The 288,358-nt window shown below is 35.7% G+C and overlaps 6 protein-coding genes across 12 annotated transcripts in view; 5 read left to right on the forward strand and 1 right to left on the reverse strand.

Annotated features, from left to right (window-relative positions):
• The window catches only part of LOC136036312 (GTP-binding protein 4-like), a 55,553-nt gene extending 44,094 nt beyond the window's left edge, over positions 1-11,459 (reverse strand). Inside the window, exons 1-2 of the mRNA XM_065718463.1 lie at positions 11,309-11,459; positions 2,067-2,425 (exon numbers count right to left, since the gene is read on the reverse strand). Coding sequence (XP_065574535.1) covers positions 2,067-2,425; positions 11,309-11,356 — 407 coding nt within the window. The 5' untranslated portion in view covers positions 11,357-11,459. The remainder of the gene's footprint in view (positions 1-2,066; positions 2,426-11,308) is intronic.
• Positions 11,453-46,205, forward strand: LOC136036314 (haloacid dehalogenase-like hydrolase domain-containing protein 2). Its single transcript, XM_065718465.1, has 4 exons — positions 11,453-11,641; positions 34,136-34,435; positions 40,697-40,913; positions 45,984-46,205. The coding sequence occupies exons 1-4, from the start codon at positions 11,535-11,537 to the stop codon at positions 46,149-46,151; spliced, it is 792 nt and encodes a 263-aa protein (XP_065574537.1). The 5' UTR covers positions 11,453-11,534; the 3' UTR covers positions 46,152-46,205.
• Positions 46,206-56,845: 10,640 nt separating this feature from the next.
• LOC136036318 (aldehyde dehydrogenase family 16 member A1-like) lies at positions 56,846-86,510 on the forward strand. 2 transcript variants are annotated; one of them, XM_065718471.1, is made up of 3 exons: positions 56,846-56,933; positions 82,812-84,838; positions 85,655-86,510. In XM_065718471.1, the coding sequence occupies exons 2-3, from the start codon at positions 82,822-82,824 to the stop codon at positions 85,852-85,854; spliced, it is 2,217 nt and encodes a 738-aa protein (XP_065574543.1). In that variant the 5' UTR covers positions 56,846-56,933; positions 82,812-82,821; the 3' UTR covers positions 85,855-86,510. The 2 variants fall into 2 exon arrangements, with proteins under 2 accessions (XP_065574543.1, XP_065574544.1); XM_065718472.1 differs by lacking the exon at positions 56,846-56,933 and adding an exon at positions 81,203-81,329.
• Positions 86,511-99,622: 13,112 nt separating this feature from the next.
• Positions 99,623-126,835, forward strand: LOC136036319 (Golgi SNAP receptor complex member 2-like). Its single transcript, XM_065718474.1, has 5 exons — positions 99,623-99,743; positions 113,220-113,414; positions 117,747-117,878; positions 118,305-118,389; positions 126,588-126,835. The coding sequence occupies exons 1-5, from the start codon at positions 99,717-99,719 to the stop codon at positions 126,743-126,745; spliced, it is 597 nt and encodes a 198-aa protein (XP_065574546.1). The 5' UTR covers positions 99,623-99,716; the 3' UTR covers positions 126,746-126,835.
• A 5,677-nt stretch (positions 126,836-132,512) lies between these two features.
• LOC136036316 (uncharacterized) lies at positions 132,513-239,241 on the forward strand. 4 transcript variants are annotated; one of them, XM_065718467.1, is made up of 17 exons: positions 132,513-132,636; positions 144,084-144,222; positions 172,987-173,181; positions 188,861-189,169; positions 190,274-191,218; positions 205,913-206,343; positions 211,676-211,761; positions 214,915-215,045; positions 216,285-216,412; positions 217,754-218,006; positions 220,335-220,554; positions 225,249-225,374; positions 229,254-229,395; positions 232,880-233,083; positions 234,879-234,949; positions 237,055-237,172; positions 239,012-239,241. In XM_065718467.1, the coding sequence occupies exons 2-17, from the start codon at positions 144,165-144,167 to the stop codon at positions 239,057-239,059; spliced, it is 3,465 nt and encodes a 1,154-aa protein (XP_065574539.1). In that variant the 5' UTR covers positions 132,513-132,636; positions 144,084-144,164; the 3' UTR covers positions 239,060-239,241. The 4 variants fall into 4 exon arrangements, with proteins under 4 accessions (XP_065574539.1, XP_065574541.1, XP_065574540.1 ...); XM_065718469.1 differs by having other exon boundaries at positions 232,880-233,044; XM_065718468.1 differs by having other exon boundaries at positions 172,987-173,166.
• A 4,872-nt stretch (positions 239,242-244,113) lies between these two features.
• Positions 244,114-288,358, forward strand: part of LOC136036322 (microsomal triglyceride transfer protein large subunit-like) — a 50,975-nt gene continuing 6,730 nt past the window's right edge. Inside the window, exons 1-8 of one of the 3 annotated variants that reach the window (XM_065718477.1) lie at positions 244,114-244,197; positions 259,773-259,988; positions 269,774-269,875; positions 274,014-274,099; positions 277,182-277,532; positions 278,621-278,786; positions 281,659-281,807; positions 283,171-283,328. In XM_065718477.1, the coding sequence (XP_065574549.1) occupies positions 259,946-259,988; positions 269,774-269,875; positions 274,014-274,099; positions 277,182-277,532; positions 278,621-278,786; positions 281,659-281,807; positions 283,171-283,328 (1,055 nt within the window). In that variant the 5' untranslated portion in view covers positions 244,114-244,197; positions 259,773-259,945. Of the gene's footprint in view, positions 244,198-252,885; positions 253,090-259,772; positions 259,989-269,755; positions 269,876-274,013; positions 274,100-277,181; positions 277,533-278,620; positions 278,787-281,658; positions 281,808-283,170; positions 283,329-288,358 lie in introns of those variants that run through there. The other 2 variants (XM_065718475.1, XM_065718476.1) reach the window with 2 other exon arrangements.

Here is a 288,358-nt window from a genome sequence, read left to right on the forward strand (position 1 = left end):
CAATATCCACTCACTTCCAACATCATCAAGACTTAATCCTACTGGGATTTTCTGAGCAAGCACAACTATATCTGATAGAATTCTAGCTCTTTCCTTTTCCATGGGATCCAGGCACCTCAGCACTTCGAGAGATGCGAGTACTTCTTGATCCAGTGTTCGGCAGCTGCCTTGAAATGCCTTTGCGCCCTTAGATGGGACCCTTGTCTTTCTGCCATGGTGAATTTCTGAGCATCTAACGCAAGCTCAGCCTATTCACCTACAATAGTGTCCTGCCGAAAGTAAAACAGTTCAAAATAGGGATGAAACCTTTTAATTGACAGTGAACAGATATAAAATTATTTAGCTAAATATTTCGAACACATGCACACATGAAAATAAGAACAAATATAGGCCCCAGAAGCCATCCCCCTCCTCCAAAAGGTCAATGGCACAAAACCTCTCAAGAAGTGTTGAAACCAAGAGGTTCAGTTTGATATTTAAGTGGAAAGAGACAAAGCGTATTACGCTGTTTATCTAGCAAAGCAATGACATGAACTTCTAACCACTCATTGAGTGACAAAAAGAAAAAGAAAAAAAAGAACAGGACTAAACAGTGTCAACTAAAAATACACAAACAAAAAGGACTAGGAAGAAGGTCAGAATTTAAGACTATATCATGATCAGACCCAAACCAGGAGGTGGGGGTGGTTTGGGGTAAGAGCTAACCCTCTGTCACAGTACAGAAAATGACAAAACCCAAACTTCCTGGTTATTTTTGCAAGGAGAAAAAATCTTTGATTTACACACCTTCCCCTCCCATTACAAGCACCAAACCAAAATTCTGGTACAAAAGTAGTGATAATAATGACTGTAAAAAGATATAATAAGTGATTGTAAGCTTTATAGGCATATGTAAGATTTGACATATTTGGGTCTCAAAAAACCATTTTGACACAACCCCAAATTTTTTTTAGATTCCTGCTAAGATCTTTCTTGTAAGGTGACTAGCATATTCTTTTTATCTATTCTACAGTTTAACCCTATATTTATTGTATTCAGGTTTGGTGTAAGTACAATATAAAAAAAGCAACAAAGTAACCAAAAAAATAAAAAAATAAAACTAGATTAATGAAAAAGATACATCCCCTGGTAAAAAAAAGAATATCAAAAACGAAAAGCAACTTTTTATGTTTTGTAGTTATTCTTTTTTAGAGTTTTGGTTCCTATTGGGTCAAGTTACCTACAGTTCATTACTATAACTGTTGGATTAAACTTCAAACACAAATATCAGGTAGGAGAGTAAGAAATAAAGACTCTCAACTTGGAGTAAAAACATACTTAGCTTTTGAAAAATCAATTACATCATTTTCAAGAAAGAACAAGTGATAGTCGAATCTACGAGATGTTTAAGGGAGCAATATAACCACTCTTATTTGAGGCCTCACTTTAGGTTTGATTTATTCCTTTATAGTCAATATTTCTTGTTTTCAGTGTGATTGGATTATTTATTTAACTTCTTTTTGTTTTATGTTACATTCATTCATCCAGGGTAATTTTTCTTCATAGTAAGGTTGCCATATTATATGACATTATTTCTGCTCTTATTGGGTTTTAATACTGCTCTTTACTTTTCTCAAAAAATTAATAAATTAAAAAAAGGAAAAATAACTACATGACAATTAAATTCTTTTCTGAGCATCAGTCCTGAATTTGACCCAGCAGTTATAGATTTTCATGTATGTTCTTTTAGAATCCAAGTGACATCCTATGTTTGCCTTTGTATCCCTAACTAATAGAAGAAAAATATTTAAGATGCAAATATTTTCCCACAAGCTCCCCTTCCCCTCTAAGGGTGAATATTATGCGCAAGAAAACTAGATATAATTCAAATTACCCTGTGAAATACCCCTCCCCACTCAGACACAATACACATAGTTTTATATTGTTACTCTTCCTATCACAAATTTGAAGACTTTTTAAGAAACCAAGCTTTGCCAAAGAATATAATTTTAGTTTTACTTTGTCTAATAATGATATACTGGGTCAAATTTTCCATGAACATACTACCCCAAATTGAAGATACCCACCTTCCAAGTGCTGCTCTCTTCAATTGCTTACATCTATATAATGAATCTCCATACTTCATAAGCCTGGTGTAATCTTTAGCAACATTGTCAATAAGATGCATGGCAATATTTAACTGACCCAAAGCCAATTTATAATGATCTCTATCATACAGTACATTCATTAAATCAGCATAAAAAGGGTGAATATCTTCCAATTTTGGGAAATCTGTCAAAATCTGTGAAAGCTTGTCATGAAAATTTTGCTGTGTGAACTTGACTTTTCTCATGTAAAATTGTCTAATTCTACTGATTTTATAATGTCTGTGAACAACTGTAGGCGTCTTTCTATTTGTTTTGGAGAGCATAATATCCACAAACTCCTAAAAGAGAAAGCATGAATTAGTAAAATATTTAATTTCCAGAAATTATACTTTAAGCAATGTCAAAAAATTCAAATCCTGTCAGACCCTTAAAGTAAACAAATAATAAACTATTTGTTGCTTTTCTGGTAAGAGAAACAATAAAATTATTGTTTCATGCACAATATCAAAGCTAAACCGTATATGAGACACCTCCAGCTTCTAAATATTTAGATTCAAATTAAAACATGCCTTAAAAATCGCTTTTTAATGTGTACTGGAGATGATTGTTACTATTTTTCCCTTTGTAAAGGTTACTGCAAACACTGCCATTTTCTTATTTGCAAATAAAACATAGTACAAAAGGCCTACCTATACCTACAGCTAGCCTACACAATCTATCTCCAGTTCCATTGTGCAACAAAACACCAAGAGCTATGTCCTCATGGGATAAGCTGTTAGTAGTAGATCAACCACTATTCTAAACAATAGCATATTTTGTGATAATAATTCAAGATACAGAGTACCTGAGCCCCTTATTAAGTTTTTAAACATTTAGTAATATATCCATCTCATCTGAATCTTTCCTACCTAGTATGTCTCCATAATAATTGTGTTATGGACACAAAAACCAACAAAATTTAAAGTGTAAAGCCCAGCCTAACTTGAATCATACATAAACTACTGTGAATGAATGAACCAAATCTAAAAAACAGAAATTAAGATGAATAATTAAGTTAAACTAACAAGAGACAAAAATAAAACTTTGTAAATACACAGCAAGATTTTTCAGGCTATCCAAACATATTTTTTTTCTAAACTTTTGTTCCTGTCAGGTTGCTATTTTCTTGCTATACTTCTGCATTGATAGTGGTTCCTTGTTCCATGAAGTTTACCAAAAAAAAAACAAAAAAAAAAACATGGTGCCTATCCAAAACACCAATTCCATGATTTTGCACTGGGACAGTCTGCTTGGCCTTCACCTTTACATGCAAGTGTGTGTGTGTCTCCCATCTCTGTTGCTTTGATTTGGGGATGATACACAAGCCCATGTTGTGTCTCCAGTTACAATCTGACTCATAAAGCTGTCACCTTTTTTGAGCTGGCTCAAAAGAAACCCTAGAAATGACTGAAGAGACATGCACCTCATGTCATCTAGACAAACAGTCTACTAAACCTGTACTGAGGAAGTGCATTAACCAACTGAGATGAAGTTGCTAATGAACTAGAAAATGCAGCCCAAAACCATGACTCACAATGCACATATCAAAGTCTTTAAAAAAAACTACCAGAAGGAACTTGAGTGTCTCTGACACCATGAAAGATCAACAAGAGAATACCATAGCTGATGATGCCCAAAAAGTGGAGACATAGAAAATATATTTTAGCAAGCTTCTAAAACCCAATGTGATTGAATCTGTTGAGTTAAAAAACACACCACCATCAGTCTCAAGCTGATGATGCCCAAAAAGTGGAGACATAGAAAATATATTTTAGCAAGCTTCTAAAACCCAACGTGATTGTATCTGTTGAGTTAGAAAACACACCACCATCAGTCTCAAGCTGATGATGCCCAAAAAGTGGAGACATAGAAAATATATTTTAGCAAGCTTCTAAAACCCAACGTGATTGCATCTGTTGAGTTAGAAAACACACCACCATCAGTCTCGAAAGAGCTGTATGACATAAACATGTCTCTGCCAGACTGTGACAAAGTCATCAAAGCCATCTGAAAAAGACATGTCTCCTGGCAAGGGCAGCATTTCATGTGAGATTTCAAAAGCTTCCCCACTTGATTGCAAGCCCGATGACTACCACTATTCATTGAAACATGGAAAACAAACAGTTCACAAAAGATTGGAAAATCTAAGACATCCTTCCCAAAAAACTAAACACTTCCCAAAAATCTAAGTCATCCTTTACAAAAAGGCAATAATTCAGAGCATGCCAATTAGAGTCATATCTCTCATCAACATTACAGCCAAATCATTCACCATCATTCTACTACAGAGATTCCAAATAACAAGAGATAAGCAAACATGGAAAAGTCAGTCCAGGTTCCAATCTGGCTTAGGATGCTCAGATCAGATTTTTGGCTTCCATTTATAATGCAACAATACAAAAGGTACAACCTTCCACTCATCAGCATATTCATAGATTATGTTGCTGCTTTTAACTCAGTTGAATGGGAAACTTTGTGCAAGATTCTACTTGAAGATGGCATGTTGCAGGAATTTGTTGACATCCTGGAAGCTTATTACCAAGGATGTGCAAGTGCATCTAGAGTCAGAGTCTATGTTGAAGATTCTTCACTATTTGATGTAGAATGGGGTCAGCCCAGCAAATGATTGATAAAGTGGCATATTTTTCAGCCTACCTTGGCCTTCAGATAAACTCAAAGAAAACAAAATTCTTGACCTGAACATCACAGGAGATTATCAATTCACCCTTTATGGTATCCCACTTGAAAAAGTTCACAGCTTTGTTTATATGGGACCTGAGATGGATTGCTTTACCTTACCCATACTCCCCTATGATGAGTAAACACAAGCCTGCATTCTATATTCCCATTATATCTACAATAGCAAACAATAAACACTAAGACTTTATAATTTTGAACACTGATAAAGCAATGAAGAAAAGTGTATTCCTAATGTAAAGTATAATGGGAATGTATAAAATGGGCTATATATTAATCTATTTGGAAGGGGGTAATGTGGTTGAAGTGAAGCAATGAATGTACTCTGGGTGTTTCTTTACCAAAATTAATTCAATCAATGGTAACTCTCAAGGACTGGGGACAAATTGAAAGACTAAAAATTCCCAAAAACTAAATCAATAACAATCATAAATGCTTACTTATCCCATATCTCAATGGTCATTGCTTCAATTTACCACCATTTTTTCCCCTGATAAATAAATATACAACGTATTTTATATAATGCTATTCCCATTATCTTTTACAATAGCATTATGCTGTTACAACCATTGATACATTTTTTCCCATTATTTAGCTAAGTACAATATAAAGACACCCCTCAATCTATCTTTTTTGTCATTTCTAGATATACTAATTTGATCAATTTTAAAATACTTTTTAACCCTTAAAGTGACATCTTGTTACTCATTTTTTGCCAAAAGAAAATGGTTGCCAAAAACTCTGAAAACTACTTCCCTGTCACCAGGGAGTTTTGACAGAAGTTCTTTGCAAAGTTTGTTAGTACATCATTACTGCATTTGTATATACAGAATGGTTGAGCATCAGAAACAATTCACCAGCAAGGAATGTTAGAGCTCTAACTGATCTTAAAGTTGTCAACAAATTCACGACTTCCACAATGGAATGATGTAGTTGGTGAAAAAGTTGCACTTCTTTTGCTTTCTACAGAAACATTGATGCAGTTTGTAGGAGTTACCTATGTTCTTGTGTATTCACTTTGACCACAAATTGGCTTGATTGTTCAACATCTTGAATGCTAGGATGAGGTCTCCCCTTTTTCTATGATATTTATTAAAAAAAAAAACAAATAGAAAAAAAAACAGAGTAAGCCATAGGCCTGCCTTGTTACAAAATGAAAAAAAAGAAGAGGAAACAGGGATTAAACCCCTATATGTTAAGGCAGGGAGCAAGGATGCAGCTAAGTGGGGGAACTTCCCCCCTAAATTCCATGCCTTGGAATTATGGGAATCTTAAGTTTTCTTATGTATCCAGATCTTTTAGCACACTGGACAATTGTGTCAAAATATTATTCATATCCCCCTTCTAAGCTCATAACCCTAATTTCACCTAGCTTTTCTAGTTGTTGTTCGTAAGGGATGTGATGTTTGACAAAAGGAAGCTTGACTGCTCTGCACTGGACTTTCTCAAGTGACTCAAAGTCACCCTTGACGTGCGACTTTGCAATCAACCTACCAAACCAAAAATAAGGAGAAACAAAGGCTGTATAGAGCTTCTTGATGGTAAATGGTGCTAGATTAGACAGGGAGCATTGCTTGCCTTTGTATCTTACACCTGACAGTGAAATTTGAGCTTTTTGTCAATAATTACACCAAGATCACATTTTTCCCAGGAAATCTGAATTGGTTTATCAGCATCTCCAGAGTTAATCATATGTTAGCTGTAATAGGTGTTATTTTGACCCAAGATGCAGGATTTTCCATGTGTTCATGCTAAAGTCAAGTGTCCATGCAGTTGCTCACACACAGGGAAGTATGATAGACTATCAATTGCTTCTAGTGTAAACTCTATTTTTAGCCCTTAAAAGGGCTGTAAGAGATGACTTACTTTGCCACTAGAAATGGGTTGAGAATGCACCATTTGTCTTTAAACCAGTTAATTGAAAGTAATATATTCCTGTGTGTGAGTAGCATTATGACAGCAAATGCAGTGCTTCTACAAAAATAAACAGAAGAAGGTGTAGAAAACTTACACAAAATAGAATTTTTTTTAGTTTGGTCAGAAAGTGGTTTAAATTTGTTCCATTGTTTGCTAATTTAGTTGAAAGTTAATCATGCCTCTCCCTGTTGGTTGCACAATAGCTGTGTTTATTTTTTTTGTTTTGGTTTTACTTTGCACTTATAAGACATTCTTTGTTCTTAGTATGTCATTCTTTAGAACAACAAACAGAGCCTTGTACTCCATTTCCCTACTTTAGTTTTACATTTGAGCACCAGATTTTAAAATCAAAAACAATGCAAGAACACACTATATTTCATCTAAAAATGCTGGAAATTTGTTTTGTAGGTGTGTCAGAGTAGAAGCCAACCCCTGTCCCTCCATTGCCCAACCCTCCTCTCCAAAAAATATTTATAATATTTTATTCCAAAATCTCATAGAAAACAATATTTTATTCTGAAACATTCTATGCAGAATAGTTGTAGCTAACACATTTTGCCTGCAACCCTGCTCTACTTTAACCTCAACCCTCCTAATATGCACATCTATACCTGAAATTATATATTTCCCATTTTTCTGCCAATCTGTCTCTCTTGTTTCAGCCTATGCACCCAAAAATTTAATCAACTGTGACAAAACAAGAACTAAGAAATGGTGACAGGCAGCATAATGCATTTGAAATATATAATTTGGGCTATATATTTATACATTAGGGAGGTTGGGGTAAAGTATAGGAGAGCTGCATGATTTTCCCCCAGGTATGTAGGTCAAGTGGATGATCACTTGTACCTGATGCTGTCCCAACTGTTTTTTGCAGGATGGAAAAAGAAATCCAAAGAAAGTCTCTTTTGAAAAGAAAGAGCCCAAAAGTGAGATTAAATTTTTCAAAGCTTAGAGGTTTACCCCTTCTGTCTGTTTCAGGAAGACAGATGCATAATTGAAGGTTTGTTCATTTCTATCTTATTGAAGGTTTGTTCATCTCTATTTTAAGGGTGCCAAACACTTATATGTTTGTTTTCTACAACAGTGTTTCTTTATTTTTAAATTGATATACATTTTTTGTTAACAAATGACTCATTCATATCAGAGGTTCATTTACAAGTTGATGACCTAGTTTAGAGTCCCTAGTCTCAAAATTAAATTTGAATTTGTAGAAGATAGAAAGTATAGACCTCCTGTCTGCTTGAAGAAAATGTATGGACATAAGTAAGTTATATTGCACTAATACCTTAGGGCCATGGCAATACGAACAAAATTTTAATTACTTTACATTGAATGAACATAACAGAAACAAAGAAAAATAAATCATAAAATTCTTCTTCTATACTCCATTACAAACCAGAGCAATTGTCCTAGGTTTTTAAATCATGCAAAACATTCATCCCTCAATATATTCACCAGTCATCTCTCATCAAACCTAGATTTTTAATACATTTTATTACTCAACTTACTCAATTCTACACACACTTATTTCACATGACCCACACTCACACATGTACTTCAACAGATCAGACTAAGATAAGGACCAACTTACAATTAAAACTTACATTAAATGGGCTTAAAAGAAGGCTTCTGTGGCAAAGTTAATGTTTATCAATATTTTGTTTTGTCTTTGAACAGCCTAATGCTGGTAAAATAGGGATGTCTGAGACTAAGGAGCCAAGCCTATTAGGGTCAGGTCATTTGTTTACCTGCAAGTCCAAGCAAATTCAGTCCTGCATTTTGTATACAGGTCCAGTGGATATTACCCATCATGAGTCAACCCAAAAATATTGATCATCCTTTGGTTCTATGACCTTAGTTCTGCTCAAGGATGGATGATAGACTATCTATCAATAAGTGAAATAACATCATGTATGCAATCCTGAAGGGGCTGATGCCAGATTTGCCCCCTAATTAGCCTTGGCTTGATTTTAATTCAAGCTGGTATTAGAGTCTCTCATATATCATTTGTGACAGCAATATGCCCATGGTTGGTTTAGACTCTTTCTAAAATACTTTAAAACAACAAGGATTTTAAAAACAATTCTACTGAATCAACAAGAAGAATATTTACATAATTTTCTAAACTTAGAACTTTTTTACAACAAATTTTCAGCAAAGCAAATGCACAGCTTTAATGCTGTTCTACATCAGCTCTAAAAAATGCCATAGCAGTAAGTTTAAAACATAACTGTGAGGTAACTGATCTGCCATTGTCTGCTATAGCTTCTAGCTGAAGTTCCTTGTCAGTCACTTTTCTCCTCTAGCAACTATCATGTCTTGTAGCATTCAGACCTTTCCTTTCCATTTTTGTTGTGGTTGAAATTCTATCTGGCTGATTGAAATTTTATCTGGCTAAAGAAAGTTCTTACACACTGTTTTTTTAGTTAAATGATGTCTTTAGAACAGCAAAATAAAATGCAATGTAAGAATAAACCAGGGATATCTTGTTAGAACTAAGAGCAGTGGATGGTAAAAACAAATGTAGCTAATAATGTTACTTAAAGCAGGTGCAACTTTTTTAATGATGATGTCAGGCTTCATTACTGTTTCAGGCATGTTTTGATTTAGGCCTATTATTTTACATTAATCTATATATATAAAAATAAGTTGTCTGTGGATCTGTGGATCAGGTGACGTCATGTTTCTGTGTCGGCTGACGTCATGAAATTAGTTGTCATCATTTTTGTTATGATGATGCTTAGTATATTGTAAAACACATTAATTTGGTTAATAATATACCCTTTAAAACACCAAAATGAACATGCTGGAGTAGTCACTCGGTGAGAGAGGGTGTCAGAACGGAGAATGAAGGTCCCAGGTTCAAATCCTGGTTAGGCTAAAAAAGGTAAAAAACTAAAAACTAAAAAAAAACTGAAAAAACTAAAAAAAGGCAAAAACTACAAAAAAAAAAAAAACTAATAAAAAAATAAAACAGCCGAAAAACTAAAAAAACTAAAAAAAGGAAAAAACTTAAAAAACTAAAAACTAAAAAAAAACTAAAAAAAAAGGAAAAAACTGAAAAATAGAAGAGAAAAAGAAAACTAATAAAATTAAAAATAAACATAAAAAAAAATAAAAAAGATAAAAACTAAAAATAAAGTAAAAAGAAAAAACGAAAAAAAAATAAAAAAGCTAAAAAAAAAGGTAAAAACCAATAAAAAACTAAAAAGAAAAAAGGTGAAAAACTAAAAAAAAATTTTATCTAAAAAACTAAAAAAAACTAAAAAGGTAAAAACTAAAAGAACTAAAAAAGAAAAAAAAACTAAAAAAAGGAAAAAAACTGAAAAATAAAGGAGAAAAAGAAAACTAAAAAAATATAAATAAAAGTAAAAAAACTAAAAAGATAAAAACTTCAAAAAAAAACTAAAAAGAAAAAGAAAGAAACTAAAAAACCTAAAAAAAGGTCAAAACCAATAAAAAAAAACTAAAAGGAAAAAAAGGGAAAAAATTAAAAATTTATTTCATCATATACCAATTCAAAAACGAATGTATACTGGGATGACGACCGGGACACAGGGAATATAAATGACACAACTACAATGGGGACGCCGGGGGCACAGGGGGATATAAATGACGACCGGGACACGGGGACACAAGGAATATAAATGACGCCCAGGACGCTCAAAGAGAAATCACAGACTGGGACACCCGGACACAAATCACGACCGGGACACAGGGAATATAAATGAAGACTGGGACACAGGGACATAACTACAAAGGGGACGCCGGGGTGCACAGGGGGATATATAAATGACGATGGCGACTCAGGGAATGGTCGATTAGCAATCACCATCAACAAAGCTCAAGGGCAATCATTAGAATCATGAGGTATAGATCTGAATACGGATTGTTTTCCCATGGACCATTATATGTTGCATGTTCAAGAGACGGTAAACCTGACAATCTATTTATATGCACAGACAATGGGACAGCAAAGAATGTTGTATATTCGCAAGTTTTACGTAGTTAAAAACATATATATATATATATATATATATATATTTTACCCAGTTTTTATAAGCATAAATAAAATTAGGCATTAGGATAAGTAAAAAGAAGAAAATAAATTGTTACTTTAGGGGGTTTCCTTAAAGGTTCAAAAAGAATTTGCACAGGAAATAGTGTTAGGGTCTACTTTCAAAGATAGGTTAGGAAGCAGCCCTTTAACTGATGCTTTGTCAAAATAAACACCAGGGTGTATGTTTATCTATTTAGAAATAGAAGGGAGTCAATCAGTGAACTTCAAGGAATGATATAGCTTAGCCTAAGATGCCTAGGCTAAGTAGACATAGCCTAGGTAGGCTATCTAAAACAATTTTACAATAGTGCCAAGAATTTCCTTAAAAAAGTTCCTTGTCCTTAAGATTCATCCAATTAATTCACACCATGTCATTTAGTATTAAAATGTTACAGGCTGTAATGCTCTGGGGTAGCTTAGCTTATAAAGTGGTTGGAAAGAATTATCAACCTCGGCCCATGGATAAAACTATTTAATAAGCTAAAATACCAAAAGAATAACTAACCTTTGCGGTTGGTACAACCACAATTTTTTTGAAATTATATTGAGACATTTTGACTCTGACTCTTCAAGTCTAAACAGGTAGTCAAATTTTACAGAGCCTGGCTTTGCTGTTTGTTGCTGCTGTGATGCTGTAATTTAAAAAATGCTCGAATTAAAGAAGGGGCATAGACAAAAGCCGACAAATTCGCTCTTCGGGCAATATATTCATTTTTGTGCTTGATTTATGTATGATGTCGTGTAACTTAGATAATATTAAAGTTGTGCTTGTAGATTTGAGTGGTACTCTTCATATTGATAAAATAGCTGTTCCTGGCTCACAAGCAGCTTTGCAAAGGTGAATTTTTGTTTATTTTATTAGTATTTATTTTATGAAGAATAGATGGCAGCTGCATTTGATTGCTTTTTTATTGACATCAATTTTGAAAAACTTTTTCCACAAAACAAAACTCAAAACGAGCAGAAATTAACACAAGTAGTGCTGACAACCTAGATGCCTTCTCAAGACCAGAACATAATTTGTGCTTTAATGAAAACAAGGTGCATTTTAAATGTTTCCAATTTTTGCCTTTGATAAATAAAAAATTCATGAAACTGTAAGGAATAGATTCTCCACGTTTTTTTCAGTAAAGTGTAAATCATGTTCTCGTCTTGAGAAGGCATAGGATTTTCAGTCTTTGTCATGTTAATTTTTGCTCGTTTTGAGTTTGAATCGGCTATTTATTGTAATTTCCGTTCGTTTTGGTTTTCATTTATTTCATTGACTATTTTTGCTAATTTTTGGTTTAATGGAGCTCTTTAAATTTTTAAAAAAAATTTGTTCTGTGGAAAAGTTTTTAAAATTAATTGTTGTAAAATGTTCAGTGTGCTTTTGTTTGCGTTCACATAACCTCTTCCTTGAATGCCTGCTGTGTCTGCTTTCTTACTAATGTGCCCTAGCTCTTTTATTTGACTGTACGACGAGATCATTTAAATGTATCAAAGGAATAAGAGAGAGAGAACGATGTAATATCCATTTCTGATAAAGCCATGTTCACTTGAATTATTAAATGTAAGCGATATTAATCTGGCCCTTGGATCAAGAGGCATCATGTGCAGGGGAGGAGCGCAATATTTTTGGCGATTTGATAAAATCATGACACAAAGTATTGTGTTTTTACTGGATCAGTGTTTGAGTTCAATGAATGAAATCGAAAAAATTAGTACAATAATTAGCGGTATTACAGAAAATGAAAATATTGGAGGGACATTTACTGAAATTAATTTAGAAAAACTTTTTCCATAAAATAAATTTTTCGAGGAAAAGTAAAGAACTCCATTAAATCAAAAATGAACAAAAATAGAGTCAAATAATCTACCAAGCGTAAAACTACCACAAACCAGCATCAATAAATAAATGAAACCCAAAATGAACAGAAATTACAATAAATAGCCGAGTCAAACTCAAAACGAGCAAAAATTAACATGATTAGGGCTCACAACTCCTATGCCTTCTTAAGGCCTGGACATAATTTGCACTCCTGTGAAAAAATACAAATGAAAATGCATTGTCAGTTTAATATATGCTCATGTTTATTCTCTAAAATCTTAATTATTTTTGATTTGTTAAAGCTGTAAAAGTGAAGACATTTAAATTTTTTTCAATAAAGTGCAAATTACATTCTGGCCTTGAGATGGCATTGGGGTTGAGAGCCCGAATGATCTTTGTTTCTGCTCGTTTTGACTTTAACTTGGATATTTACTGTAATTTCTGCTGGTTTTGGGTTTCGTTTATTTATTGATACTGATTTCAAATAGTTTTACGCTTGGTAAATTATTTGTTTCTATTTTTGCTCATTTTGAAAAAACCTATTTTGTGGTAAAAGTTTTCTATTAATATATGTTCGTTTTATATTGACATAATCTTTTTTCATGGAAACAGAATTGAAAAGCTGATCGCCCTCCAACCACTTTTGACTCTTAAAAAGGGTACTAGAACTTTTAATTCCCAATCAAATTGGCTCCTTTTGAATATTAACGATATTACTAGTTATGATAGAGGAGTGGTGCCTATGATATTGTTTATTTGCCCTTTTAATACCGGCATGCATGTTGTTTATTGTTTAATTGATACTCCCCCTAAGCGTTCCTTAAAAGTTTAAACTTATTACCCTTAGTGTCATTAGTTACAGTAAATGTATAAGTAATATTAAAAGTATACACATAGTGTCTTCTGGCTAATTCACAATCCGCCACAACTTACCCTGAAAGGTCTAAATAATGCAAATATTGCCTTTTTTGTTAATTGATCATCTCCTTTATCATTTCCTGAAAGTACCGAATTAGTATACTCAGTCATTTCTGGATTATGCCCTTTTGACAACCCATATACTCATAACATGCTTCGATTTAGTTCAACTTGAAAGACTTTCCTTAATACCCTTCGTGTTTTGGGAAACTAGTAGTCAAATATGCATATCTTTTCTCATTTTCATATACCATATGTAAACAATGATCAAATTGCCTAACTTACAGCCTTTGTCCTGAGAACTTAGGGGGGGGGAGGGCATCCCCAAACACAAAATCATTGAACCTTTCAACAATGCTGAAAAAAAGATGTCTCAAAGCTTTGTTCGGAAGTTTGCTTTTGGGAAATGATGGGTGTGGAGTGGAGAGGCTGGTTTCTGTAAAACAAGCCTTCTCCTTTTTTTATGGAACCTTTTTATGGTTTTTATGGAAGGGACAACCATCCCTTCCATAAAAAACTTAAATGCCCGGGGCATAACTTACAACCTTGCCCCCAGGCTCCAGTGGTTTGTAACAACCCTAAAGCCTTGTTATGTGATATTTGGACTATTTTGAACAAAAAGGCTATCTCAAAATTTTCTTTGTCTGCATTTCGGGAAAAAATGACGTTGAGGGGCGGGGTAGCTGCCCTCTGATCACTTTGACTCTTAAATAGGGCACTAAAACTTCTGATTACTTTTCCAATGATACCCCTCTGAAGTATATACGACCACCCTTTCTACAAAAACCTAATATGCCCCCAGGGCATAATTTACGAACCTTGCCCTGAGGGCTGTAGGGTTGTTGTCATCCTCAAAGACATAATTCCTGGACCCTTCGACTAAGCTGAATAAAATTGCCATCTCGAAATTTTGATTCGAGGTATTGGGGAAATGAACGGCGTTGAGGGGGGGGGGCTGGTTGCTCTCAAATCACTTTTGGCTCTTAAAAAGGGCACTATAACTTCCAATTTCAAATCAAATGAGCCCTATCTGAAGTTCATACGACGACCAATTCCATAAAAACCTTATATGCCCGCAGGGCATAACTTACATCCCTTGCATTAGGGCTCTGGAGGGTTGTGTCAACCTTAGAGGCATTGTTATATGTTCTTTGGACTATTTTATTTTAAAATGAATATCTCACAATTTCAATAAGATGTATTTCATGGAAAGAGGGGCAGTTAAGGGGGCTAGTTGACCTCCATCACTTTCGACTCTTAAAAGGTAACTAGAACTTCCAATTTTCAAACAAATGAACCACCGCTAAAGTTTATACAAACGTCCCTTGCATAAAAAAATCTTTAATGCCCCTGGGACATAAATTACAACCCTTGCCCCCAGGCTCAGCTGGTTTTTAACAAACCCCAAAAGTCTTGTTATATGATCTTTGGACTATTTTGAATAAAATGGCTATCTCAAAATTTCTATTGTCTGCATTTCAGAAAACACGACGTGTGGGGGTGGTGGTAGTGGGGGGGGGGCGATACCCTCTGATCAATTTTACTCTTAAAAAGAGCACTAAAAGTTAGGATGACCTTTCCAATGAGACCCCTCCAAAGTATGACCACCCTTTCTATAAAAACCCTTATATGCCACCAGGGCATAATTTACCACCCTTGCACTGAGGGCTATGGGGTGGTTGTTATACTCAGAGACATAATCTCCAGACACTTCAACTACGCTGAACAAAATTACTCTCTAAAAGTTTTGATTGGATATCTTTGGAGAAATGGTGGGTATGGAGGGAAGGGGGGCTGGTTGCTCTCAAATCACTTTTGACTCTTAAAAAGGGCGCTATAGCTTCTAATTTCTAAGCAAAGGAGCCCTAGCTGAAGTTCATACGACCAGCTATTCCACAAAACCATATATGCTTCCAGGGCATAACTTACAATCCTTGCCCCAGGACTCTGGGGGTTGTGCCAACCCTAGAGGCATTATTATATGTTCTTTGGACTATTTTGAACAAAATGGCCATCTGACAATGTCAATCAGATGCGTTGGTGAAAACAAGGCTAGTCAAGGGGGAGGGGGCTAATTGCCCTCCATCCCTTTGGACGCTTTCAAAGGACCTAGAACCTCCAATTTTTAATTAAATGAGATTTTTATAAAGTTTATATAACCATCCCTTCCATAGAAACCTTATATATCCCCGGGGTGTAACTTAAAACCCTTGCCCCGAGGCTCTGGGGTTTGTTTTAATCCTAAAGGCCTTGTTATATGATCTTTGGACTATTTTGAATAAAATTGCCATCTGAAAATTTCGATAGGATGCATGTCAGGACAATACGACGTGTGTGTGTATGTGTTTAGGGGGGGGAGCTGACATCTGTTCACTACTACTCTTAAAAAGGGCACTAGAACTTCTTATTACCAATCGAATAAGCCCCCTCCGAAAGCTTATACGACCACCCTTTCTATAAAAACCTTATATGCTCCCAAAACATAATTTGCAACCCATGCCCTGAGAGTTGTGGGAGGGGGGGTTATCATCACCAAAGATATAATTTTCTGACCTTTCAACTACGCTGAACAAAATAGATATCTCAAAATTTTAACTGGGTGTGTTCGGGGAAATGATGGGCGGGGGTTGGTGGCCCTCCAGTCACTTTCGACTGTCAAAAAGGGCACTAGCTTCTTCAATTTTCAATCGAATTGGTCTTTTTCCAAGTTTTTACGACAAATCCTTCTATACGAGTGCCATGGTCTAGAACCATAATATATGTATATATATATATATATATATATATATATATATATATATATATATATATATATATATATATATATATATATATATATATATATATATATATCTTGCCAAAACCTGCCAAAATCTTTTTCTCAACCGGTATATGCAGGAAGTTAACAAATTCAAATCCCTAGATTAGTTAAAAACATGAATTTGATAAATAACATGGTAGGATTATTGAGAGTTGATGATAATACTGACAGAATATCAACAAAGATCTTGATAATATTCAGTAGCTGTGCCAGTTTAGCCAGCCCAAAACAACAGGTTATTCCTTGTAGACTTGAACCTGGGTGTAATTCTTGTTGGTAGCAACTGGCTGAGAAACATGCTAGTGTAACATCAAGGCAAGTGTTGATTTTTCATTTGTAGTGCGAAAGAGCAAATTAGCTAAGCAAAATGAAAATTTTGATTTTATGGTGCAATCGAAGTGGTGAGGAGTAATCTCAAAGGCGAAGGTGTATAGAACCGTATATATTACTATGCTTCATGTACAATGTCTCTTGTGTTTTCCAAACATACCCCTACCTGGAAAAAACCTCCCCTCGAAATAATTTTATTTTCAGGTGGTCCTCAGCTCTGTCTGGAACTGAAATAATACAATTTGACAACAACAATGTTAACTACAAACCATGACAATTCAACCAAATATTTCTAGAGGCAATTCCATGTTCTGAAGCCAAGTCATTGGAGGACAAGATATCAAGCATTGTCTTCAAAATCATAGTAGTAAATGATCTGAGTCATGCTGTCTACAACAGCTTTGCTTTGTTTTCTGGAGCCAAAATCATATATCTTGATCATAATCCTAGAAATCATACATTATTTTCGGCCCAAATCCAGTGAAAATTAACAAATAGCACTATTGGTTAAACTCATCATTTCTTTCTTTTTTCCAGAATGGAATGGTTTATTATTCAGTACCATTAAATTGTCAAAACTGTTCAACGCTGTCCAAAGTACCCTTACTAGGTGAATAATTAGCTGTGCTAATTTCCAGATTATAAGGCATTAAAAAGTGGATTTTCTGTCGATCATTAGTTGAACCAACGCAGTTGGTAAAAATATCAAGTTGAAGAAATCTGCTGTCCCGCCTCCAAACATTTTAGCTAGTACTGCCTTTTATACAGCTAAAAATTTGCAACATCCTTGATACTGGTGTATCCAGGGGGGCCGGGGGTATGGGGCCCCCAGGATTTTTCTGACCCCCTCTTTCCCTATTTTTTCTTTTTGAACAATTCTTAGAATAATTTTGTCAAGTAGGTCAATTATTGGCACCTTTGTCACATCCCCCCCCCCCAAGATTTTGCTCATTGGCATCCTTGTCACATTGGGCCCCCTAAAATTTTGCTCTAGATCCGCCCCTGATCATTGAGCCTAAAATTGTTATGGTTTCCTAGGCTTTATTTGCTCTCCAGTCAGATGAAAATGGTAATAGCCTGTAACATGATCACCATCATCAACAAGCTTTTTTTCTTTTCGTTCAGTAAATAATTTCTGAGACCACACTGGCTAAGCATGAAAAAAGAAAAAAGATAAAGAAGAGAAAACGAGGAATATAACAGCGAGTAAAAAAATAGAAGCAAACCATGCAAACATTTTGGTTCAGGCCTCCGCTTGATCATCTTCAGTGAAGAATAAAATAATAAAAAGTGCTGATAAGAGTCCACAGTAGAATACAAAAAGAAGCAAACACTAAGCTTAATAGAATACCCTTTCCAGTTAAAAATGAAAGGGTAACCTAATGATGAAAAAGAAATATTTGCATAGTTTTCTTCTATTTCTAACTGGTTGTTGTTATCAGAAACCACAAATCATTTATTTAAAGACAGCTTTCGTAGTCGTAAATAATAATCACAAACTAAATGTCGCTGTCATTTACGAACCTGGTCCTAAGTCATTTTGTTATAGGCACTGGTAAAAAACGGCACGAATCAATTGTTAAATCGATTAGCTCTGCAACACACTGGCACTAGTTTGTTTTTCTTTCTGGTATTAACTACTGAGTTGCCAATAGGGGTAGAAAATGTCGGTGCTTGGGGCTAGCAAGGGCAATTGCCCGAAACGCATTACCAACTGAAACATGCGATCTCTAAGACTAACAAGATAACGCTAACAAGACTAAAGACCATAAACGCTAACAAGACTAAATCAATGTCAAATGCGGTCATTCCTGACTTAGATGAGGGACTTTTGGTCAAAAATGAGGAAATTGAAGTAGTGAGAGAGTTCAAATATTTCGGCAGCCTTCTTACGCAAGATGCCAATCCTGAAAGAGAAATTTTGTGCCGAATAGCATTGGCTGGCTCTGCCTTCAATTGTCTCAGAAATGTTTGGAGAAATAGCAAATATTCCCAGAAGCTAAAACTCAGAATCTATAATAGCAATGTCCTCTCCTTCCTTACATATGGCTGTGAAACTTGGAGTATCACTGCACAACTAGGAAAACGACTACGGGCCTTCGATAATAACTGCCTAAGATCTATTTTGAATATACATTGGACTGAGAGAATAAGAAATGATGAGATTTATACCATGACAAATCATACCCCCATCCTTGATGCCATTAGAAAGCGACGATGGATGTATTGGGGGCACATGGTGCGAATGGGTGATGGAAGGTTACCTCATGACGTATGGTGTTGGATACCCCCTGGCCTCCGCAAGTCAGGGAGACCCAAAATGACCGTTGGCAGGATGCTAGAGAAGGAGGCGAAGCTGGCGAGGTCCTCGAAGGAGGAGTGTTGGTCGAGGGCTCAGGACAGGTCGTCGTGGCGAACCACTGTTGCTGCCTTATGCGCCCTCGGGCGTGGGAGGACCTAAGTCTAAGTAAGTAAGTAAGTCTAAAGACCAGACTTATAATCTAAAATTTTTTGTCCAAGGATGATTTTAACTGCTCTTCTTTGGACTCCTTCCACATCATCACTTAGATATTCAATATTATGAATCTGAGGCCCCCAAACGGAAAATACATATTCCAATATGGGGCGTATGTATGTTAAATATGTCGTTTTCAGCTGATTTACTGGGAAACCCAAGCGGTGCATTTGAATCAAAGAAAGTTATGGACAGTTGCTTTTCTTGGCTAGCCCTTGAACATGAGCACTAAATGGTCAATCGGCGCTGAAATTGACTCCCAGGACTGTAGCTGACGATACAAGCGGAGGCCAGGGAGTTCGGAAAACAAGATATCGTTTCAGTGGATTAAATTTTATGATTTTGGTTTTGCTTTCGTTGATTTGCGAACTATTTGTACTACATTCTTCTTTGAATTATGTTAAAGGATCAAGGCTGAATTGGGGCATAGCTTGAGTTATATCTACTGTGAACTTAAGAATCGCATGTAGATCGTCTACGTATTTAGATCGGTCATTCATTTTGTCCATAACATAAGACTCGAGTCATCATACGATCAGGATATAAAGCTTAACTAAATACACTTTATGATACACTATTTTAAACAACCATATTGATACAGTTCAAATGAAGCTGCGACTTGCGACATAAGTTCACGATAAATAAAGCACTCAGTGACTTATGGCTTGAGGAGCTCCACATGTAATCTTTTCTCAGTCAAAGTCGAGATCACGGGGAAAGAGGGCGTAAAATCTCTGGAATTGGGAACGTAGTAAACCAATAACAAGCAGTAAGAAATGTTTGCATACGCTCGTTCTTTTAAGATCCGTAGCAGCCACGAAGTGCTTATCAAATAAATGATTTCCTGTAATCAACTTGTAGCAAATCAACGAAAGCGTCTCCGGATTCGAGCCATTATAGGATCAGGTGATAAAGCCTAACTAAATACACTGTGGTGACACACCCTTTTAAACAACCATATTGGTACGGATCAAGTGAATATGTGACTTGCGACGTAAGTTCACGGTAAATAAAGGACTCGGTGACTTTGGCAAGGTTTGACCTGATTGAAATGGGTCTTAACTGATCACAGCTTTTGGGATGCTTCACCTTTGGAACGACAAGTACATAAGCTAATTTCCAAGGTTGGGGAACGACTGATCATCGAAGCATTGACTAATGACCGAAGTTAGAGGTTTTGCAAGAAATATAGCGTATTCTCGCAACGTTTTACTGGCAACTCGCCAGGATAGGAAGTACGGTTATCTCGCAGTTTCAGCATCTCTCTATAAACATTGTACTCAGAAACTCGTTTGATTTCATTGTGTTCGCAGTCTTCCATCAGAGTATTCAACTCAACTTCACTCAATGATGGATACGTGGTACAGATTTTGGTAAAGAAAAATTTAAATCTTGTCCTGATATCAAGGTCCTATCTGTTTTCAGCACCCATAACTCCCTACTAACAGATTTTCTGGTCATCTTTTTGACTGTCGAATGCCACTTACGCGAGTCACTATTAAGCAGGGGGGGGGAGAATTTTCTTAATAACATTCTTCTTTTTAGCATGTCTACTGACACTGAGTATGCGGTTCCGTAACTTTTTCGCAGCTGAAATACATCCTGAACTATGTAGTTGGCATTTAATTCGATCAATCACTTCAGGTCTTTCATGATCTACGGCTTGTCAGATTCAAAAACTGGCACTATTTTTAGTTGGGAAAAATTCATAGAACTTGTCGAGCAGCAGGAAGTTGAGTGTTTCAACCTTAAGGTTCAAGTCAGTGATTGAGCATATTTCTTCGAATGAGTAATTACCAATTCACTGACCAAAGGCACATATAGAGTCCCGGTTCAGTGGACGAATTTTCATTTGCTTCTTGTTAGTTTCGGCATGTTGTTCTTTGCTTGTAACGTGATCAAAAATGATCGGCGGTTTGCAATGGGCCCATTGAGAGGGGAGGACGGTAAGTTCACTGACATCGGTAAATATCAGGTCTAATGTACTACCAATTTGATGGGAGGGAATGTTCACTATTTGTACCAGATCAAGCGCTTTGGATAGCCACTGTTTGTTGGTCGGGTTGAAGTCGCCTCCAACAATATAGGCAGAAGCCGCATATACACGTCAAAACTTATCAAGGTAGAATTGCAAGTGAATAACAAGCTCCTTTCTGTTTTGTCACTTTCAAGATAATAGAAAGATGCCACTATCAGGCGTGAAAACCTTTTCGGCAGTTTGGAAGGCTTACGTTCAGCCTTGACTAATTCATGGCAAAAGTAACTGGGGGCAATTAGCAGTCTGGATGGGAGACCTTTACGAAAATAGAGTCCAAGACCACCGCCTCTGCGGCTTAGGTCTCTACAACGGTGGGTATTGAAAAAGAAAAAGTATAGCTTTTGATATATCCTGTATCGTTTGTGATATCCCAACATTCAGCCACGATTGCTATTGGGACACTAGATTCTGGTAAGAAGACTTCTAGTCCGTCCATCTTGTTAGTCAAGGAGTGGGTGCTGGTTATGAGAACAGAGGGAAGTTGCGATTTGGCAGACAGGAGTCCAGGACATAAATTAGGAGGAGTTTCGCTGGAATCTGCAGAAATAGCCATATCAGTATACCACGCCGTAAGAGTTGGTGGGATTTTATTGTGTCTGACAGTTTATTTTTACGAGCGAGTGTAGTCTAACTTTTTGTTTAGTCTTTAATCTGGTTGACAGATCTGAAACAAGCACTGGGATTCTTTTTGCCTCCGCGCTTGCCTCTGCGTGTGCGTCTGTAGGTGGTATCTGGGAACGTCACAGCATTGCCATCTGGTGGCCTTTTTAGGAGTCCAAATTGCCATAGAGCGATGAATGTAGATGGCATTACTACGTGTCAAAGTGAATAAAGTTACTAAATCGTCGATTTTTCGATTATGACTGGCATGAACACTGTACTAAACAAAGTCAAATGCGTCAAGTCTTTGATTACCTACGTTGCAAGGGCAAGAAACTAGGAACGCTTGCACTAGCACTAATGAGCATCGTTTTCTCTTCTTTACAATTTTTAAAACTGGCAAAGAACTAGACAGTGCTCAGGAAGAAATCAGAGAAATTTTTAGCTCTTTCTGGGTTAAAGCCTTATATGTAAAAGACAATGCACCTACAGATAAACCATTAATCGAAAAATGTTAGGGCAATATCCTCCTTTTCAGATTGAAGATTTATACTGTCCTAAATATGAACGCACAGTTCATCAACCAGAAAATGAATTTCGATATTTTGCACAATTGTGTCCAAAAAGATACCTTGTAGTAGTGTTGTAAAATTACCGTAAAATAAAAACTTGGTAAGCAAAATTGGTAAAATAAGGTAAAATAAGCTACTCCGTAGAAAATACAGGATAAAATTTGATGTTTTAGAGTTGCCCTATAGCGACAAGACCAGTTGAGCATTTCTTTTTAAGCATCACTAACAGCTTTTGTTGAAATTTTTTTTAATGATTCTGATTTTCCTGGGCTTAAAAAAGTTAATGCCACTTCATCTAGAGACTCATCAATTTAATTAATTGTATAGTTTATTCCTTTGGTAATTTTGTGCCTAGGGTAATACCTCAGCAGTTGGACAGTGTCTGATGTCGGATATCCATTTTGAATATATATATATATATATATATATATATATATATATATATATATATATATATATATATATATATATATATATATATATATATATATGTCAAAAAAAGAAAAAATCTAATTTACCACTATTTAAGAGTAAGATCATATTAGTCATTTTTTCTACATTTAAACCTAAGAAATGTTACCCTAACAGTGGTGTTTAATAACCACATTCAGCCCCATTTCTCAGATCATATATATGCTGTTTCTCATTTATTTATAAAAGTACCAAATACAAGTAAAACAAAAAGTTTGTAGCACTTTGATGACATTAATTAACCTAGCACTGGGTAACAATAGTGGAACATTGAGTCACTTTCACGGTCATTAAGCATTTTTTAAACAGGATTTGCTTGCAAACCTAGCTCCTTTGCTTCAGACCTAGATTCTGGTTCAGGTGACCGTGCCTGTTCTGAAGCCCCCCCCCCCAAAAAAAAAAATCTAAAGTCCGTGATACGGCTCTAAGGATTATGTATCAGTTTCTACTTCCGCCTTCCCATCGTCTCTACCTTAGGTAATGCAATACGACTGCCCTGACTTAAACAGGAGAGTAGAATTTCCAATTTCCCCTCTAATGATAGTCGAGAACTATGCAAGGCAGAAATTTTCCATAGGGAGGTGGAATATTCTTTGGGGGTAATTTGCAGGGGGCAAACACCGGCTCCCGGGGAAAAGACAGCATGAATACAAGGTTTCTCGGAGATGTGTAGTTTAAAATAAAAATGAGGATACTGAATCTGCTTTGGCCCTCCACATTATCGAAAATTCAGACCATATAGTTCTTTTGTTGAGAGTTTGAAGCAAATGGCAAATGGCCACATTCTTTTAGGAAAGATGTATTTGATAGATATTCATATAGACCCAATAACTTAAAATTAAAGGATATCCTCAGTTTAAAGTAAGATCATCTGACCACACTGTTAATGAGAATTTAATAATGAAAACAAGTTTTTTTTTTAAGTGAAAGTAAGGAGCGACATTAAAACTTAAAACGAACAGAACTTACTCCGTAAATGAAAGCGGCTTTTCCTCCTTAACGCTTCGCTATTTACGCTAAAGTTTTTTACTGTTTAAAAAGTAGAGTTGAGAGAAAGAGTCAAACTTTAGCGTAAGGAGCGAAGTGTTGAGGAGGAAAAGCCCCTTTCGTATAGGGAGTAATTTTGGTCCGCTTTAAATTTTAATGTCGCTCCTTACTTTCAGTTAAACAAAACTTGTTTTTTATTTAATTTCTGAACGTTTTCTAATTAATGCATGTTTTGATTTTGGCTCTCCGCACATGAATAATTAAAACAAAATTTACATATTAATTTATAGTTTGGCTAAATAGCTTTCTCGTAGTTTTTATCGGACGATTTTGAGGAAAAAAGGAGCGAGGGAGTAGGCCTAGTTACCCTCTAATTTTTTGGTTACTTAAAAAGGCAACTAGAACTTTGAATTTCTTACGAACGTTTTTATTAGTAAAAATATACGTAACTTGCGAATTAACTTACGGAACGAACTTCTATATTCGTATGTTTTTATTGCGTATATGAGGGGGTTTGCCCCCTCTTCAATACCTTGCTCTTTACACTAAAGCTTAAATTTTGTCCTAATTCCTTAAGAATGATCCCTGAATCACAAAGGCCGTAGAATAAATAGTTGAAATTAATAAAATTGCTTTAGCGTAAAGAGCGAGGTATTAGGAGAAGGTGAATCCCTCATATGCTTAATAATTTCTGTTCGTTTTAAGTTTTAATGCTGCTCCTTACTTTCAGTTGAAAAAGCTTTTTCATATTTATTTTTTCATTGTTTTTTAAAAAAAATGCTAAGAAATCCTGCGCACCCTTTATGGAAACTTTCTTCCCCCATGGAAGTTCATGGAAAGTTCCCCCGTATGACTGTGCTGAATAAAATGGCTCTCTCAGAATTTTTATCTGGTGACTGTGAGAAAAAAAGACCGTGGGAGGGGGCCTACGTGCCCTCCAATTTTTTGGTCACTTAAAAAGGGCACTAGAACTTTTAATTTCTGTTTGAATAAGCCCTCTGGAGATATCCTAGGACCACCGGGCCAATATGATCACCCCTGGGAAAAAAACACCAAAAAACCAACAAATAAACACGCATCCGTGATCTGTCTTGTGGCAGAAAATACAAAATTCCACTTTTTTGTAGATAGGAGCTTGAAATTTCTACCGTAGGGTTCTCTGATACGCTGAATCTGATGGTATGATGGTCTGACTTTTGTTAAGATTCTATGACTTTTAAGGGGTGTTCCCCCCTATTTTCTAAAATATGGCAAATTTTCTCAGGCTCGTAACTTTTGATGGGTAAGATTAAACTTGATGAAACTTATATATTTAAAATCAGCATTAAAATGCAATTCTTTTGTTGCAACTATTGGTATCAAAATTTTGTTTTTTATAGTTTCGGTTGCTATTGAGCCGGGTTACGCGTTACCACGTTACCACGAACTGTTTGGTTAGGTTACCAGACAAGCTAAGCCAATCACTAAGCAGATAATTCTTACCCAATATAATTGGTGAGTAGTCTTTCATTCATTCTGGCTTGATTTTTAAGTTTATTTAATTCAGTCTTTCTTCTGCTTAGTTAGAGCTAAGTCACAAGGTTAGTTTCCTTTTCTCTGAGAATTGAAGACGGCCAGTGGAAGTCCCTGACGAAGTATCTGCCTCTATCATCTTCGCTTCTTTTTTGTCCGCTGGCTGACTTTACCCTCATTTTCCTCGTGTTTGTCATAATTTTTTCTCTTATTTGTCTTATGTCAATCCTGCTTGTAGCCCTTTCTGTTTTTAACAGTTCACACAACTAATGTAATTTTATTTCAACTAATATTTCACCATTTTAAAATTATAATTACCTGTATTATAATACGCTTTATCGATCTGATAACAAGAGACCTAAATCCGACAGGCGGCCTTTTAAACCGGGGAACAGCTATACACAGAGCAAAATAATATTCGATCCTTTTTCTGCAAACCGCAAGCCTATTCGCGCTTTCGTACTCTGAAAATTGCAAGGCGTCGCAAAATGTGTCAGTCACATATGTAAAATACCGGTGAAATACTTAAATTACGTAAAGTAGGTAAAATAACATTTTTACAGGGCTCCAGGAAATTACGGTAAAATACGTAAACTACTACTACTACTACTAATAACTCACTGCAGCACCAAGCCGCCTGAGGCCAACACAGCTACGCACGCTCCTCCTCCAACCTAATCTATTTAAAGCCTCCCTCTTTACACCCTCCCAGGAAGTTCTCATTGCCTTTAAATATTTATTTATGACATCCTCCCAACCCAGACAAGGACAACCTGCTTTCCGTGTAGCCCCAGACGGTTGGCCAAAAAGGACAATCTTCGGTAATCTGTCATCCTTCATCCGTAGAACGTGGCCTAGCCATCTCCACCTTTCTTTCATTATAGCCCCAGAAAGCGGGATTGAACCACACTTTTCGTACAACCTACTGTTTGAAATACGGTCAGTCAGCCGGGTACCCAGAACAATCCGTAGGCAATTTCTCTGGAAAACATCTGGTAAATTTTCATCTGCTTTTCGAAGTGCCCATGCTTCAGAGCCATATTTGACCACTGTCATCACTGTAGCTTCCAATATTCTAATCTTGGTTTGTAGACTTATCTTTCTATTCTTCCAAACTTTTTTTAACTGTGAAAAAACACACTGAGCCTTGGCCATTCTACTTTTAACATCTTCACTGCTCCCACCATCTTTACTAATAATACTACCAAGGTAACTGAAGCTCCCAAACTGATCAATCTTTTCGTTACCTAATGTCGCCTGTTCATCTTCACTTATTCCTAGCCTTAGTGACTTAGTCTTCTTAACATTAATTTTCAAACCTATTTTAGCACCCTGAACTCGTAAAACCTCTAAAAATTCATTCATTTTGCTCACACTTTCATCTAATATGCTTAAATCATCAGCATAATCTAAGTCCAGGAGCGTTCTTCCTCCCCATTTGATTCCATGGTCTCCAATTGCCTTTCTTTTGCTCCTTAAGACGAAGTCCATCAAAATGATCCATATAAAAGGGGATAGAACACAATCCTGCTTAACTCCTGATTTAATACAAAACCAGTTGCTAACCTCATCTCCTACCTTAACCGCAGCAGTATCATACGTAAAATACCCAATTTTACCAGTTACAACACTGCCTAGTAGGGATAAACGTATTCGATACAGAAAAAAGCAACTAAACGAACAGCCGATTTCATGGAATCCTCGAAATCGGATGAGTAGAAATGAATTTTGACAATCCAGTTGACAATGAGTGAAGGTTAGTCCACCTCGTGAAACCCTCTCTTTAAGGGAGTAATTTGGCAGAAACTCAGGGGACTTGAGATCTTTCGATCCCAACAAAATAGTCCCTTTTCAAAAATAACATAATGCTCTTGAAAAGGATAACAAATAAGTGAATCTAAAGAGGACTGTAAGCCCGCAAAATTTCCCCTGAAATAGAGTGAGGGGAGGGGTCCTTGTAGGTGTGGAAAGCTTAGGGTTGTGAGTTCCAAAAATACCAATCTCTTATAAAATGTAAGCAAAATGGAGGTAAAATAAAGAGAGTCGAAGAGGATGGTGTCCCTCATCCCCTTAAAAAGTCTCCTAGAATAATGTGAGGGTAAGGGCTCCCGTAGATATGTAAAGCTCAAAGAAAGACAGGACTTTTTCTAATTTGACAAAATAATGTTTTTTTTTTATCAATATGGTGTTACATGAATGTATGAAAATGTATAAAACTAAGTTAATGAACAATAAAAATAAAAAAGACCACTTGGTCTAAATTTAAAAAACAAACTATTTGATGAAAATAGTGTTACAGGAATGTAAAAAAAAAGGAAAAATAAAGCTATTGAGCAATAAAAAGAAAAAGAACTTGCTCGAAATTAATCAAATGAAGATTTTTGATCTATTTGGTGCTACAGGAGTGTACGAAAATGTTAAAAACAGGAATAATTTGTGGTAAAAAAAAAAGTTAAAATGGGGGCGTACCAAGAAAGGTCAGTGCGCTTAAGATGAACCTCAGGAGAAGTGCCCCCGCAGGTCTTACAGAATAAAGTATAAGCATCTTGAAAAGGATATAAATAAGTGATATAAAGGTTTAAATAAAAAAATATATTCGGAAAAAAAATAAAAAAGGACTGAGTTTCCCAACCCAGCTGAAATAGAGTGTGGGGAGAAGGGTTCCCTTATGTGTGGAAAGCTCAGGGGTGTGAGTTCCAAAAATGCCATTCCATGGTGAAATAGAAGCAAAAAGAGACAGTTGAAGAGGATGGTTTCCCCCAACCAATAAAAAAAACATGAAATAGAATGAGGGGAAAGGCCTCCGTATGTTTTAGAAGCTCAAAGAAAGACAGGACCTGTTCGAAATTAATAAAATAGCCTTTTGATAAATATGCTGCTACAGGAGTGTGCGAAGATGTAAAAATAAAGTGAATGAGCAATAATAAGAAAACGAATTTGCTTGAAATTAATAAAATAAATTCTTTTGATCAATATAGTGTTAAAGGAGTGGGGGAAAATGTAAAAATAAGGTTAATCATCAATAAAAAGAAAAAGAATTTGCTCGAAATTGATGAAACAAAGCCTTTTGATCATTGTAGTGTTACAGGATGGGAGAAAATGTAAAAATAAAGTAAATGAGCAATAAAAAGACTTGCTCAAAATTAATGAAATAAAGTCTTTTAATCAATATGATGCAGTAAAAGTGTACAAAAATTTAAAACCAAAATTATTAAGGAGCTATAAAAAGAAAGACAGGACTTGTTCGAATTAATAAAATAAAGATTTTTATCAGTATGATGACACAGGAGTGTAAGAAAATATTAAACGCGAGGCTAATAAGCAGTAAAAAAAAAGTTGAATAGAAGGTGTGCTCCCAAAACCCAAAAAGGCCAGCACCCTTAGGATGGACATGAGGAGAAGGACCCCCGCAGGTCAAATAGAAAAAGTCTAAAAATATCAAAAAATTAAATATAAGCGCTATAAAGGTTGAAATGTAAAAGAATGTAAAGTCAACTGTGTCCCCCACTCCCACCAAAAGCCCCCTGAAATGCCGTGAGCTGTATTTAAATACAATAATTTCCCTATCTCCCAATACAATGTAGTCATATCTCCCTATGGTACAATGCAATGTTGTCGTATGCCCCCTATCCCTTGTCGTCGGAACTACTATGAGGATTCCTAGTATCTTCTCGCTGTTGATCATCACCATCCCACCATATTTACCATCAAGTCCTATTTCTATGTCCAAAATTTAGCCCTAAATTAACAATGGATCATTATAAGCTTTTCCGTAACATTTTAGGAATATATCGAGCAATGTGTTCATTTTACACTTTTTTTTCTTTTTTTTTTGTGTATATAGCTCCTTCGAACACCTGACTCTTTCCCTCCAAAACAAAATTAAAAGGGATACAAGCATTTATTTGAGAGAGTAACTACCCTACAGTGAAAGTTGAGTGTCATTATATAATAGATCTTAAATAGGTCAGTTAAAATGACCGATGTTACTGTGTAGCTACTACAGATGAATAGACTTTCGGGCGTTTGATTATTGATTCTAATTTCTGTTTGTTTTAGGTTTCGTCTATTCATCCATAGTAGCATCAGACATTTTTAAGTTTGTATGATTATTCATTTTAACTTCTGTACGTCTAGGTTTCAAGTATTCATTGATAGTAATTTCAGTAAATTTTATGTTTGAGTTATTATATATACATCTTTTTTGCTCATTTTAGGTATTTAACGTGGCTTTGGGTACATATTTTAATAATCTTTGACAAACTGTTTTTTTTTTGCAAAACCTTTTTTTTTCAAATTATTAATGAAACAAATCGAATAGCTCCTAACTGTCGCCTTTGTCAGATAAGATATTTAATTTTCAAAAAATGACTGTCACAAGCCCTGTAGGACCAAATTCGCATTTCGCAGTCATAAAACCATAAAAACAAAAACAAAAAATGTAAAATAGCACAACAACAAAAAAACTGGCTGAGCAATGTCAAAAATAACAAAATCAGAAAGGCAAAGCCAAATTCATCAGTAAAAAAAAATTAAGCGGCAAAATGTCAGAAAGTTAAAAAGGTAAAAACCAAAAGAAAACTAAAAAAAGTGAGATTAAATTAGTGTTGAAAAAGTTTAAAAGAGAACATATAAACAACGAGGAGGGAACGGAAGATTCAAAGGAACATAAAACTTGGGTATCACCAGTCCCAAAGAAAAAAACAGGAAAAAAGTAAAACTAACGGTTTATTTTATCAGTAATGAAGGGGACAGAAACAGTACGTGGCAGGCGGTGTCTAGATGGGGAGTGTCTTTTAGGGAAAATGTTTTTATTATTGCATCTTCTGCAAAAAGGAGGCACAACGTCCCTCTACTGTGCTCAAGATTTTCCAGCTTGGCCGTTTTAGAAGTAGCGAGTATGGTACCTTAGCTTCTTTAAAAATTATTCCTCAGGGTTCTTTTTTGAGAGGATTCAATTTTTCTGATTCATCACGGGAGAGGCAAGTATGGCAAACTTGACATGCATATTCAAGATGCGGGCGGACAAAGGAAATGTAGATCAGTAAACAATGGGATGGAGGGACGTTAAATTTATTGAAAAGGTTAAGGAGAGACATGGACGCATTAGCTTTATGAACAATATCCTAACGTTGATATCCAGCTTTGAATTCGAGGAAATTGTAACCCCAACAACTTAAAGGAAGACACAGAAATATCTGGGGGAACAGGGTTGAGTAAAAGGGGCGAGGTTTTAAGGAAGCATATTGGTAATATCATAGATTTAGAGGGGTTTACTCTCATGTCCAAGACCGCAGCGTCATCTGCAATATCATTGAGGATATATCATTTGTGCAGTCCCCGGGCTTTCTCATAGCATTAATTCATGAGTCCATGTCTATCATTTTCCAAATCATATCCAGTCAAAATTGTGAGACAGCCATTCTGACCAACATAGTCAAAAGGGCTAGTAATTATGTCTTTGTAGGTGAAAACCCCCTCAAGGCATTTATGGAAGTGGTTTTCGTTTCTTTTACGGAAGTGGTTCAACTTTGGAGGGGGCTTATTTTATTGGAAATCAGAAGTTCTAGTGTCCTTTTTAAGAGTCAAATATGATCGAAGGGCCACTAGCCCCCCTCCAACGTCCTCTTTACCCCAAATGCACCTGATCGAAATTGTGAGATAGCTATTTTGTTCAAAATGGTCCAAAGAGCATATAACAATGCCTCTGGGGTTGACAAAACTCCAGAGACCAGGGGCAGGGGTTGTAAGCTATGCCCCAGGGCATATAAGGTTTTTACGGAGTTTTTGTTCGTCCAAACTTCGGATGGGCTCATTTGATTGAAAATCGGAAGTTCTAGTGTCCTTTTTAAGAGTCAAAAGTGATGACACTATGACAACCCCTAGGTCCATTCTTTTCAAAAACGCATCGAATCAAAATTTAATGAGATCTATTTTGTTCAAAAATTATGTCCAGTAGTTATGTCTTTGGGTAGGTCATCCCCCCCTCCCACAACGCTTAGGGCAAGGGTTGTAAGATGGGCAATTCGTCCATTGTTAACATATAAATATATATTACTGAGAAGGGTGGGCATGTTTGAACGTTACTCTCCAAAAAGACAAAGAGCGTCTCCATGAGCCTTTCAAAGAATTTTGAGGGGAGTGTTGAATTAAATCAAAACAAGTTATGTGCATACGGGCTGTCAAAAGGGAGTAACTCAGGAATGACTGGGTATATTGATTTGAAACTTTCAGGAAATGATAAGGGAGATGATCAATTAACCAAAAAGGCAGTATATGCACCTGGTACTTCAACTACAATAATTACTACTGCTACCATTACTGCTTCTGCTGCTATTACCACTACTACTACTAAAACTACTACTTCTCTAGCGAGCATATATAGGGGATATTGAACATGTTTGGAACGCAACATGTTTGGAACGGCTTACCATATCATGATGATACTTCAGGGATATCTTGAGGGGAATATTCATTTGATCAAGAGGCAACATGTACCTACTACCAGTGCTTTTAACCCTGCTGCTACCACTGTTTCGGCTGCTGCTAATGCAGCACTATTACTGCTTTTGCTGCTCTTACTGCTACTATTACTATGATGCTAGTACTATAAATGCTATGGTAATGAATGTAAAAATTTGACAGAATATTGAGAAAGAATTTGAACTAAATTAAAATGCACTCAGATTGTCAAAAGGTCGTGTATTAAGTTGGAACTTTCAGAGAATGCTTAAAGGGGGAGATCAATTGACCAAAAGGTAGTATGTGCATGCAACTACTAACGCCACTACCACTGATACTTTTACTGCTACTACTGCTACTGCTGCTGAACTACTCCAACTACGACTTCAAATGTAACCTCTTGTAAGGCTAAGAGTATTGTCATGTTAATGCTCTTTATTTTGATTGGAAATCGGAAAATCTAGTTCTCTTTTTTTAGTCAAAATTAAAAAAGTGCTCGGAAATACTACAACAACTACTACTACTGATACTACTATCACTGCTGCTACTACAACTGCTGCCTTTTTAGCAAGTACTTTCGAAGGTGACGATATTGAAGTTAAAATTTGAGGAAATATTAAGGGAAAAGCTGGACTAAATATAAATACAAAATGTGCATATATATTATCTAAAGAACGTATCAGCTGTATCTTTGGAACGGCTTACCGTATCAAGCTGCAACTTCCAGGGCACCGTGAAAGGGATGTTCTACTGGCCAGAAGGTAGCATGTTTATACTGCTACGGCTATTAATACTGCGATTGCTACTGTTACTACTGTTACTGATACAACACAACTACTGCTACTACTGTTCTTACTACTACCACTGCTACCATGATGTTTGTGCCATTATTACCAAGTGTATGAAGGGGAAAATTGTAGAGAATATAGAGGGAGATTTTGGACTAAATAAGAACATGTACACGTTTGGACATATATGTGCTTATACAATGAATATATTTATTGGACTCTCCAAAAATTTGGAAATTAAAAGTTGGAGTGCCCTTTTTAAGAGTCAAAAGGATTGGAGGGCAAGTAGCCCTCCTCCCAAGTACATTAATTTTCCAAGCACTTCGAATCAAAATTTCCAGGTAGCCACTTCGTTCAGCATAGTTAAACGATCCAGTAACTACGTCTCCAGGGATATTGGGTATGTCAACCCCCCCCCCCACAATTATGCGCTTTGCCCATTAGGGCTTAAAACTAAATGTTGCTTTGAAATTAAATCAAAGGACACAGTGTATATGTTGGTTACCAATAAGACATCTCAGCAATATCCGAAGAACGACTAAGGGTATTATGTTAAAACTCTCAGGGCTACTATTATTAATCCCTCTGCTTTTACAACTTAATTAAATCAAAAGAATGTAAATGTACCCAGATTGTCAAAGAGCATAGATACAATTTTTTAGGAATGGTATTAAGTTTTGTTTTTTTAAGTTTAACTTGAGGAGGAATAAAACTAAATGAAACAACACTACTTGTGAATGTGCCCCGATTTTCAAAAGGGTGTATGTTGTTGAAATTGTTGAAAAACTTTCTCCAACATACAGACAGCAGGCAAAACTACGGAACCTTATAGAAAAAAAGTTATAAAATTTTATTTTCTTTTTCCGTGAAAAAGACTATGTCAATAAAAAACGGACAGAAATTAATCTAAAAAATATTTTCCACAAGATGAGTTTTCAAAGAAAAGGAAAGAGCTTCATTAAACCAAAAATGAGCAGAAATGAACAAAATAATCTTCCAAGTGTAAAACTATCTCAAATCACCATTTAATAAATAAATCAAACCCAAAACGAACAAAAATTACAAGAGATAATAGAATTAAACTCAAAACAAGTGGAAATTAACATGAATAGGGCTGATAACCCCCATGCCTTCCCAAGACTGAACATAATTTTCATTTTACTGAAAAGAAATTAATGTGGATTGACAGTTTAATATGCATAAACTGATATTTATTCCTTAAAGTCTTAAGAAGTTTTGATTTGTTAAAGTTACAAAAGTAAAAACTTTTAAAGTGTATTTTGTTTCCAGTAAAGCGCAAATTATGTTCTGATCTTGAGAAGGCATGGTTTCTCAGTCCTACTCATGTTGATTTTTGCTCGTTTTGAGTTTTTCTGCCCTCCCTCGAAATATTTTGACTAGCGACGCTTTCGACAGAACCAAGCAAAATGACTGAACATTCATTTGTATTTCCTAAATTGAATATTGATAACAAATAATTTTAATGATGATAAAACTCTAAATTGCAGGCTTCGAGTTGCTGGTCTTAAAGTCAGGTTTGTCACTAACACAACAAAGGAGTCCAAAGGTTTTCTTCTCAATCGCCTGAACAAACTAGGGTTTGCTATAGAAGGGAGTGAAATTTTTTCTTCTCTTACCGCTGCCAGACAACTTATTGAGAAGAAGAAATCCAATCCAATTTTACTTCTGGAAAATGAAGCTCTCGAAGATTTTAAGGGCATACCTACTAAGGAAGGACAACCGAATTGTGTAGTTATTGGGCTAGCACCGTCAATGTTTACCTACGAGGTCTTGAACACTGCATTCAGGTCTGTTAAGCTTCGTTTTCACACATGATTAAACAAAAAAAAACAAGTTTTTTTTTAAATGAAAGTAAGGAATTAAAACGAAAAAAAATTACTCCGTATATGAAAGGGGCTTTTCCTCCTCAACGCCCCGCTCTTTACGCTTAAGTTTGACTCTTTCTCTTAATTCTACATTTTAAAACAGTAAAAAACTTTAGCGTAAAGAGCGGGGCGTTGAGGAGGAAAAGCCCCTTTCATATATGGAGTAATTTTTGTTCGTTTTAAAAGTTTTAATGTCGCTCCTTACTTTCATTTAAAAAAAACTTGTTTTTTTGTTTAATTTCTGGACGTTTTTTAATTAATGCATTTTTTTTTATCTCGGCTCTCCACGCATAAATAATTAAAACGAAATTTGCATATTAATTGTTTTTGGGGGGCTAAATGGTTTTTTCATAGTTTTATTCGGAAGATTTTGAAAAAAAAGGAGCGACAGAGGAGGCCTAATTGCCCTCCAATTTTTGATTACTTAAAAAGGCAACTATAAATTTTAATTTTTTACGAACGTTTTCGTAAGTAAAAAATATACGTAACTTACGAATTAACTTACGTAGCGAACTTCTATATTCGTATGTTTTTATTGCGTATATGAGGGGGCTCACCCCTCGTCGATACCTCGCTCTTTACACTAAAGCTTAAATTGTGTCCCAATTCCTTAAGAATGACCCCTGAATCACAAAGGCCGTAGAATAAATAGTTGAAATTACTAAAAATACTTTAGCGTAAAGATCGAGGTATTACGAGGAGGTAAACCCCTCATATGCGTAATAATCTCTGTTCGTTTTAAGTTTTAATGCTGCTCCTCACTTTCAGCAGAAAAAACTTTTCATATTTATTTTTTCATTGTTTTTTTTAAATAATGCTAGAAAATCCTGCGCCCCTCCATTGAAAGTCTCTTCCCCAATAAAACGTTCCTCTATTGAAAGATCCTCCCACGTAACCCTCCTTCAACTCTCCCCCCAAACCAAAAAAATCCCCCTGAAAACGTATGTACACTTCCCAGTAACCATTACTATATGTAAACACAGGTCAAAGTTTATAACTTGCAGCCCCTCCCATGGCGACTGCGGGGGAGTAAGTGATCCCTAAAGACATAGTTATTAGGTTATTCGACTATGGTGAATAAAATGGCTATCTCAGAATTTTGATCCGGGGACTTTGGGGGAAAATTGAGCGTGTGAGGGGGCCTAGGTGCCCTCCAATTTTTTTGGTCACTTAAAAAGAGCACTAGAACTTTTAATTTCCGTTAGAATGAGCCCTTTTGCGACATTCTAGGACCACTGAGTAGATACGATCACCCCTGGGGAAAAAAACAACAAAAAAACAAATAAACACGCATCCGTGATTTGTCTTCTGGTAAAAAATGCTAAATTCCACATTTTTGTAGATAGGGACTTGAAACTTCTACAGTAAGGTTCTCTGATACGCTGAATCTGATGGTGTGATTTTCGTTAAGATCATATGACTTTTAGGTGGTATCTATTTTCTAAAATGAGGCAAATGTTCTCAGGCTCGTAACTTTTGACGGGTAAGACTAATCTTGATGAAACTTATATATTTAAAATCAGCATTAAAATGCGATTCTTTTGATGTAACTATTGGCATAAAGATTCTATTTTTTAGAGTTTTGGTTATTATTGAGCCGGGTCGCTCCTTACTACAGTTCGTTACCACGAACTGTTTGATTCGTGCTAAAGTTATCTGAATGATTTCGAAATGAACGGTACTCCATGTGAATTAATTTTGCAGTCTTTTTGTTTGCTATTAAGCCTATCAAGAGCTGCATTATTTAAAAAAAAATCCACGGGTTATTTCTAAGTATTTGATTAAATGTATTCCGTGTCACTAACAAGGATTTCATACTGCTAGACCTCTTTGTGTATTTTGCAATGGGAGGGAGGGGGTTTCTTGGTTAATTGAGGCAGCAATTTTCCAATGAATAGGTGTAAAGGTAATAAATAAAGTGCTTTAAATTGGGTTAATAGGTAATGATATTTTGTTGAAATGAAAATGACTTGGTCAACTCATAAAATGACTTTGCTTGACATGGCTCAGCTCACCAAGTCGCACATGGAATACATAATTGGCACCGCAGTTGTGCGCAATTGCCATTTTTTGCACTAATGTGACAACAGTGGAGCTAGGACGTTTATTAAAAACTGTTTTTCTCACTTATATGTGCGCGTATAACAGAACAGGGAGAAAAGCAAAACTGGTTGTTGCTTATCTTTGATCATACGATGAATCAGAAGGCACTCAGATGTCAGTAGGAACAAACATTTTTAAAATAATATCCGTGTCATCAAGCTCAGTAGATTGGAAAGTTATTATATTTATAATAACATTATGCATAAGATGAGAGGAGTAGAGACATTGAAAAATAGGCATTCCCCTGCCCAGAGCAGAGCCTGAAGAGCTGAGGAAGAACCAGATGAATTCAATGACTACTAATTATACTAACTATCTAATAGGCGGATATAATGGTCTTTGGCTTCAAGTGAATGTACGCCACAGTGAGTTTCTAATATATAATTTTCAGTCCTCACAGTTTCCATTGAGGAAAAATAAGATTTGCCCAGCCCCCTTATTAAGTTGCTTAGGTTTAAAATATAGCTCTGACGGTAGAAGGAAACGAGCACTCTAGATTAAGTTGTGCATTACTTGCGTAAAGTATATGTAAGCCTTACAGCGCTAAAATACAGTTACAACTCGCGTGTACTGGCTAAATCGTAAGCAGCGCATTATTTTTTTCTCACCAGGGCACTTCATATAGAAGGAGTTGTCGTAGAACCTTCAAAAGGGGTTTGTTCAATTGAAAACAAAAAGTTTCAGTGCACCTTTTAAGCGTCAAGTGTGATTGGAGGCCAACCAGCTCTCAAAGTCCATCATTTACCCAAACCAATCTAGTCAAAATTTTGAGATTCACAATTTTATCATTTTGTTCAGCATATTTGAAAGATACTTCTGCTCCTACAATTCAACCAAATCAAATCAGTCTTAATGTATTCAGGTTGGCAAAGAGCATAGATAAAAAATTTCAGAAATAGTCTTAAGTTTTTTTTTCAGGTCAACTTGAAGAGGTACAAAACTAAATTAAACTATTCTATCTTTGTCAAGATTTTTAAAAGAGTGTATGCTACTAAAAATTCTTAAAAAGTGTCTACAGCCTAGAAATAGCATGCCAAACTATGAATTCTTACAGAAAAAAGAATAAAAAAATATAAAATGTTAATTTCTTTTTTCCCTGAAAAAGACTAGGCCTTTGTCAATAAAAACGAACAGAAATTAATTTAAAAAACTTTTTCCACAAAATAAATTCTTCATAGAAAAGGAAATGGGTCCATTAAACCAAAAATGACCAGAAATAAGGTCGAATTATCTAATAAGCTACCACAAATCTAATCAGCGTAAAACTACCACAAATCACCATGGATGAATAAGTGAAACCCAAAACTAACAGAAATTACAATAAACAACCGGTTCAAACTCAAAATGAGCAGAAAATAACATAAGTAGGACTGACATCCCCCTGTCGTCTCAAGACCAGAACATAATTTGCACTTTACTGAAAACAAAACAAATTTTAGATGTTTTCACTTTTTAACTCTAATAACTCAAATATTATTGCGAAATAAATATCAGTATATGCATATTAAACTGACTATCCGCGTTCATTTATTGTTTTTGTTTTTCAGTAAAGTGCAAATTAATTCCTGGTCTTGAGAAGGCATTGCGTTTTTCAGCTTTTACTCATGTTAATCTATATTCGTTTGGAGTTTGAGTCAGTTATTTTGTTCCAACTTCTGTTCGTCCTAGATTTCCTTTATTTATTGATGGTAACTTTTGGTAGTTTTCCACTTGGAAGATTATTTAACTTTATTTCTACTCATTTTTAGTTTAACAGGGCTCTACTTTTCGTTGAAAACTTATTTTACGGAAAAAGCTTTTTTTAAAATTATTATATCTAGTAGTCCCGTTACCATATGTGATTTACATCTTCCCTTTATGGTCAGGGTAGAAAGAAACAGAAATTCAAATCAGTTTTTGTAAATGCCCCAATTTTTTTTGCTTTTGGTTTGTTAAAAAAAAATACAAATCATTTGATTTGATGCCTTTGATCTTATGGAAGCTGCAATAACGTAGACGAAGTCCGTGTGAAAAAAAGCATTTGGAAACCTAACAGAGAACCTTCCTATATATTTTTTGGACTCATCAATTGTCATGAAATATGACTAGGTTTGATTGAGTGTAGTTTACACTAAGTTTAATTAAGTTAGTAATGCATTAACAATCTAAAACTCTAAATTATATTAAATAATATATAAACCAACTAATATGATGCACTAATATATACAAAATGTAAGCTAAGTTAAATTAAAAAAAAAAAAACACTTACCCAGTGGCGAGGAACTAAAAAAAAACGGACAAAAAAAAAATGATTGTCAAGTCGGTTCAATGTCTTAATCCTTAGACCTTTGATTTGCCTTTCCCTCCTGAGGTACTCAGGGCATCAAGAGCTGCCAATCTTCCCGATTTTTCGCTGTTGCCAGTACGTCCTTCCGAAGAGGTTAGATTGATGTGTGCAGGTTACTATTTAGTAGGTTTGTCGTAAGTTGTTACTGGGTCTGCCTCTGCGCCGTGAACCCATTGGTTGCTGATGGAACGCCGCATTGGGTAGCTGAAGATTATCCATACGTGGTCAAGGTTTCTCCATCTGCAATCTCCTACGACTTCTGTAAAAATAGGATGGCCAGTCTTTTCGTGGATGAATTGGTTACTTATCCTCTGTTGCCAATGGATGTTGAAGATCCTTAGACATGGGTTTTTGAAAGCGAATATTCTTCTCTCTCTCTCCTGGACAAGGTACCAGATTTCCGCTACACAAAATAGAGCCGGTATAACATTGCTATTTAGAAGTCGCAGTTTCAGCCGTAGAAAGTAGCTTTGCGTCCACCGAACTTCCCTTAGTGAAGACTCCATTCTTTGTTTGATTCTTGTAAGTAACTTTTGTGTTCGAAATAGTTTTGTCAATTATGATTCCAAGGTGTTTGGAATGGGCCAGTTGCTCATATGCTGCTCTCCACATAGGATGATCAAGAGCGAGTATGTGGTAGTCATGTGTTTCGTTTCCTAAGCTTTCATTTTCATGCCAATTTAGCTTCTTTCCTCCCTCACCCGGACTAGCTGGCTTTAGTAAACTATTATTTTTATTCATTGTAGAAAATGTTTTGTTTTTTTTTATTCTACAACAATAGCACTATTGTTCTGTAATAAATCATTATGTGAAGATACAACAGTAGTAAACAGAAAAGAGCAAAGATATATTTTAACTGATTGTTTTTTATGGAACCCTCAAAAAGTACAGCTTTAGTCTCAAGTCGGCAATAGTTTTTCAAGAGAAACTGAATGGGAGTCTAGGCGAGTTAGATTTCTTTTTTCTTTCGAGAGAGATGAAACCGCATAAGACAGTTCGAGAGGCTCTACATGACCCCAGCTCTTTTTTTAGTCCTGGATAAGGAAAAAAACATAAATATCCTCCAGAGCTATTGATGACGCATACATTGTCGACCAACGTTGACGTTTAAGTTCAGTTCTGGAGAGACCAGAAATCTCTTTGTTTCCGATCATCATCAAAAGGTTGGACCTTGCGCTTAGATGCTTTGCCAAGACAGACTGGCTGTGTTTATTTAAAGCCCTTTTTCGCCTTATTCAAGGTTGTGCTTGTCTAATACACAAGAAAGGTCGTAAATTTCACATTTTGGTTCCGGAATCTGCAATTTATATAATATCTGAACCGGGAACATAAATAAAGTATAAAAGTACAGAGATGTGCAACGAATTCTTGGTTTACTTTTTTACTCATACACTACTGAAAATTTCACCCTTTGTCGAAGATTGTAAAAATACATAAACACCTTGTTTGAATATTTTACGTATTCGCTTATCAACTCTTCTAGATTGTTTTTTTAGAAGAGATTCAGTTTTATTATATCGCTGAAAAATCTAAATTCCAGAACCTTACCACTATTCTTGACACAGTAGAAAATTTAATTTCAAGTTTTGCTGACGTCCTAACGGCCGAAGAAGATAGATATAACATAGGGATGTATATTCAAAGTGTATTAAGAATCTCAGTTGCATATTATATTTCAGTGAATGTTAGAATTTGTCTTCTAGTCAGGTTGTTTTGCTTTACCATATATATAAAAAAGTATTTTAACTTTGTAGAGCTGTTCTAGATGGTGCCACAATTATTGCAATTCATAAAGGCCGATATTACAAACGAGCAGATGGTTTGGCCCTTGGTCCAGGACCTTTTGTAGCAGCGCTAGAGTATGCTACCAATAGAACTGCCGTAACAGTTGGGAAACCTGAAAAATCATTTTTTCTTTCTGCTTTTGAAGATTTGAAAGTGAATCCTGAAGAAGTAGTTATGATTGGTGATGTATGTTCATCTGTATTTTCCAGTTTTCCTGATTATGTATAATTGGTTGGATAAAATTAGTTTTTCACTAAATTAGACTTTCGACACCTTGGTCGGTTTTTCTTTGGTTCTAAACTTGTTGGCAGGAACTTGCTAATTTGGAACCCAAAGATATCTAAGTCATGATAGTAACTTTCTACTTCCGGCCCTCTTTGAAAACCAACTGAGCAAAACTTTGAAAACCAGAATGAGTAGCCATGATGCTTTCTGTCAAAAACGAAGATTAAGCTTTAAAGGCTTTAAATTTATATTCTGTGGGGAGGGCATTATTCCCTATTTTTTTCTGTATACGCAGTTAATTTATATTTTCTTAGTGTAACGATATCAGCAAATAATGGTTTCACTATTACACTGTATACATGGAGATGCTATGATGCCATATGCATTGCTTTATTGATTTTCCTGCAGAGTGAAATTAATTTGAGGATCCCTGTTTGTAGATGCACTTAAATTTTTTAGGCCCCAAAATTAGTAGCCTACTAATAGTGGTCCCGAAAGTTTCAAGTTAACATCCTTAGCCGTTCCTAAGATATTACGAATTCCCCCTACTGATAACCTGAATACGCACAGTGCCTTTTTATTTGGTTCAACGTCCTCCTTAACGTTCTTTGATCAAACATATCCGGGGCTGGGTACCCCCAGAGGTATGTTTATTAGACCTTTTGACTGTTTTGAACGAATGTGTTTTTTGCAAAATTTCGGTCAGTCTTGGGGAAAAGGCATCTATTAGTGGAGTTCTAGCTTAATACCCTAAGCTGTCCCTGAGACAAGGCCGCATCGACGCTTCAACTGTTAGAATAATAAGCGAGTTTTTACGACATCGCTGTGAAGATACAGGCTACTATGATAATAAACCTAGACTTTTATTTGGATATTTCAGAAAGTGATTCTTCATCTGAGAGTTTCGCATGTGACATTGCTTCAGATAACCAAATTAAAACACGTGAATTTTATAACATGAATCAGAATAGTATTATTGACTTCACGAAGAGATATAATAAAAAGGAAGTTGCATTATATTTTAGAAAATATGACCCTGATGAATGTAATAAGATGAATATCGTGAACTTTCATATCCCAACTACCCTCAACAAATTTTTTCTTACACACACAACACATATCTTCTGTGTCAAATGCCAACTTGTCTTCTGGTGTTTTAGTCATTGGATAATTATTATTTTGCAGCTGTGCAGTTGATTTGTTAGCTTTTTAATAAGTGCAACCATAGCTGTGCCTATACAATGTTTCCCACACAATGTCTTATGTGCATAATATTACCAATTGCATAATATTACCCGAGTTTCTTTAGCCATGGGAAAAAGAGACCTCAATGGCTTCGTCTTCTTTAGCACGAATCAAATCTTATGGATTTCACACTTCCTTGCATTTGTTCTCGATGTCTCATTCCATCTTATCGCTCTGCAAGAACGAAATTTGTAGAACCTTAAATATCAATATAGCCTTGTCGCCGTTGTCGTGGTTCTCCCATATCAGTGTGAGGGGTGGGTGCCTGTTTTTCAGCACCCTCCCGACCCTGCTAGGTGGCACATGCACTAATAGAGCGTCTTAAAATTCATTGTCGAGGCCAAGATCCGACATGAAAATGTCTACATCAAATTTGGGGGAAGATATACTAATAGGACTTGCGCCTGAACTATAATCTCCATCATGTTCACACTTTTCTCCGAGGCTGTACATGCACTGTCACGAAATTCGGATGGTAATGTTGGTTGGTGAACCTAGAAAATAATAAGAGCTCATTAATACTTAAAACACTGAACACTATCATTGAAACACTTCATTCTGTGAAAGAATTTATATGATAGTTAAGAGTTAGTGTTCAGAACTAGAAGGACCTCAATGCACGTAAAAACCAGACATGCCTCAAAGGATGTATTCAGACCACATTACCAGTTATAAATTTAATGGCCATACATGTGCTTCCAAAGTGACCCTTTGGATGTATTGAGACCTAACTACCAGCTTTAAATTGCATGACTATTCATAGACCCTTCGGAACTACGTTCCGACACACTACCAGCTATAAATTTTACGAGCAAAAATTAGCACATTTGATATCCCCCCTTTACGTTTCAGGTATTATAATGTTCTAAAGAGTTTTAAAAAACTTACGGAGGGGGAGAACGTGTCCATTGCTACTTCACGAAAGAAATTTAGTAATAGGTCGATCTATGCATGATCATCATTGTCAGCCTGGAAAAAGAATAATATTTTTTAATTCGCTGTGAAGTATTTATGATTTTAAGCTGTGAAAAGAACATTAATCTAAGGACCCTCAAATCTCCTTTTTAGAAGCAACAGTAAAATGTAGGATCTTAAAAACACCTTGTTTTCAAAATAATAGTAGTAGCTAAAAGCATGGTGAAAAGTTCTTTTCTTTTAAGACTGAGGGAGCCCTACAGCAGCATCGAACTATGGGAGCGTTTTTAATAGTCTGTAAATTTTGGCTAGTCTTGGTCCTCGATGTTCTAATAGTCGGACAAATTTATCTGGAATAAATATTTAGTTATTGCCGTTAAAGCATGGTGAAAAGTTTATTACCCTGGTGTGTTCCCTCATAGTGTGGGCCCCTGATATTTTCCCTCATTATCTTGGGATTAGGACCCCCCCCCCAAATCTCCTTCTTAGAGGCAACAGCAAAACGCTAAAATTCCAACCGTAGGATCTTAGAAATACCTAAAAACAAGGATCATGTTTAACCACAAATTGTCAATTTGCAATCCACATGTAATATCAGAACATCCAATTTTGCCAGCTGCCAGGACCCTTTCATGCAATTATCAGAAGAGCAGCTGTCCGGCAGAAAAATTGGGGTTTACACCATTAAGGGTTAAACCTAGCGCATCTGTTTATACCCTTTTTTGCAGGCTTCTTAGATTTTTGATTTTAATAAATTTGTGAGAAAATAAGATTGTTCTATCAGTGATAAAACTCTTTTATGGGGGGGGGGGGTTAGATGTTTATCTAATGTAGAAAGTTATTATAGATTAAATTGGTGGGGGGCATAGAAAGAGGGGATTACCAGCTCAATAGCAGCCGTCCGATTGAAGATAATATATTTAGACAATTAATGACGTAATACACCCTACGCCTTTTTTACCGAGCTGCTTGAAAGCGGTTATAATGAATTTTGCGGGGAAATAAGATTATTCTATCAGTAATAGCACTTTTTTATGAAGGGAGGGAATTTAGATGTTTATCTAATAGAGATAATTATAGCAGCTCAAATTTGGTGAGGGGGAGGCTATAGAAAGATGGACTCATCAGCATATAAGCAGAAATCCAATTTTTCTTCAAATTTATAGGGGTATCTATTTTAAACAGTCGTGAGTTGTGTCCCTTTAAGAATCTGATTGAACACTAATAGAAATTCCATTCTAATACGTGTTTTTGTATCCCCCGGAAACAATTGAATTACTCGGTTTCAACGTTCGAATAGTAATAGATGTTTTCCGAGAAATACATGGATTCTTTTCTCCAAAAACTCGATAGACTCTCTAACTGCCCTGCTCATAGAAAATGGCTGCATATTTGCTTGTATAAAATAGTGGATATACTGGGTTCATATAAGGACTACGGCATTTTTTGGGAAAGAGGGACCCTCTTGATGGTTTTTTAAAGGAAATCCTGAAATAAAGAAGCCCCGTGGAGGTTTTTATAAAGAATAAAGAAGAGGTTTTTAAAGGCAAATCCTGGCGTCCAGAAGGCCCCTAAAGATTTCTCCCTACAACTTAGATTTTTTAAGCATAACACCCAAGGAAATCTTGATTTAGCGGGCCTTCCTGAAGGTTTTCAAACATAACATCCAAAGAAATTTTGGGTTGTACAAGCACCTGAAGGTTTTTCCCTGGCCTTCGTGGGTTTTCAAAACTAACACCCAAGGAAATCCATTTAGTGTAGGTTTTTTTCAAGGAAACTATTAGGTGAAACCCAAAGAAATCTTTATTTATCGGGCTCCCTGAAGGTTTTTCCTACACCTTAGGTTTTTTAAGCATAACAACATGGCAATACTGAAACAGAGTCACGCAAATTTGCGTCACCCTCAACTCCTATGACGCAGGTGCACTATACACGTATGCTATTTTGTCAGGTGCACGTAATAATGTCTTAAAGGGCTAGTAGCTCCAAATGTACATCCCCTATCTTTGTTTTTAAATAGATTGAGGGGATACTACTGGCTCTGGGGGGCATGGTGTCCTTGGAGGCATAATTGTTAGACCTTTTAACGATTTTGAATAAGATTACTTTTCAAAGTTTTCGTCACTGTTGAGGTTGGCGTCTAGAAGGGCAATAGGGTGGGTGTTTGCTCGCCGATCCCTCTTTGACAACCTCCTCAACATACCTTGAGAGTAGTAATTTTGATACCACCAGCCATCCCTTTGAAACTGTATGTTTTCTTTTAAGAAAACCATCCTGTATAGTGTATTTGATTTTATTTTGCATCCCCTCTTCATTTTCAAAAAGTCTTACCTTAACACTCTAAAAGTTTTAGACTCGTTAGAGACACAGGGTCAAATTTCCCAGGAAGGATCGAATCAAACCTATGGTCATAGAATATCGTGAGAGGGCTGTTTTGAGTGTAACTTAAAAGTTCAATTGCTATTTTCCCACTCTATTACAAAGTGCGCTTAAGTAAATCTTGGTATGATCTTTATCACTTGCTTAAAAAAGATCTACTATTTGATGGATAAAATATTTTTGCTTTTATTTTCTAATGCCTACTTTGATGGAACATTTTTGTAAAGTTACAAGACTGACAGGAAGTCCAGTTTTTTGAATTTACCATACAATGAATAAAAAAAAATCCTGATTTGTTTACTTTAAATAAGTGCTGTACTTTTTTGTTTTTGTAGTTTCAGTGATTTTGAGTTATCAGTGATCTATGTAGTGCTATAGTGTTGTCACTCTTTTCTTTTTACTCTTGGTTTCCCATTGATGACTTTGTTATGTTATGTATGCGTATTCTTGTCCATAATAGTTTTTCTTCCTCTAATAAAAATTTTCTCCCAGGATGTTCGTGATGATGTTGAAGGTGCTGTTAAAGCTGGGCTTTTTGCGATTCTGGTCAAGACTGGGAAGTATCGCACCGGCGATGAAGAAATAGCAATTAGTCTCTCTGCCGTAGCAGTAAAAGATTTTGCAGCAGCAGTAGACCACGTTCTATCAAATCGCCGTTAGCATCGATTCTTTTATATTCCAGTTTATGGAAAGAAATTCTTGTAGTTACTACTATTATTGTGCAATTTTGTAGATAAAGTCTTGAGAGAATATGCATGAGATGATACTTATAAGGCAATTAAAATCTGTAGACAAGGTTTTCAGGGAAGAAAATTATGATTTTATATAGGTAGATTATGCGCCGAATCCATGCTTGGATAATTGATTAGCAGTATTTATCCATTAGACCACCTTAGTTCTGGCCTTGTAGACTATGAACCAACTTTTGCTTTGAACAGTAAATACTTCTATGAAGAAAACATAGAATTAACAACATAGAAACTAACCATCAGCTTCGAAGAAATCTTTTGCCGATACGGTTAGCCATATAGTCAGGACTGTAAACAGGATTTTTTTGGGAGTCGGGGTACAAAAAAATTGGAGGTGGTTTCACCAAAAAAAAAGTTTTTGACTAGTCGAGGTTCCAGTTCTATGAAATTTATTTACATCTATTTTGTTTATATTACACAAGCTGGACAAATTTGTGGGAGGCTGTCAAAAGCTTTCTTGACAGCGGCCGTCAAGATGTCCAAGGGCCGTCTTCAGCACAATACAAGAATAAGAGTCACCGGCAATATTCCTTGATGTGAAGAAAGCTTTTGACAGCCTCACACACGAGATACTTATTGATAAGTTGTCGCATCAAGGTGTTCGTGGGGAAGCTCTGTCCTGGTTTTCTTCATTCCTAACTGGCCGATCCATTGCAGTAGAAGCTTCTGATGAGCATGTTCCAGTTGAATATGAAGTGCCACAAGGCTCAGTTCTTGGGCCATCCCTTTTCCTCATATATGTCAACGACCTCTATCGACTATTTAGCAACCCACGATCTGATTTCTGTTGTCATTTGTGTCAGAAAGGAGATGCTGTGGTTGGAGCCTTGGATACGCCTGGTCAACATGAAGAACTCTTTGCTTTCGCCGACGACACCACCCTGGGGGCTGCAGCACCTGATGAATCGTCTCTTATCCTCAAGCTACAATTGATGACAGAAAGCATATATCGTTGGTTTGATGCAAATTTGTTAGCTTTGAATGTAAAAAAAATCGTTTCTTCTTATATTCTCCCGCATAGGCAAAAGCTGCCCTACAGTGACAGAGCTTAAAACATCTAAGGGATCCATATCCCGCCCAGCTGACCGGTTTATTCGATTTCTTGGGATACTTCTGGATGAAAATCTATTTTTCAAACGGCATGTTGAGTCAATGAGACTAAAGGTTTCTCGAGGCCTTGGAATTATTCGGAAGCTTCAGCTTCCGAATAATTGGCGAGTCTTTCCTTTTTCTATCCTTCGTCTATTATACTTCTCTCTTATTTACCCTTATTTATGCTACTGCTCATCAGTGTGGATGTCAACATTTCCATCTGTACTTACACCTTTACATAATCTCCAACTGAAAGCAGCAAAAATCCTTCAGTCTACCACCCATATTTCTGTTGAACTTCTGAAGATTAAAGATATTCATACATTACACCTCTCTTTCATTGCATTTCAGTATTTCCGTGGAGACCTTCCATCAAGTTTTTCCGGGCTTCTTGAAATTGTTCGAAATGTCAGTCCTTATGAAACTAGAAGCAAGGATGATGTGCTCAAGCTACAATTGATGACAGAAAGTATATATCGTTGGTTTGGTGCAAATTTGTTGGAAATTATAAAAGGGACGCAGATGTGAACATTAGATTTAAAATAACATTAAACAGCTCTCTATGATATTTTAGTGTCCTATCAGTACTAGAGAAATAAAACAGAAAAGGGAGACTTATCAGTGTTTCTGGATTTTTTTAAAGCTCCCCGAAATTTCTTCCAAAATAAACTTTTACTATTTATTTACATAGAAGCTATCATTCCTGAATCAATATTAACGGCATATTTTTCTTATTGAATAGTGTTTTTTTTTATGTCATTAAGATTTTGGGCTTTCTCTGTACTAGGGTACAGCCATTGCTCCAAAATCTCTGCTAATTTTCAAATATATAGTGCGTAAGGATAAATTGTTGTCGTTGAATGGGAGGGGGGAATAGTACGCATAAAAGAAAAGACTCAAAAGCATTAACCGATGAGAAAAGACCAATTCATCTAAGTCAGCTTTTGTCGTCTCCGGCAAAATGGGCTGAATTACATTTTGTAGTTATATTACTGATCTGAGGAGGGTTGGGAAGAATATGGTTGATTTGAAAGGGGGTTGAAACAAAGATTGGGCTGAACTTGGAAAAGCTGCAGGGATATTGAGCTGAGTTAGGTTAAGTGGAATAGGGATTGATTTGCAAAAGGGTTGAATTTTACAAGGTTCAGGTGCACGAGAGCTCAATTAAACGGGGTTTGAATTGCATGAAGGTCCAGTTGCACGAAGGTTGAGTTAAACAGGGGTTGAGCTTGTCGATGGCTCAGTGAAACGGAGATTCAGATAAGCAGAATGAGGGTTGAGTTGCAAAGAGGTTCAGTTGCATGAGGATTCATTTACATGGGGACTCAGTTACACGGAGGTTCAGTTGCACCTAGGGTCAGATGCACTATGCCTCAGGTACACGAGTGTTCAATTGCATTAGAACCTATATAAAGTGTTGTGTTCAGGCAATATTTTAATGAATACAAAAAAGCCTAGAAGACGAACCCAAAATAGATATCAAGTTAATGTTTTCCGATATACACCAGCATCGAAAAGCTCAAAGATGATTTATTCACTACGTCATGGGAGTGTACAATACCTGATAGGGTGAGCTTAGAAAATTATAATAAGGTATTTGATTTTTTTATGAAACAGTAAAGGAGAAATTTATCCACCATTGCCGATCACCCCAACCAAGTCTTTCTAAGAGATCAACACCCATAGCCCCATGGACTACAGCTGGAATACTGAAGTCAATAAAGAGGAAACAGAACCTTTGGAAAGAGTATAGGAACAGACCAAGTGATGCTAAATTAGAGGCTTTTAAACTATACCGGAAGATACTTAAAACTCTGATTCGAAAAGCTAAAATTACATATTTTTCCCGAAGGTTTGCGGATTGTGGCAAAAATTTTAAGAAAACTTGGGATGTAATTAAGGAAGTTACGCAACCATCGGCAAGACCTTAAAAGCTCCCTAAATCACTTAATGTTCAGAATAGTGACGAAGACCACACTGCCTTTCCATAATAAACAAATACAACGTAGAGACAATAGGGAAAATTTCAAGACAGTGGAAATTATTTCTGTAGATATTTGGGCCCTATGTCCAAGGGCCGTCTTCAGCACAATACAAGAATAAGAGAGAAAATATATATATATATGTATATATATAAGAACTTACATCAAATTGTGAGGATTAAAACTGAATGATTAAAAACACTTGTTAAAACATTTTTTAAAAATAGCCCTAGCATCCTTACTTCAACGAAGTTCAACCAGGACTGGCGAAAAGAATGAAATGAGAATATAAGCTCATTCCAAACATATAAACCAAAAAATACCCCTGAAAACGTCTGTACACTTCTCAGTGACCATTACTGTGTGTAAACACAAGTCAAAGTTTGGTACTTGTAGCCCTTTCCACGGGGACTGCGGGGGTAGGAAGTCATCCCTAAAGTCATAGTTATTAGGTTTTTTGACTATGGTCAATTAAATGGCTCTCTCAGAATTTTGATCCGGTGACTTGTGAGAAAAATGAGCGTAGGAGGGGGCCTAGGTGCCCACCAATTTTTTTTATCACTTAAAAATGGCCCTAGAACTTTTCATTTCGGTTAGAATGAGCCCTCTCGCGACATTCTAGGACCACACAGTTGATACGATCACCCCTTGGAAAAAAAATAAAAAACCAAACACAACAAGAGATAAGAGCTCATATGGCACTTGTGACGAGGCAAGAAGAGCTAAGAGCCAAGAGATCGTATGGTATAAGCTCTAGCAAAATTCTATGAATTAATCGATTGATTTAAAAGGAAAATAAGAGGCTTAATGCCGGTCAGGATTTAAAATAAGAGCTCTGAATCACGATGTCCTTCTAAATATCAAAATTCATTAAGTTCCGATCACCCACTTGTAGCCTATGTTATGAATACCTAATTTTTTCTAATTTTTCCTCTCCCTTTAGCCCCCCAGATGGTCGAATCTGGGAAAACGACTTTATCAAGTTAAATTGTGCAGCTCCATGACACGCCTACCAATTTTCATCGCCAGAAGCACCGAACTAACCCCTCCCCCCAACTCAACCAAAGACAGTGAATCCAGTACGGTTCCGTCAATCAGGTATGAAGGACATTTGCTTATTCTATCCACCAAGCTTCATCCCGATTCCTCCACTCCTCCGTGTAAGAACAAAATCATTGGAATAGTGAGGTATAGATCTGAATGCGGATTGTTTTCCATGGACAATTATATTTGCCAGGCGAAAGATTTAAAATCAGACATCCAGTTTGGGAACGCTAACGCATCGAAGGATAACAGACTTTCATGAAAATCAATTCAGTTTTTAGATTCCCTGTATCCTGATAAGATTTCGTTATTTAATTCTGAAGCTTTATATCTACATATATAATAAAAATCTTAGGCCCGTTTGTTTTTTTTCCACTGAAATGCAACGAAACGATTCAGTATAGAAATTATGAAAACTTTAAAAAAAAGTCTCTAAACTTGGTGAATTATTTCAAACTATACAAATCTAAAGCGATCTCATTAAAGAAAAAGTTAGGCAAAATTTGACCTGAAGTGATGTCACATCTATGGAATGAAGATCCAATTCTAATCAGAATATAGAAAACATGTGACGTCATGATATCAAACGCGGAAGAAGAAATTTTATCGAAGACCCGAGCGGTTGACCATCGTCATCAGAGGGAGGAGTCAGGCTAGAGTCAAAAGTTTAGTGAAAATTGTGAATCAAAGCTGTTTTCATTTAGCAACTCAGCTGGGTCAAGCGAAAATCTGGGTGGCATAAAATGGAAATAGATATGAAACGGCCATTGTACCGGATCAAAAAATGTGGTAATTAAGAGATGAGAAAATATAATCTCATTACATATAATCTTTCCCAAAAATTTTGCTTTGTAACAACCAACTCCTGCATGGTGTGATCGGAGTCGAAACAGTTTCTTTGCTTCATATCTAGTGAGTTCTTTATACACCTTCGTTTCTATATTTCTCTGTTTTTTCATTGTCACAAAAAGATTCCCAGTCAAATCTCTATTCATTTTAAAACCCTGACGATCAATCTCTTTAATCACTTTATCAAATATCATAACTTCGCAAGGAGTGTCCATGTCGGTTACAAGTGTTCCCGACTAAACTGCAGATTTGGCCTTCAAATCTGCTATTTCATTTCCAGGGATCCCAATGTGGGCGGGAATCCACTGAATAACTGCTTTCTTCTTTTTTAACATGTCTTGTAGTTTAATGTAACATGCTAGGACATCTCTATTTGCTTATGCCTTAGTATTAGCATTTACTACTGCTTGAATAGCACTTTTTGAATCAGAACAAATGATCACCTTGTCTTCTTCAACAGATTCCTCAATAAACTCCAGCACCTTCTTAATGGTGTAAACTTCTGCCAGGAATACACTGCTCTCTGGAGGTAGTTTTACTTTTTTGGACACATTTTTGAAAGGGCACTAAAATGCTGCTCCTACATGCTTCATTTCATCTACTTTCGATTCGTCAGTGAATAATGGAAGGTATCCCTTGTACTCTTTGTCCATCATCATGCAGAATGCCAAGTCCGCTGGAGTATCTTGGTCCATATTGAATTCTAATCTTGAACGATCCTGTTTTCTTCCCATGGTGGAGGGACACCTATTTCACCAACTCTTAACATTTTGGAAAGTACAATACAAATTCCATAACTTCTACAAATTTCTAATGCTGCTTTAAGACAATTGGATTGATTTCTTGCTTTAGATATGTTGGCAGTTGCTTGATGACCAGGTGTGATGATTTTTGACTTAACTTGGTGGTTATTTTCTAAAGACCAAATCCTCTGTATATATTTTTAAAATCTGATCTTTCTTCGTGTTTCCAGGTCTGTTAGACCCCTTTCTGATAGAAGGAAACTAACAGGTGTTGTTTTTCTCGCTCCAAATGCAATTCTTATGGCTGAGTTTTTGATTACATCTAATCTTGTAATGGTTGGATGACAAGCTGTGCCATAAATTGATGAGCAGCACTCCATCGTAGGTAATACATATTTGATATAATACTGGATCAAAAGTTCTGCTGGTAATCCTCTAGCCATATAGGCAAACTTTTCATAACATTGAGTCTTTTCAAACATGTTGATTTAAGATACATCACATGGGGTTTCCAAGCAAGTTTATTGTCAACCACTACACCTAGTATTTTTGCTTCGCTAACATATTCAACTGAGTGGCCACTTAAGCACAGATCTGAAAGGGTTCCAATTCTTCTCCTAGTGATAACAATTGCCTTCGTCTTTCTTGCAGACAACTTTAAGTCAGATTATTCGGACCATTTTTCTAATTTTGAAATGACCTGGGTTATTAGGGTTTTTATATGGTAGGTGTCACGCGCCATTACCCACGCAGCATTGTTATCTGCAAAAATAGCTCCTCCATCATCCTTCATGTTGATAGGAATATCGTATGATCCAATGTTGTACATGTCAGGCCCCAATGCTGATCCTTGAGGTATTCCTCTTTCAGGAAACACAGTTATATTTGAAATTGTTCCACCAACTTGCACTTTAACTTTTCTTCCTATCAAATAATCATTTAAAATACTAACATTTGGCCTTTTATGTCAGCTGTTAATAGGCCTCTAGCCATTTTTCTATGAAGCATATTATGAAAAGCACCTTCAATGTCAATTAAAAATCACCGCTAAAATCCACCCATTTTGCAAAGTGTATAAAGCCTTCTGTTTGAGGCACATAAGACTATTTTCTGCACTTGTATTTTTTCTGAAACCACACTGAATGTCTTTCAAAATTTTTTTCTGTAGTATCACAGCTTCCAGTCTCTTCTTCACCATCCTTTCCATAACTTTCCCCAAAACAGGGAGAAGGGTAATGTATCTATAGTTTTCAATCTTTGATAGGTCTTTGCCAGGCTTTGGTAGCATTACTGCTTCACCATACTTCCAAACATCAGGAAATTTTCGCTCCCTCCATACATCATTAATTAATTCCAGCAGTACGTTGATCCACAATTTGGGGAGCGACTTCGTGAACTGTGGCAAAATTTCGTCTGGTCCAGGAGATGTATCAGGAAGCTTATTAAATACACTCATTAATTCCTGTTCAATGAATGGTCTATTGTATGGTTCGTCTTGTCCCTGTGTTCCAAGGTCACTTACTTTTGTGTCCATATTGGTCTTCTTCTGTATATCCGGATCTCCCTGGCCAACGGTAGAGCTCATGAATTTGGTAGCTGCATCAGCTTTTTGATCATCAGTCACAAGAAGCTTATTATCAGATGCAATAGGTGTGGTGCTATCACATAAACTCATATACTTTGAATGTGAGTTTTCGAAAGGCAAGTTTGTATATAAAGTTATTCCCTAATTTTTCTTGACTTCAATTACTGTTTTTCGAAATATAGCATAAGCTCTATTCTTTTCAATAAGGCTATGAAGATTTCTCACCAGATTATATATTCTCTTTTTTCCAATGAATTTTCTTTTGGCTTTCGAACAATCTTCATTCCACCAGATACAACCTTGGTGACGGCTGATTTCTCTATCTGGTACAACAGTTTTGGCTATTTCTATCAATTTCTCTTTAAACATTTCAACTTTCCTAGATAATTCTACTTCTTCCTCTGTTAGTGATTTTACATCACACTCGTCGAGTGCTTTTCTGAGTATAAACCAGCTAAAATTTTTAATTTTGAATCCTTTTCTCTTATTACCTTTTGGCAGGACCTCTTCATTAATAGTGCATAATATGGGGTTGTGATCACTGGCCAGTTCACTTTCAGCATCACATTCTATGTTTAATTTGATGTGGAGTCTAGGATTGCATAATAGCAAATTAATTGTTTTTGTCTCTCCCATCTGGGGATTAACTCTAGGTGACATCCCAACAGGTGTTTGCCAAGCATATTGGGCTATTTATTAAACAGTTTTCAAACTTTTTCCAGAACTATTTACATTTCTACTCTTGCACCAAGATTTACTATGTGCATTCATATCACCCAATATTATCGTGTCCTCTGCAACTGGTATCATTTTAGTAATTTCATCAATCCTTTCTCCCAACAGTCCATTATTTCCATATGGGTTATGTACACATATAACATTCATTTTTTTTTCATTTTTAAAAACAGTTTAGTTCCAACTACTTCCACTTCATTATCAATTGATTGCTGGCTTGCTAAGTCCAATTCTTCACAATAAATATGACTTCTTATTCCAATCATAACTCCACCTTTTCTTCATGTTATTCTATCATTTCTCAAGATGTTGAAACCTTTGCAGGGGCTCATGATATTTGGTTTTAGCCAAGTTTCTTTTTTGTTGCAATATTGAAGCAGTAATTCCCTTTTCTCTCTCATGATTGAACATGCATTCCAGGATAATATTGTGAGCTACATTAAGGACATATTCTGTTTTCCAAGGTGCTACTTGTTTCACAAACCAATTTTACATCATTGCGGTCAAGTTTTCCAAACTTAATTTGCTCAACCAATTCACACAGTTTATCTACCTTTTCCTTCAATGGCTAGTTTTCAATACTCACTATTCTTGGGGTTATAAGTTTCCCAATCACTAACTTCTTTGCTGTCGTTTGTTGTAACTCTGCTGCAGTGTTACTAATAATTCTTTTTTCAGGATTCAGGTTATTCTGGACTGCATGAGCATAACTTCTGAATGTTGTCTTTGCTCTTTTAAATCCTATGCCGTACTTTTCCGCTACTTCTAGCACTTGATGATTCTCCCTTCTTACTGGGCATACTGATGAAGAGGATGAATAGTTTTGTTTACATTTGGCGCACCTGTATGTGCTGGTACGCTCGTCTACACTCTCTTGTTTCAGAGGGCAATCACGGCTTTGATGATTTTGGGCACATCTGAGGCAGATCTCCTTTGATTTACAGTCTTTCTGAAGATTCCCATATTTCTGGCATTTGTAGCACTGTATCACCTTCCTATGGTAGGGTAAAACATTTTTGTTTCTACTGCAGCACCCCACACTTGCTGAGGTAATAATTGATTCAAAAACCACCATTACTGATAGGCTGTCTTCAAACTTCTTTAGATCCCGGTTATACCTCTGCATCCTAATCACTTCTTTTACAGGCACAGCCGATTGGATAATTTCCTCAATTTTTACAATTGATAAATATAAAGGGATTCCTTCCATCACACCTCTTGATACATGTTCTTTCCTTAAAACTGTTACTTCTGTTTTATTCACAGTTTTGATTACCAATGCTAATTTCATCCCGCTCTCATCTTTTAAATGCAAGTAACTAGTTGTCCCTTCATGATTTATTTCAAACTCAAATCAGCCACTAACTTTTTCCTTGAAAAACATGCAAAGCTCGTATTCATTTGTGAACTAAGCATTTATATCAACTGCTTTGATTACAACACTTCCATGTATCATTTCCTTTTCAGGTATGTCCAATACTGGGATTTGGAAAATTGAAATATTTCTTCTATCTTTTGCAAATGACAGGCCTTTGGCCTTCTGGTCTGGTCTTTGGTGAACAAATTGTCTCTTTGCTGCTCCCCTTTCAATCTGAACACTTTCATTACTAATAGGTGAGGTTACTCTCATTTTCAAGTTATTCTCTTTTCCTCTTGAGCGTAGTACTTCCACTACTTTTGGATTTACAATAGCCATATCATCAGATTTAAAGTTTGTGTCAGGTGGAGAAAAGTCAATACCGTCTAACTCACATTCTTCCACTTCAAGTCCATTATATCTGTTACTCACTGTGCAAGCATACAGTGTCTGGTTCAGCACTTGTGCTCGATTAATGTACACTTGTTGTCCATATAGTTGTGGCATAAGTTGGCCTGATTCAAGTCAATCGGTGTTATTCACTGTATACATATACTGCTGTGATGGGCTAGAAGTTGGGGTATATACTTGTCCATAAACATTAGGCACAACTGCCGAAAAGATGACTTCTTGTATACCACTAGGCACATTCCACTGCATTTGCATCATCTGTGGTCCTGGGGCCTCATTTACAGGCCCCTGCACGGGACTATTCACCACTGAAGAGTGTCCAGCACTAGTAGGAGCTACTGTACCCCAGCTGGGAGGTCAGTTTGACTGTTCATGATACCATTAGTCTCCAGTCCACAAAATCATTTATTACAGAATTTTCTCAAACAGACTTCATGCACCACAAACAAGTTTTTAGTTAAAAACCTTTTTCACAAGAAGTACGTGCTATGAATTCAATACTTTCTGTGGTTATTTTACAACCTGTAAACAGCTTCTTTTGATTAAAAAAAAATATTCGGCTTTCCATCCTAATATGCCCCATATTTCGAAGTTTAATTAAATTTTTTACCACTTTTAAAAATCTTAAACAAAAAACATAATGGTTGTTTGATACGAACTAAAAAAATATGCACAATTATTTGAATAAGTTCTTAAGCTTGTGCATAAAGTACTCTAGAAAAGATTAATTTAATTTGTTAGTTTAATACTTACGAATTAACTATGCACATGGACACCGGGACAGAAAGACACAGTTCGGCCAGCAAAGGACATTCTTCACCGAAATAGTTTCACAACCCTGGCTATAAAACCCCAAGATTTAAAACTGAAAAAGCAGACAGAATTCACTTATTAGGTAGGCTAGCCTAAGAAAGAAAGAAATAAGCTAGGCATTGTTTATAGGCTATATGTTTTTTCTACCGTCTGTTTCATAACTATATTTATTTAATAATCCTCATTTGAAGTTTTTTTTTAGTTTTATCACTCTTTGTTGAATAAATTTAGAATGCAGACCTCACCCTGCTGCCCATGGAGCTCATGGACTAATATGCTTAGCTCTATAGGTTATGTTACCTGTTAGCAAGCCCAATTTATGAATTCAGTTTGCCCCATGGAGGAGGAGTGTCTACTGGAAGTGGATACCCTTCTCTAATTGGCTAATTAATGACAAGGAAATAATATACGATTGTCAGAATTTCACTATATGCAGCAATACACACTTTAAAGCTCTTGAAATGAAAATAAACAGTTACTGTTGACTGGGTAAAACTGGTGCAAACAGTATTACTGGCTTTCATATATAGTGTAAATACCACTTGATGCCTTTTTTAATGCTGTTTACAAATATAATAATTGCTTCTACTGCAAATTCAGATTTAAGCACTTTTTGTCCTTTTAAAAATGACCTATATATGGGGTCATTACAAATATGTAATAGTTTAGAAACAAATTTGGGCTATATATTTGCACATCAGGGGGGTGGGGTGAAGCATAGCATATATTAAATATGTAAACTAACCATTGCTGTAATTTTTTATGTGTTTGTGCTGTTGTGCTGGTGATTTCTCTTCTCATTAAAATTCAATGTTCACAAACACATTAAAAAAAAACAGCAATGGCTAGTTTACATATTTAGTATATGCTATGCTTTACCCCACTCCCCTGAAATCAAGTGGTACATTCACTTTATATTAAAGCCAGTAATACTGTTTGCACCAGTTTTACTGTTGATTGTTTAGTAAAATTCCAATTCAGCCACTTCTTGGGAAAGGGATTATGGTTAGGAAATGAAACTTTCAGGAATGAACCAAGGTTCAAAAATATTCTCTGAGAAGGTATTGCCAAGCTTTTATGTGAATCTTTTTCTGATTTCAAAGTCCTTGAAATTTGTCCAGCATAGTCTAGTTGATATGTCTATTGAAATTTCAAAGAAAAAATATTTTACTTTAATTTTCAGGTATCAGTTTCTTTTTATCTCTTTTATTTTTATATTTGACCCACTAAGTAAAAATGTAGATAGCATAGAAGAGTAAAAATAAGTATAAAAACAAGAATAAAAGCTCTAACTGAAAAATATACAATTTCAAAACAATGGCACAAAGGAAGCTTATTTTTTTAATATCCAAAAGCCTAGTAGGCCTACTTAGCATGGCAGCTTTACTGAAAACACCTGTCATCCTGGATTTTAACAGTAGGCTATCTTTCCATTATGGTACTATAAAGAGAGAAAAAGAAGAGGTAAAATTCTAGTTTAATGACTTCTTGCCATCTTAAAAAGGGGTTAGGTTAGGAAAATGAAACTTTCAGAGATGGGTCTACAGGCTAAAGTATGTCCTGGGAAGGTATTTTGAAGTACCTACCTTCACTCCCTCTTCCTCTAGAGTGTCCTGACCTTCAAAAGTATGGGTGTTATAAAAGTGAAACCTTGCAAAATAGATCTTCTGCTTGAATAAAGTTCAACTAAATTGTTCTCAGCTTCACAACTTGCTCAATCCCAATTTATAAGGTTTTAAAGATATACAAATACATTTTCTAAATTTTGAAGAAGAAAAAACATTGATATGGCTCAGAATTATACTTAAATAACAGCAATTGCATTTTGAGAACTAAAGGCAGAGAAAAAGTAACTGGTAACTGAAAATTAAGGTAAAATGTTGTTTTGTCAAAATTTCAATAGGTATAGACCTGTCATATAGGCAAATTTCAGGGCCCTCTAGAGAGAGAAGGTTGAGGTGGGTACTTTAAAATACCTCCTGAGGATATATTTTAGCCTGTAGACTCATTCCTGAAAGTTTCATTTTTCTAACCTAACCCCCTTTTCAAGACAGCAAAAAGTCACTATACTAGAATTCTACCAAAGAAGAAATTCACAATACCAGAAATACTGAATACACACATAACTAAATGACCACAAAATACAGAAAATAATTTGCATAAACCCTTCTGGTTATATTACAGTTCTGAAAATGTGATTCCTCTTGTTTGACCAGAAATACTAAGCAATGTGAATGAGACTTTTAAATTTAGTAAATTTATTTGCAGATCTTAGATACCATATAAATTTGGATTGAGCAAAGTTGTGAAGCTGAAAACAATTCTTTTCATTTAAGCAGAAGATCTATTTTGTAAGGTTTCACTTTTATAACACAGAATTCTTTAAAGATCATCAAAAGTCACTGCTGTCTAGAGAGAAAACAAGGGGAGGTAGATAGGTCACTTCAAAATACCTTCCTGGAACATGCTTTAGTCTCCAGAACCATCAGGGTTGGCCAGGATTGCTATTTGACAAAAAGTAGACAAACAGAGTTTACTGTTTGACTCTCCATGCTCTTTCCACATGTAATACTCTTTACAGATGTAAAGAGTTTATTGTGACTCAATACTCCTTGTAGAAGTAATAATTGCTATCAAAATTAAGCTAGCCTTAGCCCACATAACATCTACCTCTCTTAATAGGTTCTGGTATGGTCATAGCCTGCATACAAAAGTTCACTGATTTTTTTGGATTGTCAATGATAAATTTTCTGATTAACTTGCTAATGAGGTAGCTTATAAACAGGCATGTTTTTAGAATTAAAATTTCATCCTGAATCCATATGTAACATTCATTGTTGTAAAATGAACTTCACTCCCACCCCTCTAATGTGCAAATACATACATTCAGGTGCAGTATTCTCTATGGGAAGGGGGGCAACTGCCCCTCCCACACCTTGGCAGTTTATAGTATTGACACACAAATAAGGGGAACCTGCCACATTGCTTGTTTTATAGTCTTTTTAAATATAGTAATTGCTTTATGTGGAAATTCAGTTTTAATCCCTTTTCAGACATGAGTGTAATTTTCTATGGGATAGTGGGTGAGACCCATCACCTGACATCCATAGCTTAGGTAAGCTTATTACCATCTATCATTATTATGTATAAGAGTCAGGTTGGCCTAAGAGAAAATATTAGACCACAGTCTGCCCCCCCCCCCCAGCTAAAATGTATCTTTTTACAAAAATCTTGTCAAAGCATAGATAAGCTCCATAATGTAAGCATCCACACATATGGGATGGTTTTCTTCTGTATATCTTTACCTTTATGGTACTATACAACATATTTTTCAGTTTTCACTGTCATTTTAACTTGATTTGAGGAAATTGGTTCCAACTTTGCACTCCTTAGGATTTTGACAAAATTATGCCACTGTTTACATATCCTTAAAAATGACACCTTTTTCTCTCATTATAGATAGTGCTTTTATGATACTGCTGTTTACCTATAGATTTAATCAACTATGACAAAATTGTCTTTATTTGGCATTATAATCTAACTGTTATCAAGGAATATAGGTAAACCCTGGGGATTGCATTACTTTTGGTAGCCAAAAGATGAACAGGCACACAAATTGATATGTCTTTTAATGCTCTCTCTAAGTATACTAGACTAATTGCTACCATTGCAAATTCCATTTTCAGCCCTTAAAGTGGAAACTAGTTCAATAGTTCTTCTTGCTAATAGAATCAAGATAAAACAAGCCATTTGATTCCTTATTTAATACTATGAACACATTTTTTTTCAAATTGATTTTTTATTGCTAAATATAGTAAATATCAGAAATTTTGTTTTAAACAGTTTCCATGCTAAATGGAGTACCACACTTTATGGAAGCAATTAAAAAAAATATGTACAAATAAAGTCATCACTTTCAGTAGTGATGCTGGGGATATTTTTACATACCCTATTTTTGATAATCTAACAAAATAGATCTAACTGACATTCTTTTTTTTTCAGAGGCAATAGTCTATTGATATCTATAGTAAAAGGTCAAAAGGCTTTGTTTTTTTTTCCAGAGCTACTTCATATGGAAGGGTTGGTTGTAGGAACCTTTGAAAGGGCTCATTTCAAAGAATCAAAAAGCTCTAATGTCTATTTTTGAGATTCAGAATTATAGAAGGGCGACCAGAACCCTTCCCAGCTGCCTTAGCCCCTTTGGCCCCTGGAGCAAGGGCTGTAAGTTGTGCAAGTTTTCCTATCTTCACATATAGGACTTTTTTAAGGGGGTATGTTTGATACCCTCTCCAGAAAGGTCTAGGGTATTAAAGTAGAACTTTCAGAAATATTGAACAAAATCAGAACACACTAAGTGCATACTGGTTTTCAAAAGGGCATATCAGGATTATCTCAGGAGTGTGTTAGGTTAGAACTTTCAGGTGATTTTGAAAAGAGACAGGAAGGCAACCAGCTATCCTTGTCCTTTTTAGATCCCCCATCAACACTGATCAATATTTTTAAATAGCTATGTTTTCAAAATAGTCAAAAGGTCCAATTTGATGCCTCCCAGGATGATCCCTATAGCCCCCAAGGCAAGCATTGTAATATATGCAATTTCCCTGTTGTTTACATCAATATTTATTACTGGAAATGGAGGAATGTTTACAATCCTGGGTTGGTTGGTCCAAAAAGGTTAAAGGTCTTAAGGAGTGACTTCAGGGTATTTTTAACTACATCAAAAGACACTATATGCCAAGTTATCAAAAGGACATATATACAATATTTTAGAAACAGCTAATGGTATTTACTTGAAACTTTTGGGGCTACTACTGTAACTGCCACTTAGTCACCTTAATGTGACTGCAATTACTGGTGACTGTGATAACTTGTGACTGCTACTGTAGCTACTGATGATTGCAATGATTACTACTTCCAACTATGACTGTGACTACTTGTAAATGTGAATGTTACTAGTTTTGGCTACATCTTCTTGAGGCTGCAAATATGGCTACCTGTAACTAAATAAAACTTACTAATGTGACTGCAAACAGTGGAGTCGTAGAGGGGGGAGGGCAGTTACCAATAATTTGAAAAAAAACTATAAATTATTAAGTAGCTTTAAAATTTTAAAAGCTCATTCTAAGTGTCAAGTTTGCTCTTTACTTTGAGCAGATAATTTTTTTTTAACTAATCCTTCCTTGTTTTAAGCATGAGGAAAACAGGAAGAATAAGGATCCATTACACTTCATAATACGTTTAAAATTAATATTGTTCCAAATATACTGCCTTTGCAACTTTATCATCAAGTAAAAATGTGAACCTAGCTAATGGCAAAATTGAAAAAAGTTCTGTGCTTCCTGTTTTGCCACATTTGCTTAGGTCAATTTTTTTCCTTGATATTTAAGGTGCTTTTATTTCCTAAAATACTTCTGTTCAAGATTAGATTATCTTGTTTAAAAACTTTCAAAAGTGAAAATGAATGCACCTTTCACATCTGCAAATAGGATGTAAATAGAATCATTAAAGAATAAGAAGGCAGATATACAGTAAACATAATTTCCAGAATGAAAAAAGAAACCATTGAAAAGGAAAATAAAACTTACTGCTTTTTAGGATGATCATTGTACTACAGGTAGATAGGTCCAATTGTTTGTTGTTTGATCATGGAATTCGATAGATGGGGATCCACTCCAGAAATCATATAATTGCTTTAATTTTTATTTCCAGTGTTTAATTGAAACTCTGATTCTCTTATTTGTCATTAAAATGCCTAATAAGTGCTGATAAGATCCTATTCCTTACGTTTCGGATTCACCTATCAATCCATAAATGAGAACTGCCCCTATTTTTGCTTTTCTAAAGAAAAAAATTTAATCAGCTCTGTAAAAAGGCATTGATATGCTAAAAATTTTGACTTTAATTAGTCACATTTCACACAACAGCAGTGCTGCATGTGGGGAATTTATCTCTGCATCAACATGCTGCATGAAATGTCTGCTGAGAATGGAATAAAGTGAATTTCAGCAAAATATGTATATTTTTCCCACAATTTAAAATTTTGTGTGCACATATAGGTGGTACCAACCTGTTCTCTTTTTCTGTTGTTATCATTTTTATCATGCATTGATTAATTTAAGGTTTTTGCCACAATGATGGCAGGAATTGTTCAGATTTGCAAGATTTTCTTTGCCAAACAATCCCTTGCAAATAAGTTAATAATTTTAATGTCATATTTTGAATTATCTCAAATTAGAAATATGGGGAATATGTCACAATACAATGTTACTCAATCTGTGGCAATATTTTGGCTTATCCTGTATCTGCATCTTTGCTTAAACAGTGCTATTTTGCTTCCTATGATTTTTGTTTTGGCTTTATGTGGTCTTCTGATATCAATACTATTTATCAATATAAATTAGTGAAACAAGAGAAAAATTAATTTAATAAAAAAAAAACATATATAATATTTCAATAAATTAAATTTATTACAAGTTTAGTACAACAAATAAATTCTTACTAATTCAAAATTGTAAGCAAATGATTGGTGTGAAACCTTGGGCTATTAGAATAGAGCTAGGTTCAATTATGAGACTGAGTATCCTGTGCTAGGCGAGGGGGTTGGGGGAAGTTAAGGATGGTTATGTACAGCAGCATTAGTAGTGAATCTGGTTGAAAAAATCCAATTGTATATGACATTCACCTTTACCCATCCAAAAGCTTGTTTATCCTATACTACTGCTGTCTGCTGCAGCTCATTGCTGACAATTTTAGTAAAATCCAGGCACAAGGGTTTATATTTATAAATATTGAATGTGTGTGTATCATTTATAATGTATTCACTTATGTTTTTAAATTCACCAAGTAGCATATTTGTTAAGTAGTTACTTTTCTTCACTACTGCTTGGATAGCACCTACTTCAATAGTACCACACTTGCCCCTCCCCCAATCAATACTGTTACTACACCCCTGACTTCAAGTAGTGTGTTTGCAAGTGTGACTTGTATTGCAACCACACTGGTTTTGGCTTCTACTGCTACTATTACTATTAGGCTACTTATGAATTAAATTAGAAGAATTTAGGTGCATCCAGGTTGTCAAAACCCCTTTTTTGCAATATTTTAGGAATAGCTAAGGGTATTAAGTTCAGAATTTCAGGGAATTCTGAGAGGGATATTGGACTATGTCAAAGACTATATATGCACCCAGTTGCTCAAAAGTATGTATCTTTGATATTTTAGGAACTGCTAAGGGTATTAATTTCAAACCTTCAGAGAATTTTCAGGGGGTTTTGCCATCCAGGTTGTCAAAAAGGAGTTTCTTGGTATTTCTATATTCATATCAGAAACAACTTTGAGTATTAAGTTTAAAGTTTCAGGGACCCCTAAGGAGGATGTTAAACTAATTATAAAGACATTATATGAATCAAGTTTGGGAAAATGGAATATCTTTAATATATCAAGAACATTCAAGGGTAGTTGAAAATTTTAGAGAACTTTGAAGGGGATATTGAACTCAAAGGTACTACTACAGGTATCCCAGTTGTCAAAAAGTATCTGCAATATCTGCAAGATAATTAAGTTGACAGTTTTACGAAAAAATGTCTGAGATGTTACATTAAATCAAAAGACACCTTGGGCATCCCGGTTTTGAAAATGGTATGTCTGCAATATTTCAGGCCCAGTTAAGAGAATTAATTTGAAACTTTCAGAGAACTTTGTTGGGGATGTTGAGCTTAACCGAAAGGCACTATGTGCATCCCAATTGTGAAATAGACCTGTTTGCAATATTTCAGTAAAATATTTGCAATAAGAATCTGCAATAAAGTATCTTTAGGTGGGTATTAATAGTAGTTGTTAATCTGCCCTTGAATGGGGTGTGGTATATGGGGCTAAGGGCAATAAAAACTAGAGTAGAGTGTCCTTAGGGTTGGTCTGGGTAATTATATGGGGCGTCCTACTAATATAGATGAGAAGCTTAAACAACGTTGTAGAGATGTTTGGTATAATATGATTACTTCAATATAACTCTTTAACAATACATGGCTGTGGCTATCTGTATGTGCTGTGGGGACCATTTGTCCCACATGATAAACGGATACAATAATACAATCACAAACTATAAGACATTAAGGTACTTGGAAAAAGGACCAGAGGTCACCTCAGCAAATAATCATATCAAAGTTGCAAGATGCCATAAAAATGTATCTTTATACCATAAGTCAACCACGTTTTTCTGGGCCACAGACGTACATAAGTAAGTAAGTAAGTAAGGAAGGTTATTTCTCAATTTCCTTTCAAAGCCTACGCGTACCAGGATGTGTGGTTCTGTTACGGTTAATTTCTAAGCTTATATCTTAGTAAAAATTGGCATTTCAAAACTTTGCATTTTGTATCTTTGATCTTAGTATATTTATTTTATGATTATCAAATTCTGACTGAATTGGTCAGTTTACTACCGTACTTCTCACCTTGATAAGAGTTGTCCCAACTCTATATATTTTGCTTTAAAACAACAATTTAAAATATTTTGAACATGCTTCCTATGTTGCCATAGATCATTCTTTTGCATACAACCTCAATTGGTTTCTTTAGGGTTATCTTCATAGCCAAATTGAATTCCATATCTGGTCTCCAATGATGTCAATTTTGGGATCTAGCCTTGTGTTTCTTTTTTTTATGTCTTTTTGTCTTGTTGACAATAAACTGCATTTTTCACACCAGTTCTAATCTTCTCTTTTATTATGAATGACTAATGGCTTCTGTAATAAGAATCAAAGCTAATTTTGAAACTATTCAATTAATTTGATTAATTTGTTTAAATAGTATGGTTGACCTAAAATTTATTTTCTAGTCTTAGGAGTGCCTTGGATAAATTGAACATTATATTCTTTTTTTATTTTAACCACCCATTGTATAACATTGGTGACAAGAGTGAGGGTCGTAATTATCGAGGCATTAGTCTGGTCTCTCTAAGTAGCAAATTACTTAGTAATATGATACTTTTTAGACTGAGAGATGCTGTAGACAAAGTTTTAAGGGAAGAACAGTGCGATTTTAGAAAAGGTAGGGGATATGTCGACCAACTTTTCACTCTTAGGTTAATAATTTTAAAGTCTCTTTGTTGTCAAACACCTTTGGTCCTCAGTTTTATCGATTAAGAGCAAGCTTTTAATTCTGTTGATAGAAGAGTGTTAGTAAAGGTCTTATCCTTATGTGGTATACCAGAAAAATACATTAAAGTGATTTGTGCTATGTACGAGAATAATACGGCTGCGGTTAAGGTAAGAAATGAGGTTAGCAACTAGTTTTGTATTAAATCAGAAGTTAAGCAGGGATGTGTTCTATCCCCCTTTATATGGATCATTTTGATGGACTTCGTCTTAAGGAGGACAGGAAAGGCAATTGGAGGACACCTGTAGCATCCTGCAGGGTACGCTTGCTTATTAGTTTAGTGTTGCTTTTGTTATTTGCTAATATTGTTGTAGCATCCTGCTGAGATTGCTTGCTTATCAGCTTAGTGTTGCTTTTGTTATGTGCTTATGTTGTTATATTTACAGGTGCTTGGGTCTTAATAAAGAGCTAAATCAACTTGAGACTTAGGAATTCTACATGGTGTCAGAAGTGGGATCTTGAACAGCAAAGATGGATGGAGTAACCCCTCCAACAATCAACTGGGAATCTGAAAATCTTGATGAAGAATGGTCAAAGTTTGAAGAACATGCAAGACTTATGTTTCTAGGCCCTCTCTCTGATAAATTGGAAAAGATTCAGTGTGCCTATCTACTTATATGGATTGGCTAAAAAGGAAGAGACATCTTTAAAACTTTTGACATTGAAGCAGACAATGCAAATAAAATCGAGCCTTACCTTCTGAAATTACGTGAGTATGATGCTCCAAAGAAGAACAAAGTATTTACCAGATATATCTTCCAGAAACTTGACTAGCGTGATGGAGAGACACTTGAGAAATACATCACAGAACTGAAGTTGCTAGTCAAGCCATGCGAATACCATGATCCAAAAGAGATGACCAGAGACAAAATCGTCTGCGAATTCAGAAATCCAAGAATACGCGAGAAACTTCTTGCTGACGGCACCAGCCTAACACTTGAAAGAGCAGTAGAAGTTTGTAGGATCTATGAGACGACCCAAGCACAGCTGAAATCATTTGACAACAATTCCCACCATCCCCCAATCAAACAGGAAGTAGTATACAGGAAACAACCAAAACCAGCAGACGCAAGATCAAGAACAAAAGGCACAGAGTGCTACTTCTGTGGAGGAATCTATGGCCCAGGACACAGCTGTCCTGCCAAAGGGAAAACATACTCAAGGTGCAGAAAATTAAACCACTTTGCAAAAGTATGCCGCAGCAAAGTCGTGAATGCTATCGAAAATGACGAACAGAGCCGAATAGCAGAAACTGCTGAAGAAGATGAAATACTACTATATGCTGTACAGCAAGATGGGAGTAAGGATGAGGTGTTTGTTCCACTAAAGATCAACAATCAGACTACTGTAAGCTTCAAAATTGATACCGGTGCTCAGGCAAACATCATACTTTGATCTCCTTGCTCCAAAATTACTCATACAGCCAACAAAGCAAAAACTCACCAGTTACTGTGGCTCAACGATCCCAGCAGCTGGAACCTGCCTCCTGTCATGGAGATATAATGGAGCTCCTGAACAGAAACATAGGTTTTTCATAGCTGGAGGAAATTCTGTTCCTATCCTTGGATTCAAGTCTCGCAAAAACATGAACCTGGTGAAACTTCTCCTTAATATAGATGCCTTAGATGACAGCAAGTCAATGCCAGATTTGGAGCCACTCTTTGAACAGTACAAAGAGTTGTTCTCTGGCATTGGGAAAATACTAGGCAAGTGCGAGATTCACCTCAAGGAAGGAGTTGTGCCGACACCATATCCCGCCAGAAAAGTGCCTATCGTAATGCGTGAGAAATTGAAACAAGAGCTGAACAGATTGGAAAGCTTGGAGATAATAGAAAAGGTGGAAGAGCCTACCGAATGGGTCAACTCGATGGTGCTAGTTGAAAAGAAGGATGGCGATGTGAGACTTTGTATTGATCTAGTAGACCTGAACAAAGCCATCAAGCGCCCTCATTACCCGATTCCGACTTTTGAAGATGCCTGCAAAATATTTCTCAAAGCTTGATGCCACCTCAGGGTACTGGTCGCTTGTGCTCTCAAAATCAGCTTCAGACCTCACGACCTTTAATACAATTTATGGCAGATACCGTTGGAGGAGATATCCCTTTGGGCTGATATCTGCCCAGGACGAGTTCCAGTGGAAGATGGAAGAGATATTTCAAGATCTGAAAGGTCTTAAAATACTTGTCGATGACCTACTTATCTATGGAGCCACACGAGAAGAGCACAACAGAAGACTTACGGACGTGCTCGAAAGAGCTAGACAGAAGGGGGTGAAATTTAATAGATTAAAGGGCCAGATTGCAGTCCAGTCAGTCTGCTACTTCGGCCACATCATCAGCAATGCTGGCATCAAGCCAGACCCCGAGAAACTCCGTGCTATCAACGAGATGCCTACTCTAAAATCGAAGGAGGAACTGCAGACTCTCCTTGGAATGCTAAACTTTCTCTCAAGGTACATCCCAAACCTGGCATCACAGAACCAACCATTAAGGGATCTGATTAAAGCTAACGAGTTCAAATGGAAAGAGCTCCACACTACATGTCTCAACCAGCTCAAAGAGTCCATAGTAACCAACCTGGCTTTCTTTGACAGCTCCAGTCCAACCCTTGAGCTTGAAGTTGACGCCTCAAAACATGGACTAGGGGCACAAATATCCGCGAATGGCAAAATCTTTGCTTACGCATCAAGATCGCTGAGTAAATCCGAACAGAACTACTCACAGCTAGAAAAAGAACTCTTTGCCATAGTCTATGGCTGCCGTCATTACCAACACTACCTATACGGAAGGAAAGTACAAGTCATCACGGTATCATCGACCACTCGAATCTATACTAATCAAACCCCTCCATACAGCACCACCAAGGATTCAACGCCTGATGATGTACATACAGCCGTATGACTTGACTTTCAAGTACCGAGCCGGTACAGAAATCCCTGTCGCAGATGCACTCTCAAGACTACATCTTCCAGACATTGATGAAGAATTACACAAAGAGATCGAAATCTTTGTACATTCGTTTGTAAAATCCATACCCGCCATGGGCAGTAGACTGGAGGAGATCAAACAGAAGACCTTGAAAGATCACGAACTCCAAGCGCTGAAGAGGGTCATCTTGGAGGTATGGCCTGACAACAAGAGACAATGCCCAAACACCATAGTCCAATACTGGAGTATTCGCCAAGATCTCTCAACGCATGATGACCTGATCTTCAAAGGTTCAAGAATTGTCATTCCTACCAGTCTATGAGACAACGTCTTAAAGGGACTACATTCTGCTCATTTGGGCACTGAAAAAACCAAGCAAAGAGCCCGAATGATCATTTACTGGCCAGATATTGGAAAAGACATTGAAAGGTTTATCCAAAGATGTGATGCCTGCACTCACACGATGTCAAACAATAAAAAAGAGCCAATGATTCCCACGCCGATCCCGTCACTACCATGGCAGCATGTGGGATGTGATTTGTTTGAATGGAATGGGAAGCAGTATGCAATAACAGTCGACTATTGCAGCCGCTATTTTGAGGTGGACAACCTAACCTCCACCACCACTTCTCATGTGGTCACAAAACTCAAAGGACACTTTGCTCGTCATGGAATACCAGCAATTCTCACTTCTGATAACGGGCCACAGTTCAGTTCCAGTGAATTCAGGCTATTCACAGAAAACTGGGGCATCGCACATCAAACGTCTAGCCCTTTTCACCCCACAGCAAACGGGCTCGTCGAGAAATGCGTGCAAACCTGTAAAAAAAACCATGAACAAGTCCAAGATCAGTGGACAGGACCCATACATCTGTATCCTAGAATACCGGAACACGCCCGTAGACGGTATGGCAGCACCAGCCCAGCTGCTCATGAGCCGACAGCTTCGATCAGTCCTCCCTGTCACGCAGAAGCATCTAGAGAAGAACATTGTGTCCAAAGCAAGCTTTCAGACACACAGAGAGAAATCAAGAGTGCGACAGAAGGAGTACTATGACAGGACCGCTAAATCCCTACCCAAAATTCAGGTAGGGTCAAGAGTGAGTGTCCAAATGACATCCAGCAGTCCTTGGAAGAGAGGAACCATTGTCAAAGCGTGCCCGCAGCCGCGATCCTATACAATTGCTACTGACGACAGATCAACGCTCCGACGCAACACGGTCAGACCCTCCCATAGGAATGACGAAACAATCCACTCAAAACAAGACTACCAAAATGTACAAACCACCCAACCGTCCGAGTTGGTACCCAAAGTCAGCCAGGTTGAGCGTCCAGCCTCACCCAGTCTGGCAGTCCCCCCCCCTGAACACAATGGAAATATTGTCAATGTCCCTACTAGCGCTGTAACACAGCAACAAACAAAACCAGTCCCGGACAGAGGCGGAGTGACACAAACAAGATCGGGTAGAACAATAATCAAACCCACCAGGTTAAACTTATAGAGACAATAGCATGCTCAGAAGAAGGAAGATGTAGCATCCTGCTGGGCATGCTTGCTTATTAGTTTAGTGTTGCTTTTGTTATGTGCTTATATTGTTGTAGCATCCTGCTGAGATTGCTTGCTTATCAGCTTGGTGTTGCTTTTGTTATGTGCTTATGTTGTTATATTTACAGGTGCTTGGATCTTAATAAAGAGCTAAATCAACTTGAGACCTAGGAATTCTACAACACGGAATTAAATGGGGAGGAAAAACGCTACTAGACTTAGATTATGCTGATGATTTAAGCATATTAGATGAAAATGTGAGCAAAATGAGTGAATTTTTTGAGGTTTTGCGACTTCAGGGTGCTAGAATAGGCTTGAAATTTAATTTTAAGAAGACTAAGTCACTAAGGCTAGGAATACGTGAAGATGAAAAGGTGACGTTGAGTAACGAAAAGATTGATCAGGTTGGGAGCTTCACTTACCTTGGTAGTATTATTAATAAAAACGGTGGGAGCAGTCTACGGATTGTTCTGGGTACCCGGCTGACTGACTTTTTTTCAAACAGCATGTTGTACGAAAAATGTGGTTCAATCCCGCTTTCTAGGGTTATAATGAAAGAAAGCTTGAGATGGCTAGGCCATGTTCTGTGCATAAAGCATGACAGATTGCCGAAGATTTTCCTTCTTGGCCAACCGTCTGGGGCTCTACGGAAAGCAGGTCGTCCTCATCAGGGTTGGGAGGATGTCATACATAAAGATTTAAAGGAGATGGCAACTTCTTGGGAGGTGTAAAAAGGGAGGCCTTGAATAAATTAGGTTGGAGGAGGAGCATGCGTAGCTCTGTTGGCCTCAACCGGCTTGGTGCTGCAGTGAGTTAGTAGTAGTAGCAGTAGTAGAATATTACAACATTTTCTTTAAATTAATTAAAGCCATTTATGCTATAAGGAATTTGCTTATACATCTCAGAACTAGAATATAACTGGTTTGATCTCAGTTGTCAGTCTTTGATTTTGAAGTTTAATTCTCACTGATTACTGCATGCTGCTGACACAGAAACTTATATACAATATAAATATTTATAATTACATGTAATTACGTAGGGGTAAGTGGTATATGCAGGGACAGGGTATAAGCTGGGGCACAGTACTTATATGCCATCTAGCGTTCTTTAAAAAAAATCCAATAAAGCCACCTAGTATAGTTCATTCAATGACAGACATGACAGTTTTATCATTTTGGCAATTTTCTATTTTCATTTTCGAGAAAATTGACTTCAAAGTTTCGGCTATACCCTCCAACAAATATTTGGGCAATATTTTTTGTGCTTTATTTTGTAACAGTTTGCGGAAATTGTGTTTGTAAGATAGCAAATGAAAGCTACAACATCAGGCCACGTCATGTGGCCATCTGGTGGAAAAATATGCGACCATAAAAAAATTGGAGTTTCCAAGTAGAAGTCGCATGATATACACTGAGACAAGTACAAGTGGTATGTAGCGGGACATGGATGCTATCCAACCATGACGATATACGAGATTGCATCTCTTGTTGTTCTGTAGTTGTTCAGTTTGCGAAAGAGTCTGGTATCACTTTACTAACAATACTACCTCACTGCAGCCACAGGTTGCTGCCATTGGACATTTGCATGTATTTTCCCTTCAAATGCCCATACAACAAGACTGTGGACAACTGGATGCCGTACAACCCAGGGAAGACCGTGACGATATGCGAGATTGCATCTCATATTGGCGAAAGCCTATATGAGATATAGGCTTTCACACCACTTTTGAATATGTCCTGCTTCCTGAAAATTCTTCCAAAAGTTAATTATGTGTGGAACCAGTTTGCGTTTAAGCATAAATAGGATGCTTAACTGCACATCAAATTCTTACTTCTTTATTACTTCAGGCACAAAATGGTGGATCTGAAGTGCATTTAAGTGGATTAGATGTTGCAAAAGCTTTTGACTTGGTTTATCACAGCCAGTTGCAGTATTCTCTTCTTTAGCTTGGAGTGAATTTATTTGTTATATTTGTTCTTCGTTTTTGGTGTGGAAATTCGTATGTTTGACTCTGGTAAGAAAATACCTTTTTCGGTAATATCTCCATTTTTTCTAGACTTAGTCAGGGGGGGGGGTGTCACCATATTTAATGCTTCTTTATGCCTTGTGTTAACTAATATTTTTCTGTTGTGTTTTACAAGCCTAACAAAATTTTGTCTCATATTGTATATGCAGATAATCAGTTACTTATTTCCTGCTCAAATTTTGGCCTTATGATTATTGCTGAAAAGTTAGAATGTTTAGTTTTAAAGGTCAAACACTGAAAAGTTGATCTAAGTTGTAGTTCCTTTTCAGTTAACCTAGTTCCTGTGTTGTGTTGACTTGAGGTTAGTATGTGCTCCTATGTATCAGCTATCTGCTCTAGTGTACTTCTAGATATTAACATTAAACTTTAAGCAGATGATACTGAAATTGTCCTAAGTTTTGGCCAGCATCCTTGCAAGGCCTTGGCCAGACTTTACTCAACATATTGTGACCATTCCATTCTTTTCCTGTCAGGTTTTTTCTGTATGCTAGAGATATCCAGGTCATTAGAGGATTGTATTCCCGTTACTGTAAGCTCATTATATATGTCCCATGTTGGTATAGGAATCGAAAGATACTTCGAATTTTTAGTGCTATTCATATATCGACATCTTATAATAAGTTGGATAGAGGCTTACCTGTGGTAAGGTCCTTTTCATCTTCTTGGACAATGAATTCAATTTGCATGATGGTTTTTGTATTTAATATTGTTTTGTGTGTTTTTTCTTTTTTTCTCCACTTTACTTCACTTTATTGTAATGTTAGTGGGTGAAAAATATATCATTATTATCATTATATTGCAGTTGCTCTATTTGACAACCAAGATGCTTATAGTGTCTTTTGGTTTTGTCCAACCTCACCCTTAAAATGCTATGAAAGTCTTAACTTAACGCCATTAGCTGTCCATAACATATTCTAGTTACAATTTTTCGACAACCTAGATGCACGTAGTTTCTTTTGATTTTTAATTCAACATCCTCCTCAACAAGCCCTGAAAGTTTAAGCTTAATGCTTTTAGCTGTTCCTAAGCTATGTACTTGTGAAAATTTAGTTGCAATTAGCACCTTTTGATTTAGTTACACATTTTGCTCAACATTCTCAGAAGTTTCAACTTAATACCTTAAGACCTTCCTGAGCTATTGAAGATAAACTGTTTTGACAACCTAGATTTTCTAGTGTCTATTGTTTTAGTTCAACATTTTCCTCAGTATGCCCCGAAAGTTTCAACTTAAAACCCTTAATCATTTCGGATATATTGCAGATATGCCCTTTTGACTTCCTGGATGCATATAGTGCCTTGTTATTCTGTTCAGCACCCTTCTCAACATGTCATGGGAAGTTTCCATATGATACCATTAGCTGTTCCAGAGATTTTGCAGATCCATCCTTTTTACAACCTGGATATACATTGTCTTTGATTTAGTTGACCAGTCCCTGAACATTCTCTAAAATGTCATCTTAGTAAAATTACCCTTTTCAAACGCTCATAGTCAAAGTTGCTCTCCTTCCCAATAACAAAACCTATTTGCAAACATAGAGAAACTTGTACAATTTCAGCACTTGCACAAGGGATTTGGGGGCCATGTCATCCATGGAGGCATAGACTCTGGTCAGAAAAATACTACCTTGACGCATATAGTACCTTTTGATTTAGTTCAGCACCCCTCTCAACATGTCATGGAAGTTTCAACATGATACCATTAGCTGTTCCAGAGGTTTTGCAGATCCATCCTTTTTACAACCTGGATATACATTGTCTTTGATTTAGTTGACCAGTCCCTGAACATTCTCTAAAGTGTCATCTTAGTACAATTACCCTTTTCAAACATTCAGGATTGATGTTGCTCTCCTGCCCAATAACTAAACCTATTTGCAAACAAAGAGCAACTTGCACTGTGTCAACACTTGCCCAAGGGGTTTTGGGGGTCATGTCATCCATGGAGGCATAGACTCTGGTCAGAAAAATGCTACCTTGACGCATATAGTACCTTTTGATTTAGTTCAGCACCCCTCTCAACATGTCATGGAAGTTTCAACATGATACCAATAGCTGTTCCAGAGGTTTTGCAGATACACCCTTTTTACAATATGGATATACATTGTCTTTGATTTAGTTGACCAGTCCCTGAACATTCTCTAAAATGTCATCTTAGTATAATTACCCTTCTCAAAACATTCAGGATTGATGTTACTCTCCTGCCCAATAACTAAACCTATTTGCAAACAAAGAGCAACTTGCACTGTGTCAACACTTGCCCAAGGGGTTTTGGGGGTCATGTCATCCATGGAGGCATAGACTCGGGTCAGAAAATACCTTTTTTGTTAATTTCCTCATTCGTTCTGGACTTAGAAGGGGGGGGGGATTGTCACCGTATTTAATGCTTGTTTATAATTTGCATTAACTAATATTTTTCTGTTGTGTTTTACAGGCATAACAAATTTGTTACCATATATATTGTATTTGCAGATAATCTGTTACTTATTAGGTATTGACAGTTTAGCCTGGTCAAGTCGACCAGATTTCTTTATAAGATGTTTGAAAAAACTGGCCTTATGCTTAATACTGAAAAGTTTGAATATTTAGTTTTCAAGGTCAAACACTGAAGTAGTGATCTTAGCTATGGTTCCTTTTCAGTTAAGCTAGTTCCTGTGTTGTGTTGACTTGAGATTAGCTACGTGTTCTTCTGTATCGGTCATCCGTTCTAGTGCACTTCTAGATGCTAAGAATAAACTTAAAGCAAGTTATGTTAAAATTGTCCTAAATTGTGGCCAACTTTCTTGCAAGGCATTGACCTGACTTTACTTAACATATTGTGACCATTCCATTCTTTTTCTGTCATTTTTGCGCCCATTTTTCGATACTGGTGATGTATAAGTCAGTAGAGCGTCGTATTTCTGCTACTGTAAACTCCTTATATATCTCCCTTGTAGGTATAGGAATTGAAAGATTTTTTTTTGATTTTTTTGCTACTGGTATATTGACATCTTATAATAAGTTGGAAGTCAGACTAAAAGAAGAGGCTTGCCTGCGGTTAGGTCCTTTTCATGCTCTCATACGATTATTTTAATTTGTTTTTTTATATTAATATTCTTTTGTGTGTGTTTCCTTTTTTCTCTCCAACAAACGGCAGCTTGCGTAATTTCAGCAATTGCCCAAGGGGTTTTGGGGGTCATGTCTTCCTTGGCCACATAGACTCTTGTCAGAAAATACCTTTTTTGGTAATATCCCCATTCGTTCTAGACTTAGATTGGACCTTTTGACTACTGTGAGCAGCATGAATATCTCAAAGTATTGAATTGATGTCTTTGAAATTTGAGGGGGTGGGTGGCTGGAAAAGACATCGGCGGGGGGCAGCTTAGACTCCAATCATTTCTAACTAATATAAAGGGGGCTAGAACTTACAACTTATAATCGAATGAGCCCTTTTCAAAGTTCTTACAACTACTTGTATGCAAATGGGGAGAAAAACGACACATTACTCTTTACTGTGACAGTGCTATTTTCCTCCCTGTGATCTTTGCTTGTATTGAAAAGAATCTTGCATCAAAATTTTGTTCTGGAATTTTTAAACTGAATTGATGCATGATTTTACTAAAGTCGGAGAACTAAGGGCAACAGTCTTGCGTATGGGCTCTCCTGAACTAAGCACTACAATAATAACAATCTTGCTTTGTTAGGTTTGGAAAATTTTTATAATTTCTATTGATTGAGTTTTTGGAGTAGCTTTCAGTTTAGCTACTTTTCAGCCCTCCATTAAAACCTAGACTTAGCCCTGGTTTATACACCATACTAAATTTTATTTATTTTCTTGGTTTGTATTATTTTTTTGTACTTATTTCTTATTATCCGTTGGTTCATAATGTCCATATAAAAAAATAGTAATTCCACAAACAGGATCAGTATACGAATTTGGAAAAAAAAAAAAGAAATACAAAATCAGCAGTTATATATGTATAGCTCAGGGATATGCAAGCATTGCAAAAGTATGGGGAGACTGAGATCCAGTTAAGTGGAAATCATCTCCAAAAATTCAATCGATAGAAATTTTTGAATCTAATGAAGCAAGGATTGTGCTATTACAGTGTTATTTCAGAAGAAACCGTGCATAAGACTCCTACCAAATTAAGAAATATGAATAATAGTCTGGTTCACCAATGATGTTCTGTTGTTTCTAGCAGTTGTCTATTTCAAATTCCTTTATTTATCATGATTAACTTCAATAAGCTACTTAATTCTTGGACCCGTGCATACCATTTTTCCACAGTGATCTCGTATCACTGCTTGTAGTTTCAGGGTTCTAGAAGGAATTTATGGAGACATTATTATATTTACGATACGATACAAATTTATTATGTCAAATAACATGAGTTAAATGAGACACAAAATATAAATTAATCATCCACACTTCCTCGTCACTTACTTATCAAAATGAGACACAAAATATTGTCGAAAAGACAATCTTAATCGCTCGGTAACCGCAGGCTTACAAGCCTCCATTTTGTTCTGGTGCCTTGTATTGTACCCTGTTCGTGCCGGGTCGGGGAACAAGCCTCGATGCTTGCTCGACTACAAAAGCTTCTGTCCGTCGTAAGCTAGTGTTGCATGGCATCAAGTCTTTCTAGACCTAGGATTTTAAGAGTATCATCATAATTCTTGAATTCTGGGCCTATTATCTCACTGATAGCTCGTTTCTTCACATTCTCAAGGTCATTTTGTTGCTCTTTATCCAGCCCCGGATGCCACACAGGACAAGTATACTCTAAAACACTCAGAATGTACAGTTTACAAAAATTAAACAGTGAAAAATGACCAAAACCGAATCGCCGAATTGTAACTAGATTACGCAAACCTATGTGTGCCTTCTTAGTACTATTATTTACATGATCCATCCATGACATTTTTGAGTTAAAAGTCACACCTAAAATTTTCATATTTACAATTGCCACATTTATATCACTTTGACTAGGAACTTCTTCTTTAAAAAACGAGACTCTCATAAGTGCTGAATTTTTTCTATTAATTGAAAGCCATTTTTCTTCGCAGTCAGCCTCCAAACGGCGAATCATGCCATCCTTACTAATCATGGATCCTAGCCTCTGAAGTGTTAGTAATGATAAATCATATACAAAATCGGCTCTGTTTTCATGCCAAGTCGCAATCTTGTTCCGCAGTATAAAAAATAAAACACGTCCCGTTTTGGTACCTTGGGAAATTCCACAGAAAAGCTCAAGAAAATCCGACTGTACCCTATCAGCACTAACACACTGTTGCCGTCCGTGTGAAAAGCTATAAACTATCTGAACTAGAGAACTCTGTCATTGACTCAAGAATATCCGAGTGGCTTGATTTATCGAAAGCCTTATCTAAGTCTGTTCACAATATTTCTACAAATGCATCTTTATTCTCTAGGTGCTCCAGAGCCTCTTCTACAATTTTACTAAGATAATGTACTGTGCTAGATTCTTTGATAAGTCCAAACTGACTGGGATGTACTTTATCACAGAAATCTTCAAGTAATTATTTATTTAGAAAATTTCCAAAACCTTTAGATACAATAGGGTTAAAGATATAGGTAACAACATTGAAAGATATTTACTTTCTCAGCTGATTTGCAATTTTGCTGTAATGATTTGTTTTGTTGGAAATATTATCTAGCATTTTTTGGTACCTTGCAGAATCACAATTTTCGACGAAATTGCTTGCTTAAAACATTAGTTTGGATAGCAGGAAAATACCTACAGGCATGGAATGGAACTGGTGATGATTGAGGAAATGCTTAATTTGTATAGCCTGAGAAAGTGTAAATTGTTAATTTCTTGTTGGACAAATTATTATTAAAAATTATAAAGTAATCAGTCACAGTTTTATGAGCCAACCGAAAGAGACGGTAGTGTCTGAGTTAACTTGGTTCTGCTTGTAGGGTAAATATAGTGAGTTTGATATAAATCTATATCGAACCCATTTAGAAAGTTAAAGGGAATAAATAGGAAAAAGACTAGTACTATATACTCTTGTATTTACAATAAGGACATTATTTTCCTCTCCAGCACAATAAATTACACCACTTTTTAGCATAACACAGGCAGTAGTGGCCCAGATGGATTTTGTATAGCTTATAAAGTAAATTATTATTTGATAATATTTCCCTTTGTATTTAATCAAACAAAACAAGTAAATAAAAGTAATAGGAAGAAGACTTCCGTATTTACAACACTGGTAGATCAATAGTCTTGAAAAGTATGAATACTTTCAAAACAGAAACATTAACCTTTGTCAAGGTCTAGAAATATTTCCAATCTTCCATTGGAGCCTTGGACTGTTTACATGCTAAGACTTTTCTTCCAGCACTCTCCTTAAAAAAAAACATGAAGTACCTTACACCTTACAGTACGATAAGTAAACTGGCCCCAGAAAAATTAAACTCAGATTTGACTTGAAATTGTTTCTACCTTCATCTAAAACGTGACTGTGTGATTTACTTGCACTTCTACTAGCAACTCATTGAAGCACCAAGCTAACTGAGGGTATCACAGTTGCTGATGCTGCTTTTTCAACCGATTCTATTCAAAAGTTCACCCTGGTAGATGACCTGACAAGGATAGACTGGAATGGTTTTGGTGCTGTGAGAGGATTTGGGTTCTCAGAAACAATGTAGGGGGGAAAGGGAAGGATATATTTTTTTTCAATGAATGTGCAAAAAAGGGATTTTTCAAAATCTAGGAGATAGGGGGCGTTTTCTATTATTTTTTTTATCATAGAAAAATGCTGCTTTTCACAATGTAGGAGGAAGCAGGGGACATTACCTCCCATGCATATTTCCATAAGACACATCACTTGTACAAACCCCTACTCTCTTCTACCTAGCCTAACGCTTTTTCCCTAATATTCCTAGCTAGGTTCTTAACTATGTTTATGTTTTTAGACATATCAAAGGTCACAACTACTCATATGGTAGTTATCCGTCCTAGATTTCAGCTTCAAATTAACTCTAAACGTTACTAACTAGAGAGGTTTATTTTATGACACAAATAAATAACAGAACTGCAACAAACCCTACTCTCCAATATTGATCCTATCCAAGTTTCAATTTAAAATAGCATAATCAATATAGTTGGCCATTGTCTTATTATCTGTGTACCATGATAGTTTTTTGGGCCATTTTATGACCAAATACTGTGTTTGTTGTAACTAAATTTTTGTGCCTAAAAAGCAGAAGCAGTCTAGTACCATTGTCCCATCTATCCGTATTTGTACCATTCTGGGCATTGAAGGTCTCTAATGAAAATACCATGCTTCTACCTGTCTATTTTTTCCTGCAAGTTTATATAAATTCGTTTGAGTCACTACAATCTCTTTCATTTGGTTCTACTAGGGCATCTACCACTATCACTGATACCAACAAATCTTAGTCATACAATGACAACTTAAGAGTTCAATTATTGATGCCTTCCCAGCCTTAGCAAGACCTAGAAGTTTCTTTATTCACAACAAGCCCTACTCACTGTCTATATACCCCATCCTTCCTACGAAAGTCAATAGATTCTATATCACCTAGTTTGTTGTTTCCTAACCTTGGAAGATGAGTTCATGAAACTTCTAACAACGAAAAACTGGAATTCGTATGTATGCATTTTGTTGTTATATGTTGATATGAGTGGGAGATTTTGAGGAAAATCTCCCACTAAAAGAGGCAAAAAATTATTTACGTTACATAAATATATTTCCTTTTCGGAAAAAATGAAATTCGTATGTATGCATTTTTGTTGTTATATGTTGATATGATTTGTTTTTATGCATAATAATTAGTCCTAAATTTTGGTATTTATGATAGAAATAGGAGTATAATAATAATACTAAAAGTTAAACCAAAATGAATAGAGTTACCTAAGAGATCAAATTCAAAACAAAACATCCGAATGAATAATTGCAGCTCAAAACAAACAGAATTTCCTATGAATAAATACATGTAAACAAGGGCAAACATATATTAAAATGAATAGCCAAGTCAAACTTAAATCAAACAGAAAATGCCACAAATAAGAGGCTGCCATCCTTTCAAATCTCCTAAGAGCTTGTGTGCCATTTGTACTGTACTGAAAACTAGTGAATAGCTTCAAGAATCACCAGTTGAGGTTAGACAAGTTTTATTTACCCATAAGAAATTACTTATTTAGCCATAAATCTCCTATCAGCTATCGAAGCTTATAAAAACTTTTGGAACTGATTTTTCCACATTTAGGAAGTATGCTTACAGACATAATGTTCCTATCTCACTTTTATGTAGATTGTATTATCATTTGTCTGAAACTCATTTATATTCATGTATGAAGTTTGTTTGCATGTTTGAACAATCCTGTTTTAAAGTTATTTTGGTTGTATTCCTAGGTAGCTATAATTTGTCCAAAAAGTGTTCACCACCTAAAAAGAAATGATAACCACAGTCTAAACTTAGCCTAGGGTTATGATACCTTAAAGTTGTATTGCGGTTGCAAAACTGTTCAGTTTCATATGAAAATACAAGTACTGTAAGCCAGAAATGAGCTCACAAACTTTCATACTTCAGTTAAAAGTTATAATAATTAACGAAAACCTTCTTATAAATGAAGCAAAATGTGATGCAAGGCTTTGCTTCATCTCAGCCTTATCTCTTATCAGTAAGTTCCGTTTTAATTTATAAATTTGTATAGACTCCATTTCCTGATATAAAGGTTTCTAGGTAAAAGTGCAGACACAAGCATCACGTATTATTCTATGGTCACATGAGTATAGTAAAAGTGCTCCAATTTGGACAATAATACTTTTTCTAGAAAGTAAAATAGTATCAAAGTAAGTAAACACAGATATCATGCATACTATGATCTTTAATTATATTAAAAAAAGACTATTAAAGCCTTTTTTGATTATTTACTCAAAAAGGTATAACTGATTAGAATGCAAGAAAAAAAGTACATAAACCGGTGAACAAAGTGGTTAATGAGAGATAAAGTTTATGTTAATTTAACATGGTTGTTTCATTTTAGTTTTATCTGTATACCAATACCAATCCCAAGAATACCTCTCAGCTGTACTCATCCTCCTGTGTACAACTCTGGGCATATGGTAAAGGAATATAAAAACTTGATAATCTGACCTAACTCTATATACCATACCTGCACACAAAAGGTTACATAAGTCCAGCTCTTTGAAGAGCAGAGGAGGCTGAGATTTGTCTTAGAATTATTTTGTTACGATATATAAAGTGTCTATAGATAAGATGCTCTTTCAGATAAATCTCAGCCCACCCTTGCCTCCTCCTCGTAAGTCTAATCCAAAGGATCCTTTAGGAAAATGTAAAAATTGACCTAAAACACTGATCAGAACGCTTGATTTAAGGCTCATTACAATTTTTTTTTTTATTATTATTATTAATCTATTTTCCTTAACTTAAAGACTTGCATTTTTGTCAGATATAATTTTGCATTTTTTTCACGTAAATTCGCTGAATTCGTGATCCACCTCTTTTACCGCTTCTGAATGTTCAATAGATTCAAAATTTTAGCAATACATACACTTCTGAGACAGTCCAATAACGTAACATCGAAACTACCCCTCTTGTATGCTTCCCATGTATAAATAAACAAACAAAAACGATTGATCCGGTACAGCAAAAAGTATAAAACAAACAGTATGAAAAAAAGGCTTGATTGTGCAGCAGTAAGCACACATGCATGTGGCTGTGGTAGCTTAGGTTTGAATCTCAGATAAGACAAACTTTTGACTAAAGTCTAAAAATTTTTCAGACAAAGAGAAGATTAAAAAGTCGAAAATAATAAATTTATGTATATACAGAAAATACGAAATTGTTTTCAAAATGGACTAAAACGCGGATTTTTTTTTTCTCGAGGATCTATAAACGAGGTGAAAACGAGGGACGCAAAACGGGTTGGTCTTTGACATAACTTCATCTTTTTAACTTGCTTTCCTCAACTCATCAACTTTTTCATGTATGCATCAATAGCTTAGATCATTTTGATATCCATTCAGACCCCAATCTATTTTACACCCTTTATTTTTACTTGCACTCATAGATCCTTGAGAAAAAAAGTTCCTTTTTAGTCCATTCTGAAAAAAAAGGTTTTCTAAAATTAAATTTATTACTATGTCATTATAGAAGAAAAGGACTCTCACTAAAGTAGTAAAGCCAAGACTAGTCTTGAATAATAATTAGAAAAATCGGAAAACTTTTATTTTTAAGAAAGGTACACTGTGATCAATTTTATACTGTATGCACCTTAGTATGCTATTTCAAAAGTGTCGTTTATTTTTCAGAATTCATCCAATGGTGAATCAAGATTTGCTTCAGGCCTTGAGCTCCCTTGACTTAGAGAGTGAAGAGATGTGCAGTAAAATCGTTGATTCTTGGTGTAACAGTAATGGCCATTGCTTTTCTTCATTTATCAACGGTATTTTTATCAGCGATCATGTTAAAACCATTCCAATAGTTGATCCAAGCACATCAAAGAAAATAGCAGATGTCAAATTCTGCGATGAAGGGACTATTATTCCAGCCTTAAAGGCATCATCTGATGCCCCTTCAGCTTGGAATACTGATGAATTTGTTAGAAGTCGGATTTTGAGAAAATTAGCAGACCAGGTTGAAAAGGACAAGAAACTACTATCATTATTACAAGCCATGGTAGTCGGTGGAAACATAAAATATATTGAAGACTTTGATATTCCAAATGCAATTTGCACTATAATTTTTTTTTCCGACATTTGTCTTACAGTTGACTCAAAATTCCCAAATTGGAGTCCTATAGGTACAGTTGAAATCATACTCCCGGATTTCTGCTCATTAACTTCAATGTTTGTGCAACTTATTCCTGTTATAGCTGCTGGAAACAATGTGCTTGTACAAGGAAGTAGGTTTACTGCTCTACAATTGACTTGGCTTTGCAAGGCTTTTCAATCCATAGAATTGCCAAAAGCGGTGTTTAATGTAATGTATAGGGATGCTGACAGTTTGACTCTTAACTTGATGTCTGTCAAACCTGGCAATGACTTTAGAGGAATCAGCTATCGTGGAAGTCTTCGTCACGCCAGAGACCTCAGAATGTGTGCTAGTAGACAAGGCTTGTCTTTGCATATAGGTTGTAAAGGAAATAACCCAGTGATCGTTTTTGAATCAGCTGACCTTGATTCAGCTTGTGAAGCAATTATTCAAAGCATGTCAAGTGTGGAATTTTGTCACAGTCGTTTGTTGGTTCAAGAATCCATATTGAAACAGCTCACAGACAAATTAAAAGAGAGGGCAACGAAAGTTAAAGTGGGCAATGCTCTTGATCGTAATGCAGATCTGGGTCCACTTCCATCCTATGACTATGCAAAAAAACTACACAAATTCATTGAACTCGCATATACTGAAGGAGGTGATGTCTTTATAGCAAGTGAGCACAGAGAAAACTTTGTATATCCTGTGATAATCTCAAATGTTCAAACAGTCTCTGATGTATATCAAGAAGGTGCAGTTGGGCCAGTTGTTACAATAACTCCCTTTCGTACTGTCAAGGAAGCTATAGCGATGGCGAACAACAGCTTGTATGGTTCTGAAGCATTTATATTTTCCGAGAATTGTGCTCAGTCCTTAGAAGTTTCTCAGATGTTAAACTTCCAATTTGTTTGCATTAATATGTGTGGATATTTCAACCCCACTTGTGTTGGGACTGGATTTGAGCAAAGTGGAAACTGGGGTAGATCTGGTGCTGATTTGTTATTACCTTTTATGCAAAGTGAACATCGGCAAATGGAGACATTTCCGTACATTCCAGTTACAGTCAAAGTTGACCTCAGCAAATCAGTAACGGCAGCCTCTGCAGCTCAAAAAGCATGGATGAAATTAAGCATGATGGATAGAAATCTAAAGCTTTATAACATTATACAGACAATTGAATCACAGCAAGAGGCTATTGTTGCAGAGTACACTAGAATTACGCAAATCGACAGTTTGAAAGCTAAACAAGAACTTGATTTATCTATTAAAAGACTATATTATTGGATTGCTACTGCTAATCAGCTAGAAGAAAGAGTGCAATTTCCATCTAGTGGTGAACTCACTATTGCTGTAGAAGAACCCTTAGGTGTGATAGCTGTCATTCCTCCTGACTCAAATCAACTTTCTGCCTTCTGCACGCTAGTAGGATGTGCAGTTTGCTGTGGTAACTCCGTCATTATCCCCGGTTGTCCAAACGTTCCGTTTGCAGTTGTTGACGCATTCTCTACTTTACCGATTTTCAAAGTCTTGGCTGGAGAAAAAGAAAAGCTTGCAGCAGAGCTTAGTGGTTCAGATGATATTCAAGGTGAGTGTTAAACTTATTTTGAAAGTTTCACCTTTCTAAAATTTGCCTTTCATTATGCAGTTGCAGAAAGTTTGAAACTAGGAAAGGGTTAAAAGTTTTTCTAGAACTCGCTTATAGAAAACATCAAGGCTAAAGAATAAGTAGTCAGAGTTGATGAAAGGAAAAAAAGTTTTGAACTTAAATTTGCTGAAACTGACGTTTTCACGCAGGTTAGGCATGAGGACAACCTTGTTCTTTTTTCTTTTTTTTATAAGAAATGATCTTAAACCATTTACTTTTTGATTAGAAAATCTAGATATTGGAAAAGTGTGAAAACCTCTCCAAAATCCATACAGGTAATTGATTTGTAGATGTAGTTGTATTCTCCAGATTTTGGATGGGGTGGGTAATCTTTCTAAACAATGATAAACAGGTATGTTACACAAATTTATCTAAATTCGAAGACAAAAGATCTTCAAATCACATAAAACAAGGCTCGAAAAATGAAATTGGTTCAAAATGACCTTTTTGTACTTATACAACACATTTCAGTTTTGTGAAGTTTTTAGGAAATTAGTTTTTTTTTTTTTTTTTTTAAGGAAAAGAATGGATTGGTAAACAGCTCAAGTAGTGTTGGTACGTCTGATTATATTTTCGCATAAAAAGATCTGATAAAACTATAATAAGAATCAAAGCAGGAGCTTTCATTAAAAAAATGAAAAAAATGAATACGATATTAACTTTTTGCTGTTTCTATCAATATGTTCATCTTTATAATTTATAATATTTCTATGATCAATGTGCTATGTTGCAATTATTTTCGGGTTTTTTTTTTAGCAATCTGGTATTTCGGATCGGCTGAGGGCGCAAAAATGGTAGAATGTAGGTCAACAGTTGATATGAAGCATGTATGGACCAATCCTGAAAAGGCATATGACTGGATCGAGGACAAGAGAATTCAGCAAAATGAGTTTCTCATTCATGCTCTGCGCAAAAAGAATATTTGCTTCCCGATTGGTGACATCTTCTCTAATTAGCTCATATTTAGTTTTAATGATTTTTTCTCTGTGCCCTCTTAGCTCTCGCTACATTTGACAAGCGTTATGAAAGCAAGGTAAAATTGGCTGAATGTATAATACAGTTTAAAAGTTGACGCCTAGGGATTGCAACATGATTGTAGTGATTCTTTTTTTTTCTTTTATGGTACAATTTAAGAGAATGCAAAACTCAAATGACATAAATTAAGTTATTCACATCTATTTTCTTACTAATCAGACTCTTGTATATGTAATTTAAGGAGTTTCATAGTTGTAGCTCCTGAGGCAGAGGTGGGAAGAATTAATATAGCTGATGTGTAACCTGTCCGGAAGTCAGCTTGATCAACTGTCCTTTTTCAACTTTGCTCGAGATTTTGGTGTCGCTTAGTTTGAATCTTTTTTACTAGTTTTCTTTCTTTTTATTTCCTTTTTTTTATGGATAATTGATTTGGCAAGCAAGTCATGAGCTCTTATATCAACTCTGTTACTTCTGTTTATCTTTATTATAATAATCGAAGTATTTTTGAAGGCCTTATTCGTTCAAATTTTGTCTTCTTCAAATATTTACCTAACGCTAATATCCCGGTGCCTAGGTTTATTGTTTTATAAATTTTATGACTTATTTCGTCATTAAAGCTTATTATTGCCATTGAGAACATTTGATAGTCGTTCTTGAATTTCCTTAATTGCTTTGTTTACTTCATAAGCGTACTATATTGACTTTTCTGAAGTGATGGTTATTATATGAAATTTTTCGTTTGTGCTCATAAAGAAATTTGTCTCAGGAATTATCTCTGAACTAGGAAATATTTATTTTAGAATGGATCAAATAGTAGACACGTACTGCCCAGGCAGTATGTATTGGCAGTGGATATGGTTTCCTTCTTATTTTAAAATGAAAAATATAAATTTGAAATACAAGTCTTAATGGCAAGAATGGCATTCAGTTATCGGGAAAAAATTACTGGAAAAATTTTCTTATCAGTGACAAAATTAATTGGTTTTTGGTCTATTCGCATCGTTTTGTTTTGTTCTCCGGTAGTTATTAATAATCATAAAACAAAGAATATTGTATTATTTGGTGTTGTATATTTATCTCCGGGCTAGTTGCTGCTTTTCTATCACTGTATATTATTTTTTTTGGCAAAGAACCTGTCGAACCACAGACATAAAACAAGAAAAACTGTGGTGAACTGTCTTTTCTGACGACCAGAAATAAGTGTTGAGCCATTTCCCCCAAACATCGCATTTTATGTCTCAATTCAGATAAAGTTTGTACCGAGTCCTCTGGGCTTCAACAAAGACTCCTAGTACTTAATAGTAATTACGATTAAAATTACTAAAGAAAAATAAAACCACCAAAAATAAAAACTATTAACTCGAGAATGAACGAAGGACAGGGAAAAAATTTAACTAATTAGAATTCATATGATACAAAACAGTGTTGCAAGATCTACCTATGAAAGAATGACTATCCCCCTTGTCTCTGTGCTTGAGATGGTACACTGCTGGAGAAGTGACAGCATGAAAAATTTATCTTTTAGACACCACGCAAGGCCTTTTAAACTCGTGTTTGTCTAGTTTCATAATGATGTTACTACGGGACCCAGAGATCGAATCACGCTGCAGGAATGCACTGCAGGGCCGACGCAGGGAACTTAGTAGTCAAGAAGCGTCGTTAATTCTTAAATAATAATTTTGTTACTCTGCTAGTCTTAAAATATTCCCTTAAAAGGTGTGACAGCTTTGTTTTAATTTCCAGCAATAATGTTCAAAATTACGAGATAATGATATACGAGATTACGATATGACCTGGTAGTGCATACAATGCCCTACATCTTCTCGGCAGCAAAATATGCCTGAATATATTATACTATACGTTCAATTACTAGCCAAATTTTCATAGTTATTGATCTAACTATCTATATATGACTAATAAGCTATAAATAGGTCACTGACTAAAATCGATACACATGGGTAAGATTTTTAGGGCAGAGATTGTAAAAAATTCCCCGCGGTCTGGGAAGGGTTTGTCTGTGCATCAAAAATGATAAATTTTTAAGCCCAGAAACCCAAAAGTTTTCTGCAATGTACTTGCATCAAAAGCAGCGCTATAGTGCTGCCTAAGTAAAGAGCCATATGTCTGCAATGTTTTTTTTTCTGGCTACTTCGTACGGAAAGTGCGTTCGTAGAAAATTTGGAGAGGGGCTCATTCGATTGGGAATAGTGATTTATGGTATCCTGTTGGATGTCGAAAGTGATTATGGAATACCAGTCTCTCTCCACTAAACTTCCCTCCTCCCCCTTCACATAACCTCTCATTAAGTATCAATATTTCTGCCTGGTTGTCTAATCTGTTTGGAGTTCTTGAGTCTAAAATTATTTGCAATGCATCTGGAATGGCATAGGGATCGAGTTAAAGCTTTAAGGGGGTGTCGAGGGAAGAGGGTCAAGTAGATCCCAAACTTGGGGGAGGGGAGAGATAGATCGAATGACCTTATGTGTATCCAGGTCATCAAAATAGCACATCAACAATATTTCTAGAACAGCTGAGGGAAGGAAGTCGAAATTTTCAGGCCCTATTGAGGAGAGGAAGGGGAAAGGTGAGACAAAGAGACTTCAGATTTCGTGATGGGTGGGGGTGAATATTTTAAACAGTTTTAATCTCTGATCCACCAAAACGTCTTTGTTCTACAAGTTTCAATGGAACTTACAATCTGTGCACAGCTAAGAGGCGACGTAAATCAAAAGACGCTAAATGACTTTTGGGATCAAGTTGAAAATTTCAGGGAATGTTTGGAGGGGGTAAGTGGACGCCAAATTCTCACTTGAAGGGGTATAGAGATTTTGGTCTCGAATATTAAGATCTCTGCCACTATGAGGCCCTTTTAGACTAAAATCTATTCCCTGTGAAGTGGTGATGTACACCAAATGTAACAATATGTACCGAGGTTATACAAATTGTGTATCTGCATCATCTCAAGAACAGCTTGGAAAGTCTCCAAAAGGTACTGGAGGGCCAAGTGACCTCAAAGTTTAACTTTGAAGAAGGGTAGATGCAAGTCAAAAGAAAGTATGTGTCCTGTCTATCGAAACGGTGTAGCTACAACAGCTTGGGGAAGACTTGCGAGGACTAATCTTAAACTGTCGGAGTATTGGTGTGGGAGAGGGGGCAAGCGTATTTTACTTATAGGGGGGGTGTAGGACGTCTAATATGTGGCTCCGATCTGCTTCAAAGCTTTGGTATTATCAGCCCCGGTGGAACTTCAAACCTAATTACGGTGAAGTAATGAGCTAAGTCATAAGACAGTATACTCACCCAGGCTATCGAAATAGCATATCTGAAATATCTCAGGAACGACTAGGGTGATAAGGTTTAAACTTTCAGGGAGTGTTAGCGAAGGCTAGGGGACTCAAAATATCGAGTTTTTGAAAAGAGTACAAAAATATTTTTATCTCATGACTTTTATTCCGTCTGAAAAGAATAAACAATCCTGTTTTAAAAAGTTTAAAACTTACTATTGGGTCCATGTATCCTAATCCAGAAAAACGGGCCTAAAACGGGTTTAGTTTAAAGTTTAGTCGTAAAAAGTTTAGGCCCGAAAACGGGCCTAAACTTTTTCCGATCAACTTGGATTTGTCCATACTATAGACTAAATGATTCGGGTCTAAAAAAATAGAACTGGGGCTTTAGATTTCGTCTTTTTAATCAGCCTGGCAATGACGATTCATAAGTTATAAAAACTTATAAACCCCTTGCAAAAAAGTGCATCTGAAACTAGTGTCAGCTGTATCGGTACATGCCACCTGAAAACAGGCCTAAATTTTATGCTGTGGCGGATAGGATCGTAATTTACAAACCATGTACACTGGGCCATATAGAGTTTAATGAAAACAATTTTGAAAATAGGTCGTATTGATCTGTGACAGCTGAAACTAGGCCAATAAATGGTTTTCTCAGATTGTCTTAAAAATACAATGCATGTAAATAAAGACAATATGTATTCATTAAAGGTCACAATATTATGTTACAAAAATGTACCCATTTCAACCCCCCAATTTTTATGAGAGAATTTATAAGCATATTGCGGTAGGGGGAGGGTAAAATCATTCCACCCTAAAGCTTCCAGTTTCAAATTAGATTCTAAATCATGAGGGGGAAATTAATATTTAAGCATCCTTGAGAATTTTATTTCCAACGTGTCTTCCGATTAATTTTTTTTTTTTTGCTTAAAAAAAATCATAGAATCTAATCAAAAGCTAGATCTGACTTTAACAGGCAGCCTTACTTACAATAAACTAAGTAATAAATAAATAAATGATTAGGGTAACCTTACTAAGAGTAAATGAATACGCCACTCTATCAGCGTTCTGTAAGGTAAACAAAGCACCTCTCTGCTTAAGAGTATATATGTTACCGTGGTAAATATTCGAAATTTCTTTTTCTCTGCTTGGATTCAATTAGATTTGTGAGTCAGCTTTTTCAGTCTTATGCAGGCTATGATGGTAAAAGTTAAAGGTAGGGTATATTATTTTAGTTTAAGTTTGGTTGGAATTAGGTTAGTTTAAATTTGGTTCTAAATATCAGAAATGGGTTAAAAACCTAAGCTACACTAACCTTACCTAATCTATTCTAACCTAACCTTTCGTCACCAAACCTTGCAGTAAGTTGAAAAAGTTGACTGGCAACCCTGGGGGGGGGGCTGGCGTGTACGGGGTTTGAAAATATTGGGGAAGGGGTATTTTTGTCCACCCCCCTTAGACTTTTTTTTTTCTTCGGTATTTTCACTGTTAAATGGGTGCCTTTATTTTGATACTTTCACTGGAAAAAAAAAGAGAAAAAATCCCCCCCCCCCATGCATCTCAAAATGTGAAAAGACGCCAGTGGATAATGTACCAGTTGCCAACACCGAACATAGTTTACACTTTAAACAAAGACAGTCAATAAATTCATAAGTCAATAAAATCCATGTAGAATAGCCTAATATAAAGTGGCAATCTTGAAAATTATAATTTCTAGATAAACAATATTACCATCTAGCTTTTATTTACCTCATAGTAGATTTCCCTGTTGAACCACATGTCGGTGACCAGGAAAAGCTCAATAAATTGGCAATAGTTGAATGAATAAGCTATCGACAACTGATGACAAAACCGTCGATAAGACAGTACCGGTGAAATAGTAGCTGGGTAGTAACAGGTATATTGCGTAACTAGAGGACTAAGTGATGTGTGGTATTTCTTAAGACTGGTCATTAGAAGCGTTTATGGGTAAAATTCATAGAAATTAGCTAGAATTATAAAGACGTGGGAATGTTCCAACATTTTTATAGGCTAAATATTTTGCTGGTGTAAATAATTAAAGCACAAATTTGATACAAGCTTTATAATATTAAACAAAATCTCATTTACTGCCAGAATTATGATTGAACGACAATAGCAAAATAAACGCGGCTGTGTGAATACAAAGGTATAGGGCTTGTATGCATGATTGCCTTGTATAAATGTCTAAAAACACACATTTGGCTTTGGATATCAATTGCTTCAGCTTTTGTGCACTGTAGCTGCCAAAGGTGACGTTCGTAGTCTTAATTGTCATCTTAAGCCCTCCAATGACTTTCAAATCTTAGCCGGATGTTTGTTTCAACAAAAAAGATAAGGGCTTGTAATGTGTAATATCTTATATATTTGAGATAGGGATATACCTCGTTGCTTCTGCAAGCGAGATCAATACATATTATATATTCGGGGAAAAAACATTATTGAACGCAATCTAAAATTCAAGAGAGGTGCAGCAAAATTATATGGACTGTTTGATCTGGCGTAGGACTTAAAGAGTATAAGACCAAAGGGCCGCATGCAACCCGCCAGAATTCACATCACGTAGATAACTACGCAATATTTAGGAAACTATGATAAAAACCCTTCACTCTTTTCCCTTTTCCCAGTCATGGCTGTCCTCTAACTATTTTTGGCCCTTCGCTAGAGCAGGATTGGTGTGGCAGAACCAATTAAAAGAGAAAATGTATACCTAACAATGAATTCACAAAGACACTTTTTTATCAGGCTAACCATAGCTGTGATGCTGATTAGACATTAATTATAGAATTTGACTTACCACGAAGTATTAAAATATGACTAATAATCTAAGGAAATACTCACTGCTACTTTGTGAAAATGTTCACGTTCATCAAGGGTTCCTTAATACCGTCGATCCAATAAAAAATCAAGGGAGACTCCTGTTTTTCTTAAAGAAGCAGTGGAGATTTCCAAATGGTTGAGATTGTGGAACAATTTATCCTCAGGATTTCAAATCTTACTTATCTTCAAGAATTGATGAAGAGGACCCCACTCCCGCCAATGATGTTCATCAATCCAAATACGAGATAGATTCACTTTTTTTTCGTTTTGTTAAAAATATTACAGCATCAAACATAACTAAAATACAAGAATAAGAAGTTTACAATCGGTAAAACAATAAGACTGAAACAAAAGTTAAAACAAGACGAAGAAGACAAAAAATAGAAAAGAACATAGCAATATTCTCAAATCACCCCTACAAAAATAGAATTTATTAATTTATCACTTACAGTGATATTTAAAAGGAATAATTAATTTGGCAAGACAATTATATGATAAAAAAATATATTTATACCAAGGAGCTGAGAACTATTTCGGCATATTCTAAATAGTCAAAGCATTACATGAACATCATAGGAGTAAACGACATTCCTACAGTAATCTGTGACGTTATCAACAACTGCAATACATGACAAAGCCACATCATAGAAAATTGTTTAGGGTTTTGAATGTTTTCTTGTGTAAATTAAGCATTTGGTGGACTTGGGATTTTTGTAACACAAACTGCTAGATGGCGCTGAGGTTTTTCGTAGCACGTTTTGACGATGTATCTATTCTTTCAAGTTTTTCTATAACACAAAATAAGGTTGTTGTTTTCAACTATTAGGTAGGACAAAGATATACTGTGTTGATTTTGAACAACTGATCTAGGCGCAACTGAAAACAGGGCAAAGACTTTTCTCGAGCAAAAGACTTTTTTCGAGGGGGAGGGGACTTATAAAAAAAAATTAAAAAACGCATCAAAAATTTTCATACATTTATGTTATATTTTTTACAATTCAGACAAAATTTCGGAGAGGAGAGAGTTAAACCCCAAGACCCCCCCCACACACACACATACACACAAAATCATTATTTATTCTCAATAGACAACTTTTCATAGAATAAAAGTTGAATTCTGAGTACAATGCCGAGGCAAGCCCAAAGATGTCCGAGTAATACCGATACTTCTACGTTATTCGGAAGGGAAGTTATTCCAGGCTTAAATTTTGCACTATGCAGCCACCTATCTCTACTACTCTACATGTCATCAAGCCCCATCAAACTTTATCTTATTAATCAAACAGTTCGTGGTAACGAACTGTAGGAAGGAGCGACCCGGCTCAATAGTAACCGAAACTCTAAAAAAGGAATCTTGATACCAATAGTCACATCAAAAGAACCGCATTTGAATACTGATTTTAAATATATAAGTTTCATCCAGTTAATTTATACCCATCAAGCCTGAGAAAATTTACCGTTTTTTTAAATAAGGAAAAACACTCCTTAAAAGTCATAGAGTCTTAACGAAAATAACACCATCAGATCCAGCGTATCAGAGAACCTTAATGTAGAAGTTTGAAGCTCCTATCTACAAAAATGTAGGATTTGTATTTTTTTTTTTTTTTGCCACAAGACAGATCACGAATGCGTGTATATTTGTTTGTTTTTTTGTTGTTGTTTTTTTCCCAAGGGAGATTGTATCGACCCATGGTCCTAGAATGTCACAAGTGGGCTCATTTTAGCTTAAATTAAAAGTTCTAGTGCCTTTTTAAGTGACCAATATTGTCACTTTAGCGTAAACCTCGCTCTTTACGCTAATGTATTTTTCAGTAATTTTAACTATTTATTCTACGGTCTTTGTGATTCAGGGGTCATTCTTAAGGAATTGGGACAAAATTTCAGCGCTAGTGTAAAGAGCGAGGTATTGACGAGGGGGCGAATCCTTTCATATACGTAGTAAAGGCAATTGAATATAGAAGCTCGTTACGTAAATTAATTCGTAAGGTACGTATATTTTTACTAATAAAACGTTCGTAAAAAATTAAAAGTTCTAGTTGCCTTTTTAAGTAACCAAAGAATTGGAGGGTAACTAGGCCTCCTTCCCCGCTCCTGTTTTTCTCAAAATCGTCCGATCAAAACTATGAGGAAGCCATTTAGCAAAAAAAATAATTACTATGCAAATTTTGTTTTAATTATTCATGAGCGGAGAGCCAAAATCAAAACACGCATTAACTCAAAAACGTTCAGAGATTAAATAAAAAAAAAAACAAGTTTTTTAACTGAAAGTAAAGAAGCAACATTAAAACTTAAAACGAACAGAAGTTACTCAGTATATGAAAGGGGGTGTTCCCTCCTGAACGCCCCACTCTTTACGCTAAAGTTTGACTCTTTCTCTCAACTCTTCTTTTAAAAACAGTACAAAACTTTAGCGTAAAGAGCGGGGCGTTGAGGAGGGCACAGCCCCTTTCATATACGGAGTAATTTCTGTTCTTTTTAAGTTTTAATGTCGCTCTTTACTTTCAGTTAAAAAAAAAACTTGTTTTTTTTTATTAAATGATTCAACAGAGAGGGTCTTATTGCTAAATATTTACAAAAGCACTTATATAGCCCTTGAAAGAGATTTAGTCAACCTATTTTCTAAAAAGCTTTTTGTTATTTTAAGTCTGTCCGGGTTGCAGCTTAATGTTTCATGTTAGAAAATATTTTCACTGAATGCTCTGAAAATAGAACGAAATAATTTTCACCTCAAACACACTTGAAAATTTCATACTTCAAAACATGTAACTATATTGATTTCTTTATGCGTTTAAACAAACGTATGAAGATAGAGTTTCGTTAAGAGGTAAAATTGCTTGACTTCGTAGCTTTCCCATTATGCGTGTTTGAAAGACCAATTGAAAAGTAAGGAGTGAATCAACACACCAGTAAATTAAACTCTTAAAAAATTTAAATTCGGTTTTTGTAAAAAGGAGGGAAATACCCCCAAAAAGTTAATTGATCTTAATAAAAATGACACCACCAAGCGTGCTAGAACATCATACAAGATAAAAAGGGCAATGGTTTGGTTTTCATTTTAGACGTTTTGATTTAGTGCATGTAAAAACTTTCCAAAATTTTAGCACCAACCTACCACCTTTCTATGTAAATATTCTACGGCTCACGGAAGGGATTTTTAGCGTTACCACAGTAAGGTACCATTTAATTCTGCATACCACTTCGACTTTTAAGAAGTTTGCCATTAAAACTAGAAATTTATTTCGAACTGTAATAGTGAAAGCCGATAAATCTGTGGCCTGACTATTCTTTGGCTAAATTCACATTGAAAAAGACGCACCAATGAGAGTAGTTGACTTAAAGAATTAATGTTGCAAGGCTTTCTGTTTAGAGGAAGAGCTAAAGAGCCTAGGTGTAAAGAGTGACGCTTTGAACAGATTGCGATAGAAGAGGAGCGCACGTAGCTGTGTTAGATTCAGAAGGTTTGGTGGTGCAGTAAGTTGTTAGTAGTAGTAGTATAAGGGATTACCAAGATACAAAAAAGCAGTCAGCCTTTGGAATATGCCTCCCATCTGAGGGCTGTCAATAAAAAAAAGGATGCCAAGGTAAAAATCAAAACTGGGCACGACGAAACTAATGCGAATATTGGATATTAGATCCTTTAAACTCCTTTGTTGGCATCCCTAGATCAAACACAATCATAAGGAAGCAACCAAAACTTATCTTTGGGTATAGCATTGCTCTCCTTTGTAATGCTGACTGCTTACCTTTTTTGTGTTTGTAAATGGGAGTGACTCTGAGGTTTTTTTGTGCCAAAGATGATATTGTCGTTGGTATCAATAACTTACCTAGTAACAAGAACATGTCAAGATTATTTCAAGTATGTTTACAGCTCATATTGTTTATGAGCTGCAGTCTGGAAAATCACAACTGACAGGAGACTATTTTTGCTCTCAAATCTGGACTGACTTCTTTTAGCCATTTCTTTTTCCAGTTCCAGCTCCAGTTCTTTTTCGGTTAATTTATCTGAATAGAGGGCTCGAACTGCAAAGTATAGTTTTACATATTTCATAATATCCATACGGCTGAAATTGTACAGGAGATGCTATAATGTTACTTCCAATATTTTTGCCATCACCTACAAAAACTTGACTACAGTTCATGGCAAAGAAACGAACGTGAGAGAGACAGAGAGAGGGAGACTTTTATTTTAAAAACAACTTTCACAGAGGGTGGCGCCGAATCACAGAGCGTGGCAACAATTGGTTTGTTATGGCTTTATGGCCAAACTAGGTATACAAGAGGTTCAATCTCCCCGATATGGAAGTGTGCTGGAAATGCTTAAGGAAGTGATATGGGAGCTTACCTTGACCATAGATAATTCTTAATGCTCGCTTCTAGACTGACTAGATTGAATAAGTTTGGGAAGTAGTTAAGCCAAAATGCCAAACCAGACGAAAATATTCAAGAAAAGGGTGGATAAAACTTATATAAATTCTTGAAAGGTGGAATGCGGGGCAAGAAAATTTGAAGAAAATTTAAGCGTAGAAAGTGTCAAATTAGGGTGCTTTGTGATGTTAGTAACGTGGACCTCCCACTTCAGATCGCTAGAGATAGCGATACCGAGGAGTTTGCACTGCTGGACAGACATCTCCGGAAGGATTGGTTGCTTGAACGAAGGTGTACTTCAAGAAACTAATAGTCATGATATTTGACTTTTTGGCATTCACAGTCATATCGGCCTGTGCCACTGGAAATATCTTTCATGATTTCCATGATAGAGCTCTTCAAATTTTTACGGCACTTTTCCATTAAGGACATGTTGACAAATTTCCAGCAGTCAGTCTATTCTGAAAAATTGGAAAGGAAAGACACTATTATTCTAACAAAATTTGGGTTGAAATGAAATTCTTTTAGGAGTTTTCAACTAAAACATTGTGGTTAATCAGATCAAGAGCTTTTTGAGGTCCATTAGAAGTAGATTTAGCCAAACATCCGGGTTTTCTAAATTTTTATATTGTATCCAGTAAGCTTACAAGATAATGAGTAGTAGAAAGGCCACGTTAATTACCATATTGCTTTGGGTCAACAACTTCTTCAACTTTTGATGTGAGCTAATCAGTCACGAAGCTTTCATATAATTTCAAAAAAAACGAGGTGAGCGTAACTGATCGAACCCCATTGAAACCCTCCTCAGTGCCGTTCTTCTGAATCGGTGTTACAAATCCCTGCTTCCAAATGTCAGGGTAGCATCCACTGTCTATGATCGTGCAGAAAATATCTGCCAATGGTATTTACGGATTACTATCGGTATTATAAGTTCTTGCTTTATTTACCACGATCATTTTGGAGCCGAAGGTTAATTAGTAAATATCAGGCAACAGCTATTGTTCTCTCAGTGGAAAAACTAAGTTCAAAATTAATTGATGATGCACCAATCCGTCTTGGTCCTCACAATCATCTTAATTACTTTTCCTCTTTTGTAATTTCTTTTATTACTTTTTTTCTTTTGTAATTGGGTAAGAAATAAATTATTATTATAATATTATTAATATCTGATGGGCATGTACATGTCCTTTTAAAGTTATTTATCTTCTTCTCGATATCCATTGGTGATATATGGGGATGGCTTACATCCTGACTATGGGGAATAAGCTCAAGAGTCACTGCGCAAAATTGGAGGTAATGCCTAGACAATCTTGGCGAGGTGTTTCCTAAGATCATTAGCAGTTTTAATACTATGCTTATCAAGCTGAAAATCAATATTACTAATTTGCTTGCCAGAAAGTTTTTTAGCTAGACCATACCATTTCTTGGGGTTATGACCAAAAACCATCCTTCTTAGTATTTTTATAGTACGTGGCAGCTGCTTTAAAAAAAAATAATTATCATTTTACGCATATGATTGGCTTAATCTATTTACCATTATGAAGTATGAATTTTTTCTTTGATCTTTTTCAGGAATCGAAGTCCTGGAACAAAGTTGTCCTTGACCTTTGCAAAACAAAAACAGTTGACGGGATGGCTGAAGTTTCCGAGATTACGGGACTGTTGAATAATGGTTCATTATGAAGGTCATCCATAATAGGGGTCCATTGGTCAGCAAAGGTATTTCTATATGAAAATGCCTTATTGCTTCAGAAAATATTTTCTACCTTAAGACTTTTAGCGATCTAGACGAAGTTCTCTCGACTAGCCAATTTTGTAGATTGCTAACAAGTTTTTGCCTTTGATTCCAGCACATGAAGAATACAGATCACTGAAGTTTGATTTGCCCACGAAGGAGAACATTTTTAGTATAGTTCAGAGTTATCCTCAGTTCAAACCTCGTTCGAATTCATGATGAGTACAAACTCATAACTGATCTTTGTGATCTGCTTTCCACCTTTCAGTTGATTTCAGAGACTATTGAGGGAAACAAATTTTCCACGTTAAATATTTCTGCCAAGATCTTACAAAGAAAATCTTGGCGAGAGTAACTCTAATTTAGCTCTGAGGGAAGAATAAAGAACCCACTTGAATTTCACTTTCTTCTAGACGATGTAGTGGTCACAGCTGTGCTTAAATATTCCGAATTAATCAACATACATGAAAATGATCATCATTTGTCAATCACTTGCAAAGCAATGATCGTTGTGTTTTAAATTGTCTAAGAGACCATACTTAGTTAAAGCTGGACATCCTTTTGTGGCCTTTTGGAAATAGTATTAGTCTTTTATACAATGATGGCACAGAATTACTATTCCTACTAGCTACCATTACGACTATAGAAAGGATATTCAGCTGTGCAGGACTAATTATAACTATCATGCGATCCATACAGTTGAGAAAACGCATTTGAAATAATAATAATAACAAGCTTATCAAGGTCTTCAAAGAAATCCTTGTTAGAATAAACTTAGAATACTTTCAGTGCTTTTCTTATATCTACCTTTTGGTTTAACAAAAGTACATTTTTGCAAGCTTTTTTACATGTGCTCTATTTTTTTTATCATTGTCAGTAGTACGTTGTGAGTATCATTAAACTAATCTGACAGGTGTTTTTTATTATAGATAGCTATTATATAGTTTAGAGAGCCATTGACCATTTTGACTGAAATAAACTAGTTATACGATTGCAATTACACCATGTGGCAGTTAAAGCAACCAATTGTCATCACACATAATAGTTTTTCACATAGCATGCATAAGGCATGAACTGTTAAATACAATAAACTAGCCCAATACGAACAAACAAACGAAAATCCGAAAAATAGACACATGCCAATATCATACTTAATAGTTGTAGGTACGGTACCAAAGGGGTTGGTATGTGACAGGATGCCACTCTTGATTAAGAAAAGCCAAATTAAATTCGTGAAGGAACGATTAGTGAGCTTTTTAGAGATATTCACAATAATATGACGTAAAATAGAATCTCGCTGTGGTAAGACACTAAATGTTTTGAGTGAACAGTTCCGATTTCACATGGCATATCACTTAAGAATTAGAAAGTAAATCAATCTAGGAAAGTGTAAATCGACCCTTGAAACTCTTTCTTGCACTTTCATTGACTTGCTTTGGTTGATTATTGCTCTCCGCTTGCCCGGTTGATTTGATTTCTGCTTGCAATTAAAGCGCCGAATAAGTTTTAAGATATAGCCGAAAAATACTTTTTCTAGTTCAAAGCTACTGGCTCAAAGCGCATAATTTTAAACTTTCAACACGTGATCTATAGTTCCTTCCTTTAGATAAATAATATCAAAATGAATTTTGAGGATTTTGCGCAGAAGGTTTTGTAAAATTTCGAAATTTTATATCATAGCATATCAATGACCTAAAAAAGATTGTTTTTTTCTCATTTGCTAGTACCATAGACTAGGCCATTGAAACTAATTAAGAATCAAGTAGGCCTATGGCAGTTCTTTGACAATCCTTACCAAACTAATAATTGTAAAAAAAGGGTAAAATTCTAGTTAATTGACTTCTTGCTATCTTAGAAAGGGTTTAGGTTAGGAGAATGAAACTTTCAGGGATGAATCTACAGACTAAAGTATGTCCCGGGAAGGTATTTTGAGGTAACTACCTCCACTCCTTCTCCCTCTAGAGGGCCTTGACCTTTGATGAAATTTAAAAATATGTGTGTTATAAAAGTGAAACGGTTGCAAAATAGATCTTCTGCTTGAATGAAGTACAACAAAATTGTTTTCAGCATCATAACTTTGCTCAATTCCATTTTATAAGGTTTTAAAGACATGCAAATACATTTCCTAAATTCTGAAAAAAACATTGATATGGCTCAAAATTCTACTCAGATAACAAATTGCATTTTCAGAACTAAAGGCAGAGAAAAAGCAACTGGTAACTGAAACTAAGGTAAAATGTTGTTTTGTCAAAATTTCAATAGGTATAGCCTGTCATTTAGGCAAATTTCAGGGCCCTCTAGAGGGAGAAGGAGTGGAGGTGGGCACTTTAAAATACCTTCCCAGGACATACTTTAGCCTGTAAATTTATCCCTGAAGTTTCATTTTCCTAACCTAAACCCTTTCCAAGATAGCAAGAAGTCAATTAACTAGAATTTTAGTCTGTAGACCCATCCCTGTAAGTTAAATTTTTCTAACCTATCTCCTTTCCAAGATAGCAAAAAGTAGCTAAACTGGAATTTTACTTACCTAGGCTATAGGCTATATTTCTTCTCTGAAGTAAGTAGAATCTAGGTGAAAGTGAAACAAAATTTCAAATTACTTATAGAACAGGGTTGACCTATAGGATCTGAAGCTCTCTCCTAGTTGAGAAAAAAGTGTAGTTGTTAGCTTAATATTTTCAATCAAGATTTGATGCATATGTGCCTATGAGTTTTTGAAACAAATATCCTAATCTTAGTGAAGACCAAATTTACTGAAGGATAGAATAATCATGTGCATTCATTTCCTTTTAAAAGAGTACTAACAACCTATTAGCAGAAGAATCTTGGGTAAATATTCTGCTTTTCATATCATTGACTTACAAATAAACTGAACATATCACTAGATGCCATTTTTTATGCTGTTTTTGAAAATAATAAGTGCTTTTCTTGCAAATTCAATTTCAAGTCCTTTTAGGACCCTTGAAAATAATAATGTCATTCTATATTTTTTGGATATAAAAATAGGTTATAACATTTGTATAACTTACTATTTCATTGTCAATCCATTGATTGTGAATTGTAATATTGATTTGTCAAGATTGACTTAAATAAAAAAGCCAAAACAAATCCACCATGTCTTCTTCTTAATCTTTTTGGTAAAATAAAAACTGCCATTTCACCTATATATCAAAAATATCAAAACCAACAGAAATAAATTGGCAAATTGAGAAATTGTTATGAATCTTTTGTCCAACTTAATCATGATAAATCAATGCTTGTGGATTATTTAAGTGTAAAAAATGGATTTATAATCAAATAGTAATTTTAAAACTAATGTTTTAAGCCTTTTTATTACCCAAAACCTAAGAATTTTGGTCAATGTTCCTGTTACCTGGACAATTGTTCAGGGTCATGAAACTATTGTTAATAGATGCATTTTGACTTTTTGAACATCTTTTCTCTCTTGCAAAACTACCAGAAACTCACCATTATGGAGTTATTCCAGCCCACATATCCTGTATTTACAAATATAGAATTGCAATCATTTCCATTTTCATTTATTGGATATTTGAAATTGCAAATCTGTAATAGTTTAGAAACAAATTTGGGCTATATGTTTGCACTTCAGGGGGGTGGGGGTAAAGCATAGCATATATTAAATACATAAACTAACCAGTGCTGTATTTTATATATACTATGCTTTACCCCCTCCCCCCTGTAGCGTTTTACCAATTATATGATTTATTTAAACCCAGGCATCTAGAACAAAAGTCATTATATAGCAACAGCAAGCAGTTAATATCAAATAAGCAAAAGCAAAGCAAGCAGGCATATCATTATTTAACATGCATAATATTACATCCTCCTTCTTCCCTAGAAGAAAATTCTAATCACTTACTGGCAGTGGAGACCCAACTGTTAGTACTATTACTAACATCTCCAAGAGAAGGCGCTAGGCTTGCTTCTCTTCACTTTGTACAGACACAAAACAAACTAGAGAACTCCTCATATAGCACTGACTTAACACACACTCAAGAGAAGGCGCTTGGCTCACTTCTCACCAGGTATTATATACACTATATACAGACTTCAACTTCTCTTCTTTTGAGATTTTTGTTGGTAAGTTCACAAGTTCAGTTTGATTGGTGGCTTACTCTGCCTCCCGTACCTTGATTTAGTTACTGGTATAACCACCGGTACTCCCTCCTTGGGTGGGCTTGGGCTACTGGTAGTACGGAGCAGGGCTGTTCTGTCAAGTGAGGGAATGTCTGATGATGCGGTAAATGGTGTTTTGTCTGCACAAGTTAGGTCTGATGCTGGGGGGATTGCAGTAGGAGTAACTGCATTGCTTCCAGTGTATTTTACTGAACTACTTCTGTTCTGTACTGGTGTTGATGGCTGTGCATTTGATATGTGTTTCTGATTCCTCTGTAGAATTGTTCCAGCTTCAGTTTCGATATGGTACGATCTAGGGCGTGCTGCTGGTGCTATGATGCTGGTGGTGCTCCACTGGCCATGAGTTTGTTTCTGGAAGGTCACTGTGTCCCCCAACTGGAGTGTAGGCCTAGACTTGGCTTGTTTGTTGAAGTATTGTTTCTGTCTTGACTGGGCCTCTTCCCGCTTCAGCAGGTACTTTTTAGTTGGAACCACCTGCTTCCGCAGGTGCTTTTCTGTGCAAGGTAAGGTGGAGCATAATTGGCGGCTCATTAGCAGTTGTGCAGGGGCGGCGTACTTGTCTATGGGTGTATTTCTGTATTCCAGTAGACCAAGATACGGGTCATCTCTGCCTTCACTTGCCTTGGTGAAGATGTCCTTGCAAGTGTGGACAGCCTTTTCTACCAGTCCATTGGACTGCGGGTAGATAGGGCTGGAGGTCTTGTGCCTTATGCCCCATTCTTTGATGAACTGTTCAAACTCTGCAGATGAGTATTGTGTTCCATTGTCTGAGATGATGGTGTGGGGGATCCCATGTCGAGCAAAATGTGCTTTTAGTTTACTGATGACTTCTTTGGATGTCACGTTTTTCAACAGGTCGACTTCAAAGAAGCGGCTGTGGTAATCGACTGTTATAAGATATTTTGCTTCATTCCAATCAAATATGTCTGAGGCTACCTGCTGCCATGGTACTAATGGGATCTGGGAGTTCATTAGAGGCTCTTTCTGGTTGTTATGCTATGTTTCTGGCAAGTGGGACAGTTTATGATTAGCGTTTCGATATCACCATTCATCTTTGGCCAGTAGACGAGCATCCTGGTGCGTTGCTTTGTCTTTTCCATACCAAGGTGGGAGACGTGAAGTTGCTTGAGGATTTAGGGTCGCATCTTCCTTGGGATAACGATCCTTTCGCCTTTAAATATGATGCCATTCATGTATGACAGCTCATGTTGAAGGTTCCAGTATGCAAGGAGATCCGTGGCACATTGCTTTCTGGTGTTGGGCCAACCACCTTGTATGGCTTCTCTGAGATGAATCAGGTGCTCATCTTCCTTGGTATGAAGTCGTATTTCCTCGAGCCTTGCATCGCTAACAGGAAGTACGCGTGCAATCTGGTGGACATACACCTCGATTTCTCTATGGAGCTTCTCGTCAATGTCAGGTAGGTGCAGCCTTGATAAAGTGTCTGCGACTGCGATTTCTGTCCCTGGTCTGTAACTGAACTCTAGGTCATAGGGTTGAATCTGAAGCATCATTCGTTGAGCTCTGGCAGGTGCTTTTTGAAGTGGATTTTGTAGGATGGTTTCAAGTGGGCGGTGGTCTGTGGTTACTTTTACATGCCTGCCATATATGAAATGATGGAAGTACTTGCAACCAAAGACTATTGCGTATATTTCCTTTTCAAGCTGTGATTATTTCTGTTCAGCTTTGCTAAGGGAGCTTGATGCATATGCGACAACGTTGCCGTTTGACGAGATGTATGTTCCTAGACCGTGTGACAATGCATCCACAGTGAGGTCGGTGGACTTGCATGAGTGGTCAAAGTATGCTAAGTTTGAGACTGTTGAGTGTTTGATGTTTTGGAGGGCTTCGTCATGCTCCTTGGCCCACTTGAACTCGGTGGCTTTACTGAGGTCACGCAGGGTTTTATTCTGTGTTGATAAGTTTGGGATGTATTTTGCAAGATAGTTTAACATACCCAACAGAGTTGCAAGTTCTTCTGAGTTTGATGGTGTAGGCATGTTGTTAATAGCTTCGAGTTTGTCAGGATCTGGCTGCATTCCTTGTTCACTAATCACATGTCCGAAATATGTCACACTTGTCACACAAAAGCTGCATTTCGCTTTGTTGAACTTGATACCTTTTGCTCTGGCTTTCTCAAGTACAGCTACTAATCGCTTATTGTGTTCCTCAAGGGTTGAACCAAAAACCAGAAGATCATCAATGATGACAGCAAACCCGTCTAATCCCTCGAGAGCCTCTTCCATTCTTCTTTGGAATTCATCCTGGGCGGAGATGATGCCAAACGGCATCCGTTTAAAACGGTATCTGCCAAAGATGGTATTGAATGTTGTTAAGTCAGCAGATTCATCATGCAAGACTAGCGACCAATATCTCGACCTTGCATCCAGTTTGCTCAAGTATTTTACCCCATGGAGTTTGGAGGGTACGTCTTCCAGGGAGGGAATAGGGTAGAATGGTCTTCTGATTGACTTGTTCAAATCTACAGGGTCAATGCAAATTCTTAAACTGCCATCCTTTTTTTCTACGGCGACCATCAAATTCACCCAGTCAGTTGGTTTAGAGACTTTTTCAATTAGAAACCCTGTTTGGGTCTGTAATTCTTTATGGAACAGAAACCTGGCTGGTCACAATCACAGCTCTCAAGACCATAGACATGTTCCAGACAAAAAGTCTTAGGAGGATAGAAGGCCTGAGATGGCTAGACTTTGCCAGCAACCAGAAGTTACTACAGACAGTGCAGCAGATGCTGTTTTCCATCCAAATTGCAGAGTGCACTCTATGATGGTATGATCATCTTCTTAGAGTGCCATAACACCTACCTGCAAAAATTGTGCTGGAATTTAACCCCACAGAAGCTGGGTGGAAACAACGCCACAGAAGACCAGAACACAATGGTCTGATAGTCTTTCAAAATACTTGAAGCTGGCAAACATTGATGTCCACAACATACCAGCATTAGCTGCTGATTGCACCAGTTGGGGGAAGCTGACATCACATTTTATGCTGAACCATGCCCAGCAGGAGACGTAAGTCAAGTAAGTCAAGGTAGCTCTATGTCTTCAGTCAAGATTTGGCCCATTTGGGCTCATGTTTTGAAGCAAATGTCTCACCATAAGATAAGACCAGAATTACTAAAAGCTATAATAATCATGTGCATTCCCTTTTTAAAAGAGTACTAACAACCCATTAGCATAAGAATCCTGATGAATTTGCCCCTGTTGTGATATTTTCCTCAAAAGGCACAGTCTTTAATTTGTACAGCATATCCTCTATTCAACTTAAAGTAGATATATTACCTACATTTTTCATTATAGTCATTAATACTGGAGCAGTTCTCACACAATGACCAGCTGCCCAATGTATATAAACATAGTGGACATGTGTAGAACATTTTTCACAGTTTACTCTCACACCACCAAATAGAAAATGACTTGCAAACAATAGGAATGTTCTTTTTACTTCTAGAGAGAGGGGAGTAACGAGGTGATATTAAAATCGATTACATCTCTTTTTGGACAGGATATCTTAAATTGTCAATTGTTCTCACAAAAAAAAGAGACTGAAAAATCTTTTGGATAGAGTCTTAAATCAGCATGAAAACTTGAATGTTTTTTTTTTTAGGTAGTGTTCAAAAGCAAATCCACAAGGCCATTCTGTTTTGTTTTGATTAGTATATCAATAAATTGAGTAAAAGCATTTGGCCCACAACATAGAAGCCTTTTACAATAATCCAAAGTTGGAGAATCCTTTTCCATGATAGTGTCAAGCATTCTTTCAGAGAATATTTTCTTTTGCACTGAAATTTTCTGAAATCAGTCATTTAGAATCAAATATTTTTAATAATATCCCAAGAGTCCATATGATTTTTTGTTTCTCAAATCCATCAATTCTTTTTTGTTCTTGACACTCCCACTGCCAATTATAGACTAAGCTAACAAGGCCAAGATTGAATATTCTTTCTACTTTGTGCACACTCTCAATGTCTATTGGCTCCCTAGAGAAAAGAGTAAACAATCAACAAAAATGTCTAACCAAAAAGAACAAATAATTATAAAACATTGTTTATTGTAAGAAATGTAATATTAGAATATTATACATTTTCACTCTTTTTTCACAAGGTGGGTCCATCTGTTGTCTTTGATGTGCTTCATGATTGCATTCAATCCATGTTATAGTCTGGATATATGCATTATACTCAGTTTTGCTGCAAAACATAATTGTTCTTCCAGCTTAAATTTACTCAAAGATATAACATCTACCAAACATCTCACCTCACTCAAATGTTAGTTGGCAATCCTTTCCAATTTCAACTTCTAAATTGGGGGCTCTTGTCGTCGCATCATCACTGTCAACTCCTTCAAGTTGCAATAGTGTAAGACCTCTCATTTTTAAATATTAGAACAGTTGTTAACTTGAATCAATGTAAACTAATCAAATATTGATCTGGAACTGTGATAATATGTCACTTTATCAAACTCTCATACCAATGATCATGTGATGCTTGCCAGATGGATACTCTGTGCTGAAATAACACCTGACAATTGATGTTTCCTCTAAATGTTCTTATCACCAGAATTAAAGATAATGCTATGTATGTGTCTGACAGTATTCATTGAGGGAGTACTTGGCAGTCTGAGCTGCCAAATTTTTTTTAAGGAGTGTGTCATATTTTTTCCGAAAATGTGCTTTTTGTGTCATCTCAGATTCCATAATGTGTCACAAAATGTGTCATATTTTTTTGCTACAAGTGGTATCATATTTAATTGTCAAATCTTTATTTAGAGTTTTGAATATGTAATCTTTTCCAAATCAGTTCAAAAAGGAGTAAACTTAACCTTATCCTATTATCTTGGGATCATGACCTTTTTGTGACGTCATGAAAGAAATAGAAACATTCGATTAAATTAATGTTACACACTATGAATTTGTGTCTGGGCGGCCAACGAGGCAAGTTTACATTTATAAAAGTTTTAGGGACAATCAATTCCGACAGCAAATTGAAAATAGACTTTTCGTATGACGTCGTAATCGTAATCGGCTCTATACGTAATCGGCTTTATTGGCTAAGCTTTTTATTAACTCAATATGTAAGCCATTCAACCAGCTTCAATCTAGTATTTTTGTCATATTTTTTGGTGCCTTTTTAGGCCAGATGGATTATTCTGAAGGAAAGACATCTCTAGAACTTTGTAATCTTGTCCGAGGTTGGATACCCCTCCTGTACTCCTAAAAATGGGAGTTGCTGCTTATGCACACAGCTCTGGTAAACTGCATGCTGTTTAATTTTTACTATTAAATACGTACCAGTTGGCTACATCAAATACTCAATCAAGAAGTATTCAGCGTGCATTTTGATTTGAAATTTCCGCCTATGGCTGTTTTTTTTCGCGTGGTTTAAATTTTAAATACGGTGATGGCATCTGTCCTGCATTCTGCACTGTTTGTGTACTACTGTCACCGTTAGGCAGCGCTATTCCCTTCCATTAATTTGTAGCTTTTCTGGAGGTAGAAAATTGAAATTTTACTCTTCTTTTATTACCATTTAAAATCAAGACTAGGATGACAAAAATATGTCATTTTTTTGAAAAATGTGTCATTTTTTTTGAAAAATGTGTCATTTTTGTCGATGGTGTCATTTTTTATTGAAAAATATGTCATTTTCGTCGATTGTATCATCATTTCGTCTGAATGTGTCATTGTGTCACGCAACATCAAATTGTGTCATTTTGACACAAAATGTGTCAATTTGGCAGCCATGTTGGCAGTAGTGTCCAAAGGAACCCCAGGGGTACTTGGCGTTAGTATCCAAAAGGACCCTTAGGGTACCTGGCGGTAGTATCCACAATGCCTCTACTACTTTTTAGTTGTAAGATGACCCTCCCCCCACTCCTTGGAGAAAGGGCTGCAAGCTATGAACTTTGCTCTTTGTTTACATGTAGTATTTGCTATTACAAAGTATACAGACGTTTTCAGGGGTATTTTTCTGGTGGGGGTCGAGGGAGGGGGTTATGTGGGAGAATATTTCTATTGAGGAATTTTTCATGGGGGAAAGGAATTTTCCATGAAGGTTGCGCCAGATTTCCCAGTATTTTTTGAAAAACCATCAGATATTAAATTTAAAAAAAAGAAAGTTTTTGACTGAAAGTAAGGAGCAACATTAAACCTTAAAACAAACAAGAATTATTATGTATATGAGGAGGTTCACCCCCTCATCAATACCTTACTCATAGGTCAAAAACCTATGAAATAAGTTCCCTGTGTACCATCACATCAATATGAGAACCACTTTGTTCATCAGCCTGTTCTCAATTTGGAGGTTTTTCTAAAATTCTGTGAAATCTGAAACTTCACCTAACCTGTAGTGTGACTGTTTAGATTCAAAGCAGAGCTTATAAATGGTGCTATTCTAAGGCCTGTTTTCATGCATTTATAGTTTGTATATTCTTTAAATTCCCAGCTATCTTCTTGGTTAAACTGTTTATGGTAACAAACTGTTAGTAAGGAGCAACTCAGCTCAATAGTAACCAAAACTCTAAAATAAGAATTTTTACACCAATAGATCAGCTTATTATGCTTTGACCAAAAGAATCAGCTTATTATGCTGATTTCAAATACATAAGTTTCGTTATGTTTGGTCCTCCCCATTAAAGACCACAAGCCTAAGAAAATTTGCCTGATTTTGAAAAAAGAGGGAAACATCCCCTAAAAGTTGAAGAATCATAATGAAAATCACACCCTCTGATTTAGCATATTAGGAAACCCTACTGTAAAGGTTTCAAGGTCCTGTCTACAAAAATGTGGAATTTTGTATTTTTTACCAGAAGAAAGATAGGCTATGTGTGTTTATTTGTTTTTTCCCCATGAGTGATTATATCAACCCAGTGATCCTAGAATATCGTGAGAGGACCCATTCAAACGGAAATTAAAAATTCTAGTGTCCATATTAAGTGACCAAAAACAATGGAAGGCAACTCTCCTCCCCTGCCTCTTTTTTCCCCAAAATTGTTTGGTGAAAATTTTGAGATGGCCATTTTGTTTTAGATGGTGAAATTTTGAGATGGTCACATAGTTGAAAGGCCCAATAACTATGCCTTTGGATATAATATGACCCCCCCCCCAGTCCCAGGGGAAAGGTCTTTAAGTTATAAAATTTGCCATTGTTTACACATAGTATTTGTAATAGATTTAATAGATGTCATAGAGTATGTATACATTTCTGGGTGCAGGGGGGGGGGGAGAATTTTCTGCTGGGAGTTTTTTTAATGGGGAGGAAATTTTCCGGGGGGTGAACTTGTCAGGGGAAATTATATACTTGGCCAGAATACCTATACAAAATTCTTTTTATATGTCTTGCTTTCTCTTTTCCATCTCAGTTTTAAGTGTGGAATAATAGTCTGAGGTAAATTTTCACCGGGATTGAACTGTCTAGAGGATATTTGTGAAGGGAGGATGATCTCCTGGTATTATTTAGAAAACAATCAGAAATTAAATTAAAAAAAAACAATTTTTTTCAACTGAAAGTAAGGAGCAACATTAAAACTTGAATAGAAATTATTACATATATGAAGGGGATTGCCTCCTCCTCAACTCCTTGCTCTTTATGCTAAATTTTGAATTTTGTCCCAATTCTGTAAGAACGAATCCTGATAGACAAGGGTCATTAAATTATAACAATAAAAAGTTTTTTTTTAAATTACTGACAAACTTTAGATATTTCACAGAAGACTTTTATTTCACACACATTCTTCATGACAAAGAAATAATTAAATGTTTTCATAGCTAGATTTTCTCAAGAAAAGGGAAATAGACAAAATTCCAGAGGGACTCTACACAATCCCGGAAAGTAGTTCAGTTAGCAGGAATATAATCCTTAGTTTTGCCTAAGTTATTCCACAGGAAAGGATTTTGAAGTCCGAGAAATTGTAAAGTTCCATTGGTCTCCTGATAAAATTGATTCACCTTGAATGTTTTTTTTTATTGTTTCTCCACCTTTATACTTTTTTAATATGCGGTTTAAAAGTTAATCAGTTAATAAATAGCTTAGAAACAATGGGAAAACGCCACCAAAAAAGGATCCGATCTTGTCTATGCCATTTAAAGCCAGAATGTCTGAGAACATAATGATTAAGCTTTCAGCTTTTGACCTAAATATATAAGAAATGGTGTGAGAAATTGAAGGTGCTAAATTTAAAGCAATCTTCAAACAGTGGTTGGGGAAAACCCACCTAAACAGAAACATTTGGCTCTTATCAGAGGCACGAATTGAGACTTGGGCACCCCCTAAATTTTGGAAGTACTTTTTTTTAGCATTTTCGTTGGACTAAAAGAATCACCCCTCCCCTTCTAGAATTTGAGAAACACCTTCTTTTTTGTTCCTTCATTTTTTTTTTAATGAAAAAAACCATGCCTCCTCCTATATTTTTGTGAATTTGCGCCCCTGGGCTCTTGTGCTCTTTCTAACTTTTTTCTGTACCATCTGCTGTTGTATGAAAGGCTGTCACACTCAAACAGTGTTGTGACAAGTACTTCAAATTTGTACTTAAGTACCAAGTATTCAGTACTTCCAATTTTTGTACTTAAGTATCAAGTATTAAGTACCAGACCACAATTGTACTTAAGTAGTGCTTGAGTTTTAAGTACAGAAGTTGTACTTAAGTAGTACTTCAAGTATTGCTTAAATTCAACTCTACTTGTACAATTTTTAGCTCAGTCTTATCTAGTAGTATAATGGGAATAAAATAAAGTCATATAATAAAGGCATTATGTAGTTTAAACAAATAATTAAACACCGCGAAAGACAGTAGAGCTCCACTTCTTTGAACGTTAGTTAGTTTTAAACAGTAACAGTGTCACATGTATCCACTTAATAAAAGTCATCCAACAGTCTACCAAAGTAACCAATTAAGGGATTCTAGGTAGTTCTAGGAATTCTTCAACGGGTGTTGAAGAATTCAACACCCGAACTGTAGTGTTCTTGGTCAAGAAATATTGAAAGAAGTGTAGCCCCCCTTGCTCAAGATTAATGATTTGTCTTCTGGTGGAGATGCTCATACTGGGAATTTGCTTATAGCACTGCTAAGCACTCAAACCTGAGGTCTCATAGCAAATTCCTTCATGAAGACAAAATGGATCCTCTAGTTGAAAAAAGTCTTTCAACAGGAGCTGAAGATGGCAATACACAGTTGTACTTTCGAAAAACTTGCCGTACATGAGGAAAATTCTTAAGAACACAAAGATCCTTCCGTTTGTCTCCTAGAAACTGTAAAACCTCTATCTTCACTTTGTTAACTGCAGATTGAGACTATGATGAATCGCTCTGATCTTCTGAGAATTCGTAGAAACCATCACCTGACAAGTGGCTGGACTTGTCGTCATCAGGATCACTCGTTCTCATCCTTTTAGCCTCTTCAACCAACATTGTTGCAGGTGCTTTTTTCCAGCTGTCGGGGAATATTTTGTTCTTGAAGATGGGCCTACTGCATGTTGCGAGGACGTAGGTCTTGCAGCTTTGGATGGAACCCTCCAGAAAGCTAAACGGCCACTTAACAACATCTAGTTGTGTGCTAACCAATGGAGCAGTGTACTCCAAAGACTACTTGAGCTTCATTAGTTTTTTCTGAATGCTTTTGATGGTCGGAAAAATGTAAACATCTCTCTTTCAGAAATATTCTTTCAAACAATTTTTGCCAAATCCTGAAATCCAACTACTTTTGCGTCCTGAAATTGCTTTTTTTTTAATATTTTTCTGTAATCCATTGAAGCAGAATGTACTTGGGAGAGTACTTGAAAGTAATTAAGAATTTATTGGTACCTACCTATCTATTTTACTTAAGTATTAAGTACTCAGAAAGAATGTTATTAAGTAAAACTCAAGTACCTTGATTTTGTACTTAAGTAGTACTTGAAGTACAACTACTTGAAGTATTTCCCAACACTGCATTCAAAGCATAAGTATGTCTTCCAGATAATCATTCAGTTTCTAAGGAAAAAGTATTAATTGGTGGAACATTTTATCCCCAAATAATTTTTTGAAATATATGTGAAATCTGTATTTTGCATAAATGATAATTTAATTATATAGTACTTATATAGTGACTATAGACTTATATAACAGTTGTAAAACTTCATACCTATCCCATAGGAGTGGAATCAGGATTTTCTTATGGGGGCACATGAGACTTCAAAGTCGTATTCGTAGGAAACTAAAGGACTTGGCTGCAAGATCGTTGTTCTCTATCTGCCATATAAGACCTGAATCATGGATTGGTCTTCCAGCTAACTTGAAATCAATGCAAAAAGTAAAGGAGACTCATCATCAAAAGTCATATTCTAGGCAGCTATAGTGTGCGGATCATATAATTTATGGGTAAACCTATGGGAGGGTAAATGTTAGGTATCTTAGAATGAAGGTATGAAAAAATTTGGGAGGGTGTTTCAATGTTTGTTTGGTTGAAGTTTGTTTTGGTGGTTTGGAGACACGAGAAGAGGAGAAGTAGAATGCTTTGAGACTTGAAGTCGACTTGATTCAGGGAAGTATGAACGCGTTGTAATGTTTTGTTTCATTTGGTATGCCATCTATTTGTAAATAAGTAAACAAAATAGGATGCTTGAATTTACCTGTTTTTTTTTCTGGACCGTTTTGGGGCTCCACTAAAGTAATGCTCTTGTTTATTTTTTTAAGATAATATTGCTGTAAATAGATAGCTTTTTTCCTTGAGGAACTAATTCTGTGTGGGGTCCTTAACAAAGTAAACTCAGACAAAATGAGCATCATACGTGATACAACAGTGGGTGTGTATCCTACATTGAATCACACTGCTTTACTCATATTAGCAAGTATCTGAATAAGTGGCTAAAAACTTGCAGTTTTGGAAATGTGATGATTAATTATAGAAAAGCCCCATAAAAAAAAGCACTTCTTCAAGATACACCCTTTTAATTTCTAATTTGAACCTCTTTTCAGTTTGAGGTTCTCTATATGGAGCTTAGAGGATCGGTTACACTATCAGAGCTGCCAGCCACTAATGTAACTTCGCAGAAAATTTCTGAGTTGAGACGACTATATGACCGAATGGATATTGCAGCTTCTAACATGCCTAATCGCTTTGCTGCCAAAGAAAAGACGCGAAAATACTGGACAGATTTAATGAACTTGGATGTTAGTATTCACAATTATATTAATGGAACTGGTATACTTACTATTAGTCTATAACGAACATCATATTTCCAAAGACAATGACCCTCTAAAAACTTTATGTACTGAATGTTTATTTTATTTTTTAAGTTGTTTAGCTTTCCTGATCAATTATAGAAAAACTTAAATAAGGTGAACTGGAGTAAGCTTGCCACCTTTATTGACTTTTTTTTACTTCAATGTTCTTATTTTAGTCCCTTAGAGCCTAAATCATACATTACTGTATACAGTTTTATTTATGGTAGATTTTGGTAACTGTATATTGTATACTGTATACTTTGTATATATAATTTTTACTTTATATAATATTTGCTTTATATTTATTAATTTATATAATAGACTGTATAATGTTATTTTTCTAAAAACTCAATTATCATCAGTAATTTCATCACAAAAAATTAAGATTCTTTTTTAATAATCAAATGTGAGCTGTGCTTTTTTTTCGTGCAAAGCTATGTTCCAGGGACGCATTTGAAAGAAGGAAACTTGAAAAAAAGAAAATTAAAATTAACAAGTAACATTTGCAATACCTATGGTAATAGTGACCAAAATCATAAGCAGACTAAAAACGCCAATAAAAATCACATCAACTGCAAGTTCATGAATTTTGAAATTAAGACAACAAAATGAAGGAGACGATTTATTCAGACATCAAAACGAATTGAATAAGAAATGGTTAATAAATTTGAAAATTTACTTTTGAAAAAGCCCATATTGTTTATTTACTTCTCTGGAAATTGAGGATTATACAATGGAGTAAATAAAAATACAAAAACATTAAAAAAACCAATGATTTACACAAAAGAGAGAGAAAAAAATTTAAATAAAACATAATTGGTCTAGAAAAATAACTAAGTAGAGTGGATCAAACGCCAAAAAAAAACGAAGAATAAATTAAATCTCATGAATCTTGTAAATTCTGGGAAAAAAGCTCAAAGTTATGGATGCAGAGAGCAAAATTTAAATGACCAGTAGTACTGCTTAAGGAAATGTTAAAGAATTGCCCACATAAATGTCCATGACGCTATCAGATCACTCAAGGTCAGATACTTAAAAATTCTTCAAAAATATATGCTAGAACAAACAAAACAAACTCTAGCAAGTTTTTTTCAGTGTATAGTTGTAGCTACTTCAATTTAGAAAATGTTCCAACTAGTGTCCCTATGCATCATCATCGTCAACATCATCACTGTTTATATCTTTTATTGTAAATTGAAGTACCTAGAGGAATCATAAAATTGCAATCACTAAAAATGTCAAATGATAAAAACTCATAAAATTAAAAAAGGGAAAACAAATCCAAACAAAATTTGCAATCACTAAAAATGTCAAATGATAAAAACTCATAAAATTAAAAAAGGGAAAACAAATCCAAACAAAATTTGCAAGGTTCGCAATTGCGAACCAAAATTGATTTGGTGTGCTTGCTTTGGGTGTGTGGAATATAAAGGTTGAATTCACAGAAAGTCTCACGTGACACCTTTTTAATTACCAAACAGAGTTTCTTCTACCGATTACATAGCCTAGTGTGTGTACAAAGCCAAATTTTATGGGAAGGAAGGGCAGAGTTGCCAATTTGGGGGAATAATTGCCCCCTAAAAAATTTAGAAAATTACCTTCTTTGGGTATTTCTTTGGGTAGTACATATGACATCTTTTAATTTTTATGGTATACAAGAAACATTCAGAGATACTGCTTTTTTTTATTATTATTTGAGTTTAGTAAAACATTCGAGCATTTCTTCATACCGATTACTAGATCGCAGTTCATAATTTGATTTTAAAAGAAATAAACGAGAACAACAGTGTTGACTAGTTTCATCTGTGATTTGGTGAATAAATATATTCCTTCCACCATACCATTTTTTGTGCTGCCTTGGACAGTGGCGTCGTTGAGGGGAGGGGGTAGCTGCGGCCAACATAATAATTTGGAAAGAATTATAATTCATTAAGTAGCTTTAAAACTGTGCCAAATTTGCTCTTTACTTTGATCAGATATTTTTTTTAATTAATCCATGCTCGTTTTTAACATAAGGAAAACGAGAAAAATAGAGGTCCATTACATTTCAAAATATGTCCCACATTAATATTTTTTCAAATATACTGCCTTTGAAACCTTATCATTAAGTAAAAATGTGAGCCTAGTTAATTGCAAAATTGAAAAATGTTCGATACATCCTGTTTCGCCACATTTGGTCAGGTCAATTTTCTTCCCTGATTTTTAAGGTGCTTTTAATTTATAAAATCTATCAGTTCAAGATTAGATTATCTTGTTTTAAATCATTTAAAAGTGAAAAAGGATACACACTCTACATCTGCAAATGGGACAGAAATGGAATCATTAAAGAATAAGAAGGTAGATGTGCTGTGAATATAATTTCCTGAATGAAAAAGAAATCATTGAAAAAGAAAATAAGACATAGTTCTTTCTATAATGATAATCATATTATAACTAGATAGGTCAAATTGGTTGTAGTTTGGTCATAGAATTTGGTAGAGGGGGATCCGCTCCAGGAATCGTTTCATTGTTTTAATTTGTCTTTCCACTATTTAATTGAAGCTCCAATTCTCTTATTTGTCACTGAAATGCCTAATAAGCGCTGATAACATCCTATTCCTTACATTCTGGATTCACATACTAACCCACACATGTAGGACTGCCTCTATGCACAATACTTTGCTGACTTCTCACTTTTTTCGCTTTCCTAAATATTTCTTTTAACCAGCTCCAAAAAAACAATTGACATAAATGTGATAAGAGTTATGACTGAAAAGTCACAAATTTGAAATGCGGTTGTTATTTAAATGAGGGGAATATGTCACTATATGATGTTGCACAATCTATGGTAATACTTTGACTTATCCTGTATCTTTACTTAAACAGCACTATTGCGCTGCCTTTGACGAAGAACAAACAGAGAGAGAAATCTCAATGAAGAAACAAGACAAAAGGGACTACGGCCAGTAGAAAGGAAAGATAAAATCCAAGGCGACGCGGATTTTCCTCCTGTATGAAAATGAGGCGTCTTCAACGCTGATGAAACAAAGATCAAAACTGAAATAACCTAAAAACAAATAAAACCAAAACCAAGGAATAAAAACAACCTATACTTTTATCTACAAGTTTTGCAACTGATCCACATAGGCCACAGAAGCTAATAGAATTATTTCATCGAGAATGCCAACGTTGCTTTGGTGTTCTCATCGAAATAACTCTATTAGTTTCTGTTACCAATTTGGATCAGTTGCGACAATTGTAGATGTCAATGTTGGATGTTTTTATTCCTTTTGTTTTGGTTTTTATTTGTTTGTAGGTTATTTTAGTTTTTATGTTTGTTTCATCAACGTCGTAAGACGCCTCGTTTTCATGCAGGCGAAATATCCGCGTCATTTTGGTTCTTATTTTTTCTTCCTACTGACCGTAGTCCTGTTTGTTTGTTTCTTCATTGAGACTTCTCTCTTGTTTGTTCTTTGTCATGGCTGGCCAGTTTGGTTTAAGATTTTTCATCTGCCTATGATTTTAGTTTCAGCTTTATGTGGCCCGCTGATATCAATGATGTTTATTGATTTACATTGGCAAACCCACAAACAAACCAATTTAATAAAAAAAAAATCCTAAATAACATTTCAATAAATTACGTATTAAAAGTTTAGTAACAGGAATTAAATCTTACAATGTCCAATCCAATCACAATTACGAGAAAATGAATAGCGCCATACCCGTTGCTATTAGAATAGAGCTTGGTTCAATTATGAAATTGAGCATCCTGTGCTGGGGGTTGGGGGACGTGAAGGAGGATATGTACTGCAGCATTAGTGGCTAATCTGGCTAAAAGCCGAGTGCATGCGACATTTACCTTTCCCACCCAAAAGCTTGTTTATGCTATACTACGATCGTCTGCAGCAGCTCATCGCTAACAATTTTAGCAAAAGCCAAGCACCTGCACTTATATTAATGACAGTTTAGTGTGTGTTTATTGTTTATAATGTATTGTTTTGTTTGCGTAATGTTTTCACCAAGTAGCGTGTTTGTCAAACAATTGCTTTTCTTCACTACCGCTTGAATAGCACCTACTTCAATAGCACCCCCTCTTGTCCCCCTAATAAAAATACTACAGCTACGCCCCTGGCCTTGGACTAATTCTATAGGAACAAAAAAAGGGGCTACGAATTCTTCATAAACTAATGTACGGATAAAAAATATTGACCCAGAAGAAGAAAAGAATAAATACTATAATCATTTAATCTAAATACTTTGCTTTAATCGAATATTTTTTTAGCCATTAATATCTTTTAGGGGGAGATCAAAGAAAGAAGAAGACAGCAAGAAAGAGCAAGTCTTTTGGAAGAAAGTTCTTTAGCCCGACGCAAGCCTGAAGAAGTAAGGCTTAATGTAGATGCTGAGCTAGAATATCGACAATCAATTGATGTAAGGGTTTCTAGTATGTATTTATTGACTAATTTTAGGCATGATGTGTGTCTTGGTGCATCCAGTTGTGACAAGCTCCTCCTGTAGTGTTTTATGATAAACATTATCGATTTTTTATCAGTATTGATGAATTACGTGCTATTAGGCGTATACATGTCCAGTCCTCACCTTAGAAAAAATGACTCTCAAGTACCGTCTGTGCCAATTCTGTTACATGTTGATTACTATTCAGAGATAATTTCTGTCTATCCGTGTGTCAATCTGTCTTAAATATGTTCCTACAAATAGATTCAAAAACTCATTCCACTTTCCGCTCAAAAGAAAGTGTGCTCTAAATCTTTTTGTTTTCGGCTTTTCGGTATTAAACATATAATTATTGTTCTTGATAAGCAGAACTAAAGAAGTACACGTCTGTTATTTTTTCAGAGGACTAAATCGAGTCTCGACAGCATGATCGAAGCTTCACAGGCCATGGTTTCAACCTTGAGAACCCAGCGAGTTACAATAAAAGGTATTACTCGTATTTTATATTGCTTTGCCATGATTTTTCTTTACACTGCTGTTTGCCAAGCAGGTACTAAATAGTGGAATAGTATAGGATCTAAAAGGTGTTGAATTTTGCTTTGGTACCTAGATTCCACACACCCTAAAAAAAAAAATCGTCCTGTGGACGAATGGTCGGTTCGCTCTGGTTCGAATCAGAGTTAAAAAAAGATTAGACCTGGTTTGAATCTCCAGCTGAAAACATCTTTCGAAATAGCTTTATTCAAAAGCTTTCAAATAGAAAAATACTTTATTCAAAATAATTATCAGCTTCCTGTATATGCATTCATAAATGCTTACTGTTGGTACTAATTTTTAGATAAGAATCTTATTTCTAAAATGGACTATCACAAGCCCAAATAGGCCGAGTTTGTATTTAGGATTATAAAAAAAACACGCAAAAAAAGGCCAAAAAACGAATAAGGAATAAGCAATTTGACATCATAAACTATAGAAAATTCAAAACAGAAAAATATAAACTATGCCATAGAATAGTGCCTTCAACTTTTTAGCAAGTTAACTTATCTTTAGGATAGGAATGTCTGAAACTGAGTCATTAGGTGGTAAGACTGGTAGTTGTGGATGAATTTTTCAAGTTGATGCAAAAAAAATCGTTAATTTCATTAGGTAGCAGGGGTTTACCATCATTATCTCTCACTTCAATTTTAGGTCATTTTTTATCGAACTATATTGTGGAACTTCCTTGGGTTGGATTTACATGTTTAGCTTATTAATTTATAACCATACTGCTTACGTGAATATCTCTTTTTATGCACAATTGTATTTAATCTTGTAATCTTTTGAAATCTTCCTTAGGTCCAGTTAAATACTATTCATTCCTCAATTTTATCAGATCCCTGGTTAAATATCTTGAATAATCCATAGTTTTTCATTAAATTTCACATATTTTCTTTTTTTGTGTGAAGATTTCGCGGTATTTTTCGAACAATTCTTTATAGAATAAACTTGCCATTTTGTTACCATCAGATAATGAGAAGATATCACGCCAGTCACGATCTGTGAGCCATTTCTTATAGAGATTTACTAACTCGGGCATGTAGGCCCTGTACACCACATTATTTTTTTGTCTGTTTGCGATAAAATGATTAGGTACCCAAGCAACCCACAGATGGTTAGTCATAGCTAATAGGGGTAAAGTAACTGGAGCATTGCAATATTCAAGACAGTTGCTATAGATGAGATCTGACGTACGGTTACCTTTTGTTGGCACATTAACAACCTGCTTAAGTGACAGAGAATTGCTTAGCCATTTGGGATTTAAGACATTAAAGTCAGCACACATTATGATGCCAGTGTTAGGATACAAGGATCGTACATTGTCAGTGCGATTTCTGTAAGTAATTCACTAGTTCTTTATGATAGATACCACAGGGCGGAAAGTAAACAACACTTATCGTCACTGATGCCACTTCCTTAGGTAGCCGCTCAGGCCTGCACCACAGCCACAAGACTTTGGAACCATGTTTTTTTTTTATCCACTAAATGCAACATGCTTTTCAGTCGTAGACCACGATTCACAGATGCAAGCAATATCAACAAGTTCATTTTTCAAGCGTTGTTCGACCTCTTCCTTTTTGTTCATAAGTGACAGGACATCTGGCACTAGTATTTTCGGAAATGAATAAAGATGAATGAAGAGCTATACACTGCGGTTTCGAATTTGCTTGCCAGAACAATGAATCGGTTCCAAATTGGGAAACTCGGAAAACATGGTTCAAAGGGGGGGTGGATCTTTGATATCTTCAAAATTCCAAACCTGTTGGCTGTTTGGATCGGGTGGATTGGCGGAATGCGGGCTAATGTTAGTCCTTGCCAGTTTCTCCAGAGTTGCAGGAAAAGAGGTCCGCGTGGTGGGTCAGGGATGTGCATCGACTGATTTAAGACAGGCGGCTTGAGGTTCAAGCTGCCATATCCAGTCCCGCTCATAAGCGGGACTGGATACAGCTGTCTTTGGCAGCCTTGCATCAACAGGGGCGCATTATTTCGCTCCCCTTTTTTGGACTTCGCAATTCAGTCTTGGAACGTAGATTTTTCCTTTTGCGAAAAGTGAGATACACATTAGGATAACAGTTCATGAAACAAAAGCCATGAGTATAAACTTTATACACAGACATTTGTGTGGCAGAAGACAACGCTCGTCAGGGCACCTGCCTTTTAAAAAATCCACGGAAACATGGAGAAACGAACAATTCTCCGCCTTTTTGCAGCCTCCAATTATGTTAAATCTGCAAACACGAAATGTGAAATCTGCAAATCAGGGGCATGATCCGTTGAATGTGCCTCATCACCTGTATGAACGAACTGAGGATACTCTAGTTCAGTTTGAGTGGCTTGACTGGTAACGAAGCTACTGAATTGAACAGATACATCAGTACTGGGACATTTTGAGCTGTTCTTATTACCCTGGTTCAAGCACTTTTCACAGGTAAAAAGAATCAGTCTGAGCATTCTTTTCTTTCTGCTGTTATCTTCTCTATAGCAGCCATAAGTCTTGGTGCTACACCAGGAGCGGCTGGTGATTTTGTAAACAAATTTTTGCTCGGGAAAATAGTATTAGTTTAAATTAATCATGGTTCTTCTCGTTGTTATTTGGCTGTTTTTGGACTGTTATTTTTAGACTTCAATTTATTCAGAGTACAGGTTTTTAGAGAATCTTTTTGTGCAGAAATTACGCACACGAAGGTCGTCTTCAAGTCACTTGAGTATTTAGTTTCTCCACAGCTGGAATGAGACCATTTATTGCAGTTCGTATAGAGCCCGCTACCTGTTTTGCTGCTTATTCTTTATGAGCAGATGTCCCAATGTTCTGGGTCCATTATAGATCCCACCGCTGTGCACAAAGAATAATCACACAGGATGAACCCTTACTTTATTAAAAGGTTAATATCCAAAAATAAGATGTTTATTGAATGAAGAGGATCACAACGAAAGTGGATCAGTAACCAGTTCAAGCTATAACTTAGCATCACTTTAGAATTATTAAGGTGCGCTTTTATTGGGCTCAAGAGCAGGACTTCATACCATTCTATGTACACAGATTCCCAATGATTATATGAAATCCAGTAAGAAATTTAACCCGTTTAAAATTTCTGAGTTTTCAAATTATTGAAACCCCAGTATAGCTATCTGTATCCCGACATAATAGAACAGAAATCGGACAGAATCTGACATAATTTTGGGAATTACTGAAGGAGGTCATCATCCATCTTCTTTTTCAAAAATTGCCCCGAAAGCCTTCAAAAACGGTTATTTAAACAATAAAGTAAATGATGTCAAGTCATAGCACATATCCCAGTTCATTATATTTCCATGAAACTCAGCAATAAAGTAAACCAATTCGAAATTTGTTATTTGTAAAGCATTGGTTGTCAAAAGAAAAATCATTCAGGCACTATATGCCCTTCCCACACCCCAGTCTGATCCCCTCCCACAGTTTACCCCCCACCCAGCTGAAATTTATTTTATTCAAAAATCTGGTCAAAATTAAGATAAGTCTGCATCATTCAACCATCCACAGAAACGGGTCAGTTTTCGTTTGTATTTTTTTTTACCTTTATGGTACTATATGGCTCATATTTCAGTATTGACTGTCATTTTCACTTGATTTGTGAAAAATGGCTCTAACTTTGGTCCCTTTACCCCAGGATTTTGACAAGATTGCGTCAATGCATCCTACTTAAATAAAACACACACAAAATTACTATTGTTTTGCAAGGGAAAATCTTTTCGCTGTAGCCTTGAAGGATGCCAGATGACTTACATTCCGTATTGCAACTGGTATTATACTCCATACACAGGGAGCAAATCTCCCTGGACATGTATTACAAGAAAAACTCTAGTCGTATTTCTAAACTGATGGAGTAGATTCGATACTCCTCGTGTATCCTGACTATAAAGATCACTACATATATAGAACAAATATTCTCGAAAGAAGAAGGCAGTATATTATTGAGATGCTCATATGTGAAATACTACCTTCATAATATTTAGTTTTTGAAATATCAACAAGTTGATTCTTGTTGTAACCTTCATTAATATTTTGTGTTATGATTATTTTAGGTGCTAAGTTTTAACAGCTTCATTTTGAATTTTCTGAAATTTTTTATAAGATGACACGAAATTACTTGCCCATATGCAGCAACCTTAGGAAATATACGGAAAATAAAGAAATCTAAGAGTGTTCTTTGGAACTAAGTTTTTAACTCGGTGAAGGACACCCCAGAGATCAGAGGTCCACTCTCTTTTCCTTATTGTTTTTAATCGTGTTTTAGCAACGATTCATGAGTGTTTTAAATTTGCTGATGATTTAAGTGTCTTATCACTGCTATTAAGCCCTGCGACTACCAAATAGTCTAAATTGATGAGAATTCTTAATTATCTAAAAGCTGAATCAGAAAAGGTAAAACTGACGGTCAGCAAAACTAAGACCTCTTAGGCCTATATGATTTTTTTCTTCCTAAAGGTTGATAGCCACTCTTCCCTTAATTTCCTATTGCTGACAAAGACAACTGTTGAGATATTTGGAGTACTTTGTTGGAGGTTTAAGATGGAACCCGCGCGTTGACTCTCTGACTAAAAAGGCGCCTCACTTTTACATTCATTTTTCAACCTGAAGAGATGTATGTCAAATGAAGTTTTAAGTCTGTATACTACAGCAACGTTAAATCTTTTCTCGAGTATACATGTCTAGCTTGGCTTCCGGGCTTGACGAAAGATCAATCAGATAGACTTGAGATGATACAACAAAGAACCGTAAAAACTATACTTCGACACAACTACTCAACATATGATGATGCACTAAAACAACTCAACTTGAATTCACTTGCTAGTTGTCGACATGAGTTGACTTATCGATTTATCCATATTGTTTTTAATTCCCCAACTCATTGTTGTCTACCATCCGACCTTGAGAGCCCCCCTACTGAAGGACCAGTCACTAGACTCCAACACATAAAAAAGAATTGTGAAAAAGAACACAACCTCTATTACTGAAAGATATTGCAAATCATTTGTACCTTATTTTACTCGGTATTTTAATAATATTACCTTGACAAATATTTAATGTTTGATGCAGTTTATTTCAGGTATCTGCCTATAACTGTTTTTGAATGTACCAACCATTTATATTTTTAATATTCTGATGTATTCTGTGTAAACGGTCACTATTTAAACGAATAACTGACTCTTGACGTATATTAATTTTATTTATGACTCATTTTAATTTATTGACCTTGAAGCAGCACTAGCTGCTTTGATTTTTTGGGTTGCTGTTTATTTTCTTTTGTCCCTTGTTTGTTTCTTCTTTTTATGTCATGACATGCTCCTGTTGGCTCCAGCTATTGTAGTGATTAAACATGTTATATTCTATTCTTTCGATGTACCAATCCTCTGGACAATTTTAGATATCCAGAATCTCACCAGTCAATTCATTATGTCTGTAAATACATAGATTATTTCCCTAAATCCTGTTCTTAAGTCTTTTAGGTTTTTGTGTTTTTTCTCTTATCTTTAGAATCATAAGCTATTTGTGTAAGAAATAGACATAAAGGGGAAGAATAAATTTTATCCTTCTTGTTCTGGGACACCCAAGATCCATGTTTACTAGAATTTTGAAAAGTGATTTCAAATAACAAAACCAATATCTAGAATTTGTGGTTATTTGCTTGATATCGAGAATGTCCGTGAGTGCTTTTTAGATGGACTCGATCGAATTCGGCTCTTGAAAAAAGGGTTCAGCATTCGAAGGTAAAAAGTGTTGTTTTATCCTTTTTGGGCATTAATCCTTATTTTTAGAAAATATCCTTATGACTATGTAAAGACAATAGTCCTACTAATGTTTTGGCGCTAAAACCTAAAAAATATGAAAATTATACCTGGTTGGTTTTAATAACTAGTTATAATACCCAGTTATACCTAGTTGGAAACGCTCAATTCCTGTATTACTTCGAAATAAAAGACGTGGTGTATACTCTTTTGTGAGGAATTGAGAAAAATGTTTGCCCTATTTCCACCAAGCTTATACCTAGTTGGAATTCAAGAATATTCTCGGTTTTTGAGTTGTTTTGTAATTTTTGAAATCTAGTGTAATCACCTGTGATACATTTAAACTATGTATTACTAGGAGATTATACTTATAGCTGACTGAGTTTTATCGTCCTATTGTTGTATCCTCCTATCTGTGTGATAAGAAGAAAATAAAAAAAAGTTTATAGAAAGAGAAATTATTGTAATGTTCTTTTCTTCAGTCATAATAAACTGCACAATGGGATAAAACAATATTTTATTGTTCTGCTTTCATTAGGTATAAAGACAAAAATGCATGTGGTATTCTTCTATCTTAAACTTTGATAATCGAAGTAATATAGACGAATAAGTTTCACTGGTAGGTTCAGCACAAACGTTTTATATGGACAAAGTCTTTACCAAAGATGTCTATAAAAAAAACTTTTTATTTTTTTAATGACCCTTGTATTTGAAACTGGTGCTAAAGTTGCCGAAAGCAATAAGGTCTTTTTTTCTGTAAATTTTAACAACAAGGTTAAAATTTCGAAACTTCAGTGAAAATACAAATATTCACAAATGAAGAAGTGCCTCCTAGCATCTCGAGACTTAATTGCCACGTAACAGTGCTGAGTAATTCAACAAAGACTTATCATAGCGAAATGCTCCTGAAAATAATTGGTATCTTGTATCAGTTGTCTGAGATTTCTCATTCACGTCTACTGGTATCTCACAAATAGTAGCAAGTAAGGTTAACCTTGGCCCTGATTTATGAGTATTCCCCATTTTTCAGACTGATGTGCGATAACCACGTCGCTTAAACTTGCAACAAAAATAGAATTCTCTTTTAACGTTAATATGAAAGTTTCAAATATCTATGTTTAGTGGAGCAGACCAGAGTAGTATTTGTTATCATAATTTTTTTTTAGGATTATTTGACTAATTATATTCAAGAGCTTCTACTTTCTGAACTCCAGTCTTTTAATAGAGTCTCTTCTATGTCAAGAACCTTACACATTTAGGCATGATTCTCTATGATGACAGAAACTAACCAGAAGCTTCTGAGCAACTTACACAGTTTTTGTGGTTATAGATTAAATTGCATTTGCAAACGACAAAGTGACACCGCACTTGTAGAAAAAGGGGAAAATTGAAATGTATTCTTTGTATATGACTTTTCGATAGTGTCAAATAGATTTGCTGTCTCTGCATTCTCACTGAACTGCTTGAATTCAGTCTTTGGGGTAAAATTGCTGTTTTGTACCATAAAAGGGCAAAAAACACCACTTTCCTGTGGCACAATCTTTTTTGCTGCTTAAGACAAACACTAGAACTTTTTTCTGTTTAAATGAGCCTTCTCGAATTGTTCTCTGACCCGGTCGTATCTAGGATTTTTTTAGGCCGGGGGAAGTGGTTACAAAAAACTTTAAAAACGCTTCAAAAATTTGTCTACGAGTTGGGCAAACATTTCGGTGGGGAGGGGGAGGTTCCAACCCCCTAATCCCCCCTCCTGAATACGGCCTTGTTTATGACCATTGTTTCTGTACGATAATGTCTGTAGGAAAAACAAACAAACATGCCTCCGTGATCATTCGTCTAAAAATGGGGCATATTTCTTAGGCTTTTAACTTCTGGTAGGGAGCTTTAAGCTTAAAGGATTTTACATATTTACAATTGCCGTAAAAAGCCGATTTTTTTAAGTATGAAATATTGTCAAAACCTGTTTTTTAGTTTTGTTTACTATTAGCACGAGTCGCTCCTTACTTACAGCTCGTTAACACAAACTGTTTGACTCGTGGCATTACGTGAAGCGATGCTGGTTGCATTATATGCTGAACTCAGACAAGGACGCTTGGGGAGATCACTGTACTTCTCACCGATTATGCCAAATGTATAAATTCTAGTCATGATTGGGTTAAACCAAAATAGAGCAATTTTCATAAGAAAATTTGTATAATTTAAGAAAAACTATCCCCTCCCTACCCTGAAAAGGGAATAGATCTAATAAAAATAAAATCATACCAGACAATTCAACCCACCCTCGTAATTCTATCAGCGCTATCTTTCAATTAGTGGCAAATTTCATCATTGTTCTAGATTGCAGTTAAACTCTTCTGATTTGATTAGCAACCTATAATTTTGCAGGGATCAAGGGACGTGCCCTAGATGCTGCCAATTCCATTGGGATGGGTTCTACCGTTATTAGATTAATAGAAAAGAGAAGCGACCAAGACATGACAATTTTTTTCGTTGGCTGCATTCTTGTTTTAGTTCTTCTCGTTCTTCTGATTATATATTTCTGAAAGAAATCTTTACGCATTGGTGTCTTTTCAAGTTTGATGGAATCTTTATTTATTTGGATATTCTTTAATAAAATTCGAGAGTTGAGTATATAGGAACTACTATGTCTAAAATATTTCATGTTGGAGCAGTGTTAGAGTAATTTTGATCACCCACTATCTGTATTGGTTTTTTACAATTAGCCATGACTTGATGCCCCCAACTATTCGATTTTAATTCAAAATCAACGGATGAGTTCGCTCCTGGGTTTGCTGATGAAAACCCATTAACTAAACGTAATGGTTTATCATCCATAACTACGGTGGTTGACTGTAGTTGACTTGATTAAAGTCAGTCCAAACCCTATTTCTGACTGTAGTTTCGGCAAGATTCGAACTTTGAATTTTTGCTTCTTTGTCAGTAAGACAATTGCTAGACTGTCATGCAAAATTCTCGAATGAACTGAAATTAAATCCTTTTAAATATCCTACGACCACTTTTGTTAAAAATTTTGAAACACGTAAGCGGAATTCCCAGCTTCCTTAAGTGACTACGCGTTGACTGTGCTTAGTGACGGGCGTAATGAAAAGTCAATTAGAGTTCGAGGGTAAAACAACCAGAATAGCTCTAACAACAGAGGGTAAAACACCAAGTGAACTGTAGTTCAACTAAAATTCAAGCTCCGAACGGACTTGGAATATTAACCGCTCGCGCCTTTTAAGTAGTAGGTCTTTTACCTTATTATATCAGTGCGGACTGTTTTTGTTCAGCGTCTTTTATCAGAACAATAATTTTTGTCGTGCATCGCTCTAAAAAATGATTAGAATTGCACCAAATTATAAGCATCCCATCCAAGGTAAACAAAGGCTGAAGAGCAAAGCTAGAAATTTTTTTCCTGAAGATTATTAGCCCACTTTGTGGTTTAATCAAACTTGCATACTCTTAAAATAAACTCTATCTGCATTTGTTCTTTGTGAGAAAATGTTATGGTTTCTGGTACTTACATTAGGTCCTGGCAAAAGGCAAACAGTCGATTTTCACGTCGTTCAATGAGAAAATACAAGTCTTGACGAGGGCGAATATTCGCCCTGCTTCTGTCTTAGATTGGAATCTAAACATGTGTTCCCTTTGACTGACAAAATTAAGGTACATAAAAGTTTACTGATTATGTTCTAGTAAAGCTTCCTATTTTCATTCGTTTTACATATGTATTTATCACGCTGTCAATTTAACCGTGATTAGAAAATTTGGGCCCTGTCTTCCAAATCCGCCTATTGTAAGTCCTTCTTCCTCAAGGAATCGCGACGCTTTGGGCAAATCAGGCTAAGAAACGGACTCGTCTTTTTAGCTTTGTTTGGCAATTACTTGTTAAAAGTAGCAGAAAGAGGAGTCTGCTTCATTTCGAAACATTTTCTCGAAGACTTCGAAGAATTGAATTGAGCTATTGAAGCGCTTTATAGGCTAGGATGTTTTCATCGCCTTATCCATCTTTTTTCTGTATGTGATTAAATAAAAAAAAACTAATTTTTTTAGCTGAAAGTAAGGAGCGACATTGAAACTTAAAACGAACAGAAATTACTCCGTATATGAAATGGGTTGTCCCCTCCGCAACCCCTCGCTCTTTACGCTAAAGCTTTTAATTGTTTTAAAAAGTAGAATTGTGGCAAAGAGTCAAACTTTAGCGTAAAGAGCGAGGGATTGCGGAGGGGACAACCCATTTCATATACGGAGTAATTTCTGTTCGTTTTAAGTTTCAATGTCGCTCCTTACTTTCAGCTAAAAAAATTAGTTTTTTTTTATTTAATTTCTGAACGTTTTTGAATTAATGCATGTTTGGTTTTGGCTCTCCACACATAAATTATTAAAATGAAATTTGTATATTAATTCTTTTTTTGGCTAAATGGCTTTCTCTTAGTTTTGATCAGACGATTTTGAGAAATAAGGGGTGGAGAAGGAGGCCTAGTTGCCCTCCAATTTTCGGTTACTTAAAAAGGCAACTAGAACTTTTAATTTTTAACGAACGTTTTTATTAGTAAAAAATATACGTAACTTAAGAATTAACTTACGTAACAAACTTTCATAACCTTATATTTTTATTATGTATACGAGGGGGTTTGTACCCTCGTTAATACCTCGCTCTTTACACTAAATCGTAAGTTTTGTCCCAATTCTTTAAGAATCACCCCTGAATCAGAAAGGCCGTAGAATAACTAGTTGAAATTACTAAAAATACTTTAGCATAAAGAGCAAGGTATTTATCTCCTCCTAAATACCTCGCTCTTTATGCTAAAGTATTTTTATAACCCCTCATATGCGTAATAATCTCTGTTCGTTTTCAGTTTCATTGCTACTTCTTCCTTTCATTTGAAAAAACATTTTCATGTTTATTTTTCATTGTTTTCTTATAGTAATGCTAGAGAATCCTGCGCCCTTTTCATTGAATTTTTCTTCCCCCATGACAGATTCCTCCAAGGAAAGATCCTCCAACATAGCCTTCTCTCCTCAGCCCCACCCCCAAACAAAATAAAATCCCCCTGAAAACGTCTGTACACTTCCCAATAAACATTACTATATGTAAACACTGGTCAAAGTTTGTAGCTTGCAGCCCCTCCCCCAGGGATTGTGGGGGAGTAAGTCATCCCCAAAGACATAGTTATTATGGTTTTCGACTATGTTGAACAAAATGGCTATCTCAAAATTTTGATCCGTTGACTTTGGGAAAAAATGAGCGTTGGAGTTTTTTTGGTCACTTAAAAAGGGCACTAGAACTTTTCATTTCCGTTAGAATGAGCCCTCTTGCGACATTCTAGGACCACTTGGTCGATACGATAACCCCTGGGGAAAAGAAAAAAAAAACAAAAAAAAACAAATAAACACGCACCCGTGATTTGTCTTCTGGCAAAAAATACAAAATTCCACATTTCTGTAGATAGGAGCTTGAAACTTCTACAGTAGGGGTCTCTGATACGCTGAATCTGATGGTGTCATTTTCGTTAAGATCCTACGACTTTTAGGGGGTTTCCCCCCTATTTTCCTAAATAAGGCAAATTTTCTCAGGCTCGTAACTTTTGATGGGTAAGAATAAACTTGATGAAACTTATATATTAAAAATCAGCATTAAAATGCGATTCTTTTGATGTAGCTATTGATATCAAAATTCAATTTTTTAGAGTTTTGGTTACTATTGAGCCGGTTACCACGAACTGTTTGATTAAATTTATTTCTTTTGTATTCCTTTTGCTGTTTTTCTTTTGTATTTTACTCCACTTAACCTCTTTTTTGTGAAGTGGGTGATAGATAAATTATTATTATTTATAATACAATCTATGTATCATCCGGAATTCACATGGCGTTCTGCAAGGACCACTATCAAGCGGTCTTCAATACTCAGAAAAAAACAACCTTTCAATGTACTCAAGGTTCAAAAATCACTTGAAACATAAGAAAAAGAGGACGACCTTATTAGAGGAAACCAAAGAGGTGACTTCTAAGTGACCTCCTCACTTTTTTAAGCATGCATGGTAATTTATGATTTATTATAATTTACCCAAAATATTTATCTAGAAATGATTGAATATAAAGGACTATCACGAGAGAGGATTTAAAGAAAATGGGGACTTCACGGAAGGGGGTAAAAGAGTGAAACTTTTAACAGTTCAGAGTGAAGGAGGAAGACATATAATCGTGCAGCAGTTGATGTCTGGTCTGATCAGAGATGGAACTACTTTTGACTCTTAACATTTTGTTTCTGCGTCAGGAAACGGTGCTTGTTATATTATTGGTTGCAGCGATACCTACAATCATGAACCAAAGATGAGCAAAAATAAACCAAGATCAGCAGAAATGAAGTCAAATAATTTTTAAAGCGTAAACTACCATAAATCACCATCAATTAATAAATGAAACCCAAAACGAACCGACATTACAATAAATAACCGAGTTAAACTCAAAACGATCAGAAATTAACAGGAGTAGAGCTAAACAAATTAGTGTGGATATACAATTTAATATATACTCATATTATTCGTCCCTGAAAGTCCTAATATTTTCGATCTACTAAAGTTGAAAAACAGAGAAAACATCTAAAATGTACTTTATTTTCAGTGAAGTGTAAATTATATTCAGCTATTTAGAAGGCACGGGGGAGCGTCATCCCTGCAATTCTTAGCTTAGTAGTTGTAGTAATTCACATAATGTCGTTTGGTCATTTGAACACCCCCTCATCATGCCTTTGAACTGGAAGTCGTGTTTTGATTTAGTTCAACTTTCCCCTGAGCATTTCCTGAAAATTTCATCTTAATATCCTCAGCCTTTGTAGTGATCGCAAAAGAAATAGTAGTTTTAGTAATAGTAACGTGCCCACACTGCCTTTTGGTCAATTGATCACCCCACCCCCTCATTATTCCCTAAAGTTTCCAACTTAATACTCCATTTAAGTCACTCTTGAGATGCGTCCTTTTGACAACCCAAATGCACATAGTGTGTTTTGATTTAGATCAACGCTCCCATCAACATTCTGTGAGAGCTTTACCTGCATGACCGTGGCCTTTTTTTACACGCAAGGTCCAACATCTCCCGATAGCGAATGCTACATGTAAGCAATGAGCGAATTTTATAAATTACAACCCTCGCCTTAAGGACTCTGGTGTGGTTGTCATCCCCAAAGACATAGTTATTTGACCTTTTAACTATGCTGAACAAGATGAATGTTTCAAAATTTTGAACGGATGTCCTTGGCAAAAAAAGGTGCAAGGGAGAAAGGCTTTGCCGTGCGATCACTTTTGACTCTTAAAAAGGGCACTAAAACTTTCAATTTCCGAATGAATGACCCCCTTCCAAAGGTCTATGACAACTTCTTCCATGCAAAGTGGCTTGGTGAAAAAAAAACATACATTTGCCCACTTCGCTCTTTACTTAGGCATTCGCTCTTGCGCTACCTGTGACTAGTAAGAGCAAGCAAATAATTACGCAGCACCAATAAATAACATAGATTATGTTTGCTTCTCTTGAAACGGAAATAAGGTTTTTCATACCCCAATGGGTCAAAATCACAAAACAAACATGGGAATGTAGTTAGAGTGGCAAATTGGTAAATAAAATTACCAGCAAAAATCTTGCCCCCTTGGCATAGAGACACAAGCGGGGTGATTCTTAATACCCCTCCCCCTTCCAATGCAAAGAATGAGATTTGTTAGTGCATTGATTTAAGCGTGTTATGCGTCACAATGGAAAATATGGGGCAGTACTAGAAAATTGTGAAGTTTTACATTTCGCATGGATAGTCGTACAACCCGCTTTTCTGTCTCCTTACCAGTGGAGTCGCTGGAGGGGGGAGGTAAGGAGGCAGCTGCCCCCTCCCAATAATTTGGGGGAAAATAATCGTAGAGCCCATGTCCCTTGACTCTTCGGATGTGGGACCCTCTTGCCAGCCTCCCCCCCAATAAAAACACCGGAGCTACGCCCCTGCTCCTTACACATATGACAGCCCATAAATTAATTGACTCGAAATAAACTCGCGTGTGTGCACAGTGTCACTGAGCCCTCTTTTCACAGCTAGAAATAGTTGATCAAAAATATAGTAGGTTGTTGCCCACTTCGCTGGGCAAAGTTTACTTGCCCAACTGGGCCTAGTTGTTTAAAAAAAATGCCTAACAAAAGCACAATGGGCCACAGTATTTATTAATTTGGAAAAATTTTGCGTATAAACAATGTATTATAGGTGTTATTATCTCTCACTAAAATTCGGTAATTAGATTTATTGATAGCTAAGGTTTGGCAGCGGTAGCGGTGCGTTAAGCCTCCTGGCTGTAGAAGAACCGAAAATTCCTCAAATGTAGGTCGACCTTGCATCAGTCAACAGTTTATGTGTAGAAAGTGACTATAAAATGACTGGATATAATATATTGAATACAAAGTAAGGGATTTAAAATATATGAATTTATAGATTGTTCACATAAGCGTTTCTCAGGATTAAGTAAAAACGTTTGGTAGAATTCTTCTTTTGGCTGTCTCGGAAAGGGGTTAGGTTAGAAAAATGAAACTTTCAGGGATGGGTCTAAAGGTTGAAGTATGTAACGGGAAGGTATTTTGAAGTACCTACCTCCACTCCCTCTCCCTCTAGAGGGTCCTGACCTTTAAAAATATGTGTGTTATAAAAGCGAAACCCTGCAAAATAGATCTTTTGCTTGAATGAAGTACACAAAATCGTTTTCAGCTTCACAACTTTGCTCAATCCCAATTTGGTAAAATTCTAGTTTAGTGACTTCTTGCTATCTTGTATGTCCCAAGAAGGGATTTTAAACTACCCACCTTCACTCCTTTTCCCTCTAGAGGGTCCTGAAATTCGCCTATATGACAAGTCTACACCATATTTAAATTTTGACAAAACAACATTTTACCTTAATTTTCAGTTACCAGTTGCTTTTTCTCTGCCTTTAGTTCTCAAAATGCAATTCCTGTTGAATGCAGTAGAATTCTGAGCCATATCAATGTTGTTTTTCAAAATTTAGGAAATATATTTGCATATTTTAAAACCTTATAAATTGGGATTCAGCAAAGTTGTGAAGCTGAAAACAATTTTGTTTTACTTCATTCAAGCAGAAGAGCTATTTTGTAAGGTTTCACTTTTATAAACACACATATTTTTAAATTCAGTCTATTGCGGTATTTTTCAGTTTTTTTTGTTCTTTTAAGTTGAGTGGATCATTTACAACACCGATCAGCTTCAATCAGGGGCGCGAGTTCACGAAAATGCAGGGGAGGGGTCAAGGATTTTTAAGAAAGAAAGATTTTTTATTTAACGGACATTATTATATAAGTTAAACTTCACCGCAAAATCATTATCATTTAAAAAGGTTGACTAGATTCTAAAGAACTAGGAGCTGGGAAGGTCGGCAGCCCTCCCCTCGTATCTATGACATTGGAAAGGAAAAGAAATTAAAACTAAAGACATTTTTTTTTGCAAGAAAAAAGAACCGGATTAGGGCTCCCTGCCATCTTAAGCGCTGCAATGAATTGGAGGATAATCTGCCGTTCATTTGCCCCTAACCTCCGTAAAACATCTGTTTAAAGTTTCAAAATATCTTTTTTAATCAGATCGGTTGAAAGGTAAAACAAGTGCCTCCGGAGCAACATGATAGGTCCGACCCCCAGGCTAATGGTCATGATTGTGCAAGTAGATCCATATAAAACAGATTCTTCATAGGTATATTTTAGCTGTTAAGTTTACGTATAATGCATCGTGCTGAAATCACCGTCACATAAAGACTTTCAGTCTAATCGCTTTTAGGGCATAAAGTAGGGCCCTTAGGCTCGGGCCCCTCCTGCAACAAGAGTGCACGAGCTCTGGCATTACAGTATAGAAGTCAAATATCAAAACACGTTCAACACATATTTCACAATGTGTGGACGTGTTATATATTGTTAAAAATCAGAGTTATCCAAGGGCTTCGGATATGTATGATTGCAGGAACCAAAGTTGGGGCTTTACACTAGTTGTCCTTCAATCCCCTCCCCCTCGTCCCCAACTTCACTTATGTAGACTAGTTGCACTTCTTTTTGCTCATGAGCGTACAGACGTCATTTAGGGAATGGTCATAAATTGCTAAACTTTAAATAATGAAGATCTCAGTACATCGTCATAGGTGATGTTTGATTCCTACCAAAGTTTCGCATATTTTGGGTTCTGTGATTTTTAATTACAGATACAATGCTAATATTGGAATATAGGTAAAATTATAGCAAATCATATACCTGGCTTTCGTTTAAAGTGAATATACTACTCGATGCCTTTTTTATGCTCTTTACGAATATAATAATCGCTTCTACATTAAATTGAGATTTAAGCACTTTTTTAGCTCTTAAAAATGATGAATTTTCAAAAAATTATGACAGTTCATGTAACTGACTTACCAATAAAGCCAACATACCACTTGATGTCTTTTTTATGTTCTTTACGAATATAATAATCGCTTCTACTACAAATTCAAATTTAAGACTTCTTAAGCTCTTAAAAATGACGAATTTTCAATTAAAGTACGAGTTATCCGTCGTTTCCGACAAAATACTACTACGTTTTCTCCACGCCGTTTTCGACAAAATAATACTACATTTTCTCAGTGCTAACATTATTTATAATAAGGTTAGTGCAGGTTAGGTTAAAAAATGCTTAAATTTGGATTTATGTTATTAGTTCAAAACCAAAACAAGTTGGGTAGCCCACACATTTCACAGGTATTGTTTGATTCCTCCAAAGTCGGTATTAAATCATATCCGTTATTGTTCATAACAAATCTGAGGCTATACAAAAAGCGCCTTCAAAATATTTCCCAGAAGTTTTTTTTTTTTTTTATTTCCACTGAAGTTTATATCTAAGGACTATTCAGGTTGTTTATCACAAACTTAAGGCTAATATTTCAATGTGAAACTCCAATTTCATTGTTTGGTGACAATTAACAATTTCCTACTATCGGTTCACAATGACTGATATTATCAAAGAAACTTTTTAGTTTTTTCTCTGAATTAATACTTAAATGACTCATATGCCCCCCTCCTTACAGGCCAAATACGTCTCATTGAACGTTTTGAGGCTGGGTAATTGTTAATTATTTGGAATACACGAAAGAATTTTGATCTGCAAGATCTGACAAAAGCCGGTTTAGGTTTCTGTATTTGGAGACAATTAGCTTAGGCTCAGTAAAAAAACTACGTTGTAGATATACTTGAATTAAATATTTAATGTATAGAATTGGTATTTTTGTTAGGTTAGGCTAGGTATTTAATATACTGCGTTCGGGGCGGCCCACTTTGCTTAATTTTCTGCTGTATATCCCATGATTTTGCCACTAAAGTATTATATTTGATATATCTCATTAGAATTTACTTAACTTTACTTCTTTCGTGTGTTCTGTAAAATTAACAAGTACCTTTTTTCCTTTCGAAATTCCACACACCAGTAATTCAGTACTCTATAAGTGTATGTATCAGGTGCGCTGCTGGATAATTGGACTATACGCTGCCTATCATAGTTATCAATCAACCGCCTACTAGGTCTTCTAACTGTTCCCTTGAGCGAGATCATGGGTTGGCAAACAAGGTTCATTCTCTTGACGCGATCAAAACAGTGTAGTTGCTCTTTTTCTGTGTATCTGGTGACCTTAGCCTTCCTCTGACCTCTCTGTTCGTGACATGGTCAGGTATTTAATCGTCCCTATGCAGCAACGACTTCTCGCTTTCGAATGTGAGAAGGGAACACTTGTTTTTGGCTTTTATTGTCCATGATTCACAACGATGAAGACCAGTGGGTACGACCCAGCTAATAAGGGGAACTTTCAGAATATTCAGATGTCTTAAAACGATACTGGATTTTCACTTGTTAGTCTTCTGAAACTGGTGCTGACAAGAGCTAGAATCGGCTGTTTCTATTCACTCACCAGTAATCATTATAGATGGGGGGCCCTGAAGTTCTCTTGTAGGATGTAATTCTTGATTTTGTTTTTTTCCATTAATCTGCATGCCTTCTAGCTTGACAGCCCCCCCCCCTTCAAAAATGAGGCAAATTTTCTCAGATTCGTTGCCTTTTATGGGTAGCACTGAACCAAATGTATCTTATATAGTTGGAATGAACATAATAGGTTGATTCTTTTGATGTATCTATTGATATCAGAATTTCGTTTTTTAGAGCTTTGGTTACTATTGAGCCGGATCACTCCTTACTTACAGTTTGATAAAACGAACTGTTTGAAAAGCGTACATTTTTCTAGTTCATCTCGTGGTTGTATCCCATGGGAATTTATGGTTGAACGAATAAAAAAATGCAATATGATTCTGAATGGATAACGATGAGGATTTTACAAGGGCATCACTTCACAATTGTTGGGTCTAGACGCAGCGCCGAAATCTTCATCAATGGCTCTTTTAAATTCTTTCCTTTCAAAGGTGGAGAAAATTAGTTGAAACATTTCTTAGACGAAAGAAAATAATGACGTAAAAACTTAAAGGAACAGAACTCACCCTAAATTCGAGGGTGGCTCCCTCTTTACCCAAAAGCCTTTTCAACAAAGATAAAGTTTCTATTACGTCCGTGAATTCAATACGATTCATTTAAAAACAAATATCTGAGAAACAAAATGCATGTGAAGTAGGTAGTCATTAAGTTCATAGGAGGGTTTGCGACAAAGCTCCTCTCTTTTTTGCTAAATGTTAGAAGTACTTTTTTCTACCCACATATGAATGATTACAAGGCTCCTGTATGACAAATAATAAAATGGAGCCGCATATTGAAGAAAGTAATATATGCTCAAAACAAAAATTCTTAATTTTTTTTGCAGCTATTGTTTTACGCGCTAGCCATAAACTTCTAAATAAATAAAAAATATTAGATTTTACCTGTAGTGAGCTAATCTTTATGTTGGGATATAGCTCATTCCGAATTATCAAGTTCGTTGAACACGATTTTTAAACAAAAAAGGGGCTTTTTAAGATCATAACAGATGTAATATCATTCTAGACTTTTTTTCCAGTAGAGCCTGGGACTTGATACATTCTCATGGTTGTACCATCAGTACTACAGAAAGGACTGTGAAACAAAAACTACAGGAACTCATAATAATGGTCACAAATATCGTGGCTTTTCTGAGCATCTCCCCCCTAAGTAAGTGCTGAGACGAATTAAAATCAAGTCGCCATCAAGCAATGGCTAATTGGAGAAAAGGCCAAGACAGATAGTCTGAGTGAGAGGCAAAGCTGGCATATGGCCTTTTTGAGAATTGTCCAAAAATGATGTCATTTCACTTGTTGATAGATAGTCCATCCATCCATCTTAAGGCAGAATTGTGGTAGATAGTCACGGAATAAGGGTTATCATGGATGCTTAGAGTCTCAGGCGGACTACCGTGGACTCACATGTGAACGGGGAGACCTGAGTTTTCCAAGTGTTTGGGTAAACGGCGGAAGTGACTTTGACTCTCTTATTGGACAAATACGTGTGTGTGTTAGCTTTAGAGAAGCATACCCGCCTAGAGTATCTGTCCGGTTGACCAAGTTTTAAAATTGACACGTTACCATTAAGTCGCCTGGAATCGCAGACAAACAAGCGCTCAAAGCCTAATAGGACCCGCCTGCCTAGAGAGTCAGGCAAGAGACTCTATGAAGACAGTTGAGTTGGCAAAAAATCAATTAAATAGCGTTTGACTGACAAGTCGCCAGAATTTGCTAGCAAACAAGCAACCTAAGTTTAATAGGAGTAACCACCCTCCTAGAGTCTCAGGCGAGTGACCCAATTCATAAGCTCAGACAATTGCGCTAACAAAAAAAAAAAAAAAAAAAAAAAAATGGTTGATCAACAAGTCGCCTGAACTCGCAAGCCAACAAGCGTCCAAAGCCTAATAAGGCCCCACCTGACTACATTGTCAGGTGAGCGACCCAATTCATAAGCTCAACAGTTGCGTTAACAAAAAATTAAGTAAATATTGGTTGACCGACAAGTCGCCTGAAGTCGGAAGCAAACAAGCGACCTGAGCCTAGTAGGGGAAGGGTTATCTCTAATAATCTTCCTTTGTCATTTTATCTGTAAGAATTACGGAGGGTCAAATATTTTTTTTTCCAATTCAAGAAGTAACAAGTTAAGGAGCTTGACCTTTCTTTGAAGAGAGAGTGAGAGGGAGGCTCAACTCTTCCTCAGCTTTTGATTAGGAATTTTGGCAGACTCTGGGCCGGAAAAATGAGGAGATTTGTACATATTGGAGATCCCCCGGGGCGTAATTTGCTAAGGGAAAGCGGGGAGGAGGGGGGAATTTCATCTCCCAGACCAAGATAAGTCTGCATAATTTAAGCAACAACAGGAATGGATCAGTTTTTTTTAGTATAAAATTACCTTTTAGTACTATGAAGTATCTTTTTAGTACTTCTATAATACTGTATAGGAATTTCATGGTGTCAAATTGCTCATTTTTCAGTTTTTACTGTCATTTTCACTTGATTTTGGAATATTGGCTCCAACTTTGCCCCCCCCCCCCCCCAGGATTGCGACGAAGTTTCGACAGTGCCTCCATCCTATCTCTCCATGAACAATCCCCCAAGAGAATGCAACACGAACATCTAGTGGAATAAACTAAATTATATACTTCCTTGTAGAATAAAAGTTGCGCATATTCAGGGTCATTCAGCATCAAACCACCATAGATGATATGACTAATCTATGCATGTGGGTGGCGGAAATTACCAGATGGAAATGTCTCCTTAAATCAATACTTAAGTTCATTGATAGTTGGCTCCAAGGCTTTCAACGTAAATCAGTCTTATCTGAGGGCCTAGTATTCGTATAGAAAGGGACCTCAAATCTAGTCACCTCTCATCAAAATAGCATGATATCTTTTATTTTCGTATTCTTTCCATGTTATTTGCCTTTTCTTGATCTTTTTCTTAGTTGGTCTTTTATTTGCCTTTCTCCTGCTTTGGAGGGGCCTCTTTGAGATAGATTTTTCCTCAGATGACTGAATTGACATGATTCGTCTATATATAATAACAGACTACTGAGCTGAATTATTGGCAAAAATATTAGTTGTGTAAAAGCCACAAGAGAAGCTGGTTACCCAATTCAAGGGATACTGGTGGTCATTCAAGTTTTTATGGCACTTGGAAAACGCTTACAGTGGAGGGATCGGGATGAAACTTGGTGGGAAAGATAAGCACAACTCCTAGATACGTAATTGAAATAACCGGAACGGATTCGCTCTCTTTGGAGGAGTTGGGGGAGGGTTAATTATGAAAAATTAGAAAAAATGAGGTATTTTTAACTTACGAAGGAGTGATCGGATCCTAATGAAATTTCATATTTAGAAGGACCTCGTGACTCAGATCTCTTATTTTAAATTCCAACTGGATCCAATGTCAATGGGGGGAGTTGGGTGGGGGGAAATCTTAGGAAACGCTTAGAATGGAGAAATCATGATGATACTTGGTGGGAAGAATAAGGGCAAGTCCTAGATACGTGATTGACATAACCAGACTGAATCCGCTCTCTTTGGTGGAGTTGGAGTCGGTGTCAATTCGGAAAAATTAGAAAAATTGAGGTATTTTTAACTTTCGGACGGGTGATCAGATCTTAATGAAATTTGATATTTAGAAGGATATCGTGTCCCAGAGCTCTCATTTTAAATCCTGACTGGGTCCGGTGATATTGGGGTGAGTTGGAGGGGGAACCTAAAATCTTCGAAAACGCTTAGAGTGGAGGGATCGGGATGAAATTTGGTGGGAAAAATAAGCACAAGTCCTAGATACGTGATTGACATAACCGGAACGGATTTGCTCTCTTTAGAGGAGTTGGGGGGAGGGTTAATCCTGAAAAATTAGAAAAAATAAGGTATTTTTAACTTACGAAGGAGTGATCAGATCCTAATGAAAGTTCATATTTGGAAGGATCTCGTATCTCAGATCTCTTATTTTAAATCCCGACTGGATCCAGTGTCATTGGGGAGGAGTTGGGGGGGGGACCAGAAATCTTGGAAAACGCTTAGAGTGGAAAGATCGGGATGAAACTTGATGGGAAGAATAAGCACAGGTCCTAGATACGTGATTGACATAACTAGACTGAATCCGCTCTCTTTGGAGGAGTTGAAGGGGGTGGTAGTTCGGAAAAATTAGAAAAAATGAGGTATTTTTAATTTTAGAACAGGTCACCGTTCGTGAGGTATTTTTAAATTTGATATTTAGAAGGAACTCATGTCTCAGAGCTCTTATTTTAAATCCCGACCAGATCTGGTGACATTGGGGAGGGGAAAACCGGAGATCTTGGAAAACGCTTAGAGTAGAGAGATCGGGATGAAACTTGGTGGGTAGAATAAGCAAATGTCGTAAATACGTGATTGACGTAGCCGGACTGGATCCACTCTCTTTGGGGGAGTTAGGGGGGTCCAGTGTTTTGGCCAGCTCGATGCTTCTGGACGGGCTAGAACAATGAAAACTGGTAGGCATGTCAGGGACCTGCACAAATTGACTTCATAAAGTCGTTTTCCCTGATTCGACCATCTGGGGGGCTGAAGGGAGGGGAAAAATCAGAAAAATTGTGGTATTTTTAACTTACGAGTGGGTTATCGGATCTTAATGAGTTTTGATATTTAGAAGGTCCTCGTGTCATATATCTCTTATTTTAAATCCCGATCGGCATTAAGCCTCTGATTTTCCTTTTAAATTAATCTATTGATTCTTAGAATTTTGCTAGAGCTCTTGCCATATGAGCTCTTGGCTCTCCCGACCTCGTCACAAGTGCCATATGAGCTCTTAGCTCTTATTCTTTAGTCGTTCATAAATCTTGAGTCTGGATTTTCTTTTCCGTATAGAAGAAATATTGGTGTGCAAAAATCAGTTGCATTATTGATTTTTCATGTCATGCGCTCCAGTGAATTCTTACTATCCGCATTAGTTAATCTTTTGTTCAGGCAATTGTTGAAAAATAAAGATTTTTTTTTTTCAGATCTGATAAATAATAGAAGGATTATATAAAAAGAAAGTAAAACCTATGGGAATTTTTGAATAAGTAGTGCTCTTGTTATCAAATGGCAAGGGTTGCTTGTTTTAAATTTGTTGATGGTTGCTTATCCAAAATAAAGCCCAAGGCTGAACTGACAAGTACCTTTTCTCCCAAAATTGGCGTATAGTAAATGATGATTAGGTCAGTTCTTCTGTATGGGAATTGCTGCTTTGGTAGTGACAGTTGCTGATTTCAAGGCCATCCAGTTTATATTGTTGATATGGTTGAAAAATCGTAATTATCTGACTCAGGCATGTTTCCTGATCCATCGCACGGCACATGTCTAGCTAGAAAACTTCCGTGTATGCTAGAAGAAGCGATGAGGATAAAGTAATGAAAGTGAAACTTACTAAAGGTGATATGAACTGCTTCCACTGGGGGACCTCCGACTTTGATCAAATAGGAACCATCTTGGACGCAGCCTATCTCTCCTTTGACTGAAGACCGAAATGGATGGCGATATCTGCAAGTACAAAAATAGTTGCATTCTTTGAATGCACTTTCAAACAAATGGATCGTATACTTTAACAAATTAGAAATATGCTATTCAATCTGCAACTAGATCTTTACACCAGAAAATATAGGGGAGGGGGTTGATCTCTTGAGATTAGTCCAATCAATCCCTTTCTCCTGGAAATGTTTGGTCAGAATGTTTGGACTCAATGTTTGAGATTAGTCCAATCAATCCCTTTCTCCTGGAAATGTTTGGGAATTGTGACCTAAAATATACCTTTTATTGCTTCTGGTCAGAATCAATATAAACTTTTTTTTTATAAACCTTCCAATACTATTTCCTCCAAAATGGAATGTTTTTGTTGTAATAAACTCGTCTAATCACTGTTAAAAAAAAGCACTGACGACTCTTAATGTTAAAGTATGTTTTTACAGCAATTTTATTGGTTGAATAATCTGAATTTTCGGCAAGTCCTTGATCAGAAAAAAAACTAATATGTATAGTGTGTCCTTGATGAGAAAAAACTAATATGTATATCCTTCCGGAAAAACTCTCGGATGCGTCATGATCCTTCGATTTTCTGACCGAATACTGTTAGCAATTTTTTGTATCGTTGATGCATACACATATACTTACGCCATCAAAAAAGCTTCCTTTGTATGAAAAATTGTAGAGACTTCTGGAAAGTAAAGTAATACCACTTTGTATGAAACAAGTTTGGAAGAATAGGAAGATAAGTCTGCAAACCAAGGTTAGAATATTGGAAGCTCTATTAATGATAGTGGTCAAATATGGCTCTGAAGTATGGGCCTGCTCCGAAAAGCGGATAAGGATTTCCTAGACGTTTTCCAGAAGAATTACCTTCGGATTATTTTGGGTACCTGGCTGACTGACTGTATTTCCATATACATACAACAGTAGGCTATACGAAAAGTGTGTCCTTGATCAGAAAAAACTAATGTGTATATCCTTCCAAAAAAACTCGGATATGTGATGATCCTTCGATTTTCTGAACGAATACTGTTAGCAGATTTTATATATATATATATATATATATATATATATATATATATATATATATATATATATATATATATATATATATACTAGCTGTTGGGGTGGCGCTTCGCGCCACCCCAACACCTAGTTGGTGGGGCGCTTCGCGCCCCCCCAAGCCCCCCCGAGCGCGTAAGTCGTTACGCGCCATATTAGTTACGCGCCATTGTAGTTGTGTCCCTGTGTCCCACCTGTGAATAGAGATAGATATAAATATATGTTTTTAACTACGTAAAACATGCGAATATACAACATTCTTCGCTGTCCCATTGTCTGTGCATATAAATAGATTGTCAGGTTTACTGACTCTTGAAAATGCAACATATAATTGTCCATGGGAAAAACAATCCGTATTCAGATCTATACCTCATTATTCTAATGATGTGTCCCTGTGTCCCGGTCGTCATTTATATTCCCTGTGTCCCGGTCGTCATTTGTGTCCCGGTGTCCCAGTTTGTAATTTCTCTTTGAGTGTCCCGGTCGTCATTTGTGTCCCGGTGTCCCGGTCTGTAATTTCTATTCGAACAATCCCTGTGTCCCGGTCGTCATTTATATATCCCGCCTGTGCCACCGGCGTCCCCGTTGTAGTTGTGTCCCTGTGTCCCGGTCGTCATTTATATTCCCTGTGTCCCGGTCGTGATTTGTGTCCGGGTGTCCCAGTCTGTAATTTCTCTTTGAGGTTCCCGGTCGTCACTTATATTCCCTCTGTCTCGGTCGTCATTTGTGTCCCGGTCTGTAATTTCTCTTTGAGTGTTTTTTCTTTTTAGTTTTTTTTTTAGTTTTTTACCTTTTTTCTTTTTTCAGTTTTCTTTTTCTTCTTTATTTTTCAGCGTCACTATGAAGTACATATCGACGAACCTTTGTTTTTTTAACTTAAATCTGGTAGGCATTGATGACCTTATCCAAGTCAAAATCCCAAACCCAATCATCATCGCTATCATTTTCAGTTTTGATATGTTTTGACTCTCGCTGTCCAGGTGGATTTTCATCTAACTGCGCGGTTTTGCGTTCAAATACCGTTAATGACGTCACCGTCAAAGCAAAAATGACGACAACTAATTTCATGACGTCAGTCAACACAGAAACATGACGTCACCTGATCCACAGACAGACAGACAGACAACTTATTTTTATATATATAGAAGAAGATATATGCGTACGTAATCAAAAAAGCTTCCTTTGTATGAAAAACTCTAGAGATTTCTGGAGGTACCTCACTTTTCAATTCAGCTTATAATGTTCATTTAATTTGTTCATGTGTCTATAGACTCTTAGAAAGTCATGGAGTTCATAAAAAGAGCTCTTATAATAATTTTAATTTTAGGTAACGTGAGGTGGAATAAGTGTAATACAGGATGAGAAAAACTAGTTTTCGACTTGAAGTGTTATGATTCTGTGATCTGAAATGAGAAACCAATTTCTTGTCGTGATTCTCGCGATTTCATTGCTACGCGATTGCTCAGGTATTTGCTTTTTTTTTCTGTTTCTAAATATCCAAAACTTGATATTATAATCGGCTTTACTGATGGTCCACATGTTTACTTCTTTATTTTTTGACAAAATTCAGAAATTTTATAGTCACAATTTTAAGTTTTTGGAAAATTCAGCTTTCCAAAAACGTTTGGGTAACGAAAAGGCTGTTCAGTTGAACAGCTACACTTATCTTGGTAGTAGTATTAGTAAAGACAGTGGGAGCAGTGAAAATGTCAAGAGTAGAATAGCCAAGGCTCGGGGTGTTTTTTACAGCTGAAAAAAAGTTTTGAAGAACAGGAAGATAAGTCTGCAAACCATAGTTAGAATATTGGAAACTACATTAATGATAGTGGTCAAATATGGCTCTGAAGTATGGGGGCGCTCCGAAAAGCGGACGAGGGTTTGCTAGGTGTTTTCCAGAGGAATTGCCTTCGGATTATTTTGGGTACCCGGCGGACTGACTGTATTTCTAACATTAGGCTATATAAAAAGTGCGGTTCGATCCCGCATTATAGGGCTATAATGAGAGAAAGGTTGCGATGGCTAGGACACGTTTTGCGGATGAAAGATGACATCACACCGAAGACTGTTCTTTACGGCCAACCGTCTAGGCCTAAACGGAAAGCAGGCCGTCCGCGGTTAAGGTGGGGTGATTTAAAGGAAATGGAAACTTCCTGGGAGAATTTAAAGATGGAGGCTTGGAATAAATTGGAATGGACGATGAGTATGCGTAGCTGTGTTGGCTTCTGGCGGCTTGGTGCTGAGGTGAGTTGTTAGTAGTGGTAGTCAAATAGAATAAATATGATTATTCTCTTGATTTAAAAAGTGCTTTTTAAACTGTGTTTAAAAAGGTGTGTATAGAGGGGACGAGTTTTAGGAGAGCAGGCCCCCGGTATGTAATTTTTTTTATTCAGTATTTTCTCATATTACTTTGTCTTTATTGTGAAATAAAAATACTTTAGGTTTTCATCTGGATACAATAAATACTTTAGGTTTTTGTCTGGGTACATTTTTTTGCCTGGTTGTGGTGGTTGTACTCCCCTGGAAAATATCCTCAGAAAATACATCCTCACTGAAGCAAAATTATTCCTGTAAATTTACTACCCACTGAAAATTCCCCCCAACAACCATCTCCCCATGCGGAAAACTCCTATGAAAAACATTTATGTATTTCCCAATAACAAATACTATCGGTAAGAAATGGAAAAATCCAAAACTTAAAAAGGCTCTTAAACTTCTACAATGATCAGATTGCTTTGCATTTTGGGAGTGAGGGAGTTGCCCCCAAAGGTGTATTTTAATTCCGACAAATCCTAGGTCTAATTGAGCCATCATATAAATAAATAATTAGTTCTAAGGGAAAGACGAGAGCAGTATGAAGGCTGAAGTATAGTTCCCAGGGCCGTAACCAGGATATTTTTTGTGGGGGTTGCAAATGAAGCAAATAAATGAATAAAAATGTTATATTGATATCTACTCCTTTATTATTTTTGGGAATATTTCTGGTGTACACTGTAGCTATGAAAGTAAAGAGTAAGATTAAACCCCAAAATGAGCAGAATTTATTTTGTGTAGGAGATGGCTGTCCTTTCCTCATCCACATCTTCAACTCATGGTTGCAAAACCTTCAGATGGTGCTCACTAGATCAGAAATTAAGAGTTCAAGTACCTTTTTTACAAGCCGAAACTGATTGCAGACCAATGAACCACGGGGAGGGGTATTTTCTGAGGCAATATTTTCCACGTGTTGTATTTTTATGGCGGGTATTTTCCAGAGAAAAATTTCCCTGAGGAGTGTTATTTGCAGGGGTATTTTTGGAGATTGTTTTCTGGGAGGGGGAAGATAAACGCCGACTACCAGTATTTCCAACAGTTCTGGGTAACAAACTATAAAAAGGAATGACTCGGTAAAATAGTTGCAAAAACCGTTAAGACGCACCATTAAAATTTAAAACTAACAGAAATTATTGCTTACGCTACAACATCTCCAACAACGCTCTTTATGCTAAAGTTTCTTTAGAACTTTCAAAGAATTATTATTCTTTATAATTATTCTTTGTTATGTTTCAGGAGAAATTCTGTTGGATTGTCTGTCCTGGTTTTGCTAGTTTAGGCACTTCAAGATAAGCTAGGACGATGAAATTTGGCAGGCATATCAGGGACCAGACGAGATTAAATTAACAATAGTCGTTTTCCCGAAAAATTAGAAAAAATGAGGTATTTTTAACTTACGAAGAATTAATGAAATTCCATATTTAGAAGGACCTCGTAGCTGAGATCTTTTATTTTAAATTCCGACCGGATACAGTGTCATTTGGGGGATTGGGGGGGGGGGGGCTGGAAATCTTGGAAAACGCTTAGAGTGGAGGGATCGGGATGAAACGTGGTGGGAAAAATAAGCACACATCCTAGATACGTGACTGACATAACCGGATCGGATGTGCTCTCTTTGGTGGAGTTGGGGGGGGGGTAATTGGGAAAAATTAGAAAAAATGAGGTATTTGTAACTTACGAACGAGTGATCAGATCTTAATGAAATTTCATATTTGGAAGGATCTTGTGCTTTAGAGCTCTGACCAGATCTAGAAATCCTGACCAGATCTAGTGACATTGGGGGGAGTTGGAGGGGGAAACCGGAATTCTTGGAAAACGTGAAAATTGAGGTATCTTCATCTTACGAATGGGTGATCAGATCTTAATGAAACTTGATATATAGAAGGATCTTATGTCTCAAATGCTTCATTTTAAATTCGATTCAGATCCGAGGACCAAGGGGGTTGGAGAGGGGAAACAGAACTCTTGGAAACTGGAAATCTTGGAAAACGCTTAGAGCGGAGAGATCAGGATGAAACTTAATGGAAAGAATAAATACAAGTTCTAGATACGTGATTGACATAATTTGAACGAATCCGCTCTTTTTGAGGGAGTTGAGGGGATTTCCAGTGCTTTGGCGAGTTCGGTGCTTCTGGACGTGGTAGGACGATGAAAATTGGTAGGCTTGTCAGGGACCTGCACAAATTGACTTGATAATAGTATTTTCCCCGACTCGGCCATCTGGGGGGCTGGAGGGACAGGAAAAATTGAAATTTTTGTTAGGTAATTTTAACTTTCGAAAGAATGATCGGATCTTAAAGAAATTTGATATTTAGAAAGACCTCGTGTCTCAGAGCTCTTGTTTTGAATCCCGACCGTATCTGGTGATATTGGAGGAGTTGGAAGGGGAAACGGGAAATCTTGGAAAACGCTTAGAGTGGAGAGATTGGGATGAAACTTGGTGGGAAGAATAAGCACAAGTTGTAGATACGTGATTGGCATAACCGGACTGAATCTGCTCTCTTTGGGGGAGTCAGGGGGGGGGTGTTAATTTGGAAAAATTAGAAAAATTGAGGTATTTTTAACTTAAGAACAGGTGACCGGATCTTAATGAAATTTGATATTTAGAAGGACCTCTTGTCTCATAGCTCTTATTTTGAATCCCGACCATATCTGGTGATGTTGGAGGGGGAAACGGGAAATCTTGGAAAACGCTTAGAGTGGAGAAATCGGGATGATATTTGGTGGGAAGAATAAGAATAAGTCGTAGATACGTGATTGACATAACCGGACTGAATCTGATCTCTTTAGGGGAGTCAGGGAGGGGGTGTTAATTTGGAAAATTGAGGTATTTTTAACTTAAGAACAGGTGACCAGATCTTAATGGAATTTGATATTTAGAAGGAACTCATGTCTCAGAGCGCTTATTTTAAATCCCAATCAGATCTGGTCACATTGGGAGGAGTCGGGGGGGGGGACTGGAAATCTTTGAAAATGCTTAGAGCGGAATGATCGGGAAGAAACTTGGGGGGTAGAACAAGCAAATGTCGTAGATACGTGATTGACGCAACCGGACTGGATCCGCTCTCTTTGGGGGAGTTAGGGGGAAGGGTCCAGTGTTTCGGCTAGTTTGGTGCTTCTGGGCGTGCTAGGACGATGATAATTGACTTAATAAAGTGGTTTTTCCCTGATTGGAGCATCTGGGGGATGAAGGGAGAGGACAAATTAGAAAAAAAATAGGTATTTTTTACCTTACGAGTCGGTGATCGGATCCTAATGAATTTTGATATTTAGAAGGACCTCGTGTGTCAGAGCTCTTATTTTAAATCCCGACCGACATTAAGCCTCTGATTTTCTGTTTAAATCAATCTATTGATCCTTAGAATTTTCTTAGAGCTCATACCATATGAGATCTTGGCTCATCCAACCTCGTCACAAGTGCCATATTAGCTCTTAGCTCTTGTTTTTTATTCAGTATCTTTTCCTCTTCAGAGTTTACTTCGGAAGGTCTTTTTTTTCTTTTTTTTTCTTAGCACCGAGGACGACTTTGCGGAGTTCCTTGTCAAAATATTGCTTGATATTCGTCTTCATATTTTACTACTGGCTGACAAAATCTCGTTTTTCACCTATTTGTTTTTTTTTTCCATTTATTATATCCTTTCTTGGTTTCATACGACATAAAAATATTAAATTGATATCAGCTCCCCTTAGGATTTCTGGGAGTATTTCTGGTGTACGCTGTTGCTATGAAAGTAAAGAGTATAAGCTACCATATATTATATACCATATATTATAATATAACATTATATAATATATTATATAGATATACTAAATGTAACATGTTTTCTGGTTTTCTGCTTCACTGTCTCATTCCACCTTTCCATCTTAGTTTTCTTTTCCTTCCAATTGGTTCGCTTCAATCAATGCTGTCTGTACTCTGCCAGAGTTGCCAGTGTAGACCACCGACGATCTACCGCTAGGACTCTAGCATATTCTTCGTAGTCATCATAGAGTGAGTCATAGTATACCTTCCAATTCGAGTGTTTTCCATCTACGTAAAAACAGTTCAATAAATGTAATTGGGAACTGAATCTTTCTTTGACATAACGCCACTTAAACATTAATTCCCTAGTGGAATCTATCATATATGGATAATGGTACATCCTATATGGAATCCTTCCCGTCGCTGTTTCACATCGTTTTAATACACTTTTTATTTCTCTGTAAAAGATACACTTCCATAAGGAGTCGTCGTCCAATATGTTATTCATATATCTTGAGGTAAGAGTCAATTTGTAAACAGACTTGACATCTAAAAATTTGGCAATGTATAGTATCACTTCTGGAGGAAGATTTTTTGCGTTAGCACCTGGTGTATAAGGCATACCAGGTAATAAGGTGGAAACGGATTCAGCCTTGGCTGGTCCTAATGGGCTAGAATACTCATAGCTCAAATCACGAGTTTTTCTCCTTTTTTTTGGATTCAAAGCCTTGTTGCCTGGGTCACAGATTTTTGCGAAATGTCTCTTTTTTGACGGATCAAGTTTAGAAATATTTGCATCTGGTTTGTCAAGCAATCGGGCGGAAATACATTCTGCTAGGACTTTGCCAGTGGTCCTCAACGCTAGTCCCAGGTCTTCAATACTCTGAGATAGTTTTAGTTGATCTTTCAACTCTGTATACTGTGTAAAAAAACCAGCCAGGTTCTGAGAAACTCCAGATCTAGCATTTATCCGTATGTCTTTCTGTAAGGTAGCGTCATTTTCTGCTTCTGAAGTGACTTCTTTATTTGTTGAAGTGGGAACCTCTTCCTTCGTTTGCATAATAAGGTGAAGCGTTGATTTCTTCATTATGCTATGAGACAGACTCGTTTTTTCCGACATACTCGCATTACCGCAGTTTATTAACAAATGATACTGACACATTTGCAGTTCTTTCTTTTATAGACGGTATGACGTCATTATGTACTGACGTCATTATACGAATATTTTTACTTTTTGCGTCATAGATGGTTGTATACTTTGATTATGACGTCATTCTTCATCTTGTATACGAAGTTATAGTGTTTGGTTTTTTTGGTCAAAAATTGGTTTTATTTTAAATATGGTCCTGTGTTTTTGTTGTTCCTTTTGAAAAACCACGTGATACAGTAATTTCTTGTAAAATGAGTCCTTAAAAACACATTATGGTATTCCAGTACCCCACTAGCAGCAAAGAAGGAAAAAATGAACTAGAGTTCCGTCTCTATTGTATTCAAAATACATTATTATATAAAATTTAGAATCTCAAGAAGGTTAATTATAGAATGCTAAATGTAATTAGTCTATATACAAAGGGGGCTTTAAGCAGTTTCACCTTGCCTGGGGCAATTAGAGTAAGTAATAGAGCAAGTATAATGCTTAGAGGACAAATAAAGTACCTATTGAACAAATAGTGTTGAAAAAAAAATAGAAAAAGGTAAAGAAAAAAAGAATAAAAGTCAGATTTGCATAAAAAGTTAGGGGAGGTTTTTTGTCTAAGGTTGTAAACTAAAAAGCCTCCTTTAAAAACAAATGTGAAGAACAAAGAAATATCCGTTTTGAGGATGAGCTGCAGCAAGAATTAAAACAAGTCAAAACAAAAGTGAAGAAGAAAGAAATATGCGTTTACAATACATGCAACAACAAGGAGTAGAACGAATTAGGAATGAAAGTGAAGAACAAAAAAAAATTGTGACTAAAATATATGTTACAGTGAGAAGAAAGAAATATTCGCTTAGAAAATAAGTGGTTATGAGAATTACAAGCAACAGTGAGAAAGCAAGTCCAGACCGCGTCAACAATGGAGTGAAGAAAAAAAGAATTATAATGTTTGAAGATAAAAGTCAAAATGAAAGTGAAGAAAAAACAAATATTACATTAAAAAACAACGGTATTAGAATCTTCGACCCCACCACAATGAGGCACAAAACCCATTACAAGCCTACAGAGATATTATAAAATGTATAACTGGTGATTACAAATCATTGGAACTCATCAACGTTATATATATTCCCTGGGGAGCCCCCCATTTTCCTTAGAAAGGAGTAGCAAGCAAAAATGACAGGTTGCTACTTACAACGAGAATTAGAATATACAAGCCTCTCACATGCCGAGAGCCACAGTAAGGCTTCGAAATCGGATCATGTTTTTTTTTTCTTAAGTGGGGTATCGACAATTTTAATTGAAAAACCTAGATTAAAAAGAGTTATGAACAATAAATAGGATATATAATATGTATACACACACACACACATTGGAGCCCAATCTCTCCAATTGCCCTTTATCCACCCCACATTCTAAAGAAATCAATCCTTAATATAACAAAGGAAAACTGGAGAAATCTGAAATACGTGAATCACTATGGATATGTTTTTTTGTTGGAGGCTTTTTAGACAAAAAACCAGAAATCTGAAATACGTGAATCACTATGGATATGTTTTTTTGTTGGAGGCTTTTTAGTCTACAACCTTAGACAAAAAACCCTCCCCTAACTTTTTATGCAAATCTGACTTTTATTCTATTTTTTTTCTTTACCTTTTTTCTATATGATTTGTTGTCATCCATTTTTATTATCAATTTTTAAAAAAATCAACGGAGGTATTTCCTACTGGAGAGTCATCCGTAGGGAACACAAATTATTTTATTTTATCAGCAATTTCCTTAAACTAGTTCAATTACAGCTTTGACATTTAGTCATTAAATATAGTATGCTTGGCCTAGACCTATCGCGACGTTTTTGCTTTGGTTAGTAAAAAAAGCTCCATTTTCTCAGTTAGTCAATATGTTAATGTCATTCCTACACTCAACCGAAACAGATGACAACCACCGTGTAAACATTGTATTTTTTTGCCATTCTTAAATGCATTACCCTCAAAAGCTGTGGGGGCTATGTTATCCCCATAGGCATAGTTATTAAACTTGTAGACTTTTGAGCAAAAAGCTAATTTAAAAGCACGATCAAACACTTTCAAGGAAGGACAGTTAGAAAAAACAGAGGGGGTGGAGGCAACTTTCCAAACACTTTTTACTAACCCTTTTAACACGTCTGCAGGTTTCAAAACTGCTCTCAACCTTTTTTTTTGTCACGGCGACGGATTATTTTTTTTTTTGGGGGGGGGGGCTGAAGTAATATATATATCCGAATAGATCTGCCGTTTGGCGTTGGGAGCATATTCATTCTATTAGAAGGGAAAAAAGATAGAATAGAAAAAGCAAGGGAAAATAAATGTATGATACAAATGTCTGATTGTCATAGATAACAGTGTACTTTGGCTACATTCCGTGTGTTGTGCTTTAAAAATGTTGTGACAGGATAATTGACTAATTGAGAATATGGAGCTTTTTTAATGCGTTCGGGTCTATCCCAAGTAAACAATATTTAACGACTAAATTTCATAGCTGTAATTTAACTTCTATAAGGAAATTACTAATAAAATGAGATAAATTGAATTCCCTAAGGACACAGAGAAAGTACGACAAATAAAATAATGTAGAAAAGATCGATTTTTTTTAGTGATATTCTGAAATGTAGGCCGAATTTGTGGCGTAGAATATCTTTAGTATTTATTATTATATTCTTATTTATTCATGTTTGTTCTAAATGATGAGAGATGATAGATTTTATCCTCCCCTTATACCCCTTCCTATATTTATCTGAACGCCATTGTAGTTTTAAACTACTTGGGAATTGAAATGTAATCTCTTATAGGTATCCCCCAAACCAGCACAGTGAGAGGGTCCACCCCTTCTTCCTAATAGCTGGTGTGCGGTAATACAATTTTCTTCGTTATTTCTTTATATCTTAATTTTCCTTTGGCTGCTCAATTTACGATTCGGGAAATTGTCTCAGGTTGAAGTTGTCGGGGAGAAGTTTCAGGATGGATTTCATAAAGGTAGGGGGTGCTATGAGGCAGTTTTCCTAGAGGAATTTTCTAGGACATTTCTAGCAGTTGTCATCTGTATATCAGAATGTGCTATATTAGAAGTTTTTGACTTTGTAAAGTACGGTATCCCGACAGTGTTCTATTATGATACCAAATATAACATTGGAAACTCCGACATTCCGACATGCATACCTCGACCATAAATGAACAATACTTTTGATTCCAATTACATTTTTACTACACACAGACAGATCATCTGATTTGCACGAAGAGCTGTTTATTGTTCTTATGAAGAAAGCACCAAGTATCAATTCGCCCTGAAATGATTTTTTCAGTGACAGAAAAAAGGATATAGAGGTTGCGAGAAATAAAATATTCCCTCTTATTCAGGTTGCTCAGTGCTGGTACACTGTTGGATCAATATTAACCATGCGCTTCAGAAAGGGGGTGTACCTAAAGAAGGTATCAAGTTAGTTCAAGACAATATTCTTAAGCTTTTAATATCGAAAAGTGAAGATGAGTACAACCAGATACGAACTGAAAGGCTCGTGAAATGGTCCCTCCTTGCACTTAATATCCTTCGAGATAATTTGAAAGCTGACATGTTGAAGTATGACTGTGCCTCCATCGTTTCCCAGATTCCTGATTTTGATCAATTCTCCAAAATAACAAACAATACCGCAGAGTCATTCATTGCTGTGATGACAAGAGCTAAACAACAACAGGAAAGTGGGGGGAGAGGGTATATTTTGTCTTTCAGAAAGACAAAAGAAGTAATAAATGAAATTGAAAAGGATTTTTTTAATATAACCATTGAAACCTATAAAACAATACACTAAGATTTCTTCTGGTTGTTTATTGGCTTTGTTCATTTGGTCATTTGAGTATTCTTTTTATCATGTACCAAAAAATTAGTTCTTCAGATTCATATATTGTTTCCTACTGCAATGGGAAAAGAAATTTTCCCATATGTTTCCTTCCTCTTGTTTGATCTTGATACTTCGTTAGCTTGGCTTACTGACTTGACTGAGGTGCATTGCTATTCTTGGCTTAAAGCTGTGTATCGCCAGCGTTGACGACGGACTATTTGCCGCTAGAGTTATTGCATATTCTTCGTATTCATTATTCGCTGACTTATAATAGTTCTTCCAGTTCAAGGGCTGTCCATCCAGAGTATACTGATTCTTAATTTGATAGAATCCCACATATGCATCAATTCCTCCATTTCTAAAGTTTTCGGAATTCCAAACATTTCAGAACAAGAAGGACTAGATTGAGTTTTTTTTTTATCTCTCTTTGACATTCTTCTAGTATGTTTGTTGTTTCACTATAAAAGAAAAAACTTCCATAAGGGGTTGTCATTCAATATGTTATTCATATGTCTTGAGGTAAGGGCAAAATTGTTAACAGACTTGACATCCACAAATTTGGCAATATGTTGAATCACATCTGGAGGAAGAGTTTTTGCGTTTGCACCCAGTCCATCACGTGATAAGACAGAAACAGATTCACCCGTGACTGGTCCTGATGGGCTCGGGTATTCATAGCTCAAGTCACGAATTTGTCTTTTTCTTGGATTCACAGCCTTGTTGCCAGGGTCCTGATTATTCTGAAACGTGTATTTTTTGACGGTTCAAGTATAGAAAGGTTTGCACGTAGTTCGTCAAGTAATCGGGTGAAAATATATTCTGCCTTGACTTTTGGTTAGACCGGTAATCCACCTATGTCTTGACTCCATTAGAGGTCCTCGACGCTAGTCTCAGGTCCTCAACACTCTCAGATGTATTTAGATGATCTTTCAATGGCATATTCTGTGTGACCAAACCAGCCAGATTATAAGAAACTCCAGATGGAACATTTATCCGTAAGCTTTTCTGTAAGGTGGCATTATTTTCTGCTTCTGAAGTGACTTCTATGCATGGAGGATATCGACAGCAATGCATAGGATCGATAAATTTAATTCCACGAAAAAAGTACCAAAAAGCTTTATTGTTCGTTGTGATTGGATGATAATGTTGTTGAACAGCATTGTTCCTTACAAACACACCTTTCTTGACATAGAGCATTTCTTTAGAAGGACGAGAGTTCGAAGGAGAAAGAACGAAAATTACAGCCCTGAGTTTGCGGTGCCTTTTTTACACGGGTAGTAAGATACACGGACTTGTAGCACATTTTTTGGCCTAGCTCAGAATTTGGCTACGGACGCCAGAATCAATGACTACTAACAGCAAGTGCCCCTAGGATGAGAAGAATGCATCGAAAAGCAAATTCCCAATAATGCTGTGCACATGTTCCCGTCCTGAATACTTTTCAATCCTATATTGGTCATCCGGTGAAGTGCACCTGGGTGTAATTCTACTGACCTTAAGATTGGTAAGCTGGTTTACACTCTTTTAGACTAGGGTGTACAAGTCCAATACCAAAGCTGTCAGGGACTATACCAGTATTGGAAGTCCTCTGGAATAGCAATGGTAGATATTTGATAAGAAGATCCCTGTCAAAGCATGGGTGGGTACCATATGTAAGGTCGAATCCTTTATATTACTTTTTCTTTAGCATGTCGATACATGATTGCATGATAGACAGCGTAACCAAGAATCTAATATGTTTTTCTTCGAATTTTAGCTGAGTATCGAAGCCATGACAGACGAAATTGCCAATATACTAACTAGGAGTGAATATAGGTGTACTAGGAATAAAAAATTAAATATACCACTGGCTCCACAAAGTTACCCAGCAAAACTAGAAAAATTAAAAAAATCAGCTTAAAATACATTTAATTTAAATGTATCAAGCTACACAAGTAAATGGGGAAAATCATGAACACTCGTATGTTGCTGGGTATGTCCCTTAAGGCTTACACCTTTTCTGTTCGTACGTGCCTATAAAAGCGATTTTTTTTTTAATTTTACATAATAACTCATTAGACCGTTTTATGCATTGACATAGAAGAGCGCTAACAGCAAGTTCAAAGGCAGAAATATACCATATTGTCAACTACACAATCTTACTTAAGGCTAATGGTCTTTTTTGTTCCCGCCCAATTTCTGAAACAGATTCTAAGAATCTTAATAACGCCACTGCTAGTATCTATTCGATAGCAAACTCGTTTATGAGACTTGACAAAAACATAAACAAGTGGGAGAAAAAAACAAAAGATGTTTGTTTAGCAAAAGCACGTTAGATTCTACGGAGATTAATTTAAATGAACAGGTTATGTAAAAGAAAATATACCCACTGCTGAGCTAAAAATAGTGTTTTCTTTTGCACATCAATTTAAAGGGTAATCCTATATTTTTTCGCTCAGAGATTTTGATTCGATGTGCATTGAATGCAAATGGTAGAACTTGTACGAAAAGTAGACAAATCTTTTATTTTCGAGATGGGTGTCTGTTTTGAAGTGTAAAGCGTGAACTCTCCCAAACCTCAACCGAGACCGAGTCCGTTTGGAAATGAAAATTGTTTGGCTATTGGGAGAACCCTTGGGTATTGAGAATTGCAAGCAGTTAGCCAGATGGGTGAAACACCCATCTGGCTATTTTCTTTTAATCTTCAGTTCTCGAAGTCCACCAGTCCCCAAACTTAAACCTCGTCATGTTACTTCTGAATTCCTTTTTACAAATTGTGATGAAAATGAAATAAATGAAATAATTATGTGTATGAAATAACAATCCTGTGGAGTAGATGAAGTATCGTTAAAGCAACAAAAACAATTGTTATTTCTATTTTGACTCATCTGATTAATTTATCACTTGAAGAGGGAACTTTTCCAGAAAGACTTAAATTAGCCTGAGTGCTACCCCTTCACAAAGGGAAGTCAAAAAATGAACCGAGTAATTACCGATCCATTTCTATTTTACCTTTTTTTCGAAGATTTATGAGAAAGTAGTCCATGAAAGAATGTATGATTACCTCCAGGAGTAGAATCTTCTGTGCGATACCCAACTTGGCTTTCGCAAAGGACTTTCTACGGATATGCACCAGCTATCTGGAATTCAATCCCCTTGGAAATCCGGAACTCAAATAACCTTACTACCTTCAAGCGAGCAGTGAAGGGTCGTTCCAGAAATACTGTTTAGATTTGAATATCATGCGGTCCTCCTCTTTTCGATCTTTTCTTTTATTTTCTTTTTTTTCTTTTCTTTCTCTTCGTCACTCCCCTTTTTTCTCTTTTTTTTTCTTTTTTGATAAATCCAGTTGATTCGTTGTTTCTGTTAGTTGATTGTTTAATTATTCTTTAGTTAAGTTTCTGCCCTAGTCAAGCACTTTTGTGCTTTCCTGGCAGATTATGTACATGGAATTATGTGTTTTTATTTAAATATATATGATTGAATTGAATTGAAGAATTCCTGCGAACAAAACTCTAGCACAGCTTGCATCAAACAATAAGTGCGTAATTGGTAATTTGATGTGTGTGTGTAGACTTGTTCCTGTGTTTGCGTACGTTTGTGTTTTTGTGCTCCTCAATCTCATCCTGCTAAATAACTAAGAAGACTAATCCGCCATTCCATCATAAATTTACTATGAAAAAGTAGCACATAAACAGAATTGATGGAAATAAAACTAATTTATTGGGAAGATAACAAGAGGAAAAGTTTGTGTAAAACGAAAAACTCAATGCATACCCGTACTAATGAACTTATTTTGGAAGAAATATAGCCTCTCAGGCGCATACGGGTTAAAGCACATAAAAAAGAATTTTTATTGAAATAGAAGAAAAGCGATAACAGTAAAAAGTTTGGGATTTCCCAAAAGGAATTTAAAAACCCTTGTCCATCGTATCTGCCCCCATTAAAATACAACAACGAAAACAAACAGTCCGCACATGCAAAAGTAAACTACCCAAAGAACAAGAGCTAAGAGCTCATATGGCACTTGTGACGAGGTCGGAAGAGCCGAGAGCTCATATGGTACGAGGTCGGAAGAGCCAAGAGCTCATTTGGACGAGGTCGGAAGAGCCGAGAGCTCATATGGTACGAGGTCGGAAGAGCCAAGAGCCAAGAGCTCATTTGGCACTTGTGAGAAGGTCAGAACCTAAAGTTAAACTTTATAGCACAAGATCCTTCTAAATATCAAATTTCATTAAGATCTGGTCACCCTTTCGTAAGTTACAAATACCTCAATTTTCAAAATTACCTCCCCCCTCCCAATTCCACCAAAGAGAGCAGATCCGGTCCAGTTATGTCAGTCACGTATCTTAGACAGGTTTCTATTCTTCCCATCCAGTTTCATCCTGATCTCACCGCTTTAAGTATTTTCTAAGATTTCCGGTCCCCCCAACTGCCCCCCCCCCCCAATTACGTTTGATCCGGTTGAGATTTAAAATAAGATATCAGAGTTACGAGGTCCTTCTAAATATGAAGTTTCATGAAGATCCGATCACTCCTTCGTAAGTTAAAAATACGTTATTTTTCTTATTTTTCAGAATTACCCCCCCCCCCCGCAATTGAGCGGATCCGTTCCAATTATGTAAATTACGTATGCAAGACTTTAGCTTATTTTTCCAACCAAGTTTCATCCCAATCCCTCCAATCTAAGCGTTTCCCATCATTTTAGGTCTCCCCACCCCAAACTTCCCCCAATGTCACCAGATCCGGTCAGGATTTAAAATAAGAGCTTTGAGCCACGATATCCTTCTAAAAATCAAATTTCATGGAGATCCAATCACCCGTTCGTAAGTTAAAAATACCTCATTTTTTCTAATTTTTCAGAATTAACCCCCCCCCCCCCAACTACCCAAAAGAGAGCGGATCCGTTCCGTTTATGTCAATCATCTATCTAGGACTTGTGTTTATTTTTCCCACCATGTTTCATCCCGATCCCTCCACTCTAAGTGTTTTCCAAGTTTTAGGTTCCCCCTCCCAACTCCCCGCCCCCATCACAAGATCTGGTCGGGATTTAAAATAAGAGCTCTAAGACACGATATCCTTCTAAACATCAAATTTCATTGAGATCCGATCACCCGTTCGCAAGTTGAAAATACCTCATTTTTCTAATTTTTAAGACTTACTCCCCCCCCCCCAACTACCCCAAAGAGAACAAATAAGTTCCGATTATGTCAATCATGTATCTAGGACTTGCGCTTATTTTTCCCATCAAGTTTCATCCCGATCCCTCTACTCTAAGTGTTTTCCAAGATTTTAGGTTTCCCCCCTCCAACTCCCCCCAATGTCATCAGACCCAGTCGGGATTTAAAATAAGAGCTCTTGGACACAATATCATTCCAAACATCAAATTTCATTAAGATCCAATCACCCGCTCATAAGTTAGAAATACTTCATTTTTTCTATTTTTCCGAATTAACCGGCCCCTACTCCCCCCCCCAGATGGTCAAATCGGGAAAACGACTATTTCTAATTTAATCTGGTCCGGTCCCTGATACGCTTGCCAAATTTCATCGTCCTAGCTTACCTGGAAGTGCCTAAAGTAGCAAAACCGGGACTTTAGGTTTTCCCCCTCCGACTCCCCCCAATGTCATCAGATCCGGTCGGGATTTAAAATAAGAGCTCTAAGACACAATATCATTCCAAACATGAAATTTCATTAAGATCCAAATACCCGCTGATAAGTTAAAAATACTTCATTTTTTCTATTTTTTTGCGAATTAACCGGGCCCCCACTCCCCCCCAGATGGTCAAATCGGGAAAACGACTATTTCTAATTTAATCTGGTGCGGTCCCTGATACGCTTGCCAAATTTCATCGTCCTAGCTTACCTGGAAGTGCCTAAAGTAGCAAAACCGGGACAGACTGACAGACCGACAGACAGACAGACCGACAGAATTGGCGACTGCTATATGTCACTTGGTTAATACCAAGTGCCATAAAAAGGATGAATGTTTGAGAGGTTTTTCACTCTCAGAAATCATATACCTCAGGTGGCTAGTACCAAGGATGGCAGAAGTGTGCCAAGCATAGCGGAACTGTGAGAACAGTACTAAGAGTGAATGATCTATGCCAAGCATGACATAAGTATCCCAAGCATGGCAGATGTCTGCTAAGTCTGATACAAGATCGTGATTTCATAGCAATCTGGGAATGTACATTATACAATTAGGCTAGTGAGTTAAGTAATTGAAAATTAAAGAGCCATTTGAAACAGACGGACAGAAAATAAAATCCTTCAATGATCTAAATGTGAAACGGTCAAACATTACTGTTTATGCATAATTGACTGAAAATGAAGAGAAATAAAAATAAATAATTATACCAAACATAAAAGAAATGGGTACTGCTATATACAAATAATTAAATCCTAAACGATTAAAAATTAAAATGAGTGCTAAAGTTAAACCAAAAAGGACACAAATTACTGCCCATAGGAGTTCGACTAGAGTTCCGTTCTAACCGTAAACCAAAATAAAAAATTGTCGCTAAATAGAATCTGTAAACCTTAATTGTTGATGTTTCCTGTAATTAGTATATTAAACACTAAATAATTATACATTACACATTCAGTTCATTTTCAATATCTTTCCAGTCACCTTGATTTTTATAGTGTTTTTTTTTTTTTGTCAGTATTTTGGAATTAATAAGATGAAAGCTATTTTCCTTGTAATAAGATTAGGGCATTAACGTTATTTTGTGTTAGGGCGAGATGCACAAGATTTCGGAAAGAAACTTAAAGACGCTTTAATTAAATACCAAAAATGAACGAATTGTACAGAAAACGTAATAATTGTAGGAAAAACTATAAAAATCACAAATACTAAGCCCAAGTAACATACAAGAAATTTATAAGAAAAAAACTAAAATTGTTTGTATTAAATGTATTTAATATACTTCAGACCAGATAAGAAACTTCATTATTTTTGGACATTGACGAAGAATGAGACAGAAATTTATGGAGGAAAAAATAATTTTCCTTGCCAATATTTTTTAACACATTTTTTTTTATCAAACACGAAGATTTATCTATTCCAAATCAGACCAAATTATTTCTTCAAAATCACTGTTTTCATGCATTGAGTTCCTGGTAAATTCACTGTTCTCCCCCGATCCCTTCTGTGCGTTTTTTTTCTTGCTGTTCACTTCAACTCGACTCAACCTTCTTCTTTTTCCTCTTTTTATTTCTTGAGACAAGCTTGAGTCCTTCGGTTGGTGGGCTGTTGTACATTTTACAGACACAGGTTCTCTGATTTCCATATTCCTTGCAACCCTTGAGTCTAAAATTTCAGGAAGTAAGGATTCATTCCAGAAGGCTTCAAGCTTCGGAAATATTTTTTCCCAGTAGTCTTTCGATCGGTGAACTGTAATTATTTCCCAATCCTCAATAGAGTTATAAACTATTAAGTGGCATACCATTTTATCCAGTATCTCGAGTTGGCCTTGTATCTGGGCGAAATACCTGTGATTTTTTTTTAGCTGAAGACCTTCACTGGATAATTCAAGAAAAAATGCTTTAACTAAATTTTTTGACTGGGCCACATCATAAATGGTTTTGAACTCTGGTATATTATGCACCGTTTTTATCTCTATAGGTGTGCCATTAGGGAGCAGCCCATCTACAGATGCAGCAAGATACTGATACTGTGGATGCACACTGAGTCCTATTTGATCTCCCTTTACGACTTTTAAGTTGAATTTGTTTTCATATGCTTCTAGTGCCACTACTTCTAAATCTAAGCCCTTTTTCATTAGGGCAGAGCAGAATCTAGGTCCCAAGTTTCGAATTTGCTTAACAATTGGGGCAACTCTGGTGCTGTTTTTTCTGGTTGCAATTGTGTGGAAGTAACTACTAGTTATTCTCTTAGATCTTTCTTCAACCCAAGTGTCATTTTTGGATTGGCCCTTGGTACTGTTGAACAAACAGCTTATACTGGCAAAATCCAATTTTAAATTCTCGTCAGTATATTTTTGTATGGCCAAATTCATTTCATCAGAAGTCATGTCTGGCTTATTGCAATTTGGTCCATAGTCACGATTACCAAAGTTATAGTTTCTATTTTTTAACTTAGCAACGTGTTTTCCTCCAAGAGCACTATAATAACTGGTCAAATTACGTTTAGATATTACACGGAGTTTAGCCGTTTTATTACAATATGTTTTTGTTACGCTAGAAGGACTAAGCCCAAAAATATTTTTCCAAGCTAATTGATGCCATTTTGGACCTGAATTATAAGCAAGACTTGCTCCATGAACTCTTGCATGATATGAACCTCGTTTAGACCGGCTTATTTGCTTTCCTCCGATGAATTTAGCAACAACTGACATGTAGCTTTCAGCTAAGTTTGTAGTTGCGTCATTTCGAAGCTGCTCTGCTTTTCGACACACAATATTGACCTCTGTCATAACATCTTCAAACACGTGCAGGGGAAAATTATTCCACCGATCTTCTATTTTACTATTCACGGTCAATTCAGCAATCTTAGGACATCCAGAATCACATTTTGTGTGGTTTCCGACAACATGGTACGGACCTCTTTTTAACAAGATTTTCAATTCTTCTGCTGTTCCATTATTTTCAGAATTTATTTTTATCGCACCCCTTAAATTTTTTGTCAGTTGCTGGATAATTCCTCGGGGAAGACATTTTGTGTACAAACCTTTTTTATTTTTGCACAAATTATATAGATGGGCTGTATAGTTTTTTGTGACGTGATTTGCACATTCATGTTTCCGTATGTTGGAACCGTAGGAAACACTTTGTTTTAGCTTATAAAAAAACACTGGAATCACCGTCACCGATAAACTCTAAAAACTGTAATCCGTGCATCTCCTCACTGGAACGAAAGCCTTCAACTAGAATATCTGTTTCCATGCTCCTTGAATTTCCGTTATAATTCAGAAAGCAGAAATGATCTTTGGGAATTACTTTGGCGTTTGCAGAAGAAAAACATATATAACAGTATTTATTTTTTATGCCAACATATAACAGTTTTTTCGTAAATGCATCTATGATAACTGCAACACATCCTTTGGCCGAATAATCGTGTCCTTTGCTACGCTTATTCCAGCCTCCATCACATATCACTTTTGTCCAGTATGAGTCCTCCTTATACCTATCTTCATGAATGGCTGATTTTAAGGCCTCTCGTCCATTTTCTAGCAAAATTTCCGATAAACTATTCATCCAAGCATTACCAAGCTGCCTTTCAATACGGGAATAAACTATTCGTGACATTGGTTTCACTCCAAGCACCCCGAAGAATTCACACAGTGTAGAATACCCTCCTCCACTACCCATGGCTCCCCAAACAGCCTTCGAATTCAAGCAGCCTTTAAGACTTGATTTTTTTTCGGAAAAAGCAACCTGTGTCTGGTCCGTAAAACTTGAAAGATATTCTTTTACGCTTGTTGCTGGACATTCTGGTTCACCTTTAATCCTCTTTTCCCAGTTACACTTATTACACTTAACTTTCAGTTCAGTTTTCAGGCCTTTCTTTTCTAATTGCTTTATAATCAATTTTCCGTGATCGCAACTGATTTTGTGTCTGAATGCTGAAATTACTTCAGCAAGGAAATACCTTAGATTCACAATGCAGTTTCCATCTGGAATTCCAGATAAGTCTATCTCAGTATTCGTATCGGGGCAATCAACACCGTAAGAACCACTACCGTTTCCCAATTTATTTGAATCGTCTATGAGAGGATTTGCTGAAAATTCTTCTGAAATTTTCGATCCATTTGACAAATTATCTTTATCTTGTTCTCCAAGCAGCACCTTTCTAAAAAAAATGAAAAGAACCATAGAAAAACAAAACAGCGACCCGGCTCAATAGTAAACGAAAGTCTAAAAAACGAAATTTTGATACTAATAAATACGTCAAAAGAATCGGATTTTAATTAAATTTAGTCCTACCCATCAAAAGATAAGAGCCTGAGAAAATTTGTCTTATTTTGGAAAAAAGGGGGAAACACGCCCTAAAAGTCATAGAATTGTTTTGCCAGAAGACTGATCAAGGGTGCGTGTTTATTTGTTTTTTGTTTTCTTTTTCCCAGGGGTGATTGTATCGACCCATTGGTCCTAGGGTGTCGCAAGAGGGCTCATTTTAATGAAAATGAAAAGTTCCAGTGCCCTTTTTAAGCGACCAAAAATTGGAGGGCACCTAGGCCCCCTCCCACTTTCATTTTTTTTCTCAAAGTCAACAGATCAAAATTTTGAGATAGCCATTTTCTTAAGCATAGTCAAAAAACATAATAAGATGTCTTTGGGGACGACTTACTCCCCCATAGTTCCCGGGGGAGGGGCTACAAGTTATAAACTTTGATCAGTGTTTACCTTGACCTGATGCCCACTTAATTGGACAATCTGTCTTGGCTTTTTCTACAATTGGCCATGACTTGACTTTTCCCACAACTATTCCTTTTAATTAAAAGTCAACGGTTGAGGGGTTTTGGCTGAGGGGGGGGGGGGTAGAGGGGAGGGAGCTACGTTGAAGGATCTTTACTTAGAGGAATTTGTCACGGGGGAAAAGAAATTCAATGAAGGGGCATAGGATTTTCTAGCATTATTAAAAAAAACACTGAAAAAATAATAATGAAGAAGTTTTTCAACTGAAAGTAAGGAGCAGCATTAAAACATAAAACGAACAGAAATTATTACGCATATGAGGGGTTCATCTCCTCCTAAATACCTCGCTCTTTCCGTTAAAGTAATTTCAACTATATATTCTACGGACTTGGTGATTCTAGGGTCATTCTTAAAGAACCGGGAGAAAATTTAAGCTTTAGTGTAAAGAGCGAGGTATTGACGAAAGGGCAAACCCCCTCATATATGTAATACAAATATACAAAGTTCTAGGTGCTTTTATAAGTTACCAAAAATTGGAGGGCAACTAGACCTCCTCCCCCACCCCATTTTCTTCAAAATCGTCAGAACGAAAATATGAGAAAGCCATTTAGACAAAAAAAGATATGCAAATTTCGTTGTGCGGTTAGCCAAATCAAAACATGCATTAATTTAAAAACGTTCAGAAATTACATAAAAAAAACAGTTTTTTTTAACTTCAAGTAAGGAGCGTCATTAAAACTTAAAACGAACAGAAATTATTCCGTATATGAAAGGGGTAGTCCCCTCCTCAACGCCTCGCTCTTTACGCTAAAGTTTCTTATTGTTTTAAAAAGTATAGTTGTGAGAAAGAGTCAAACTTTAGCGCAGAGAGCGGGACATTGAGGGACTACCCCCTTTCATAAACGGAATAATTTTTGTTCGTTTTAATGTCGCTCCTTACATGCAGTTAAAAAAAACTTGTTTTTTTTTATTTAATGGACAAGAGGGAATGAAACTTGTATATGTAATTTTTACTTACCGGTATTTTAAATTCAGCCACCTTTTGTTGATAATTTTCTTCCTCATATCTCAAATGTCTTATTGACTTCAGTTGACAAGTCAACTAATCAGAGACACAATGCCTTGGAGGCGTAATGCCTAAAATTGGATAAGAATCCCGCCTTTTTTTCTATTGGCTGATGAACAACGCTATTAAGCCGGAAACAGGGGTAAAATAAGTAAAAAGTAAGCACATTTTGAAATTGTATTTTTCTGATTTTGCTTTCAAACTATTTATGATAGACATCAGAAATTTTCTGTAATGGTTGTAGATTATAAAATCTACATATGATCCAAAATTCTACCCTCTGGAGCCAACTTCATACCTTCTAGCAAGAAAAATGTTGAAAATTAAAAATAATTTTTTGCACCGTTAAAAATAAAAATATAACAATTCTGCAACCAACATTTTTTTTTAAATACTGGCAGGATGAACTAAAAAAAAAATCTACTGTCATTTCCCATCCACTAAATTTTTATTCACCAAACTAAAATAACTTGATTTCTTTTTTTTGCACAATAGGTAAAGCATATACAGAAAAAGTGAAACCAACATTTTTTTCCTTTTTAACTCGAGAGTCATCAAAAAAAAAATCAGTTCAAAATCACCAAAATCGCAGAAGTTATTCATGATTTTCTATCATAGGAGAAATAGCATTGGACACAAATTAAGACCATTAGCCTTAATGCAAGATTCCTTTCTTGTATAACTGTGTCAATAGCCTGTACATTAAACTAGATGCAGAAACAGCAACATTAATATGGCCGAAATTCTTATTGTACCAGAATGCCAACCCGCAATGATTAGTTGGTTAAGTGATTAATAGGTACAGTAAGCTGTCATAGTCCTGCAACTTGACCAACAAAATTTGACCCCAAGCATAAATTGTTGATATTACTATTATCCTGCTATTTGTGTATACATTTGCCCGTTACATGCTGTTTTGACAACTTCCCGCCATTCCCCCTCTCCAGTCGTAAACAATAAAAATGCTGAACAGCAACTGTTTGTTAATTAGAAATTAAGAGAAAGATATTGTTGTGAGATTTAAAAGATTCTATCAAGACAAAAAGAAAAACGAATTTGGCTTAAAGTCTAATTAATTTAAACCAAATACATTGGCTTAGGCAATGTGGTTCCCGGGACTTGAGCCGGGTTTAGTTCGAATCGGATTTTTCCCAAGATACGACCTATTGTTGCAGAATTTGTCAACCTTTTAGGAAAGGAGTGAAACTTATGACCTTTAAAATACCTCGCCAGGTTCTAGTTTTGATTCATTCATGAAAGTCTCGTTCAAATTCATGAGAAGGGAGTGATTTTTTTAGTGAGCAGCGATTTTTTAGTAAGAGAAGTCACTTTTCTTCATTTAAACAAAAAATTAAGACGATTTTTTTTACTAGACCTTGGTTAGCTGTCTCCTTTTATTCCTTGTTGTTGTTTTATTGTGCGTTGTTTTGCTGATTATACAATTCTATAAGCGAATAAGCGAATAAATACTCGCAAAAAATTACCAGTATCGCACCAATTGGAATCAAGGGCAAAATTGATTCATATTCTAAACATGTTCAAAATGACGCTATTTAGACACGGTCAAACGTAAGAATTGATTTGGAATAGATTCAGTCCAAGAGAAAGCGGAAAATTACGGGGGAAATATTATGAGGAATTTGGCAGATTCTGTTTATAATCGTATGTTACGAACTTTTGCATCTTTATTTGTCTGTTGTATTTGCATGTGTTTTTCTCCTGCAAATATGCTAGTTGGTGTTCAATTATGAATGATAAAGTCTTCACAACAGTGTTTTTGTCCTTGAGAAATATTTTATGCTTCAAACATCAAGTCTTCTTGATGGAAGTTGTATAATTGCTCAAAGCTAAAATTTTGCACTTTAAAATATTTGAACATTTTGATTTTTGAAAAAGAAAATATAATTAATACAAAATAAACCATTGAGTAAAAACGGATAGCAAGTTTTCACAAAATGTGCTTGAGCGAATCTTTAGAAACAATTCCTTTGCCAAATTCACATTTTGGCAAGATCAACCACTTTTTCTTCGTACCTGTTCGAGAAAGTAGCAATGTCGTTACCATGATAAATTTGGCCTCTATTTTCTCCGGTTCATTTTGAACTAAGAAAATCCTTTATTTTTAATTACACATGGTTTTTCTTGTTTTGTATAATTTATTGTTCCCTTATGACGATTTTTAATGTCTATATGGAGGCCAAGAGCTGAAAAGCTTGGAAGTATGTGAAACCATCAGCAATGAAAAGAATAAATTCTACTCTGTTTATGTACATATAATTTGCGTTATTTATTGAAAAATAGATATATTTAAAATAAGAGTATTTGCGCAAAAAATGGAATAGAAATAAATATCTAAGCTCTATTGTGCCGTCTACCAAAGCTTCGATTAACCAAACTAGTATTTATCAAAGTAACTATAGAAACTACAAGTACAACAACTAAAAGTAATTATTGATCTTTGAGATGATATCCAAGGACTTGGCGAATAATTTGCATTATTAACAACATCTTTTCTAAGTCACGGAAGTAGAGCGTAGTTACGGTGACTATGTTATAGGAAATATGGGACAGTTCTAAATTGAAGCATGTTGTTTAGTAAGCAAAGCAAAAGTAGATGAAGGGCTGTATCTTTTCTCGATTGATGCATCTTTTGTTTTTACCTCTTCTGAAAACGTTGTTTTCATTGAAAGTTATAAACGGCTATAAATTATGCTGTCGGTTATACATAAAACAAACGACTTTGAAACTCATTAAATAAACCAAACAGGTTGTTTTCAACTGAAAGTGAGGACCAATATTAACACTTGAAACGAGCAGAGATTATTCCTATACGAAGGAGGGCTGTCCCCTGATCAATCTATTCCTATTTGCGCTAAAGTTTGACTTTTTGATTGACTTCTTTACGAATGACTTCTGGAACACAAGGGCTGCTTAATTTTAATAAGTATTTTAAATAATTATAAAACTTTGATGTAAAGTGTGGGGGTTGAGAAGTGCGTAGCCCCCCTAATATACACAATCGTTTCTGTTTGTATAAGTTTTGATGTTTCTCCTTACTTTCAGGCTTTCAAGGCTTACTTTCAAGGCTTGCAGCTCTTTATGAGTAACATTGAAATTAATGTATTACACAGATATTGAATCAGCATAAAAATTTATTCTTTGGTGTATCCATTGTTATCAAAACTCCACTTTTTAGAATTTTGGATACTACTAGACTGATTCATTTCCTACCTACAGTTTGTTGCAAGAAATCGTTTAATGGGGCTAGGCCTAAATATTCAAAATGGGAGGACAAGAATAAGAGACAGTACTTTGTGGGTGCAGTTGAATTGTCACATACGACATGTATTCTTCATATTCATTTTTGTAAAACTATATTAATTTAGTATACCAATCTATTTTATTGGATATTTTTCTGTGATAACAACAGAAGTAATTTTATTGAAAAGATAATAATCATATATAAAAAGTTTTGCAGTAACAAACACTTGCAAGAAAAATATACTGCAAGAAAGAGAAAAAATCGAAGAAAACCACCGACGGCTATTTGGCTACCGTTTTATAATTTTAGGGAACACAACTATCGGTTGTCCGAAAACAAAGGGTATGTGGTGTGCACAGGGACATTGCCAGTATTTTATTTGGGAAGGGATCTGACACATTGTGAGTTTGGTTTGATTCTGAAAACACAGTTTTGTATAAAGTGGGTGCAGGGTTATGACAGTGCCAGAATTATTGGTATTGTTTCTGACGGTAGTAGTTGCGTTCCACCTCAAGATTGCGTGCCTTAAGGTTACCTGATTGACTAATGAAGTTTTTATCACTTCCCCTAGGACTATCTTTTAGTTCGTCGTATCAGTCCTACCTAGAAGACGGTTTATCTATTCAAACTTGAACTGTATTTAGTGATTTTTTTCTGGCTTTGTAGTGTAGCCATTTGAAAAAGTTCTGTCAGAATTTTATGATCAGAAAAGGTATATGTTCGAAATGACATTTATCTTCCTTATTTGTCTATGCCTAATTTCATAAAAAAAGACCCCTAGTACCAGAAGGGGTGGAGAGTGCTTCACATTGACACATAATTTTTAAAAGCAGACACGTTTTGTCTAAAAAAAATAGGTAATAAAGAGAAAAGGTCCTCAAGTCTATTACACTGTTAATTAAAGTTTTTATATCTTGAAAATTCTGCGGTTGGCCGTTGCCCAAGTAAAACCATTTGCCCCCGGCCTGCGATTTGGGATCACTGTTATCCGGGAGCTGATTAAGCCAGCTCTTTGACCAATTAATAATGAATATAGCTGAGAATTCTGATATGATCGTGATGAATCTTATTCTGATGAATACAAATATCTAAAGTTAGGCCTTATTTGAAAACAGTGGCAAAATGAAATTTTCGGTTTTTTTCATATTTTTTCTAAAAATTTTTTGATGTGATTTTAAAACTTACATTTCCGAAGTAAAAAATAAATAGCCCCATGGTAGGCTTCAAGAAAAGTAAAATTGCATATTATATTCTGATTATGAATTCTAATATCTCCCTGTTGTATTAAAAAAAGTAATTAATTTCTCATTAACAAATTACGTCAGTGTCACGTTTTTTTATTCATTTTTTTTTTATTATTTCCTGAAAATATCAGTTTCACAGATAAGCTATGTAACTTTGTTTCATAATTGGAATTTTCACTTTTATTCATTTTTTTTATTTGTTACGCGTTGGCTGTTTAGTTTATTTCAGTGTTGTTTGTAAATATTGATTGCTCTTCATGTAAAAAGTACTTGGGGGAGTGGAATATGCCATTATTTTTCAAAATACCAAGGTCTGTTCCATATTTGAATAGCGAGTTTAATATCACTGTAACTATTGTTTTATTTGAAGAAAAATACAGTCAGAACTACATAATTGGTCCTATTCCAGTTCAGTGTCCTGATGTAGATTAGTTCCTATAAAGCCCCTTTTATCTCTATCACCACTGGCCCCATAACTTTTGTGACTAATTTTATGCGTAAAATATGAAGGATCCTCCTCTCTTTAAAGAACAAGAGCTAAGAGCTCATATGGCACTTGTGACGAGGCAAGAAGAGCTAAGAGCCAAGAGCTCATATGGTATGAGCTCTAACAAAATTCTAAGAATCAATAGATTGATTTAAAAGGAAAATCAGAGGCTTAATGCCGGTCAGGATTTAAAATAAGAGCTCTGAGTCACGATGTCCTTCTAAATATCAAAATTCATTAAGATCCGATCACCCACTCGTAAGTTATAAATACCTCATTTTTTCAACTTTTTCCTCTCCCTTTAGCCCCCCAGATGGTCGAATCTGGGAAACGACTTTATCAAGTCAATTTGTGCAGCTCCCTGACACGCCTACCAATTTTCATCGTCCTAGCACGTCAAGAAGCACCAAACTCGCCAAATCACTGAACCCCTCCCCCCAACTCCCCAAAGAGAGCGAATCCAGTACGGTTACGTCAGTCACGTATCAAGGACATTTGCTTATTCTATCCACCAAGCTTCATCCCGATTCCTCCACTCCAAGTGTTTTCCAAGATTTCCCCCTCCAACTCCCCCCAATGTCAAAAGATCTGGTCGGGATTTGAAATAAGAGCTCTGAGACATGAATTCCTTCTAAATATCAAATTTTATTAAGATCCAATCACCTATTCGTAAGATAAAAATACCCCAATTTTCACGTTTTCCAAGAATTCCGGTTTCCCCCTCCAACTCCCCCCAATGTCACAGGATCTGGTCGGAATTTGAAATTAGAGCTTTAAAGCCCAACATCCTTCTAAATATCAAATTTCATTAAGATCTGGCCACCCTCTCGTAAGTTACAAATACCTCACTTTCAAAATTACCCCCCCCCCATCTCCACCAAAGAGAGCAGATCCGGTCCTGTTATTTCAGTCACGTATCTTAGACATGTTTTTATTCTTCCCATCCAGTTTCATTCTGATCTCTCCGCTTTAAGTATTTTCTAAGATTTTCGGTCCCTCCCAACTGCCCCCTCCCCCAATGACGCTGAATCCGGTTGAGATTTAAAATAAGAGATCTGAGTTACGAGGTCCTTCTAAATATGAAGTTTCATGAAGATCCGATCACTCCTTCCTAAGTTAAAAATACGTCATTTTTTCTAATTTTTCAGAATTAACCCCCCTCCCCCAATAGAGTGGATCCGTTCCAATTATGTAAATCACGTATCTAAGACTTCTACTTATTTTTCTCACCAAGTTTCATCCCGATCCCTCCAATCTAAGCGTTTTCCATGATTTTAGGTTCCCCCACCCCAAACTCCCCCCAATGTCACCAGATCCGGTCGGGATTTAAAATAAGAGCTTTGAGACACGATATCCTTTTAAATATCAAATTTCATTGAGATCCGATCACCCGTTCGTAAGTTAAAAATACCTAATTTTTCTAATTTGTAAGAATTAACTCCCCCCCCCCCAACTACCCCAAAGAGAGAGGATCCGTTCCGCTTATGTCAGTCATGTATCTAGGACTTGTGCTTACTTTTCCCACCAATTTTCATCCCGATCCTTCCACTCTAAGTGTTTTCCATGATTTTAGGATCCCCCTCCCAACTCCCCCCATGTCACCAGATCCGGTCGGGATTTAAAATAAGAGCTCTGAGACACGATATCCTTCTAAATATCAAATTTCATTGAGATCCGATCATCTGTTCGTAAGTTAAAAATACTTCAATTTTTCTATTTTTTCCGAATTAAGAGGCCCCTCACCCCCCAGAGAGTCAAATCGGGAAAACGACTATTTCTAATTTAATCTGGTCAGGTCCCTGATACGCCTGCCAAATTTCATCGTCCTAGCTTACCTGGAAGTGCCTAAAGTAGCAAAACCGGGACCGACAGACAGACCGACAGAATTTGCAATTGTTATGTCACTTGGTTAATACCAAGTGCCATAAAAATGAATTCGCGTGTCCTTATTTGTTGTATAAATATCTATCCTGAATATTTTTTAATTGCTGTTTCTAGTGACCAAGTGGGCGGAACTATCTTAGAACTATATTAACAAGGGGACAAACCCCCTCATATACTTGATTAAAATGTTCGTTAAAAATTAAAAGTTCTAGTTGCCTTTTTAAGTAACTGAAAAATTGGAGGACAACTAGGCTTCCTCCCCCACCCCTTTTTTTCTCAAAATCGCGTTATCAAAACTAAGAGAAAGCCATTTAGCCAAAAGAAAGAATTGATATGCAAATTTCATTTTAATAATTTATGTTCGGAGAGCCAAAATCAAACATGCATTAATTCAAAAACACTCAGAAATTAAATAAAAAAACTAGTTTTTTTTTAACTGAAAGTAAGGAGCGACATTAAAACATAAAAAAAGGTAAAGTTTCTTACTGTTTAATAAAGTAGAACAGAGAGAAAGAGTCAAACTTCAGCGTAAAGAGTGGGGTGTTTAGAAGGGAACAGCCCCTTTCATACACGGAGTAATTTCTGTTTGTTTTATGTTTTAATGTCGCTCCTTACTTTCAATAAAAAAACTAGTTTTTTTATTTAATCTTAATAAACATGTTAGGAGCACTGGACCTAATCAGGGCAAATTTCTGGTACTGAAATGTACTCTCTGAGATTTATTTCATATCAATCTTTGTCCTTTAAGCGCGCCGAGAAATTTTCAGACCTGCTTACAATTTTGAATGATTTTTTTTTTTAGATCTCTAATTATGTTTGTTTAAACTGTATTTTCTAGCAGAAACCTTATTTTATCTTTGTAGGTGTCGCAAGTGTCCGATCGAACGGGGTGTTTTTCCCAGAGTACAATCAGATTGACACCGGGCAAAAAATAGCCAGAAAAGGAAGAACAGATTTTGATGATGCTGAAGTTGGACGAAAGGCAGAACGTCAAGGAGTTGGAGTCCAGGATATTATTAATAACATCGTAAGCCTGCTTGGAGGTAACTCTCAAAAAGGTCTCTATATTTTCTACTTAACTGGGCAAGGTGATAGTGACGCAGTATTTGGTTTTGTAAGTAGTTTGAAAAAGATCAGCGTTTATCTCTAAATTTTTCACAATTGAGACATCACATTTACCTCAGTCCCAGAGGAACATCTCTTACGTCTGGTATTCATTTCTAATCTATTCACTTTCCTTTCTACTAACATTTTTGCGGCTTCTGTATACATTTATGTACTATTGTTGTTTTAACATTTCTCACTTTAATATTGGTGATGTTGTGAATGGGTCATTATTGAAAAACAGTGGCTCTGCTTGCGGTAAGGTATTGGCCAGAATTGATTTGTATATATTACCGGGAATGTCCGAAATTCGTGAATGTCACCATTCACTGGTGAATGTCCGAAATGCCTTTTTTCTCCTTGGATTTAGTCAGCGTTGCTAGTAAGCTTTTTCAATTTAATACAGGTCTTGACGATGAAAGTTAGGTTAGTTTTAGCTAGGTTAGCTTATGTTTTTAACCCATCTCTGATGTTTATAACCAAATTTAACCTAATCTAAATTAACTTAATCGAACCTAACTTTAGCTTGCTTTAGACTGAAAAAACTGATTCGCAAAGCTATTTGAATATAAGCAGAGAAAAACAATTTCGGACATACACCAGTATATGTCGACATTAACCAGATTTCGACATTCACGGTAACATATATGAGGTAACACAGATGAGGGGTGCAAGATGCAAATTGACAACAATAGATAGTAGCCTAAAGCTGGCTTTAGTGTCTTTTTGAACGGCCATAGCCGCATATTTAAAACTCATCAAGTAAAGAAAAAAGTTTGGACAGTTAGAGTTGAATCAAAGTTGAAAAAACGGACATTCGGTGATTTCTAGTGCTTCAGCAAGGGACATGCATAAGCTAATCTCTATGTGTGGTAAATCTCACCCAGAAACATAGACAATATGAATCATGTATGACTGTGAGTGGGTGACTACTATCAACATTGGATACATTGTTTATGCTTAAATCCCCATTTTAAATTTCAGTTTTAGGAGATACTGCTTTTCTGTTTAGCTATGTCCTTAAGTAATGGAAGTTATCGTATTTTGATACATTGTTTGGGGATAGCTTGTTGTATGCTTTTGGGGAACGCCTCTAAGTAATATTTCTAATGTCCTATTACTCCGTAGCTCATTCCAAATGACATTTCTAAATGCTATTCGAAGAATGGAGCAGATTAATGAATTTGCTTGCAGAATTATAGTAGAAAAACGGTTTTATCTGCAAATATAATGAAACTAAGACGAACTCTTTAGCCTTAAATAGGATAGGAGGGGGGGAGACTAGAACACTCTTTAATTCCAAAATTGTCTTTCTGTGTTGGCAAAATTCTAACCTGCTGTTCAGATGGTAACCATGCTGTTCAGATATATATATATATATATATATATATATATATATATATATATATATATATATATATATATATATATATGTGTGTGTGTGTGTATATATATATATATATATATATATATATATATATATATATATATATATATATATATATATATATATATATATATATATATGTGTGTGTATATATATATATATATATATATATATATATATATATATATATATATATATATATATATATATATATATATTTACAATACCAACTTTATGCTTATTCTTCATGAAGCCCTTCCAGTCAATCTTTAGCATACTCATCTTGGCAGTTTTTATGCCTAAAACCGGTTACGCCAACCTGGGCACCCTTTTTGTAACCTACATCTGCTCACGTCTGGTGACGTGAATTTACAAAAAGACCCAAGGTTACTAATTACGGATGAAAGTGAAAAGAGGAAGTTGTGACGAATGTCTTTACGTCTTCGCGGAGGGTTATTGCTAATATGATTCAGTAGGCGTAAACTTTGACTAACCCACATTTGTACTAATATCTAGGGGTGTCAATTCACGAAAATTTAGTGGAGGGGGGGATGTTCAAAATCTCGGAAGGTATACATTTTTCTGTGTTTCGATTTTCTGGTATTTTTTTATTATCCAAAACATTCTCGAGAAGTGAAGTTAGGTTAATCTTAATGAAACATATCCAAATATGATGAAAATATAATACTTTAGAAACAAAATTATGGAGATTACAATACAGTATTATGGAAAGCAGCCCGCCCAGAACGTATTATATCAAATACCTAATCAATCACCTCTATATGTTAAATATTTAATTGAAATATACCTGCATCATGGTGTTTCTCACTAGCACTAAGCTAATTATAACCAATTGCAGACATACAAACCGGTTTTTCTCAGATGGAACAGAGCAAACTTCTTGATTGTGGTCTAGATAATACACAAGTACTAATTTTCTCAATGAAAATACAAAAATAAATATTTTTCAAAATCTATAAGAGGGGGGGGAGGCGATTTTTGCGTGACGAGCTTATTGACATTCTTCTGGGATTTAAAACAATCTTAGCGACGTGACGCTATCTATGTCGTGCTGATCACCTTTACTGGCAGACCTCCAGGGAAGAATATTTGTCAATAAGGTATATCCAGGGATCAGTCGTCACGTGGACTGAACTTCCTACAGGATCAATGTTCGACTTCTCAAACAGACGTTAAGTAGTTTTAAAAACGGTAAGTGCCGGGATTGTCAACGTCTCACCAATACATCATTACGTATCTATGGGTGTGACGAATCTTTCTATACGAAAAAATCCCTCATACAGACTGCCCTCATGAAGAAACTTGGAGTGTATGCAGGAGTATATAGATAAAGAAGCGTCAACTGGTGATCAGTTAGAAACTAGACCTCCGTTGCCTGTGCAACGGGAAGTGTTGCAGCAACTGTGCCCTGTTCCTTAGGGCACAGTTGCGGAGTAACACGTGCAACTGTGCCCTACGGGACACAGTTGCGGAGCAACAGTCTCCATTATGTCCTTCAGAGGACATTTTTCTAATGCGGCTTCGATTGTTATCTTGAAGCATCTTTGATATGGTTTTATTTCGAGCTCCTACTAAACTGAGTTTGGTAAAATGTTTAGCTGGTCCAGAAATAAACGAGAATAACACAATAACACAGTTGACAATTTTGAATATTTATAGGATGGATAATTACAATTTCAAGATAAACCAGAATTTCTTTAAATAATTGAAACTAGAAATCAAATTTAACCTTTAGAATTTGTCCTGTACAACAGAATAATACGATACAAATTAAACCACAGTTTGCACTACATGAATAATGACAACCAAGAAACTAAAATAAGAAAAAGTTCAAATATCAAATACAGCAAAACTTAAATTGTGGTAACTGAAATATGTGACTGCAACACCACACTTAGACACATCGCTATCCGTATACACATGGTCGATGATTGTTCCATTCTTTGTGGTTGACTGTCTGATCAACTGTTGATACCCTAATTGCTGAAAAGCCGAAACTATGTTTCCTTTCGCTGCATCAACGTTAAAGTCACCTGCTACGATGACTTTTTTACAATCAAGTTTTTCTTTCAAGTCCACAATATGTCCAACTTCATTTTGTAAAACAGATTCCGATGTACTCGGAATATAAAACAAACAAAAATTGGCAAAAATTGGAAATTGCTCCGAGGACATGACAACACTTCTAAATAGAAAACCTACAGAAGGAATTTTATATCCGGAAAACTATTGCAAGTTCCAGTCTTATGGGATCGAGATCTGTCGAACCGCGTTGGAAAAAAAAATTCTAGCTGGCCCAGAACCGAAGTTACCTCTAGAACGTCGAAACTTCGGAAATTATTTCTAAGAGAACGAAGCAACTTGGTATAAAGAACACTTCACTTCTTCTTGCATAACTTTCATAGCACTACTCGATAAAAATAAAATAGACATAAAAATCGAAAATTTAAGAAAATTTCAAAAAATCGGAACGAGATTGACTTTTCCGGAATTATTTCCGGGAAATCTATAAGAGCTATGGAATTTCATGCTTCAGTTCTCGAAAACATCAATAAAAGTTCTATATGAGTTCATAATTATTTTATCTCTAAAACGTTTACTTCCGAAACTAGGGCCGTCTTAACTTGACGCCAATTCGAAGTATTATGTTTCGAGACGCATATTTCGGGAATTATTTCCGGGAAATCTGAAAGAGATACGGAAATAACGTCTTATAGTTTTCTGCTTAACTTTTGATGGTCTAAACTAGGAAAATATAAAACAAACCAAATTCACCAAAAAATTAAATTGCCCCGAGGGCATGACAAAACTTCCAAATAGAAAAACCCAAAGAAGGAATTTTATTTCGGAGAAACTATTGTAAGCTCCAGTTGTTAGGAGATCGAGACCTGTCGAACCGCGTTGGAAAAAAAAATTCTAGCTGGTCCAGAACAGAAGTTACCTCTAGAACGTCGAAACTTCGGAAATTATTTCTTAGAGAACGAAGCAACTTGGTATATAGAACACTTCACTTCTTCTTGCATACTTATCATAGCACTACTCGATAAAAATATAAGAAACATCAAAATCGAAAATTTGAGAAAATTCCAAAAAAAATCGGAACGAGATGGACTTTTCCGGAATTATTTCCGGGAAATCTCTAAGAGCTACGGAATTTTGTGCTCCGGTTCTCGAAGAGACAAATGAAAGTTCTACATGAGTTCAGCATAACTGTATTTCTAACAAGTTTATTTCCGAAGCTAGGGTCGTCTTAACTTGACGCCAAACATCGAACGCAGAGTTTCTAAGAAAAAAATGGTTTTATTTTTTTATGGAAAACTGTTAGAAATTTTAGGAACTTCTCTGGAACTTTTTTACTCTGTTTCACGTTTCCCTTCCCTCTGAAAAATCTCAAATTTTTAACTCTTACCACTTCGGAGCTACAGGTTGCTGATCACGGTAAAAAAAAAAAAAAAAAAAAAAAAAACTACGAAAGCAGTAGTGTTGCTCCGCAACACAATTAGAAAGCCCGCCTAGCAGTCTAAACTCGCCAAACACCAACATATCGTCATGTTTTTGCGATTGTATCTATATTTTCTTATGCTGTACATATAATCCCCCTATTTCTTGCGTTTTTCTGCCTGAACAAAATTCTGTGTACACATCTGTAAAATCCTATGGCTTTGTAGGTTAAATAGAGGTTTGTCTTTCTCAAACCAATCATCTGATCGGTTTGTCTCCTAATCCATTTCTCCATGACACAAAAAAAAGTCAAAGACAGTCACAAGTAACACAAGGGGGTGTTAAAGGACTATAATTCGGACAATAATATTTTCTTGGAAAAATTCCAAGTAACATGGTCAAAACAACGTGACATGAAAATACTACAACAAATCTCTTTAATTACAATTTTACCTGCAAACCTATCAACTGACTTCTATTTACGTGGTTTATACACCAAACTGCGTTTCCTTTGATAAATAAAATGAAATGAGAGCCTATAGATAAGGGGTAAAACATACTTAAAACAGTGAACTAGTATATAGCAATAAAAGACTAAGTATTATGGCTTCACGCCCAGAAAGCTTTACCAACAAAGAAAAGAAAAAAACTACACCGTAGAGCTAAACCCTACAAGAAAATGAAATTGAAAATAACAATGTTATTTAACATCATCAAAAGAAATTAACAATAAATGTAAATAACAGCACATTAAAATAACAAAAAAAAGAAAGAAGGCATCAGACAACAGCTTTTAAGATGGGAGTTCGATAGTTTTTTTTTGGTTTATAGAGTGAGTGAGACAGTGGCGACTCTGACCTCTCTTGCGCTCGGAACAAAATCATTATTACCCCCCCCCACGCTGTCTCCCAAAAATTTTCAGGCCAAATTTTATAAAATTTTCATTTAGTAACAGAATTTTGCCAGCTAGGCCCCCTACTTCATTTTAATAAAAGCAAAATGATTACAACTATACGATGGTTAGGTTTGCATACGAGCGTTGAAATAAATCTTCTTTTGGATGAACTTATCCAAAAGTTTTCATCAAATAAAAATTGTTAACTCATTTTTTAGCATAAGCATGTTTACCATTCGGAATCTGACTGCTGCCAAATTGCTTGATTCCTGCTTAAATTTACCTAACAGAGCGTAGCCCCGGCTTTTCCTTTTTGTGGTTTATTTAACTGTACCATTACAATTAATCTCTTCCTGTAATATAAGGAAGGGTTTTGCATAGGATAGGATTCCTTCCTTGTTCCATTACAAATTGTCAGATTTGAAATATGTGAGGAAAATTAAAGCTTTTGTATACAACTCGTCTTCATTTTGAATTGTTTCCTCTTTAACTCATCGATTTTTGTGTCAAATACGGGGTTTCAGGAATGTAATTATTCAACAGCTGGTGCAAAAAATTTTCAAAATCAAAATAAATTTCTAATTTTTCACATGGTTGAGACAGATGTAACATATATTATTATATGTCACTCTATGCAGTTTGGTCTCGGAAGTCCAAGAAATCCCTAAGCGCTCCTTCTCGAGATTGCTCTAGTATGAGTCTCAGCATGTCTATTATCATTATTTAGTCCATGTAAATGTCCTCCAAAGGTAAATTCTCATGTCATAATTTTTCAATTGAGGCTCTTCTAAAATCTCTATCTAGGGTTTATGTCCCCTACCCCCCTCTCAGTGCAATTATGCATATTAATAGAATCCTCCGTGTTCATCAGTCTTTCAGGCATAGGCGGGGAGAAGGGAGGTGTCGCCTCTCTGCACCTTTTCTTAACTTTTTTGTGAATATGTTTCTTCCAATAGGGAAGGTTAGGACGTGGGCTCCGTGCTACATCACTGCTTATTCACGTTAACTTGAAGAAGTGTTCATTTAAAAGTTAAAGGATGTTAGCCATACAAATGGCCTTTCCCATTCTTCAGGTGCCGTTCCCCCATAAAATGAACTTCTGGACTCCCCACCATAAAAGATGACTTGCAACTGTTCAATATAAATAAATAAGTCTCACCTTCATAGAGTCGTTCAAGTGAAGATATCAAATTATTACCTGTAACAATTCTTCAGTTTATACGGACGTATATGATTGCTTAATGGTAGTTGGAACCTAGTAAAGAGCTAACCACGGCCCATACGTGAAAAATCTAAAAACATTTTGCAAGAGATCATGTGATGGTAAATATATTTCTGTCAATGCTTAGTCTAAAATGGCAGCTCTTATCAAGATCTACCTTCCAAATGTTTTATCATGAGTAAAAAAGTTTTTGAGGGAGCCTGAAACCGCTCAAAAATTGTGTCAGATTGAAAAATTTTCCTCGAGACTGTCATAACTTAATTAAACAGTTCGTGGTAAGAAAGGAGTGATCTGGCTCATTAGTAACCGAAATTCTCAAAACGAAATTTTGATACCAGTAGATATATCAAAAGATTTGGATTTCTATGCTGATTTCAAATATATAGGTTTCATTAAATTTAGTTTTACCCATTAAAGGTTACTACCCTGCGAAAATTCGCTTGATTTTCGAAAAAAAAGGAGAAGCATCCCCTGAAACTCATAGAATCTTAATGAGAATCACACCATGAGATTCAGCGTATCAGAGAACCGTAATGTAGAGGTTTGAAGCTCCTATCTGTAAAAGTGTAAAATTGGTATTTATTGCCTTTGTTGTTTTTTCCCAGGGATGATCGTATCGACCCAGTGGTCCTAGAATATCTAGAGAGTGCTCATTTGAACAAAAATTTAAAGTTCTAGTGCCCTTTTAGTCACCTCTCCCACGTCCTCTTTTTTCTCGAAATCGTCCGATCAAAATTCTGAGATAACCATTCAGTTCAGCATAGTTGAAAGGCCGAATAGCTCTGCCTCTGGAGATATCATGACTCCCCCCCACAGCCCTTGGGTAAAGGTCTTTGTTATAAAATTTTCCCATTTTTTACGCATAGTATTTGTTATTGGGAAGTATGCGTACATATTTCGCGTGGGGGGTGGGCGAAGTTTCTAGGGATTGATTTTTTCAAGGGAAATTTTACAATGGAGGAATTTTCCATTATTGCTAAACGAAATTCTTCTTATGCATTGCTTCTTCTTTGCCGACTCAATTTTACATGCGGAGATGTTAAGGGTAAATGTTTTTTTTTAAGTACTAAAAGACTTTAAAGTAAAGAGCGAGGTGCTGAGGAGGGGCAACCCCTTCATACACGTAATAATTTCTGTTCATTTTAAGTTTTAGTGTTGCTCCTTACTTTCAGTTGAAAAAACTTTTTTTTTTATTTAATCTTTAATAGGGGCTATCGATTCCCCATGTTAAAAATCAAAGAAAATTGTATTTTAATCTGGCCTATTTTTTCTGTTCATTTCATTAGCGCTAGCTGCTTACTAAATGGTGGTAAGTGTGGAATTAGGATCTCCATAGATGTTTTTTCCCTATTTGCTTGTTGTGAAAAAATTATGCCGTCGCCAAAATGAAGGGCCATATGGCTTTAAAAATTTCTATTTTTTGTACAGTTTCCAAAATTATTCTCGCTCTCTGAGACTAGTAAAAACAAAACTAGTATTAAAAACAAAGCAGTAGTAAGTAAAAACAAAAACTAGTAGGCTGTTGAAACCTCTCTAAAAGATACCCTGTCAAAGAATTAATAAATGTACAATCAGTTAGTCTCCTTGGCATCGTGCAAGGCATTTTGTTCTATTCAATTTATTAGTTAGAAATTAGTCATAGCGAAGTTAACTCCTCTTAAAAATAAGGTTTTCCTGAACAAGCTACTGAAAAGAACAGCTGAGAAAAATATCAATGAATTTAAACTGAATTTAACTCCTCTTAAAAATAAGATTTCCCTGAACAAGCAACTAAAAAAGAACAGCTGAGAAAAATATCAATAAATTTAAACTGAATTTAACTCCTCTTAAAAATAAGGTTTCCCTGAACAAGCAACTAAAAAAGAACAGCTGAGAAAAATATCAATGAATTTAAATCATCAAACTCTACACTATTAATCAAGTTATTTGAAGGTTATACAAAATTCAGGCACCTTTGATGCCTCAGAGCTTTTAAGCGTGAAAGTTTTAATCGGGCTAATGTGGTTTCAATTTGGTGTTATCTTAAATTAAATAGTGAAAGTAGCAACCAAAAAAGCATGCTATTATTTAGCGTCTGTTGCTCTCATTGGCATTACTAAAATATGGGAAATAATTTTGCCTAAATTTGTTTCTCTTTGAATTATTTGAATAATTAGTTTTAGTTGCATTAGTCCATTTTTAATTTATAGCGGTACGCACTGAAATTTTCTATATTAATTTCTTTTACGTGTAAAATATTACCTTAAGGTTTCATTCAAACCAAAACATGAAGAGATTTATTTACAGAAAAAAAACAAGAACACGATTATACACAGGGGCTCAAAAGAACGGTCTATTTGTATAGAATGCTTCGTTTGTATTAGTAAAAAAAAAAAAGAAAAAAAGCGGAGTAAGTCGACAATGGATGTTGCCCAGTGGACGGTAAAGTCGAAGTGGACGGTAAAGTGTAAATAAATATAAGATAACCCATCATCAAAGGCAAATAATATATTACATTAATTTCTTCTTTAATAGTGAACGGCTATGCGAATACTTTATTTATTGTTCAGTTTTAAAGTTAGTAGCTATAAATTGTACATGGTATCTTATTGAAGGTCTAGCCCTCTTACCGTTTACTTAAGGGTGTCTATACGTTCCAAAACGTTCCATACGAATACGTATGTCAATTTTAAAAATATTTGTTGCACTCTGAATATCAAAAGGCCTGTGTGATACATTCAGATCTTAAATTTTATTAATATTTTCATAATGTTTGTTGATATTTGTAAAGTTTCTGTCAAACTGTTCGTGGTAACAAACTGTAAGTAAGGAGCGACATGGCCCAATGAGAATCAATATGATCGAATGGCATCAATAATCCTAAAAACTTGGGACAGGGCTCATTTGAACGGAAATCAAAAGTTTTAGGAAACTTTATAAGTAACCAAAAAGATTGGAGGGCAACTAGCCGCCCTTTCTCGCACCTTTTCCCCCAAAGACATCCGATTAAATTTTGAGATAGCCATTTGGTCCAGGATAGTTGAAAGGTATAATAATTATTCTTTGGGGCTGACATCACCCCCCGTAGTTCCTGGGGATAGGACTGTAAGCTATGCAATTTCCCCATTTTTCACATATTGTATCTGTTATGGGAAATATATGGACATTTTTGGGGGGATTTCCACGGAGAGAATTTTTCGTAAAGGAAAGTTTACTGGGGAATTTTTCGGGTAAATAATATACGGGAGAGGGAAGGGGATATCCTGGTATTGACTTAAAACGAGCAGAAATTATTTCGTATATGAGGGGACCTGCCCCTTCCTCACCCCTTGCTCTTTATCTTAAACTTTGACATTTTTCACAATTTCATAACAAAGACTGCTCAACACAAGGGCCGTCAAGTTAGATCGAGAAGCATTTTTAAAGATTTAAGACTTTAGCGTAAAGTTCTAGGGTTGAGGAAAGGGCAACCCCCCTCTTATATGGAATAATTTCTGATTCTTTTAAGTTTCAATTTTGCTACTTACTTTCAGTTGAAAAAAAAACTTTTTTTTTCACTTCTTCAAGAAATTCCCATGAAGGAAAGTACCAAGAATTTTTTAGCTCGATCCGGAGAGATTTGATAAGGATGGGGAAACTAATAAAATTAGTAATTTGAGATTATCTTAAATAAGATTCTTGTAAGGGATGGCAATTTTAAGAAGGGAAAAAGGAAAAAACGTATTTTAATCTGTAAAAAACCTGTCACTTAAGTCATTTTACACGCAGAACATCACAATGAAGGTGAAAATTCATTGTTTGTATAATTGCTTACATTGGCTTTTAAAAATATTTTTCTTCAGTTGCCAGGTCAGGTGTATTCTCATGCACCAATATATGGAGAGAAAAAAATGTTCTCATTCACTATACCAGCAAATGCCCAATCTCTACTATAAGGGTTGTTAGATATGCGAAAAAAGAACTTCACTTCTCGACAGAACTTGAGTGTGGTGGCTATAAGACACAAGTACTTAGAAAATAAACACATTTTCTTTGAGAACTATATTAAGATCTGAAACAGACCTTGAACTAACTCGTTCATTCATTTTCAATTCATTCATTTATTAATGTTGAGTTACGTTTTTAACATTTATTTATTATTTAACAATATTTTTTATTAGAATTATTCAACAAAATTTTTATTAGAATGATATGCGAAAAAAGAAGTTCTACGGTGCCTAAGTAATGTTTTCTAAGACATTTTGATTTCTACCTAGTCGAGCTTCGAAATGTACTGATATAGCAAATGAAATCTATTTTTTTTAAATTTATTGATGCATGCACTCAAAGCTCTATAGTTACTTGGCAAATAAAAAAAAAGACCTGTAAAACCAGTGCAACTCACGAAACCAGTATCGAATCTTCATCCAAAAGAAAATTTTTCATTAAGAACTATGCCCAAATATATATATATATGTCTTGACCTTATTAATTCTAATTGGCGAATGACCAATCCGTCAATAGGAATTTTGTTTGCACCATGTTTAGATCTACCGAAGACCATAATTCTGTCTTGGAAAAATTTAGAACTAAATGAATCGGCCATTTTTTGGATGAGTAGCATTTTATGAATTAAATCCTATTAACTTATCTATTCCTCATAATCATCGAAGTTTGAATGGTTTTCATCAGAATTTATACGACCGAATATTAGGTTTATAAATAAAACCTAGAAAATCAATCTGTCGTTAATGGAAAGTTAGCCCTTTCCTCGTTATTATCTTTAAGTATAAACGTAATATAATGCGTAACTTTAATATGAAATTAAAAATTTTATGTAAATATAAAACTATAATGCTTCGACAAGTTACTGATAATGCAAATGAAAAATTTTTTCCAAATTTAATCCAAATTTATTTTGGATTTTTTTTCCAAATTTAATCTGCACGACAGTGCTCAGCCGGAGAAAAACTGGAGAGTAATCTGTAAAAAACGTTTACTCAAACTTCTTGTATTTTTTGATATGCTCTTTCTGATAGTTCAAAATTTGACATAGCAGGTAAAGGTAAACAAAGCAACTGATAAAAAAAAGTGGGGTTATATGGCTTTCATTTCTGACATAGGCTTAAAATGGTATGATTGGTAAAAAAAAATGTGACTATAGATGACATGAAAATAAACCAACGGATTTAAAGCGAACTTTTTAAGGAAATTCCAAGCCTTAAAAATCATTTTGTAACCATCATCATCGGCTGATTTTTACTCCTTTTGAATTTATACAAGAAAAAAATCAGATTTTGTACTCTTTCTTTTGTGCCAGATTTTGACATATCAGCAAAAGATCAATCCTACAGCTGATAAAAAAGGTGGGGTTATATGGCTTTCATTTTTGACACACGCTTAAGAAATAGTATGATTGGCTAAAAAAAATGTGACGATACATGTCATGAAAATAAACTAACGGAATAAAAGCACACTTTCTTAGGGAATTCCAAGCCTTAGAAATCATTTTATAAGCCTCAGCATCGGCTGAATTTTACTTCTTTTCATTTTTTCAAAAAAAAAAAATAGGTCTTTTGTTAAAATTAGTTTTTTGCTCTTTCTAATGATTCAAAATTTGACATAGCAGGAAAAGGTAAATACAGCAACTGATAAAAAAGGTGGGTTAATACGGCTCTCATTTCTGACATATGCTTAAGGAATAGTATGATTGGTTAAAAAAAGTTAGGCGACAGATGTCATGAAAACAAACCAACGCAGTTAAAGTATACTTCTTAAGGCCATTCCAAGCCTTACAAATCATTTTTTAAGCCTTAGCATCTACTAATCGTCGCAAAGTCAAAGGGCTAATTAGAAAATTTCCCCATTGCCATAGGTAACTCTCAAATATATCAAATTACTCAAGTGTTATTTCCTTAAAATTTGGGTAAAAAAGGATGGGGGATCTTGAATGTGTCTACAGTTCGAAAAGCTAACGAGAGGCTAATTTAAAATTAGGAAAAAATACTTGTGTAATATTTTACTAATTATTAAGCCCGTGATTAACTGAACTGATGGAACTCGAAAATCCCATGTTAAAATTGAAAATTTATATTTAAAAAGTACTCAAGTATTCATTGGCGGAAGATACCGCTTTTAATATCAGGCCGTAGCTTCTTGAAGATGCTACAAAATATTTGCTAGGATTTTGCTCTATTTCCTCTAATTGCTTAGAAATCTTAGAAAATGTCTAGCTCTTTTTCACAAGTGTACTCTATGAAGGATATTGCTTTTAGAACAAAATCGGTACTATCTTGAGCAAAAGACAATAACCCGTAAGATGATTGCAGCCATTTTTCGATGTATTTTCCTGTTTTCGAACAGTCCCATAGAATATTTTCAGCTATCTGGAATTTTTACAAGTTTTTTGCCAGAAAGAATTGTTTAAGATCATTGATAGCACCCCTAGAGACCAGATTGACAAGCTGGTATAATTAACCTGCTATTTCCGCCAATGAATAAGTGCTATTTGAAGGGTTTTTGATAATCGACTGTCTCTAGAGAATTGAAAGACAGAAGGCTACCCTAACTTCAATTTCGAACCTCGATGTTTTCAAGTTTACTTAATCATGGTCTTAAGCAAAATTCCGTCTGCTCAATGTATCTTTAGCATTAATAATACATTTCCTGTGTCGGCAAAGTTTTCAATCAAAGAAGGTAACGTATCAGAGAGCTTACAAAGCTGTAAAATAGCTCAAATGATATTATCTTTTAGCAAATTTTTTACTTTTCTTGGCAGGTTTGCTGGAACATTTTGAGAAGTAAATTCTGCTCCGTTCAATCAAAAAGAAACAAGATTCATATTTTCTATTGATGTTATTTGTTAAATATGGTTTCTAAGTTTGTTAAGTCTTAATATCATCTCCATCTCTGGGACAAAACAGGAGAAGCCAAATAATTTTTCTAAGATTTCTGAGAAAGTAGGTGTAGGCTTTTAGTCGGTTCTCTTATCAAGGCTAACAAGACCACCCAATCAATTCTAACTAGTTTGGCCACACAAACTAAACACATTTATAATGATAGAAGTAGAGTAATGCTGTAACGACGACAGTATAGATCAGTAACTTTTCCTCTTTAGCTTGACTGAAAAATACTGTTCATTGGAACAATAATTTGTAAATAGGGTCGTTTTTAATTCTATAGTGCAGCCATCTACATGCTTCTTAATGGAAAGTTTTCACTGACGATTATACATATCCTGTTAGTATTAATGCTAGACGTGATTCTTGGGCGTTCTAATTTGGTCCTTTCTTGTCTATAATGTGAATTTGTTGTCGTCACTCTAATTTCGTTATAATTGTTTAACAGTTTTCTATTCATGTCACAACGCCTCTTTTAAGAGAATTTATCTTTTTTCTTGAATGACCAGAAACATGAACTTACCGCTCTTTGATTGAATAAAGTTCTTTTTACAAGAAGCTGTTTCTGACTATTAATGTCCTGCTTCACTAAATTTTAGTTATCTTGGAATTTCAAATTTAAAAAAATTTCTTATCAAAAGCCAAACTTCTAACTTAAATTTATTGTGCTCCTTTCGAGTTTTCTCTGGATCGTTGAAAACAGCATATTCAGTGAATTCTTCCTTTAGCTGGCATTTTAGTTAAGAGAATGAACATTTTGAATGCAAAATCAAAAAGGTCTGCTAAATCGAACCAAATTTTGCAGATAATTTCATTGTTGTAAAAACTGATTTTAAAATTACAGATAATTTTAAAATAAACTTTCTTTTTAGCAATATCGCTTGTCTTTTTGTACCCTATAAAAACTTAAAGTCTTAGGGTATTAAAACTTAATATTATTATTAGCTTCTTTCTGAAGACCACTGTCGACTCGAACTGCATATTGGGGAATTCTTCACAGTTCTGGAACTACAGGAACGCTATCCTTTTCTGTTCTTATTCCGTTCGGTAAAAAAAAGTTCTTTATCGATGTTGTCCACTATGTTAGTACATTAGGTCCTTGTCCAGAAAGCTCCAACAAAGGGGAAGCAGGGGTCCGTAAAGAAGGAGAAGGTTAGTGTTATTGATTTTAGTTAAGGAGCATGGAGCATCTGCTATTCTAAGAATCAACAAAGCTGGTGGCTGTCACAAAAGCCGATAGATTGATCGTTTTTGTCTTTATCTTTATCTTGTTTTTGATAGAATATAGCAAACGTGGGTGCCCGCAAGAGAGAAGGTGCGCATATCCTTCACCCTTTAGAAGTTCAAAACTACAAATAGTATGACATTTTTGAAACTTAAAAGCATTGACAACGTTTGACATTGACACAAACATGTCTGTTTAAGCCTCTTCCTCCTCCTCCCTAACCGATTTGTCCGAGGGTTTGCCTGACAATAGGAAAGTTTATGTGGTTTTCTGACATAGCTGTTACAGAAGTAAAAAATAATATATCTCAAACAGATGGATTAGTAGAACACAATGTCAGTAAGATTTTTCTTGTGTAAGTGTTTTTAAGGTGTACCATACTTGAGCCGTTTTATCCGTTTGATGTTTGAGTTTGAATGTTGAAGTTTGCTTGCGAATCACATATTTTTTTAAATTAAATCCTAATATCCAAGTATCACAGCATTATGAGTTATTGACCAAGTACAAAAAAGTCTTGCCATAATTTTATATTTCCCATAGAACTTTTTTTAGACAAAAGTAACGAAAGTGTTTTTTTTTTTGTAGGAAATGTAAACCTTCACACGACCATTGATGACCAAATGCATCCACCTGCAGCAGTACCACCTCAAAATCGTCTGCCTTTCCATCATCGAATTAATAACAGAGGGCCTCCAACACAGAATGTGTTGCCTTTTGAAGCTATCCCTTTAGAACCTGCAAATGTAAACAAGAGGCCTTTTAATCCTAATGGAATTCCATTGCCGGTTCAAATAGTGCCTCAAAGGCCAGGTATACTTCCTGGTCCGAGGCCCCAGGGACCTGTCACAATACCACTTCGACCGCCTGTGAGGGTAACTCCACCTCCTTTACCTGGTAAGTATTGTTTCTTGCTTTGATTTTAGTCAGCAGAAAAAAAAATGTTGATTCCTTTTTCGTATTTATTTAAGAAAAAAGTTAATATACGGTTGCGAGACGTGGGCTCTGAAAGTAAGTGACATCGAAGCTCTAAGTTTGTTCGATCACACCTGTCTGAAAGCCGTTGGTATCAGACTTAACGAGTGAATGAGAAATTTGGACCTGCGGAAGAAGCGTCAACTTGAGCTTGACATTAGTAGCGCGATCAAACAAAACTGGCTCTGTGGTTCGGCCACGTCCTGAGAAGAGCTGAAAGTACTTTTGTCCACAAAGCTAATAGAGGAAGAGACAAGTGGTGAAAATAAGAAAACATGAATGAGTGGTGTTAAAGCCAAGTTGGAACCGCAGGGTGGATTCAGAAAGTATGAAAGGATATGGGACGGGTCCTGGCATGAACTGGTCGAGCCACTCGCGAGAGACAGATGCTCTTGGCATACCACCATGAGGGAGCTGTTGGATGCCAGGAACAGCTTACGCTTACGGTTGTGCCCTATTTCAATTAAGTAAGTACTGGGCATGTATAGCAGGGGCATTTTGGGTTCTCTCTTTAATGCAGTAGCGCTCCTGCATATTCTTTATTCTTAACCTTTTTTCGGGATGATAAATTACTACACTCCATCAATTCGCGTTTTTTATTTCAAATATTGTAATTTTTTCCTGTTTTTTATTTTGTTTTCCCTACACTGAAATAGCCAGGGACTATGAAATTTTTATTCCGCTAGAAATACCTGAGACTGAAATGGGTAGCTTTTATCATAGAATCCTAAGCTTTTCCCCTTTTTTTAGAATTTAATAAATGCTTGGAACTTCATTGTTTCATAGGTTCACCTTATATTCATAGGTATCTACAGCAAAAAATCTAGAAGGATGTTAAATAGGCGTCCGATAAAGCAGGATCGAAACTCCCAAAGTTTTGGTATTTTAAACCCGTTTATATCGGTTTCCACATATTTGATGTACTTCTTACGTTCTATTCTAATTACTATTGAAGGTTCATGAGTGATTCTTAATGGGGTATGTCCTTCCGTTATGTGTGTCTGTCTGAAATAATTTTTATTTTAGATCTGTTTGCATTTGCCATCTCAAATACTGAACGTTCAAAGCAAGAGATACCTAGCACATCTTCACCAATGCCTGTATCTACACAAGCCCCATCAACGTCAATTGAAAAAGAAGATGATGAAGAAGAAGTTAGTTTAGATGAATACTATCAGTTAACTGATGATCAAGGAGAACAAAGTGAGTCAAGTGATCAAGCTGATAATTCCAATGTAGTGTCTATTAGAGATAACGCTGAGGCTCTTAGTGAAAGTGTAGAAAACACTAAATCGTCACAGGATTCTGAATCCCCACTTCATACAATTAAAAGCGAAGTTGATGAAAGCACTGCTGAGATAGAAGACAAACAAAACATTTTTGAAGTTACAAATGTTGAAGAAAATTCTGGTACTCCCAACAAAGAAACTCAAGATACTAAGCAAGTTGATAACGGTTATAATGACACAGTTTACGAAGAAATACATTACGAATATGAAGACGAACCAGAACCATTTACTCCAGTGATTTCCCCAGTTATGGAAGTTACTAGTACAATATTCAGTACTATTACTTCAAGTACCTTATTACCTTCAATAGAAGAATTTAGTACTAGCTCACTAGTGACACCTACACAACTATATTCAAGTGTAGTTACTTCACTGCCAGATCCAGAGACTAATATCTACCCAGTGCCGTCAAACCCAGTTGCTACTGTAGTGAATGAACCCCGGCCTACGCCACCATTGCAGGTTAGGCCAGGTATGATTTTTAATGACCAAAGAGAATATTATGGAAGTGTTGGAGGGGCTGAATATACCCCAGATATGTTTTGGATTAACAAACAACAGTTAGAAGGAGATACTTTTGAATTAACACTTAATGCTGCACAGAATTTCGGCGGAGGAGGCTCGAATGGCGCTACTCAGACTTTCAGAATTCCTGCTCTTGGTAGACCTGTCATTGAACCAAGTAGGCTTTTTTTTTATTTTGAAATTATGTGTGCTAAAACGATTACAAATGTGAGAAGTAGTATCTGGAGCATGAAACTCCCTGGCTATGGCGACAAATCTTTCGATACTTAGGCTTATTTGCTTTTTAAAAGATGAACAACATACTATTTGGTGCACCTTTTAACGCTCACTCAAAATATAATAATCGCTATCTCCGCAAATTCTACTTTTAGCTTTTAAAGATACATTTAAAGTGACAACTTTGTTTCTTTTTTCTGATAGAACTTCAAGTATAATAATGGGTGTCCTTGCATTTTTGCCTGAGCCCCCCCCCCCAATAGGACCAGATATAGCCCTAGGTTGTATACAAATATTTGCTGTTGCTTTTTTTTTAATCGGCTCCATTTTGGCATAGTTATATAACTTTTGGTGTCAAACGTTCACAGAAATAACGCAAGCCTACATAAGGCTGCATTCGGGGGTGGTGGAGGGGTCTAAGAGTTTTACCCCCCCCCCCAAAAAAAAAAGAATTTGCCCGTCTCGTAGAAACATGACAAAAATGCATAAAAACAAACTTTTGATCCGTATTTGAAAGTTTTTTCGTACCCCCTCTGAAAAAAAATCCCCTTCCTCGCCGAACAAAATAGTGTGTATGCTTTTGAGCGCAAAGTATATTTGAAAAATTGTATATTAGTTTATTTGTAAAGATCGTTAAAATGTGTATCGTGTGGCATGCTCATCTTTATTTAGTGAATTATTTTAAAAAACCTTTTCCACAGAACAAGTTTTTCAAAGAAAAGTAAAGAGCTTCATTGAGCCAAGAATGAGCAGAAATAAAGTCAAATATCATCCAAGCGTAAAACTACCACAAATTACTATCAATAAACAAATGAAACTAAAAAACAACAACAGAAATTACAATAAATAGCTGAGTCAAACTCAAAACAAGCAAAAATTAACATAAGTAGCAATACGTTAGCTGATAAACTTCATACCTTCTCAAGACGAGAGCAGAATTTGCGCTTTACTAAAAAAAAAGCAACAACAAACAAACAAAAAAACAAATGACAGTGGATTGTCAGTTTAATTGATATGTACTGATATTTATTCCTTAAAGATTTAATATTTTTTTATTTATGAAAGTCAGAGAAATGAATACATTTAAAACTTTATTGTTTTCAGTAAAATTCAAATTATGCTCTGGTCTTGAGAAAGCATGGGGGTTATCAGCCCTAATCATGTTAGTTTTTGCTAGTTTTGAGTTTGAATCGGCTATATATTATAATTTCCGTTCGTTTTGAGTTTCTTTTATTTATTGATAGTGATTTGTGGTAATTTTACGCTTGGAATGTTATTTGACTTTATTTCTGCTCATTCTTGGCTCAATGGAGTTCTTTACTTTTCTTTGAAAAACTTGTTTTGTGGAAAAAAAATTTTAAAATTAAATTCTGTTCGTTATTTATTGACATCTTTTTCATGGAAGAAAAATAACATTTATCTTTTCATCCATAGCATGGATTGCTATTTGTATGTTGGATAAACTTTTTAAACCGTTTTGAATCCTGACACAAATAGTATTTTTTTTTGTATGGCACTTGGTATTAACCAATTGACATATAGCGATTGCAATTCTGTCGGTCTGTCTGTCGGTCCCGGTTTTGCTACCTTAGGCACTTCCAGGTAAGCTACGACGAAATTTGGCAAGCATATAAGGGATCGGACCAGATTAAATTAGAAATATCGTTTTCCTGATTTGACCATCTGGGGTGAGTGGGGGGGGGCGGTTATTTCGGAAAAAACAGAAATAATGAAGTATTTTTAACTTACGAACAGTTGATTAGATCTGAATGAAATTTGATGTTTGGAAGGATATCGTGTCTCAGAGCTCTTAGTTTAAGCCTGACCCGATCTGGTGACATTGGGGGGGGGGGGGTTGGGAGGGGGAAACCTAAAATCTTGGAAAACACTTAGAGTGGAGGATCGGGATGAAAATTGGTGGTGAAAATAAGCACAAGTCCTAGATACATGATTTAAATAGCCGGAACGGATCCGCTCTCTTTGGGGCTATTAGGGGGGGAGGGTTAATTCTGAAAAATTAGAAAAGATTAGGTATTTTTAACTTACGAACAGGTGATCGGATCTCAATGAAATTTGATATTTAGAAGAATATCGTGTCTCAAAGCTCTTATTTTAAGTCCCGACCGGATCTGGTGTCATTGGGGGGAGTTTGGGGGGAAACCTAAAATCATGGAAAACGCTTAGAGTGGAGGGATTGGCATGAAACTTGGTGGGAAAAATAAGCAGAAGTCCTTTGATACGTGATTGACATAATTGGAACGGATCCGCTCTATTGGGGGGAATTGGGGGGGGGGGTTAATTCTGAAAAAATTAGAAAAAATGACGTATTTTTAACTTACGAAGGAGTGACCGGATCTTCATAAAACTATATATTTAGAAGGACCTTGTAACTCAGGATCGGGATGAAACTTGGTGGTAAAAATAAGCACAAGTCCTAGATACATGATTTAAATAACCGGAACGGAGGGATTAGAGTGGAGGGATTGGCATGAAACTTGGTGGGAAAAATAAGCAGAAGTCTTAGATACGTGATTGACATAATTGGAACGGATCTGCTCTATTTGGGGGAATTGGGGGGGGGGGGGTTAATTGAAAAATTAGAAAAAATAATGTATTTTTAACTTATGAAGGAGTGACCAGATCTTCAAAAAACTTCATATTTAGAAGGACCTCGTAACTTAGATCTCTTATTTTAAATCTCAACCGGATCTAGCGTCATTGGGAAGGCCAGTTGGGGGGGGGGATCTTAGAAAATGCTTAAAGCGGAGAGATCAGGATAAAACTAGAAGGAAGAATAAAAACAAGTCTAAGATACGTGACTGACATAACCGGACCGGATCCGCTCTCTTTGGTGGAATTGGGGGGGGGGGGGGGGGGGGTAATTCGGAAAACTTAGGTATTTGTAACTTACGAACGGGTGATCAGATCTTAATGAAATTTGATATTTAGAATGATCTTGTGCTTTAAGGCTCTTATTTTAAATTCCGACCAGATCCAATGATATTGGGAAGAATTGGTGGGGAAAACCAGAATTCTTGGAAAACGTGAAAATTGGGGTATTTTTATCTTACGAATAGGTGATCGGATCTTAATGAAACTTGATATATGGAAGGATCTTATGTCTCAGATGCTCCATTTTCGACTCGAAATTGGATCCGGGGATAAAAGGGGTTGGAGGAGGGAAACAGAAATCTTGGAAAACGCTTCCAGTGGAAGAATCGGGATGAAGCTTGGTGGATAGAATAAGCAAATGTCTTAGATACGTGATTGACGTAACCGTACTGGATTCGCTCTCTTTGGGGGAGTTGGGGGAGGGGCTCAGTGCTTTGGCAAGTTTGGTGCTTCTGGAAGTGCTAGGACGATGAAAATTGGTAGGCGTGTCAGGGAGCTGCACAAATCGACTTGATAAAGTCGTTTTCCCAGATTTGACCATCTGGGGGGCTAAAGGGAGATGAGAAATTAGAAAAAATGAGGTATTTATAACTTACGACCGAGATACAGTTGCAGGAAAAGATATAGATGAAAATGAAAAAGTTTGTGATACCTTGGATGTGAAGGAAGATTTGTTTAGTGAGGAAGAATTAGCGACAGTACTAGAAGGATTAAAAAATAATAAGGCCCCAGGTGCTGATAGTATGATTAATGAGTTCCTTAAATATGGTGGCTCTGAGGTTAGGAATAAGCTACTGAAGATTATGAACATGATTTTTGAAAAAGGGGAAGTACCCAATGATTTTAGGAAAACCTTAATTAAACCACTGTATAAGAAAGGTGACAAGAGTGAATGTCGGAATTATCGAGGCATTAGTCTGGTCTCTGTAGGTAGCAAATTACTGAGTAATATGATACTTTTTAGACTGAGACATGCTGTAGACAAAGTTTTAAGGGAAGAACAATGCGGTTTTAGAAAAGGTAGAGGATGTGTCGACCATGTTTTCACTCTTAGGTTAATAATTGAGAAGTCCCTTCGTTGTCAAACACCTTTGGTCCTTAGTTTTATCGATTATGAGCAAGCTTTCGATTCTGTTGATAGAACAGCGTTAACAAAGGTCTTATCGTTATATGGTATACCAGAAAAATACATTAAAGTGATTTGCGCTATGTACGAGAATAATACTGCTGCGGTTAAGGTAGGAAATGAGGTTAGCAACTGGTTTTGTATTAAATCAGGAGTTAAGCAGGGTTGTGTTCTATCCCCCTTTATATGGATCATTTTGATGGACTTCGTCTTAAGGAGCACAGGAAAGGCAATTGGAGACCATGGAATCAAATGGGGAGGAAGAACGCTCCTGGACTTAGATTATGCTGATGATTTAAGCATATTAGATGAAAGTGTGAGCAAAATGAATGAATTTTTAGAGGTTTTACGAGTTCAGGGTGCTAAAATAGGCTTGAAAATTAATGTTAAGAAGACTAAGTCACTAAGGTTAGGAATAAGTGAAGATGAACAGGTGACCTTAGGTAACGAAAAGATTGATCAGGTTGGGAGCTTCAGTTACCTTGGTAGTATTATTAGTAAAGATGGTGGGAGCAGTGATGATGTTAAAAGTAGAATAGCTAAAGCTCAGGGTGTTTTTTCACAGTTAAAAAAAGTTTGGAAGAATAGAAAGATAAGCCTACAAACCAAGATTAGAATATTGGAAGCTACAGTGATGACAGTGGTCAAATATGGCTCTGAAGCATGGACACTCCGAAAAGCATATGAAAATTTACTAGATGTTTTCCAGAGAAATTGCCTACGGATTGTTCTGGGTACCCGGCTGACTGACCGTATTTCAAACAGTAGGTTGTACGAAAAGTGTGGTTCAATCCCGCTTTCTGGGGCTATAATGAAAGAAAGGTTGAGATGGCTAGGCCACGTTCTACGGATGAAGGATGACAGATTACCAAAGATTGTCCTTTTTGGCCAACCGTCTGGGGCTACACGGAAAGCAGGTCGTCCTTGTCTGGGTTGGGAGGATGTCATAAATAAGGATTTAAAGGAAATGGGAGCTTCCTGGGAGGGTGTAAAGAGGGAGGCTTTAAATAGATTAGGTTGGAGGAGGAGCGTGCGTAGCTGTGTTGGCCTCAGGCGGCTTGGTGCTGCAGTGAGTTATTAGTAGTAGTAGTAGTAGTAGTAGATCGGATCTTAATGAATTTTGATATTTAGAAGGACATCGTGACTCAGAGCTCTTATTTTAAATCCCGACCGGCATTAAGCCTCTGATTTTCCTTTTAAATCAATCTGTTGATTCTTAGAATTTTGTTAAGAGCTCATACCATATGAGCTTGGCTCTTGGCTCTTCTGACCTCGTCACAAGTGCCATATAAGCTCATAGCTCTTGTTAATTTAAATTTGTAGCTTCTGAAGTTGAGCTGAAAAATAAAACTTAATATCACTCACAAAAGATTCTATGTATGCTCTTTGACAACCTGGAAACCCTCTCTTTCTATTTATTGAAATTGTGAGAGTAGAAGTAGTAATAGTAGTATCCCCAAAAGTTTCAACTTAACACTCTCAGTCGTTCTCGATGTATTGCTGAGGTGTCTTATTGGCAACCATAAACACAATGCCTTTTGATTTATTGTAAAGCAACGTTTTTTTTAAGCGTAATGGGCCAGTTGCATAATTGTGGGGGGGTTGGCATGCCTAATATCTCTAAAGACATAGTTGCTGGACCGTCCTACTATGCTGAGCAAAATGCTGAGCTGCCTCAAAATTTTGATTGGATATGCTTGGAAAGCGAATGGGTTGAGGGAAGGACTGCTTGCTCAGTCTCTTTTTGTTCTTAAAAGGGCACCAGAAGTTTTAATTTTGAATCAAATTAGCCCCTTATAAAGTTTCAATGATATTTTGAGCTATTATATAGTTATGCTGCCAATGATATTGCTTATATGCTCCTTTTGAAAACCTGCATGCATACAATTTTTTGTTTAGTTGAAACTCCTAAACGTTCCCTATAAGCTTCATCTTAATACCCTTAGCGTCATTAGTTACAGTAGCTGTAGCGGTAGTATCAAAAGTATGCATACAGTGCCTTCTGGCTAGTTCAAAGTTCTCCACAATTTAATTTTAAGGATCTAATTAACAATATAAGTTGCTCTTCAGATTTTGCTTTGCTATGTTTTTGAAAGTCCACAGTCTCATAGTTTTTTATTGATTTAGTTCAACATCTGCCTAAATATTTCTTAAAAGCTTCACTTAATGCCATTAGCTTGCGCAGTAGCAATAGTTGTAGCAACATTAGTAGTAGTATGCGCACAGCATCTCTGGTTTCTTCATTATCCCCTTTCAATATACGCTTAAAGTTTCAGCTTTACACATACCATCAACCGCTCCTGAAGCATTTCTGATGTGTCTGCTTGACAGCCTGTGTTGGCATAGTGCGTTTTCAATTAATTCCATACAGTTTCCATGTATTCAGAATTTTTACCTCAATATCCTTAGTTTTAACAGCAATAGTAGTAGTAGTAGCAGTAAAATTAATTGCAGTAGCTTAAGCATTAGTGGCAGTATTAGTAAAAGAAGTAGTAACAATATTAACAGTAGCGGTAGTATGAGTGGAAGCAGTAGCATTAGGATGTAAATATTTTCTTTTGATTAGTTCAACGACCCTCACAACAAGCCCTGTTAGTTTCAATTTCACACACCAAAATGTTCCTAAGATATTACTGTTACACCCTTTTGACAACCTGCATACAAAGGGCGTTTTTTGATTCAGCTAATCTTCCCCCTCAAAATTTCTTGAAAATTTCGCCTTCATACCCTTAGAAATAGTTGTAATAGTAGTCACAATAGTAGTATTAATATTACTAGTAATAGTATTGAATAGCAGTAGTGCTACTAGCAGCAGTAGTATTAATCTATTGTCTTTTGGTCAGTTGAACATCCCTCTCATCATGTCCTCAAAGTTTAAATGCAATACAATTAGTTATTGCTATGACATTGCTGGTATGTCCCTTTGATAGCCTTTAGGTTCATATACTTCTTGGAATTTTCATCTCAATGCTCTTAGCCCTACAAGTAGTTGCAAAGTTCCAACTCCATACCCAAATCGATCCTTGAGATACGCTATTTTGACAATGTGCATGCACATAGCGTCTTTTGATTTAGTTCAGATTTCCTCTTAATGCTTTAAATGGACTAGTGTGGTAGTAGTGGTGGTGGTAGTTGTAGTAGTATCGTTTGCATGCAAATATTGCCTTTTTGATCATATGCCTTATAATTTCCTGAATTTTCTAATTTAAAATACTCAGTTATTCCTGTGTTGCGCCCTTTTGACAATCCGTACACACATAACATGTTTTGATTTAGTTCAACACTCCCTTCAACATTCTCGGACAGTCTCATCTGAATATCCTTTGTCTTCTTAGAAAGTAAAGTTCAAACACTTTTTCAATAACATATACTAGGTGTAAACAATGAACGAATTGCCTAACTAACAACCCTTGTTCTGAGGACTTTGGGGAGGTTGACACACCCAAAGACATAATTTTCGAACCTTTCAACAAGGCTGGATAAAACAGCTCTCTTAAAATTTCAATCGGATATGTTTTGGGGAATGATAGGCTTGGAGGAAGGGGGCTCATTACCCTCCATTCACTTTTGACTCTTAAAAAGGGCACTATAAGTTCCAACATCTAATCAAATGAGCTCCATCCAATCCAAAGTTTATAAGACTAAAGATTCCATAAAAACCTTATAGGACCCGGGCATACCACACAATCCTTGCTAAGGGCTGTGGGGGATTGTGTCCACCCTAAAGACGTTGTTATATGAATTTTGGACTAATGGTAACAAAATGGCCATCTTATAATTTTAATTGAATGTGTTTTGGAAAAGAGGATTTCAGGGGAGGGGGGTTAGTTTCTCTCCATCATGTTTGATTCTTAAAGGGGAACTAAAACTATACATTTCAAATCAAATGAGCTTCTTCTAAAGTTCAAAAGACGACACCTTCCATAAAAACCTTATATACCCCTGAGGCATAACTTACAACCCTTACCCCCAGACTCTGGTGGATTATTTCCACCTCAAAGGCCTTATTATATGATCTTTGGACTATTTTTGAACAAATGGTTATCTCAAAATATTTATCAGATGCATTTGTGGAAAATACAACGTAGAAGGAGGAGCGGGTACCCCCGAACACTTTGACTCCTAAAGGGGGAACTAAAGCTTCTGATTTCCAATCCAATGAGCCCCCTCTGGAGTTTATGTGACAACCCTTTCCATAAAAACCTTATTTGCCCTTGGGGCATAACTTACAACCCTTGCGCTGAGGGCTGTGGGAGGAGAATTGTCATCCTCAAAGACATAATTTCCAGACCTTTCTACTACACAGAATAAAAGGGCTATGTAAAGATTTTGATTAGTTGTGTTTTGGGAATCGATGGCCGTGGGGGGAGGGGGTTTGTTGCCCTCCAACCACTTTTGACTATTAAAAAGGCCCTTTCAATTTCCAATGGAATGAGTCTTTTTTTAAGCTTCTACGACAACAAATGGCCATCTCAAAATTTCACAAGCTTCTTAGGAAAATGCTAGGTGTAGGGAGGGGTGGGGGTACCCACTGTCTGGTCGCTTTGAATCTTAAAAAGGGTACTAGAACTTCTAATTACTAATCTAATGAGCCCATCCAAAGTTTATACGACCACCCTTTCTATAAAAAAGTTATATTATGTCCCCAGGGAATAACTTACATCCCTAAGGGCTATATTTGGGGGTTGTCACCCTAAAGGACGTAATTTCTGGACCTTTTAACTACGCTGAACAATATGGTTATCTCAAAATTTTGATTGGATGTGTTCGGGGAAAATGGTGGCGTGGGAGGGGGGTTAGTTGCCCTCTAATCACCTTCGACTATTAAAACAGGCACTAGCCTCTTCAATTTCCAATTGAATGAGCCTTTTAGAAGTTTCTACGACAAGGAACGGCCATCTAAAAATTTCTAAATTTCTATAACAAATTTCAGGAAAATACGAGGTGCGGGGGGGGGTATCCGCCCTCCGATCACTTTGAATCTTAAAAAGGATACTAGAACTTCTAATTACCAATCCAATGAGCCTCCTCTGAAGTTTATGTGACCACCCTTTCTTTAAAACGTTATGTGTCCTCAGGGCATAATTTACAACCCCTGCCCTCAGGGCTGGGGGGGGGGTGTCCTCCTCAAAGACTTAATTTCCCGGACTTTTAACTACGTTGAAGAACAAAGCTATTTCAATATTTTGATTGGATCTGTTTGCGGAAATGATGGGCATGGTAGGGGCGTTAGTTGCCCTCTAGTCACTTTTGACTATTAAAAGGGACATTAGCCATTTTAATTTCCAATCAAATGAGCCTTTTTAGAAGTCTCTACGATAACAGAAGACAATCTCAAACTTTCCATCAGAAGCATTTTGGGAAAATATGAGGTTTGTGTGTGTCTGGGGGGGGTATCAACCCTCCGATCTCTCTGAATCTTAAAGAGGACCCTAGAACTTCTGATTACCAATCCAATGAGCTCCCTCCGAAGTTTAGACGATCCCTCTTTCTATATAAGCCTTAAATGCTCCCAGGGCTTAAATTACAACCCTTCCCCTGAGGGCTCTGGGGGGTTATCATCTTCAAATACATAATTTCCGGACCTTTCAACCTCGTTGAACAAAGTGGGTATCTCAAAATTTGATTTGATGTGTTTAGGGGAATGGTGGGCGTGGGAGGGGGGTTAGTTGCCCTCCAATCACTTTTGACTATTAAATAGGACATTAGCCGTTTCAACTTCCAATTGAAGGAGCCATTTTTGAATCACTCTTTACTTAGGCAGCGGTACTGCGCTGCCTAAAATTGACCCAAACATTGAAGAATTTACTGCTATGACCTTGCTGAATCAAACAGTTCGTGGTAACGAACTGTAGTAAGGAGCGACCCGGCTCAATAGTAACCGAAATTTTGATACAGTTACATCAAACGATAGTTACATCGAAAGAATCACATTTTAATGCTGATTTTAAATATATAAGTTTTTTATTACTGATTTTAGTACGATCCTGAGAAAATTTGCCTCATTTTAGAAAATAGGGGGAACATCCTCTAAAAGTCATACAGTCTAAACGAAAATCACACCATCAGATTCAGCATATCAGAGAACCTTATTGTAGAACTTTCAAGCTCCTATTTACAAAAATGTGGAATTTCGCATTTTTTGCCAGAAGACAGATCACGGATGCGTATTTAGTTTTTTTTTTTTTTTTTCAGGGGTGATCGTATCGACTGGGTGGTCCTAGAATGTCGCGAGAGGGCTCATTCTAACGGAAAATAACAGTTCTAGTTCCCTTTTTAAGTGACCAAGAAAATCGGAGGGCACCTAGGCCCCCTCCCACGCTTATTTTTCCCAAAAGTCACCGGATCAAAATTCTGAGATAGCCATTTTATTTACCATAGTCGAAAAACCTAATAACTATGTCTTTGGGGACGACTTACTCTCCCGCAGTCCCCGTGGGAGGGGCTGCAAGTTACAAACTTTGACCTGTGTTTACATATAGTAATGGTTACTGGGAAGTGTACAGACGTTTTCATGGGGATTTTTTTTTTGGTTTAGGGGGGAGATTTGAGGGGGGGTTACTTGGGAGGATATTTCCATGGAGAAACTTCTCATGGGGGAAGAGAATTTTCCCCCATTTTCTAGCATTATTTGAAAAAACAATGAAAAAATAAATATGAAAAGTTTTTTCTACTGAAAGTAAGGAGCAGCATTAAAACTTAAATGAACAAAAATTATTACGCATATGAGGGGTTTACCTCCTCGTTATACCTCACTCTTTACGCTAAAGTATTTTTAGTAATTTCAACTATTTATTCTAAGGCCTTTGTGATTCAGAGGTCATTCTTAAGGAATTGAAACAAAATCTAAGCTTTAGTGTAAAGAGCGAGGTATGAACGAGGGTTGAACCCCCTCATATACGCAATAAAAACATACGAACATAGAAGTTCGTTACGTAAGTTAATTCGTAAATTCCGTATATTTTTTACCAATGAAAACGTTAGTAAAAAATTTAAGGTTCTAGTTGCTTTTTTAAGTAATCAAAACTTGGAGGGCAACTAGGCCTCCTCCCTCGCTCCTTTTACTCAAAATCTTCCGATTAATTGCAATTAATTAATAAGCAAATTTCGTTTTAATTATTTATGTGCGGAGAGCCAAGATGAAAATATGCATTAATTCAAACACGTCCAGAAATTAAATAAAAAAACAAGTTTTTTTTATATGAAAGTAAGGAGCAACATTAAAACTTAAAACGAACAGAAATTACTCCGTATATGAAAGGCGCTTTTCCTCCTCAACGCCCCGCTCTTTACGCTAAAGTTTCTTACTATTTTAAAAATATAGTTAAGAGAAAGAGTCAAACTTTAGCGCAAATGTAAATAATCTCTTAGAAAATGCTATTTTTCCATTTATAAATGAAATAAGAATACGCAAATAACGGCAAGAACTCTTTAATTAATGCAGTAATTACTATCTTATCGCAATTTTGTTTTGAAGTAGGTGCCGAGTCTGAAATTAGAGCCAGGTGAATTACATTAAAAGATAGAAAATTACCAGAAACAGCTTGGGATTTCAGTTAGGCTTAACTTAGGACCTTACTCAGGCAATAGAAGAGGAGATGGAGTTGGGATTCAATTACAATGAGTAGAGTCTCTCTTATAAGACTGAAATACGAATTTTGTTGTTATTGTAGCTAATTTCAATAAGAACTTTTCACCAAGACTACCCAAAGCCTTCATCAGGAAACTTGATGGCAGAAAATTGATTTAATAGCTTCTTTACGCTGCCAGTTCCCATTTAGAGTAGTTACCTGGAACATGATCGCCGCTGAAAAATTTCCTGAGGGGAGGGTGATATGGGGAACTATGCATTTACAGTTATTTAAACGAAAATCTTTCCCATTTTATTTTTGTATGTTTTAAAAGTCTTCTCGTTTCCAGGGAGGGGGGATGAATCGCCATCCTCCTCATCTGCTCCTGTTCATCCTCCTGAAGGCAATCTTAAAGTCCTTTAAAATGAGTTTCAACCGTTTCATAAATTTAGGAAGCTAAGGAATAAAATATCAAGAGAAGTGCTCTATCGTCGTTATTTCGGGTAGCTGGATTACTAATCTTGGTGATGTTTTTTTTTAACTTCCTACAATAACAACAAAAGGAGAATGGAATTGGATTCCCCTTTTAACACTCAACAATATCATTCTATTTCTTATTCATCGCTTTCCCGTTCTAATATTTGCTGCCGTTACAATTGCGTCCCTCCGCCGAAATACCTCGATATAGCCTATGTAGCAATTGGCTAGATGCAAAGGATGACTTATTTTATTGGTTTGTATTATTTTGAACTTACTTACTGTCAATAGTTGGTTCATGATACTACGTCAATTAAAAAAAAAAAAAAAAAACTAAAACAAATCTTAAAAAGCCTGGAGCTATTTTAAATCATTGGAGGGAGGGGAGTGGGATGACACAATTTTCAACGTAGCGAGTATTATGTTTGGAAATAGTGTTGAGTGGGAATCACGCTTTGGTATTACTGTTTTATTATTGTTGTTATAACTAGTTCAGAAAAAGAGTTTTCCACTAAAATTACCGTTGAATCAAAATAATTAAATGCTCTTGCGGAATTTTTGCTCCCCCTGCATAAATGCCTATTCAATTAAAGAGTATTCTTGTGTACTCTTCAGTTTTAAATGTAACTATTTTCATCAGTGTGTATTTTGTAATGTTCTGAATAACTGTTCTGGTAGAATTTTGTTGTAGGTTGAGCCAAAGGTTGTGGACGTTGACCTCATTAAATCATAATTAGTTGGTAAAATTACAATCAAGATTGAGGTTTTGAGTCAACTGTTTACCACATTATCCATACATGAAGCCTACGGATAGATAGAGGGAGAATAGAAAGTAGTGTCTTCACTTAACCAACTTACGTCTTTACTACTTTTTCATCCTGTTAAATCATCCATTGATGGCCATCTGAAATTTTTGGTATCCAGGTATATGAGGCAACATGACGTCGAAAAGGCGACGGTTTAGATTGAAACTGAGCAATCGGGTCATTAAAGTAAATCAAGGGGATAAGTTTTTAGCTCCTATTAGTGCTGTTTTAAATCACGAGACACCTGATTTGTGTATCATGTAAGTAAGGATTAATTCAGGCTAGTAAGAATTAACCACCATAGTGAACAACGATTAGGCCAAGTATAAATCTTTTCTTCCTTATTATTGCTATTGTTCCCACAGTTTACTTCTATAGTGTGTCAGTAAGTTGTCTCTTTTATTCATTGTTTCAAATGCCAAAAATAGGTTACCTCATGGTTTCTTTGAATCGTACAATTATATTTTTAAGTTATCATCTCTATCAGTTATTTCTGTGCATTAATCTTTTGAACGACACTTGCGATTGCGCGAACTTTTGAGTAAAATATTAGGGTCAATAGCTTACCTAATTCTTGTTTAAAAGAGATTTCAGTATCCATCTATTTGATGTTTTTACGATTCAGGTAAAGCTTTTTTAATTAAAAAATCTGAATTTCGAAGCTGACATTGTGCATTAGAGGAAAATAAAACCCATAGATCATTGATAAAGTAAAGAATGGAAAAAAAATTACTGTAAAAATGGTGCCGTGATGATTGAATTATCCTTTAATAAATTTGATGTGATGGAGATAAGCTTGAATTAATGATATTTGTTATGGTACTTGTCTGTTAAACGAAATACACCCATGAAGTGAAGTTGGGTTTATAATAATAAAATATACCAACATCTGATGATAAATATAACACTTTAGAAACAAAACTATGGGAACTATGACAAAGAACTATAGGGAGCAGGTCGCGCAGAACGTATTATAATAAATACGTAACCTAACCTAACTCCTAAACACCTTGGTTTTGTCAGTCTAATATACCCTCATTAACTCCTGTCCTTGGCCACTGAACGAAGCTTCATGAGACTTGCTGCTACATTTGCCTACTGTAAATTCAAGAGTTTATTTTTTTCTAATCGTTCATTTGCTTCATCATGTTGTCTTCATTTGTTCCGTCAGCCTCGACTCTAATCAATACGTTTTCTTATATGAGATTCATTCATTAGTTGTTTGCTAAAACCGGTTGATTAAAGTTCTAAGCGAAAGTGAGATATTGATACACTATGTAGAATTAGTCAGCAGATGAGTTAGGATCAGTCAGCAGATGAGTTAGGATCATGCATATGATTATTTTAATCCCTCCCACAAAGAAAAATAATTTATTCGATAATCTTAAAAATAAGTTCCCATAAATTTGTAAAAAATTAAGGCTTCGGGATGATCTAGAACCCCTTCTCCCTGTGTACGTCCCTGATTAGGATTGTCAGATTTTCTCTCACCCCTAAATTTGATCGCTATACAATTTGAATATTTTCTCTTGAAATGGAAAAAGTTGCTTCCAAACAATTTTTCAATACCAAAATCATGCTTAGCCGTCGAATCACCTTTCATATTTTGCAATTACCATTTATTTTTCAGAACAGAATAATAGTTTAGTGCAAAATTAAATATGCTGTTGGTGGGTGCTTATGAACAATGTAACATTGGTCACATCTCTGTTGTATCCTTTTTTAAGACAATGCCCCATCAATATTTTGTTTCCTTTTTTTAGTTGACATAGAGCAGCTACGAGGTGAAGATGGAATTTTGACTGTTGGACGACCCGGTGACGAATTTGTATCGATCGATGGAAAGAGAACCTACTTCAATCTCTTCCCTGATACAGCTCACACAGTTGGACCTACTCCCTATCCAGCTCCAGCTCCTAAGCCATCATCTCTTCTTTACCAAAGCCCTCAACCTCATAAAGATCAAGTTATAGCGGGAACCTCATCTAGCAGTGCAAAAGATGTACCTCATCTTGGAACTTCTCTGCCTGCTGCTGTACCTGGGACAATAGCGTCTGTCCCTCGTCCTGGAACTGCTGTTTCTGTGCCTCGTCCTCTCCCGTCTACAACTCCACAAGAAACCTCTGTTCCTGGACCAAATCGAGTAGCTCCTTCTGCTAGTGCACCAACAACTGTCAAAGAAAAAGGCATTGGGGTAAGATGTTTTTTTAGCTAGACTACAGTACGGTCCACCTCATGTATTTTTTGAGGTATGTAAGGATCAATCTTAAGATCTTTTTCAGGTTAAAAAGAAGTATTATTTAAATTCATGAATCATGAAAACACTAGCCCAACCTGCGTTTCCATACAAAAACAGCTTTTTTGCAAAACTTTCTGAAAAATTCCAAAGTAAAGCAAATTTGTGTGAACGAACTTGGATGCTTTCAGTTCAGTTCAGTTTATTAACATCAAAATAAATGGACAACAATAACTCTCTACCCCTACAAGGCTCCATGGCCCGTTACATAGGGGTTAAAACAAAAATAAATACCAAATAAAGAGTCTCTTTTTAAAAAAACAAGAAATCCAATTAAATAATTTTGTGTTATTTTTACTTACCACTTCGTCCTCGAAATTCAAATCCAAGTCCACACCATCTCCCACCAACACAAAACCACATCAATTAAAATTAAATAAATAAACGTTCTCATGCCTAGCAACTAGGGATGTCGCCCTACCATCATTATTTGGAAACTACCGCTAATTTGGAAACAAATGGCATGCCTAGTCTGAGCTTTTGGCAAAATATCTGAGAACTGGTAAAACGTAGTTTAGGATTTCAGCCAAATTCAGCCATTATTGCGCCAACAGTAATGGACGAAGTCTGGTCGTAGCTCAGTAAGTTTCTCAGAAAGCAACAAATAGAAAATACTTAACTTAGTCAACCAAAAAAGAAGAAGCTGTTTCTTGAAAAAGGAATTTTCTTTTTCTCTTCTAACGTGAGTGAAATAGTTTTTCCTTTTTACTTTAAAAAAAAAATACTTGATGCAGTTTTTTTTTGTCCGTTATTTTATCTGTGACAGTCTTAACATTTTTGCTTCTGTGTCTAAGGAAAAGAAATTCCGTTTATTTTGTCTTACAAAAGATGCTCAAACACGCTTGTTTAATGTCTATGGGGTAATTTGCTTTCCTCAAAATCAGATACTTTCGCGCAACACCCGCGATACACCTTGGGGTAATTCCGTGGGCTGTTTTTACACAGTAAATGGGCACTTGTATTAACAATAGGGATGGTTCCCATGCAGATAAACAATAACTTAACTATATTCAACGTCGTCCTCGTGCATTTTCCAGTCCCCGTTTAAGTAAAACCCAATGTAACTCAATCCCATTCAACTCAACGCTTGTGCATCTCAGCCTCATGTATTTCAAACTACTATTAATTTAACCGACATATAAATGAAACCCGTTTAGCTAAATGCCTCCCCTCAACCCTCATTCAAATCAACCTCCATTTGACATAACCCCTATTTAAATAAATCCATTTGACTCAATCTCAATGCAAATCAAGCCCATGCAAATCTCAAATTTAATTTAACTCTCATTCACCTCAACCCTCATTAGATTCAACCTAACTTAACGTGTAACCAGTTGCAAGCACAAACGGGGATTGAGTTGAATGGGATTGAATTGAATGGGTGGTTCAAGGTTCAAGGTTCAATCGGGTTTAATTAAAAAAAGGAAATAACTAAACTTAAAGTACACTGCTCTGTGACAAAACTCACGTTGAGACCCATAGTCGACTCACGGTCGAGTTGTATGAGGGTGGAGTGAAGTTAAATGACAGTTGGAGTGCATGTGACTGAATGGAATGGGGCTGTCTTGAGTGGGGGGGGGGGGTTCCAGCCAAATGAGTTAAGTTGAATGGGGGCTAAGTTAAAAACAAGTTGATTTGACTTATGGATGAAGGGGTTAAGTTGAATGGGGTTGATTGAAACGATGGCTGAGTTGTGCGGACACCAATAGGGACAGGTGATATTTCTGTGAAAACACGTACATATGTTAGTTGCACCTAGTTTAAGCTAATTTTTCCCCTTTTCTGTAATGATAATTCTGAAAAAGAAGATAATTCTAAAAAAGAAGAACTAAGTTATTGGAAATAGAAGATTGAAATCAATATTCAGCTTTTTTTCTAGCTTTCTATTTTTTGAGTAACTTAAAAAAAAAATTTGAACCATACTAAGTGACCTTTGGCATTGTTGGTGCATTATTATTTAAAAATAAATAACAGCAACAATTTTACGTTAAGCGTTACTAGGTCATTTTGTGTAGCCTCAAACCGCGAGTCTAAACTTTTCGAAGTTAGTAATAAATTGTATGTCAGCATTGACTGTTACAATTTTTTACATTTATAGATATAGGGCTATTGAAAATAAAAATCCCAGTGAGAATACTATTCCCTGTTTCGAATACTAATTTACGGTCTAAGCAATTACAAATGTAATAATAATAAAGATACGGCAAAACAGTATCTCGTTGACAGTAACTATGTCTATGTATATTACGTAACTATGTCACTGCCAAAACTTGTTTTTAGTTGGAAAGTTGCTTGATGGTAGTGAACAAAGTGTTGTAAATTACGAACCTTATTTTAATTGAATATACTACCATATTTCCTTCTATGGACCATGACTATAAAAAGAAAATGTTATCCATTTCAGGAACGTAAAATGGCCCTTTTTTGAAGGGCGAGGGAGTAGTATCATGTTTTGAATAAGAAGTGCCCAGAAATTTGGAAATATTTCGGATTTCGAGAGTGAGGGCTGGGGGTCTAGGCCCAAGGTCCACTTTGTACGTCCCTGCTTCCGTTCAATGCATAGTTTCATAGATTTTGGCTCGTAAAATTTAATAGTGGATATATTTTAAATTCATGAAGTTATGTCTTTTAGTTCTGGATATTTGTCGTTTTTTGATTATAGGTTTTGCATTTAAAGACAGTAGAAGGTTTTGTTGAACCGAAAAAGAGAGATCGGTCTTCGATTAGTCACTGGTAAAAAGTTTGCTGTAATTTCATTTTTTTTATGCCACACACTTTTCAAAGCAAATTACCTTCTTTCTTAAGCGTATGTCACAAAGGGGAGCCAAATATTACCACTCTTTTAAAACCTTATTTGGCAGTCTGTGTTGTTGTGTGCAATTTTAAATCATTAAAAAGAACGAAAAGTTAAATCCCATTTGATTAGCTCTTCTATGCGAAATTTTAAGCCAGTAAAAAGGACGAGATTTTTGTAGTCGAAGATGTTTCCAGGTAGTTCCTTTGCTTTTTTTGGTTTCATGACTGCAGATTTTAATACTATTTGTTACTTTTTTCTCTCAGCTCTAATTTCGCTGCGGAATAATTGCATACGATCGAATTTGTAACCCACATTTGGAAATAGTTCTTACTCTAACAACGAAAGTTTTGATTAATATAGAGGTAAAGCTAGTTATGTGTTGTTAGGTTTCTTCTCAGTTACTGCAGGCGGATTACTTGGATCTATAAGACATAATATGAAAAAAAACTTCGTTTTCTTAAAGAGTTAAAGAGGCTGCGTCCCAAAGTCGAACCTTAAAACGTACAGGAGTTAGGAGAGGCAGTTGGGGGGCTGCCGCCCCCCAAACCCCCCGCTTTTAAAGACTCTTTTGTACAGGTTTTTTGTTGTGGGTGGACTTCATTGTTACTAATTACTAGTTTCGGCGCAATGGTTCTCCTGTCCTCTTGTGCTTAACATTTTTCGAAGTTATTCCATTATTCATTCATTTCAATTTTTTGTTAATTAAAAGAGGGCCTTTCCGAAGCCAAGAGCGGGGGGTTAGGGGGCGGCAGCCCCTCACAACAAAAAACCTGTACAAAAGAGTGTTTAAAAGCGGGGGGTTTGGGGGGGCGGCAGCCCCCCAACTGCCTCTCCTAATTCCTGTACGTTTTAAGGTTCGACTTGGGACGCAGCCTCTTTAACTTTTTAAGAAAACGAAGTTTTTTTCATATTATTTCTGTACGTTTTTCTACAATCCATGGTAGATGTAATTTAATAATTCCTGTACTCCTCGTACAGGAATTAGGAGAGGAAGTTGGGTGGCTGCCACCCTCCAACCCCCCCGCTTTTAAATCATTGTATAAAATAAAAAAAAAAATAGATAGAATGACCGAAATGTTTCTTGTGCTCATAAGAAGCTAATATTCTGTTATCTCTCAAATGATAAGCAGTCCAGGTGTTATCAAAATTATATACTTTTATTTTGATCTTGTGAAAAAAAACCGCCCGATAAGGGACTTGAACCCTTGACTTTGGGATTTTAATTCCCACGCTTTACCGACTGAGCTAAATACCTGCTTGTATGTAAATATAACTTTTAAATAACTTTTAAGAATTTCAAAAATTAACATGGGCTCTTATGGGAAAATGGGTTTTTCTAAGCTAGAAAATCGGGGGGTTAAGATTTTCCGACGAAAGTTTCATGGGCACATACTCGGAGAATTCTGCGTCGAATGAGTCTTCGTACACCCAGATCCGATGTCGGCTGTGACCTGTAGGCGTCGAGGAAAAAAAAAGAAAATGAACATTAAGTGGCTATGCGTGGTTTCTGGAAAACAGGGAAGGAGTTATCGGATCGAGCTGAAATTTCGCAGATAAGCTCCTGGGCCCTAGGGGACCTTAACTTGTGAATTTCATTCCCCATGAAGGAAAAGTCGGAGGGGGATGAAATTTGGCAGTTTCTTAGTTGGAGCTCGGGCTACGAAATGCATCCCTCCCCATCCCTCTGCGACCACTGGAACCGAAGATCGCTTAACATTGTCGTGGTTCGCCTCTTTAAAGAGGCACGAGTGTGCCTCCTTGATATACTAACAAAGTCATTGTCACGCGAGAGAGCGTAAACATTCATTCATGGCAGGCAAGATGGTAGATCTCCCAGACAATGTAAAATAATGGAAAATGTTCGTAACAAGCTGATTCTTATCGGCAAAAGAGTTCGAGTCGTAAGTGTCTAATGGGAGGGTGAACCCGTCATGATGGGTGTTCCATCTGTGCATGCAGAAACACTGCATCTATTCAAGTCCATGATCAGTGATACACGGGACGAATTCTGAAAATCTTTTGATCTGCAGTCTATACCAGCAAAAACTTGCAAGCTAATACTTCTTCTTAAAGTTCTGCCAATTGATCCTTGTAACGGCAAAAATCTTTAACTAGGTTTGATAATCTGTCGACTCATTTGATTGTAATCCTAGATGTATGCAAGTACTCCTGTACCATTGTGGTACGATATTTATTGCAAGTGGAGGGATACTCGGCTGGGATAATTTTACTATCATCAACTAAAATATGGAGATACTTTATAGGAAACCGTTCTAGCAGAAACTTAAAACAAGACAAAAGCAGTAGAGTTGACGAACTTACGCAATTTGGTGGCTTGAAGCTGTGATGAGTTTGTAGTAGCAATAATAAGTAACACTGTTTTTCCATTTGATAAACTGTGTGCGTCATTTTAGTAATTGTCAATATTTTCAGACATTCGAGATTGAAGAAAGCCCCATTAAGAAGCCTGTTAGTTTTACCTCCAGTCAATCCCCTAGTGGAGATGAATCGCCATTAAGGTAAGTATTTTTTTTTAACCTTCTCATTATTTTTATTATCAAAACTGTTACACACAAGTGTCAACTCGTGGCAAAGTTAAATCCTGAAATTATATATGGCATCCTTTAACTAAAAATAAATAGAGCTGATAAAGGATTAAAAGTAATTAGCGAAATAGAGGAGCTGATTTTCAAGAAATTGAATGGTCAATAGCTCAAAGTGAATAATGCAGATGGTGCTTGATTGTAATCTAGCAAAATATTGGAAAGTCTGATTCTTCAAGATTAACAGATTATTTATGGTGTTGGTATAAATGTTAAAGTAAGCGTAAACAAATCGGTCAAAACTCTACATTAGCTACCCGACACCAAAAATTATCGTGATAAGTAAGAAATTGCCATAATTATAATGACGCTATTGAGTTTGTAACTTATTGAAGCTGCTGATTGATATTGTTCAGTGTTAAAGTAGACTATATCATGAAAAAGTAACTTTCAAGCTGTTGGTTGACCCGAAGTTAGGCTAATTTTCCCAAATCAAGTGAAAATGACAGTGAAAAAGGAAAAATGAGCCATATAGTACCATAAGGGGAAACATATACTAAACAAAACTGACCTGTTTCCCTGGATATTTGGATTATGCAGTCTTACCTTATTTTCGACAATTTTTTTTTGCAGAAATGAAATTTTAGCTGGAAAATGAGGTCTGGAGGGGGTAGTTGTCCCCCTCTGCCTCAAAGCAAATTACGCGCTGTTGCTTGAGCTTTTCAGCACCTCCTGAAGTATATCATCCAGTTTTTGAAATTACATTATAATTGAATGTGCACTTTTTATGGAGCCCTGCCATTCTAGACTGCCGATATCTTAAAAGTTTTCATCTTTCATAAAGTCACTAGCGTTTTGGTTAATGTCATGTTTTCATTAAAAAGAAATGCCCCTACCTCTCCTACATATTGGAAAATGTAGTTTTTGTATAGTCTGTAAAATAATTTCAAAAAATTACTTCTCTCTCCCTTTCCACTTATACTCTCCTGAATTAGTACCCCTGTCTGGCAATAATATAGATATACAGCACCGTCTATGCTATTCACTTTAAGCTTGGCCACCAATTACTTTTGAGCCAATCAGCTCCTCTGTTTTGCTAAAGTTTTAAAAGTAGCTTATATCACTTCAAATTTGTTTACGCTCTAGCATTTTTCAAGCACTAAAATAATTACCAAAGGAAACATTCTAAGCTGTGATTCTAAAATTTTGTTGGAATTAGTAGATGTATTATCTTCAAATTCGAAAGGTTTTTCACCTCCGAATGTGTTAAAAGGATGTTGCAAGGAAAGAATTAAGGGAAAATGGGAACTTCTTGGTAAGATGTAAAAAGGCAGCCTTTGAATAGATTGAGACGGAGGAGGAGTGTGCGTAGCTGTGTTACCCTTAATGACTTGGTGTAGCAGTGAATTGTTGTTAGAAGTAGAAGTAGTTATCTTCAAATTGTGCCGTATATATCCCATCTCTAGAATTCAGGCATAATTTGCTTCAACTACCACTTATTCATAGTTGGGTTTTATTATTAAAAATTAAATTGAAGATATTTTTTAGAAAAAGAAGATGCTTTTTTCAATTTGATTATTAGCACTGTATTCACCTCCGGTGGCACAGGTGGCTATGCGCTGTGATGAGGTGTTTACAACTGTGTATAATGAACTTTTAAAGAAAACTATGCTTCTCAACTGATTCAGCTGCTATAATATTGTCCATATTTGAAAAATAGTACAGGTCTTTCTACTGTTTAAAAGGTGACGTTTTGTTTCACGAGCATTTCGAAATTCAGAATTACCTTGTTCTTATTTGCATACTTATGCATTTGGCAATAAGATTTAGCATTTGGAAGAATAATCTGAATAAGTTTATATCAGGTTCTTTTGTAGATTTTGTTTTCATTTTGTGCATATTTTCTCGGTTTTTAATTATGTGTAACCGAAATTCATGTAGGATATTTCTTTTCGATAAAAATAAAACAGGCTTAATTTTTGTTTCAAAGTATTTCTTCCTTTTTGAGCTTGTTAGTTTAGGAATCTCTGATTTTGTTTTTACCCAAAATATCTTTAAGCTGATTCCTCAAATTCTCCCAGCATCCGCGTCACTCCTTAATAATAATGGTATAAAATAACGAAAACTCTGTTAAAATTCTTTCTTTACTAGGAATTTTTACCTATTGCGCAAGATTACTCCCTAATAGACTACCGTTTTTGCCTTTTTTGTCTCAATTTCATAATAGCCAAAGATTAACAGATAGCCCATTTATTTAAGCTACCAAAAAACTTCATGAAAACATGCAAATTTCCTAGGGAACAGTTCCTTGGGTACCATTTTTGATGTAATGGACAAGAAAAATTGTGTTAAGTAATGAGTGTCGACATTTTTGACGCAAAATAATATTCTTGGTGTATACTGATTTTTAATTTAATCTCATATAAAGGGTAGTTTGATTTTGAAGCTTAATGCTGATCTGTTATTCATCATAACTTACTGTATTATAACTTCATTATTAGTGCATTTTCCTCTATAAAATAAAGTTTGAAAATAAATACAAAATAGATCTATCCGTTTCTTACGCTTTTTAAATGTAGAATATTGTATTTGTCAATGACTTATTCAGTTGGTTGATCATATATATAAATAAGAGCAAATTCAATCAATTAAAGAAAATAACAAACTCATTAATTATTACATGACAAAGGCTAAAGGGTGCATTGGTAACTTGCGAACAATGAACTGTTGTACTCCAAAGATTCTTCTAGTGGGAAAACCAGTCTTTAACTAGAAACATTTGCAGGGGTGCCTAAAAAGGGAATGGTGTTTCATTTTTACAAAAGAGAAAGGTAGATCCGCAGATTTGAGCAAAACCGTTGTATCACTCCTAGCTGAAAGGCTACCGGGTATATTTTTCAATATTAAATACCAAAAATTAACCAGTATTTTTTGGCAGCACACAGTTTTTTTGTTAATATATTTTTGTGTTTATTCTCTAAGGAAAGTTTCCCAATAAATTGTTTGAAAAACTGTTCCCAGCAAACTATTCCAAAGCCTCTTTTTGCTCCTCGATGAGTATTCAAAATGTTAGATCCACCTTTTGGTTTTTGTCACAATGGTATTTTTTTACCTTGTTTCTATTTTTAGGATTGATACGTGTCTGGAAGGTGATGATTCTACATGTGAAGTGGGAGAGACGTGCAACACGGACAAATATGGAGCCTCTTGTGTCTGTCGTACTGGTTGGGGAAGGAAAAACCTAAGACTCGGCTGTGTTGGTATGATGACTCCTCTACATTGGGGGAACTGTAATAGTCTGTCTATTCTGCTCGTTTTCTCTTTTTCTGTGCTACAGATGACATTGTGGAATCCACAATTTGGATGTCTGTTCGCCATATCCAAGCTTTTTCATCTGTGTTTTCTTTACTGTCTTCTTTCCTTTGATTTTTTTCTTTGTCCTCCAAATATTCTAGTTCTAAATATTTTTTTAAACTAATTTAGTTCCAAATAGTTTGTTAATTTAAACTCCTAACAATAAAAATAAAATAAATAAATTAAGTAAGGACAATATCACATGTTCTGTTTAAGGGAAATAATACATCTCACTGATAAGTCACATAATAGTCCATATTTCAGCTTTTAGTACATAGCTTTGCAAGATCAATTTCTCTGAAATGCGTTGTCAAGCTTTGTATGTAAAGCCTAATGTAAAGCTAAGTAGTTGTAATATTTAGAAGCTAAATTATTCAAAATTATTCAAGTAATGGTGCCAATTCAAGATAATATTGGAGGAGGGGTTAGGTCAAGATTTGTTTTTTTTTTTTTTTTCATTAAGATACAAAATACGAGTAAAATTTAAAGTACATAGAGGTTCTTTTTTCAGTAAAATCTTTTAATTAAATATTTTTCAAAAATATTAATAACCACCCGAATTTTTCAAAATCGGGTGATTAATCGCCAGTGTAACATTATCAAAAGTACCATTGGGATACTTAAAAAGCAGTCTTTGTTGTCACTAGGACAGTATTTTATTATGAATTGGCTGTAAGACCATACTGACATTGCTCGATGAATGACAACGAAACATGATGGGGAAAGCATAATTTTAAATTGACTGTATGAAATTTATCCTTATTGTTGTTTGTTCTTAATGTTCCGTCAATTTTTCTTCTTCGCTCTTAATTCAGTCTTTTATTAATATCGAAATATTTGATAGCGGTCAAGATTGCCGCTGGAAAATAGCCCGTATCTTAGCTTTAAACCTTAGAAAAACCTCACAATTAAGTAGTAATTATTTTAATCGTTTTTGCAGCTTAAATTAACCCTTTTTAATCTTGTGATTTTCTTATATATTTTTTTAGTTATTTTTTATTTCAATTATATTTAACAAATTAGCAGTACAGATTTTTGATAGTAAACAGCTCCTATCTTATGTTGAAAAACTCGTTGTTGTTGTATATTTTACAATTCTGATTATTTCAAAAATATTTTACTAACTGTCTAAAATTGCATTTTAGAGCTCATCAACTTGGCTCTATCGCTGAAAGTTGACAGGTTTTCTGGAAGACCTTTAACATTCAAAAAAGATTATGCTGACCCTCTCTCTTCAGGATACAAGGAACTTAAAGACGAAACGAAGCTCGCGGTAAGTTTTATTTATTCTTTTGTCCTACCATTAAAATGGCAAAATATATGCTATTACTACTACTAACAACTCAATACAGCCACTATCTTTACTAATAATACTACTTAGGTAAGTGAAACTGTCCACTTGATTGATCTTCTCGTCACCCAACATCACCGTTTTATCTTCAAGTGTTCCTAGTTCTTAATGACTTAGTCTTCTTAACTGAAATTTTCAAACATATTCTAGCACTCTGAACCGTGGAAAGCCTAGAACCTCTTGAAATTCATTCATTTTGCTAACACTTTCACCTAGGATGCTTAAATCATCAATATAATGTAAGTTCACGAGAGTTTTACTTCCCCAATTTATTATCTGTTCTTCCATTGCCTTTGCTGTGTTCCCTAATACAAAGTCCATAAAAAAATCAATATAAATAAAGATAGAATGTAACCCTGCTTAACTCCTGCTTTAATACGAAACATCATTTCCTACCTTAATCCCAGCGATGTTTTTCTTGCACATGGCACTAATCACTTTAATGTGTTTGTCTGGTATATCAAACAATGATAGGACATTCGCGAAAGATCGTCCATCAGCTGAATCAAACGCTTGTTCATATGTATAAAACTGAGGAATAAAGGTGTTTGATGACTCAGGCACTTCTCAATTATAAATTTAAGCGTGAAAATTTCGTCGACCCTTCCTAAAACCACACTGTTCTTCTCTTTAAAACTTTATCTGCAGCATTTCTAAGTCTAGAAAGTGTCATCATACTAAGCAGTTCTCTACCTACTGAAACCAGGCTGATGTCTCTATAATTGCCACGCCCAAATATGTTGTTTATTATCACAACGCTTTTTTTATGTTAAATTATATAATAATAACTTATTTTGTTTTATTCACTAAATAATTGACGCAATAAAGATGAAACCATATTTTGTTTTCACTTCAAAAATTTTGGGAAGAATTGCCTGAATTCTCCTTCAGAACTGTTTTCATTTGTCTTTCCTCCTCTTTGGATGCGAAATCTTACTTATGGAGAGAAAATTACAGTGGAATTGCCAAGTAAATAATTTGAACAAGCAAGTATAATGATAAGTAATCCATCTCGTATATACAACTTTGAGTAGTTTCAGAACTGCGAGCCTACATGTCTCCAATTACTAAGCGGCAAGGGGTTGGGGTCAAGGGTGTAATTTTCTATGGGGCAGAGGGGGCAACTGCCCCTCCCAGGCCCTAGTTTCCCCCTAGACCCTAGTTTTACCCCTACCCCCTGCTAAAATTTATTTTATCTAAAAATGTTGTCAAAACTAAGATAAGCCTGCATTCATGTATAATGCCACTTGGATTTTTTTTTAGATCGACTCACTCCTTGCTCGTTCCTTATTACCACTTTACATGGATTCAAAAGTGATGGGCTTTATGGAATACAAAGACAGGATGGCTGCTAATATTACTGTTAGTTTCGAAGCATCACCAATTACATCCAGCCCCTCGTTTCGAAGTGAACTTCAGCGTCAGATAACTAATACAATTGAAGGTTTTAGCAATCGTCTTGGTTCTAGTCAGTTATTTGTGGAGGGGTCGCAAAGCCCAGTTATTGCGATTGATGGTAAAGACAAATTTGGATTTAATCGTTCTATAACGTGGCTTTAAGATATGCACCAGAAGTTAGATTATGTGATAGGATGACAAAGTTTGTCAGTTTAATTGGTTTTGTAGCACAGGATCAGCGGCTCTTTGCTGAATGTGTATTGTATCTCTTAGAAACGCAGATAGACCTTTTTTTTTCACATTTAACTTTGTTTGTTAGAGGATAAAATATCAAAAATCAAAGGGATTTTCCTCTGACGAACTGGATTGTAAATTCATAGTCTGGATCGTAACTTTGTCTTTAGTTGACAATCTAGATCATGACAACTCTGCTCCGCTGACAATCTGGATTGCGGCTTCATGATCTAGATTATGATTTGACAACTTTCCTGAAAAAAAAAAAAAAAAAAAAAAAACAACTATGGATTCGGATTTTGCCAGGTCGTAGTTTGGGTTTATAAATAAAGAAAGAGTGTTGTCTTAAGAATCTAGTGTGTCAGTGGAAAACCCTTCAAATCTTCAGAAACTTAAAAACCTTTTTACCGGTATGACGTTCATCATTTACAAGTAGCTGTTATTATTGGTTGTTCAAACGAGAATGAACAAGATCTCGGCGTGAAGTTTTACAAGCTATATTTATTAGTATAAAGATATGTTCAGCTTGAATAATGGTAGAGTAGAGCATACGGAATCGGACTTTACAATCCCTACTCGCGGTGCTGATATCCGTTTCAAGGCCCTTTAGTCAGGAAGTGCAATGGGGGGTAGATGGCCAGTGATCCTATGCTTTTGCGCACCTTTCCTGTTCACTTTCCCCAGATTTCTTCAGGCACCCTTTTAGAGGTGGGTCGACTCTAGCTGATCTTTAAGAGTCATGCCAGTGGCCCCTGTTCCCAAGCGAATAACCAGCGGGATCGGGCTGGAACCTCTGTCCTCACGGACAAAAGGATTTCAAGTCTAGTGTTATAGACTTAAAATTTATACTTCTGACTAGAGTTCTGAAATATTTACAAGAACTAAAACACTTGAAAAAAAACAGCTAAAAAAGAAAATGTCTTCATCCCCTAATCCACTGAAAGGAAAGCAATCATTTATTTTACTGTTGCCCAGAAAAATTGAAATTTATCTTGGCAGGTAAATTTCCAGTCATTATGTGGCTACCGATTCTCTATGTCTTGAAAGCCTTGCGTTTTCATTCATGTATTTATGAATTTCAATTTTTCTGGGTTGCAGGAGACGTGCTATTCAGAAAAGCACGTGTGTTTGGGGACGAAAGAGTTTTATAAAGGAATTTTCATAATTTTTTTTTTACCAAAATACTGTTATTATACATTTGAATGTGTTATACCGCCCTTCATGTGACTCAGACGCTCACACTTTTTTCTATTTATCCGTACACGTAAGATTGAAGACCTGATGTTTCTGAAGGTACTTGTTTTAGAGGATAAAACCAGTTTAATATGGTTTTCAAATGATTTTGCTGAACAATTACCAATAACAACCGATAATTTTAAATGTAACTATAAATTACTATTTAAGATTAAAGCTAATTGGCAAATTAGAGCATTTAGTTTCAAACGTTGGTAGTTGAGATAATGCTTCTTCTAAGATATGTTATAATATTTTTAGTGCATTAATACCTTTGAATTTTGGAAGTGACTGAAATTTGTTTATGTCGTTCAATGGATATGTTAATGTATTTTGGGGACATCAAAGCCTTAAAGGACTGTGTTGACCTAGGTATGCCTCACAGGGCAAGCATGGATGTGTCAGAATCATTCTCTATGGCAGGTAGAATATAGAGGACGATGAACTAAATAACAAATCGCATTTCTGCCCCAAAATGAACATAAAACCTTTATTTTTGGGTCTTCCACTGGGATTGAAAACCTTCTATGGGAGAAATAAAATATGCTTCTTCTAATAATATACAAGGTGATCTTTATAATTTTTAATTTGTTTCATGATATTAATGTTGTATGCACATACTTCATATATTTTTTTTTTTTAGTGAAATTGGCTGTCTTTTGCATGTAATGTCATTTTCTAATCTGCATCTTTTCGTTGAGCAACGGAATTCTAACTTGGACGTTGGTTTGTTTAAACTTAGGAAAAAATAATTTATTTTATGTTTTAAAATAGCGGAAATGAAAAACAAACTATATATATGAGAGTACTTATCCATCGAGGGGACATGTCGCTCAATGGGAAGATGTCGATGCTACGTCGTTGAATTTTTATCTTGTTTAATGACACAGTTTTGAACTCTTAACATCGTTCTGAAATACCACTAAACTCTTAAAACAAAAAAGCTTTGAGACTACCACATTCTCTGATTCTCTTTTAGATATTGATGAGTGCCAAATAGGACTACACGATTGTCCACATAATGCCAACTGCAGAAACAAAATTGGATCCTTTTACTGTGCTTGCAAGATCGGTTTTGTTGACAAGAAGGACTTGGACCAAAGGATGACTGGTCGTTTTTGTGTTCCAGCAACTTGCTCAAATGATTATTGCAATAAACGGGGTGAATGTCGAATGGAAGGAGCAAGAAAAGTGTGTTTGTACGTATGAGGCTTACACAGTTATATTAGATAATTTACCAGCCTAAATCTTGTTTCCATATTAATCACATTTGATTTCAGCTTTTCTTTAACTTGATTTGTAACTTTCGAGGCTCGAGTCATTGCTGAATTGTGGCTACACGGTCTTTCTTCGGGAATAACCATTGGTATAACCATGAGTTTAAACAATTATAACGTCAATATCTAAAATATTTGCTGTGCCAGTATTTCAGACTATTTTATAATTTAATAAAAAAAAATAAACCTTTCCAAAACTCCTAAACATTCTCTAAAAGTTTCATCTTAATACTTTTAGCGTCATTAGTTACATTGACGATAGTGGTAGTATTATAAGTATAAATATAGTGGCTTCTGGCTAGTTCAAAATCCTCCGCAACTTACCTTTAAAGGTCCAAATTGGTAATATAAGTTGTTCTTCAAATATTGCTTCGTGGCCTTTTTGAAAGTCCACATGCTCATAGTTTGATTGGATTTAGTTCAACATTTGCTTAAATATTCCTCAAAGCTTCACCTTAATACCCTTAGCTTGTGCAGTAGCAATAGTTGTAGCAGCATTAGTAGCAGTACGCACATAGCACCTTTTGGTTTCTTTTAGCAGCCCCTTCAACACACGCTGAAAGTTTCAACTTAATAGATATCATCAAGAATTCCTGAAGCATTTCTGATGCGTCCGCTTGACAACCTGTGTGGACATAGTTTCTTTTGATTTAGTCCCATACAGTTTCTATATGTCCAAAACTTTTCCCTTGTATATACTTAGCTTTAATAGTAGTAGTAGTAGTAGTAGTAGTAAGTAGTAGTAGTAGTAGTAGTAGTAGTAGTAGTAGTAGCTGTATTATTAATGGTGGTAGCCTAATGTTTAGTGGCAATAGTAGTAATGGAAGAAAAAATAGTAGTAATAGTAGCAGTAGTATGAGTAGAAGCAGCAGCATTAGCATGCAAATATTTTCTTTTGATTTGTTCAACATCCCTCACAACAAGCCATTTAGTTTCAACTTCACACACCAAACTGTTCCTATTACAACCCTTGCCCTGAGGGCTGTGGGTGGAGGGTGTCATCCTCACAGACATATTTCCTTGACCTTTCAATTACTTTGAACGAAGTGGCTGTTTCAAAATTTTGATGGACTTGTTTGGGAAATGGTGGGCGTGGAAGGGGGTTTAGTTGCCATCCAATCACTTTCGACTATTAAAAAGGGCTGTATCCCTTTCAAATTCCAATCGAATGAGCTTTTTTAGAAATTTCTACGACAACAAATAGCCATCTAAAAATTTCGATCAGATACATTTCGGGAAAATACGAGGTTGGGGGGGGTGTATCCACCCTCTGATCACTCTGAATCTTATAATGGATGCTAGAACTTCTAAATACCAATCCAATGGGCCCCCTCCGAAGTTTATACGATTATCCTATCTATATATATACCCTATATCCCCCAGGGCATAACTTGCAACCCTTGTCCTGAAGGCTCTGGGGTGGGTTGTCATCCTCAAAGACATAATTTCCGGACCTTTTATTTACGTTGAACAAAATAGCTATCTCAAAACTTTGGTTGGATGTGCTTAGGAAATTGGTGGGTGTGGGAGGGGGGCTAGTTGCCCCCCTTTTTAATAGTCCAATCACTCTTGACTATTAAAAAGGGCACTAGCCCTTATAATTTCCAGTCAAATGAACCTTTTTTGAAGTTTATACGATAACAAATGACCATCTCAAATTTCTGTCAGATGTATTTCGGGAAAATATGAGGTGTGGTGTACCCTTCGATCACTTTCAATCTTAAAAAGGACACTAGAACTTCTTATCACCAATTCAATGAGCCCCCTCAGAAGTTTATACGATCACCCTTTCTATGTAAACCTTATATTCCCCCAGGGCATAACTAACAACCCTTGCCCCGAGGGCTGTGGCGGTGGGGAGGCATCCTCAAAGACATAATTTCTGGAGCTTTCTATTACTTTGAACAAAATGGCTAATCACTTTTGACAGTTAAAAAGGGAACTAGCCCTTTCAATTTACAATCGAATGTTCTCTTTTCGAAGTAGGTCGCTATCTGATCACTCTGAATCTTAAAAAGACAACTAGAATTAATGACTGCCAATCCAGTGAGCCCCTTCCGATGTTTATACGATCACCCTTTCTATATATACCTTATATACCCCCAGGGCTTAACTTACAACCCTTGCCCTGAGAACTCTGGGGGATTGTCATCCTCAAAGACGTAATTTCCAGACCTTTCAATTACTTTGAGCAAAATGGCTATCTCAAAATTTTGTTTGGATGTGTTTGGGAAAATGGCGGGCGTGGGAAGGGGATTACTTGCCCCCCAAACACTTTCGACTATCAAAAAGGAAACTATCCCTTTCAATTTCAAATCAAATGAGCCTTTTTGAAGTTTGTACGACAACAAATAGCCATCTCAAAATTTTATAATAATGTATTTCGGGAAAATAAGAGGTGTGTGTGTGTGTGGGGGGGGGGGTATCCACCCTCCCATCACTGTGAACCCCAAAAGGGCATTAAAAGTTCTGATTTTTAATACAATGAGCCCCCTCCGAAGTTTATATGATCACCCTTTCCATGTAAACCTTATTTGCCCCGAGGGTATAATTTACAACCCTTGCCCTGAGGGTTGTTGGGGGGTTGTCAAACTTGAATAATTAATTTCCAGATCTTTCAACTACGTTGAATAAAATGGCTATCTCAAAATTTTGATTAGGTATGGAGAAATGGTGGGAATGGAAGGGGGGTTAGTTACCCTCCAATCACTTTCGACTATTAAAAAGGGCACTAGCCCTTTCGGTTTCCAATTAAATGAGACCTTTTTGAAGTTTCTACGACACCTCCTTCAATACGAAGTGCCCTGGTCTAAAAAAAAACAATAAACAATAATACATTGTGCCCACATCGCTCTTTACTTGGGCAGTGCTATTGCGCTGCTTATGATTATAAATTTGTGGCTTTTGGGTCGTCCTTTTGTCATATTTTCTTATATTTATAAAAATTCCTAAGAGCTTGTCAGACTAGACTGATAATTCTCTTAAGAAAAAATTGGCTATTTGATGTCATTTACGGATCCAATATGGATGCAGCCTTTTATATTAGTACATGACGTCATTACAATGTTATTAGTACTAATAACACACTGCAGTACGAAACCGCCTGAAGCCAACACAGCTACGCACGCCTCTCCTCCATCCTAATCTATTCAAAACCTTCCTCTTTACACCTTCCCAGGAAGTTCCGATTTCACTTAAATATTTCTTTATGATATTCTCCCAACCGCGGACGACCTGCTTTCTGTTTAGCCCGAGACGGTTGGCGAAAAAGAAAAATCCTGGGCAATCTGTCATCCTTCATCCGCAGAAAGTGCCCTAGCCATCTCAACCTTTCTCTCATTATAACCCTAGAAAGTGGTATTGAACCATAATTTACGCACAGTCTACTGTTTGAAATACGGTCAGTCAGTCGGGTTCCCAACAATCCGTAGGCAATTTCTCTGGAAAACATCTAGCAAATCTTCTTCCGCTTTTCGGCGTGCCCATGCTTCAGAACCATATTTAACCATGTCATCACTATAGCTTCCAATATTTTAATCTTGGTTTGAAGACTTTTCTTCCTTTTCTTCCTATTTCTCCTAAACTTTTTTCAACTGTAAAAAACACCCTGAGCCTTGGCTTTTCTACTTTTAAAATATTGGCTGCTCCCACCTTCTTTACTAATAATACTACGAAGGTAAGTAAAGCTGTTTACCTGATCAATCTTTACCCAATGTCTCCTTTTCATCTTCACTTATTCCTAGCCTTAGCGACTTAGTCTTCTTACGATTAATTTTCAAGCCTATTTTAGCACCCTGAACTCGCAAAATCTCTAAAAGTTCATTTATTTTGCTCACACTTTCATCTAGGATGCTTAAATCATCAGCTTGATTTGAGTCTAGTAATGTTTTTCCTCTCCATTTGATTCTGTGTTCTCTTATTGCCTCTCCTATGCTCCTTAAGATAAAGTCCATCAAAGTGATCCATATGAAGGGGATAGTACATAACCCTGCTTAACTTCTGATTTAATACCGAACCAGCTGCTAACCTGATTTCCTACATCATTGGCTCATTACATTACTGAAGTATATAAATATGTCGCTACTCGTCTGAGTTTTTTTTTCCAAAATTAAGGCTCTCAATAAATTTTCTCAAACTTGTAACTTTTGTAGAATTATTGCTCGTTTAAAGAGAAGATATAATATATATCATATTACTGAAAAGGAGACTATAGATTCTATCAAATATTTTAGTTTATGCTCACAACCACTCACAGCTTAGATATACAATACAGTTATGAAAACTCCTATCTTGCCCATGAGAAGCTTTAGGTTCAGAGCTCTGAACTTGGCACCTACTAGACCGTACTACATCACCATAGGCGGGAACGCAATTTTGTTTTGTTTGTCCAATTGCTCCAATCTTTTAGATTCAGACTGCCAGTTTCGTGTCTCCAGCCGCTAGCATCGCTACCGCGCACTGTGTCCCGAAAATAAATCGAGTTTTTATACCTGTATTGTATATCTAAGCTGTTCACCCACTGTATGGAAAGTATAAAAACGCATAAATGATGCTTCCCGTTTTATTACAGTGTCCTTTTTGTTGCACTCTTTCTTATTATTATGTCTCTTTCACAGATGCAGAGGAAGTTTTGGAGGAGCCCAATGTGATATTGATAAAGAAGTAGTTGGTGTAGCTGCTGGTGCTTCGGCGACAGCAATTTTGATAATAATCTTAACCCTTGTCGGACTTTGCTGGTGGAGGTAAGTCTCAAATCCGTTTTGAGTATAATGTAAAAGACGTAATCAACAGACAGGATATCTCTTTCAATCGTGGAAAAGTTCAGAGTACTCATTATCATTTTTAGAAGCGAAGTACTTTTATGATTTGGAAATTATTAGAAAGGTATTATAGAAAAATTATTATTAGAAGTAATGCTCAACCTTGAATAAGGAGAAAAGGGGCTTTAAATAAACACAGCCAGTCTGTCTTGGCAAAGCATCTAAGCGCAAGGCCCAATCTTTTGATGATGATCGGAGATAAAGAAATTTGTGGGTCGGATGATGATCGGAGACAAGGGTATTATAGAAAGATAATTATTAGAAGTAATAGAAAGTAAAGACTAAAATACCTCTTGGAAAAAAATATCTTATGTCAACTGCTAAAATAGTAAATACTTTGAGTGTCTATATCGTCTGCTTTAGTTAGTACGCAAGGAGGGACTAACAAAGTCTCTGTTTCCACTTTTCTACGTTACATATCAGTCTCTCTCTCTCTCTCTCTCTCTCTCTCTCTCTCTCTCTCTCTCTCTCTCTCTCTCTCTCTCTCTCTCTCTCTCTCTCCTCTCTCTCTCTCTCTCTCTCTCTCTCTCTCTCTCTCTCTCTCTCTCTCTCTCTCTCTCTCTTCTTCTCTTCCTTTTTTCGTATAGTATCATAGTTTAAAAAAAAAAAATTTATCTTAAGAAACTATCGATTTTCTATTCATAAACATATCCGCTTGGAAGAGTTAAAATATCCGCTTGGCAGTTTCTGTCTCATTCTGTGTGTTGCCTAGTTTGTCATTTGCATGAATTTCAAGCTCTTGTTTTGGTTTTTCTTTGGCGATAGTGACTATAGCAACCGTCCTATCTCGAGTCCAAGAGCTACTTGAGTATTGCTAATATTGTCTTTAAAGTACTACCCAATCTTAATTACATTGTTCAACCGCTTCATGTATTTAATGACTTAAAAGTTATCTGTAATAGAAAATACATCAGATAATTCTTTTTACAAAGGTAAAAGTAAAAATAAAATCTCCAAGATTTCATACTGCTCAGGTGAAATCAGACTTGTATTCTCGCTCGGGTATAGAAGTTAACCCAATAAAAACACAATGAAGAAATCAAAGAGATTGAGCAAACGAGACGACGAAATTTTTATGCTTCTGTCTTTCTGCTTCTTCCACTTTCCGCAATCGTAAAGAAATGTAACGACTACAATGAAACCCTGTCAATTTTGTTTTGTCATTATTTAATAACCGACCTGATATGATGAAAATGGGTAGTCTAGAATTATGCAGTTATCAATTACCAGTTTAGAACTGTCTGGTACTGATAGTTACCGAAAGTTCTTTAGTAGATGTGCTTTTTAACCTGTAGTCAGGACCTAAAGATTGCAGATCTACAGCCAAACTAATCATTGAAAGTTAAAATTTCATTACAGACAATGTATTATACGTCAATACAGGAAATACTTATTAGACCTAAGGATTCCTAATTCCATACATGACAAGTGATAAATATCTACATTAAATATCAAAATAATTATTAGACCTAAGGATTCCTAATTCTATACATGATAAGTAATAAATATCTACATTAAATATCAAAATTTATTATTAGATCTAAGGATTCCTAGTTCTATACATGACAAGTAATAAATATCTACATTAAATATCAAAATAATTATTAGACCTAAGGGTTCCTAATTCTATACATGAGTAATAAATATCTACATTAAATATCAAAATAATTATTAGACCTAAGGATTCCTAATTCTATTCATGACAAGTAATAAATATCTACATTAAATATCAAAATAATTATTAGACCTAAGGATTCCTAATTCTATACATGACAAGCAATAAATATCTACATTAAATATCAAAATAATTATTAGACCTAAGGATTCCTAATTCTATTCATGACAAGTAATAAATATCTACATTAAATATCAAAATAATAATTAGACCTAAGGATTCCTAATTCTATACATGACAAGCAATAAATATCTACATTAAATATCAAAATAATTATTACACCTAAGGATTCCTAATTCTATACATGACAAGTAATAAATATCTACATTAAATATCAAAATAATTATTATTTTGTAATAAATGACAAGTAATAAATGACAAGTAATAAATATCTACATTAAATAATTCTATACATGACAAGTAATAAATATCTAGATTAGCAGTTGAGCTTACCAATCAAGGCTCTGAACTTAAGATCAAGGACATATAACCGTGGAATAGATTTTATAAATGAAACTGTTAGGACTGGTATATATTGACTTACTTTTGATACGGAATGTTATTACTTGACAAAATTTGATATACGAGACAATTCTAGTCCTAGTAGAAAAATGAATATTATTGGATTGTCATTTTTAATTTGCTCCTGACTCGATTAAAATGGGAAATAGTCATTACAAAAAGTCAAATGGTCAATATAACTTATTACAAACAGATGAAATTTAGAGATTAATAGCCTAAAAGTAAACGTTTTTATGCTTCAAATCTCCTGTTCCCCGAAGACTTAAATCTGTGGAGAGTTAACACAAAAACAAAGGAAGCAAATTGTATCCAGGCAGGTCTTTTTTTAATCCCCGTTTTTTGTCCATTTAAGGAGGGAAGGATCAAGAAGTAAATATGTTACATGAAGTATGCAGTCTAAGCCCTAACTAGGAACTGCTTTCAAACCCGTTTTGGGCTCACAAATTTGGACTCCAGTTCTCTATTCTAAAAAAATTAGGCTATATGTGGAATTTTTTCTTATATTCATTGACTACTCCAAGGATATCCAACACTTTATTACAGTGGGTGACATTGCCATTTAAAATAACTCAATGGGCCCCAGAACTTATTAGATTTCAAGAAAAATGGGTGCAAATCGGGTGAAAATGGGTAAAATTAACACTAAACGACGTTGTGAAAATGACTAGCGGCCCACACAAAAATCGAAAACAGACCGCGGTGTGGCCCGTGATTCACAGACTGGACATCCCTGGGCTAGTCTTATTCAGTCAGATTCTCATTTGCCTAAACGGGTAGTTTACAAATGGAATCTCGATTTCTTGGGGGGACGGGGGGCTAGATTTGTGTCTTTGCGATAAACAGCAATCGTTGGTATTCAGTTGTATGGAAAGTACTTTATTCCATCAAAATTTTTCGAATTTTCCCTATAATATCTTGAATTTTCAAAAACATTTGCACATTTTTCGTTTTTTTTTTGGAATCTCCTTCACCTTGAGAAATCTCCTTCACCTTGAGAAAACAAATTCCTGTTTAATTCCCTGGTCAATAGCCGTTTTTCTTGATTATTAACTGTAAAAAATGTAGGTTTGTAGCTTAACTTTCAATTTTGCACTTTTTGTTCTTTTGACCCCATACCCTAGGAATAATTGTCTGACTCTCCCCCCTTCAATATAAGGATAGGACTTCCGTGGTTACCCTTTCTAAATTATTACCTTGATCGAGAATTGAATCCCATTAGAATTTAAACTATGACAAGAAAGACAGTTATAAAGTTTAAAAAACATTAAAGCGTAATCGTTGTCTACGTAAACTTATCTTATGTAATTTTATTTACAACTCAGTGATGTGTGGTACATACTGAGTCGTGGCTGATAAATTGAACAACATAAGATATATTGAAGTATTTGCTAAAGAATTTGCCAGTGAAGGTGAGGCTTTACAGACGAATGCGTTGACTCTTGAGTAGATGTAGCGACATTTTTTCCGATACATTAACTAAAGGATGCTATTTTTTGTTTTTCTTAATTTACTATCAGTACTACACAATAAAGGAAGAAAAAAAAATTCCTTTTCCAAATTTTTCAAATGCTGAATCAAACATTCCATGCCATTTTTTGTTTCAGTAAAAAATGGCGAAGAGATCAGGACTCAGAATTTGGTATGCCACATTATGCTGCTAAGATTCCTGGTCACATGGCCTTAGCACTGCCGTACGCCCCACAATTTGCTAGACCGCCACCTATACCGCCCCAGCCGTATTATATGGTAGTATTGAATTTTATTTCCATAGCTATTAGCTTCATTCTTAGTAATTTTCTTATCACAATTATTATTTTAAATATACATGGTGATCGAAACGGAAGTTTAATATATAGGAGGATTGATAACAAGACTCGCCGGTGTGTAGCGCAATGAGTTTGTGGAAATAATAGCATATTGTTATTCGTTTGAGTCAGTATATATTTTAGAGTGCAGTAGAAAGAAGTATTGCCTGAAAACTCTGGAGACTACACGTCGTATATACCTGGTGCAAAACCTTGTCTTCGAAGAGGGGTGAACCTTGAGATAAATCATGGCTTGCGTGATAGTACATGATGCCTATCATAGCAGTGTTCACTAAGAGTGAACACTGGTCCATAATTGCTGAACATAAAAAAAACTGTGTTTTCTGAACTAATTTTTCTTATATAAACCAATCGCCATTTGACGTTGATTCAGGATGGTATCTAAAATCGATATTAAGCCTAAGAAAAAAGTAATGAAGAAGTAATGCTACTGCTAACATCTCATTGGACTAGCGAGCCACCCGAGGCCAACACAGCTCCGTACACTCCTCCTTCCTGATCCACTAAATATATTTATGAGAATTTCAAAGAGCTCGAAAATGAGGGTGGATCGGAAAAATATATTAACTAAAATTTCCATGTTTAAAAATCCTTAACTGGAGGTTTTCAACACTCCATATTAGAGATTAAGAAACCCCATGGATAGCACTTTTTGCCTGGTTAGCACTGAAATGCAATGATAAGATTTTTTATTGGCAAGAAACTGACACAGCCTTGTGCTGTGGTTCCTTTGTGGAAAGCTGGAGGCGGCTGTATGCTGTTACGTTATTGTAATAATGATAGTGCAAATAAGAAAATGAACAAGTAGCCATTAAAATACTGAACAACGCTTCAATTAATGAAATTAGTTTGAAAAAAAATTAATTAGATAAATCTCCACGTTTTTCGTATGCAAATGGCGTTCGCTTAATTGTTTAGCTACTATGGCTTGCTTATTGCACGTTTTTGATCAGGTATCAGTGTCAGTGTCTAGACCTGTGGTTCCCAACCGATTTTGGGCCATGCCCCACCTAGACATTTGAAAAATCCTGATGCTCCCTCGTGATTTTTTTTTTTTTTTTTAATTTTGCGTGTATTCACCTAAAGAAAGCTTAAAATGCCATTAACTTGATATCTTTTTTGGGCCGTCCTCTAGGCATTTTTCATACTAATTAAAAATACTTTCTGAATACAAACTTATTTCATGTTATGCAACGTCATTGTAATATCATCATGTTCCTTTTGCTCTTTAAATGTATTTTTTAAGGCTCTAAATTATAAACGCAAGGCTCTAGAATATACACGTTCTGCCCATAAACCACCAAAATGTTGCTATGCTCCACTGGTGAGGACTACGCCCACGTTGGGAATCATGGGTTTAGAGAAATAAAAGATGTCTTGGCTAAACATGCATGTAAACGGTGCTTGATACCAAACACAAACACAATGATCAAGAAGCTTCCTGATTGGTGGGCTGAGTTTGAGGTCTCTGAGGCACAGTTTCCAGAATTTTCTGAATTCAACAGGCTTTAGACCCCCCGTGAAATATGGAAAAAAAAAGGTATATTACACAAAAAATGTAGATAACATCGATTTTACCCTCCTCCTCCACGGGTACCTGACAAACTTATCGTATTTAGCCAAAATTCAATGAAAATCAAACTCGACTTTTGATCTCCTGCCCTCCTTGTGGTAGGTCATAGATTAGGATCTAGTCGGTTTGATGGTGAATCCTCGTGTTGTATTTGTAAGAGTAAGCTAAAAACTTCTGTGCAAAAACAGGAGGCAAGAAACTTATTTGGTTTAAATTAATTTTATCTCTCAACATCATATACTTATCTTAAAATGCTAATATTTGTGAGTTATACCGAACCTTAAGTTCAGCTTGTCAAATTCATCTTAATAGTAGTTATGGCATCAAGCACGTTTTTATTGATTATAATTTTTCTCTCTTCTTGCCATTTCATTTTGGGGGGGGGGGAGTAGGTGTTAAGCGGTGTGGCCCAGGGCAATATTTACGGACAGTTATGGCTGAGAAGCTCCAATCCTAGTTGGTTGATCTAGCCTTTGGACGGATAGCTAACCATCTCTTGACGAAGCAGCCTTTCTTCTTCTTTTCTTGTATAGAGAACAGAAACACTCCGTTTGCTGTGTACACGCCTCAAATAATTGATTTTTTTCTCTTTTTTGTGTGTGTGCGCTCGTCCTAGTTTATCATGTTCCAGATTCTCTTTGCTACCAAAAATTAAAAAAATTTTGCTCAGATATTTCAATAATAAGCGTTAATTTTTTTTTCCCACTAAATATGCACAAACGCACCAGTTTTATCGTCCTCTCAGTAATTTAGTTTTTCCTTAAGGCCGTAACTAAGTGAACTGATGGAACTCGAAAATCCCATGTTAAAATTGAAAATTTATATTTAAAAAGTACTCAAGTACTCAATGCCGAAAGATACCGCTTTTAATATCAGGCCGAAGCTTCTTGAAGATGCTACAAAATGTTTGCTAGGATTTTGCTCTATTTCCTCTAATTGCTTAGAAATCTTAGAAAATGTCTAGCTCTTTTTCGCAAGTGTACTCTATGAAGGATATTGCTTTTTGAACAAAATTGGTACTATCATGAGCAAAAGACAATAACCCGTAAGATGATTGCAACGATTTTTCGATGTATTTTCCTGTTTTCGAACAGTCCCATAGAATATTTTCAGCTACCTGAAATTTATACAAGTTTTTTGCCAGAAAGAATCGTTTCAGATCGTCGATAATGCCCCTAGAGACCAGATTGACAAGCTGGTATAATTAACCTGCTATTTCCGCCAATGAATAAGTGCTATTTGAAGGGTTTCTGACAATCGACGGTCTCTAGAGAATTGAGAGACAGAAGGCTATCCTAACTTCAATTTTGAACCTTGACGTTTTCAAGTTCACTTAATCACGGCCTTAATAAGAGATGTTTACACAGTAGCCATGATGTACCTTATGCATTATTCCGTTGCTTGGCACTTGTATCAACAATAGGTACCGGTATTAGTTTTGTACTCCTGTAGGCTATATGCATGCTTGTTGCACCTAGAATAGCGTTAGTAAACTTTATTGATCTAATATAATTTGTAAAAAAAAATATATCTACTAGATTCGCCACCTGCTTAATTATAAGGGCAAACAAAAAACATTCGGGTGTGTAGCTAGAGGAGCCTTTGACCCTTCCCCTCCAAGTTGTTTATAGCATTTTGAATTGTCTAAATAATCTCCTGTAAAGTTATTGCAACTTGTCTATTCTCCTCATTTAAAAGAACCGCAAAAGTACCTCAAACGAAATGTGCCTTAAACTACTATCTATTTTCTAGTTTTACATTAATCCAAAATTTTCCACACAGCTTGTTGCTTCTTTATTTCTGTCACTTACTGTTATTCTTCTTCTTCTAGCCTGCCTTTATACATCCTCCTATTGATTATGAACTATCATCAATGCATAGTCAAGAAATTCTTAGTCAAATCTCAACACTTCGAAGATCTGTTGCACCTACCCTATCTTTACCTCCTCAGCTAGAGAGTAGGAGGAAAACGGAGGAGGAAGGCTTAGTTGGTGCGGTGCGTATGTGGTACAGGAGGCTATCCAAAAGGAAGCATGTTAGTGGAGGTTTCTTCGTTTTCTTTGCTTTTTGTTTGCTTGCCCTCTGGGTCCTTCCCTGGCGCTTATATTCCGTCTGAAATTCTGAAAATACTAATTGTATCCTCCTTATCATCTTCTTTTGAACAACAGGAAATGTCAGTCGGTACATTTCTGTTATAGTGCCTATGTTAAGTTCTTCATCCATTGACGCACTGTATAACTGGTTTCTTCGTTAGTTTCTTTCAGCTTAACGTGAGACACGACAAAGAGAAGTGACAGAATAGATAAGCAATATAGATTTTGGGCTATATACTTGCACCTTAGGGGGGCTGAGGATAAAGTATTGGGACAGTGTGAAGTTAGAAAACAATTCTTACTTCATAACATGCAGAATAATTCTACCTAAAATATTTTGCATGTAGACCCGCTATTACTGTACCCCCCCCCCCCAATTTGTAAATATATAGCCCAAGTTTGTTTCTAAAGTATTTTGTTTTTATTATATTTTGTGATATTTCATTCGGATTAGTCAGAGAAAAAGGTTCAAGTTAGATGAAGAATCTAAAATAGGCGCTATAACAGAAAAGTACCAATCTGTGTTTTGGGATATAAAAAAAAACGGAACCTCCCTCGCTTTCCCTCAAGGAGACTCGTGGGTACGGCTCTGCTGATCTTTCTTTGGTCTTTTAGTTCTTCCTTTCATGTTTTAGTCGTTTCAAGCATAATTGTTTTCCTATTAATGTCTTCTCTTAACAAACACTGTTTAGATACTTTTATTCTATTTGTGGAATAATTTAAATAAATAATCAAAGATTTTATTTATTTATTTAAGTATGGTCACTTTCGATTAGAATTAAGAAAGCAACCAGGTTGATAACAACTTCTAATAGCGAGTCGTTGATATGATGAAGAAAAACTATTTGGATAAAATGCTATATATTTTACGAAAATAAAGTTTATACTGATTTTTGGGTATTCTGTATCTTTTTGGGGTTTTATAATTATTAGGGATTACCATCTTTTTTGAAGACAATCAGTTTTTTACGATCATCTTACTTCCTTTATTCCTGACTTCTGTTTATCTTACTTCTCGCCCTCAATTACTCTTACTCCTTTACCCTTAAAAGATTTATAGGTGCTCATGTGGGTTTTCATTTATGTTTTCTGGTTTCGATGTTATTAAAGTTCAAAAGCAAAAATAATTTTATTTCTCCTCACCTCCGTAAGAGAGTATACATTTACCTAACCGATGATGTAAGCAAACAAAAACATTATTTGAACCTGAAAATATTATCTAACTATTATTTCAGAGCTATAAAAAGATTGAATACATAGAGAGTCAAGACCCACTTGAATTTGTCTTTTGTGACGCTGAAGGATTTTGGTGATCGACATAACTTGTAATTATCAAAACCAAATTAGTGTCAATCGCCAAAATTCCACGCGTCAGGAAAGATGTAACAAATGCACCCCCCCCCCCAACCCTTATCCACGATCTACGATCTGTCTTATCTTATTTGGTCTACTGAAGCCAAAAAAAACTTTCCCTTTGCATAATAAAAACAAAAAACAAGCATTCATTTGATTTCTTGGAGTTTAAACTGAAAACTTTTGGAAGTAGAAAAAAGAGCTTTTGTGAAAATCCAAATTTGTTGTAAATTATCTTTTGTTGTAAGCTAGCACTGTCGATAAGAAAGACATATCCTGCTAAAATTATTATTCTTGTGTGTGCTGGTTTCCCTCATTTTATTGTCATCCACACTAGTAATTATTTTCAGCATTCTTATTCTAATAACTTATTTTTATTTTTAGCCCGGTTCTAGTAACGTGTCAACTATTGGTATTCCAATTTATTCAACTCCTTACATGGAACAACCAGTAAGGTAGGCTCACAAAGTCAATTACTAATATCTCATTTTTATACCCCTATTCGTCTAGTTTCTAACTGAAAAATAGGGATTTATAATTTGCAATTGCTATAGAAACATACTTTGGTAAATATTCAGAGGGAAGTGCAGCTCTGTATCATAATAAAAGGTCCGACAAGAGGGATCCGAACCCTCTTTGGGGTCCGAACCCAAATAATGGTGGCTGTAATTTAGAAATTTTGGAAAAAGTTGTGACCGGCTGGTAGAAGATAGAAAACCTTACACTTTTTGAGTGTTCACTCTTCATAGTTGCAATTTTTTATGTTTTTAATAAACAGCCAAAAACTATTTATTCAACGTCATTTAGCTGTCGCAAATCGTGTAATCCATTTGGGATCGTCCCACTTAAAACAGATTTAATTTAATAATGAAGGAAAAACTGAGAGCTAGCCTAGCTCTAAGCGACTTGTTGATAATGGTTTGCCTATGAGCATGATGTACCATTGGTGCACCTGATGCACCAAGTGTAATAAAACCATTTAAAAAATTCTACTTTTTTGTTCGTACTTTATTTTTAACCGCCTGTTTCTTAAAGCCCTTTTTCAGTTCGCTACCTCAAAATTAAAGATAAATTAACAACTTTTTTCCCTTCTTACTGGACAGCTTCTTGATTTGTTAAAATAGGTGTCTAAGCCTTGTGGAGTAGGTTTAAGGATTGCAAAGGTGTATGCGGTACTAATGCTATAAACACCGATTTAACGGCCGAATGATCGGGGAAGTTAATGATATCGGGGAATTTTTTTTTCTATTTCTGTTGTGGAAGGGGGAAGATCACAAAAAGAAAAAAACGTTCGGAAAAATTAAAGAAAAAGTAGGGAGTTCTTTATCTATTGCAAGAAAACGATTAAGAGCTTAATAGGTCCACGGTAGGAAGGTTCTCTCCCTTCCCAAACCCATATGTGCCTGACAAGGCCATCCACTTTTGATACTCAAGTCATATTAATGTCACGATTACATTTACTAACACTTGCTTCATGAGCGTTTTGATTCGATGACCTGGGATAACTGGTATTCCTTTTAGAATAATCACGAGTCAAAAGTGGTTCATACCTCTTTCACCTTTCAGCTAAGGTGAACACTTACAACAAAATAAGTGATCCTAGATGGTTCTACTTCTGGAATGTTTTCTTGATTAGGATCTGTCAGGGATTCATTCCGTACAATTTTGACACCTTCCTTGTTGTTGAGTCTAGCCGAGTAGTTAAGGCGCTAGGCTTGGAATCTTTTGTTCGTTAGTATATGAGTTCAAGTCCTAGTGTCTCTGGTTTTTTGGTTTGGAATGGGGCTTAATGGCGTCACTGTAAGCTTAGCCAGGATCGATCCAGCTCTAAATGGTTATTTGGATAAATATCGGGAAGGTAAACAGAAAGGATATGCGAACATGCCCATTGAAATATGCCCCAACCCCCCATTGAACTTCCTGGCTGAAGGGACATGAAACGGAGATCAGCAACACTGGTAGGGATTGTAAATTTCAATGCCGTATTCTTTACCTTTACCTTGCTGCAGATTTTTGTCTGCAGCAGTAAATTCTTTCTTATTTTTTTTTTATCTAGAGGCAAAAACTGTAAAAATAAAATAATGAATGGTCTCTAATAAAATATTTTGAAGCTATTACTTATGTACAGTTCAGCCATGTCTGAAAGCCTCCAAACAAAATCCTGTATATATCAAATGCCTAGTATAGTAAACTCCTTCAAAAGTGACAAAACCCAAAAGACACTATTTTTAGGAAGGGGAACTTCTTGATTTTTTAATATTTTACTGCTTTGATTAAGGCTAGTTTTTGATTTTTTTTTTTTTTTTTTAATAAAGTTTAGTAATTATTGTCATAATTTAGATCGAAGACTAGACATTTATTTTGACTATTCTAATAAATTGCTTTTACTAAGAATATAAAAGTTTAATTTAGATTGAATTGGTCCAGTTAGTGATATGATGAGACATGTTTTCTGATATTAACAGCTCAAAAACACGTCATTCTGACTTATGCCATTTTTGAAAAGCGTTTTTAATGATGTCAAAACAATTTTCTTATTTAATATTTTTTTTCATTTTAGTCGACCAAAAAGAACAGGTTCTGTGATAAGCCATGGAAAGTCCAGACGGGCGCCTCCCCCTCCTAGTCAACCGCCACCTCCTCTTATTGAGTTTACTGAAGATAGGGCGTCATTGAGTGTAAGTTTTCATTTTAATTTTGGATTTCATTTCAAAAAGGAAAATTACGTATTATGTTTTCGTAAAATTACGAAAACAGCTTGCTTAGACGAAGGAAATTTAAATTTCTTACCGAAAACCATACGCATACGATAATAGAAGACGTTTAGATAGAACACACATGCGGCACAGCATCACAGCTACTTGTGTCTGTTTTAATAAGTATTTTAATAACGGACCAGGAAAAATATAGAACTGATTTTGAAAATTTTTATTTTTGGATTTTCCTTTTTTTTCTGGCTTTTTCCAAAGTAAGATTAAGCTTGGCTAAATTAAATAAATCAGAACAAATTAATGTAAACAATTCCACTAAATCCGATTAAAGCTAAAAAAAGACAGATTAAGTTAGCTAAACTGACTTTTTCACGTTGTGTAGCTTCACTAAATATAAACTAAGGACACAAAAAACGTAAAAAAAACATCCCAGAGGTTTCTGAATTGGATGTAACTGTTTTTTAAAACCCTGCTGGCTCTTAAGAAACATTTCAGCATTACTTAATTGAAAAAATAGAGCAAGACAATTATTTCTAAGCCGGTTCTGTCATTTTCCATTTATCCACGGAAAGGGGATGTGAAAAAGCTGATTCGTAGTAGATGCAGCTAAAATGTAAAATTATTCTCATCCACCAGGAATGCTGTAACGCCTGTAAATGCTGTAACGCCTGTAAATGCTGTAATTGTATTGTTATGTAGTGTATTGTATTGTATTTGTTATGTGTGTATGTAATTTGTCACTGCTGTAAATGCTGTAATGCTGTAACGTAAAATGCTGTAACGCCAACAAAGAAATAAAGAAATGGGATTTGAGAGAAGCAAAAATGAATAATAATAGCTGGATACTCACTATATAAAAACGTGTCGTGTCAAGCCCTCTTAGTCAAAATATTTCACTGCTGTCGGTGAAGCCGCTTAGGTTTGAACATTATGACGCCCGTAAGTTTTTGGTGAAAATTTCACTGTGTTTTCACAGGGTTGTGATATGAGGTAGTACTATTGGTCGATGTCTCTCTGTTTGATATGGTTTATAATTCGAAGTTTTTAGCCTTTTTTATGTGTCTTTTGGAACTTTGACAGCAAGAAAATTAAAGTGATGCAGTATCTTTTCAACTCATGCTGTTTTAATAAGTGTAAGGTTTAAAAACAAATTTCTTTAGGCCTCATGTGTTTTATACTTGTTATGAAATTCTATTCCACTAATATTTTGTGTTTATGATGAATATATTTCGTCTTATTTTTGATATTTTTTTATTGGTTTAAACATTCTAAAAATTAATTAGATTCGTGAATAATAGATAAATCACGAGACGCGGATCTCGAGCGATTCCTAGCTCAATAAACTCGACTTTGTTCCAGCATGTCATGAAAAAAAAATTCTTAACACCCAGCTTTGGTATTTATTTAGGTATTTATAATTAGGTATAATAAGGTATTAAGGTATTATTAGGTATAATGAGGTATAATAAGGTATTAATTAGGTATATAAGGTATTTATAATTAGGTATAATAATTATTATATTGGTTTCTAGCTAATTATTAGATATCGAATTATAAAATAGTATATTTACTAAGCAACAAGGTCTTTTTCATCTAATAATCAACTGAACTGAACTTAAAGCTTATTTTCCTTTTTTTATCATCCTTTGTGGCAGAAATAGCCACTCAAATTGAGGGGAGGGGGCTATGGAGTTTTGGATCTTCTCTTTATCAGTGTCAAGCGCTTTTATACTTAAATCTCAATTTTAATTTCTGTTTTAGTGGTCGTATCAAGTTTTACCTTAACGATTTGTATTTTCATTTCAGAGCGGCTTATACGATTCAATAGACGACAAACGATCCTTAAACACGTGAAGTTCTTTTGAAAGTCTCAAGTGGGTATTACCGGTATGAGAAATCTCTGTGTGTATGTGTGTGGTTTAACCTAAATTATTGTAATTTATTTCTTAGCATTTTGCAGATTTTAAATTTGTAAGTAAGGTGTTCGAATGTTCTTGTGTCACATTTATTTCGTCAAAATAAATTTGTATTTCTTAGTACGCCTTCACTCATCTAGCTATTAAATGCAGATTACTGTTAGGTGGGGAGTAATCTATGGAGAAAACGGCATTCTGGGAGTCATAAAAAAGGAGTTCTTAGCAACTAATAAGTTTCGAAATGAACTAGTCCCGTTTCATGTGCTGGTCCATTATTCCAGTGCTCTTTAAAACCTTCAATAAGAGCTATAGAGTAGTAAAACTTAGTAGGGCCTGGATTCGTGGTCTTTATTAGGGACTAGAGATTCGGTGGATGCCAGACTTTATATGTCTTTCAAAATCTTTATAATAGGATTAAAATACTATTAATCCGATATTTTTAACAAAGAAAATGATATAGTTTTTGTTCGTTACTTTCTTTATTATTTTCTGTGCGACGACTATAAAAACATGTCCATTGCACATTTCTCAAACAAGCTACAGCTGACACTCATTATTCCTGGAATATTTTTTGATCGTTTTATCTCATGTACTTTTTTTTAAGCTTTTAATAGGAAGACCGTTCACAACAGAACTACGACAATGGAATGTTTCAATGTATCTAAAATAGTTTTGGTGATGTCTGATTTGAAATTTCTACTCAAACAGTTCGTGGTAACGAACTGTAGTAAGGAGCGACCCAGCTCAATAGTAAACGAAACTCTAAAAAAACGATACATGTTAAAAGATACATCAAAAGAATCGGATTTTCATGCTGATTTTAAATATATAAGTTTCATCAAATTTAGTCTTCGTCATCAAAAGTTACGAACCTGAGAGAATTTGCCTTATTTTGGAAAATAGGGGGAAACATCCCCTAAAAGTCATGTAATCTTAACGAAAAGCACACCATCGCATTCAGCGTATCAGATAACCCTATAACAAAAATTTCAAGCTCCAATCTACAAAAATATGGAGTTTCGTATTTTTTGCCAGAAGACAAATCACGGGTGCATGTTTTTTTTTCAGGGGCCATCGTATCGACCATGTGGTCCTAGAATGTCGCAAGAGGGCTCATTCTAACGGAAATGAAAAGTTCTAGTGCCCTTTTTAAGTGACCAAAAAAATTGGAGGGCACCTAGACCCCCTCCCATGCTCATTTTTTCCCAAAGTCCACGGATCAAAATTTTGAGATGGCCATTTCGTTCCGTATAGTCGAAAACCATAAGAACTATGTCTTTTGGGATGACTCACTCCCCCACAGTCCCTGGGGGAGGGGCTGCAAGTTACAAATTTTGACCAGTGTTTACATACAGTAATTGTTATTGGGAAGTGTACAGATGTTTTCAGGGGTAATTTTTGGTTTGGGGGTGAGGTTGAGGGGAGGAGGCTGTGTGGGAGGATGTTTCCCTGGAGGAATATGTCATGGGGGAAGAGAAATTCAATGAAAGGGGCGCAGGATTTTCTAGCATTATTATAAAAAAAAAACAATGAAAAAATAAACATGAAAAAGCTTTTTCAATTCGAAGTAAGGAGTAGCATTAAAACTTAAAACGAACAGAGATTATTACGCATATGAGGGGTTCTAAAAATACTTTAGCATAAAGAGCGAGGTATTTAGGAGGAGATAAATACTTCGCTCTTTATGCTAAAGTATTTTTAGTAATTTCAATTATTTATTCTACGGCCTTTCTGATTCAGGGGTCATTCTTAGAGAATTGGGAAAAAGCTTAAGATTCAGTGTAAAGAGCGAGGTTTAACGAGGGGACAAACCCCCTCATATACATAATAAAGATATAAGAATATAAAAATTTTTACGTAAGTTAATTCTTAAGTTACGTATATTTTGTACTAATAAAAACGTTCGTTAAAAATTAAAAGTTCTAGTTGCCTTTTTAAGTAACCGAAAAATTGGAGGGCAACTAAGCCTCCTTCCCCATCCCTTATTTCTCAAAATCGTCTGATCAAAACTAAGATAAAGCCATTTAGCCAAAAAAGGAATTAATATGCAAATTTCATTTTAATAATTTATGCACAGAGAGCCAAAATCAAACATGCATTAATTCAAAAACGTTCAGATATTAAATAAAAAACTAGTTTTTTTAACTGAAAGTAAGGAGCGACATTAAAACTTAATACGAACAGAAATTACTCCGTATATGAAATGGGTTGTCCCCTCTGCAGTCCCTTGCTCTTTACGCTTAAGTTTGACTCTTTGCCATAATTCTACTTTTTAAAACAATTAAAAACTTTATTGTAAAGAGGGAGGCGTTGAGGAGGGGACAAGCCATTTCATATACGGAGTAATTTCTGTTCGTTTTAAGTATTAATGTCGCTCCTTACTTTCAGTTAAAAAAAAACTAGTTTTTTTTATTTAATTATAGTTAGGAACAAATTCAACTGGTATTTCTATTTTATTGTAAGTGGTGGCGTTAATTTTTTTTTCTGTGGACTAATTTGGAGTTTAGTTTCACTCCTAAAATTTCATTCACATTATCTCGAAATTTCATTGCCAGGATCAACCCCTTCAGGGCTAATCCAATACGTTGTACTATTGTATTACGTTAGTGCAGAAAAAAGAAACTGATCAATAATTTCAAAATGAGCTTTCATTGGTAACTCTATATAAAAGGGTTGATTTCAGAATATGCTTTAATTTGACCTAATTTTACCTTGAACTCCCACTTTTTATCAAATCTTCTCCCGCGCTTTCATGACTACCAGCCTTTTCTTTAGTCATTGAGCTTGAGAGTGCACAACAGATAGGTCTACATGGTCTGATTCTTCAGTATGTATGTCATTGATCCCAGCATTTATGTTATAGATGTGTCCACTTTATTGAAGAAGTTGAGATTCATAAACATAGACGAAGATTAGAAAATCGCGTCTGTTTTAATAGGAAGTCATAAAACTTGCAGTTGTTGCATTCTTGGTAAGGTAATTGTTGGTGAATGCAAAAAATCATATCCGTGTGAACCCAAGATAACCTTAATGCGCATCATTATAGTTCAAAGTCACGATTTTTTTGTAACATTCATACCAGTTATGAGACAAACACTTTTTGACAATGAGAATTTTTCCAATTCTTTTTTCTAATCTTGATTCCATTTGGATTTTCGATATAATTCCAATACTCGTTAATTTTGCTTGTTGTGTTTCTAGAGAATTGATGGACCATAATAAAGGCTATGAACTTTTTTTAAAGACTTTAATTTTGACATTATTTTATTTACAAAACCAATCGTAAAATGAGTTGTTCTGAACTAAACGGCCGAATGAAGATAAACAGAAATATCCAAGTTATATTGTAGCATAGCCTATTTTTTATACAAAAGTAGGATATACCATAATAATTATTCACTCTTTTCCATAGCCAGTTTAAGATTTGAGGAATATAAACCCTTTAAGGGCCACAGTTTTGGCACTTGTTTCAATCTAAAAAAAAAGCCGAGCCAAACAATAAATGAACAACCCAAACGAGAGAATCAAGTTAAATATACACCCTAGAGTTAAATTGCAGTACAGCCTTTTTTATATGAAATAAAAGCAACTGTAGTAATTATTTACTCTGTTCGATAGCTTATTTATCAACATGAGCAAAATTTATATTTTGCTTATTAACAGTTAAATCAGGGTGATAGTACATGGGGAGGCTCAATCTTGTAGCCACCGGGATATTTGGATTAGTGTAGTTACTCCAACAGTATCTGACAGTTCCTATGCAGTTAATTTATGTTTTGAGGATATGTCTCTTCCAATTTTTTTTTATTTTAATAAAATCCAGCGTATGTGCCTGATTGTGGTTTTGAAGGTTTCTACGAATAGCTAAGCTGCTTTAAAAACTAATCAAGACATTACGGTAAAATGGAATATTTGGATATCGATTAAGAATTAACAAAAAGATCTTTTTGAACAAGGCAAAGGAAAATAATCCTACCCAGAATTTTTTTTCAGAATCTAAGTTTAATGACCAAGAAATAACAGCAGTTATATATATTTGATTTATTATTTTTTCCAATTTTGTGTAGTTTTGCTTCAATTTCTTTCTTATCAGTAATGGGGACGCCTTTCTCAGTACACGTGAAATATTGGTATAATAATTCTATTTTTTTCTTCTTACTAGACGTAGACCCGATCTTGTTGTCAATTTATTTTCCTTCGTTTCCTCATGATAAGCCAGTTTCGCCTTGGATTTTTATTGCTCTTCAGCAGTACTAATATAAAAACGGACAAAAACGAAAATTAAGTAGAATCCTTTCTTCCAAAACGTAGCACATAAATTTATTTATCCAATCTCAAGGAATTTAAGCAATAGCATTAGTTGAAAAAAAAGTCAAAATTTTTTGTCCTTTTCCAGATAGCTAAATTATACAATAAAATCGTGCAAAGGATAAGACAAATCCTTCTGATTTTGGTTTTCGGAAAAAATTAAATCCTGATGATTTCTTATTTTGGATTATCTTCTTATTGCTAATTCTTTCATTGCTACTATTTTGTGGTCAGTGTCAACTCCTATAGAAAAAGACGCAATTTCTAGAGATTTTCCGATTGAAAAACTGTCTGTTTTTTGCGCCGCACTACTGAAAAGAGGGATGGGGATCCAATCACTATATAATTATGTTTCATATTTTTTTTATTTCTTTGGACATTTTGTGTGAATGTTTTTGCTTATGATACTCTATAGTTATCTTCTTACTTGTAGTATTTTTCCTAAAATCCAGTGAGATGGTAGACCTGCATAATAACCTCTAATTAAAAAACTTTTTTGGTCAAAACCGTTTCTAATTTATTAATTGCAACGTTTCACACTGGAATTTGTTTTGTCTTTCTTAAATATTATGACGGATGATTGCAATTCCCCCTTCTGTTTGGTAACCCTAGGAAGACAGTTTCACAAGACATGCGAAGCCGTTTTTTATAAAGTTAAACTCAAAGTAGATGGCCAAAATAAGCAGATTTTTTCAAACACATAAGATGAGATTAAATTGATGTTTCCTGATACAACAAATTCTAATACCGAAATATTCTGTCTCGGCTGTATGTCGGTTGATTACCATTTTCGGTTTTTTTCTTTCATATTTTCCATATTATTATTATATATTTTATGAGAACATTAATTGTGATCTATCAGGTGAACTCGTATTTTTTGTTTCAATTGGTTTCCATACTTTTATTTTTCTCTATGTTTAAGTAAGTATAGACTATATCTATCGGATAGACAGTATCAAAATGAACTTTGACTATTCTCCCTCCTCCAAAAGAGTTACTTGATGTCTATGATGTCATGACATCTTTTTCAAAGGGTTTCAGGCTCTTTAAAATTTGAGTTATGTTTAGGCTAGGTTATAGCCTGTTTAAGGAATTGAAATGTGATTTCTCCCATAAACAATTATTGAATTATGAAAGAGCATAAAAAAGGCATCAGGTAGTACATTCAACTTCATCCTAGCAAAATTATATTGATAACTGCAAATTTACCAAATTATATGGTAACTATTTTATACTTGGCTTACTCCAAATTAAATACTATAATAACAACTTTCTTATGTTGTTAGCATGAAAAAATCTCTATTACACTTACTAACAGACTTATTTCCAGTTTAATTGTTTTTGCAACCCTTCCCTTCATCCTGGATATAGACTTAGGCTACAAAATTGCTGATTTTGTATATTTATTTTTCATGTTGACATTATGTCAACATTATATCAGAGGGTCATAATGCTGTTAAGAATATAATAAAGAAAAAAATTAAATAGTTATGATATACACAATTAATTTTATTTAGTTGCAGGCATATATCCCTTTTTCTGCTTTACAAATTTCAAGTGTTATGACTAGTTCAATTAGGCCATAAGCCTCTTCCCTGATTGGATCCCAAGTTTCTTTTTTCTTGCATGAGAATCAATATACCAACCAAATGGCTCTCTTAAGAGTGAAGGAATTGCATCAGAATAAGATAAATTAATTTTCAATCCTTCTCAGAAGAATTTTCTAGTGACATTCCTGGTTGTGCCTGGACTGAACCCCCATAGTTGTCCAGCACTAGATATGTCTGATTGCTGGACACTCAAAGCCAATTACCCCCTCCATCCATTTCTTGCTTCAGTCTTACCTTGACCAGTGTGGGCAAAAGTGATATCTCTATTTTAGTGCTTAAACTACAATACTGCTGCAAAGACTAAGTAAACACTTGGCTTAGTAAAAGAGACCTTCAGTGCAGTAGCAGGTCCTCTTTTTTTGTGATGATGATTTTCAAAGCATTAATCTACCCTAAAGTGGGTATTGGCATGTGTGTTCACATTCCCATCAGCAAGACAGTCCAGAAGACACTGGACTTTTCACAAAGACATGCCATCAAGTGCATAAAAGACATGAAAGACACTGATTGCCCAAGCTCAAACTTCCCTCCATCAGCTACAGAAGAAAAGGGAGATGTTATTAGGTAGATAATACTAAATTAAATTTAGGTAGTTTGATTATCCTAATTGTATAATTCTGCCAAAACAATTGACCACTTAATGAAGTTATTTTGAAGAAGAGCCAGCACCAAACTAAGTGACAGCTTCTCAGACCATGTTATGAGCATGTGGAATTTCCTTGTTACAAAACACAGTGTTGATGCTTTTAAAAAGATGATCAAGATTGGTATTCTAAGCCATTGCATAGTTTGTGGCAAGTCCTTGATGTTCCTGCCTACCTCATCACTGACCTGGCATTTAAAGGTTTAGCTTAATTGCTGGATATTGTAATTTAAGGTAAGCAAACCCAAATTAAGCTTTTGAGCTTTCATTGGTTAAATATAAACCCAAAACCAAGGAGTCCTTAGCCAGCTCTCTAGACATTTCTCAGAACCTTACTAATTTTCATAGTTAAACTAATACCCAAGAAAAAACCCATCGTTTCCTTGACTCCAACATCAAATGATCAGTCTTTTTATCCAAAAGATATTGTTCCTAAAATTAGCTGATCCAATTGTCCCCAGATATTGACCCAAAAGATCAGTAAAGATATTTTAAGTCTCAAAAATACAACTTTACTGCCAGCATTAAAAAAAAAAAATAATACAGTTTTAATGTTTTGCTTAGAGCTCAAGGATTTTTGAATCAGATAAAGATGTTTGAGTCATTTCAGCTTTGAGAAGCCTTCTGGGTCTATGAAACCTGATTTAATTCAAACGATTCAGCTTCTCTTCTATTGGGAGCTGTGACTGGAACTGCATGGCTCTAAAATAAGGCTTTTTTTACTTGGAAGTTTGCAAATCTTAATCAAAATTAGCACACATACAACACAATAAAAGGCAGCGGGTCCATTGATACCCCTTCCATTCAGCAATCCCTGCTCATAGTCTTTTCTGGGAGACTAATACACCTTGTATCAAAGCAGAAAACAGCCTGAAATGAATCCTAGTGGAGAATTCTCAAAGGATTACTCAGGACCATAGCCTGTCCATAATTTACCTGTAAATTGGTCCAACTTCTCTTGTTGGTGTCATGCAACCGTTAATGGATTCTTAACATATCCTGTTTATTTTAAAGTAAAGTATCTTAATTTTAGAGTATCTTAGCAATGTTTTCAATATATTTTGAATGAGACAAATTATAATTGTGTCTAGGATACGAATTCCACTATGATAAGAATCAGTGTCTTAACCAATTTGCTTGCAAAGGCTGCTAGTTGCTGAACCCAAAGTCATCATGTAATTCTGTTTTTAGTGAAAAGCAATTTCTGAAACCATACTTATCTGAAAAATACATGGAGACACTAAAAGCCTAGACAATCATGTTGAAAATTTTTAACTGCTAATTTTTCAAATAGGCTTTAGCCAATGATTTTTGAAATTGGGTTTTCAGTGAATAAATGTGTGTCATTCAAATTCTTTAAGATTTTAATTTGACATTCCCATATCAAAACATACTTAATACACATTTGATCAGTTTTGCTTGATTTCTACTGAAATTAATTTTTGAGGACAATTAATAATTTATAAGACCCTGAAAAGGCTCAAGTTTTTTAACTAGTAGAAATAAACACCTCCTTATTTGATAAGGCTAGCTTACCCAAATACATCAGGACTATCAAAATTTTGCATTATCCCTCTACTATTATATCATAATGGCATGGTATATAGCTTGGGGATCTTTTTTAATAAAATTAAGAAATCAACTAAATAAAACAAAATGGCTGTGGTATGCCAAGTATAGTTTTAATAGGGCTTTATAATGACATTTTGGTCATATCTCATTGCAATGATTCTTTGACACCCGACCTGGATCCTAAGTTTAGCATTTGAATCCGCACGTGAACAAAATGCATGTAGTTTTGTTTGTAATCTTGACTCCCATCCAACTGATAGATTCAACTAAAGGTAGAAAAAGTTTTCACAACCATGTGATGAAAACAAGTCTTAATGCTAGGATAGAGGAACTAACATTCAATCAAACCATTCATGGCAATGAAATGGAAGTAAGGAGTGACTCAGCCCAATAGTAACCAAACCTCTAAAAAACTAAATTTTGACAACAATTGATCTATCACAGGAGTGGTTTTTATGCCGATTCCAAAAATATTGTGTTTAGTGTAACCCATCAAAAGTCACTTGCCTGAGAAAAGTTGCCCAGTTTTTGAAAGAAAGGGCAGATAGCCTGAACAAGTCAAGGGATTTTATTGTTGATCACAGTATCAGATTCAGCTTATCAGGGAATCCTACTGGAGGTTTCAAGCTCCTATTTACAAAATTGTAGAATTTTCATTTTTTGCCAGAAGAAAGTATTGCTCCAGTGTTGGTTGTTTTGAACCAATGGCCCTAGAAGATCAAGAGGCCTCATTCAAATGAATATAAAAAGTCATAGTGCTCTTTTTAAGTGACCAAAAAGATAGGCGGACAAATAGCCTCCCTCCAACGCATCTTTTCCCCCAAAGTGATTTGATCTAAGCTATTCCTTTGGGGATGACAAGACCTCCATAGCCCATGGGGAAAGGGCTTAAGAAGCGTGGTTTGCTCGTTGTTCACACTTAGTATTTGTTACTGGGAAATATACGAACACTTTTTTTGGGGGGATTTTTCTCCAGGGGGGAGGGCTCCATTTAGGGAATTTTCAGGGCAGAGTAAAGTTTCTGGGGAAATTTTTCAGGGAAAATACACGGGAGGAGAGAAAGGAATTTTCTGGTATTATCTGAAAACAGTCTGAAATTCAATAAAACAGAAAGAAAAAGAAAGTATTTTCATCTGGAAGTAAGGAGCAACATTAATCATCAAACTGAAAACGAACAGAAATTTCTCACATTAAGGGGGGTTTTTAGTGTAAAATGTAAGGGTTGAGTAATGATATCTGCTTGTTTTAAGATTTAATGTCGCTTCTTACTTTTAGTTGAAAAAACTGGTTTTTCATTTTATTTAATCAATTTTAAGAGAGAGTCCAGTAGCCTAGAGGAAAAAGAAGTAGCTGAAAAATTAAAAGAATCAGAAAGCCGCTTCTGCGTGCTGTTAATCAAGGGAAGACTTATGTGTTAATTCACATAAGTTAGAAAAGAGACCAGGTATGGGAAAAGTTCCAAAGTTGCAAGTAGTAGAATTCGCCAGAATTCCAAAAGCTGCCAAATCTGCCACTAAATTTCACTGGGCCATGAAAACTGCCAGGTAGCATGGCTACTATGCTATGCTACTTTTTCCACGGCGGAAATAGACTCTAGGATTTCCTCAGAAGGTAGTAATCTGAAGATATTCAAGAACTTACACCCATGCACTTTGAAAATAGAAGAATATACCCCCCCCCCCCTATCTCATGCGTTACCTCATATTAATTAGATGATTTATTTTCAAGGTTGCTGTCCCCATCTTGCATAGCAATATTTTGAGAACAAACGGGCCATTTGTGTAATTTAAATACTAAAAAGTATCTTGATGATAAAGGACGCTTATGTACGTTCATTATGTACGTTATATTTTTTGTTCAATTAGGTACGGACTATACATGTTTCTTAGGACGAATATGTTACTGTGCGGTTATATAGCTTTTAAAACCAGGAGGTAAAATAAAAATTTACTTGACAGTTTTGAACCGAATGGCCATCTCAGGATTTTTCTTAGTACCGATTAAATATTACCTGAGGAATCGCCTACTTCCCGCTGTCTGGTGTACATCTCGGAGCGCCACAGGTGCCGCGTAGTTCTTCTCTGTGTAGCAAAGTTTTCCACGTGCCACATGTCAGTGATTTTTCAAAGTCAGTGGTTTCTCGGCATTATCTGGACCAAAATTGTTGTTTTGCTGTAGAAAATTTGCATTTCATTGGGACGATCCCTTTAGTTACGCCAAAATGCTACTGTGACTTCAAATTTCTGTTTGAATGAGCCTTGTTTGAAAGTTTTACCTCAGATTTCTCAATATGTAAATCTTTAAGCCACCGGAAATAATACAGTCTGAAGTTAATCAAATCAACTAACTCAAATGAAGTTCTCGGACTATTAGATGATAAACATGCTTTATCCCAATATAAGTTAAGAGCGAAAATGAAACTTACAAAGAAAATTCTCAAACTTTGCCTTACTGTCTTTGCCAGAGTTAAATTAGTAATTTTCTGAAGCTATTTTAGAATTAAAAAGATATAGCGAGCTGACAAATTTGGGGTAAGGTGTATTCCCTCCGTGGAAAATCCCAACCAACAATTCCTCCCTGAAAAATTCTCCCCATATGTAAATTGAAGAGCTAAAGGGCTGCTCAAAGAATGCTCAATTGAAGATTCTCGAAGCACTGTGACAAGAAATTGAAGTTTTCGTGGTTTTAGACTCTCGTTTTAGAGCTTTCATTCCCGAACCACTGAGATAAAAAGCTAATCTTTAGCGTAGGAAATTAATTTAGTTATTAGGTTTAGTTAATTAATTTAGTTTAGTTAATAATTAATAGGAGTATTGACTACCTCCCACCCCTCATGGAGCGAATAATTTTGGTTTATTTAAAGGCTTCGTACCGGTCTTTAGTTTCTTTAGGAAAATACTTGTTTTATTCAATTTCTGTGTTCCGTGTTCAATTTTATTCAATTTCCGTGTTCTTATTGCATCCCGGGCAATTCTTTTTATAAGTTAGGCTGTCATCTTCTTCTTGCGTAATCATGCTTTGAGAGTGATAGAGTCGATGTAGGTGCAATTACCATCCACAGTGAAAAATATTATTCTGATAAAAAGGGTGGGTACCACCCCCACTCTTACCGTGAAACCCCTGTTTTTTACGCTAGTACTAAAATTGCTTGAATTTCCGCAATAGCTGCAGCCTATTAGAAGGTTAACCACGGCCCATATTAACTAAAAGTTTAAAGATTCAGTTTGACTTTTAAGTAGTGCAAATTGGTTGTTCATGACTTGTATTGGAGTAGTAATGCCTCAATGGTTTATGCGAGGGCCTTAGTCACTACTCCTTTCTTCCTTTAATGATTTAAGTCAAACAGCACCTCTCTCAAGACGTAGGTACTATTAAACTTTTTCAAGACACAAGTGCATATCGCCTCATGAGGACTGTTTACTTTTGTCTGTTGGAGTTGAGTTGATGGTGACCCAATATTGCGAGACTTTGCTTCAGTATTTCTATGTTGTTATGCTTGAAAAACCTAAGGGTGCAGGAAAAACCTTTAGAAGGCCCCGTAAATAAATCTTTCCTTTGGTTTTACCTAATATTTTCTTAACCGAAAAAAACAATGCTAAATCAAGATTTCCTTGGATGTTATGTTTAAAAACCTACGAGGGTTAGGCATTTTTTACCCGCAGGATCTTCATTAAAAAACTTCGAGGGAATTGTCGACCTCGGGATTTCTAAGATAGTTATGTCATAGTTTCTCTGAATCTTTTTAAAAAATTTCGAGGCTTCTTTACTTCGGGATTTCTTTGGATGTTCCTTAAAAAACTTTCAAGGCTTCCATATTCCACCAAATCTAGATTTTCTTTTAAAAACCATCAGGGGTCCCCTACACCATCCCAATATGACCACCATTCTATGCAGGCATATTTTCCGCCATTATCTATGAGCAGAGCAGTTAGAGAGACTTTTGATTTTTATAGAACAAAGAATCCCCGTTATTTCCTGGAAAACATTTGCTACTAATCTAACGTGGAAACCGAGTGGTTCCATTGTCTTCGGGGATGTAAAAACAGATATTAAAACAGAATTTCCATTAATCTTACTCGAGATCTTGTACCTGCCACATCATTTTAAAATAAACGCTCCCAGAAATTTTAAAATAAATTGGATTTCTGCTTATATACTGGTGAGTTACTCTTTCTGTATGTCCCCCCAACTAAATTTGAGCCTCTATAATTCTCTATATTATATAAACATCTAAATCGCCTCACCCCATCATAAAAAAGTTCTGTCACTGATAGAATAATCTTATTTTCCCGTAATTTATAAAAATTGCTTTCAAACAGATTGGTAAAAAAGACATAAAGTGTGTTGAACCGTTAATGGTCTAAATGGCCTATTTTCTATCGGACAGCTGCTATTATGCTGGTGAGTCCTTCTTTCTATACCCTCCCTCGACCAATTTGAAATACTATAACTTTTTATATTAGATAAACATCTAAGACCCATCCCCCATCAAAAAACAAGGTTTGAATACCAAAATTTGAACTACGACAATTCTCTATATTAGATAAATATCTAAACCCATCCCCCATGAAATTTTTTATTACTGATAGAATAGCCTTATTTTCTTGTCTGTTTCTTCAAAGAACTTTTGTGCTGTTTGAAGCAGCCTGCTAAAAAAGTTGTAAGCAGATACGCTAGGTTAAATCCTTAGTGACACTTCCCTGTCCTTTAAGAGCTTAATTTTTGCTGGGCAGCTGCTCCTCTGATAATTGCATGAAAGGGGATTCTTACCAGCCGACAAATTTGGATGTTCCAACATTACGTGTAAATCGCAAATTGGAGTGCTATGGTTAAACATAATCTTTGACTTTTGAGGAAGACAATCGTCAAAAAGAGGTGCATATTTTTTTCTAGTATATTATAGAGAGAACAAAAAACCCACAAGAAAATACTTACGATAAGGGGTACTCATTAAGTTAAAGTTTTTGTCAAAATATTCAGTTTTCCCATATTCACCTTCACTTAGCTAGATTATTTTATTCTATTTTCGATTACTTGAATTTATTACTTTTCTTTAAAAAAGTTTTATCTTCGCGGGCTTCTAAGATTGATATAGAAGGGGTGGGATGCAATGAGTTAAATTTAAGCGGGGACACGTTGAAATTAGGTTCAAGGTATTTGGACAAAAATATTATAAGAATTTTAATGATTTGCTCGAGGATATGAGCGGCTATGCATGAGCATTGCTAAAAGCCCAAGAATGAAGTATGGGTAAAGAATGTTTCCTTTAGTATATTAGAGAGAACAAAAATGCCATATTATGATCTATAAGATTTGTTAATTCAAATTTTTCTGTGCTTTTACTAACGGTAAGAAAGCTTAAATTGCACTTAGAGCAAAGGGTTACACATCAAATTTCGAATCGGGTATTTTTTTGGTCTCGTTAAGGTGAGTGGGGGACAATGGGATATTTCTGAAGACTAAATTCCATGCCTCTTAAATGCTCATATATTTCTATGGAAAAAAGATGTGATTTTACCGCATACGTTTCTTTTGTAATAACTAATTTCCATAAATGATAAAAAAGAAGTATTTTTCACAACTTGAAAAACTAAAACTTGATTTCTTTTTAAGAGAAATTCTGAACTTCCTCCCTAAAAGAGGTGAGGGTATGCGATGTAGGGACTTCAACTAGGGACACCCAACCCCTGTGGCGAGAATGCTGGCTCATCTCTACTCCGTGAGCAAAGCGGGGAGAATGCGCCCACTACCGCCCTACAGGGCCATGATTCAGGATCCTCTGCTCCCCACATGCAAGAAGTTGGCGGGCCTTCAATACCTCCAGCACAATGCAAGGTGAGAATACACACCTTTCGGCTCTCCGTACGCAATCTGCTCACCATAATGTATGTGTAAATTTTTGAAATATCTCATAAAGCTTATTTGTTACAACTAAAAAATTTAATATCTGTTCTAACAAACGTATGTTCTTGTTCAGGCTAATACTTTAGGATCTAGTGCGAGGCAAGAATCTGAGATTCTAGGACAATAAGAGAGCCCTGCCTCTGAGAGAGGGGGTTAATGATATTGCCCGATCCTAAAATTAATTCTTTTTTGAAGGGACTTTTGCTAAAAACACAATTTTTCCGAAAACTATTTATGCTATCCACTTATATTTAAAAAGTAGCTCATTCCTTTTACTTTGCTATAGGAACCTTTTCGCCATTCTTTTAGTTAAAGTATTGTTTTGAAAATAAGTTTTTTAAAGATCATGCATTCTACTATTATCTCTAAGAAGGAGTTTTGAGGGGCGTTGCCCAATATTAATACTGGGGGAAAATATCAGGAATCCTCACCATGAGGGAAGACCCCAGGGAAATAACTAAAAAATAAGACATTATTTTCAGGTTAGGAACTAAAAATAATGTATTCTACTATTGAAAGTTTTTTGAGGGGGGATTTGAGAGTCCTTAGATTAATATTCCTATTCAGAATAATAACAGCCCCTGGTCCGCTAGTTCTGAAGGTTTTGAGGAGCCTTAGATTTTTTTTTCCAGGCCGCACTGGAATTCGATCGTATAATTGTGGACTTTTTTGTATGTGGACTTTTTTGGATCAGCAGCAATCGACATCAACACCCCCCCCCCCAAGTAGGTTTATAAGACTCTTTAAAACATCATAATACCTGAAACGTAAAGGGGAACATCTTACGTGGTAATTTCTGGTCATTGAATTTATAACAGGTAGTATGGTCTCAGCATGTCTGAAGGGACCCTTTTGAGGCCTGTGTATGCTCAAAACACCTTTAGGTAGTAGTGTGGTCTCAATACATCTGAAGGATCCCTTTGGAGGCAAATGTGTAGTGTTTAAATTCTTAACTGGTAGTGTAGTCTCAATACATCTAAACGCTCACTCTTAACCATTCTCTTTTCAACCTAATAATTTTTTCACAGGATGAAGTTTTTCAATGAGTTAGTAAGGTCATATTATTTTGTAGGTTCACATACCTGCACCATCGTCCAAATTCCGCGACAGTGCGTGTGCGCCACCACGGCAAAGTGAATGTGAGGGGGAATATAGTTGGGGGGTGAGCCCAATTAGCATACTTCCCCCAATTTTGATTTAGATAGTTTCCTGAGGGATCTCGGCCTTGACGCTGGATTTTTTGACATTTGTTATTGTAGCTGCCACCTAGCGAGGTCTAGAGGTTGCTAGAAGAACATGTGCCCAATCCTCATAGTGATATGGGGGAAATAGAACAAAAAGTTGCCAAATCACCCCCGTTTTGCCTGAATTGTGTTTGGTAGATACCACTTTGCACAATATTTATGTTTATAAAATTGAGCTAAGAGAGCCCTTCAACTCCTTCACAAGTGGTAGTATCCATACGGATCCAATAGACGTAGCACACTACTATATCAGCAGGATTCGGACATTTCTCGAAAAGTACATTTGGGAGGCGGGAGGGTGAGACAGCATGAAAGCATCCATCATGCTAAAAAAATAACCGAAAAGACGAGTAATATGGGGGAAGTAGGATAGAGTGGTGCCGGTTCAACCGTTTTATGTGAATTGTATTTAGCAGATACCGCTTTGCATAATATTTACGTTTTTAGAGCTAAGTGAAACTTAGAAACTCCCTATGTAAAGATTGTATAAAGCTAAAACTTGCTCCGTCCAATTTTGTTTTGCTCTTAGTAGTTGGCTCTTCTTATGATGTGACATTCTCCCTCACCTTGGCAATGCTTCATGCACGAGAACAAGTTATGAGTTTTGTTGCTTTGGCAATTGAAAAATTAAGAGCTAGTGGAAATAATATCAAACTCCTCGTTCCTCATTCAATCACGAATCAACCACATATTGCTAGGAGCACTCATACCTACACTGATTATTTTCTTATCAATGAAGGAATTCCTTCAAAACTTGCTTTGGCTTTTGTAAAAAGTGCCAGTGTCGTTGGATCATGGACAAATCCTCGTACAAAACGTGTTTGTACTTTTGTCTCTTGTATGTAAAATAAATGGAACTCCACTCTACAATTTATCCTTTGATAAATCCTACAGGACCCTATTTGAATTCACAATACAATCCCTAGGTCAAGATTCACAATTATTTGAAAATGGTATAACCAAAGAAATGTTTGCAAAACTTATGGTGTCATTGTTTTGGATCTGTTTGGTACTCAAGATATGACTATTGTCAGAACGGGTAAAGTACGTTTGGTGTACCTTTGCCGAGCCATTGGAGGAAATTATTGCATTAGTCATATTAAATCAACTCTTAACCCTTGTGAAATTACTCCTGATGGCAGTGTTCTATTGAACTTGGCACTATGAACACAAATCAAATAATCAATGTATTTAATTTGGATCCTTACATGTCCTAATGCAAATCTTATTGTATACTCTCGGATTTCCTCGAGTTTATCTAAAGTGTTAACAATATCCTTATTATTGTTCATACTGGTGCCTTCAACTGTAAAGACGGGACATAGGCTATGCATCTATCAAGCAGCGAAGAATATTGAATTTTTTTATCCTATTTGTCTACTGTATTCGTTCTACGCGCCTCACATTAAAACTCTCTTTAGCAAAGTGGAACATTTATTATTCAAAATCGAATGCGGAAACAAGATTCCTTAACTAAAAGTTGTGGTTTTCATGCACAATTATATTTTATTTTTCGATGTCGTGGATATACTTACAGTGAATTTCTTATCATTTATGGTGGTATTCCTCGATTGAATGACTTTCTTGTTGAAAATACTCTTTCCTACCTTTATAATATAAATTCTAGTGCCCTAAAAGTAAAGTGCTTTAAAAATTTTCGTAAATTTGTTTATTAATAAAACTTTTGTGTGCAAGAAACTCCTTGTCCTTTAGATTTCTTCTTCCACGTGTAGGAAATCGTCCGAAACGACAAGTGTCGGCAGCTTGTCAGGATTCAACATGTATTCGTCTTGATACGTAAAGTGAGTGTCACATTTTATACAATATAATTTAACTTTATTTTTATTAGATCTCTTCGAAAAGTGAATATTACTATTTTGACTCATATTATAAAATTTGCATGTTTCAGTTCGCTTATTTGAAGCATTGTCGCATAAAAAATTATTGTATGATAAATCACTTTCTGGACAGCCAAATAAAGTCTGTAGGCTTATAATCATAGTAGCCTGTTTCATTACAGCGATTAAATAAAAAAACGAGTTTTTTTAACTGAAAGTAAGGAGCAACATTGAAACTTAAAACGAACAGAAATTACTCCGTATATGAAATGGATTGTCCCCTCCGCAATCCCTCGCTCTTTACGCTAAAGCTTTTAATTGTTTTAAAAAGCAGAATTGTGGCAAAGAGTCAAACTTTAGCGTAAAGAGCGAGGGATTGCGGAGGGGACAATCCATTTCATATACGGAGTAATTTCTGTTCGTTTTAAGTTTTAATGTCGCTCCTTACTTTCAGTTAAAAAAACTAGTTTTTTTATGTAATTTCTGAACGTTTTTGAATTAATGCATGATTGATTTTGACTCTCCACACGTAAACTATTCAAATGCAATTTGCATATTAATTCCTTTTTTGGCTAAATGGCTTTCTCTTAGTTTTGATCATACGATTTTGAGAGATATGGGATGGGGAAGGAGGCCTAGTTGCCATGCAATTTTTCGGTTACATAAAAAGGCAACTATTGATTTTAATTTTAACGAATTTTCTTATTAGCAAAAAATATACGTAACTTTAGAATTAACTTACGTAACAAACTATTATATTCTTTAATTTTTATTATGTATATGAGGGGGTTTGTACCCTCGTTAATACCTCCTTCTTTACATTAAATCGTAAGTTTTGTCCCAATTCTTTAAGAATGACCCCTGAATCAGAAAGGCCGTAGAATAAATAGTTGAAATTACTAAAAATACTTTAGCATAAAGAGCGAGGTATTTAGGAGGACCCCTCATATGCGTAATAATCTCTGTTCGTTTTAAGTTTCAATGCTACTTCTTCCTTTCATTTGAAAAAATGTTTTCATGTTTATTTTTCATTGTTTTCTTATAGTAATGCTAGAGAATCCTGCGCCCTTTTCATTGAATTTTTCTTCCCCCATGACAGATTTCTCCAAGGAAAGATCCTCCAACATAGCCCCCTCTCCTCAGCCCCACCCCCAAACAAAATAAAATCCCCCTGAAAACGTCTGTACACTTCCCAATAACCATTACGATATGTAAACACTGGTCAAAGTTTGTAACTTGCAGCCCCTCCCCCAGGGATTGTGGGTGAGTAAGTCATCCCCAAAGACATAGTTATTATGGTTTTCGACTATGTTGAACAAAATGGCTATCTCAAAATTTTGATCCGTTGACTTTGGGAAAAAATGAGCGTGGGAGGGGGCCTCGATGCCCTCCAATTTTTTTGGTCACTTAAAAAGGGCACTAGAACTTTTCATTTCCGTTAAAATGAGCCCTCTTGCGACATTCTAGGACCACTTGGTCGATACGATGACCCCTGGTAAAAAAACAACAAACAAACAAACTCGCACCCGTGATTTGTCTTCTGGCAAAAAATACAAAATTCCACATTTTTGTAGATAGGAGCTTGAAACTTCTACAATAGGGTTCTCTGATACGCTGAATCTGATGGTGTCATTTTCGGGGTGTTTCTTTTAGGGGGTGTTTCCCCTTATTTTCCTAAATAAGGCAAATTTTCTCAGGCTCGTAACTTTTGACGGGTAAGACTAATCTTGATGAAACTTATATATTTAAAATCAGCATTATAATGCGATTCTTTTGATGTAGCTATTGATATCAAAATTCAATTTTTTAGAGTTTTGGTTACTATTGAGCCGGGTCGCTCCTTACTACAGTTCGTTACCACGAACTGTTTGATTGTGTAAAAACCATACTCTTTTATTATTCCAGCAATCGAAGCATCGACCCGGTTCTTCTTCCCAAACCAAATTAAAACCACGACGATACCAGTCTCTTAAAAATAGACTGAAATCAGGTTTAGTGTTTTTTGCAATCATGCCAGGGAAAGTATTTTTCCCATTAATCACAAATATCATAGTGGGAATTGGAGCATAGGAAACCTCTAGTGTGAGATTCACAAACCTCCATAATACAGGGATTACAATCTCTAATTAGCACAGCGTATCCTCTATACAATTTAAATGGATTTAAAAATCTTTTTTATGTTGACTTGGGAAAATGAAACTCCTCTAGGAGGAGAAAGAGTGACGTCACAAAACTTGTTCAACTTATTTGATGTTGCCTTGCAAAATGACCGTCTAGGTAATGGTTAAAAACATTTCTACCATATTACTTTTTTTTTGTGTCAAGTAATATAACAATAACTTAAGTAAGGGCATCCGGGCCTTGATGTAATTTTTCATGCAATAGTGCAATGATGGAGAGTCATTTTTGATTATATTGTTAAGCATTCTTTGAGAAAATATTTTCCTTTGAAAAGGAATCTCTTAAAAATCATCATTTAAAGTTAACCATTTTTCCAAAGTGACTAGATTTCGTAATTTTTTGCTTCTCATTGATATCGCGTAAACATCTCATAATTTTTGGTTTAGTCGGCAACTCCTTTTAATTTCTACTGCAGCATTAGGAGCTCTAAGGTTTCAATCTCGTCATTGTTAGCGCTTTCAACATCCAATAGAGTAAAAGCATCCAATTTATAAGGTATCCTTTACGTAGAAACACTTATCTCTTTTTCAATATTGAAGTAACTCACGGAAGATTGCGTCATCTTCATCCCCAATTACGTAACCGTCAAAGTAATAATTCCCTATGACGTAACATACACCTGCGTCTCGATTAAGTTTAATAGCACCTTTGTCTTGAGGGGGTCGCCGTTCAACTTAAATCATGAAAGGAAGAAACGAGTTGTGCCTATAGGCCTCATGAAAACTAAGGAGGTATCACTACGTATTGGAATTTTCTCTAGTTTGGTACGATCACCAATTATTGACAAATATCTTTACCGCTATCTATTTTATCTTTATTTCAATCTACTTATTTATTTTAACCAGTCCTTACCCGAAAAAACATTATCTTCAATAATTGTTATTAGCAGAACAATATACTGTCGTCAATATCTCAAAGTCAAAAGTTTTTCAATACAGTGCTAAAATCTTGAAGATAAGTTTCCAGAACTGTTTCAAGTAAACTCATTCTCATCATTAAACTAAGAAAAAGAGCAAAAAAAAATGTATACAGCAAATTTTTTTTATTTAACATCAACGAGGCCTTGTTTCATTAACGTTCGCCTAAAAAGCGCTGCATCTGGGTCCAAAACTTTAAACCATGGATTTGACGTTATTTTTTATTTAGCAGCGTAACCTGAAGACAGAAAAAGAAACTCATATAGCTAATAGAAGTATTAATTCGGATGTGTCAAATATGCTAACTTCATTAAAAAAAAACCTAAGTATTAGATAATATTATGGCAAAATTGTTTTGGATCTGTTTGTCCAAATACCTGCAATTACAAAACATGTCTCTAAAAATGCTTGTTCTTAGTTTCTATATTTTACAGATAGCTTCTTACAATAATACCAATTCGTTCGGAGTCTAGTTTCTACCTAGAAATCCTTGGAAGAGCATTTCTTCGTTGCCTTTTCTTATCTCCAAGTGTTTCTGGCAGCATTATCTAAAGAGACAAGCACCGAATTAGGAAGATCTAGTGAAATTTTAAGACGACCGGTGACAATGTGGGTTTCTGGAATTTTGTTTTCTGTGTTTGTTTTTTCAGGTAAGCCTCTGTTTTAAAGCTTGGAGTGTATTTTCACCGTAAGCGTAAAATGTCTCTATATTCTGTTTTGACCTGTGTTTGTGTTCGTTTTGTTTTCAAGTTTGACCCTGAAGCTCAATTTGTCTCGTCTGGGCTTATCTTTGTTATTTTATCTCAGTTAATCTATATTTTATCGTTATTAAATCTTATCTTGTGACCTTTGGTCATAGCTGAATTTTCTTCTGGTCTAACGGAGATAAAACACAGCATTTCTCCCAAATATGGCCAACAAATAACTTTTTACATTAAACATGTTTTGCTATATTAACAAAAATTATAAATTTTTTTTTGTTTTACAAATAGCTTATCTTTTTATATATGCGGCCAACTTCTATGATTTCGTCCTTATAGCCATCGTTTAAATCCTACACTTTTGTTCATGTGAAAATTGTCGTTATATCAAAATATGTTAATCACTAAATTCTATTCTTTGAAAGGTAATCAAACAGTTCGTGGTAACGAACTGTAGTAAGGAGCGACCCGGCTGAATAGTAACCGAAACTCAAAAAATGGAATTTTGATAACAATAGTCTACATAAAAAAATCGCATTTTGATGCTGATTTTTTATAACTAAAAACCAACTCCATCCACTGTTTCTGCAGAACTTTTTCTTACAAAGTTTCCCTAAATATCATATCTTCTGTACTTTTCAAAATTTCTTTGTCTTTACCTTCCGGTAAATTCACCTTTTACGACAACTTTATAAATGCATATTATTTTTTCTTTTTGTAATATTCCGTTTAAAGTATTTTCTTTATTAAGCGTGTGTCAGAATAAATATGAAACGAGAAAAAACATAGTTAGCTAAATGGAGTCACTCCGTTATTTGCTATAAACTATGTCTTAGTGACAAGAAAGTGCCAGTCACTAAATGGAAAGTGAAGCTGGCTTAGAAGACTGGCTTATGAAAATATGGGAGAATAACGACTAAAGAGCAAGGGTACTTTTTAATTAAGCAAAACGCACCCAAGAAGTGAAGTTAGGTTAATACTTTCGAAATCTGACCTTCATATAACCTTTACTTTATATAATAATATAATTTGAGCTATATATTTACACATTAAAGGGGGGTTAGGTTAGGGGGTGCTGTTCAAATACTTAATCCGCAACCCACTTGCAAATTAGCAGGCTGTTTGAATAGTGACAAAGCTTTCTGTGTCGTGATGAATTTTTCTCGACAAACTAGTGTTTTAGTACAAACGATCGTAGTAAAAAAAAATTACTAGGTAAAATACCAGCCATTTCCTGAAGTAATTGATTACAAAACACAAAATATGTTTAAAGTCATAAGTGTAATTATTTAAATCTAGTGCAAAAAACTACTAGACAGGAAGACTTTACAGATCCAGCCGATTCTTGTCCTCTCGCGAATAATACAACTTTCTGGAAGCTTTCCGTTAGCAGCGAATATCAATAGAAAGCTCAGCCTGCTCTTCTTTCCTGCTTGTGAATAACGCCTTCAATATATATATGTGATATAATATGTCTGTGATTAATGTATTATTGAGGCGGAATTATTAATCAAGAATTATATAGAGTAAAACAAATTTCAGCAGGAATTTATAAGACATTTAGTGCAGGGATTATCTGAACTATTTAATGTCAATGATTACGAGTTTACATCGGTGGCAACCCTGACCAATGGTCTGGAAGTATCTCAGCTGGTGTCGAACCCCTCGGGATTGGTATGCTAGGTTTCCATATTTATGTCAGATTAACAGTTTTTTTTTATGGCACTTGGTATTAACCTAGTGACATATAGTGATCGCAAATTCTCTCGGTCTGTCGGTCTGTCCTGGTTTTGCTACTTTAGGCACTTCCAGGTAAGCTAGGACGATGAAATTTGGCAGGCGTATCAGGGATCGGACCAGATTGAATTATAAATAGTCTTTCTCGATCTGAACATATGGGGGGGAGGAAGTGGGTCGGTTAATTTGTAAAAAATAGAAAAAAATGAAGTATTTTTAACTTACGAACGGGTGATGGGATCTTAATGAAATTTGATGTTTCTAGGATATCGTGTCCCAGAGCTCTTATTTTAAATCTCGACCAGATCCGGTGACACTGGGGGGAGTTGGAGGGGGTAACCTAAAATCTTAGAAAAAGCTTAGAGTGGAGGGTTCGGGATGAAACTTGGTGGAAAAAATAAGCAGAAATCCTAAATACGTGATTGACATAACCAGACCGGATCTGCTCTGTTTAGGGAAGATTGGGGGGGGGAGGAGAGTTAGTTCTGACAAATTAAAAAATGAGGTATTTTTAACTTATAAAGGAGTGATCAGATCTTAATGAAATTTGAATTTTGGATATCGTGTCTTATAGCTCTTATTTTAAATCCTGACTGGATCCAGTGACATTAGAGGGAATTCAGGGGGGATCCTAAAATCTTGGAAAACGCTTAGAGTAGAGGGATCGGGATGAAACTTGTTGGGAAAAATAAACACAAGTCCTAGATACGTGATTGGCATATCCAGAACGCATCCACTCTCTTTGGGGGATTTAGGGGGGGGGAAGTCCAATTATGAAAAATTAGAAAAAATGAGGTGTTTTTAACTTACGAAGAGTGATGGTATCGTAATGAAGTTTCATATTTAGAAAAATCTCGGAAAACGCTTAGAGTGGAGGGATCGGGATAAAACTTGATGGGAAAAAATCCTTTAAAAATCCTTTAACTTATGAAAGTGTGATCGTATCTTAATAAAATTTCATATTTAAAAGGACCCCGAAACTTAGATCTCTTATTTGAAATCCCGACCGGATTCAGTGTCATAAGGGGGGGGGGTGACTGGAAATCTTCGAAAACGTTTGAAGCAGAGAGATCAGGTTGAAACTTGGTGGAAAGAATAAGCACAAGTCCAAAATAGGTAACTGACATAACCAGATCTGCTCTCTTTGGTGGATTTAGGGGGAGGGGGAGTAATTCGGAAAAATTAGAAAAAATGAGGTATTTGTAACTTACGAACGGGTGATCAGATCTTAATGAAATTTGATATCTAGAAGGATCTTGTGATTTAAAACTCATTTTAAATCCTGACCAGAACCGGTGACATTGAAGGAAGTTGGAGGGGGAAACCAGAATTCTTGGAAAACTTGAAAATCGAGATATCTTACGAATGGGTGATCGGATCTTAATGAAACTCGATGTATAGAAAAATATTATGTCTCAGACGCTCCATTTTCAATTTGAATCAGATCCGGGGACATAGAGGGTTGGAGGGGGGAAACAGAAATCTTGAAAACCGGAAATCTTGGAAAACGCTTAGAGTGGAGAGATCGGGATGAAACTTGATGGATAGAATAAGTACAAGTTATAGATACGAGATTGAAATAATTGATATGGATCCGTTCTCTTTGGGGGAGCTGGGGGTTGTTAATTTAGAAAAATTAGAAAAATTTAGGTATTTTTAACTTAAGAACGGGCGACCGGATCTTAATGAAATTAGATATTTAGAAGGAAACCATTTCTTAGATTTCTTATTTCAAATCACGACCAGATTTGTTGACATTGGGGGGGGGTGTTTAGGAGGAAACTGGAACTCTTGGAAAACGCTTATTTAGTCGTAGATACGTGATTGACGTAACCGGACTGGATCCACTCTCTTTGGGGGAGTTAGGTGGTGGAGTTCAGTGCTTTGGCAAGTTTAGTGCATCTGGACGTGCTAGGACGATGAAAATTGGTAGGAATGTCAGGGAGCTGCACAAATTGACTTGATAAAGTCGTTTTCCCTGATTCGACAATCTGGGGGGGGGCTGAAGGGAGAGGAAAAATTAGAAAAATTGAGGTATTTTTTATTTAGAGTGGGTGATCGGATCTTAATGAATTTTTGATATTTAGAAGAACCAACCTATTTTTTTAAATCCCGACCGGCATTAAGCCTCTGAATTTCCTTTTAAAGCAATCTATTGATTCTTAGAATTTTGCCAGAACTCATACCATATGAGCTCTTGGCTCTTCTGACCTCGTCACAAGTGCTCTTAGCTCTTATTAAGGAAATAAACAGGGTAGAACAAGGGTAGGTCGCTGCAGAGGCAAGTTTGCGTCTGTAGGGACCTTCTAGTTTTTGACAAGAGGATATGTCAAAACATAATCAATTACACAACGAGGTCTTAGCCTAAGACTCTCAAGATTGAGAAGCCAAAGACTAATGTCGGATGTAAATGGTTATCCTAAAGTCACCCAAGATGTTTGCGGACCTTCGCGCCCCAACTTCTGATCTATCTTTTTATTTACTCCAAAATTTATCAGGGAAGGAGGGGTGCCCTCCAATCTTAACGTATCTGGTCCAAAAGATCCATGATGAAGTTTAAAAACTCAAGTTCAGAAAATACCTCATTAAGAACATTTGGATGATAAAAATGTACAACTTTCTCCAATTACGTGACCATTGTGTTTATGGAAACAGACATTTCACGCATCAATTGGATTCGATGAGCCAATTAGTAAAAAAATTGACCTAACATTAAAGTAAAAAGATGAAATTTTCGTTCGGGTGATGTGGAACAGGAAAATTTCAATATGAGACTTGAAACATGCTTCTTCTAAGAATTTACTTGGTGATTCTTATTGTTCGTACTTTGCCTCATGTTGAACATTCTGAATCCCTCATACTGAACTTATCTGCTCATGATTCACAGGCACAGTATTTTCAGTACCATAACCGAAGAAAATTAGAAGAAATGCTTTTATTTACTGAAAATTTTAAATCCATATAGCACCAATAGAGAATTTTCGTGGATTTGGAGTTCTTTCATATTTAAATTAGGATACAATCAGTTAGGATTGGATAATTTTACTTATGGTCAAACGTATAATAGGCTTTTAAACCTTTTTGGCGCAGTGACTACTGTTTTTTATGTTTTCAGCAATATTTGTTGACAGAAGCCCTGTTTAGGAGTTTCGTTTTAACATAACATTACACGAGTAAAAACAAAAATTCCCTATAAATTTGAAAATGAGAGCCGTTGAACATTTCAAAACTTGAAATGATGCTTACTAACACTGTCATGGTAGATATTTGAATCTATATTAAGATACAATGTATTACATTTTGAAATAAAATGAAAGAAAAAATGAAAAAGGCTCTGGATAATTATAGTTTCGCTAGATAAAAAAAAACCTTGCGTCATTTCTGAAACAATCTTTTCTTTGGTAGGCTTAAATGGATGTCTTAGTATCAGAGTGGATTAGGTCTAGAAAAAAAAAATTCAAGTGCAGGAACATTCCATGATCAGCCTCAGCAAAAGAGCCTCTTTATTAACTAAATTACTAATCAAGATCCATCTTTTTTTACCAGTCTGTTGATTACTGTTAATAAAAAACTATATATAACCTAAAACTTTAAATTTCAAAATATCTTTCAATACTAATTTGTAAACTAACATTCTTTATTTATAAAAGTTACAATTACAAAGTAGATCACTATGATCTTCCAAGATCCAATCTAATTTCGGAATTTAACAGCACTCACACATGGTCTTGTGTCTGAGTTAATTACGCAGTTGGTTTGTCTTAAGAAACAAGACCCGAACGGTTTCAAATTAAACCGAATTGCGAAACTTTAGCATGAGTCACATGCTTTGGATCGATACTTTTTTTTTACTGACTGCTCCTTATTCTAGTAAACATACTATCCGACAACAGATCTTACCAAGAACACCCACAAAATTGTTTTAATTGGATGGGGGGGGGGGGGAGGGGTATAAATTTTGCTAGAAAGAAGGACTGAAGCTTGAAAAAAGCCTTTAATACCAGAAAACTGCGGTGTTTTTTTCTCGCTTCTCGCTTATTTTATTTAGAATTGATCGGAATGTAAAAAAATAAAAAGTATACTTTTTCACAAAATGTAGCCTACTTGGGAAAGATGTACTTGATAAATTGACAGCAAATTATCAATATTAGGGTTCAATTTGGTTAGGAATAACCGCAGATCTCCCCATTCTGTGATATTCAATCTACTCCTTTTTACCGTTAAAAGGTTTGTTAATTCCGTTATTTTGTTCTTTATGTAAATTAAGGATTCTATAATAAGGATTATCATAAGGATTCTATTGATATGTGAATAAAGTTTGAAAAGCTAAATAGGTATAAAAAAAAGCAAGAGGAACAAAATAGGGTTCTTACATGATTTTGCTCACTCAATCACTAGCAGTTTTACCCAGTTTACTGCCAATTCATGGCATCGAGTGTCTTTTGCTACTGCAATCATGAAAGTTGTCCTTTCTAAAGCTCGATAAATATGTATATTCTCGCTCATTTTGTGCTGATTTTCCACGCACGTTTTTTATATTAAAATTTGGCTCCTGCTAAGTTCTTCCAGAAGAATAGCTGGACTAAAGGTCCTTGAACACCACCTGGGTGGCATTGGAATCGATGATGAGGTTAAAAATAACCAGAAATAACCACTTAAAGTTCAATAAAGAGGTCGAAAATTATGTTATGCTGCCCTTTTTTCAGTATGTTGATCTGTTTGTGTTTAAATTACTTGTTTTCGTAAGGCAGTTGAAACCACCATGCTTTCACTTTTTAAATTTTTAATTCTTTGGAAACAAATCGTGTTTTTGGTATAGGTTCTATGTTTTGCAATCAATTTTAGTGCATTTGTGGTTTAAGGGGATTCAATATCATACAGAATCAGCCTATCTTGTCCATTATAAATTTGTTTTTAGTTTGTATGGCCAAACTATTTAGAAATTGATTGAGCTGTCTTACCATAACTTGTAGAGCATGGATGACCGATCCGAATAAACGGCAGAAAACTAAAAGCCGACATCTGCTTTCCCTGAAATCTTAGAAAAACCATTTTACTTCCATTGCTTTATGCCGGAGAGAGATACTTAGTTTTAGAGAAACTTGTATCATTATGAAGAGTAAATTCATGTTTTATTTTATCAAATGGAGCAAAACTTTCATTTTCAAATTTAAGACAAAGGTTGTTTCTAAAAATGTTCTAGTATACCTGCTGGAAAATGCCAAAAATCACCTCAAAAGAAATTTCATTAGATCAGTTTGACAGCTCTTCGAATTTTCTGTAATACAACCCACTTTGATTGAAAATTTTGCCGACACAATTCTATTGTCTTTCCAAACAAATGTCATAATAAATTCACAAATTATCAATAGGTTTAAATAATAAGTAGTCCCTTGGGATAATCCACTAATGGACCCTTTGCCTTTGAGACAGTCAGCCGACGTTGAGACTCTGAAAATTATGTTTAAGGCATCGAATCCTCCTAAAAGAGAAATAGGTATATCTACAAGAAAAGCTTCAGAAAGGAGTGTCTTTGAGTTGTCAATTTAAACGTGGCTCTTATTCCTCATGACAGTAAAAAATAAGAAGAAAAAAGACCAAACGTTTGAAAAGGAAAACGAATCGTAGACAAAACCAAAATTTTTATTTTATCCTTTCTTTATTTTCAAAAAAGTTCTTTTTCTACTTCCAGTCTCTTTCTTTCTTTCGTTATTGCTATTAACTTTGTTATTATAAAGCAGAGCATGGCAAAAGCCTTCTTTTTCTTTACAAAATTAATTCTGTGCACTTGCTTCACTCAGATAAAGTCAATGCTTTTCGTTGTTGAAGTTGATGTTTTTTATTTATTTGTTATTTTTTTATAACAAAGACTATATGATCAGCTTAAAGGCAATTCTGGTGGTTCAGTAGGTTGTCATAAAATTTGTATTTTTGTAATTTTTGTAAGTAACTAGCTTAGGTGATGGTTGCTTTTTCTAGGTCTGAAAGTGGTCCATTTGTATTCCATTTAACGTGACCGATAAGTCGAGAAAAATAGTCATGTGACTGAATGCGGAAATTCTATTTCTAAACGTTATTTATCTGGATGAAAAAAAAGAAAAGTCTTCTGTAACTTCATTATTTCTTTTCCTCTGGCACCTTGGGTCATGGTTGTATTTTTTTTGTTTTTTTTTACTGAAGACATGCTTGAGTTCCTTTTGCAAATTATTATGATCGTTATGTCACCATACGAGGTGCAAGTACATAGGCCTATACTATGCACCTAATTCATTTGGGAAAAAGCAACCTATCCTTAAATGATCCTTTTTTCATTAATATGAAATGTAAATAAATCAAATGGTGTGTGGAATACACATTCAGACAAATTAAGAAAAGAAGAAGCTATGTAATTGATTCATGCTTCACCAGAGCTACCATTGAAAATTTACCAATATTCCAGGATTAGCTTTCTAAACTATAACTTAAAAAAGTCAAAATACATAAGAAGGAAAAATATTTATAAAGCACCGTCCTGTGGTGGCGCAGTGGATTTGACCTTAGCTTGGTAATACGAGACCCAGGGATCGAATCACGCTGCAGGAATGCACTGCAGGGCCGACGCAGGGACCATAGTAGTCAAGAAGCGTCGTTAATTCTTAAATAATAAAATAATAATAATAATTTATAAAGCACCTACTTTTTTAGAGTCTTGTTAATATATACTTGTCCCAATATCCCAAACTTGAGGAACAAAATCCCAAGCTTGGAAACTATCTGAAGCAATGGCAGTCTTTTGCTACTCATAGATATTATGAATGTGAGTTTAATTACTTGTCATAAATGAGGCATCCGAAACTGTCGGACTCATTTTTGGCTGACAAAATTTCACTGTAAGAAAAAATGGCTATGTTTTCTCTTTCAAAATAAAGTGTGCATTAGATAAATTTACTTTAGTTTTAAAATTATTGCTTATGCTTAACACTTCGAAAATACAAGCGATAGGCTTAACTTATTATTTTCATCAGCACCGTCTCATTGTTCCTGAAAAAAACATTAATAACTTTAGAGAAATAAGATAAAGGATTGCCTTGAAAAGCTCGCTGATCGATAGACATGACTGCTAACTTACAATTTTTGTCAAAGAAATATTAAAATAAACATTGGTTTCATAGTAATAACTATGTACCCTTGAAACTGTGATTTGAAAATTTGCAAAAAGGTAGTTAAGATGTCTAACCAGTATCCAGAATCAGCACAAAATCTATATATTTTTCGGACATTAATATACAAAAAGAATATTTGATAGCTTATGTTTTCGAAGACAAAACCAAAATAGCCTTCTTATCTACCAAAACTTACAGAATTGGAACATGATCTATTTTTTAATCTGATACAAGGAAAAAAAAGCAAATAAAGGACCAACATTTTCCATAAGGAAAAAGCTTTTCCAAATTCGATGCTTCACAGATTAGAACCAACTTTAATTTTGTTAAAAAAAAGAGAAAGAGTTTATAAATGGAGACGGCTTGCATTGAATGCTTTGAATTGAATGTCTCAAAAGATAAAAGAAAAAAGAAATGAAATAAAAATTAGATCAAATAAAAAAGAAATTTGGCAGAACTTAGTCTGCTCTGTTTTAAGTCTAAATATCTAATTAAGGTATTTTTCGTTGTTAAAATCAAATTTGGCTCCTTGTGTTCTTTTTCTAACTGTAGGTCCCAAATAAAATAAAACTAAAAGATAATGGAAGTCATTTGGTTAATTAGACAAGTTTTTCTGGTACTGCCCTCAAGTTATGGATTTTCATCCAGAATGCTTTTGTTTTTCGTGACAGAATTAATGGAAAAAGACCTAATTTTTCAAATATTCTGGGTTTAATAATTTAAAAAAAAAAGAGAATCAATCTAGAAACAAAACTAGCTTTCAGGCCTGCTTTTGTCATTTCAACCTTTCCTGTCGCTTAATAACTTTCTAATAACGTGATAACTATAATTCTGAAGCTTGGTCACTGCCCACAGGAGGTACGAGGAGCTACGAATTGGGAGGAGTCTACAAGTATGCTTACGATGCTTCAGTTCTTGTAAATGGAGTCGAATCTCTTCAGGACAGCTTACAACCAGGTAATTTGTGATTTTTCGTTTTATTCATGTCAGAACTTCTTCAAAAAAAGGAATCGTTGATTCTTCTGCACAGCTGGATCATCTGGCGGTTGTGTTGCGTTTTTTCGAGAAGAACGGTCGGTGTGGAGATTCTTCTTGTTGTCGCTGGGAACGTAAATTGACAATTAATCTAGAATTAAACGAAGAAAAGTTTAACCTTGGTCAAGGGATTTAAAGAGTAGGACTTGAACTTAAAATTTGCGGAAACGCCCAAAAGCAAAGAACAATGTTTCGCTCATGAAAATTTGTTTGTATATAGTAATTCGTTGGTGGTGACAACGATCTCACCCTGTCAATTTGAATAAAAAAATGGGAAATAGTAATTATGTATTCCAATTGAGCATATACAAATTTTCTGGAAACAGACTTTAGGCTTAAATTTTTTGCGGTAAAGCTGAAATCTGTCAATCGGTACCTGAGTCGTGCCACTTTCAACCTGAAATGAGGCATCAGCTTTCTAATTGCAGTATCCTTAGTATTTAAAGGTATTTGAAAACGGGGATGCCCATTGCTGATTTTGATGCTCATTAAAATTAACAAAGCACTGTAGATTACATGAAAATACCTCTATAAATGCAGGGTATAAAGCACCCTCAAATCTACTCTGAATGAAATTGATCAGATTGAAAATTTTACGAGTGAGTGCACTTCTCCTATTGTCCCTGTAGTATGTGTTGCTATTCTAAAGTTGAAAAGAAAGTTTTCCCGAGGTATTGACAATCTTTATGCGCTCCAGCTTGTCCACGAAAACTTAAGTTTAACGTGCCATTTGGAAACTGTATTCTCGCCATCTGGGTGTAGTTTGTATCGATTCGTTGCTTCGTCTCCTCTACTATTTAACTCGATGAAATTGCTCGTAATTGATGAAAATTCAGTGCTTTTCTTCTTATAACCATTATGGAATTAAAAAAAGGTCTCAATCGTGTATATGTTCCACGGAATCCTTGCAAATAATTGGAATTGGACTGAAACTGAAAAAGGGCTCACGTCCCGCATGATATGAGCTCTGGTCTCTAGCACAAGATCAGCTGAACCAGAGGTCTACTGTTGCTGCTTTCTGCGTCTCCAGGTGTGGGAAGCCCTATGTCTAAGTAATTAAGTTTATAAGAGTGATAAAAAAAATGATTCACAGTTTTTTTTTTGAAGAACGAGTAATTTTGCTGGGAATTCTAAAATGAGCTCACAATCGAATGATTGCCCATAGATATGGGATAGGTGACCCAAGTCTTGTTGCGTCGGTACTGTTGGTAGTCGTTGTGGGAGGAGATATCTTGGCTACTAGGGTTGTTTTGTTGTTTTTTTTTCTTTGTTCTCCTCAGTATAACATTTTTATGTTTCTCGTGAGCGATAAAAACAACTATCTCTATTATTATTATTATAAGATTAAAATAGTTTGAAATAAAATTATAATAAATAGTTTACTATTAATTGTTGACATTAATTCAAATTGTTATATCTCTCAAGAATAACTCTTAATCGGGCCGCACCCATGAAAAGGGATAAAAATTTAATACGTGGAAATGATAGCTCTTGTAAAATGTTGTTTTTATAGTTATTTACTGCAAGTTCTGAAAACCAACATGCAAGTTTTCTCAGAGTCTAAAATGGTGAGATTTAAAGAGTGTTGTATCTTCTAGGGGGGAGGGAGGGCTGCCTCCTTTATTATTAATTTAGGCATCTTCTCTTTTTGTGCAACAATTTGAGGACAATTTTGAACCCCATTAAAAGAACCATTGGCTTTGCCCCAGTCTACGTATTTTATGCTAGGGCTACTTATTATATCTTTCAAGTATAATCCTTGCCTGGGATCTGCACTTTTTCTCACTCCTGAGTCGATCGCCGTCTCCAGATGGTCCAGACAAACCGAGCGAAGCTGGTTAAACTTATAAAAGAACAAACAAGGTTACGCTTTTGACATATTTCAGCTCTGAAGCCCATTTAAAATTTCTCTTCTGCACAGCACTTTCTTTCTTGCTCGTTTCTCTCTTCAACTCTGATATGACACGTCCGAAGGATTTTTTGAGAGGTAACAATTCAGGGGGATGGGGGAATCTGGAAAAATAGAATATTAAAATAATTTGGGAAATTAAGGGAAAAGAGCCACCAAAATAACATTTTATAGGTGATTAGACCTGAAAATCCCTCCTGCATAACTACTTTTCTTAATCTAAGGTCTCTGTCATTGAAAGTTTCAGCAGTCAACATTTGAAGCAGGACACATAGAGCAATTTGATATGGGAACAGATCGTGATGGTCAAGATGATAATTGGGGGGCCTCAAAAAGAGATTTTTGGATCATGGATCATTTGGATCAAATTTTAATAGTGAAATTCACACACATGAAAATTTAAAAGTTATGTCAGCTTGCTAGTTTTTTGACCTGCTACATTTTGCTTTGATGATGAAATAAACATGAAGACAAAAGGCAAATAGAGCCTTGGTGAAGCAATAGGAAGTTTTGCAGCAACTTTGACCCATGGATAAAAGTTAGCCAGAAAAATCTAGGAGCCCCCTTTTCTTGTTCTCCACTGAGGTCAAATCGATCACGGACTCGGAAAAGCACAACTAGGCTATTTACTGTTGCTTGCAACTAAGTTTGGTCGAAATCTGACACTTTTTGGTAAATATTCTGGTGGCTATTGTTTAGATACTGTTCATGCTCTAGAAAATTTCCTGACAACAAACATTTAGGGGCCCTTTCCTTCCTTAATTACTGGATCATATTCGGGCCCCAATAAGCCGTAATATGGAAATTAGGTCTTAGATTTCACGAACTATCTTAAAAATCTGGCAACCTTCTATGGTAGAAGTCCCAATTAGAATAATTTACCCTACCCTCTATTAAACAGGTAGGATCGGCTCAAGATCCCAACCTCTCCCTTTTCTTCTATGTTTGTTTACTCCTGGGGACTAAAATAATGGAGGATCCCCCTCCCCCCAAAAAAAGGATAATTAAGACCATGGAAACGAAGTACCAGGATCATTAGCACAATCTTACTTTCTGCAAAGTTTGCCTGAGATCTGATAACCCGTTCTGGTGCATTTCCTGAACACAAGGATCTAAGGGACTTCCTGAATTTGCAGAGATTGGACACTGTCCAGCTATCAAAAAACGAAACTAAAAATTAACTAAATAGTGATTGTTCTAATTGTTCTTCTTGTATTTGGTGATTGAAGAAATTAACTCTTACTTTCTACGAAGTTTGTGGACTTGCTGATGGCAGGAATTCAGGGACCATCTTTTCCTGTTTCCTGCACACGTCTGACTGAATGTGACTCCCAAAAGCCACAATTGTGACACCTGGTTACTCCCCACAGAGTTTGGTTGAAATTTGATGACACCCCTTAAAGACCTCTTGATAAAGAGAAATTGGGATCTCCTTTCCTCCTCTTCAATTGAGTTTGAACTTTCTATTAATTAAGTCTATTTGGTCCCTTTTTAATATTTAATACGAAACTGAGTGTTTCACTTGTTTCTGAGTGTTCATATATATATCCCTCATCCTCTCTAGATCTTGAGGCCCCGAAGAACTTCACACAAACGTGTTTGTCCTGGCACTTCAGGCGCCAGGGTGACTTATAAGAGTGGGAACTGGTGCTAGTGTTGACAAAAGAAAAACATGAGGGCCATCTGGCGTTTGGCGTGTGCATAATAAGAGAAATAAGTTTAATTGCTGTAATAGGTAAAATAAGTTTGTAAAATAAGTGTCTGTTCACCGTTTCTGACCGAAAAACAATTACATAGCTTGAAAATATGCCAAGTGACGCCAAAAGCTAGATGGTGTTGATGGGTGTTTTATCGATCCTAATGCTAGTTTCCATTCTTATCAGATACATCATCTTACGTTCCCTCCGGTCCATTGGGGTATCGACAAAGCCTTTCCACTCTTCCCAAAGCGGTGCCACAGGGAGTCGCCCTCAGATCTCGACCAATAGTTCGCCACAAGGTGTTCCTGAAGTGCCAGGACAAACACGTTTGTGTTCTTAATTGTTTGTTTTATTGTCGAAATTGTGCATATTTCAATAACCCTATTTCAATTCCGTAAAACGGAGATTTGGGCTTCTTAGTACCAACTTAAGTAGCTTTTTTTATCTCTAGGAAAGCCTGTTGGTTTTCGTGTTGAATCGGAGCTCAAAGTGTCCAACGTTTGGGAGCTTGGGAGGGAAGTCCTACTCGAAATACTGGTAAGTAGCTGTCTTCTTTAAAAGTCTTTTCACTATATTTCATTTTGGATGTCTCAAAAATTGCTCTACTGACACATGACATTCAGACACGTGTAGATTTGACTAGATCTGGGTCAGTCAGCCAGGGTCACACAGACACTTCAGCGAGATACAGTGAGATAAGCGAATTTAATGCTTATAGCGTCTATATAGAAGCATGAAATAGGCAAGATTTATTCAATGCAGAAGTTCCTTCAACATTTAATCTTGTTTAATGGTTATGCAAGGGTAGTAAAGCTAAGAAATCGTGGCTTTGAACTTTTCAATATACAAGTTAATTTACAAAGACTTTCTTTTTAAAGTCAACTGGACATAGGTCATTGGATATTAAGGCTTATAAAAATCATTGAAAGATAAAATGACTTTCTTGTAAATTGTTAATTGTGAAAAAATTGTCAAAAAAAAATTAAAGAAAAGTAAAGACCGATATTAAAAAGGGCAGTGGTGGATGAAAGTCTCCTTTCTTTTGAGGGATGAGTGTTGTCTGCTTGAGCCATTCTAAAGCTGGTGGGTGGGGCTCTTGGGACGGGAAAAAAAGGGTGGACATCTTGACACTGACAGGGAAGGCTCGTCTCTAAAGGGTAAATTAAAAGAGATAGGCAAGCTATATCTCAAAATACCGCACCTGAGGGGGTGTCAATAGCCCAGTGGCTATTATTGCTATGTTTCTTATTTTTTTCGGTGTCAAGGTAATGGGTTTTTGTGGCTTTATCTTCGATTTTGTGAGTCTGCCCCTAACAGTCACAAACTCAGTAGCCAGGCAGAGCTTTTAATGAGGGAATATCTATGATTTTTTAGAATTTGATCCTTTGCAGCCATAATTCCTGGTAAAAATTCCTTTTATGGCCCTGGCTAAAGCGAGGGGCAGCATATCCACCTTTTCTAATGGAGACTATCCGTGATGGGCATTTTGCACGGTTTAGGTCCCATTCGCCAGGAGTCGGGCGAGTCTTATCATCCCCAGGGATAACATTATTTTAGCTTTCAATCTTTCTTAGCGACATCTCGGAATTGTATACTGACTTTCTACTGGTTACTTCAAAAAATGCCCCGGAACTCCAGTTTGACATTGGTGCCGTAATCGAAAAATGAAGGCTACAGTGGCTTGGCTGTACTCTGAAAGCACTTTTGTCCATAAATCCACTAAGTGGTAACCTTATTATTATGGTTACATAATAATATGATAATATTATTATTAACCATAATCCATATTAACTGATAATATTAACTGAATAATATTAACCATAAATCCACATAAAAATTTTCTTTTTTTCAACTTCGATTTCAAAAGAAAAAATTTCTACCTTACCTTCAATCCAAACCCCCAAATCATCTCTAATTACTTACTTTGAATTCTACTTTATTATAAATCACAATCCACCATGGTTCAAACATGTTCGGTTCCTTACTCCAAAATCATAATCTAGAAAAAAATAAGCCGAGAGATACATGTTTCATAAATCCCTACAACATCAAATTTAGAGGAAGATTCCTCAATTAATTGAGGCAAATTAAAATGTCCAGTAGTTAGATGGCAATTTCAAGAACAATGGCAAAGCGTTATATATAAGCTCTCTAGGAGAGGTTTAGAATTTGCTACAGGCAAATCATTGCGACCAAGTTGGGTCTGAAATGGTCTTCAAGGGACTATTCATAAATATTGCTAAAGATTGAATATTATTGAACATAACTAAGGAAAATAAAATTGGCTTTCAACATATCAAAGACTGGAAAACAAAACAAAAATAAACAAAAGAAAAAATACAAAAATAAACTGAATAGGCCTGTAGAACAAAAAAGGAAACGAAACAGAGAAAAAAAACCATAACTGATAAACAATAACCGACTGAAATATGCAGAGGGTGTCCGTAAGTGACCTTATTCGTACGGAATTTACGTTACTTCACTCTCGCTTGAAAATGCGGACGCGTGACCAGTCCTATCGTTCTTAGCACCAAATTGATCTTTATCACCTTCTAGTATGGATTTCCTCGCTTTAGTAAGGTATTCACAAACGAAGATACCAGATTTCGCAAGTTTCGATTTTGCTTTGTAAACAGTGTAAGCTATGTCTTTGTTCCCGAGCCACCGTTCTCGGTGTGGTGTTTAAGAGTCTGAACCGATTCGCTGCTAACAGGTGCGTAGATGACACACTACTGACTCCCATTTGTTTTATAAACATTGAGTACTGTCGAACACAGACAAGTCTCAGAATTTGGCTTTACACCAAAAAACACTAACGAATCAAGAAACTTCTCCTGTTCCAAATCATCAATTTCGTGCTTAACACTCAATTCTAACCTCCAGAAACGGTTCTGATATTCTGACACAGTTCCGTGTCAACGGCATTTTTTTTTTTTTTTTTTTTTTTTTGCGCTCGTTGGTTCAATTACTTTTCTTTCACCTTTTTTTTCAATAACTTTAACAATTCAGCGCGAACCTAATCCACCTCAGCTTGTGTGGAAACAAGTTGACTGTGGAGAGCTGAGACATCTCTCGAAACAGTAGCTGTTTTACTTGATACTTTTCCTTCTCTTTTCCTATATAGACTATTTACCAGTCAAAAGTTGGCTACTGAATTTTGGCCCCTTTGAACGCTTTAAAATCTTGTATTGACTAAACATTCAGTTTATTGCGTTGAAAACTTGCAAACTTAAAAATCATCTTAATGGAATGATTCTATCTGATATTGATGCTGTGTCTATGCCATAAAATTTTCTTTTAATATTTTTGTACAATTTACCCGTTTCTCTGGCTTTGATGACTTTGTTCCATAATGGCATAAATTTGCCCTTTTTATTTTTTTTTCCGTCTTTCTTGTGTCCGTTCCGAAATCTTTGGCTCAAAATCCGCCAGTGAATTTGATCAGCGACGTTTTCTTTTTGTTGACTAACCAATAACGACAATTTGTATATACGCAGCAACAAATTTGATGTTTAAGTTGCTATTAACAATTCTTGTTGGATTGTTGAAACCCGCCTCAAATGGTTTACTCTAAGATGTAAAAAAAAAGTCAATTGTTATTTCCAGTTTTTATTTCCAGGGTACGAATTTTCAAGTTTTTACATCAACTGGGAAAGATCAATCGTATAATTTCATCAAAATTCGTAGCAATCTTGAAAAGGCCAAGCTAAGAACTTTCCTGCATTTAAACGATGGTATTGCTGTTGGTGCCTATATGGATAAGAGCTTACAACCAGTATCAGCTAATGTAGCTCGTGGTGTCATGAGCTTGTTCCAATACGCTGCCTTTTCAGAGAAGCGAGAGGAGGTTGACGTCTCCGGACGGTGTATTGCTGCGTATGTCCGCCAAAATACTGGAAATCACGTGACAAAACAAAAGTCAAACTGTAAAACCATGAGAGCCAACAGTGGTTACGAAAGATCTCAGAAAGTAAGTTTTTTTTTAGATATTGAAGAAACATTGGCTTCAATATCTTTCATGTATATTGTTGTAACTTTTAATAAAGGAAGTAATCCTTTTGCTCTTTCAATTATTCTTTTACCTATTTTATTTGACAAATTTTCGGTGTTCTTTTTTCCTTTAAGATTTGGTTCTTCGTTTTCTCTTTTTCCCACTGTATTTATTGCTATTATTTGGCAAACCTTGTCAATTCTTCTCTAATATGGGCGAAAATTGTTAAAAATAGAGAACGTTTCAAAGTTACGATTTAAATTATTTGACTGAATTTTTACCATATTATTACCATCTTTACTATTTTTACCATATTTATTGTACTGCTAGTGGTGTTAACTTACATTCAGGCAGAAAAATTTCCATTACACTTTCAGATGCTAAAAAAATTGACAAATAATGAAATTCAGGCAAGAAATTAGGTGCGAGCAATTCTAATCCAATTAATGGATGTTTAAACCTAACAATTCATTGGTTAAAAACCTTTCCAATTTCCTGAAGAGATATCTCTTGAGCTAAGTCCCCTTTAAAAAAGAAATGTTATTAAAAATAGCAGAAATTTTAGCAATAATAATTGAGTATCGAAGCAAAGTGTTATTTTTTTAGTTCACAAATTATGAAAATAATCATTAAAAGAGAGTAATTGGGCTAGAGACTATTGGTCAAAACAAATTTCATCTTCCAGGAAATAGTATTAAAAATAGGAAATAGGAAAATAGTAGTAAGTCCTGTCCATTAAAAAAAAAAAAAAAACTTGTATGATAAAGAAGGGTTGAAATTTATATATATTGGTGACTATATCTGCACCTTTGGGAAAAAACTGTTTTTAGAAAGCCAGTTTATTTTTACATCAATGGTGAAAAAACTACTAACGAGCACTACCATCTCAGGAGCGTTTGACCAATAATACTCTTAATCACACAACTGTAAATGAGAGCCGCATACTTAATGTTTCTTCCTACTAATATTGAGCAAATATTCTTTTCAGGTAATACCTGTTCTCCGACGGGCCGTGTTGCTAATCTAGGAATATATGGTATTTTTTAATGATTATGCATCATTTTTAGATATTTGGCATCGAGAAGCAGCAAAAGTCGACAGTGGATTATAAATTTACTGGGGATGGTTTAGTCATCGATTCTTTAAAAGCTGTAGAAACTCAAAGAATGGAAGTGGCTATCCGAAGACAAGTGGGTGCTCAAATATACTCCAACCAGACTCTTGTATTGAAAGGTATTTATCATTGGCTATCACCATCAGTTTGTAGTATTTTTATAGTGTGAATTTAGGGTAAAGATAGAGAGAATTGAATTGGTTATCGGAAACAAGCTAGTAGCCAAATATACTCAGAGCAGAAATTTTAACACCTATTTATTGCAACGTGTTGAGCTGATTCTGATTGAAGTAACGATGTGGCCCGTAAGGAAATTTTAAAGTTCTATGAAGGAGTTATATTTTCTGTGGGGAATTGGCTTTAGTGAAATTATTTATAAAATACGCACGGCCTGGTCCTACGTAAGAGTTTACTTGAGAAACTTAAAAAGCTTAGAGACAGTAGATCTTGATTGAATTTTGTAAGGTAACGTGCATAATAGCAGAAAAGTGTCATTTGAAGCAAATGGATGGTTCCTTTAAAGATTGAGAAGTTGCTGGGGAAACTGGCCAGAAATATAACGTATGGCTAACTCTAACCACATAAGGAAATTATTTTGCGAAATGTGATATCTTTGAATCATATTATTAAACTACTTTAATTGTCTTATGTTGATATAATTAATTGTATATTTTATGCCTGTCACCATTATTTAAAAAAGTCTAAGGACCAAAATATATGGTTGTTGCTGTTGTGTTAAGAGCAACTGCCGGGAGCCTAGTTGCCCGGTACAAGTTGAGCTTCTCCAGCTTAATAAACTGCTTAAGAGAGTAACTAAAATTACTCGAGTTGGGTTAAAAACTGCCGTGACCAATGAATATTGCTAATGTCTAAATTCTGAATGAAACCAAGAGTAAAAATGGACAGCTTAAATTAACGGAGATAGAAATAGTTTCTTGTTCTACCATCACCATGATCTGCGAGGCTCAAAGGAAGAAGTTGAAGAAGTATTAGGTGAAGAAAAAGTCGATAAGGAGAAACATTAACTGACACTGATGAACTATAAAGACAAAAGTCTTAAGTTGCACATTGAATAACAAAAGGACAAATTAGCAACTATTAAAAAGTCCTCAATATTTATTCTGTCAGATGATTAGCACAATAAAATTGAGGCTCAAAATCAAAGAAGATTTCCACCGTTACACGAGACCCTTCTCGAGAGAGGACTTCATTCTTCGAAAAAAAAAGTTGACAAAGTTAATATTTTGCTCTACATGGAGCCAAGAGTGTTTTGAACGGGGTCTTTATCTATCTCAGCCTCTAACGAACTTAACCCAGTTCACTTAAGAAAGTCGCATTCCAACCTAATATATAAGGATCTAACCCTAGCTTTACGAGAGATTGTACGATTTCAGTTAGGGGACCAGCCCTGTATTGCAAGGATATTTCTCACTAACTAAAGTTAGCTTTAGTTAGTTTGCAATGGGTTTACGATTCTTTTTAATGTTCATCTTTGGTACTCCCTTTTTGTATAGTTTTTTTTTCCAGACAGGAATTTATGCAGAGAGGGGGCCTCGAGCACCAACGCCTCCCCCTGCCTGATTTTCAAAATTTTCTCGAATTTTGGGGCACTTCTAATTCAAATGATTAGCTCTCTCTGAAGAAACAATCCTGCGTACACGTCTGCTTCCAGGGGCTCTTTTTCTCTGTCTGTCACGAGTTTTTATAGGGAGGCTTTACATTAAAATGTTTGATCTCAAGATTGTTTTAACATTCCAGTTAGACTAAATGAAACTTTCGATTAGAATGCAGATTTCGCAGCAACTATGAGACAGATGCTCATATGAATAGCATGTAATGCCACTGGTATGATAGGTTCAGGAATTACATGAAGAATTGTCTCCACAGTTGTGTGCTTTCTCTCTGTGTGTATTTCTCTCCCACAACCTCTCTCTTTATTTTGTCCTTTTTTCTAGCAAGGGCTGTATCACCCCTCTCCCATGGCTTTGTGTCGTTACTAGTTTTTATCCCTTCTTAAATATTGAGCTGAGAGCCTTATGAGGGACGCTTTGCTTGATTTCGTTCAATCATTTGTAAAGCTTCAGTCGTTTTTTGTTACAAAAGTGCAGCCATTTGCATAGAACTAATTGTAGACTCTTTTTTTGAAAGAATAATATTAGTAAATTAAAGCACAATAATTAGTTTAAAAGTTATTTTTGCATGTCTAGGTTATTTATATCCTGTGCAATCAGTAAAAAAGATCAGTAAAAAAGGGTAGTTTGGAGGGTAATTATTTTAAAAGTTGTTTTTGCATGTTAAGGCTATTTATATTCTGTGCAATCAGTAAAAAAGAGAAAGTATTTTGGAGTTCTGTGGCAGTTCATATCGACTGTATTGTGTTGTTAAATTTCTTAAATATTTTCTACATGGATAAATAGATGTCGGAAACAACTACTATTATCCCTGGTCTCATTCTCTATGATAGCTTACTAATTTTTAACAAGGTGAGAAACAAAACTACTTTTCCTGAAAACTTGTACAGTTTAAAACCAGTCGAGATTAGCACAGCTTTGTGCGTTTCTTTTCTACCACACTCTGTTGGGAGTTTGAACTTTCCTCCCTGTCCTGAAGATTGTACTTCCTACGAATCTTTTCTTGTGACCTCTTGGTATTCCCTCCTGCTTTTCCTTAGGAGCCAGATTGCTAATTGCACGAATTTTCGGATCCGGCTGGGAATTTTAATAAGTGTATAATTGCGGGCCAACAGAGGGCCTAAAGTAGGCCTTTGAGGTGTGACACATTTTGGGCTCTACGAGCCTGATGATGACCAACACTTACTCAATCAACGCACTGATCTTACTAGATCAACACGCTGCTGATGAAAATCAAGAAAACCTCAATAAATCTGGTAAACTAGTCGTACTTTCAAGTTACTAACATAACGCTATTAATAGAAAGTACTTATGTCAGATATATCTTCTTTGTGACATAAATATGTATGTTTTATTTTAGAGTCACTGAGCGAGGGAAAAACAGTGAAAGGGAGCGATGTATCTGTAGCAATAGCGGCCTTAGAATCCCGCCATAAAATGAAACTTGTAAATAGAGAGCTTGAAGTTGAAGAAGTTACAAGAAACTCTTTCTTAGCTGGAACGACAAATGTAAGTCTGAACTATACAACTTTTTATTAGTTTTTTGTTTGTTTGTCTCTCTGTTTTCACTATTTCCAAGGAGAAAAAAGAGAGGATGGAAGACCTTTCTTCTAGTAACAAAATCTGTTCTTTTGGAAATTTTTCGAACGCAGCTTTTAATTCCACCCTACCTGTAGAAACAAAAAATAGCACCTTTTTCTTTTTTACTCAGGCTAGTCTTAGCGAGACCTGAAGTTTCACCATGAAAAGACTAAAGGTAAAAGGATTTTCTCTCATACCAGAAGCTTCATGGGTTTTCTTTATACACGGCAAAAAGGAGTTAATATAATGCTTCCTTCTTTAGTCTCTAAATTTAGTCACAAAAAGGTGAAAGCTTAAATATTTGTAGTCAGGGTTGCCAGCAAATTAAAAAAATAATGGATCCTGTACTTAAGTAAATTTAAACTAAATTTAAATTCTTCATTTTTTCTGGCCTAAATTTCATCTCCAAGCATTCATTTATCTACCTTGTGTTTCTCATTATCATTCTGTCGAATTAATATGTGCATACTTAAACAGTGCGGATTATTACTTTCAAAGAAGTGTTTTTCTGATTGGTATTTGGAAGTGGTTCTGCCAACTTCTTTTGCCATGGAATAATTTATTTTAGCTTACCCGGGCTCAACGACAAGCTTAACCAAAAGTTTCCTGGTTTAAAGCTAGAAAGACTAACAAAGCCAAACTATTTTGATTTTGGTAACTCCTTTCAAGGAAATTTATTCAGGGTTTACTGCCTCCTAGACTAAAAAAAGAAAAGGTTTGAGATTTGTGGTTTTTAAAACTTTGGCCAATTTTTTTGACATTGAGTACATCCTTCAAGGATAACCACAAATCAAACACATGTTTGTACTCGTCCTATTTTTGTATCGTGTTAATATTCTAGCGACCACCTTAATCACAACTCAACATATCGAGTATATCCAGCTCGATATTAAGCTGTACATATCCATACGTAATCAAGTAACGTAATCAAATTCGTAACCAAATAATTATCCATTTTGGTTATAACAAAAAACAATTACGACTCATTCTCTTGCCTAAACAACTTTTTTCTTCGGACTAGTCCGTGAAACTTCTATTGCTAACTTGCTTTGTCATTAGATGGTTTTTTTTTAGCCTGTCTGGATGTGAATGTAGGTTTATTCTCACATACTGTCTTAATCCAAATATTTTTGAAGTAACAACCCTATATAAAATAAGCGCATACAATTTACTTTAGGTTATTTTAAAAAGTGTGTTTCCGGTTGATATTTGGTGACTGTTTTTTTTCCCACTTAATTTATTTGAGCGTGCCGAAAGTAAAATTCATGTTCTTTAATACGTATCCTTTTAGTTAAAAAAGTATGTAAGCTCTAAGAAGAAGTACCTTACTCCCAAAAAGGTGGGCCAACATGAAGCTGCAGCAGTTTTTCTTGGATTGGTTGAAGTTATCCGAAGCTCGAGTAAAGAGCAAATAAAGTCGATTCTTAAAGACAAAAACAGCGAAATACTGTAAGTGTCTGCATAATTAACAAAATTTAGTTTCTATTACATATACGCTACTCTCTTTTACTTCATCGTTATCTTATTTATGTTTTTGGACTTCTTGTGTTTTTTGTTTTGCAAAAATCGTGATATAAGTTATAACAAGGCTATGAAGTGGTAGTTGGTTGGAAATGCCCAATTTTGCCCCTTGGGAACGAAGTAGCAATGGTTCATTGAATAACGTCAATCACAAACTATAAAAGTGGCTGAACTTGTCTTTGTTCGTTTTTTAACCAAAAAACGATGAGGTATTTCTTGAACCGTTCTGAAGTCAAGTTACTTTACCCCCTTCCCCTCCCCTCTCCTATTCTTATTTTATTGTACCATCAAAAACTAAGTTAACTAAGTTTTTACCTTAGTAAAAACTAAGTAAAAACGATAATGTTATTTATTAATATTACTATTATTAATGATAACGATATATGTATATAAATATATATACTAAAGATGTCTAACCTTACTGCAAGGCTAGAGAACAAGCTTACTACTTGTTTTTATAAAAAGATCCAGCAACTTAAACATCGAGTCCACAGTTTATGCATCAGCAAGAATCTTTTTTTTATAGTAAAAATATAGCAAAAACTGTGTACCATATCAATTTTTTGTGTTTAAGCGACTAATTTGTTTCGTTTCGACTTTGCTTTGAGCACTCTAATTTGAATTTAAAAAGCCGACGCTCACACCTGGTTAAAAATGCAGTCGAATGGGCTGATATTCTGTTACCTGTGTTTTCGAAGCTGAACAACTTATTTATCTAGTCGGCAAGATTATATTTGAATGAATCATAGCTTCCTGTTTACTCAAAAGTGAAAATATACTACTCTATTTGCTGTTTTATTCTGTTCTATTCTATATATATATATATATATATATATATATATATATATATATATATATATATATATATATATATATATATATATATATATATATATATATATATATATATATATATATATATATATATATATATATATATATATATATATATATATATATATATATATATATATATATATATATATATATGTATATATATATATATATTCTTTTTTTTCAGTGCTATTCTGTTTTAGATAAATATTAGAAAAATCAATAAGATACTTAGAGGGAGTGAAGAATTTGTGTCCAATCCGACAAACCAGCCAGAATTACAGCGTGTTGTGATGTTTAAATCTTCGTAACTAAAAGGAGACTCGATCAAGCTAAATTTCGAAGTTAGAATGTACGCTTATTTAAATCTTTACTCTGAGTGGGAAATGTTCCAAGTGTCCCATTTTTTGTTGCAGGGGGGGGGGGGAGTGAAAAACGCGAAAAACATGTCAATCATTTGAAACGTACTGGAAATTGTAGCCAAAATTGCAAAAGTATTCTAGATTCTTTAGGGGTGAGGTGGGTGGTTTTATGTGCTTGAAGCCTTTACCCTCCACTGCATACTTGCCTGCCGAGCTTAGAATATATGGACATATATAGTGTTGAAATAGATTTTTTAAATACAATAAACATACTTATACATCCTATTTGGATCCCTATGAAATAATCCGTAACAGCGAACATTACCAGGGATTATAGGGAGGAGGCTTACGGATTTAAGCAATGAATTAGACATATACTGTAAATGTTTCTAATGGATTTTGATTCAAGGAATTGGGAATCATAATTATAATGTATTACGCTTAAAGGGGCGAGGATGATGGCAGGGTCCTTCTATTGTCTGATGATTTTTCATGTTTCATGTTCCAATAATTCTTTATTGAAAAAAACTTTATCTTGTATAATTTAAACGAGAATAGATAGATAGAGCTTCGACTTTTATCCTTAAGGAAAATTCCTCGTTGCCTGTGTCAGAAACTTTTAAGAAATCTTTCCTTTACATATTTCTTTTTTTATTCCAAAGAGAATTGCTTTAATCTGCTAAAATTTTCCGGGTAAGAGTTATGTATTTTTGACAACTTTCTTTCTCTGCCTATCATTTTTATGAGATAATATATGTCTCTTTTTATCAGAGATAGCGTTGTGCATAGTTTGCTAATTGATCTCTTTTGAGTATTTTTATTTGTTTGCAATTTAACAATGCTTGCAATTTTGTTGGCAAGAATCTTTCTTTTTTCGCCAGGCACCTGCTTAGAAAAAGTTATTTTGTTTACATTTTGATAATGAGATTTCTTAAATGTATTAGAGGTACATATACAAACTATTAAGCATACAATCTGGTAGATTTATAAAAACCTCAAAATACGGTTGGGTGGGGGTACAGTCCTCATTCTGTGTACTTACTGAGTCTAGGTTAATGGTAATTGTAGCGGTCTGGAGTTGGTTATTTTTTCTGCTATTTAAAGCGTTTTTCTTATTTTTTTGTGAATGTCGATTTGTCAATTTGATTGTTCAGCAACTACCTGCTAATATTTACCAATGGTTGAGGACAAGTACTTGATAAACGCTTAACAAGAGAGGAAGTAAAAGTAGGACTGAAACTGAAAAAGAGGGAAAGAAAAAAAGAGGAAGGAAAGACTCTTGAGGAAAAGCCCTGGATCTGTAATAATTGTGTATACAAGTCACTTGTCTGATAATGAGAGTCTGAAATTTGACAATGTAGAAGATGGATGTAATAACTTTACGAATATAGTATATGAAGTAGCAGATGGTGTCTTAGGGAGGAAAGTCAGAAACACAGATAAGAATATTATTGAAAATGCTTTAAGTTTAGTCGAGAAGAGAAGAAACAAAAGGTATTTGAGGGATGGATCATATGAGAATAAGAGGAGCGTAAGAAGAGTAGAGGATGAACGGAAATAATAATTGCTTAGTTGTGCAGTGAAGCCTTTGGATGAAATTGCTGAAGCTATGGAAGATAGAGCCATAAGAAACAACAGTAAAATATTGTACTGGCATATTAATAAATTGAGAGGGGATAGTCAATATGGACATGTCTCTGTTAAATATGGAAACGGGCCAACAATGAGTGATAAGGAAACAGCTGCTGACCTCGAATGTACTGATGCTCTATCCAACTCAGCCCTGAAAGCTGCTATCAGCATTTTGAAGACTAAATATTTATCAACTGAGAGTGATACTAACTCTTTTATGCATCTTAGTAAAGATCCTATTGACAGAATCGAAGAGTTCAATTGTCTAGGATCACTTCTGGATGCTAAGTGTGCAGCTAAGTTTCCGGCAACTGCGCAAACCCCTGTGGTCGAAACGGGAAACTGAACACAAAAAAACCTAAGAATATACTCGGTATGTGTATTCTATACCCCTATACGGCTGCTAAGCCTGGTCACTAAAGGAAGAGAAAGAACGAAACCTAGACGTTCTAGACCGAAAATGCCTAAGAGCAATCAATGACATCAGACGGTCGCAACAAATTAGCTACCACAAGCTCATGAAGATGTGCCGACAAAAACTTAAAATGTCAAGTGTAATCGGAAAAAGACGTCTGAAATGGCTTGTCTGTGTAATACAATGCCCAGAGGAAACCCTAACATACCAGTTCCTTACTGCAGTGCCTCCCTCCTGGAAAAAAAAATGGGAGGCAAGATCAAGTCATGGCAGAGCACAGTGAAGAAGGACGTCCAACTACTTGGTAGTTTCTGGAAATATGGTTACATGCAGAACAAGTCATGGCTTCAACCCATTTGTCATCAGATAGAGGACAGATCAGTTTGGCAGAACCTTGTCCAAAAGCTTGGGCCGAATAACCTGTGTCGCATCTTAAGTAAGTAAGTAAGTAAGTGCAAAACTGTTGTGTCAAACCGTGATAAAGTTACAAGAAATAATATAAAAACGAATGATTAAGTTTCTAACACTGTGTAAGTGAAGAAGATTTGTTTTGCGAGGAAGAATTAGAGACAGTACTAAAAGGATTAAAAAACAATAAAGTCCAGCTGCTGATAGTGTGATAATTTTTTTTTTTTTTTTTTTATTATGGTGGTTGTGAAGTTAGAGATTAACTACTGAAGGTTAAGAATATGACATTCGAAAAAGGGGAAGTTCTTACCGGTTTTATGAAAACTAAATTATGCTTTCCTAGAGTGAAGGTGACAATCGGCAAATGTAGAGGCAATAGCTTAGTGTCGGTAGGAAGCAAATTACTCAGGACTGTAATACTTTTAGACTGATCGATGTTGTAGATACAATTATAAGAGAAGAACAGTGCAATTGCTCGACCAAATGCTCGCCATTAGATTAAGAATTGTGAAGCTTCTGTGTCATCAGACACAGGATGGAACATTCCTCAGATTTATGCATCTAGTCCTCATATTTATAGATTGTGAGCAAGCGTTTCGTTCAGTCGTTTGAAAAGCTTTAGTGAAGGTCCCACTTTGTATGTGGGACTATACCAGATAGATACATTAAAGTGACTAGTGCTATGGGGTTGAACAATATTTTTGCGGGTAAGGTAAGAAATGAGGTTAGTAGTTGGTTTCATATTGTGTCAGGAGTAAAGGAACGCATTTATATGGACCATTTTGATGGTCTTTGTCATAAAGAACACGGCGGTGGCTATGGGAGAGTATGGGCTCAAATCGGAAAGTAAAACTTCTAAGACTCAGATTATGCTGATAATTTGAGAGTCTTAAGTGAAAATGTTAGCAAAATGAATGATTTTTCGGTAGTTTTGAAAGTTCAATGTGCAAGTTTAGGTTTGAAAATTGATGGTCAGAAGACTAAGTTGGTAGGACTAGGAATAAGTGAAGGTGCATAGATGATGTTTGATAACGAGAAGATCGATCAAGTAGATAGTTAACTAACCCATGCAGTATTATTAGTAAAAACGGTGTATACAGTGAAGATGTCAAAAGAAGAATTGTTAAGGCCCAGGGTATTTTGTCTCGGTTGAAAATAGCTTAGAAGAATTGGAAGTAAGTCTTTGAACTACGATTATAATATTAGAAGATGTAGTGATAACAGTGGTCAAGCATGGTTTTGTAACGTGGACGCTCCAAAAAACTTAGGAGGATTTGTTAGATGTTTTCTATAGGTATTTTCTACGG

This window comes from Artemia franciscana, chromosome 15, assembly GCF_032884065.1.
Source record: "Artemia franciscana chromosome 15, ASM3288406v1, whole genome shotgun sequence".
Classification (NCBI taxonomy): Eukaryota; Metazoa; Arthropoda; class Branchiopoda; order Anostraca; family Artemiidae; genus Artemia; species Artemia franciscana.

Bases quoted from the DNA above. Each gene is read 5' to 3' on its own strand.
- LOC136036314 (XM_065718465.1), top strand. From the start codon at position 11,535: ATGATGTCGTGTAACTTAGATAATATTAAAGTTGTGCTTGTAGATTTG. The intron at 11,642-34,135 runs GTGAATTTTTGT...TCTAAATTGCAG, and splicing joins TCACAAGCAGCTTTGCAAAG to GCTTCGAGTTGCTGGTCTTA. The intron at 40,914-45,983 runs GTATGTTCATCT...ATTTTCTCCCAG, and splicing joins AAGTAGTTATGATTGGTGAT to GATGTTCGTGATGATGTTGA.
- LOC136036318 (XM_065718471.1), top strand. From the start codon at position 82,822: ATGGTGAATCAAGATTTGCTTCAGGCCTTGAGCTCCCTTGACTTAGAG. The intron at 84,839-85,654 runs GTGAGTGTTAAA...TTTTTTTTTTAG, and splicing joins TGGTTCAGATGATATTCAAG to CAATCTGGTATTTCGGATCG.
- LOC136036319 (XM_065718474.1), top strand. From the start codon at position 99,717: ATGAATTTTGAGGATTTTGCGCAGAAG. The intron at 99,744-113,219 runs GTTTTGTAAAAT...ACCTCTTTTCAG, and splicing joins TTGAGGATTTTGCGCAGAAG to TTTGAGGTTCTCTATATGGA. The intron at 117,879-118,304 runs GTAAGGGTTTCT...TTATTTTTTCAG, and splicing joins AATATCGACAATCAATTGAT to AGGACTAAATCGAGTCTCGA.
- LOC136036316 (XM_065718467.1), top strand. From the start codon at position 144,165: ATGAGAAACCAATTTCTTGTCGTGATTCTCGCGATTTCATTGCTACGC. The intron at 189,170-190,273 runs GTAAGTATTGTT...TTTTTATTTTAG, and splicing joins AACTCCACCTCCTTTACCTG to ATCTGTTTGCATTTGCCATC. The intron at 211,762-214,914 runs GTAAGTATTTTT...TTCTATTTTTAG, and splicing joins GGAGATGAATCGCCATTAAG to GATTGATACGTGTCTGGAAG.